The 288358-nt window shown below is 48.1% G+C and overlaps 2 protein-coding genes and 1 non-coding gene across 10 annotated transcripts; all 3 read right to left on the bottom strand.

Moving 5' to 3' along the window:
- Positions 1–6323: 6323 nt before the first annotated feature.
- LOC149334173 (DNA polymerase theta-like) lies at positions 6324–114285 on the bottom strand. 2 transcript variants are annotated; one of them, XM_089555046.1, is made up of 27 exons: positions 113971–114285; positions 100663–100815; positions 94057–94077; positions 91894–91985; positions 88343–88537; positions 86537–86652; positions 82663–82822; positions 78689–78785; positions 77559–77697; positions 73117–73342; positions 66777–66929; positions 64630–64842; positions 61200–61327; positions 59224–59386; positions 54979–55163; positions 52822–53107; positions 48468–48714; positions 43822–45797; positions 38168–38410; positions 36647–36772; positions 33584–33780; positions 30525–30662; positions 26366–26570; positions 13977–14161; positions 11920–12031; positions 10392–10658; positions 6324–7904 (listed from the first exon to the last, which is right to left on the bottom strand). In XM_089555046.1, exons 2-27 carry the CDS (start codon positions 100761–100763, stop codon positions 7717–7719), a joined length of 6159 nt encoding a protein of 2052 aa, XP_089411172.1. In that variant the 5' UTR covers positions 100764–100815; positions 113971–114285; the 3' UTR covers positions 6324–7716. The 2 variants fall into 2 exon arrangements, with proteins under 2 accessions (XP_089411172.1, XP_089411173.1); XM_089555047.1 differs by lacking the exons at positions 94057–94077; positions 113971–114285 and having other exon boundaries at positions 100663–101009.
- A 3898-nt stretch (positions 114286–118183) lies between these two features.
- Positions 118184–223257, bottom strand: Klc (kinesin light chain). 7 transcript variants are annotated; one of them, XM_089555049.1, is made up of 11 exons: positions 222856–223257; positions 169267–169811; positions 167116–167434; positions 165127–165400; positions 163107–163414; positions 160890–160998; positions 155939–156091; positions 136491–136544; positions 130516–130640; positions 122418–122463; positions 118184–121486 (listed from the first exon to the last, which is right to left on the bottom strand). In XM_089555049.1, exons 2-11 carry the CDS (start codon positions 169784–169786, stop codon positions 121406–121408), a joined length of 1989 nt encoding a protein of 662 aa, XP_089411175.1. In that variant the 5' UTR covers positions 169787–169811; positions 222856–223257; the 3' UTR covers positions 118184–121405. The 7 variants fall into 7 exon arrangements, with proteins under 7 accessions (XP_089411175.1, XP_089411177.1, XP_089411174.1 ...); XM_089555051.1 differs by lacking the exon at positions 222856–223257 and adding an exon at positions 210343–210558; XM_089555048.1 differs by lacking the exon at positions 222856–223257 and adding an exon at positions 174799–175159.
- Positions 223258–224025: 768 nt separating this feature from the next.
- On the bottom strand, positions 224026–224109 carry TRNAL-CAG (transfer RNA leucine (anticodon CAG)). The gene has a single exon. It is a non-coding gene; the product is annotated as a tRNA-Leu (tRNA).
- Between the last annotated feature and the right edge of the window lie 64249 nt (positions 224110–288358).

Genomic DNA, 288358 nt, shown 5'->3' on the forward strand with positions numbered 1-288358 from the left:
CTTCGTGCGCGCAGCGGAGCCTTGCTCCTCGCGCGCCCCCGGGACGGGGTGACGATTGGGTGTGTGTGTACTGCTGAAGGACGACGTGAATAAACGTCTCCTTGGTGAACTTGGAGGCCTGTTTCTTTGCGGCGAATCGCTCTCCTCCCAGCGGAGGTTGAGTGCGCCGCATCGGTGTCCCAGTGTGTGTGTGGTGATGGCTGATCGGGGCCCTTGGCTCGCGCGAAGCTCGAACCCGCGGTGGTTGGCGGCCTGTGTCCACGTAGAAACCCACAGTGTTTGAATAAATGACAGCTACGGCGTATTCAGTGATGAGCTTTTTTGAGGCGGAGGGTAAATCGTGCGGTTAAGCCACTGGATTAAGCCGCAGGGGCACGAATGTAAAGGCGGGGACTGATCGGACGATTGTTCTTGCCCCGCTCGTTTGGTTTACGCTCGAGATAAGGCGTTCGCCCTTTGTTCCCCTCCAGTCCCGCGTGGTCCGGCGTCCGCGTAATTTAATGGTATTATTTCAGCTTTGGCCGAGGATCTGAGCCTTCGCTCGTTGGTAAAGTTCCGGCAGGCCTGTTGCGAGTCGATGACGACGTGGAGTTCCTTGCCCACCCTGTCGTGATGCTTGATGACTATAGCGCTGCGGCTATGGTTTCAGCCGCAGCTGGGATCTCTGCCCTGAAGGAGGCCGCGAAGGTCAAGGAGTTCTCTCTTACGTTCACAGCGGCTACCGAACCCTTCGGGGTACGCCGCCACGTCCACATACGTTAACTGTTGGTCGCCCTTGAATTGTCGCGCGGTCGGTCAACGTGAGCCATGCGCCGACCTTCGTAGAGTTCGTGGTTCATGTGGTTCGGGATGGGTTCGCCTTGACCCTGCTTCTGACCTCGAGCGGGAGCGATCGTTGGCCATCGAGAACGCGGAGCTCTGTTGTCGTTCCGGACCGGTGGAGAATTGCTCTACCCGCCGCACGTTTTGCCCGGAGTGACCGGGGATCTATTGAAACGCTATTCAGGGACCTTTTGAGCAGATGAAAGCAGCTCAGCGATGTTTAGTGCCATTGAGTGCTAGGTGGTGTTGCCTAGAAAACGTCCTAAAATTTGTAGCGCAGGTTCTGAGTCTGTGAATATAGGCCATTTTTGAGGTGATTCCCCACAGATGAGGCGAATCACTTCCCGAAGGGCCACAAGCTCAGCAGCGTTTGATGTCGAGATATGTCCTAGAACGAAATTGAGAGTCAAATGCCGAGCAGGTATCACCACAGCTGCTGTCGATGCCACTGGTGACACAGATCCGTTAGTTTATAAGTGAACCTTTCTTGCGGGGGTGAACGCAAGCTCCTGACTACATCCCATATTCGCGATGGTGGCTTGCGAGGATTCAACGATGAACAGAACTCAGTGTTTGCGAAGTAGAGCTGCTCTCCCGCGGCAGCTGTTGGGAGACAGCGCGTTGTGGATACCCTGCGCCCGCCATATGCTCTCAGAACATCACGTGCAAAGTCCTCGCTTCGAAAGACGTCGCTATTGCATCGCTGTTCCTCCTGGGAAGGTCAACCTTCGGATGATTCAGCGGAAGCTTAGTGCTATCTTGGGTACCTAGGACAAGAAAACAAATAGAAAAGCAAGAGACTAGAAGCATTTCGAACGCTGCTGCTAGCTCTAGACAATTTTTCACAGCAGTACGCGCAGCTGGCAACGCCTTGTGCGTGGTCACGCAATTACGCTGATACTCATCCCGACGTGTCACAAATAAGCGATACCACAAGCTAAAAAAGCACGATACCTGCTAATGTAGGACATGCAGGACATTTGTTGCATCCATCTACGAGTGATGCACACAACGGAGTCTGGGTTCCTACCTGCAAATTTTGCGTGGTTACTGAAAACGCTTGGGGCTGTACTCTGTGCGGTTTCAACAGGTGGGATAAATACATTATCCCTGTTTAATCGTGGCTAACACAGTTTAAAGCCGTCGGACCCTACCCGTGATCGTGTACGCTATAGCTAAGGAGTGCACGCCAACCATGGCGTGCCTTATTGCTCTCAGGAAAGCAAAGGAAGGACACTCTGGCTGAAACAAACACGCATTTATTGCAACAGCATAACGCCAACTAGCAACAAAATGCGCGAAGGAATCGAGGTGGTCCGACTCACCAGCACGGTTACGAGCGAGCGTTCGCCTGCGCGCTAGGGCAAGGGAGGAACTCCGAGGCCAGACGGGACGAGCTGGCGGCAGCATGTTCCCACCACGCGGCTTCGCCCCGCTGGCGGAGAGCGGAGCGCCGCGCCAAACAGTCCATGCGCGTCGAGTTCCCGCGCGCGCAACAGTCACACCGTCCATGGCGCTCGATCGTGTCGCTGAGACGCCGGCGCCCTCCTTTGTTCGTTAAAGTAACTAGAAACTAGGGAGGAGCCACCGCGGTGAAGCAAACCCTAAACTCGTCTTTTAGAGCGAAAGGTCTCATCCGGACGTCCACAGCCTAGCAAGCTATTACGTGTGCGTTACCGTCTCTTGCGTGTATGTGCCGAGCACAAGCGCTCATCATCGTCGCCTTCTACTTATCCTGTGGTCCTGACCAGAGCTAAACCGTCCCTTCCATGTCTGCAGCTGGCCTAGCGCGAGCGCTCCGCTCCGCGGCACTGCCCGCTCATTGGCAGAAACTAAGGTAAGTGAGATTAAGAAGTTCGCGGGGACAGGGTGGCCGCAACTGGCGAAGGACAGGGTTCATTGGAGAGACATGGGAGAGGCCTTTGCTCTTCCATAGGCATAGTGAGGCTGATGATGATATTACCCCCACCCCGCCCCACCGCAGGATAACATGAGAGCACGTGCGCAGCTCGAAGAAACAAATGCGCAACGATACAGTCGCAAAGCCGGCAGTCGGAGATAATTGGAGATAAAGGCGATAAAACGGTGCCATCCTGTGTGGCCGGGCTGGCTAGAGACAAGCCAAACAGCAAACCATCCGGTAGTTTCGGATTCCGGCGTGCGCCGGAGGTTACCTGAAGTTAGCAACCCTTCGCCCTGTAAAGCGACCGCCAGTGCAAGCAAGGCAGGTAAATGGAGCGCCGTTGGAATTTTATAAACCAATTTACAAAAGAACTAACTTTCTTTTGTGCACGGAGTTTCGTGTATCCTGCTGGGTAGGGGTATCGGCACGGGGTGCGTATCGCGCACGGCTGGAGCGAAACTATGTGAGGCCTCGCGTATAGGCTGGCGCCACGTATACTCCTACCACCTAATTGCGAATGGTCATTTTTGTAAAAAAAATAAAAAGATCGACTTCGACGAGTTGGTATACGGTATGTTGCTCTTTATGCCCTTTGAATTCCTAAGGGAAGGATCTCTCTCGCTTGCTAGCAGCGATTTCTTCGTGCCACGTTTGACAGCATGGAAGATCGTTTTCTCTTGTGCTAAGCAACCAGTGTTTCTGTCCCAACTTTGGCAAAATGCGCACGTCGAATTGGCGACGTACTCTGCTGAAGGGCCACTGCACGGTTAGTTCTGTTTGTGAAGAGAGCTGCGGGGATGGCACTCGTCATCGCCATCGCGGCAGCACGGCTACAATTTTCCATTGGCCGTACAACCTCCCGTCGTTGCGCTGCAAGACTGCCGGCTGCCCCTGGACACAACACAACCACCGTGATTTCGTTGCGCTCGCGCACCACGAAAAGTGGGAACAGTATGCGCTAACCGATATCACGTGCGGTTTATGCAGATACAAAATGCGTAATGTTCAATGAAAGCCGAGTCGGGGATTTGACTTTACTACTCTTAGAACAAAACTACCTCTTTAAGCGGGTACGCTTTAACGAAGTTTTACTGTACATTGCTGTGCGTTGACAGTTTCGTGTGCACATGCCAGAGGCCAGGCACTGCATCGCCATTTGCTTCAAAACAGTGACGACGGAGACACTTTTGGTCTAGACGTCACACGTCTGAATTGAATGGCAAGAAAATTCTGAAACAAAATTTTCTCAGCATTAAATGCTTCTTTTCCTGCCGTAAAAACACCAACATAGCCATAAGATCCATAAAATCAACAGTTACTGAGAGCAAAGATCTGATGAAGTTGTTGTCACTGTGCCTTTACAGAGTGTAAATGTATTCACCGGCAGCTCTTCCTCTCTTCCGAGCAACTTGCTTTTACCTTTTCCATGTAAATGTTTCTTCATAGACTTCTTCGTTCTCTTGCCTGAATGCTGGCTCCTTCCTAGCCTCGCATTCCTCATCACACTGCAGTGAACCCTGGCTCCCCAATCTCGATCACAGCTCTCCCTGGCATTATTTGAGCGGTGTTTCCTTAGTCTCTGGCAGGTCCGGAGCTTGTGTTCTGCGAGACTCCTTCAGCAGTGTCACCTTTTAGGTCACAGTTTCGTACGGTAATACTGATTGATGTCCCCCTCGGCACCCGACTGTCTGCTCGAATGCAATGTAGGGGAGGAAGTTCCACCCACAGGTGACATATTCACATCCTTCAACGCTGGGCTCTCTTCTACGAATGCTGCTTACAAGGGCTAATAAGGACCGGCTCCCTTCAGCAATAAAAGCTTACCATCACCTATTATTGCACCCGGCTGCTATTCCAACACTCATGACAACTTGCGTGTGGCACAATTGAGAGTGTATCGACGTAACCAAGACATTCCTCCCTACGGGATACTAAACACTTCTGGCTGGCAGCAGAATTGCACATTTCACATCAATCCAGCCACTGCTGAAATTTGCGTTCACCACGGTGTTTGACATCCAGTTAGTTTCTTTTCCTTTTCAAAGGTATTGAATATTACGAGCTTCACCTTTACATTTCTACGTCATTTCTTCCCTTCTATGCTGACTGGCCTGTGGAAATAATACAGTCGAACCCGGATATATCGAACCCGCATATTTCGAATTATTGGCTATATCGAACACACAGATTACCCCCTTGAAAATACTATGTAAAAGTATAGGACAGTTGCGTTGTATATCGAATTCCATTTTCGCCGGACATTGGATATATCGAACGCCGCGCCGCGCCCCTGGAAGGTGCGCTTTCCCCAAAGACATTCCTGTCCGGTCCTCAGCCGCCTCAGCGGAGAACATTTCCGCAGTCAGCAGGCGCAGGGCCCTTTTTTTTTTTTTGTTCCCCGTTTTTGCGCCCCACCGGCGCGAGCTTTCCCGCTCCTCCTCTCCTCCTGTACCGCCGGCGTGTGCTCCGTCAAGGTCATTGGAGATAAGCGAAGAGAGAGCGCCGCATGGAGACGCGCGGCGACCACGCTTCTTGGGGAAAGAGAGAGAGAGAAAACGGTCGCTCGTGGGCACATCGTGGGTCTGGGGAAAAGAGAAAGCTCAGAAAAAAAAAAAAAAAAACGAAGCCCAGAGCGCCGATCTTTCTCCCTGCTCTTTCTTTTCCCTCCGTCGTTCCTTCGCAGCCGCGTTGACTGCCGCTCGCGTAGGCTTCGCTCTTATCGCTCCATCTGCGCCTCGCGTGTTTTTTTTTGTGTGTGTGCCTGTGTTTCAACGCGCGACGTGAAGCAGGCCCCAGTAGCCAACTGTTTTGGCAAGGCAGGCCTTGAAGTGGCCGGAGATTAATGTCCGGAAGATTTAGATGACGATGAGTGCTTGGACGACGCGTTTCGCGACTTGTCCAATTTTCTCGGCGCCGTTCCGTCCGAAGTGACTGTTGAGGACTTTAACGCTGACAGCGAAGTTCAAGCGGTAGCTGGCGTTCAAGACGCCGACTCCAGCGACGACGAGGGCAACTGTGTTGTCGAAGAAACGCGTCCGTGCGGAGCCACTGAACTGGCGTCAGCGTTAGCCTGATTCGGCGCTGTTGCGGCGAAATGGAAGGCACTGTGCTCTCGCACCTGGACAGTCTCGAGAAGATCGAGGCCAGTGTTTTGAACTTCGTTTCCCAGGGGAAAAAGCAGCCCAAAATTAGTGATCTTTTTTTCCGCGAAATAAAGCGCTTTCACATTGCGCGCCCATACTATGTGATTCGCGGCTGTTCCAAACGGTAAGCCACAATTTGTTATGATCGGGAGTGCAGTTTTAGCCTATATCTGTATATCGAATTTTCGCTATATCGAACTATTTTCCGATCCCCTTCGAATTCGATATATCCGGGTTCGACTGTAACTCCAAGCACCCACTAAGGGGAGCCACACTGTTGACTTATCTGGGAGGGAGGTGATGGATCCCTCTCAACTTGGCTACAGCCATGGTCACATGGTGTGTGGCCGAAATTGGCCGAAATAAGCTTGATGGCTTGAAAGGACCATGTGTGACTAATGATTAATGCACAGATACACAGGGATCCTTTATTCAGACATTACCATGCAGCTCCTTACGGCATCTGATCACGGGGTTGCAGTATAGAAAAAATACATCTTCATTAACGCAGCACACTTACATTTCAGTCAACCGATTCCACTCTCCAACCAAGTTCGACAAAGAAAGAGTTTGCGTACGTGCCAGTCCTGACGTGATATCCACAAATTTTATGAATGTAGCCTATTCACTTCGAAACATAGTGATGCTCTTTGAAATATAGGTGTCTCTATTGATGCCAGTTTTATAGTAGAATATATGGACTCACTTATTATTCAATCACTCATCAGGCACCAATGACCTACATATCCACCACACATTAATCTAACGAGCACAAAATATTTTGCAATATCACTGCAGTAAAAATTCAAAGCGATTATTCCCATGCTATGAAAAATTTCATTCCTCAATAAAATAACACATACAAAAAGCCTAAACAATAATGAGATGCATGTAAACAAGTTCCTGCCATACAGGCCAAAGCAAATAAATTGCAGTTTCCGATAGTAGCAGAAATGCTGCGATTGAGCGAAAGATTTCATTACATTTTCAGCCCCACTGTAGCAAAGCACAGAGGTGGCCAGAAACTAAGCCTAGCAAGTTCAATCAGTCACAATTCCATGCAAAGTGCACCAAAATGAAAAAGCATTCTTATTGTATGTACATGCCTAAAATAAATAATGTATAAAATAGTGCAACATAGATACAGCAGCACTGCAAAGAGATAAGGTGACAGAAGCTTTCCATTGCATCCTAAAAGCAATGCAGTTTGGCTCCTGGCAACAAGAGCTCACTTTGGAATGTTTTAATTATTCCTGTTGTTTTTTGTTCTTCCCACTTTAAACACACATCACTGTTGCATTCATATTAACTTCAATTCATTAATTAACACAGCAATGAGTAAGCTGGCAGCACAATGTGCCGCCATACAACCATACAACCGGGCATACCACCATTTCTATGCAAAAGGTAGAACTCAAAAATACCCTCCCTAAGCAATTCTCTCTCACACAGACAGCAGAATTGCATGCAAAAGCATGATAATCGCTGAATAAACATACTCATCACAGCACAACTTCTCCCAGCCTCAATGCAGGCAGTGTAGTTTGCCTAACGAGTTCACCTAACGACCTGTGGCAAGCCGTTGGTGGCAAACAGATGGTGGCCTTCCTGGCAAAGCAGTGACCACACAGAGTGCAGGTACACACTAGGATGCCAAGATTAACCATAAAAACATATTTGATATATAACCGTTCATAAACACGTCTCTGGCGGCATCAACAGTGTTGTGTCCATGGCACACAAATGTGCATATGCAATGCTCTGATGCACTGCTCATGACTGCAGTGTGGTCTGCAGGCCTCAAGAGCCCACTTGGCTAGTTGAAGAAGGGACAGGCTCCGAGGGACTTCAGTCCTGCCCCAACTCGTCCAGGTCGGCCCAGTTGGGTCCGGCACGGATCCGCACCGCAAGAGGCACAGACAACTGCACCGCACCCTCCATGCACTCGCGCACAACTGCAGACACAGTGCGCACGTCGCGCTGGCACACTTCGAGCAGTAGCTCATCGTGCAGCTGAAGGACCATGAATGCACCACCTGCGAAAAGGAGATTGCAAAAATTATCCCTGGTTTAACTCCACTTAAAGGGCAACTGCACCACTTTTTGAGAATTTCATGATATTCGAAGATTCAAATCTGTATAGGCAGTAGATAAAGCATGCCAAGTGTTTTTGCACTAGCATTTCAAATAGTAACGTAATCGACGATTGAAGTTTGTGCTTCTCCTCAATGCATCAGAGGAGTGCGGGGAAGTTCAGTGTGACGTCGCGGAAGATATGAGTTCAAACTACCGCTGCCGTCAGCCACACCCTGCCATGCCTCACTGGACGCTGCCAAACATCTCGCGGCAGGATTTCCCTTCGGTGGCACTGGTTTTTTCCTTCAAAGCAGGCAATTATCCATTAGCAACGTACAGATACCTTCGATGACGTCATCATGCACTCTCACTTGGCATTGTGCACTGCAGAGAAGCTCGAAGGGGCTCGCAATTTCAATCGGCGATTACATTACTATTTTAAATGCTAGCCCAAAAAGACTTGGCATGCTGTACCTGCAAGTTTCACACAATCGACCATTTCAAGCTAGTTGATTTCTAAAACCTATGCTGCAGTTTCCCTTTATACCAATGCATGTGGCAATAAACCGCTCTACACATGCAAAAACGCAGTGACACAAATGGTGACGCCACAAGCGACACCATAGCAATGAGATGACACAAATCTCAGTGCCGTGAAGTACTTTTATGGGGGTGGCCTGGACCAAATTTATGGAAATGACCGAGACCAAATTTAGAGGCCGCCGTTGTATTGGGCGCAATTGGACATCGATTTTGGTCCAACTCATCACCATCACCAATCATCATCATTAATCATCAGCCTGACTACACCCACTGCAGAGCACTCAAATCCGTGAAGTACTCTTTTGGGGGTGGCCTGGACCAAATTTATGGAAATGACCCAGACCAAATTCAGAGGCCGCCGTTGTATTGGGCACAATTGGACATTGATTTTAGTCCAACTCATCATCACCGCCAATCACCATCACCAATCATCAGCCTGACTAAGCCCACTGCAGAGCAAAGGCCTCTCCCATGTCTCTCCAGTTAGCCCTGTCCTTCTCCAGCTGCGGCCACCGTATCCCCGCAAACTTCTTAGTCTCATCCGCCCACCTAAACTTTCTGCCACCCCCTGCTACGCTTGCCTCCTCTTGGAATCCACTCCGTTACCCTTAAGGACCAGCGGTTATCTTGCCTTCGCATTACATGCCCAGCCTCAGCCCATTTCTTTCTCCTGATTTCGACTACGATGTCATTAACCTGCGTTTGTTCTCTCACCCACTCCGCCCTCTTCCGATCTCTTAACGTTTCATCTGTCATTTTCCTTTCCATGGCTCGCTGTGTTGTCCTTAGCTTAAGCTGAACCCTTTTCATGCTACGCACGCTCATCGCTTATCTCCAGTCTGCCCATCATCAAGGCAGCATTTAGCGGAGGGGCTGGCATCAAAGCACCTTCCATCCCGAAGAGAGTCATGTGTGCCACGACGCAACCATTCTCGCTCAGGACTACAGTGCAACCCACCAGCGACAGGCTGACTACGTGGAATGTCAACCTCCACAGTTTCTTTGAGTGCTGTGCCGTGGTTAGTAGGTTAGGTTACCACCACCTCTGATACCTGTAAGAACTGCTGCATATAAGTAAATGTTTCTTCAGAAAAACTGTGGTCTAAGGTAGCTTTGTATGGGCTGTAAGTAGTATGGGCTCGTGCCAGTGCCCGTTCCTCGCAGGCGTCAAAAAACGTTCAATCGCATGATGCAAATCGGTCCTGCTAAAGAAAATTCGAACTGCATGGTGTTTACCAGCCCATTTGTGCTGGTGGTCGCTTCCTCGGACGAGCAGTAGATAGAGCGAGAGCAAATTTCCAATAACTTCCGGGGTGTGCGTAGCGCCAGAATCTGGAACTATGGGACCGCTTGGAGTTTGGTTTGTCGCTAGTGAGTCAGGCTGTACGCAAGTGTGGAAGGCAGGGCGGAGAGCCGTGTTTTCATAATTTGCTTCAGACTGCTATCCTTGTGAATACATTGTTATGCGTTTACTGCTCCGTACAGCGATGCCATCCTGCGGGAAACTACTTAACAAGGCGCAGCAGTGGAACAAGCAGACAGTAGCGGTATGCATTGCTTAATATTTGGAGTCAACTTTTTTCGGGCCAGCAATGGCTATGAGCTGCGGAGTTCGACTTTTACGTGGTGGTATACAGTAATCGCAATGTTCATGGAATAAAGGGAGTATGTTCCTCGCAACGATATCTTTTTGCCTGGGTGCAAGTTTTTTTTTCCCATGCACAGTTATATCGAAAACCCTTAAATTCAAATATTTTTCATACTCCCATTGGCCTCACGTTAACGAGGTTTTACTCCATACACTAAAGAACATCCCCCAGGAAAGGATAAGGGTTGATCTGCACCATTCGCTTCGGACCTTGCCAACTACCACACTTGGTGTGAGCGCAGTGGAAGTTACGCACCTTGTGGCAGCCCCCCTTCAAGCAGGAGGCCCTGACATTGGGGGAACTGTTGTGCCAGGGCATCGTCCAGTGACAACAGTGCCCTCCGCAGCAGGTCGGCAGCCGAGCCCTGCACAACTGTGCTGAGTGCCTGCCGCTCGGCCTTCGCCCGATCGGCATCACGTGCGCTGCACAGGTTGGTCAGGGGACGCCGCCGGCCCAGCAGCGTGCGGACCTCGCCCGTGATGCGGGCGCGCTCCACCAGCTGGCTGGAGTAACGCTGCAAACCTGTGCGCAACAGAGAGGGAACAAGAACGTCTATGCCTCGTCATAAAATCTGTTGCCCTTTCAGAAAGCTGGCACAATGTGGAAGGAATCTCACCCACAAGTGCCACTGACTGTTCTCGAAAGTTGGAGAAACAAACCCTGTTTGTCGATGGCGAGTACGTAACCTTGTGCATGCCGAATGATGCCCTCTCCACTTCACTCTCATGGCGGAGTCGCTGAACCGGAAAGCTTGAATATGCTTTCCCGCCTGCACTTCCACCATTGTATACTTTTCTTGTACAAATTAAAACAGTCCTCTGGATATGCATTTTCAATCTGTCATGGCCATGCCCAGCTCTCTCTTGATGTTAATCATGCTTACACACCTCTGCACAGTAGCAGCTCTTGCAAAGGTCATTTCAGTGACTTCGTGTCTTTCTCTGTGTAGTAGCTGGAGACTCAAACTCAACCCACCTTTATCTGCATCCACGAAAGACCATGAAACCACACCTATTCTTTGCACTTACCTGCAGCACTCTCAATGACACTGCAGAGTCGGTGAACACAAGATCGGATTCAGGCAACTGTTCCCACCAAACTCCCCTTGCGTCGCAAACAAATGGAAGCGACACTTATGCTCTGCGTTAAGGCGTTAAGAGACTTCAAAACCCCATAGCTCTGCTTTGTGACAGGCCAGATGATAATTTCACCCTTACTGCATTCCCTGATGTCAAGACAAACGAATCTAAGCAGAGTTGCTTGCAGCAAAACTTCTTAAAAGCGCTCGCCAAAAGATTTGCACAACATACTGCATAAAGAAAAAAGGAAGTTAGAGTGGAAACTTTTGCGGACAGCCTCTGTCTACAAATTCCGTACATGCCACTCATGAGCCAAGAAAGGCTTCCCCCTTAAAACATTATTTGCCACCAGCAGCTGATTTCAGCCAAAGCAAGGGAAGGGCATCTCCCAGTGATACCCAGTTAACCCATGTGTTAACTGGGGGTACCCTGTCACTTTGTCCCAAAAAAACTTGCTGGCATGAGCACTCTACTTGACGTTCTACTGTCAATGACTACTAGATATGTTTAATAAATGCCCTCTACCACCCTCTTAGTTTTGCATGCCGTAACAGCACCTGGTGGGTCACTGAAGCCGTTGGAAAGTGTTCTGACTGCCAGCTACTCATACAGGGCAGCACGCACTGTTTGATAGCTCCTGAAATTGCATCACAGGGTGTGGCCACTGAGAAGCACAGTTTGTACAAGTCCCAGGAGGGGCTCACCTGGGAAGGCCTGCCGAAAGTGGCCAATCATGGCCTCTGCCTCAGCACGCTCCACCCCCAGCTGCTGGGCGAGTGAGCGAGCACCCTGCCCATAGGTGATGCCATAGCAGATCTGCACAGGCAGGAGAAGAACAAGGGGCACTTGGAGGGGAAACACTTCGGCAGACATGCCACAGCATTTCTGATAAATACCTTCACAGGTACATGCATCATTTTCTCGATGCGCCATAGCTGTATGGAAATCTATGCACAGCTGTCCAATACATACAAGGTGCATTTCAGTGCTGACATCCCCTAAAGTTTTATTCAAAACGAAACTAGGTGTCATCTAATGGTGTGTCATGAAAGATATTGCCACTCAATAAGCTTGGGTTAGCCAGATGGCAGCCCCAGGAGAAACCGTGTGAATCAGTCTCGTACCCTCACATACTGAAAATACTGCATTTACTCACACGTCTTTGAAGTTCTTTTCTATTTTTTAATTTCCACTCTCCAAACTCAGGGGGTTGACAAATACGCAAACCACAGCCAGGGCGGCAAAATGCAAACCCCAGCTACAAAAGCATGAAATTAAGAATGGGAACGATGCCTACCATGCACCTGTGGAAAGCCTTCTCTTCTGGCCACCCTTGAAGCCTTCAGGACTAAGTAGGGTAGTTGCTATCACCATTACTGTGCAAAAGTTTCATGCATCATCCCCCTCTCTTTTTTTAAAAAGAGTTCCACAGAAGCTTCTCATATGCTGCGCGTATAAAGATAAGCACAGAGCCCTTCAGCGTTTCCATTGTGTCCATCATGTCCTCGTAGTAAAAATGAAACTTCTAGATGCTCAGTCGTCCAGTTAACAGCAGTGGTCGCCCTCGGCAGCATTTAATTTAATTTAATTTAATTTAATCGTCTTACACACAGAGGCACCAAAACATTGCACAGCAGGATGCCCAAGTTCAGTGTCACCGAAAAGTGCACCAGATATTGAGAAAGCAACAACAGTGATTGCATGTCCAATAACCACATCAAGCTTTCTGCGCATCTGTGGCGGATAACTACGATGACCATAAGTGACTGGTGATGCTGTGGACGTTTACAGTGCGCACCAAACTTGCCAGAATGAAATCAATGTGGTCTTGCATGCTCTGCTGTGCATCCCTTGGGAAAAAGGGCTGAATGTTGGTGATGATACTTTCTCACGTCACCGCTGCAGCTCCATTATGCGGTGTGCTGCGGCATTCACCTTTGGCAGCTTGAAAAGTGTGTTAGTCAAACTATTCATCAATTCATCTTTTTTTCTTCACAGCAAGCTCACTTCCACCATGACTCCACTCTCCACCAGGGTGACATCGCAACTGCTCCGCTGGTCTCCAAAGCCTTCCCAGCCATTCAGACAAATAATCATCCCATTTGTCTGCGACTCTAGTAATAACTGTGTTGGAGAGGCAAAAGCACATAACACGTGAACACTGTAGGAGCACACTATACTCCATTTCATACATAGCAGGCAACACTGCCAAAGCTAGTGTGCCTGTTCGTGCAGTCTAAGTCCGAACGCAAAAGGTAGTTCGCCACACAACCAAAGCGAACACAAACATATTTTGTAGCTACAGATCTTAAGTGCCCCTGACTGGCACCTCCCGGACTTCGTTTTACCTCTTGCCACATTTTCGTCCTGCGACTTGCCGAGATTTCGAGAAGCAAAAAGCACACGTGGCGGTATGATACGTGGTTGGTAGGGCGAATCACTCCTACTAAATCTGCGCCCAAAAAGTAGTTCACACTCTGTGAAAATTATGGCCAGAGAGCCCGCACATTGAGTGCCTGACAGCTTCGACAGTGATTTTCGATGCTACCATATCGTTTTATATCGCTCTTTATTTTTGTCCTAACACTGACCAGAGTTTAGGAAAGAACGAATGATATGTGGTGGAGTAATAAGGTTTCCCGGACGCACTACTTCAGCAACCTCCGCAGCGTTGACTGCCATGTATGAAATGGAGTATAGCAGTAAGTGCACTGCAGTGATGCTAGACGTATGTTGTCATTCACCGGCTGCATGACCTCACCTGTTTTGTTCGCTGCCTGAGTGGGGCGTCCACGGCGTCCTCGTCGCAGTGACTCCAGAGGGCAGCCATGCGGCGGAAGACGTCCCCACCAGCACGGAACACCTCACACAGCTTCTCGTCCCCAGAGAGATGAGCCAGCAGTCGCAGCTCCAGTTGGGAGTAGTCAGCCGACATCAGCACTGCACCTACAAAGGGGAAGGAGGAAGGGGTGGCATAACAACTCTCTCAGCATGTTGACAAGGATTGACTGTTAAAAATTCATTGCAACTTGTTCCTCTCTTACAAATGCAGCACGCTTTTTACGTCACACAAAACAGCATTTGCCTCATTTTTTTTATAAAACTCTGAATTCCAGCTACCACCTGAGTATACCTGAAACTGCCTTCGCCACCATTCCTCAAGGAAAGCAGGGCACACTGCAACCTGTCCCTTACAGTTTTTCCCTTGGCCTAGTTTCACAGATTTTGTGGAAAATTTGAGGCGAAAAAATAAAAAGGAAGAAAGCCTAGCTCACTGCAATGTGGCCTGTCAGCCCAGCCTTTATACTGCATACCAAGCATAATACCATGGCAAAAATTCACCTCACCTACTGCACTTGGGAACTAATATAATAATCCATATTCAGATAATCTCGCTCTGCAACAAATTACATTACAAATACCCACGACACAGATCACACAGCCCAATGCTTTGTTGCACTAACGTAAGTAAACTGCAGCTGCAGTTTTGATGCAGTAACCTATACAGAACAGAAAAGCACATAAAATTAGCTCATTTCAAAGCTAAACAATTCAGAACCACACTTGTTCTAGCACTGAGATATGTCTGCATGTGAAAGCACACATACACTGATACACAGCACTTTGTTAGCAAAAGTGCACTTACTGTGGGCTCTCATTAATTTGAAATGCTAGTTCATTTGCACTAACACTTTCGTTCTGTGAACCTCACATATATTAAAAAGGCTTCCACTGATTCAAACTTGGCATAATTTTAACAAATTCCTCATCCCCTTCGAGTTAAATTGAAAAGAATAAGCCATGGCGTGCTTGAAGGCACGCCATGGCTTGGCTGGGGAAGGGATTATGCTAACAAGCAGATTCCGGTTTAATTTCAGCTGAGAATTCTGGAACGGTCAATGACCCTGGCTCTGTCAGTGCTCTGGGGTCAGGGCCAGTCCTGGCAGTTGGCCAGTTCCATGGTGTTGTATGCTCTATTCCCTCCCAAGACCCTCTTTCTCATCTCAAGACATCTTTGATGTTGATGCTTTCCCTATTGTCACTGCACTTCAAAGGTCCAATTTTGGCTCACCTATGGGGCAGAAACGTGGAGGCTAACAAAGAGGGTTCAGCTTAAGTTAAGGACAACGCAGCGAGCCATGGAAAGGAGAATGGTAGCTGTAACGTTAAGAGACCGGAAGCGGGCGGAGTGGGTGAGGGAACAAACACGGGTTAATGACATCCTAGTCGAAATCAAGAGGAAGAAGTGGGCTTGGGCAGGGCATGCAATGCGAAGGCAAGATAACCGGCTTTTCTTAAGGGTAACGGAGTGGATTCCAAGAGAAGGCAAGCGTAGCAGGGGGCGGCAGAAAGTTAGGTGGGCGGATGAGATTAAGAAGTTTGCGGGGATACGGTAGCCGCAGTTGGCAAGGGACAGGGTTAATTGGAGAGACATGGGAGAGGCCTTTGCCCTGCAGTGGGTGTAGTCAGGCTGATGATGATGATGATGACTTTAGAACAAAAAACACGCCAACAGTTACCAAGCCTCCATAGAAAGACAATCTCTAACAGCTGTTATGCCGATGCTGCAGAACCAGGCAATGTGCTAACAGTGTACAAACAGTGTTTTTTTTTTCGGCTTTAAACGAATATTTAGAATATTTCTGATACACAAAAAAGTTGAACGGCAGAATAACCATTTTCAAAATCATATATTTTTCTAATACACAAGGTCATTACATTAAAAAGAGGAGAATGCATTGAAGCTTCGTCAGCTTTCTGCAAAATTTGCAGCTGGAAATTGGGGGGAGTCAACATAGCAGTGCTGATGTACCTGCAGGGTGCGACACCGATATGTGGGGCCTCCGAATGCTGCTCTCAGTTGCGACTGCGTAGTTGTGCAGTTGTTGCTGTTTAAGCGGCGACAACATGACACCCACTAGGCATATGCACCGCATACCCAGCGCCAGCTTGCGTGAAGTATAGGAAAAGGGCACCCATTTCCATGTGTATCGTGCTAGCTCCCCTTTGGACACTCGCCGTCGTGCTTGATTAACCAATTTCATGTGGCAAAGAGCAGCTGCAGTCAGCTCAGGGAAGTGCCCCTTGGCTGCTTAGATGCCACGGTGCCATTCCTGAGGTGGAATGGCACCGTGAAGCAAGTGAAGCAAGCGTTCCAGAAGAGTTATTTGCTTGAGACAATTACTTCGATATTTCAAATACCAAACATTTGAACTTAATCGAGTACTTTGCTATTCGACCAAATAATTGAAGTTATCAAATATTCACACACTCCTACAAAGCTTATATTGAAATGAAATTTAAGCGCACACGAAAAAACGCACACAAGAGGAGGATACACACAGGACAGGTGCTGTCCTGTGTGTATCCTATATGCTTCAATGCACAGGACAGCGCCTGTCCTGTGTGTATCCTCCTCTTGTGTGTGTTTTTTCGTGTGCGCTTAAATTTCATTTCAATATAAGCTATGCACCATCTAGCCCAAACAGAAGTTTTGTTAAACTCCTACAAAGTGCCCTTTAAGAGGCCCTGCAGAACCATTCAGTATACTTGCAGTATGCCGAGGATATTAAATGACGCTGCTCCACGAATATCCTCCAGTACGAATTCTTTTGCATTTCGCAGTCAAAATTTAAATTTCAGGCTCGCATGCTCAAAGGTTGGTGCTCCTCTGCCGGCTCCTCAGTCATGTCCCAGCACTCCCATAGGTCACACTCAGTGCAACATGTACTAGCACAAAGACCACGGGGTATTTGGAAGCCCATTTGTTGCACGTTATGACAGAGGCCCAATACAGTACAGCACTGCTGCCGTTATGCTCTTCAGAGCTGCGTTGCTGTGGGCCAATGTCAGAGTAGCTTTCACAGAAACCCATGCAATACAATCCCAAATTCACGATCCTGCGTGACATGTCATGAATGCCACCCCGCATTGACTCATGCAATGAGTGCCAGCAGCCATTTTGAATTTTTACGTGGCTCAGCTTTTTGCCTAGCTTCACAACACACATATCAGCTGCATCGAACTCTACAGATGGCTGTGGTACGTCAAGGCATGTTTAGCATGGGCACAAAAAACAGCACGCCAGCCACTCAGGAACCTTGTAAGGCCCATCAGTGCTGGACCTCCCATTAGGCTGTTCCGAGCGCACTTCGACAGTGCCAATGCAGTTGGCCCTAGAGTGGAAGCACCGTTATCCACAGACAATGTGTCCATGACTTTTCTGGCAGGTGTCTTTGGCCTTTAATTTTTTTTAACTTGAAGAATCTTATATAGGCCAGTGTATAAATTATAGTATTTATTTACTTACTTACTGACACCTCAAAGGCCCTTTATGGGGTTTTACGTAAGGGGTGGGCGTGAAGTACGGCAATACACGTGATTTTACAGGAGATTTTCAATGGTGGTCCTGAATTGATGATGGTCTGTTAACGAGGCGATGAGGACAGGAAGACTGTTCCAGTTCTGGGCCGTTCTTAGAAAAATGATTTCTGGAATGTTGTAGTATGGGTGCGCTCTGGATAAACTGCTTTTGGATGGCTATGGCGGGATAAGTGATGGGCTAGGCAGATGGAGATGTTGTCCGGAGGCAGGGTATGAAAAAATCTGAGGTATAGGCAAAGGCGTGCTAGTTTACGGTGGGAAGCTAAGGGACGGAGATCAAGTTGGGACTTCAGTTCAGTAACGCTAGTGTAATGGGAGTAGTTGGAAAGTACTATGAATCTAGCCACGCAATTTTGAACAGATTCGAGCAGATTGGTTAGGTTAGCTTGATAGTGACGTAAGCACACTTCATGAACAATCACTAATTCCAGTTTTCTTTCAGGAAACTATAACTCTACCTCACTGCAATGCAGCAAAATCAGTTGTGTCATTTATTGCCAGTGGTTAAAAATGTCAGCAACTACTTAGCTAGAAGCTGGGCACATGCCCAGTGGCTCGTAGTTAATAAATCCAACACATTTCGTGGACAAGCGCAGTACAGTAGCATTTGTCTTAGCCAGTATTCATTGATTTGCAAAATAAGGTGACGGACACCTGAAATTGTTCAAATTAAAACTAACTACAGCCTCCATGGCTTCCATCTTGTAATTTTAATCTTTGTAATCGTTATTCTTCCATCTTGTGATCTTGGTTACGAAAGTTTTCACATCAGTTCTCTGAGTTAGGTGCGGCTTATCACTCATTGTTTGCGACATGCATTCAGAAATTTCCCCCCACTTTCTCTTTTGCACACAAAAGAAACTATGCGATGGCTTGCTGTGCACCGAAAGGCAGCACACTTATTGACATCGATTTTCTTTGTATCGTAATCTGTATCTAATCTGCTCAGCATGTAGCGCGCTCTGTGTCCATGGCAAGATACGCCCCCATGTGATAAGGGCGTTACCCGCCTGTTCACATCGTGTATAAAACCAGCGCTGAATAAACGCTGAGGCTCACTTTTGCCCAGCAAGTGACACACGATGTGTCGTCGTCTGTTCCACTCGATGCATGGTGTCAGAAGTGGTTAGCATGGCAATGCACTTCCTGCACGATGCGTGAAAACCAGCGATCCTGTGGCGGAAAATGGATTTCCTCAAAGCACCAGAGCCGCTCCTTACAACAGGCGACCTGCGCAAGAACTGGCAGCTCTTCAAACAAAGGTTTGAAATTTTCCTCACGGCGTCAGAGGTGGCAGAAAAGCCTCAGACTGAGTCCAAGAAGACAGCGTTGCTTTTGAGCGTCGCGGGCGCAGAGGCCATTGAAGTCTTTAACACCTTCACGTTTGCAGAAGGCGAGAAGAACAACGACTATGCCACAGTGGTGAAAAAATTTGATGAGTATTGCATTGCACAGACCAATGAGGTTCATGAGCGGTACATATTCAGGAGAAGAATCCAAGCTGCTGGCGAACCAGTGCAGCATTTCTTACGAGACCTGAAGAATCAAGCACGTGCTTGCAACTTTGGCGCTTTGGCGGAATCGATGGTGAGGGACCAAATTGTATTCGGGATAAATGACGACACGGTACGTGAAAAGCTCCTCAGGGACAACGACTTGACCCTGCAGAAAGCAGAACAAGCCTGTAAAGCAGCTGAAGCATCAGCAACTCACAAGGAAATGTGGAACCAGGAACACCAAGTGCATCCTATCAGCAGGACTAGCACGAGCCGCGAAAGCCGAGAACAGACACGTTATGACTGCCGAAACTGCGGCGGAAAACACTCCCCAAGAAGGTGCCCTGCTTTTGGAAAAACGTGCTGGAGATGTCAGCGGAAAAACCACTTTGCCAGATGTTGTAAAGCGACGGCAGTCGTTGGCGAGTTGCAAAGCGGCCAAGACGATTTCGAGATTCTCGACGCATCCGCAAGGAACGTGTCCAGCAAGCACGACTGGACGGTGGAAGTCCAAATCAAGAACGTGGCAGTTCAGTTAAAGGTTGACACTGGATCGCAGGCAAATTTGTTGCCGTATGGAATATACGCCAAAATGAACCCACAGTCGCCCCTGTACCCCAGCAGTGTGATTTTACGCTCCTACGGCGGAGATGTAATCAAACACATTGGCGTCATGCAGGCCGAAGTCTCTCTAAATGGTTGCATTGCCATGCTGAGCTTTTTCGTGGCACGAAAGGGGCGCCAAGCAATCCTAGGACTTGAGGCGAGTGAACGCCTGGGACTGATTTCACGCGTGAACAGCGTGTCACAAAACAGCTCTGAAGAAGTGGTTGCCAGCTTTCGTCACCTTTTCACTGGCACCAGCTGCGTCAAACGAGTATACTACATGGTGCTTCGCAAGGACGCCACGCCAGTGGTTCAGAGACCTCGTCGAGTACCACTGGCTTTAGAGGAGCCACTTCGGGACGAGTTGTCATGTATGGAGCAAGCCGGAATAATTGCAAAAGTCACTGAGCCAACAGACTAGGTGAGTCCCCTTGTTATCGTACGAAAGAAAGACGGGAAGCTGCGAGTCTGCATGGACCCCAGGAAAATAAATGAGTGCCTCAAGCACCAGCACTACGCGATGCTGAGGCAGGAAGACATAGAGGCCGAGCTGGCCGGCGCAAGAGTATTCACTCGCCTAGATGCAAACGCAGGGTTTCACCAAATTCCCTTAGATGACGAGAAGTCTAGGATATGCACTTTTGCGACACCCTTCGGCCACTATCGATTTTTGCGACTGCCTTTCGGAATATCATCAGCGTCCGAAGTACTTCAGCAAACCCTAAGTGAAATTTTTGACGCGCTTCCTGGCATTAGAGTGTATGTCGATGACATACTCGTGTGGGGCAATTCCCAACAAGAGCACGACCAACGTCTCAGATCAGCACTAGAAGCGGCAGAACGTGCGGGCCTTACATTCAATCCAGCAAAGTGCGAGTTTGGCGTTCAACAAATTGAATTCCTGGGCGACGTGATAAACGAAGAAGGAATCCGTCCAAATGCATCCCATGTTGAGTGCATGTTGCAAATGATAAACTAGTGATAAACTAGCCGTTCAACGCATGCTGGGTGTCGTGAACTATTTCGGAAAGTTTTTGCCAGCACTAGCAGCCCAGCACTAGCAAGCAGCCCTTGCTATCAGTTTTTGACCCTGAAAAAGAAACCAGGTTATCATGCGATGCGTCACAAAATGGAATCGGTGCTGCCTTGCTGCAGTATCACAACGGTGCATGGAAACCGGTTGCTTACGCCTCCAGAGTGTTTACAGATACGCAGCAAAGCTATTCACAAATTGAAAAGGAAGCAATGGCTATAGTTTTCGGCTGCGTAAAATTTCACCATTTCATGTATGGGCGGAAGGTTGTCGTTGAGACTGACCATCGTCCATTGATCTCCATTTCGCAGAAGGCGATCGGTGACATGCTGCCAAGACTGCAGCGATTTTTTTTGCGTCTGCTACGCTATGACATTTGCATGCATTATGTTCCAGGAAAACAGCTTCTATTGGCGGACATGCTGTCCAGGGCTTCTGTTAATGGCGCAGCAGATAACGCAGACAACGACGACGACGTCGAAGTGCACGCAGTAAGTGTGGTCGATTCTCTTGTCAGCGAAACCACGTGGAAAGAACTGGCTTCCGAGACACGGAAGGACACGCAGCTCGCCGCTGTGCTAGAGCACCTGGAGAACGGGCAACCAATTGAAGGACCGCTCAAGCCGTTTGCCGCGTAGCTATCGGAAGTAAAAGGGGTTCTCTTGAAAGGCTGTAAGATTGTCATTCCGGCCAGTATGAGGCGCGATATGTTGGCAAGAATTCATCAAGGCCACATGGGAATTAGCAAGTGCAAAGAAAGGGCACGGCGCCTGGTGTTCTGGCCAGGAATGAACACTGATATCGAGGCGTTTGTACAGGCATGTTCTGCATGTAAAACGTACGCTTACAAGTTGCCGTAAGAGCCTTTGATTATGCGTCCGGTTCCAGACCAACCATGGTACCGCGTCGGCATGGACATTTTTAGCCACGCAGGTCGGTCATACTTGTGTATTTATGATGCCCTATCCAATTTTCCTGAAGTCCAACAGCTCGTAGACACTTCAGAAAAAACTACTGTAGATGCAGCAAGTGCCATATATTCCAGATATGGCATACCTGTAGAGGTATGCACTGATAACGGGCCTCAGTTTTCCAGTAGAGAATTTGCCATGTTCTGAAAAGTATACGATTTCAAACACGTGACCTCAAGCCCGTATTTTCCCCGCTCCAACGGACTCGCCGAAACGGGGGTACAAGTAGTCAAGAGAATCTTGAAGAAAACAACTGAAGCTAAACAAGACTTTTGGCTTGGTCTTCTCGCTTACAGGTCAACTCCACTGGAATGCGGCTGGTCACCAGCCGAAATATTACAGGACGCTCGCTGCGAACAACTCTACCAGCCATTCAGGTCGGACAAAGCCGGCGGCTTGACAAACGCCAGCAAAAAGACTACTCAAGAGGGCCACTCGCACCACTCAACAACGGCGAAACGGTCAGAATAAACGACGGCTCATCATGGAGAAGAAAGGCTCGGGCTCTTCGGTCGTCCGGTCAACCAAGGTCATACGTAGTTAAGAAGAACTTCTTGTTGGGCGAGTTGGTGCATACTGTTGTAGGAACGAATTGCGCACAAAAGACACGCACAGGAAAACACGAGGGAGACTGAAAGAGCGCAAACTATCAACTGCTGTTTATTGGATTCAGAGCCGCTTTATAGGCAGTGTGCACACGTGCCTACAAAGAGGGGAAGGAGGGGGTAAGGAGGCAAATCAACCCTGCGCGACAATCCATCAAAAACGCTCCAAAAAATTTTTTTCCGCGTTGTACAATGAAACAGAGGTGTCGCTCACACATTTATCACCTCTTGCCTTGATGTGGTATGCCTCTAGAAGTTCACGGGAAACTTTGTCATTACTCCTGCCCAGAATTCTGATATTATTTAGCAGTGGCTCACAACCGGTGCATGCAATGCAATGAGCAGGCAAATTCGCTCCTTCTCTATTCCTAATTGAACGCTGATGCTCCCCTGCGCGTTCATTCACGCAGCGTCCTGTCTGGCCCACATACACGTCACCACACTTGAGCGGGATGAGATACACAACGCCCGTGGTGCATTTTACGAATTGTGCCGCATGCTTTATCACGCATGCTCTTCGTCGAGCGCCTTCCGCGCTGATCCTTGGGCACAACCCGGCGAGCTTACGTGGCGCCGAAAACACCACAGGGACGCCATGCCTTTTTGCCACTTTTTTTATGTTGTGGGCCACCTTGTGCATATACGGTATGACCGTAGTCTTTCTTCGCGGCAATCGCTCCTCGTTGTTGGCGCGGTTTCCTTTTTTTACCTTCCGAAGAAGGTTCTCGGCCACAGCTGAGATGACCTCGCAGGGGAAGCCGGCTGAAAGCAGCCTGTTTATCTGATTGTGAAAGCTGGTGTGCATTGCATGCGGGCATGACTTCGTCAGAGAAGATTCGAGGCACGAGCTAACTATGGCTCTCTTAACTATCTTCGAGTGGGCCGAATCATAGGGAAGAAGCCCTTTCTGCGCTCTCGGTGCGTAGTGCCAGCAGATGTGATGCAAACCAATCTCTAGGTTGAGATCTAAAAATTGCAACGAACCATGGTTCGGAAGTTCATGCGTAAAATTTAAACCCTTCCCATGACGTTTAAAAAGAGTTAAAATGCTATCCACTGAATGAGTGGGGGTCAAGGTTCTTTGTTTAGATAAAACAATTAGAAAATCGTCAACGTATCTAAATGCCTTAAGTACACCCTGGTTACTAAACACCTGATTCAGGGATCGGTCAATAGCGGCTAAAAAAATATTGCAAAGGGTCGGTGCGACGCAGGATCCAATGCAAATGCCTTGTCGTTGAATGTAAAAGTCATCGTTAAAAGAGATAAAAGTGGCTTGCAAATAAAATTCTAGTAAGGAAATGAAGCTGTCTGCTGGCACACCGGCTGAGTTTTGAAAACTTACTTCACCATTCCTTTCAATACATTCTCTGACGGCAACAAACAATTCATCATGAGGCACGGAATAAAACAAATCCTCCACATCTACAGAGAATGCGTAGCCAATAGGAGCGTTGGATTTCAAAAACCGCACAACGTCACCGGAGGTTTTTGTGGCAAATGGGTCCTCAACTTGTAACCCACTCAGATGCTTCTGCAAATACTGGCTTATTTGGAACTGCCACGAACCCTTCTCACTAACAATTGCTCTGAACGGCACTGAGTCCTTGTGGGTCTTTGCGGTGAAGAAGACCGATAACGCTCTCTTCCTGCAATCAGTTATCGATCTTGCCAGCTTAGTTAAATCAAGATCACTGCACAGAGCCGCGGCCCTGCTTTTGATTCTTGTTGCACTGGGCTTCACGCGTACAAAGTTCTTAGCGATCGCTTGGCCAGCCTTTTCGTTGAACGCTTCTTCTCGTAAAGTGACGAACCCTCCAGTCTTATCAGCCTGTAGCAACCGCAGGTTGTTTTCCCTGAAGAAAGAAACAACACTTCTGGTCGGGTCTTTGGTGCGTTTAGTGTTCACTGCTCTTGTTAGAGCTTCTACTCCTTCCAGGAGGCACCTTTCAAGATCTTCTTGTTCAACCTTGCTTGAAACACGCCGGTTAAGTGCTAGCAGGTCGTGAGCTGGGACCGTAGGCTCGTAGCTGTACTTTGGACCCTTGCTGAGTATACATGCAACTTCTTCAGGTATCGCAACATCTCCCAGGACTTGAAGACCTCTTCCCTGGATTGGCTTGGACGAAGTTCTATCATAAGCCCGGAGCTGGTTCAGGCACTGAGCCCACCTAAATTCAATCAACTGAGCAGCAAATCTTCTGGCAGCACATAGCTTGATGTCAGCTAGCCAGGCCTGGTCTAGGGCATAGCAAATCGTTCCCAAAAGATCTTGGAACCTGCGCACTTGACGCCAGAGTTCCGATCTGAGGTACCTGCACATGCGTTTTAAAAGGCTCGCACGCGGTTTTAGGATGCCGAACATAGAACATAGAACATAGAAGAGATGACCTCGCAGGCTTCCCCTGCGAGGTCATCTCAGCTGTGGCCGAGAACCTTCTTCGGAAGGTAAAAAAAGGAAACCGCGCCAACAACGAGGAGCGATTGCCGCGAAGAAAGACTACGGTCATACCGTATATGCACAAGGTGGCCCACAACATAAAAAAAGTGGCAAAAAGGCATGGCGTCCCTGTGGTGTTTTCGGCGCCACGTAAGCTCGCCGGGTTGTGCCCAAGGATCAGCGCGGAAGGCGCTCGACGAAGAGCATGCGTGATAAAGCATGCGGCACAATTCGTAAAATGCGCCACGGGCGTTGTGTATCTCATCCCGCTCAAGTGTGGTCACGTGTATGTGGGCCAGACAGGATGCTGCGTGAATGAACGCGCAGGGGAGCATCAGCGTTCAATTAGGAATAGAGAAGGAGCGAATTTGCCTGCTCATTGCATTGCATGCACCGGTTGTGAGCCACTGCTAAATAATATCAGAATTCTGGGCAGGAGTAATGACAAAGTTACCCGTGAACTTCTAGAGGCATACCACATCAAGGCAAGAGGTGATAAATGTGTGAGCGACACCTCTGTTTCATTGTACAACGCGGAAAAAAATTTTTTGGAGCGTTTTTGATGGATTGTCGCGCAGGGTTGATTTGCCTCCTTACCCCCTCCTTCCCCTCTTTGTAGGCACGTGTGCACACTGCCTATAAAGCGGCTCTGAATCCAATAAACACCAGTTGATAGTTTGCGCTCTTTCAGTCTCCCTCGTGTTTTCCTGTGCGTGTCTTTTGTGCGCAATTCGTTCCTACAACGTCATACGTAGTCATGACGGAAGACGGGCAACTCTTGCGACGCAACCGCGAGCATCTGCTGCCAACCAGAGAATCTTTTCGCCTTAGCGGTCTTCCTCACGACGACGAAGGTGATTTTCAAGAATACTCTGCCCCTGCCAGCACACAACACGACCCAGAGGCGGCGCAAAATCTAAACAGCACAGCGAGCATTGTGCCGACAGTTGCGCAACAAGCAGCCGCTCCAAGAAGGACTACAAGACAACGCAGACCACCTCGGCGCTTAATGTATGACGCGAACTTTCAACAAGTGCCGTGACTGTATTCAGTGCTCTGATCTTTGCTGTAGTTTTGATGTGCAGTGATTCTTTAACTTTTTTTTTGTTCTCCCGAGCTAAAAGCGCTCATTGTCCTTCGTTTTTTTTTTTTCTCTTTACGAAGGGGGATGTATCGTAATCTGTATCTAATCTGCTCAGCATGTAGCGCGCTCTGTGTTCATGGCAAGATACGCCCCCATGTGATAAGGGCGTTACCCGCCTGTTCACATCGTGTATAAAACCAGTGCTGAATAAACGCTGGGGCTCACTTTTGCCCAGCAAGTGACACACGATGTGTCGTCGTCTGTTCCACTCGATGCACTTGACAATCTGCAAAGATCCTAAAACTTAAAGTTACAATTCTGGAAAAGAATGATATATAGTATGAGACACTACAATTTTCAACTACAGTGGAAAGCAGTGCTCATATTTTGGCAGTCTTCTTGGTTGGCTGAAGAACTTTTGGGCGCCATTTCGTGTGGTGCCTTTGGTCACACCGTTTACCCACAGAAAGTTCTCGGCACAACTGCTCTTGTAGCAGGACTGAGGACAAACGCAGCTGCGTTTCCACCCACCTGGGGAGGGTCGAAAAGCTGCGCGCGCGTTGATGCTGACCGGCGGCTGGGTGCAGACTGTGAAGTTTTTGGCGATGCCCTGCAGGTTGGGCTCGGTGACCATCACCCGACCGGTGGCCGTCCATGGCTGGCTCCGTGGCCGGATCCGAGACACGCTGCCACTCGGCTGTAGGCGACGCTGGTGCTGCCCAAGGGGGCGCAGGTTCTGCCAGGGCCAAACAGAAGAGTTCTGCTCAGGGGCTTCCGGAGGGTTTAGTTAGTTAGTTACCAGTTACGCAGCCCAAAACACTGTCTTGCTGGGTAGTTTATGGGGGTTGAACGTCCCAAAGCGACTCAGGCTATGAGGGACGCTGTAGTGAAGGACTCCGGAAATTCCGACCACTTGCGGCTCTGTAACGTGCACTGACATCGCACAGCACACGGGCCTCTAGAATTTCTCGTCCAAAGAAATTCGACCGCCAAGGCCAGGATCGAAGCCTCGTCTTTCAGGTCAGTAGCCGAGCGCCATAACCACTGAACCAACGCGGCAAACGCCATGCATATCCGCAGCAGGGAAGAGATGTAGGGACAGAGCCCAAGGCTGTTCACAATGGCAGTCTTTGACCATGACCACTACAACTGGCTCTTGAAGGGACCCACAGCCATTCCTTGACCATGGTGCACTAAAGGGCCAGTGAGGACTAACTGAAGTTGGCCTGTGTTGATAGATTGCTGCGTTTTAATTAACGAGGATGCTAACGTCACTGAAAATGGAGCATTTATAAGATAAAAAAAGGGCCAAAAAATTGAATAAGTAGACTCCTCTCAAGACGAACTTGAAGGGGCCATGAAAATTTGTTCCCCTCATCAGAAGTTCACCTTAAAAGGGAGCTGAGGACAAATATTTGTGAAATAAATTGTGAAATAATTGCGAAGTAAATAATAAGTAGGTCTGTGTCAATACGGGACCACATTCTAATCGCAAACGGACCACAAGACCCCAAAAAAATACAGGTGTGGCCGTCACTATCCAATTTTGCAAGTAAAATGCATGAATCGATACCATTTTTTGTGCACGGGTCCCGGAGGATACACTATACAACCGTTCACTTCAAAAGGGGGCAATCCATTTTTTTTTCAGTAAGGATGTCACAAGTTTGAGTCAAGCAGCGAGAAGGTTTATCAATCCAATTTTCTCAGCGATAAATGTATCTTCTGCTGCCGGACAAATGTCAACATAGTCAGAGAGAGCGGGAGAATGGAGCAATGAAAAATATCAAACACATCTTATGAGGAAGCAGTTTATATTTTGTTGTTTCTTCGACAGTGCCACATGAACGCCCCGCAAGTGTCGTTGTGCAGGGTTGCCATCGTTCGCTGCTGCTGTGAGTTCATTTTAACCACAGGTGCGCGAAACAGTTCATCCCAAGCATAATTTTTTTTACACTGACTCCTATGGGGAAAAAAAGCCAAATAGTCTCACATTGTTTCTTAGGAGTACACTGTATAGGCACCACTGCCACCAGCCATTATCATGAGCAAACTGCGAGGACGTCTAGATAGTATGCTAAGCACAGATTCCTGAGGCTGGACTAAACATCATTCAGTTCCAGATCGTGCTCACTGAGTCTTTATTGGCCTCGCTGTCGCCAGTTTGAATCAAGTGGAATACAATATACAAATAGAATATTTTAAATACAATACTGTATTGTATTTAAATACAATACAATATCTTTCACGGACAAGGAATCATCAACATAGCCACAAAGAGCAATAGAATAATTTTCACTAAGAACAACAGCTACATGAGGTTGTCTTCAGTAATGGTATCTCTCTATCAAGAGGCCCAAAGCTATTCCTTGAGCACTCCACATTCACATCTTTAGTGCATAGTGTACGTAGCTGCAGTATGAAAGGGGACACTTTATTCGCAGGGTTAACTGGAGAGACATGGGAGAGGCCTTTGCCCTGCAGTGGGCATACACAGGCTGATGATGATGATGATGATGAACCAATGAATGCACTAAAAGCTTGTCAATTCAAACATTTTATTCGGGAATTCTGGATAATTTGAACTGCCAGCCCGGTCCTAGCCTTTAAGCGCTCATACTCGCGGCCATGACTCTGTCCATCCGTCCGTTACATCTGGAGTGAGTCATAACTAGTCATTACTAGTCACAAGTCATGACTAAGTCATTAACCAGTGATGACTGGTTTGTCATGACTAGTCATGAGTGGTTACCCATGACTAGTCAGTCAATAACCAGTCATGACTAACCAGTTATGAGTTATTGACTGGTTCGTCATGACTGGTTAATGGCTAATTAGTCATGACTGGTTATTGGCTTACTAGTCATGACTAACCAGTCAACGACTCATTACTTGTTAGTCATGACTATTTAGTTACACCTAGTCATGGCTGTGACCATTTAGTAATCAACCAATCATGACTAATTAGTCATAAATTAAATAGTCTTAACTAGTCAGTAGCCAGTCATAGACTAATTATCCATGACTAATTAGTCATTACTAATGACTAGTTAGTGATTAAACTAGTCAGTCATTAGTTAGACTATTTAGTTAGATTAGAATGACTAGTTAGTCAGACTAACTAGTCATTCGCCAGTCATCCACTAATTATCCATGACTAATTAGTCATTACTAATGACTAGTTAGCCATGACTGGTTAGTCATAAGTCATAACCAATTAGTCATGATCCATGTCATGACTACTCACTACTACTAATGATTACTAACTAATTAGTCATGACTAGCCAATCCAGGTTGCCCCATAGCCACCTCGAGTGGGCCTACGGCTGTGCAGACAAAGTTGCTTTTGCCTCGCGCACTTTAGATTGACAAAGTGGCCCCTGAATTTTTTTGCTGCTACAGCGCTGTTTCCTTCACTTCCATTCACATGATTCTGTTCTTCTACTGCATCGAATTTTTTAGCTTGTCACACACCGTTCACCGTTTGTGCCATTAGGTCTCATATGCAATGGTACGTGTGACTTGTGAGCAGTATTATGTGGTCGCAGTGAAGCTCCACCGCGCTGCTCCGTGAAGGATGCCGGGAAGGCCCTTGCACTTTTGTAGCAGTTCTTCATTGACGCTCCCGACAGTATGCACAGAGTAAATTATTGATGGAAGTGTGAAAAACAGTCATTTTCCACACTGTTCTCACCTCAAGTGCAAGCACCACTGCTAAGTCTTTCACCTAAAAATTTTAGTGTGACACAAGTAGTCGTCGAGTTTTTTTGGGGTCATTCAATAATTCGATCCCTTTTCATTCCCTTGAAGTTAGGATAAATACGCTTTTACTGCACTCCACAAGTGTGACTAAAAAGCATAATTTTTCCTTAGTTCTCTAAATAGCTTTATCTGGACGCCTATTAAACATGAAAGATTTTTAATTGCATCAAAGAAGTACCACCAGGGTTGATCTGTTCCATTTCATTATGAAGTTACCTGCACACCATGTTACTAATACCAGTCGTCATTAGGCACACATCCAATCTTGAAAGAATGCGAGGCTATCTGGGCCTGTAATGCATCTAGGATGTAGCCTCAGGATGCTTGTTTATTCTGCGAGCTGCACAAAGCCTTCTGGGCTAACGAGATTTGGAAAAGTGAACAGAAATTAACTGTCGTTTATTAGGCAGCACTGGATGAACTCCACAGGAACAGTAGAGCCTCCCTGAGCTTCTCCTAAGTTGGCAAAGCTGGCTCGGCAACCTCAAGGTGAAGTGTGTTAGTGTGTTCCTAGGCGCGTTCCAGGTCACCTGAAATTTGAGAATGGGCAGCAGGATAATTACCACAAACCAACTCACTTGCAGGACATACGGAGGACACAGTCTTTAGTGCGAAAGCAGTACTCCACATGTACCAACTCCGAGCAAGAATCTTGTCTTTTGTTGTGTGAAGCATCAGACTAACTCGGGTAGGCTCGAGTTAGTCCAGAGGAGCATTGTGCATGCTGCAGCTAATAGGAGGAGGGTACCATGCCAGTTGCTGCCGAGTGGAGAGAGGATGTGACAATGAAGAGGGCGAAACGCAGTTACAAGCACATGCAGATGCCAGAAAGAAGAGGCAAAGAATGCACACATGCTTTCGCAGGTCTACTCGGTTTAACTACACTAAGCCCCTATCAATTTTTCCGTTCTGCCGGTGCTGCGCCCACCTTGATGACCACTGCGTGCAGCTTCCGCCAGTCGATGACCTTGGCTGGCAGTGGGTGCAAGCTGGCCAGGTGGGCCAGGGTGGCCCGGCTGCTCAGGGCACCGGGAGGCAGGGAGGAGTCCCTGGCCAGTGGCGCCACCTGGGGGACATCACCAGACACATTGGAGTGCCATATACCACACCACCCAAGTCTGGACACCGTGAAAAGCAGGCCACAGCTCTTTTCGGTAAACCTTTCTTACTTCTGAAATTTGAAATTGAAGTCAAATGAGCTGTTCTGATGGCTGCATGGCATGGAAATCAAGCATAAAGCAATGCACGAATAGCAGCAGCTGAACCAGGGCTGAATCAGTTGAACCAAAGCTGGATATGTCCACTGGTAGCTTGTGCTAAAATGCTAGTAAACAGGTGTTGCATATGCTGCTACAGATTTGAAAACTACTCCACAGACTGGTTATGCAACGTGCAGCGTTAGCCCAAATGAAGTTGAAACATGGCAATGTTTCAACTTCATTTGGACAAATTCAGTATGTTGCATAACGTCTGCATAATTTATTCTACTGAATCTCCAAAAGTGTTAACCCTTCTGGCCTGTTACAGGACAAGGAAGGTACAATCACACTCAATCAATACAGCAAAGATCCAACTCTCTTTCAAAGCTTTCAACTGAATTACTTTAGTCAAATACAGTCAAACCTCATTATAGCGAACAAGCAAAAAATCGAAAAACAGTTCAAATGTAGCCAAAATTCTTAACATAAAATTTCACCAAAAACCCACACAGGAGAAGTGCAATTAGTCAGTGAAAGAACAGCAACTGGGAAATTCCTTTCCCGAAATTTTAGCACAGTTTCAAAACCGCTTACAACAATGGCGGGGGCTGCAAGAAAATCAAGAACCAAATGCCAGTTAGGTTGGCTTCTCCGCACAACACCTCCAGCATGTGAGAGCAGCCAGGATGGCCTTCCAGCATTAAAGTGATGCCGCGTGAAAAATTAGTGCCATTTCACCACCTTATGACAGTCAATGTGAGCAGGGGTCACTGGCTTCGGGGCACTATCAACAGGTGTGAGTAGCACAAACGGGTGTCGACCACGTTGCTACCAACTGTTGATGCCACTAGATGTTTCGTGGCATTGTTGCCGGTGCAAGATAAATAAGAATGAATTGTGGTGCAAACGCTTTCCACACCACCACCAGTCACTCATGTAGTGAGGATAACTTGGCGCTCAGCAGCTAGATCGATATATTCATTTTATGGCAAACCATATTCAATGCATAAAGTGAGAATTGCATTTGTTTGTTATAAATATCTAGGAACACTTAAATACAGCCAATATTCGTAATATCTGTGTTCATTACATTGATGTTTGGCTGCACATGTGAGTCAAGATTATTGCTTCTGGGAGAAATGAAATTTTACAGATGCCAACTCTTTGCATATAAGGCCGAGCTACTTAGCAGTGATTAGCACAGTAAATCTTCCAGGCGGCCGCATATATTGGATGGAGTCTAAACAGAACCAATGGTGATACAGAGAAACCTTGTTAATTCGATCCCATTAATTTCAGAAATGCAGATACTTCTGACTGCCAGTGCGAGCCCAGCAAACGTCTATGTAAGTTTGCGGCACCGTGAATCTGTTGCGGTGCCACAGAGGCACAAATAATTGGGCTCCCATGGTTGCTACCGTCCTTGGATTTTGTGTTCAACGAGAAGCAGCCTCACTTTACAAACATCCAACCCTGCCTTGCGATCCCCCGACAGTGTTGCTCCTAACACCATGAATGTTGCGTGATAGCAAACATCATCAGCCTGACTACATCAGCTGCAAAGCAAACGCCTCTCCCATGTATCTCCAATTCACCCTATCTTTTACCCGCTGCGGCCACTGTATCCCCGCAAACTTCTTAATCTTATCGGCATAACTAACTTTCTGCCGCCCCCTGGTATATGCTTGCCTTCTCTTGGTATCCACTCCGTTACCCTTAAGGACCAGCGGTTATCTTGCCTTCACATTACATGCCCTGCCCAAGCCCATTTCTTCCTCTTGATTTCGACTAGGATGTCATTAACCCGCGTTTGTTCCCTCACCCACTCCGCCCTCTTCCGATCTCTTAACGTTACACCTATCATTTTTCTTTCCATAGCTCGCTGCGTTGTCCTTAACTTAAGTTGAACCCTCTTTGTTAGCCTCCACGTTTCTGCCCCACAGGTGAGTACCGGTAGGATACAGCTGTTGTATACTTTTCTCTTCAGGAATATTGGTAAACTGCCATTCATGACCTGAGAGAACCTGCCATATGCGCTCCACCCCATTCTTATTCTTCTAGTTATTTCCCTCTCATGATCAGGATCTGCGGTCACTACCTGCCCTAAGTAGGCATATTCCCTTACTACTTCCAGCACCTTTTGGCACCAAAAAAAAAAAGAAGAAGCTGTTGGCTGTGGCACCAACAACACAGTTGTCAAGATCTTCGCAATCAGTGTGACTCATCCAACAAAGACAAGGTTTAATGAGATGAAATCATGCAGTTTTCTGTTTTGCTGGTGTTGCAGCCAAGAAAAAAAAAAGTGCTGTGGTAATCGGGGCTCTACCATTTTTGGTCCTACCAAAAGGTGGGTGACGGTAAGGCTCTTGTATGGCAGCAAAGAAACGCATTGTTTCTGCTGCCCCCTTGTTCTTTCGCACTCCACAACGAGACTCCCTCTGATAGTTTCCTGCTTTCCAGTACACTGTCATGATCATCATCATCACCCTGACTACGCCCACTGCAGGTCAAAGGCCTCTCCCATGTCTCTCCAATCAACCCTGCCCTTCGCCAGTTGTGGCCACCGTATCCCCGCAAACTTCTTGATCTCATCCGCCCACCTAACTTTCTGCCGTCCCCTGCTACGCTTGCCTTCTCTTGGAATCCACTCCGTTACCCTTAAGGACCAGCGGTTATGTTGCCTTCGCACTACATACACTGCACTAGTACTTTGACAAAAACGCCCAGTGGCTGTTCTAGCAGAGGTGAAGTAACTGCAAAGACCAAGTAAAGTAAAAAAGAAGATTACCCGGGCCTTCACGATGGCCTCCACCTGCTGGCCAGAGTACAGCATGAAAGGTTGGCCAGCCAGCGCCCAGGCATCGGTCTGGAGGGCACTGAGGGCACGCTCTGCTTCGGCCACGGTCTGCTGGGCACGATCGGGGTCGTAGCCGAATCCATTGAGATCCATCTTGCACAGCACACCACGGAACCGCACTTCCTGCTCTGCAGGGGCACAGCAGAGGGAACGCTTGAGGAAGGCCGGCACAAGGGCAGGTCTGAAATCACCGCCCGTCTAATTCTCTGTTTTTAAAGCAACAGCACTGAGTTGATGTCAGGAGCAAAATCTACCATCTGATGTGATGAAATTCATTGACCGGCCGAAACAGGTCACATGACCGTGTGATGTCCTTGCAACCTGTCCTTATGGGCCACCCTGATTGGTAGAGAGAGTTCGTGTGACCTTGTGATGTCATCACAGCCTGTCCTTGCATGGGCCACCCTGATTGGTGGAGAGGTCGTGTGACCTTGTGAAGTCATCACAGCCTGTCCTTATGGGCCACCCTGACTGGTGGAGAGAGGTCGTGTGACCTTGTGATGTCATCAGAGCCTGTCCTTGCATGGGCCACCCTGATTGGTGGAGAGGTCATGTGACCTTGTGATGTCATCACAGCCTGTCCTTATGGGCCACCCTGACTGGTGGAGAGAGGTCGTGTGACCTTGTGATGTCATCACAGCCTGTCCTTATGGGCCACCCTGATTGGTCGAGTGAGTTCATGTGACCTTGTGATGTCATAACAGCCTGTCCTTATGGGCCACCCTGATTGGTCGAGAGAGGTCATGTGACTTTGTGATGTCATCACAACCTGTTCACCGTGGCAGTTGGCAGCCTGGCCACCGGATAGTTATCGAACCTGCCCACTGTGGCAGGTGAAAATTAATGATTGTTCGAGAGAGGTCAGGTGAACTTGTGACATCATCCCAACCTGGAAAACCTGTGGTACGTGCAAATGTCAGCACTGTCACAGCACAGCACAAAGCTGCTGCTGCAGCTAGCGGTCTGAATATGGCGGTTGATGGAGCGACAATTGCAAAGAAACTGCCAAAGCCATACAGAAGTTGCAACAGAAGCTGCGACAAATGTGAAATCTAATGCTATTGCATTCCATGCTTAGGGTTTAAGGCTTAAGCATTCCCATACTTTTTCTCTTTCTTATATGCTTGTGACTGACCTGCAATGCATCTTCTGTACTGGACCACGGATGACAGTTGCAAAAGATGTTGGCCTGACATAGTTCTGTATGCATTTACTTCTGAACGCATGCAATAAAGGCCTTTGTTGACTGATTGGTGGATTAGGTATTCGATCTAGCTGCTTGTTAAGTGCAAGTTCAAGCAATAACTATGCGCATGCAGAAGGCAGCTCAACTTGAACCTTGAAATAAAACCTGGCATTCCGATGTGGGCATCTTTAATACTTGTCTGTGGAAGACCCTAAAGCAGCACTCCTGTGACATGTGGAGATTTTCCTTAGAATCCATCTGCGAACACTACAGGCAGACACAGTTTGATCCAGCTACACAGTGCAAACCAGTTATGTTGAATTCACTTATCAAAGCTTGCGAAATGCTGTACCTAAGGACCGAATGGTTGCAATAAAGAACCACATAACCAGGACCCAAGACTTTCAGACAGCTCTCATGAATTTCTCCCAGCATCTGGAAATCACTGTCTTGTGAAGGAGTCAGTGTCTGAAGGCTAGGCTTTTAACGCGACAATGTTAAGGCTCCTATTCTGCAGAAAATCTGGCTGGCGGCAGCGGCATCATCAGCGTTGGCGTTGTGAGCGAAAAATTACCTACAAAGCAACCTAGGTGGCCACCTAGGTCACGTGATCTTATGACGTAATCACAACCAGCCCACTAGGTTGCGAGCAAACTGACAACCATGGCAGGTGGCAGTTAAATTAATGATTGGTTGTGAGAGGCTGGTCGGGAAGAGCAGCCTGGGTCGCCCAAGCCCCGTTGGTGGCAGCACCAGTCATAGCAGCAGTGTGGCGCATCGCTTAACCGCTGCACCACTGCGCCAGGAGTGGTATGAGGACTTCCAGCGACCCATGAATGTAAAGTCGAGAACGATAAATTCTACATATATGGGCATCAACCCATTAATGCTATAGCGTCATACTGTGTTGATTTATTTTCTTCTTTTTTCTTTTATTTCAAACCATCCCAAACTGTACATCGCCCTTATGTAATGCGTACAGGACTTTAAGGGACAAATAAATGGAAATGAAATCAGCTGATCCGAGCACAAGCCCAGGGGAACAACTGTACCCATTGTACATCACCGCTAGGTACCCAGTGGCACTGGTGTTCGAGCCCTGCACTGCTCACATGTGAAGCCGATGCTGAACTCACGTAAACCACCACTGCAGTAACGCACAATGCTTCTTTTTGTCACCCAGCAAACACAGCATGCATATGGACAACCCTGCATGCCTGATTCATAGGGTGCGGGAATGAGTCACGCGATACCTTGCACAGAGTGAATGAGACGATAAGGCTAGAACTAGTGGGGCCAGTGGGTTAGTCAACTTGAATATAAGTATACTCAGAGACCCATAAAGCAGATAGTTCTGAAAAATCCTGTCAAGAACATTGTAACAAACAAGCAGTCGCAAGTTGCACCTTGTGTTGTTCGCCGCTCTTTCCTTGCACCCTGCTTTATAACCATTGACAGCACATATACTCAAGAAGAAAAAAGAGGGCGCCACCGTCTGGAAGACATTTAAGTAACGAGCGTTAGCTGAAACTATGCTGCCATTGCGTCCCCTGACGTCACACTCACATAGTTCCACCTCTATCCACCATATTGGACCATGACGTCATCACTGGCAGGTGGTTGTTTCTACAATGCTATTGTAGATGGCGCTACAAGTCTCAATGCAAGATGTGCCGTTTTCAAGTTGCTGCCACAGATGTCGCTGTGATCTCAGGGTGGTAGCAGACCCAAAATCTCGAAACGTGATGAGTAAGAGCTGACGCTCTTAAAAAGAGGAGTATGAGGAGAACTGGGGCGCACACACTTGCCTCTGTACAGGGTGTACATGTTGGCCTTCTTCAGCGCCATCAGCAGGGGCTTCTGCAGGTGCAGAACCAGCACAGCCAACCTCGCTGAAGCTTCTTCCACGCTGATGCTGCCACTTCTACTGAGGCCTGCAACCGGAGGAATGCATTTCACTCCGGAGTGAGGGTGCGAGTTACCATTGCATTTTAATGCAATGGTAACTCCCTCCACCATTGCAGTGACCCTCGATTATTATGGGGGTGGAGGGAGAAGCATGAGCACACAAACTAGCACACTGCAATAGACGAAAGCAAGCTCAAGAAAGAAAGAATATGCAGTAAACGATAAAATACAGAAAACAAAAGCACTAAGCGCAAACAAACAAGGTCGAAGTGATGCAGCAAAAAAAGCAGACCAAGAATAGCAAGGCCAGACAAATCTGTCAGGTGTAAACAAAACAACAACGCACACAGACAGGCCATGGTGCAAATAAAAGGGGAAGATGTAAACATCATATGGTATGGAGCAAAGTGAACAGACATGTAAGGCAAGATGGCATTAGGCAAACAAGAGAGCATGCTACAAAGCATTATATAATCTACAAACACCGATAACATATGAAAAATATTGTTTAAATTGTAGCGTCTCAGGTTTCTATAATTGAAGTCAGAACCAGCTGGGCCACTTTTTGAAATGACCATGGTTGCCACCCGCCTGTAGCCACAACAGGATGCTAAAAAGAGCTTTTTCACTGTTCCCACAGAAGCACCTTACTTTTCTGGTACAGCAATGGTCGCTTGGTGGAGAACGCTGCCAGCAAGAATTTGTCTTTGCAAACACAGGGTGCTTCAAAAACAAAATGAAATCTAATGACACTTGCTGTTTCTGCGTGAAATACAGGGAAACAGTAAGAAAGATTTTTTTTTTTGGTGTAAAGTTGCGCGTTCACACTGGTGAATCACAGATGTTACGTTAGAGGTTAGGGCGAATTCATCTTGGTTGGGGAACCCCAAAGAAGTCTCATCCAATCCACGGCACCGTGGGAAATGACACCCTGATATGTGCTGTTTACATCCGCCTTCTCTTGCTCTGATGAGAAATCCATGCCACAGTGCATGGCAGTGTTCTAGGATGCATGCTTCTACAGCTGACGTGTGCCACATATACAGGGCACTTTGTATCTGACAAGAAGCGCTGTGCGTCGACGTGGAAATTTGTGCCACGGGGCTGACTGACGCTGCAGATATTTTCCATTCTGATATTTAAGCACCATCCCAATTTCCTGGACTACCACACTATTGTTTATGTGAAATCTCTGATTCACACTTGTAATTATGCACTTTCCTACTGTTTATCTATGTTTTCCATCCTCTGTACCACTCCTGCAATGTCCCAACTCATGGGATAGCAGTATTTGTAAATACTGAGACTGAGTGTTATATTGTTCAATGTGGTATACAGACAACATGTCTAGCATGCGTCAGCATGATCCCTTTTGATCATCAACCTGTGCCAGACTCGTCCCCGGCCTACCTGCCCCTCACCTTCGAGCAGAGGCTCGAGATGGGGAGCCCATTCGTCGACCATGTCCGCAAGCGAGTCCTCTGCCCGGCTGGGGTCCAGAAGCCAGTGGGCCATGTGGGGCTCCTCCCAGCCAAGCCGAGCCGGGTCGAGGCCACACGGCCTGGCCAGGAACCGCAGTGCTTGAGAGACATCTGGCACCACCACTCGCCTGGCTGCGGACAGCCGTCGTGAGAGCAGCTCCAACAGCGGAGGTGCCGTGCTCTCTGCGATCGGAAGAGATTGGAAGCGCGTGAAGTGGGTGAGGGAACAAACGCGGATTAATGACAGCCTAGTCGAAATCAAGAGGAAGAAGTGGGCTTGGGCAAGGCATGTAATGCGAAGGCAAGACAACCGCTGCTGCTTAAGGGTAACGGAGTGGATTCCAAGAGAAGGCAAGCATAGCAGGGGGGCGGCAGAAAGTTGGGTGGGTGGATGTGATTAAGAAGTTTGCGGGGATACGGCGGCCGCAACTGGCAAAGGACAGGGTTAACTGGAGAGACATGGGAGAGGTCTTTGCTCTGCACTGGGCGTAGTCAGGCCGATGATGATGATGATGACGACTATCACCAGTCGGCTCACACAACCTTTCCTCGCACAGCTACTTGACTATGTGCAAAGACTTTACACTTGCTATTAATCACGAACTCCATTTCCTCACAGAAATTGTGTTTTAAACAAGAAGTCGTGAGCTTGTAAAAAAAAGTGAAGATGCTCGCTAGAAGAACATGTTTTCTCACAGCATTTTCGAAAGATGAGATGAAGAGTAGGTATTCATAATTGAAAAGAAGCCCTGATACCACATCTTGCATTCGCAGTGCCTTTGTATCATATGTATACTATTTTTCACCAAATTTATCTTGGTTTAGAGTCCGATAAATTTAGAGATATATTATCAACCCTCATAGGCAGGAAATTACTTTGTATCTCTTAACTGCATGATACCATACTTATACGTATATAACCCGACCACTAATGTGACGCACAGGGGAAGAACGAGACCTAAAGAATACGTAAATATATTGTGATCATAATGTGATCCCATTTTCTACAAGCCAAATACACCCGTGGCACCAAGGACTCTGGGAAAAAAAGAGATGGCACTTAAACGTACCAAAGCAACAGATGTGCCGACATTATTTAAGAGGCAATGCTTCAGAAACGCGCATGACATCATTGAGTGCAGCAATGCCTCAAGCAGTCAGACGCAGCAGGCATTCGGATGCTTGGACTCCCTTTCCCATCAAAGTAAGTCGGAAATTAAAACAATTTCTCGCGTACGACCAATGTCACCGACAAGCTGTGTTCATGCTGACAACAAAGCCTACTTAAAGTCACAGAAGTACGAAGACCAGCAAAGAATGCTGTGCACTTGCAATGACTTGTTTCTCTTTGTGTTGTAGTTGCAAAAGACAAAATCTTTTATTTCTTCAAAAATAACTAGTTTAATCCGGATACAGAAACAAAAATCACTCGAGTTCGCTTTTTTCCAGCAGCTGATCCTTTAGCTCTTCCACACCAGGCTTTCACTGATTAAAGACTTTCAATGTTGCCGTTATAAGTGACCTATACTCACAAAAGCGTTTACTGAGTTCAGCATAGTGCCTGTTTGTCAGTACAAGCTGCGTCCAAATGCAAGGTTTTGTCCAGACAGCAGTAGTTCTATGCTCTCTTTTATCGCTCGGAAAGCAAGAAAGGTACCAGAAAGTCTGAGACAGCGGGGGCTTCTGCTGCATTCTCAAGTTGAAACTTACTACAGAAGGTAGGATAGCAACCCCACGACAGCATAGATCCGTGGTATGAGTACACCGTAGTCCCGCACTTATTGACAGTGATATTGATAGTCATAAGCAGGAACAGTTCTCTTGGTTCTTTTTCTAGCTAACCCACACTGAGCATTTTAAGGCGAAAGCCTTTAAGTGCTCATACTCGTGCCCATGACTCTGTCCGTCCATCCGTTACATCTGAAGTGAAAGTCACAACTAGTCATTACTAGGCACAAGTCGTGAATAACTAGTGATGACTAACCAGTCATGACTAGTTAGTCATGAACCAATCATAAATACTTAGTTGTTAATGGTTAGTCATGACTAGTTAATATTTAACCAGTCATCAACTAATTAGTCATGACTAGTTAGTCATTAAGCAGTCATGACTAGTTAGTCATTAACCAATACTAGTCGCACCATAGCCACCTCGTGTGTGCCTACAGCCGTGCAGCCAGTTGCATGGAAAGGCTTTCGTCTTTCAGGCTATAAACTGTGGAGTGCCTCAGGGCAGCCTTTTAGGTCCTTTTCTCTTTAACGTATACATAAATGATCTCGTAAACATTGACAGTAACGTTAAATTCATTCTGTACGCAGATGACACCAGTATTTTGTTAACGGGCTCCTCAACACATCAGTTATTAAATCGCGGTAATGCTGTTCTTAAAACTTTGCATGCGTGGTCCGTTCAAAATGGGTTGTCTATTAATACCAATAAATCTAAAGCTGTTTTCTTCAGGCCTAAAAACGTCAAAATTAACTTAAACGATGATCTTCAACTTGGGAATCATAAAATAGAAATCGTGGACACCTTCAAATCACTCGGTGTAATTTTTGACGCCTGTATGAGCTGGACCGCACACGCAACACATCTTCGCAAGAAATTAGCTCCTTCCGTTGGTTTTCTTGCTCGGTACAGCACTGAATTTCCTCCCTGTATAAAACGAATGATTTATCATGCCCTATTCCAATCACACATTAACTATTGCCACATAGTTTGGGCTACCACATCCAAAACAAATCTACAGAAAATTCTAATTCTCCAAAAGAAAGCTATCAGGATTATCGCAGGTGCCAGTTTTACTGCCCATACGGCTGAATTGTTTACTAAGTATGAAGTAATTCGTGTCAATGTTTTTCTTGAGTACCGCCTATTACACTATCTCAAATTTTCTTCACCATCAATATGTAATTTTTTGCTTAATATCGCATTGTTAAAGCCCATAGAAAAGTATGTTCAAACCCGATCAACTGCAAAATGGACACTTCCACGAGCTAGAACTAACTATGGTAAACAAGCACTTAACTTCCTTATACCTAATGTTCTAAACAGCTACGAATCTAACCAGCTGAGCATGTATAACCTCCGACCACATGATTTAAAAGTGTACTTTGTAAAAAATATTCCATAACTTCTTTTTCATACATTGTAGTTTGTGTATGTATCGGTGTCCTTTTCCCCTTTGTAATCAACCCAGCAGTGTATAACTTTCAAATGCATTTGTTCAGTTTTAATTGTTTTTTTCTAGTTTCAAACTACATCTCTGTGTACCCATCAGTTCAATCGTAAATATTATAAATTCTTTCTACAGTGTGCTCGTTTCCGATCTGCCACCGTTGTATGCATGTGTTTATTTTATTATTTTGCAATGGCTCTTAGATGAGCCACAGGCATTTTCAAGCTATTTTCTTTAGCTTTTGGCCTGTGGCTCATCCTAAAGACTGTATGCACATTTGTAAAATAAAATAAAGTTTGGTTTATAAAGTTTGGTCTTGCTCACATTACATCGTCAAAGTGCCCCTGAATTTTTATTTTTAAGGAGTATAGACACCAAATTTGCTCACCAGTTTTCTTTTAAATGATGCGTTAGACTTTAGTATATGTGAATCATGCCCTGGTCTTCCCTGCAACCGCTAAATAATTTATTCTTGACGCTGTTTCCGTTTCATTAACTAGACAATGGCTGTGATGTGGACGGTGTGCTAGGTCCTGCAAGGCATGAAAAAAACTGCAGGAAAATCGCAGATATGCAGTTTTAATGCACTACAACGCTTAAGCCATGCCAATTCAAAGGCTGCAATTACAACGAACAACGTATCAGCGGTTACACTGCCATTTTCTTCGTAGCTCACATGACCTAACACACCTTACACGTCACAGCCTTTGTTCGGTTAACGAAACCAAAACAGAAACAGCATGACAGAAGAAATTCAATAATAAATTATTTAGCGGTCACAGGGAAATACCATGCGGTGATTCGTGTATTCTAATATCTTAAAGGGCAACTGCAGCACTTTTTTGAGAATTTCGCGATATTCAAGGATTCAAATCCATATAGGCTGTACTTAAAGCATGCCAAGTGTTTTTGCACTAGCAATTGAAATAGTGTCGTAATCGACGATTAAATGTCGCACTTCTGCTCAATGCACTGGAGGTGTGCAAGAAAGTTCAGCCTGACGTCACGGAAGGTATGATTTCCAATTACCGCTGTCGTCAGCCACACCCTGCCCTGACTCGTTAGACGCTGCCAAACAACTCTCGGCAGGGTTTGCCTTCGGTGGCATTGCTTTTTTCCTTCAAAGCAGGCGTTTGCGCGTTGGAAATGTATACCGATACCTTCGATGACATCATCATGCCCCTCCACTTGGCGTTGTGCGCGGCAGAGAAGCTTGAAGGGCGTCCGGATTTTAATCAGCGACTACTTCACTATTTCAAGTGCTAGCCCAAAAAGACTTCGCATGCTTTACCTGTAAGTTTCAAACATTCGACCCTCTTAAGGTCGTTGATTTCTAAAACCTATGCAGTTCCCCTTTAAGCATCATTAAAGAGAAGAAAGGTTCAGACAAAAATGAGGTGTCTACAGTATTTAAATAAGCGCTTGAAACCTGCCGCATCTACTTGTTTTATCTTTCAAGAGAGGCGGCCTATCAAAATTGAGTTTCAAAGCCCTTATGTGCTGCCACCTATTTCATGCTTCGTGCTCATCCACAAGCGTCAGCTCTCTGCTTAGTATCTGTTCCACTGACAAACTATTGATCAGGGCAATTTCTACAGACAACCATGCATGTGTGAAATCACAGTTTGGCATGCTCGTTAATACTTGCTCTGCGTTTGCTGAAGGACAAAATTTCACACTTGCTTTTAGTCACTGCAAACAAATAGTGACCCAAGCTGTCACTTACAGTCACCAGTTTAGCCAATCGAAGCGCCCAAAATAAGTTTTGAGACAGTATCCGTGACATCACAGGCTGCTATGTCACGACACCGTATTTTGGTCGCAACCCAGTTTAGGTTTGTTTCCTAGTTTTTCGTGTCTTAAAATACTTCTAGTCAGTGTTTTAAAGACGTCTTTTGTACCGGAGAGACGGAACTCTAAGAACGTGGTGTGATTATCAACTGAAAAATGTTCCAAAATCCCCGGATTGCCCTTTAAGGTGGCAAGTAGAGAAAGCATGATGACACTTTACCTTAAGTCTATATTTGGATGCAAAACAAGAACGCAGTGGCTTTTCCCCGTCAAGGGATGCCCTTCCAAGCAATGGCGTCCACTGATTCTCATGATCCAGCTAGTGTGATAAAGCCAGGATTGGTAGACGAAAGCGGATGATTCCTTCCCTCTGTGGTGGGGGAAAGACCCCTCCCTGCATTGCAGTGCTGCTCCCTGTATTGTCATGCTAGCAGGGTCACGAGAATCGGCCAATGCCACTGACTGGAACGGGTCCTCTGGCGAGAAAAGCCGCTGTGTTCTTGAGTTGAATCCAATTGCAGATGTGCAAGGGAATTGGTTCTTTCACACCTCTAATTACTAACCAGTAGACAGAACAAGCATGTTGTTATCCACGCAAAAGCAGTTTAGAGAAAAACTACTCACCGAGAGGCAGGAAATGAGCCTTGTAGTCCTCCCAGCAGATGGCGATGCCCACCAGACGCTTCCCGTCCGCAACGAGAAGAGGGTTGTCGCTGAGCTTTGCCACCAGCCGAGTGCTCCGCCTAAACCCGATGGACGGCTGTGCTTCTGCGTGCGCCTGCACAGCCACAGACATCGAAAAATGCCTCCGCTTTTCCCACTCGCGGATAAAGTCCTCCGCGCATTCCACTCGCTCCCACTTGAACCCCTCCCTCACTCGATCTGCCAGCGAGTCCAGCGAGAGGTCGCTGTCTTCCGTCGACGAGAACAGCTCACCGTCAGACGCACTCCGCTTGCGGCTTTTCGTCACAGACCCCGAAGACCCACTGCTGCTCCGTTTACTAGCAGGGCTGTTGTTCCCCGACTTTGGGACGTCGTTGTTGCCCGGAGAACTGAACAACTCGGAGAGTGTCGAGCTGCCGAGAGAGCAGGCAGCACTGGGAACATCGGCGAAGCTGGTATTGGGCAACGGTGACTTTTGTGGATGTGTGACATTCTTATCCAGAGTACCATTTGAAAGATTGCCACAGTTCTCGTCAGCTCCATAACTGCTTGCAGCTGCCTTCTCTACCATGCCATAAGTGCCACATGTCATGTCATCCATGGCCTTCAGGGTCTGGCTGTCTAAGACAAAACTACCACTAAACCTGTAAGAATCTTTCCTTTGAGGTGGAGGGGAAGCAGCAGCGGCATGGCTTGCGGATTTGGAAGCCGCCGAGTGCCGTCTACTCCTGAGGAGCGTCAAAGGTGGGCTCTTCCTCAGTCTGCTTGCCTTCGGGACCATGCTGCTTGGAAAAAAGCTGCTGCTGCTGCCAAAGTCAAACGAATCGCCGACTTCCACAACGTCCTGTGGGCTCGCTGCACTGGAAGACACGTCCTTGCCGTTAGCGGCAGAATTGCGAGCCTTGGATCGTAAAACTCTATCACTACGCGAGGGCGATACTATCAGACTTGTGCGTGCAGGTTTTTGCGTCGAATTTTTCACTCCCAAATTTCCAGCCTGCGAAGGCCCCGCTACTGTTTTAGCAGACGTGCGGCTCTTGCACGGTGATGGCGCATCTTCTTTGTCAACTTCCAACCCCTCTGAGTCAACCGCAAAGCTTCCACTGAGCCGGTAAAACACCTCCTTTGGAGAAGTAATGTTGGGACTCTTTGTATCTGAGGGTGTGCCAGCAGGTTTGCTGATCTGTTTTGCCCTTGACAAAGTAAACGGCGAGTCGTTTTCTCCCCACAACAAAATGGCATCATCCAGATTGGCATCGACAACAGCCTCTCCTGGGACCGGCAAATCCGCCGACTTTTGATGCACTCCCTCCGGAGACCTCTCCGATGCAGTGGGCAAACTGCCAAGGATTCCATCCAATGTCAGACGCTCCTCGTCGTCGGAGTCATGTGTTTCCGGTTCGAGATGAGCAACAGTTCCACCTGGTGGCAAGGATGGCCACGGAAGTGACAATGAAACCGGCATTCCTTGAGTACCTTTCTCGTGTTTAACGCTGTGTTCGGAGCCTTCACCAGCTGCTTCCTTCGGTGATTTAGATGAAGTGCGGTTCCCCTGTTTCCCAGGCGAAGCGTGCGTGGGAACCTGAAGTGCTTTCGGCGAAATAGCTGCCTGATGAGTTGACGAGTTACCAATCTGGATGGACCCTGCACTGGAGTTTGGTCCAATACACACTTTTGGTGAATCCGCGACCTGGCTACCTCCGTGGCCGTTGGGCTTCCTTGTTTCTTGAAGTTCGCTGCTGTCTGTTGAAGTGTCAGCCTGAGTGTTCTGTGGTGAAGCGGCTGTGGTGTTTGCGGCCGCTCTCTCGCCCCATGCAACTTGGGCTACGCCCAGGGACCCTTCCACCACGGCTCTTGCCTCGCGCACCAAGATGTCTGCCAGCTGTGTGGTTGTGACCATGCCATGGGCGGGCAGCTGCCAGAAGCGGGACTCACCCCTGCAGTCGAAACCGGGAGACAAGAGAATCAAAACCGGCAGGCTTGCACCAGTTTAGCTAGTAAATAAAGACAAAGTAGTACTAACACTGACATGCCAAAGTGAACTACAGTGGAACCTCGATTATACGACGTTCAGGGGACCGCGCGAAACCGTCGTATAATCCGGGTGTCGTATAATCGAAAATCAAGCATGATATTTTTTAACGTCTGAACTTCATCGTCATCTTTTTTTTTTTTTTTTCGGAACACAAATCAGCACATTTTTGCCGGCAGAGGGCTAGTCTTCAACAAACAAGATAAAATGGCCGTTGAGGCTGCTTTGAGCAGCGGGGCAGCGGCTCGCGCGGTTTTCTTGATAGGTGGAAAGATTAAGGCGCACCGGTTATCGACTGGCTAAAGTGTGCCCACCGTATTTACTCGATTCTAAGCACCCCCTTTTTTTCACGATCGCGATGCCCAAAGTGAGAGGGGGTGCTTAGATTCAAAAAATCTAAACTGACCCCCCCCCCCCAGGGCCCCTCTATTCGCGGCGAAATCTCGATGAAACGGGCGCGAGAAAAAACATTTTATTTAGGAAACATTCAAAAGAAAAATAGCTGCAGACAGTTCTGTGCCGCCATCTGTCTTGTAGTGTCGGAACGCAGCAACACAAAAAAGCGCTGTGGACGCCGCTGTCCTCGCTTCGGCGAGCGCGGCCTCGCCCGCTTATCTGTTTTTTCAGCAGCGTCGGCTCCGGTGGACGCATTTGTTGCTGCGACGCTCGTCTTATCTTTTCTCTTTATCTTTCCTCTGATCTTTCAACTCTCCTCTATCTGCCCATGGCAGCAGTGGTGGCTTGGCTCGAGCCAGTAGGCAGGCCAGTGCAATTTCCTTTTCATCCTTCTCTCAGTCACAACAACAACAACGCGCAGGCCGCGCCTCCTCGGGACTCCGACTGCACAGGCTCGACGAAAAAGAGAGCAAGTTCACTTGGCGGCCTCGGCAACGCTCTCTTCCACGCAAAAAAAGGGGTGCTTAGATTCGAGGGGTGCTTAGAATCGCGAAAATACGGTACATCCCGGCCTGCGTTTGCTGAAGACCTTTTTTGATGGAGGGTACGAGCCAGCCGTCGTACGAAGCGGGGTCCTTCTAAAATTTGCGTCGTACAACCGAGGTTTTTAATGCATTGTCTCTATGGGGGTTTTGCCGGGACCGCACAAATTCGTCGTAAAATGCGGGTCGTCGCATGACCGGGGGACGTATAATCGAGGTTCCACTGTAACTTCTCAACAAGGGACTGGACATGGTGAACAAAATTACACAAAACACGCGAGCACAAATTTTGAACTGATGTTTATTTTTGTCACTCCACAGTTACATGTCTCTTTGTGGTGAACAGGGAAGAACGGAAGGAAGGAAGGCAAGAAAGTCAACAAAGCTTCATTCAAAAACACCATGATGCAATCGCAAACCACAAAAAGTGAGACGAGTGCACAATTGTGAACGCATGATGGTGCTACTACTTGAAGCTTTAGTGACTTTTCTGCCTTCTTTCTTTAATTCACATGCTTTCAAGGCACAGAGACATCACAAAAAAGAGTGGCATGCTATCTTGCCAAAAAGAGGCGTAGAAATGTGCAAAGACAAAAAAAAAACGAGATAACTGCGGTAACCCGCACTGAAGTAATGCGAAAGCAATGATGCCTCAATTCAAGTTGCTTTTTTTGTTTTTATTTGGTTCCTTAATTACCCACTTCATTCACAAGTAATTTACCTTAATTCACACTTAATTGACTTTAATGGACCATTAAGTTGCATTTAAATCACATTAATTCACATTAATTCATAATTAAATCACCTATAATCATCAATTATTGATTGGATTTTGATTAAGTGCACATAGGCTCTCGTTTAATCTCAGTATTCATTCCAGACTTCCAAATTTGGTGCCACATGTTGGCTCCGCCCACACTTCTGGCATTTTCAAATTTGGTGGCACTTTTGCTCTGGCCCCGCCCACTTTTTGAACGTTTTTGGCTCTAATTAATTAACTATTCATCCGATTTCGAAAATTTTTGTTTGCGCAGAATCCTCACATCACCCTCCTTCGATTGCAATAATTCGTTTGACGCTGCCTTTTCTGTGTTGCCCACAGCTACTGCCGACACATTTGGCGGACACGACCCAGCCGACATAGCCTGTGAATGCCTTCGCACTAATAAATGCCAACTGAAAGGCATGCCGTGGTCACCGTGTGTAGGCTATTGTCAACCTCACGAGTCACAAATAGCATTCGGGCTAATGCCATTCAATTTGGTTTGGTTTATGGGGTTTAACGTCCCAAAGCGACTCATGCTATGAGAGACGCCGTGGTGGAGGGCTCCAGAAATTTCGACCACCTGGGGTTCTTTAACGTGCCCTGACATCGCACAGTACACGGGCCTCTAGAATTTCTCCTCCATTGAAATTCCAGCTGCCGCGGCCGGGATCGAACCCGCGTCTTTTGAGTCAGCAGCCAAGCACCATAACCACTGAGCCACCGCAGCGGCTCAATTTCAATTTGTGCAAGACACAGTGTGCATGCTGTCAAATCTTGAGGCAATTAAGCACTTGATGCTGCTAAACCTGCCCACATGGCACAGGTGCTACACCTTCCATGCACGCACAGGGGAGTGGCCCCTAGGGCTCACCTTCCCTGGAAGGGTCCTGCATTGCGCAGCATGATGTCCAGCTCTGGTGGGTCCACCTGTGCCAGAGCAGCAGGGTCGGCGAAGCCCGTCTCAAAGATGAGGCGGGCCAGGGGCCCCTCGAGGCTGGGCAGCGCCAGCAGAGGGCACAGCTCGGGCTGGACACCAAAGTGGAGACGCGCCTGGAACTCAGCCACCAGCAGCTGGAGGTGGCGCCAACCCAGCCGCTGGCACAGAACACACACCATGCCTGCATGCCATTCCATGCCCGTCATGAGCCTGTCATGAGGCCACCATAAACCCATCATGAGCCCGTCATGGGCCCAACATGAGCCCATTATGATCCCATCAAGCATGCCATTCCATCATGATCCCATTATGAGCCCATCATGAAACCATCATGAGCCCATTATGAGCCCATCATGATCCCATCATGAGCCCATCATGAGGATTCTGCCTGTCATCAGCAAGAGCTGGGCAATGTTTCGCTGTACGAATGACAGGAATGTGCTGTTGCTTTGCTTGACATGCACAAAGCAACAAACACAGATGCTGAGATGCACCATTTCATTGGTTGTTGATGTTTTACACTAATCACTGTACACTCGCTGAATGACTGTACATATATTACTTTATTGTTACTTGCATATATATTATGCTGACACGGCAGGCATGCCAACACTTGGCTGGCCTTGTGGTGCCCCTTGCGATCTGTGCACGTGCAGTTGCTCCCCATGGTAGAAGCCGTGGATCACGCCATGTTAAATCTCCCTAATAGGAAGACACATGGCTGCCTTAACTTCTGTGGGACGAGTATGAGCTGTCTGTAGCTACCGCAGCCGCTCTTTTCCACACGAAATCCGCTAAACAAGCACGACGATACAAGCATCACAGGGAGCTAGTAGCAGGCACACAGAGGTGGGTGCCCCTTTCCAATGCCTGAAACGGGGTGGCACTGGGCACGCATGCTCGTTGTGCCTAGGACTAGCAGGTGTCTATGGAGTTGTCGCTTAGAAGCAACAGATGCGCAATGACGCAATTGCAGTTAAAACCAACAGTCAGTGGTCCCACAAGATAGGTCTCACACCCCACCGATATGCATGTCAACTCCGACAACTTCCAATGGCTATTTCTGCAAAATGTCAACACAGCTTCTATGAGTATGACAAAGCTTCATTGCACTCTTTCTTTTTCTCACGTAGTGGCATTGTGCGTCGGAAAAATGCATGATTTTGAAAATGACTACGGCGCCCTTCGGCATCTTTGTGTGCCAGAACTATTCGAAATATTCGCTTCTAACCAAAAAAACCACTACGCGTAGACACCTAAGTGTAAGGAATTGTCCCGCTCGCATTGTAGCTCAAGTTTCCACTTTTCTGTCAGTTGCGTGAGCCGTCTCATTGCATTTCACGCTCACTGCACTGCGCTTTCCCTTCCTAGTAATCAATCTCTGACTCACTCTTCCTGTAGGCAGGTATATGAAAACCTTACAGTGCTTCAAGACAGCATTCGAACCCCCTTTGCCATGTTAGAGTCAAGTCAGACACTCATATCAGGCTTTTTACTGGACAAAATTATGTTGCGCAAAGAATTGTGAACAATGCATTAGTCTAAAGAAACTTATTACTGCTACTATTACATGATTCCCACCTCTTATTAAATGCCTAGAAAGAGCTTAAGCTGAGCTAAGGCTTGAGGCTATGTTCTAAATTATGCTCATGATTGTAAAAAGAAATTTTGCGAAACATCTGTTTCCTTTCATCGCAGCGGTTTGTGGAAAAGTGTTTGTTTTTAGTTTAGGCTACCTGTATTGATAATCAACAATATTCTATTCAATGCACAATAATCTTTAATACCTGTATTCACTTCACAATCCAAAAATTTCAAATTTGCACCCCCCTAGGAATGCCTTAAAACAATAACAACGATAACCATTTTGGTAATGACAAGAAAAAAAACTGCCAAACTTTTCATCCTCCAGCGGTATGAATCAAGAAGTAACTGCAGTAACAGCGCTGCTGCCCAGTCCCCCCCGATCGTAGTGCACACTATAATGCTTCAACTCCATGCAAATATTAAGGCAAAAGCCTTTAAGCACTCATACTCGTGGCCATGACTCTGTCCGTACGTTACATCTGGAGTGAAAGTCACAACTAGTCATTACTAGCCACAAGTCATGACTAACTATCCATTAACGAGTCATGACTAGTTAGTCATGACTGGTCAGTTATGACTACAAATAACTGGTTAGTCATGACTAGTTAGTCATTAACAATTCATTACTAGCTAGTCATTAACAAGTCATGACTAGTTAGTCATTAACCAATGGCTAGTTAGTCAACTAATTAGTCATGACTAACTAGTCATCAACCAATTATGAGTAGCTAGCACTAACCAATCATGACTAGTCAGTCATGGGTCATGACTAGCCAATCCAAGTCACCCCATAGCCGCGTGGTGTGCTTACAGCCGTGCAGCCAAAGTTGCGTAGAAAGGCTTTCACCTTGTGCATTTCACATTGTCAAACTGCCTCCTGAATTTTTGTTCTCACTGAAAATTGATTCGTTGCCTTCTTCTGAATATGTTGACATTAGTCCGGCAGCAAAAATGCAATCACCGCAGAGAAAATTTTCGCAAAAATCTTCTCGCCAGACGACCAAACTTGTGACGTCCTTACAAAAAAAGACCAGTTGCCACCATTTTGGAATGAATGACTGTGCAGCCTGTGTAGCCTCTGAGGATACGCGCACAAAAAAATCGGTCTGGGCGCATGCATTTTACCTGTGGAATCGGCCGGTCATGGCAACACCTGTACTTCAGTTTCTGGCCTTTTCTAGCTTATAACAGCTCTGTTTTCAGTAAAAGTGGTCTCTCTCCTGTAATAACTCACTAATGTATTGGTAGAGGCTAACTTCTATTCAACCTCAGAGTCCTTTTAACGACAACCATAATTGTTCCGAAAAAAAAAAGTATACCAGAATCTCGATGATACAAACCTCATGGGGTTAAGAAAAATAACTGTATGGTCCAAAATTTGCATCATTCAAAAACGGTCAAAATTAGTATGCAAAAGCACTGAAAATGCATTCATACAGATCTGCTTACAGCTAACAGGATTTATTTATAGCTGCAGCATCGTTCACTGCTCACAGGGCTTACTGCATGACTAGTGATTGCAACGTTGGCGGTTTACAGGTTACACGCTGCCGATCACTATTAGCAGCAATGCGGACGGCATGTCTGGTGATCGCGGGGTTGATGATGTGTGGGCAGCATTTAGTTTGCATCATCCGTAGTGGCACGGAAGAGTGTTCAGGACATCCGAAATTCTGCACACTGTAGACAACGCAGTCTGGCCAGCAAAGAGGTGCTATGAATTCGTATTACTGAGATTCTACTGCATATAAAAAAAAAGCAAAAGAAAGACACTCACTTCATGTACACTGCCCCAGAAGTGGGAAGAGAACCGTCTAGCCAAGTAAAAGCAATGGCATTGAGAAATCCCTAATGCTAACTAACTACCTGGAATCATAAGCGTTACCAGCCGAGTCAGGTTCGATGCAGGTCAAGGGCCTCTCCCACTCACCTCCCACTGCATTAGCCTGCCTTGGGCCAGCCACGGACACTACCCCTCACAAAAGAGTGCCCTGCTGTTGAGTGATTGCAGGCAGGGTACTCACATGCATTCCAGAACAGTGAAAAGTTGCCCAGACGAAAAGAAGTCGTCTTGCTACAACATTGGTTAGCACAGTAACGCTTCCCTCCAGGCCCCCAATGGACATCAACACTTTATGGGATGTACTAGGGACGTTTAGAACATCCCACGAATGTCCAGGGCAGTTTCAGTGCCCACTGGGCCCTTCCTCACTCATTAGACACCTTTAGCATACCGTGTACTGTGTTACCGCTACCGTTAATGAAGTACCAAGAGCCCCTAATGGGCACCAACACTTTATGGGATGTACTAGAGACGTTTGAAACGTCCCACGGATGTCCAGGGCAGTATCAGTGCCCATTGGGCCCTTCCTCACTCATTAGACACCTTTAGCATACCGTGCACCGTGTTACCGCTACCATTAATGGAGTACCGAGAGCCCCTAATGGGCACCAACACTTTATGGGACGTACTAGGGACGTTCGGAATGTCCCACGGATGTCCGGGGCAGTATCAGTGCCCATTGGGCCCTTCCTGACTCATTTAGTCCTATCGGGAGTTCCACTTTCTACTTTATACACACACACACACACCAGCATGTCAATGAGCACCTTCCGCAGCACACTTGTGGTCACAAAAACGCAGAAAAAGAAAGCCTTCGAAACTGTGGCAAGCATGTCGTCTACCAAAGCCTCTCCCTACCGGCAAAGGTGGCAGCACCCTGCTGTAGTGACTGAAGCAAGCCCCGTGGGAGTGCGAACGCGTGGGCCACCTCGGCCAGGGGTCGCTCGGAGGCCAGCCGCTCGAGGGCGAGTGCCAGGTAGAAGCGGCGGCAGTCATTCAGGGTGCGGCCGGGCTGCGGAGGACGTCCGGCGGCTGCCCGCGCCACACACGCCTCATCAACGCCCACCACGCCCGCGACACGGCGCTGCGCTGCCGACAGCCGCTCCCACAGTTCCTGGTAGCGGCCCCAGTCAAGCGCACCCAGCTGCGAGCAGGATTAAGGGGCACCGTAACTTGGTGTCTGACACTCCTCAAGTGAATCATCATCATCAGCCTGACTACGCCCACTGCAGGGCAAAGGCCTGTCCCATGTCTCTCTCCAACTAACCCTGTCCCTCGCCAGCTGCGGCCACCGTATTCCCGCAAACTTCTTAGTCTCATCCGCCCACCTAACTTTCTGTGAATAAATTTCATGAAAGGAAACAGGTGAGCAGATATCTGAGCCATAAATCATAAGAACAGAATGAAAATGGCAACACTGAGTACTGCTGTCAGGATGCTTTTGCATTTCACTATTTGAGTGCTACCATTAACTAGCAGGTGGGCAAGTCGCTGCATTGGATGCGAATTCTGAAGGATGGAAAAGATTTAAATGGCTGCAATGAAAATCTGCCTCCCCAAAACCTTGACTAGCACTGGCACCCCCTAAACATCAGCACTTTCTCACTTGTTCTCAATAGTCCATTCCACTTCGCCAATTGCTATCCTCAGCTGAGCGATCCCATCCAGTAGCCACATATATATTTGCCGGATGTCTGACGGGATACCTGACAAAAATCTATTCTAGAAATTCAGCACAGCTGTAGGATATGCCTTAAAATCATCGAGGCACCCATTCGAAAGGTAGCACTTTGATGGTGCAGTTGACAACCAAAGCAGATTTTTTGGTTGGTGTAGTAAATGAATCCACACAAATACTACATACAAATACATAATATATTATAATATATAATAGATAAGGTGCGTGCACACACCCTGTCCCAATCAACATTCCACAGAGGCATTCACACACAGAAAAAAACACCAAGCACAGCCAAGTAAGGCATGAATTCCAGCTACAGCAAAATTTTAGCCCTTCGTCATCAGAGCCAATTGCTCAGAAACAGCAGTAACAAAAACGCACATGTTGAATGCAACTCGACACATTGTGCAGCAAAGGTCTTTTACCGTATATACTCGTGTAATGAACCCATTTTTTATTTTTTTTTCCAGAAAAGCTGATCTCAATTTGGGGGTAGGCTTCATTACAAGAGAAAAAACGTTTCAATAGGTTCTTTTTGGGGAGTCGAAATTTCACAGCATACATCCGCCTGCCCGCACGTTCCTTCATCTATCCATCATCAACAAGAGCACGTGGTTAGACATGTTTGTGTCGCTGGTGTTTAGCATTGTTCACATGGAAAGTGTTAGCTGTATCACGGTTTTCTGTGTCGTGTCTTTTGGATTGGTTGGTTGGTTGGTTTATGGGGTTTAACGTCCCAAAGCGACTGAGGCTATGAGAGATGCCGTAGTGGAGGGCTCCGGAAATTTCGACCACCTGGGGTTCCTTAACGTGCACTGACATCGCACAGTACACGGGCCTCTAGAATTTCTCCTCCAAAGAAATTCCAGCCGCCGCGGCCGGGATCGAACCCGCGTCTTTCGGGTCAGCAGCCGAGCACCATAACCACTGAGCCACCGCGGCGGGTCAGTGGTTATGGTGCTCGGCTGCTGGCCCGAAAGACGCGGGTTCGATCCCGGCCGCGGCGGCTGGAATTTCTTTGGAGGAGAAATTCTAGAGGCCCGTGTACTGTGCGATGTCAGTGCACGTTAAGGAACCCCAGGTGGTCGAAATTTCCGGAGCCCTCCACTACGGCGTCTCTCATAGCCTTAGTCGCTTTGGGACGTTAAACCCCATAAACCAAACCAAACCTTTTGGATTGGTTTAAGATGAAATATCCGAGCTTGAATTACTGCAAGTGCAAGTGCACAGCTTACTATCATTACTACAATCCCTATTATTCAGGCCAAAGCAGAGAGAGCAGGGACAGTCTGACTACTAATACACAGGCTCTTGTCAAATGATTCCATGGGTACCTGAGCACTGAGGTGTGCTGGTGTCACCAGATAAACGAGGTGCAGGTCAGTGTCCAGGGCCAGGCACTGGCGAGCACGCTCCAGCTCCGCGACCATGGCCAGTGCGTCATCGGGCGAAAGTCCCGACGCGAGGGCAGCTCGACCCAGCTGGCTTGGGCGGTAACGTCTCTCCCCACCCTCCTCCCCTGTTGCGGTGAGAAATGCGCGTCAATGGCGAGATTGAAGACACCGCCTTCATATAAAAAAACGTGACACTAAAGGTCATATCTGTCGATACGAACAATACATGGAGCTTTGGAAACAGTGGTAGCGCACAGCGTAATAACCAGCTTTTCTTGAAAACATTACAGCATGATTTATACTTGTCAGCATTGGTTAAACGAGTCAAAGGAGGCCAAACAAAACTGGTATAAAAATTGCTTTTAATTGGTTTAGTTCACAGCGACTCTCTGACTCAGACACATAAAAAAAAAAAGAACACTGATTCAGCTCAGTTCTGGCTCCAAGAAAAGATATGGCATTAAGTTGCCATTTTTGGTTCTCTCTGGGTTCACTACCGCAACCCGATGCCTTCTTGATCGACAAGAACACAACACCTTATCATCACCATCAGCTGGACGGACTACGCCCACTGCAGGGCAAAGCCTCTCCCATGTTTCTCTAATTAACCCTCTTCTTTGCCAGTTGCAGCCACCGTATCACCGCAAACTTCTTAATCTTATCCGCCCATCGAACTTTCTCCCGCCCCTGCTACGCTTGCCTTCTCTTGGAATCAAGTCCGTTTCCCTTAAGGACCACTGGTTATCTTGCCTTCGCATTACATGCCCCGCCCAAGCCCACTTCTTCCTCTCGATTTCAACTAGGATGTCATTAACCCTCGTTTGTTCCCTCACCCACTCCGACCTCTTCCGATCTCTTAACGTTACACCTATCATTTTTGTTTCCATAGCTCGCTGCGTTGTCCTTAACTTAAGCTCAACCCTCTTTGTTAGCCTTCGCGTTTCTGCCCCATAGGTGAGTACCGGTAGGATACAGCTGTTGTATACTTTTCTCTTGAGGGATATCGGTAAGCTACCATTCATGATCTGAGAGAACCTGCCATATGCGCTCCACCCCATTCTTATTCTTCTAGTTATTTCCCTCTCATGATCCGGATCTGCAGTCACTACCTGTCCTAAGTAGGCGTATCATATTTACTCACATCATTCGCACCCTCGTGTAATTTGTACACCCCTATATTATTACCTAGGATTAAAAAAAAACCTTTACTCATACTTTTTACGCTCCCTGCTCAGCAAACTACCAGCATGCATGCGGTTGTGCACAAGGCAGGCTTGAGAAGATTGGCACGGCCATGTTACCGTATGCAGCTGTGAAAGGCGCAAGTACCTGCCTGATCATTTGGTTAATTGAAGACTAAGGTTGTCCTGACCCTTTTAGCGATTACCTTCATAAATACCTTGTAGGCAACCGACAATAAACTGATCGGTCTCTAATTCTTCAAGTCCTTGACGTCTCTTTTCTTATGAATTAAGATAATTTTAGCATTCTTCGAAGCTTCTGGTACGCTCTAGGTCACAAGGCATTGCGCATACAGGGTGGCTAGTTTTGCTAGTGCAATCTCTCCTCTATCCTTCAACTACTCTGCCGTTATCTGATCCACACCAGCTGCTTTCCCTCTTTGCATTGCTCCTGAGGCTTTCTTTACTTCCTCCTTCGTTACTGGAGGGATGTCCCATTGCTGTGGTTGGCTGTCTGTCTCAGTAACATTCTGATTACATTCGCTACTGTATAGATTTGTGTAAAACTCTTCGGCTACTTCAACTATCTTATCCATATTGCTAAAGAGATTGCCCTCTTTGTATTTTAGCGCACATATCTGGTTTTTACCTATGCCTAGTTTCCTCGTCACTGTTTTTAGGCCACCTCCATTCTTTAGAGCAGGGGTTCTCAAAACTTTTTTGCCTCAAGGAATCCCCCGCCCTTCCCCCGTCACAATCGGTTGTCACAAGCATCACAACTGGTCAGTGTTACTTGTGAATGGACCCTTTATGCTTTAATCACGCTAGCACTAAGGCTTCCAATCTCGAAAAAACTCATTGTCTGTTTCTCTGAGGCCAGCTAGGCCTGCAGAAATAATAGAATAAAATAAATATGGCCGTGGCTCCCTGAGTTTCGAACCCGTGACGGGGCAAACAGATCAGCCTCGCAGGCCACTGCATGACGGCACTATGCTATCGCCACAACCAATCACCCCTCGTGTTAACAGCCACTCTCTTGTTCTATGCACTGCATGGCATCATCTCCATCGAATTCCGTCAGTGCAAAATGGATCCACAACACGCCACTACCACAGTGTCCTCTTAAGACGCATTAAGCTGTCCTAAAATTTTATAGTGAAATACCACTAAAATCCCCCCAGTTACCGATTTTGCTGACCTTTGCCTGAAGGCTGACTCTGGAACCCAACGTCAACCCGAAAGCGAAATGAACACGCACGCACGCACGCGCACGCACGCGCGCGCATGCACGCACGCACACACACATGAATGCACATACTTTGTACTTAGCGAAGTAAGCCAGATCGGCTGTAATTGTTTTTTTTTCTGTTTCATTCACTTTTCAGTCACTTTTTTATTCAATGCCCATCTCTCATTCATGCTCAGACCTTTAGCCCCAAGAGCACAAAAAACTGCAGTCACTAGACAGACATTCCCTCAACTCAACTGGCTGAGATGTGCACACAATCACGTGACGCCCTGTCCAGCTTTCATTGGCTGTCTGCCGCTCATCACTTTGGCATTAGCACGGCATTGACTTCATTTTTCTAATTTCGACAGATACTAGCTCTCAGGAGCAAACAGGCTCGGTGGTGGCAAAACTTCGCCTCAGCGCTGCCGACACCATTCAGCCACCCTAAAAAACAACCCATGAGACATGCACATCTTTTTTTTACTTGTCTGGCTCAGTTAGCTCAGCTGTGCGGCCCGCACTTTCAGTCGCCACACATGCGAGTACATGCAACACATGTTCGAAACTGAGGAACAAAACTGAGGAACTGAACACGAAACACGAACTGAGGAACACGAAACTGAGGAACGAGCCAATACTCTAAAATCAGTTTTAACAAACGTAACACGAAACTGAGGAACACGGAACTGAGGAACGAGCCAACGCTCTAAAATTAGTTTTAACAAACGAGGTATTGTGCCTTGCTTCACACATGCCTGCCAGAGGAGGCCAGTGTGGATGCTTGTGGAACCCACAAAAGCAGCCTGCAGAACCCAGTCTGAGAACCCTTGCTTTAGAGCATGCTTGATTCTTCTCATATTAAACTTCCGTACATCGGTTCCATTGCACTTAATTATTAACTTCGACAGCTCTACTAGTTGTATTCTGTCTGTGGAGTTAGAGGCATTCATGCATTAGCATTTCTTAATCAGATCATTCGCCTCCTGAGAGAGCTTGCTGTTATCGTGTCTAACCATCCTACCACCTACTTGTACTGTGGACTTCATAATAATAGCTGAAAACATGACACAAAAGGTTTTTATTAATTCCAAACACCATTGAGAGATTTTCAGACATGCAACAGGTGTTGCTTCACTTTGTTTATCACTTTCTTTCACTGATCTTCTGATTTGAATGGATTTGGTTTGTTGGGGTTTAACGTCCCAAAGCGACTCAGGCCATGAGGGACGCCGTAGTGAAGGCCTCCGGAAATTTCGACCACGTGGGGTTCTTTACCGTGCACTGACATTGCACAGCACACGGGCCTCTAGAATTTCTCCTGCAAAGAAATTCAACCGCCGCGGCCGGGATCGAACCCGCGTCTTTCGGGTTACTAGCCTAACATCCCTTTTTACAAGAAGAGGATTCGTTGCTGTGACTGTATTTTTATGCACCGATGCCCAAATAAGTTTCTGGAATATTGAAATTGCAAAAAAGCTGAATTTCCTCACTGCGTTAAGACAAGGCCAGGTACTAAGGGCTGCAGTGCGTATGTCGTGCAGGAAAGTGTGAAGCACGCCCTTCATATTCATGGCTGCTTACTCGGTCAACACAGCGTCTGAACTTTCCTATCATTTTCTTGTTCCGAAACCTTTTGCGGGCACTTGCATGTTAGTTTTTTGGCGCTGCCGCACTACCTTCAGCCCATATGTGTCTCCACCCCATATAACAAAATCTGAGCTTCTCTTTTTACACGCGTGATGGATAAGCCTGGTTTGATTTGCAAAAGGTGACCTTGGAGGTGGACCAGCTGGTGTTCCACCAGGAACCGGAGTGCCCCGCTCAGGTCTTCTTCCCCATTGTCGCTGTCGCTGCCAGTGGAGAGGTGGTGACGCAGGGTGCACTGGGTGTACAGGGTGAGCTCCTGGGGGGTGCCTGCCACCCCACTGGCCACCACCTGGTGGTGGGCATTCAGGGCAGCAAGAGCAGCTCACGTTGAAAAACAACCACACCCAAAACACTTGGTCAAAGAGAGTGCTCTGCTCTTTTCAAACCGGAGAAAGATTATATATGTGTGTGTGTGTGTGTGTATACACACGCACACGCGCGTGCGTGCACGCGCACGCGTGTGCACGCGTGTGCGTGTGCACGCGTGTGCACGCGCGTGCACGCGTGTGCGTGTGCGCGTGCGTGCACGCGCACACGCACACACACACACACATAAGCTAAAGTCACCAGAAATTGAAAAACATAACAGGATATAATTCACGACGTTTCGGCTAGAGGACCAGCCTTTTTCGAGTGTGGTCCTCCTCGAAAAAGGCTGGTCCTCCAGCCGAAACGTTGTGAATTAAATCCTGTTATGTTTTTCAATTTCTGGCGACTTTATCTTAAACTGATCAATCAGCTGCCAAGAAATCTGTTTTGATATATATATATATATATATAAACACAGAATTCTATTTTTATCTCAGAATAAAAAAAATTCCTGTGAGCAAACTGCTGGCCTAATCGAGAGCAAACTTCCCTCACGGGGCAGCATACTATGGTCTACGTTATTTGAGGCGTAATTAAACATCGGTATACTTGCCTGCACTGCCTGAAATTAAGAAAAAACTGCTGTCAACTGCGAGTAAAGCTGTCGCAGACGCGAGCCAAGCAGCTGGTCTGACAGGGTGCGCCATCTGCAGGAAGGCGAGGCAAACGACATCCCGACTAAGTGGGTGGGAGGGTAGCGAGCTGGCTCCGAAGATGCGGCTCGTCTGCTCGTTGAAATGAATGCGATGAGAAAGAGTCGTTGCTAATACTCGCCTTCTGGCAGATGGCGCACCCTGTCAGACCAGCTGCTTGGCTCGCGTCTGCGACAGCTTTACTCGCAGTTGACAGCAGTTTTTTCTTAATTTCACTCCCTACTCCTTTGTTGCGAGTAGGTCGAGCACCTTTGATGTGCGATGAGTTGGTTGTGCAGCCTAGGGAACAGACTAGGGGGTTTTCTCTTCAAAAGACAAACTACTGCATGAGGGTCCGACAGAGCACAGAAACTGCCAATGCAGCGGGGCGCTGCCGCGGTCGATTAGGGGGGACTGACCGGAGGCCATGGAAGTAACGAGGGCTGCTCTGGCGTGAACCAATGCCGCAACGCTAAGTCCTCAGGTCCGAGCATGGGGAGTCTACACTGCCTCGACTGGGAACCATCGGATCATCGAGGGCTTCTGGTGGGTACCAGTGCCGCAACGCTAACTCTGACGGCCCACGGCGAACTAGGGAAAGAGAGTCTACGCTTCCTTCTAGCTAGGGGACCACTGCCTCCCGTCGCTGCCGCTGGGAGTGAAAGGAGTCGTTAAATTCAAGGTTGGGTTGTTGGTAACCGTGGCTCCCCCTGTCAGACCTCATCGCAGGCTGTTCGTGCTTTCTATTTCTTCTTCGAGGGTACAGGTGGCGCTGCTGCGCTACAACCTACTGCCTTGAGGTAAGGAAAAATGGCCCTCCAAAGAGTGGGTAAACTCTTTCGAACCAAATTGGTCAAAAATATCCAACCTCAAGGCGGTAGGCGCCCGCTCGCCGTAAGGTATGGAAAAGTAGCCTAATCACATGGCAATACATCACATGGAGGATAGACGGCGCTACCGAACAGCTAACGTTCGTTACTTCAACGTCTTCCAGATGGTGGCAGCATTTTTTTGTGCCATGGCAGCAGGAACCATTTCCACTAGCATGTGAAGCAGGCTTCAGACGCAATAGATGATTGGAAGAGATGATTGGCCCCCTACCTCCAGCAGTGCCCTGCGCAAGCTGGTGCTGCTGCCGGTCAGGCAGGATGTGATCGGCTGTGCCTCCGCACGGCTCAGCCGCTGGGCCAGGGGCCGATCCGAATCACGACACATCAGGATGCTCTCCCCTGCAACGGAACAATGCACAACCACATTGCACTTCTCACCTCAACATGTTTGTGACATACGTGTCGAAAAAACGCAGCAAAACAGGCAAGTCTGTACACTGTCACTGGATTGTCCCCAGAAATCTTGCGAAGTGGACATTTTTCACCGCATGCGGCGGGGTAGGGGGCTTTCCTCCTATTCTTAAGCTTGGATCAGAAATCTACGCCAGGAGGAGGACACAATTTACTATTAAAAACAACAATAAAAGTAAAGTAAAACCCCACTGTTACACTCTTCACGAGACTCTGGGAAGAAGAAAAGGTTACAAGCTGAGAAAAAAAGTAGGTGAACACAATTAAAACCCATGACAATGGACTGAACGCAAGCTCATTTCAATTTCAGCATGCGAGAAAAGAACATGTGGATGTTTCCCACTTTTTTTATTATTTGCAGCAAGCAGCAACACACTTTACAGAAATTCCCGAGACTTTTAGCATATGATCCCGGTTGATACTAATTTTGGAATGTAGACTGGCCACAGTGCATTGTATGCAATGGGCAGAAATTCGGATGCTACGGACACCCCCCCACCACTGCAGATGATACCAATGCAAAAGCTGCGACCATACCTTTGAGCACCAAGTGCTTGCTACCCATGACTGATACCAGGATCACAAATCACACGGTCTGCACTGCGAGTAGTGAGTGGTGGCATGCAACCAACACAGCGCCAACATTGCGAGTCAGTGTTGCCACACAGCCGCAAGTAAACCCCATAAGCCAAAAACAGATCTGTGCGAATGCTGTATACGAATTTCATTCTTTTTCAAATTATACAAACATGACTATTTTTCACTACATGACTACCTGTGAGATTTTTACGACTGACATTCTACTGTAGGTGGGAATGGGGCTTGGGAGAGGGAGGAGCTAGGACTCCTCTCCAGTTCACTGTTCTAGGCGCACAGTGCCACCACCAATGAGCCTCTGGTCGGGTGGCATGTCTCTTGCTACACTCTCCCTCACCTTCTAGGGTAACCGTCCTCTAAGTTCATCCCCATGGCTACCACCCTCCAGTTATGCCGACTACTACTACCAGTACTACGGTGCAAGACTCAAGGGAGAGGCCTTTAACAGCTGTCATCTGTGCTTGCAGGCAGAGGCGTGGCCACTGGGCACAGCACTGGAGCAAGCCATAATGCGGCCCCGCTTAAACACTTCCTTGCATGCACCACAGTTGGTGGTTTCTAGCAGCCATGGGTGAGTCTGTTGAACGGGTCTACTCTACGTGCTGTGCATTGCCAGGTTAGGTGCCCCCTGATCCAGCCATGACGTAATCAAGTGATGAGTAAGTGATCGCAGACAGGCTGCAGCCAACCATGGGCAGATCCCTGCTTCGTGATTCATGGCACATCAGGGGCTGAATACAAACAGCACTCACAGATGTCACCATGTCCATTTGCCAAGGAACACCTCAACAACCCAAGGGCTGGTTTCCTCAACATGAGACTCAACCATTTCAAAATGTGTTCCCTTCTCAAGGAGTGCCAGAAAACATTTTTTTGCTTCATGCCATTTAGCAACCATGGGCTTTCCAATGGGTGAAAGCTTTCCCCTGGCCTGGCACTCCGTTTCTCTGGAATTAAATAAAATGCATGCGAGGAGGAGAAAAAACTTTAGTAGTTACAGAAAAAAAAAAATTAAACTTGAGGTCGACGCTAGGGAAAATCGGTCTTTGAACTCACCTCATGCAGATCAAAAAGTTAGCCATGGCATTCCTTGGCCAAGCTGCCATTGCACCATTAAAATCCGCAATCTCCGTCATTATTTTTCGCTTCAAAATAGGCGAGTAGCTTTTAAGGTTACGGTATTCTGAAATTAGGAGCAGTAACTGATAATGCATTCCAGAGCAGCAATAACTTCTACAGTACACAGCCATTCAAAACACGCCAGTCATAAATGTTAAGCCAGCTTCACCATGATTCTGAATGCTTTACTAATGCTGGAAAAGCAAATTTTGAAAACAGGAGCTTATATTTGTTGTTTGTGCATCTTATGTAGCAGAATATGCTCACATTGCTCCCATAAGAACACTATGTTTGGCTGTGAACCAGCCAGATGCAAGTTTACCTTTATTTTTCCCAAATGGCCAGGCCAGCGACTCTATGATTAGAGCAACGTGGGGGAGGCCAATTTAAAGAATTACGAAAAGCGTCTCTATATACCAGAGCAAAGAGACAACGAACGCAAATGTAATAAATGACAACAGTTCACCTGGCAAGAAAACAGATGCACAAACATCAAACTGCAATCTCAGTGAACAGTGGAGAAAATACATTGCCCTTCCTTCCTTATTTCTCTGAAGCTTCGGTAATTTTGTTCTGAACAAAACTACATTTGTGGGTCAGCGCTTCAGCCTTTGTCTGTCCTCTACGTCTCTGCTATTCAGTTACACAGAATCAAATAGGTGCCTATTTCTAACAGAATTCAGCAGAATTTTTTCTTGATCCAATTAAGGGCAAACACTGGTCTTAGACCTATTTTTCTTATTTTTGGTCCAACCCCAATGAAACTGTACCGCCTTGCTCAGCTTTCTATACTGATTTCAACAATGAAATTACCTTTCTCATAAATTAGTCAGTTCTCAAGATAATTAATTTTAATTAGTCATTCATCAGTACCTCGGTGCAAAAAAAACTGCTCAATAAAAAAATCATTTTTAATCCATGGCTACATAGTATGGTGAGTAACGAGTGCAATAATCAAAACGATTTTTCCATTTTACCCTCATTAGTAATTTTACAGCACTTGGAATATCGATGTTCAAGGTGTGAATGTAATGCATCGGTAAACTTTGCGGAATTATAAACTTTTGAAGCGCGACTGAACAAATTTACTTTGATTATTGCACACAGCGTGCCTTCAGCTTTCGTTAGCAAAGAATGTAACATCTCTATCTGTCCTAAATGTTGAGATATCAACATACTAAGACAGCCAGATGTACGAAATTTCCATACCATTAAACTGTCTGCTGCTGCATAAATTCAGCCCACATGATGATCTGAAATTAATATTAAGGTCAAAATGTTGATTTCTTGAAGGAGAAAATTGGTACAGTTGGAAAATAATAGCTGTACATTCCACAAATGTTAGTTTCTGAAAATCGATTTTTTGGTCATATTTTGGTCTCAAAGACCAGTGCCCCCCTTTAACTGGATCCTGCAGAGAGATCAGTACCCGTAAAAAGCGTATGTACAATTCAGTGGCATGTCTTGCCCCCCACTTGACATGCCAATCACGCCAATCACGACACTCCACGCACCCTGTGTGTCCAGGCCCATGCGTCCTGCTCGCCCCACCATCTGGTGGTAGGAGAGAGAATCGATGGGGTTTCCCTGGAAGTTGGCCGACCGAATGATCACACGCCGTGCAGGCAAGTTGACCCCCGAGGACAGCGTCGTCGTCGCCACCAGGGCTCGTACCGCACCCTCCCGGAATGCTCCTTCCAGAAGGTCACGCTCCTCCAAGGTCAAGCCTGGGATGTGGCAGACACAAAAGAATTGTAATAAGGGAGTAATTACTCATTGACGTCCACCCAAGCGCAGCCATGCGGCTACAAAGGAGAGCTACACAGCTTTCTCAGAAACTTCGCAGTTAAAGAAAAGTTCGTCCTGGTCCGGGGTTCGAACCTGGGACCACCGCTTCACCGGAGCGGCTACTCTACCACTTGAGCTAACTGGTATGGCAAGCTTATTGTAGGGCGAGAGCGAATTGATCAATAACTCGAAGTGGGAACTGTGTTAACCAAATGTTTAGGGGGAATCCCCCAAGGTGGAGTAGATTTGTAATAAGGGAGTAATCACTCACTGACATCCACCCAGTGGACATCAATGAGTAATTACTCCCTTGTACAAATCTACTCCACCTTGGGGGATTCCCCCTAAACATTTGGTCAAAACAAAAGAATTATGAGCAATGGGTGAGGTATTTCTGGCAGTGAGATTTCAAGGAGTCATGAATTACGCTTGCCTAGCAACAAGCCAGCTGGGGGTGCATATTTAAAACAAACAAAGACATAAAGAGAAAAGAGGGCAATAACACCAACACTCTGACCAGTTAACCCATGAAATCCTAGACACTTATCACATTTTGGAAAGAGGAAATACAGTAGAATCTAGATGATATGAATCTCATGGGGTTGCGGAAAAGTTTGTATCATCCAAAATAAACAAGATCTGTATGCAGCAGTATGGTAAATCCATCCAAGCAGATGTATTCACAGGATTTATTTACGGTCACATGGCCACATTTCACTACTCTCAGTGCATACAGTGCGACTGGCGATCAAGTTACAGTAAAGCGCAGGCCATGCGCTGCCAATCACTGCTGACTGCACATATAGTAGCACGACTAGCGATCGCGCAGTCGGCATTGTGCGAGCCACACTTAATGCTCAAGGGTGCAGTCACAGTGGCTCAAGTGTTTGTATCATCAGCAGTGGCGTGGAAGAGTGTTCGAAACATCTAAAATTGTGCAAATTGTACACAACGCACTATACAGCAGGGAAATTTTAGGAATTTGTATTATTCTGAAATTCGTCTCAACCGTGTTCGTATCATTGAGGTTCGACTATATATTTGCGTCCACTGGCCTCCTGTCTCTCTTACAACAAAAGAGATAACATTTCCTCAGTCCAGATCTAGCTAGTGGTGCACTTTACTTGTGGCTGCTCTCCATCTTTTGCTTTCTAGCTGTCAGCTCTCATTTCTTCGCCATTGTGACTTTCAGTCTCTAAGCTTTTTTTCATTTTCCAGTGTTTGTCATCCACTGCAGTCATTTGAGGCATGCGCATTGTACATGATGAAAACTTGCATACATCTTGAATGATGTTATGTAGAGTATAGCTGTTAGTCAACACCTGAGTGTCATTTCATGGCAGCTGTTTTTACGCTCATTTTAGTGCTGTTCTTTGAGATGAAAAACAGAGAAAAGGAACGACTCCATACCCACTCAGAACTGTACGTGCACACAAAGAACTGAGCAGACAAAAAACACATGCCGGCACATGAAGCTGTTGTCAGTCACAAGTTCACATCAGAGTGCTGCTCATTTTAGCAGCTAGAACACCATGGAAATGGAAGACAGATTGAAGCAAAACAGGCTGCTGTCCGCGTTGCTCTTGCAAGCCAAGTGCTACTTTTTTTTGAGACACTCAAAGCTTGAATAAAAAGCTGCAAGATTAAACTACTAGGAGTGGGTGAATGCTCCAGCCTCCTCTGTGTTCAAAGTGTTCACACATTGCAGAGACAGGTAGATGGGTGTGTGATTGAGAGACATTTCAAGGCCCCTTCCCAAGACTGTGCGCCAGCTTCCAGGCATCAGAAACAGCCAATTTAGAACCCTGCCATGCTGCCACACTTTAATAGTTCCACGCTTTAAATGCAGGGCAGTGGGGGAGGCCTGTCTCACCTGCGTGGTGGAAGCCCACCTGCATGCAGAGGCATGAAGCCAGCGCAGGGTCCATGGCCCCCGGGGTGGACCGCAGGCGCTGCACCAGGCTCTTCCCCGTCTCTGCACTCGTCCTTAGGCGCAGCCGCTCTGCCAGCTCCCCGTGGGGCTCACCTGTGCAGGAGAATTGCACTCCGTCAAGCACACAGGGCAAGGACGCACTGAGCATCGGCCAGAACAGCAGCAGCCAAAGGATGATCATCATCATCATCAGCCTGACTACGCCCAGTGCAGAGCAAAGGCCTCTCCCATGTCTCTCTAATTAACCCTGTCCCTTGCCAGTTGCGGCCACCGTGTCCCTGCAAACTCATTAATCCCATCCGCCCACCTAACTTTCTGCCGCCCCCTGCTACGTTTGCCTTCCCTTGGAATCCACTCTGTTACCCTTAGGGACCAGCGGTTATCTTGCCTTCGCATTACATGACCTTCCCTGGCCCACTTCTTCCTCTTGATTTCAACCAGGATGTCATTAACCCACGTTTGTTCCCTCACCCACTCTGCCCTCTTCCGGTCTTTTAACGTTACACCTATTCATATTAATATCATATAGTGGTGACATTTGTAGCTTAGTCATGGACAGCTAGCTCAGGCATGACTAAGGCCTCTAACTGTCTGCAGCAGAAAACTATAAATTTCACAGATGTAGAATAAAGAGTCCACAAAATTCTGCAGATACAGGAAGTGCAACATGCATGAAAGTGTAGTGCCGCCACACGTGCCAGGCTTTGGAAGGTGAAGAAGTGATGAGCGCTGCCAGGTAGAATGTCCATGCTGTCTCGCAGAGCTGACGCATCCGTCAGCTGGCTGCCGCTTTCTTCACTTGGCATTGTGGGGCTCCTTCAATGAATGTGAAACACTCTCCACAACTGGTGACTGCGGACTGCCCAGACATTCGAAGCAAGCAACCAAGTCGACTTCACCTCCCCAGCCATTCCTTCGCTACCTGATGCACCACTGCCACATCACACAGGGCCCCATTCAGCCAAGGCAAGTCTGTCCTAATGCCGTGCAGTCAGACCGATTTCCCTGAGCTACAAGAATTAGCATCTTTTTATGACCCCCACTCTGGTTTGCAACGCTCGAGTCCATTTGTACATTCACGGCATCGCCAGCCAAGCCACCCTCCAGTTCTATGTTGCCAAGAAGTGTCTTCCTTGTGGCTTGTTCCAGTGTCTCAGCTTGTCACCTCATGGGCACACCCTATACGATGACCTCAAGGCAGCTACCAGGAAATATGGTTTTCTCCCGGAACACAGCCAGATTCAGAGCATGCCAAGAGGGGACAGCGGAGCCAGTGCTGTCTCGTGAGCAGTCCTTTTGCACTATGACGCCTTCCATTCAAACTACCATCGTAGACTCGTTGCCACGCATGTCTCAGGACTTGGTGTCACTGGATCCACACTGTCACAAGTTCAGTGATCATGCGAAGTGATCACAGAGTCATGAAAATAAAGGAGTGACCAAACACTCTTCATGCTGCTTATCTTCCACCCATTTTCTGAGCTGTGTGCTTGACAGACCCAGCTGCCTACCCATCGCTACCATCCATTCCAATTCCACACTTCTATGAGAACACTTTAAGTAACAAACTAGAAGCCCACCAAAAGAAAATCCCGTTAGTGTACAACACCCCTGAAATATGTATCACGACACAGTTCAAGACATCAACAAGTCTTCTTCTCCGTTAACCAAGTTTCCTTTCCATCAAACATCCCGTTGTGGATTCCAGTTAATTATCACCAGTTTGGTGGTCACGCAAGTTATCACAGAGTCATGTCAATGAGGGGATGGCTGTTCGATGCCCAGCGTAGCTGGTAAGCAAACATAGCGAATGAGACAGAGGCGTGTTAAGAGGTAACAACAAAAGAATGTTTACAGATTTGAAACGAAGAATACAAAAGCTTTTACAGGAGGTGAGTGGACATTCCACAAAAGAATTGCCACTGAGAGTTACTGTATTAAATGCACTGAATTGATTTATACACTGGAATAAGCAACTGTCTACACAGACAGGGCGAAAGTGAGAGTCCAATGAGCAAAAGTCGCAAAGAAAGTTCAGAAGGGGAGCGAACATACAGTTGACCAGGAAGTGCGGCAGCAGTCCATGCACAAAAAAACAGGCAGGGCAGCCCCCGAAGGCAACAGTCCTTCCAGAGCAGCTTGCAGTTTTTGGGCATGCACTGCAGCAGCTAGGGATTCCGGCAGCATGTGACAGTGGCTTTCCCTCCAAGAAGCGGACTGAAGCTGGTGCCAATTTGGCGCCTTTGTAAGTCATCGGCGCTAGCGGACGAGGCACTCACGGACTCTGGTTTACACACACAGTCAGTGTCCAAACAGCACACACCAAAAAGCGCACAAAGTAGCTCACACACGAAAGAGACAACACATAGGCAGCTAAATTCTAATACTGCATGGCATACTGAAGTATGAAAAAAAAAAAATTAACGAAAAACTAAAAGAAGCCTAGGCTTTCATTCTGGATTGGGTGACTTGGGAACAGGAAAAGTAAGACACAGCCCAGACATATACACCCACAACTTCTGGCCTGCTAGGGGTGGCTTTGAGCTGGGAAAAGCTAAGAGATAACCGAAACAAGCAGCACGTATGTCCCTGCTAGTGCACAGCGATGGGGTGATCTAACTAGAAGAAACTACGACAACTGAAACAGCATTCATGTACCCATGCTCTTCCAGAGACAGATAGAGGCTACAGGGACATACTGCTATGTTTAAAGAAATGCAGATATATAGATAGATAGATGATAGATACAGAGAGGGGGGAAAGGCAAAGATGTTAACCAGAAAGGTTTCCGGTTTGCTACCCTGCAGAGGGGAAGGGAATGAGGGGATCAAAGAAGGAAGAGAGAAGGAACGGGAAACAGTCACAGTCTGTCAATCAAGGCAGTCTCGTAAAAAACAAAACACTGCCTTGTAAGCCTCTGTATGGCAGTTGAATGTTGTGGCTACGGACAGAGGATTTTGGCCTCACAGCCGAGGATCAAGGTGGTCCAGAGCACACCACAGCTTACGTCTTTCGTTAACGAAGACAGGGCACTCACACAAGAGATGAGTGATTGTCTCTTCACAGGGACAGTTTACACAAGAAAGGCTGTCGGTCATCGCGATCTGGAAAGCATACTGATTCGTGAAGGCAACGCCGAGTCATAGACGACACAGTAATGTTGCTTCACGACGCGCTATATCACACGGAAGACGGAGGCGCAGTCCAGTGCCCTGAGGCGACGGTTGCAGTACTCTCCTGTGTTCCTCGCCGAAAGTGTGAGCTCCAGCCTTAAAGAACGAAGCCCACACGTTGCATCAGCTCTCGTTACAGGGATATTGACAGGGATTCCTTCGTCATTGTGGGCAGAACGGGCAGCTTCGTCTGCCTGGTGATTTCCATGAATACCGCAGTGGCCTGGCAGCCACTGGAAAATTGTCATGTCCTTTTAATGTGGCGTCATGGTACAGCTTGCGGATTTCTGCAACGAGTTGTTCGTGTGACCCGCGGCGTAGTGCAGCTTGCAGGCCTTGAAGGGCTGCTTTAGAGTTGGTGAAAACTGTCCAGTCATGTGCAGATTCCTGACTGATGAATTGGAACTGCAGCCCATACATCAATTTTATATAAACATAACACAGGTAAATTAAAAGATGCCATCATTTCTGTGACATGCCCCAATCTTCTGACTCCTCATCACACCCACGTGTCTCAATGGCTGAGGTTCTCCTGCACAACAGTGAGACGTCTATGGATTCCTGTATCCCAATATCACCTGCCATCAGCCGTAGATGTGATGTCGATCAATTGTCTGGATCAATTGCCAGCGCACCGCTCCGCCCAGTTTGAAAGCAGTGAGTATGAAACAGTTTGCGCAATTTTCCTAGTTTGTATCAGCATGGTGCAGCTTATCTGGTTTGGCGCAATTTGTTGCACTTCGCACAGGGGTATTGTCACCGCATTTCAGAAATGGGAAGAAAAGTTAGTACTCATTTTTATGAAGTGGCAACTTTGAAACCCTGTAACTCATGTTTGATGATAGGCAGGATGACAATTTTACTTCTACTGCATTCCATCATGTCAAGAGAAACTAATGGCATGAATTTTTAGCAAGTTCCTTGCAGAAAAATTGCTGTCAACAAAAACTTGCATAGCATATTATATAAGTTCACAAGGACTTGTTATACATGTAGTTAATTACCAGATTTGAAATCAGTATGCAAAAATACACGCTCATTTCATAATTGTGCCCTTGTTAACAAAAATCTTTTTTTTTATGCCCCCTTGCCCCCTTAATCTCAGCATCATCGAAAAGACTCTGCTGACTCACATAAAAATCAGAGCATTTTTTTTTCTTGCAGAAACGTGGAGGCTAACAAAGAGGGTTCAGCTTAGGTTAAGGACAAGGCAGTGAGCTATGGAAAGAAAAATGATAGGTGTAACGTTAAGAGATGGGAAGCGGGCGGAATGGGTGAGGGAACAAACGCGGGTTAACAACATCCTAGTTGAAATCCAGAGGAAGAAATGGGCTTGGGCAGGGCATGTAACGCGAAGGCAAGATAACCGCTGGTCCTTAAGGGTAACGGAGTAGATTCCAAGAGAAGACAAGCGTAGCAGGGGGCGGCAGAAAGTTAGGTGGGTGGATGAGATTAAGTAGTTTGTGGGGATACGGTGGCCGCAACTGACAAAGGACAGGGTTAATTGGAGAGGCATGGGAGAGGCCCTTGCACTGCAGTGGGTGTAGGCAGGCTGATGATGATGATGACGATGATGCATTTTTTCATGCACAAGTTCTGAAGCTCCAGCACCTTCCTTTTCTGATGTGCCCGCTGATTTTCTGCTTCCGACTTTTTCTGCTGCATCTTACTGATTGCGTGTAGGCATCCCAGGCAATTTTTTGCCACCTCATAAGAAATTTACAATAGCTTAGCTGCTTCAGCATGCTGTTGACCTGGAGATGTGCTTTGAGCTTTCCAGAGGAGTTTTCAGTGCTGCTTCACCCATTGTTGCCATACTGGTCGTCTTCTAGCACAGCATCTGTTTTGCTCTATGCGGATCGCTGAAGCCCACTCTCAGAGCCCACCGCATGTAATCCACATTTTCAGGCCAGGCAGGCTGAAATTTGCATTTTCCACCTTGCATGGCATTCTAATTCGCACCACACAGCACAATGCATAAACACAAATGAGTGCTGCAATGTCAACTGTGTTTTGTAACTTCAAGGGTCAGTGTCACTAGCGTTGAAAACAGCACAGCGTTCCTTGGAGGGAACAGTGGAAGACGGCCGGGAAAACAAGCACCCTTGCTGCCCGAGAGATCGAAGTTGAAGTTGAAAGCTTATTAAGGAATCCGAACAAAGTTGAAAGCGTATAGAGCAAGAGGTCTCATGGTACAAGACCGCGGGCGGGACCTCGCATGAAAATAAGTTTCAATCAGCAACAAAATAGAAAATACACAACACATTAGTTAGCGACGCAGAGAATAAATAGATAGATACATAGTGTAATATGAGTTACCGAAATATTTAAATACACAGCATATAATGCAGGAGAATGAACAATAAAACACTCACAGATGCCGAGATACATAGGATCAATAACAAAAAAAAAAAAAAATCACACATTGTTATGATTCCTAAGAAAACGATGTGATTTTGGTTGGTTCCACTTCAAGACTCATTTGTTCGCAATAATTTGTGTTTCCTTGTTTAAACACATAGAAAATAAAGGAAACTGGGGAACAGGATCTATCGTGGGTGCAGCACAAACAAGACCAAGGATGAAGCAAGAAGACTACACAGATGAGCCCCAACCCGAAACTGGGTTTTTTATTGAAAGGAGCAAACATATATACATAATAATCACGTGGAAATACAGAGCAAAGAGCATTGGTCCAGCATTATTGTGTATATATGTTTGTTCCTTTCAATAAAAAACTCAAGTTTCGAGTTGGGGCTCGTCTGTGTAGTCTTCTTGCTTCATCCTTAGTCTTGTTTGCGCTGTACCCCCCACGATGAATTGCTACAAACTCGCCCAGCTATCCATGCTTCTTCTTTTTGGGGACTAGGAGCAGGAAGCGTGTCTCGAAGGATCTGTGGCCTCTTAGAGGCAGAAAGTGAGAAACTGTGACAGTGGTCACCTTGGTCTGGCCATTGTAGCTTCGGATTTTACATGTTCTCTCCATTTCTTCCACTGTTCAATCCGAAGGGTGCTCCAAGTCGCCATAGAGTCTCGCTATATGGTATGGAATCGCACTGCCAACGTACTCTGTGCTCGTCAGACAGGCAAGAAGAGACTCCACTCACCCGACCCACTGGCAGCGGCCGTGACCAACTGGCGCACGCAGCGTGCCAGCGAGGCGGCCAGGGCCTCACACCAGCGGCGTGTGGGGCAGAATACGAGCAGGGCGTGTCCCTCGGCCCAGCTCTCGAGGCAGAGGGCCAGCAGACCCTCGGGGTCGTCCGCTCTGCTGGAGGCCGGAAGATGACGCACGGGCCGCAGGTTGGGCCCCTCGCACAGCGCCTGGCCAAGCTGCAGTTGTGTATACACACACAGGCGTACAGACCATGCGACGCAATGCACCCTGTCTTCAAACATGCACCATACGAGTGGAGCGCAGTGGGCTAGTGTACACTGAAGTACAGGCAATTCGCAGTGCTCATATGTTCGAGCAAAGTTCTCAGTTTTCCACTTGCATGCAGTCTTTTTTTTTTTTTAACAGCGATGCTCTTTAAGCTGGAGGTTGTTCTCTTAGTAGTGCGCAGCGGTGGTAATGAGGTCACCCACGGACACCTGACACCCCCTGGTGGAGCGGACGACAGCTGTTGTATTAGTTGTCGTCTGCTCCGACAGGGGCCGTCAGGCGTCCATGGGTGGTACTGAAATAAACACTTGTACGTACTGATGATTGAGTGTTCGTTGATCTTGGGGGCCCAATGGGCGTTGAACCTCCCCTGGACATCCTGGGGACATTCAGGATCTCTTCAGGACGTCCAAGAGACATTCAGTGCCCATTGGGGGGGTGTAATATAGACGACAACAGATAGAAATGATGAGCATAATCACTGTTAACTTAGTCGTACCAAACTCAAACAGCATCGCTGTGTCATCAGTCTTACACGAGAGTGTAATCTGCCCTACAATTTTTCCTACACCTTTAAAATCTATTATAGAAGTAGGAACATAAAATTTTTCCCTGCGTGTTCCTTTCTTTGGAATGGTGCAAAAGACATTGGCAAACCCAGACCACCATACGGAGTTTACCTGTGCCTGGCAAATAATTTATAATCGACTTTCTTGCCAAATAGCGTTTAAGTTCCAGTTTTAGTCTCAACAGCTGAAAGGTGGCCATGACAACCCAGATAAGCTGAGACAACAAGGTTACACAAGGCATGCAAAGACCGCAATATAAATCACTTCTCCATCACTCTACTGCCTTACAGCTTTCACGTCAGCCCAACCCAAATGGTCGGCAGCCCAACAAATGAACAAGCAGCAATTGCGTCACTACTTCTGCATGCATCACATGACATCAATGCTGTCTCAACTTGTCTGTGACATCATAGCCACTAGTCAGCCGATGAAACCACAACAAGAGAAAACACAAAATTTATAAATTATTCACAGGACTCGAGTGAAACTAGACATGTACGTAGGAATATCAAACTTATGGGTTGAAAGCGAATATAATAATAAAAATTGGTTGTTAATCGAATAATTTAGAATACATTTAAATTTCAATAAAGCGAGTTTAAACTAAAAAACAAACACTTTCCCCCAAAGCACACCAATTAAAAGAACCCATGGTAGTATTGCAAATTTTGTTCTCACCCATTATGATCATAATTTAGTATACCTGTAAGGCCTGCCAGGCATTAATTAAGGAAGGGGGAATCATATAGTAGCAGCAACAGCAGCAGTAATCTTGTTGCTAATACCTTGTCTACAATTCTTTGAACAACCTAATTTTGTTCAGTGCTTCTTAATGGAAAAGCACTACTTCATGAGGCCAAACCAGATCACCCAGTTTGTCTGAAGCTTGACCATGAGGGCAACCTTGGCCAAACCTTAAATAGATAAATAAAATAAATCATGCTCAACTGGGACTTGAACCTGTGGTGATGCAAACAGATCAGCTTTGTAGGCCCCTGCACGAGAGCACTATGCTATCGCCGCAGCCGATCATGCCTCGTGTTAAACTCCAACACACTCTCGCGCTGTGCATAGCACATCGTCGTCTTCGTCAACTAACATTACTATCAAACTAAGACACACTCTTGTGCTGTGCATTGCACACTGTCGTCTTCATCAACTTAACACTGCTATCAAACTAATATCGTCGTCACACATGCTGACAACCCAGCAAAGCAAAACCATGAGCCAGCCAGGCACAGATTTTTTTTATTCCCCTTCCTGCAACAACCTCCTGCGTGAGGCAAGCAGTATGTTGAAATAAGCAAATAAATACATAAATAAACTGTGCAATATCAGCTGCTTGTTCCTCCCTTGCCATTCTGCCCCCCGGGGCATGCTAAGCTAAGAGTTCCAGTGAATTAAGGGGGGATTCGGCAGCGTCATCATCATCATCAGCCTGACTATGCCCACCGCAGGGCAAAGGCCTCTCCCATGTCTCTCCAACTAACCCTGTCCTTCGCCAGCTCCGGCCATCGCATCCCCTTAGACTTCTTAATCTCATCCGCCCACCTAACTTTCTGCCGCCCCCTGCTACGTTTGCCTTCTCTTGGAATCCACTCTGTTACCCTTACAGACCAGCGGTTATCGTGCTTTCGCATTACATGCCCTGCCCAAGCCCATTTCTTCCTCTTGATTTCAACCAAGATGTCATTAACCTGCGTTTGTTCTCTCACCTACTCTCCCCGCTTCCGATCTCATCTCTTAAAGTTACACCTATCATTTTTCTTTCCACAGCTCGCTGGCTGCGTTGTCCTTAACTTAAAGTGAACCCTCTTCGTTAGCTTCCGTCAAAAATTTTTTACCATACCAGAAATAATTTTATGACTACTCTCATAAAATTTCACTGTTATATCTCCATGAAATTGTTTCCTAATGCATATTTTTCCTCTGAATCTTGAAAAAAGGCTGCACAGACAAGAAAATGTGGCAGAAGACTGGTCCAACATTCACTGTATTCCACTGGTGTGCTACAGGTCAACGCATTCTTAGAATTTTTTTTTTTCGGAAAGCACAAATTTTGGTTTGGAATTTTTGCGATCCGATCCGCTGTCCGTTGGCATATCTAAAGTGAAAAGAAAATTTTGTACAAAAAATTTAAGGTTCACAAATTTGAAAAACAAAGGATGGCTTGACCTGTACTATGGTCCTAGGAATGCAACAAAACAAACAGTGTCAAAATGGATAAAACGGGCGTGAAGAAATTTGCTTCGCAAAGCGATATCTAGGCAGAAAACCGTAGCGGAAAAAACCGGCCATTGTTTGAGCATTTCCCTGCAATGCAGAGGAGCCGCGGTTCACAAAACAATCCTTTTAGGGTACTTCCCGGTAGATTTCAGCAGAGGGGCAACAAAAAAAATGAGGCTTACAAGTGTATATAATAATTTTCAAAAAATCAATTAATTGGCCTTTTTTATTTCAAAGCTACATCGCCGCTTAAAACAACAAAGCAGTAATTGTACTGCAGTATTTGCACATCTCAGGCTACTTCAACTCAACTATGACATCACAGCTACTGTTAAGCTGCTGAAACTGAAACCGAAAGAATATGAGAGCAGGAATTCAGTAAGCTATTGCAATCCACATTGTGAACCATTTACAGGAATGTCCTAGGCATCGTTCAAAAGAAAACAAATCAAACAACTAAAACTTTGGTGTCCCCACTCCTTTGACATCCGCTGCTACAGCACAGCACATTGGAACTTTTGCATTTCACCTCCACCAAAATGCAGTCACCGCAACCAGGATTCCATCCTGTGGCTTCCTCTTCATCAGCTCAATGCCACAGCAACCGAACAACCACGGCAGATCAGATGTGGGGACGCGCTTTACTCGTCCCCTGTGGTTCGCTTCCCCGCACTGCATCCTCCTTACCCGAGTTAGTTACTTTAACTAGCAAGGAAGGGTGCCGGCGTCGCAGCGACATGAGCGCTACGGATGGCGTGTTTGCTGCGTGCAAGTGCGGGGGAGACAGCCCTCTTTGGCTGGGGATTTGGCCATGTTCGAACGTGTCGCGCGGCGCTCCGCTCTTTGCCAGCGGGTGACCTCGTGGTGGGAACATGCTCCCGCCAACTCGACCCGTCCAGCCTTGGAGCTTCCCTCTTGCCCTACCGTGGGCGAACGTTCGCTCGTAACCGTGCTGGTGAGTTGGACGTCCTCAATTCCTCAGCGTATCTTGTTGCTAGCTGGCGTTATTTATTGTTGTTTAGCCATAAATGCCTTGTTTGTGTCAGCCAGTGTGTCATTCCTTTGCTCCCTCAGACCAAGGCCCGCCGTGGTCGGCATGCGCTTGGTAGCGTACGCGATCACGGGGTGGGGTCTGGCAGTTTTGAAATGGGTCAGCCACGGTTGGGGGAAACGTATTTATCCCCCCAATTAAAACCGCCCAAACAGGCAAACAGTTGTACGCAGTGCACTCGCAGTTTCAATCCGCAAACACATGCTACACCACTCTGGCTGCCCCAGTCAGACAAGCGGAGCGGCCACAAGAACTGGCGTAAATTTCTAAGGAAGCCGGAGTTCCACAAACTTGGTGGGCTCAGGGTGTGCTCATCACCTTAAACAGCTGCCGCAGGGGCACGGGCCGGAAGTCGGTCTGGTAGAGGTCGGCATCCAGCCAGCGTGCCAGTGCACCCAGATTGGCCAGGGTGGCACTCATGGCCACCACCTGGACACCCCGGGGTCCCACCAGGCCCCTGCACACACCAGAGAGAGACGAGAACAACAGTGACGCAAAGAATCCTTGTGGTGAAGTGGAGAGGAAAAATCAGGCCCATAACCATTCAAATAGCAACACCACAGCCATAGCCACAGCCATGTGGCCCATGCCCATTCTTTGGATATAAGATATAAGCCAGCCTACACCTAACTCTGCAGTCCAGAAACAGCTGTGAAATTAACTCACTTTCACACCAAATGGCCTGCCTTTTTCTGAGCTTTCTTACTGCAGCTACTAATTTTGCACATGTGTCAGTAATCATTAGTTATGTCGTCTCTAGCTCTGTAGTTACAGAAAAAAAAAAAAATGAAAGCATGCAAGTACCTGGAAACATGTGCGACACAGTCTGCTCTCAGCTTTTACACTAGTTTGCATGGCTAGGCTGAATGAAGTGCACCTCATTTTCTTTTTCTGATCATGCACAAGTTAAAATGACTGTGACTGAATGCAATCAATGGGAGGGCTGCCTACGAACATGACTCAACAAAGCACTTCTTAGAAGGCAGCATATTATGTGGAAAAAATTTGGTTGACATGCCCTTTGCAAATGCCACAACGCAAACTGACTACCAAAAATAGACTGTGGTGTTTAGATCTCCCAGCATTTAATGCTTGTGTCACTTTTTCCTTGTTTGCTAAGCTTACACACACACACACACACACACACACACACACACCAATGAAAGACTGATCATTTCTTCTTGACAGACTTAAAAAACCCCACTCATTACAAAATATCCCGAAGCAAAGACATTAACAGACAAAAAGGTAGTACCCCTGTCAACCATTATAACTTGCGGTTACTGAAGCACCAACTTCTGGCACCAGCTGATCCACACCACTGCTACCAAGTGTTGCATGGGTGTTAGAGAAGACATCTGCTGCAAGTAGGGCATGCCCTCTACATTTTAATGGTTTGGCAACTGATTTTCCCGCACTCCAATTTATTTTATTTCTTTGAGCCGAACCTCTTCTGTGCATAGGCCACCTTGGTGAGCATCAGTTCCAGCAGGTAGCCCCGGTGGGCATCCCCAACCAGGTGGAGTTCATCCACCACCAGGATCCCTGCAAGAGACCAGACCATCTCACTCCACCTGTGCTTCAAGCATGCACGCACATACACACTGACAGAGAGCGAGAGAGAACAAGGCTATTTCGCTGAGTGAGGACTACACAAGCTGCTGACGCAGTAAAATATATAGCCAAAGGTGCAAACTATACACACTATGTGCCCACTGACAAGCATTGCAATCAAGTTGCATATTCAAGAAAACTTTGCGCAGAATAACACAAGATGGTTGGAGAAATATGCGGGGGGAACGCAAACTTACAACTGTATTTTCGGAAACTATACATTGCCTTAAGAAGGAGAAAGGGCGCAAGCGTACGATAGCCAGTGCAACATGTGTGGGAGCACATGGTACAGCAGATATTTATTTATTTATTTATTTACAATAATGCCAGTCCCATCAGGGACCATAGCAGGTGGGCGAACAAAAAATGACAAACATGATAAAAATTTGAGCAGTGCACTCTGGAATTCAAAAAAAAAAAAAAACCATCAGTGATAGGCACAAGACAATTCATACTCAGCGGAAATGCCCAGAAAGCTGGAACAAGAAAGCGGGTTATCTGCCCTTTCTGCTTCTTAAGGCAATGTATCGTTTCCAAGAATACAGTTCCAAGTTTGCGCTCGTGCATGTGTGCATGTTTCTCCCTCCGTCTTGTGTTATTCTGCACACAAAGTTTTCTTGACTATGTCGCTACACCAACTGGTTCAACGTTCTGCTCTACTAAGTCAAGTTGAACCCGAAGTCATAGCACTGGATGTGCCACCCTGTGAAGGTGCATTTAAGCATGTGGATACATGTACAACAGAATCTCAATGATACGATCACAACTGATAAGAATTTCAGGGTGATACGATTTTGCAAAGCTCCCTGGCCAGAGTACACTGTGTACAATGTGCAGAACTTTGGATGTTTTGAACGCTTTACCATGCCACTACGGATGGCATGAACTTGAGAGCCATGACCACACCCTTGAGCATCAAACGCTCCTCGCATACTGCTGACGCCGTGATAGGCAGTCACGCGATACACACTGCCAGTTAGCAATCCCTGACGTTGGCAGTGAGCATTGGCATGTAGCCCATAAATCGCTGATGTGATCACCAGTCACATCAGCGATTTCACATGGTGCACACTATGAGCTGTGAGCGGTGGCACAGCCATGAAGAAGCATGTCAGCCATAAAAGAACCTGCCCAAATTCACTTACCGCACTTTGTATACGACCTTTGTTGATGTTGAATGATACCCAAAGGAGAATGAAACTCCACTGGACGTTCATGGACGTTCACAGGACGTCCCACATGTCCCCAGGACATCCAAGGTAGCTTCAGTGCCCATTGGGTACTAACATCGGATCGTACGAATATTTTGCCCAACCTTGTGAGATTTATATCATCGACATTCTACTGTAGCTGCGAGACACAAACTACTGGCTCCACTTTTCCCACAAAGCAAAGATTGTGCTGGTGGCTATTTCTTAAAACGGTGTTGTTTGTCCACTTCCTGCCAACTACACTTGCACAAGACACAACCACTTCTAGGAACTGTCACCTCTAGCAATTTCTGTCTGACCAGGTATCCACAACACCTCGCTGCAAGCACTCTGGCCTACAGCTGTGCCCTATAAAATGGTAACGGCAACAGGTTTATATCAGGATAGTATAAGTAGCAACAGCTCCCTGTCTGTATGTACATGATCACTATCAACCTAACCATGCCCACTACAGTGCAAAGGCCTCTCGTGTGTCCTTCCTATTACCCTGCCCTGTGCCAGCTGCACGTACCTTTTCCCAGCAAACTTCCCAATCTAACCTGTCTAAATGACTATCTACCACCCCCTGCTATGCTTGCCTTCTCTTGGGATCCAGTCTGTTACCCTTTACAACCATTGGTTATCTTCCCTTTACATCACATGCCTCGTCCACGCCCATTTCCGGTTTTTTGATGTCAGTAGACAAACATGATATGTGTCACTTGACACTTACGCATCAGTAGAGGAGGTCAACATGACGAGAAAATAACATAGTGGCAGTACATAGAAAAGAACCAATACCTCTTACAAAAGGAATGGAAAATCCTTGCATCTCACAAGGCACATATGGCATATTCATTTCAAGGGTGTGGCATGACATTTAGTCTCAGGCAAGCCAGTATCTTGTCGGTTTTGAGAATAATGAGTTGTCAAAAAAAAGCATTCAAAACTCACCGAAATGAAAGCAACAGAGTTTTAGACCAGTAAAACGCACTGCACACTGTACTGGCTAGCAGTGATCTACAGCCAACTTCAAAATAGAAGGATTTGAAGCAAAGAATGCTTGGACTCAACATTGCACAGGTTCAGAGAAACTAGCCTAACAAAACCAAGGGGAAGTGCGCAGCGAAACCAGTGACGTGCCTATGCCCTTTGAAGGGGCTGTCAAAGTAAGGCTAGGGAAATTCCCGGTATGTTGCATCAAACAAAAGGCACACAGAGTAGATGCACTAAGTTTCAGACGGAAGAACAACAGAAATACAGCTATGGTAGTATAAGTAAATAAGTAAGGGTCGCTGGTAAATTCGGCGTTGAGGTCATTATTTCTGCACCGTGCAAGTTGTCGCGTTTGTGCAATTTAGCGAGAAAACATAAGCAAAAGAAGGTTGAGTGTGGCATTAACCACAGGAATAAGTTCGTACAGTGTACATGCAATGTCATTTATCAGATTCCCCTGAGTTGTGGTAGGTTCTACATAGGGCAAACTGGCCGCTGCGTCAACATTAGATTATTAGAGCGTGCAAATTCCTTAGATGATTCAAGGGGCAGCATCTGCCAAAGCATTGTAACACTTGCAAGCATGATGACAAAGATTGTAATCCGCTTTTCGACAGGACCAAGGTTATCGGACACTCGAGGGATAAGAAAGAACGGGAAATTATCGAAGCCTTGGAAATTGCGAGATTAGGGCCTGACAAATGTGTTAGCGATGCTTCAGTACACCTGTACCACAAGGAGTTGTAGTTTCTTGATTTCACGAGATGATTGTGGCTTTTGTTTTTGTGGTTGGTGTGCATGCGCTTTGCTATTGAAGGCAAGAGGAGTTGGTGGAATAAATCAGTTGTTAGTCTGCGTTTGTCCCGTGTGGTTCTTCTCTCTTGTCCCGTCCTTTTTTGCGCAGTTATTCTTTGTTCTCGTTCTCATAATGTCGTACCAACTAGCCCCCCCCCCCCACCACCACACTCTTCTATGGTTATCCCGCTAAAAGGACAGCAGTGATCTACGTCCAACTTCAAAATAGCCGATTTGAAGCAAAGAATGCTTAGACTAAACATTCCGCGGGATCAGAAAAATTTACCTGAAAAACCAAGGGGAAGTGCGCAGCGAAACCAGTGATGTGTCTACCCCCTTTAAAGGCTTTGTCAAAGCCAGGCTAGGGAAATTCCCGGTATTTTGCATAAAACAAAAGGCACACAGAGTAGATGCACTAAGTTTCAGATGTAAGAACAGAAACACAGCTATGGTTATCCCACTAAAAGCACAGCAGTAGTGCCAGACACACTGTGGCTCAATCGGCTTGTGCGCAGCCCTAGACTGCACTAGAATCCCTAGAAGCTACTACCCAATGGGCACAGAAATTCTCTAGGATGTCCCATGGACGTTCTAAATGTCCACAGAACGTCCAAGGGAGTTTCAGTGCCCACTGGGTAGACGGCCAGAATTCACTTTCTTCCTCAACGACTGCACTAGAAGCCCTAGAAGCTACTACCCAGTGGGCACTAAAATTCTCTAGGATGTCCCACGGACGTCCTAAACCTCCACAGGACATCCAAGGCAGTTTCAGTGCTCACTGAGTAGACGGCCAGAATTTACTTTCTTTCTGAACGCGATACACCCACCCAGTTCGCCCAGGGTGCCCTGGTCGAGCAGCATTCCGTTGAGGAGGCCATTGGCACGCTCGATGGTGCACACTGCCAGGTCCACCGCGGACAGCCCACCCGGGGGCCTCCGCTGGCCCAGGAAGCCACCCACACGCACACCACAGCCACCAAACAACTCCTGCACGCAGCATGGCAAAAGTCGCGTAACACTTGCACACTCGCTGGCAAAGCCCCACAACTCACAAACAACTCGGAAGATCATCAGGGACAGCTCTGAAGAATATTTTGATTCACGATGAGCAGTTCAGTCATGCTTACACTTACTTTATTCACTTCAAAACTTGCATTTTATCCAAACCCACTTTAGAAGGAAATAAGGACTTACGAAATTTCAACAAAAAAACTGATAATAAATGAACGAAAGGTACATACATACCTTGAAAGAAAAATGATCGAAGAAAAGCGGCAAAGTTGTGTAGCAAGAGCAAAAAATATAATAAACAAGTGCTTGAGGCGAGAAGACAGCTACCCTAATAAAATAATTAGTGCTAACACAATCTTCACAAGTAAAGTTTAAGAAAAAAACGAACAAATGCAATGTCACCGATTGAGCAAAGACAACACACACACAAAAAAAATGGTCAGCATTCCGTTAAGAGTAATACATTCCATTCTGCTTTAAGTTTCAGCAGCTCACTACGTGCTCCAGAGACAGTAGCACATGTTAATTTAACTTAGCTAATTTGAGTTATTTAAAAGATAACTTGGGCTCAATTAATTTTCAGTCAAGATAGCTGATAAGGGAACCACACCAGTGTAAATGAAGTCAGCACAGCAATCCTTCATCATATTCTCTTGTTAGTTAATCTGAACATTATTACTTGTGTGAACAAGGTGGACGGACAGAGTTCGGTGCAGTGCAGATACACACTGCTTCATTTTCCCGCCCCAGGAAGAATAAGGAGTGTAGGAGCATTTTCTCTGACCAGTCTCAACCTTTCAGTGCAAGATATATTCAAGTTTTAATGACAATCCCTTGTCTCGACAATGATGTTAGTGATGTGTGAAAAACAGTCACAATGTTAATGTTATAGAGTTTCTTTCACTTTTTCTTTAGACTATCTCTCCATAGGAAAGAAAAGATGCTACTCCTGTCTAAATGTGCTTACAACTGCAATAAATTTGTTTGCAGTGTTACCAACTACAGTAGAATCTTGATGATACAAACCTGGTTGATACGAATTTCGGGATGATACGAATTCGTGATACTCCCCAGCCACAGCGCCTTGTGTACACTGAGTAGAATTTTGTATGTTCCGAACACTCTCCCGCGCCACTACAGATGATACCAATGCACGTGCCATGACTGTACCCTCGAGCACCGCCCTTATATTGGCAAAGTCACGGTACACACCACGAGCAGTCAGCATGGCTTGCACATTGCTGATGATGCGAGTGAGCCTGGACGTGCAGTTTGCACACTGCAGGTATCGCAATCACCAGTGATGCGGTACAGCTAAGGCTCAGCATTTGATCTTGACTTTTCTAACAGCCTGAGAAGTCGACCTACCAGCAATTATTACAGAATGTCTGCTAATTACTGGAAATGCAATTACAGCTGTGCTTGCACAAGGAAATGCTGTCACCAATAATAATGCAACAGAAGTTGAATGGCTGAACTGCAGGACAAAAACATAAGTGCAAGCTGACTTCTAAAAGATGAGTTGCCAAGCTGCCGCTGTGTTGTCGCACTGGGTTGAGCAAGAGGGTGGGGCAATACACGGTCTGCCTGCTGACGACAGTGATGGAACTATGTCGCGCTAGCCAGAACATGACACTTCTTCGTGACGCTGATGCATGGTTCACAGTGGCCTTATATGCAGTGGAGAAACTAGGGAGAAAGATTACTGACACCAAGCAAACTAATTATGGAATAACACGACGTTTCAGGACCGGCTCGGTCCAGTTTTTATGGTGTGACTATAAGCGAGGTGCAGCTTGGCTTTTTAAGCCCTCGTGTGGAAGACTTCCGGGTCAGCGGCCGCAAACCATGGATGTACGAAGAAGGAAGTGTCCCCAGGGAACGATTAACATTCTTCCGTGTCCGTTGGATGTGCCAAGACTAGAGTAGAAGCCTCCTGCGCGGGTAAGCCTCGGTTTGCAGTACAATAATGCCGTCAAAGTCAATCCGGTGGTCACATGTCTCGCAGTGTTCGGCCACAGCGCAGTGTTCGCCACAGCTGCACCTTGCCCGTAGTCACACCATGAAGAAGGGACCGAGGCGGTCCCGAAACGTCGTGTTTTTCCAAAGTTAACTTGGTTGGCATCAGTAATCTTTCTCCTAAATTAATTTTCCCAAAAAGACAGACTTCTGTCAAATGTTTTCGTTTGAGTGGAGAAACTAGTTTAATTGAGTAGCTATTCTATGCGAGTGAAGACAGTGAAGAGCGCTATGCTAGCAGGTGGCATTTGGTGACGAGGTGGAACATCTCATTCTGTAAAGGCACATAAAGTATAGTAGAGCGTGGTACTTTACCCAACGGTACGATGTCTCACCATGACCATGGCTTTTGCATCTTTTCGATTTTCTCCTACGCAGGCTCGAGTGCAACTCCCACTCAACAGCCGGCCATCAGTGGCATGCATGTCAAGGATACCAACCTTTTTCGTTTAAAACCAAGTTTGAAAAATGAATCTGGCACACTTTTACTTTCTTCTTTATTTCTGGTTTAAAACAAAAAGTCCAACCCTTATAATACTGGGTTGCTGCTCTCTGCATGAAGATTTTTTTTCTCTACCATAACTGACTGTGTTCAGTTGATATATGAGCTGATGAGGAGCTTGCTGTTTGCATGGCTAAGCCATGAATGCGAAGCACTACATCGAGGAAGGTTCTAAAGTTACATCTCAGTGTTGAAACCAGTCATTATCATCATCAGTCTGACTACGCCCACTGCAGGGCAAAGGCCTCTCCCATGTCGCTCCAGTTACCCCTGTCATTCGCGAGCCGCGGTCACCGTATTCCCAAAAAATTCTTAATCTCATCCGCCCACCTAACTTTCTGCCACCCCCTGCTACGCCTGCCTTCTCTTGGAATCCACTCCGTTACCCTTGAGGACCAGCGGTTGTCTTGCCTTCGCATTACATGCCCTGCCCAAGCCCATTTCTTCCTCTCGATTTCGACTAGGCTGTCATTAACCCGCGTTTGTTCCCTCAACCACTCTGCCCGCTTCCGATCTCTTAATGTTACACCTATCATTTTCCGTTCCATAGCTCGCTGCGTTGTCCCTAACTTAAGCTGAGCCCTCTTTGTTAGCCTCCACATTTCTGTCCCATAGGTGAGTACCGGTAAGATACAGCTGTTGTACAGCTGTTGTAGGTGCTGCTTATTCAACAGTATAAATTATCCCTCATGCGGCACGCCAATCACTAATTATCAACCACAGAATGGATCACTTGATGTTTGCTGCTCCAATGACATCATCTCATTGCCCCTTGCCCCCTGCTCCACCCTGTTCTTCTGTCATGAACACTTTCTGGTGCCACAGTGTGCTGCAAGCACAGTCAGTATCTTGCCTAAAAGCTCAAACCGCTCAGCAGCGTTAAAAATTAAATTCTTTCGAACAAGTATTACGAAAAGTGCTCAGCACAAACAGGTTGCACATCCCGCACAAAATCGGCAAACGGTCAAAACAGCGCCACCCTCAATCGAGCTTTGGTCGACTCTGAATAACAAGTGGGTTTCACTGCAAACTGCACAGACCAATCAGTCCCCGCAAACGTTTCCCCCTCGGAGAATATGAGGCGAAAAAATCAAGCACCATCTGCTGGGGGCGACTACAGGGAACTGTGCACACGCAGTGACGCAAGAGAGACAGCACGTGGTGCTCACCGCCAGTGCCAGCTCCTTCTCACGGGCGAGCGACACGAAGGGCAGCACCAGCAGTGCCTTGGTCCTGGTCTCCAGGATGCGCTTGAGCATCAGCATCTCCGCCACCAGCGTCTTGCCTGCACAGGGAGAGAGAAAAACTGGAGCAGACACTTAAAGGTGCACCTTAAGAGTATAACGCGATAGCGTTGATATAGGTTAATGCACGCATATGTGGAACTGGCAGTGTAATGGCTCTCGGAAGCCAAAAATAGAAAAGGCATGAAAGCTAGGTAACCACAATCGACGCAAAGCATCGCAACATCCCACTGGCACAAAACTTCAGAGCCCACTTTACACAGGCATTTTTCATGAGCTATGGAATGTCAGCAGTGGAAATTTATCAAATAATTCTAACACACTTGGTGCTATGTATGCTCCAAAGGTTCCTGACCCAAAAGACGCAGTTCGATCCCAGCCGCAGCGGTCGAATTTCGATGGAGGCGAGATTATAGAGGCCCGTGTACTGTGCGCTGTCAGAGCACGTTAAAGAACCCCAGGTGGTCGTAATTTCTGGAGCCCTTCACAACGGCGTCCCTCATAGCCTGAGTCGCTTTGGGACGTCAAACCTCCATAAACCATAATCCTAAAGGACTAAGCACCCACATGTCTCAATGGCCTCGGAAAAAGCTGCAAATAACCAAACAAAACAGCGGGCGTAAATTACAAAACTATCAAAATCTCAAAACAGTCACAAAACCATCCCGAAGCCCCGCTCCTATTCATTGGCACGGACCGTTAGACAACTATCAACCAATAGGAGCAGGCCTAATGGATTCACTCGTGACAGGCTTATGATTTTATCATTCCATAACTTCCTTCCAGGTTACCTCGTCACTGTATGTTGGGGCAGCTATTGGTCCTCTTTATACCAACATAAAGCAGCATATCAACGTTTTCTAGTTTTCTGCGTTTGTCATTACGTTACAACGAATTTGCTTCTTCCTTTCGTATGTCTTTCTTGAAGTGAAGAAAAAACTAGCCGTTGATAATGCGCACTTAAACGTGCTGCTCATCCCATTCAAACATTTGAGAAAATATGCAGCTGTGCAGAGCACAGGTATACATCAAGCACATTCCACTCACTGCATTACTCCAGTCATAAATTAATGGGCTGCCCTGCTGCAATGTTCTGCCACCCAAGAAGCATCATGATCATCATCATCATCATCATCAGCCTGACTACACCCACTGCAGGGCAAAGGCCTCTCCCATGTGTCTCCAATTAACCCTGTCCTTTGCCAGTTGTGGCCACCGTGTCCCTGCAAATTTCTTAATCTCATACGCCCACCTAACTTTCTGCCGCCACCTGCTACGCTTGCCTTCTCTTGGAATCCATTCCGTTACCCTTGGGGAGCAGCGGTTATCTTGCCTTCGCATTACATGCCCCGCCCAAGCCCATTTCTTCCTCTTGATTTCAACTAAGATGTCATTAACCCGCGTTTGTTCCCTCACCCACTCCGCCTCCTTTTGATCTCTAACGTTACACCTATCATTTTCCTTTGCATAGCTCGCTGCGTTGTTCTTAACTTAAGCTGAACCCTCTTTGTTAGCCTCCACGTTTCTGCCCCATAGGTGAGTACCGGTAGGATACAGCTGTTGTATACTTTTCTCTTCAGGGATATTGGTAAGCTACCATTCATTACCTGAGAGAACCTGCCATATGCACTCCACCCCATTCTTATTCTTGTAGAAGCAAGCTTTCGCTAACGAATCTTGACAAATTTTCGGAGAACTTTTTGAAAGGTCCGCATTTAAAAAGCCACCCACCAGCGCTTGTCGGAGCCGAGTAGACGAGGTTTCCGGCCCCGGCGAGCACGTTCCCCGTGCGGAGGCACTCAAGCTGCCAGGGGAACATGCAACGCACACCCCGGTGGGCGTAGCCGGCCACCACCTCAGCCGGGAGGCCCCACTGGCCAAGGTCCAGGGGGTCCCCCCCTTCCTCCTCCTCTTCTGATGCAGCCGCTGAAATGTCAGCAATTAAGCTGGTGCTTATTCGTGCAAACATGTTCGCACATTCTACAGCTACCCAAGCACTGATGCACTTGAAACAACAGCCCAGGCAGCCAGTGAAATTGCGGCATCAGTCACACATTCAAAAGTCACTGCAACGATGTCAGCAAGCTTAAGGGGGGAGCCTGGTCTTGAAAAAAAAAAATGTTATTAATGAAGTCACAGTTAAGAAATCTTCAGGGAATATCTATTTTTGAGTGCCGGTTCTAAATATGTCATTGAATTTCATTTAAAACATTTCCTTGAGCACTTATGTAGTTTTTATGCATGTATTTTGTGAAGAACTTTGAAAACAAATTTCTCGCGGGAGACTTGCCGAAATATATGCCATGGGGTTCTCTTGACACCAAGGAATGCAATAAAGGTAAAATTGTCTTCTTGCCTATCATAGAACTTAAGTTATGGGGTTTTGAAGTTGGCTCTTCAGAAATCAAAATAAAAGTATTCCTGTATTGCTGTTTCTGAAGTGGCAGCTTCAGTACCCTGTAACTCAAGTTCTATGATAGCCAGGATGATAATTTTACCCTTACTGCATTCCTCGGTGTCAAGACAACAGAATGGCATACATTTCAGTGAGTTTCATCAAAATTTCATCAAAACTGTTCGCAAAATACTTGCATAAAAATTACACAAGTGCAATGAAACATGAAATTAAATGACATATCTAGAATCAGCGCACAAAAATACATCTGCCCTGAAAATGTCATGACTATGACTAGATTAATAAAATTTTGTTTTCAACACCAGGCTCGCCCCTTAAACTACCTATAACTATCAAGGTGAGTACAACCAAAGTGACTTTGTTCCAAAAGCCACAAGTCGAAAAGAGCACAGCTTACAAACACATACTGGTGTTTTGCATTACGAAATAAAACTAGAAACCCATGTATAAGGAGCAATAGCTATTACAAAACCATACTGATGGCTAGCACCACGAAATAAAAGCCAAAAATCAAGTGTACAGTGCAAACCCATCATGAAAACATATTGATGAATTACACCGCAAAGTAAAACTAACAAAAAAAGAAAACAAGCCCAAAGAGCAATCACTGTTTAGAAAATGCCTCACTGTAAGATACGCACTTTTGTATAGTACGCAAGGAAATTCAATACTCCCAACAGTATATAAATCATGATAGAACAGAAGTGCACTTGACGAAACATGAAGAAAAAAATTAATGCAATAAATGCCGAACACAGCTGGGAGAGGTGATCCAGGAATGCCGTAAGCTTCAAGAAGGAACAGCAAAGCATTTCTTGAGACATGTCAAACATTTCAGTAGTAATGAGAAGGCTGTCACAGAGTGTGCCAATGTAGAAGCAAAGGACTGCCCCAGTGTTTCATGGAGGACTCACAAAATATTATTTTTTTTATCTGCATCCTTAACTATCAGTGCTTCCTAGTAGGCACCATCTCTGCTCTGTTTTGCTGCTGCCTATTGCACCAATAACAATGCAAAGCAGTGCGTTATGTCTGGCATGTGTTTCTCTTAGCCTTGTTTGCACTCATGATACATGAGCCAACCAGTAACCATCAAAACACAAACTACCATCAGCACAAGATGCTACTGAAACCCAATAACAGAGGGTATATTTTCAAATCCCAGGCTCTCGTTTTAATGCAATAGCGTAAAGGCTCCCATTTTGCACAAAATCCGGCGGCAGCAGCGGCATTGTGAGTGAAAAATCCCCTACAAGGCAACCTAGGTGGCCACCTAGGTCACATGATCTTATGATGTCATCACAACCTGCCCACCGGATAGTGAGCAAACTGACAATCATGGCAGGTGACAGTTAAATTAAAGGGCAACTGCGCCACTTTTTGAGAATTACGCGACATTCAAGGATTCAAATCTATATAGGCTGTAGGTAAAGGACACTAAGTGTTTTTGCACTAGCATTTCAAATAGTGATGTGATCGACGATTGAATTTTGCGCTTCTCCTCAATGCATCAGAGGAGTGCAAGGAAATTCAGCGTGGCGTCACGGAAGGTATGATTTCAAATTACCACTGTCGTCAGCCACACCCTGCCCTGACTCGTTAGACGCTGCCAAACAACTCTCGGCAGGGTTTGCCTTCGGTGGCGTTGGTTTTTTTCCTTCAAAGCAGGCATTTGCGCATTGAAAATGTAGCGATACCTTCGATGACGTCATCATGTGCTCCCCACTTGGTGCCATGCGCTGTGGAGAAGCTTGAAGGGCATCTGGATTTTAATCGGCGATTACTTCACTATTTCAAGTGCTAGCCCAAAAAGACTTCGCATGCTTTACCTGCAAGTTTCACATATTTGACCCTCTTAAGCTCGTTGATTTATAAAACCTATGCAGTTAAATTAATGACTGGCCGCAACAGGCTGGCTGCAAGAGTCGGTCACACAAGCCCTACTGCTGGGAGCACCTGCCATCACAGGGCAGTGGCACATCACTTAACCACTGCACCACTGTACCAGGAGGGGTATGAAGACTCCCAGGGATTTATGAATGTAAGGTAGGGAATGACCAATTCCGCATACATGGGCATTAACCCATTAACGCTACCACGTCATACCCTTAAGGAAAGCTTAAGTGTCTCCTCAATGCCTCATCGTTGTAAGCAGGAGTTGTCGACAGAAATGTCACGTTTTTGAATTGGTCCAAATGGTCGGGACGTCACAGTGTGCGAATTTGAAACGAAGCCAATTCTACTTTGGCTAGTAGCCATGAAATCAATTAAAGGGATCGTATAGTGATGCTCCAAGTAAAATAAGTAAATAAATAAATAAAACCGAGTAGGAAGTTGGTCGAGTTGGGGAATCGAACCAGGGTCTTTGGAGTGCGCGACAAGAACGCTAACCACTCCGCCATGCCAGCTCAATGGTTTGAAATGAACAAAGGCATGTCCAGTGGTGTCTTTGTTCACTCCCATCTTCCTCCCTTCCCTTACGGCGAGGTTCAGGTGTCCACCGAGATATGCAAGACAGATGCATTTCTTTTGCTCAAAAACCAATTTACCGACGAGCAAGGCATAGAGCCGAATAGGCGATGGCGTTCTATGGACTCCCTGGCAGTGTTGCAAGACGCTGTAGCGTTCCACTCTTAGAGGCGAAGCTTAGCATCTTAACCTAACATCAGTGACACTAGCAGCAGCACTGTGCTTAAGGCTTTCGCCTCACCGCACTTTAGGTCAACAAAGTGCCCCCCCCCCCCCCCCCCCCCCTGAATTTTTGAGAGCAAGGATTCTGCGACCTCACTCTATACAGGAGCTACCACTCAGACTAGCACAAAGTGTGCAAGTTAATATGAAAATGTCAAGTCCATGCACTACTAACCTTTGGAGGATGATGTGTGCGAGATTGGTGACAGGCCGGAGACGAGTGGTGCCACGCGGCAGGGTGTTGAGGTGGCATGCTTGCGTAGACACCTGTGCACCGAGATGAAGGCAGTCAAAGCAAGTGGCAATTTGTTATTGGCACTTGAGGCTGCCACAACAGCTCTGCCACACCATTACTAACCGCATGCCGGAGGTGCGGGGTTCGATCCCCAGGGCCGCTGGGTACCCACCGGTGATACACTCAGTTCAAACTTTCCCCTGGCCTAGTGCTCAGCTTCTTTGAAGTGAAACGCTTGAAAAATGGGTCTTTGACCCCATTTTGTGTAAAGTACAAAACCTTGTGCCTTGCTGCTTTTTGGCCAAAGTTGCCCTTGCACCACTAAAAATTCAGCATCATCATCATCAGCCATTTGTAACGCAGGTTCTTAGTGGAGACCGCTACTGCCAGGAGATCTTAGCATGAGTTGTTCTTTGGACCCACGTAATAGTTTGAAACCATGTTCCCATATTGTTCAAGCACTGCACAGACAAGACAGGCACAAAAAGAAACACGGGATCAAGTTGTGTTGTTTGTGAGCTACCTGAATGCTTACCAACTAACCCATGTTTCAACTTTTTATCATGTTTTTATCTAAATTCTTGAATCCTTGACTTCCAATGCAGAGGATGTGTTTGGACGCAGTTTACGGTTAACAATATCACACATAAATTTACAGCATCACAGCTCAGCGAAAGGAATGAGATCAGAATTGCAGCACATACATTTGTCCAAGAAATTAAAGAGGCCAAAATCAACACCAAATCAAAGTGCATGTGAAAATGGTGCATGAACATTTGTGTCATTTTAGTGCAACTTCTGATGATGAACCGATGACGATTTCACAAAGGATACAACTCTTGCTACGCTCATGTTTTTGTTAAGTGCAAGTTCAGAGGAGAATTTTCACAGTTTTAGCACCTGCTTATGACACAATGTTACAATACTGCATGCCTAGCGTTCTAGGATTTCAAATCTGCAGTCAGTGTATATTCTAATTCTACGATTGAAGCTTGACCACAAAAATCAGTTGAACTCAGGCCTTCCTTTTAAACACAAAGAATTTCCCTCGCATCACTGTGATGGTTGTTAACCCTTTCAGGCGCTTTGTACACAAATGTGTAAGCGGCAAACTTACAGCTTTTTCAGAGAAACTGGAGCACTTAACAGTGTTTCATTATTCTGTCAAATTGAGCACCCTTCTTGTTGCAATAAGCTGCTTTTTTGTACCATGTAGCGAATGCAGTAAATAATATTTACATAAGAGTGAGCTAAGATAGGTAGCACTTTATCCGCCGTTTTTGTGCAGACAGATTTTGCCACCAGTGAAAACATCGATTGTTTTTGCTCAGTTTCGAGCGTAATGTGCATCTTTGAAACACAAAGGGATTCCACAATCCCTAGGGCGTTTACCTGACACAAGAGAACCTTTTGATGTTATTATTTCTAACAAATCTGACACTTTATACAGAATTCTTCACATTGTTGTAAAAACTTACCTGCTGGTCATTCACGTTTGAAAACTAACAAATTCCCTTTCTTGAGGCCTGAATACACTACTCAGGTGGAAAAAATCATTGATTTCAGTCAAAACAAAAAATGCCGCCTGAAAGGGTTAAGTAAAGATCTGCACACATTCCTGTAATGCCTTTTGGTCAGCCACTGGCAGCCAGGCCAGTGTTATATTTTCCTCTTTAGACACATGAGTTAGGTGGAAATTTTGGTGGCGCATTAGCATCTCTACACGAACATTTAGAAATGCTAAGAAAGTTCTTTCTTGCCACTAAGCTGCCCACAATTGCAAGCAAGAACGTTTTACAGCATAGTCACAATATCTTTGCCGCTATGAAATTTTTGTGCTCAAAGTTTTAAACACTCCCTTCCAAGAATCCTCTCTTTTTCTGCTTAACAAAACTATCTTACAACAAAACAGAGATAACTGAACTTAAGCTTGCTATCCTAGAGTCAATAGATTTCAATAATTATATAAAGAAATTAAAAACAGAAATCGGGACACATATCACACTATATTAGTCTGCAATTGAAGTCTAAATGGTTGGATCTCAACAGAGAGAACATGCATTTGCCTTTGCGGGGCACGGGCGCATGCTGATTTGAACTTACCTAGCAGGAACCACCTCAGACCTGAAAGCAGAAAACACTGCCATCAAAGTTGAATGGAAAAGCACACCATTTGAATACGCTATGGGGGAGAAATGTAGAGGCTCACGAAAAGGGTTCCACCTAAATTAAAGGGGACACGACACGGTCTACCAATAGGTCATGCTTTTACGTTGCAGGTACAAGCCACGATGTTGTTATGCGTACTTAAAAAAGAAGTAAGGCACTATGCATGCGTTTGAGCTATACTCCGTTTCATACATAGCAAGCAACGCTGCAGAGGTTGCTGAAGTAGTGCATCTATGAAACCATATTACTCCGCCACGTATCATTCGTTCTCGAAACTCCAGTTATCGTTTGGCCGAATACAAAGAGCGGCATAAAAAGATGTGATAGCATTGAAAATCACGGTCGAAGCTATGAGGTGCTCAGTGTTGGGGGCTCTCTGGCCATAATTTTCACGGAGTGTGAACTACTTTTTGGGCGCGGATTTAGTAGAAGCGACTCGCCCTACCAACCACGTGTCATACCACCACGTGCACTTTTTGCTTATCGAAATCTCGACGGGTTGCAGGACGAAAATGTGGCAAGAGGTGAAACGAAGTCCGGCAGGTGCCAGTCACGGCACTTAAGATTTGTCGCTACGAAATATGTTTATGTTCGCTTTGGTTGTACGGCAAACTACTTTTTGCGTGCGGGCTTAGCCCGCGCGAACAGGCGCACTAGCTTTGGCAGCGTTGCCTGCTATGTATGAAACAGAGTATAGAAATTGCAGTTAGAAGTTATCAACACTAAGCCCCTTCCCCTGGCAGTGACGGCCATACTGAAGCAGCCTGAGTGACGTCATAAAACAACAGCGCCGTCATCTGCGCACACAGTCGGTGTGGAGAAGAGCGCGTGCCTACTCGAGTCCAACTGTGACACACTGTGGTCAAGCTGCCGGGATCGGGCAGAAGCCAGATAGAAAAGGGAAGGCCTTTGTTGCCTTTGCCCCCCTGTCGTGACTTCCCCCCTTTGTCTTTCTGCACCCCTAGCCCGAACAATGAACAACACACTCCCCTACACTCACTATGCGCAGTGCACAGTTCAGTCGCGAGCAATCACGTGAATGTTGGTTTATATCGCCACGGATTGCGCGCTAATGTTGCCTGACTGCCACACGATTCCGGAGCACTTTAAGATATTCAATTTCAAATAACTCGCTACACCAAATGACCTCGTATTTTGCCCAATTGTTCCGAGATGCATAGTGAACAAAAAGCAATAAACCGCTTGAGCCTGAAAAATGGTGTCATAATCCCCTTAAGGACAATGCAGAAAGCTATGGAAAGGAAAATGATAGGTGTAACGTTAAGAGACCGGAAGCGGGCAGAGTGGGTGAGGGAACAAATGCAGTGTATGGCATCCTAGTTGAAATCAAGAGGAAGAAATGGGCTTGGGCAGGGCATGTAATGCGAAGGCACGATAACCACTGGTCCTTAAGGGCAATTGAGTGGATTCCAAGAGAAGGCAAGCGTAGCAGGGGGCAGCAGAAAGTTAGGTGGGCAGATGAGATTGAGAAATTTGCGGGGATATAGTGGCCGCAACTGGCGAAGGACAGGGTTAATTGGAGAGACATGGGAGAGCCCTCTGCCCTGCAGTGGGCGTAGTCAGGCTGATGATGATGATGAACCGCTGCTCAAGCTATTGTTAGCTGCAAAGGAGCATGCTTTTCCTATGCAAGTGACTGGAAACAGTACATAAGGTCAAATGGCTGTGAAGCTAAATGCCTTAGGTTGGTTAACGAGGTTTGCACATAACAAACCCAAGCCATTTGATCTGCAGTGTAAGGAAAAGTATGCAACAGACTTTCAGCATTTCATGTTATGACTAAACAGGCACTGGAGCAGTGCATACCAGGATATTATGTTTGCAGACCACTGCTTTTGCACCAAAACTTAAGAACACAGCTCAGAGCTGGATAAAGTTGGACAGCTAAAAGATACACTTCCCAGCCAAACTAGAGGATCACAACACCAAAACAGTCTGCTATTGCCTGGTGCCACGCTTGCATATCACCACTGCACGGCACACGGAGGACATGACACAAGCAACTTGATACAACCATAGGATGTCATAGAGGAACCAGCAGCAAGACTTGTCGCTTAGCTCTAACAGTTCTGACTATCAGTAAGTAGAGCTGCGGAATTTTGTTATTTCTTTTTCTTGCGCATTCTACTGTTCGTAAATTAGTGCATTCTAATGAGAGGTCTGGCTCAAGGGCACTCAGTAATTGATGCATCACATTTCCACTAAAGGCAAAGCTACTGCAGAAAAAGTCAACATACAAAGCATGAGGCAGATAACCCTGCATTTCTGAACTGGAATGGCACCAATGAAGGAATAAAATACACCATAAGCACTGTGCCCGCAATTGATGGTTTAATAAGGACATGCTGAACATATGTACATTGCCAAAGAACGCTATCCACAAAAAAATAAACACAAATTTTAAAAAAAGCAGCTCTTTCTCATGCAGGTAGGGACTTGAGAGTACGTAAATAAATCACTCACTCAGCTGTTCATATTACTTGTTAACTGACTCTCCATTTTAAGTACCAAAGAGAGGACAGCAAACTCAGCAGCACAAGCTTTATCTCTTTAATGTCCAACATCGAAAAAGTTAAATATAGGTAGCATAGGAGGATTATCACCCAGTTTCCACCTCACCATTAGATCCCGTGTCACGTGACACCTGTGGTTCCGAAGGAAACCAGGTTACTAACATATAAATCTTTAGTGCACCCAATTCTTGACTATGTTTGTTTTGTGTGGAATCCTTACAAGGTAAGACATCAAGAAAACTGAGGCCATCCAAAGGAAGTCAGTTCGCTTCATACGCAATAAGTATCAGCGTGATTTTTTGTCCTCTTCTGCCCTCGAATCACTACAAATAACTACCCTCGCCACTAGCCGGCAACTGGAATCATTAAAATGCCTGTACTGCGGTGTTCATTCACACTACCGAATCTAAAGCGACAGATGCAGGGTCAGTCACACTTAGAGGGAACACGGCTCCACGTGGCTGCACACAGGCAGCCACTCTTGCTATAACCTCTGTAGGGGCTGCAGTATGTACAAATAAAAACAAAAATTAATAATGGCCAAGAGTGGCTGGTGAACACTGTCAAGGTTGGTTACATGCAGCATAAATACCCTCGAAAGTAGAAGACTCGGACAGCCACCGCCGTAGTTAACAACCCTTTATATAAGGCATGAGCTGTGTGCATGTCTTAAATGTATAAAAACGGCGAAATTGCACTCAGAACGACTCCAGGAATTGAATGACATCCCTTCCGAGCCATTTCGACCACTGGTTTTGCAGAGCAAAGGGAATGCAGTCATACCAATGGCTTCATAAAAAGACCTGAAATGAGGTACTTGTCCATACCTCGCTCTTTTGGACGTATAAAACAGCTTGCATTAAAATTTAAATTGCTCCAAGAAGTATTATGGGGCTGTTGACTGATAGAACAGGCTCAAAAGTTCAACAACCGTTCAATTTTTTTTTTTTTTTTGCAGCCAAACTGGGCCGTTGAACTGTGCAGCTGCGTTTATAAAAACACACAAAACACTGAGAAAGTCTATTAGCTAAACGTGAAAACATGCTGCATGTTTTTTTATATAAATATTTTTTTACACAAGCGGAGCACCATTGCGACCAAGCCGGTGGCAAACCCATGCAAAGGGGCTGATGACACGAAGCACCATGTCGAGGTCCCTCTTCTCGTGCGCCACTCTGCGTTGATTCATGAACGGGTTAGATGCAATGGCACTCCGCAGGTACGTGGCCACGCGGACCCGTGTTCCCTCTAAGTGTGATTGACCCTGTACACCCCTAGTGCCATACCATCGTCAACAATAAGTTATCATAATCTTAATCTTTCACCTTACTTTGCTCACAATAACGTGTTTAAATATAGTTTCTTTCAAAGTACCACTGAACATTGGATTGCATTGCTTGGTCCAGTGCGTTCCCTCCAAATAGGCAGATTTATGCATGCCATAACTAATTATTGTTCCAAATAGTACATAACACATTAAACATAGATACTTCGTTATATATATCCGCAGATGAATCCAGACCATCCTGGCACAAGCACCCATTAACCCTTAGAGAGTACGCATTCCGAACCGACTGTTTCAGATATTCATTTTTCCCGCTTTCCATAAAAGAATGGAATGGTTTGAACCCATCCATCGCTACTAACACACTTTTGCAGAAATTTGTAACTCTGGCAGAAGAACAGTTGCACGATAATTAAAACATGATTAGACAAGTACAACAGACCAATCATATCACTGCATATAACAGCATCTGTATGAACACACTACTTACAGTGTATAAAGTTGCACCCTTTTCTGTGAAAAATGCTCTATCGTTTTGTGTTTTATTTTCTGTTATCTGTATTTTTTTCCCATACTCATGTAATTATTTGCAACCAACAGTGTTTTATAATGTATTCCATTCCATTTGTATTCGATCTGTACCTTCTTACTATGTGCCTATCCTGTAAAAAACCCAATGACATTGACAATATCTGAAATAAATAAATAAATAAATAAATAAATAAATAAATAAATAACATCATTACTGACTGTTCCCAAGCTCCCAATCTGTGCAGTGTCCCCTATGTTTTGAACTATGGTGCTCTAATTTTTCTGCCATGCCTTACAGTTTTGATTGTATCTATGACGTTTTGCATTTGTCCACACTTGCTGTAACCTCTGTAGGGGCTGCAGTATGTACAAATAAAAACAAAAATAAATAATCACCAAGGGTGGCTGGTGAACACTGTCAAGGTGGGTTACATGCAACATAAATACCCTCGAAAGTAGAAGACTGGATAGCCACCGCCGTAGCTCAGTTGGTAGAGCACTGGACAAGACATTCGGAAGTCGTGGGTTCGGTTTTTTTGCTACTGTTTATTCAATTATCTTTCATCCTTAAATAATTACACTACAAATTTCCCATTGACAACCCACAAATAAAAAAAAAAAGAAATCTTCCCCTAAACTCCTTGATTTTAGTGAGTGTTTGATTCCTTCAAATTTACGAATTTCTAAAATTTCACCACTAATAATCAAAAGATGTTTTACAGCCTATTTAAATTTAGCTCAATTAATGATTTCTGAATGTCAAAGGGGCAACAAAACTGGCTGCAGATACACAGGTGCACACAGTAAATCAAGAGCATGACAACCACAAATTTCAGGCTCTTTTTTCGCCACTAGGGTTTGCTTTTGCACGAATTCGTCTTTTAGGAGGCCTCGTGCATCTGTGGCAGCCGACTCTTTGGCCTTGATTTCATAATTATGTTGGAAAAGACCGTTTCCTCAAGTGTGTTAGCAGCTAAATTCGAGTAGTCCTGCAAGATTTGATGAAAACCATTCACAATTTTGCACTCTGTATCACAGGAGATACTGCAGACATGACGAGGTTGATAAGTCCCCAACACATAAGATGTGCCCTCGTTGGTTTATCACAGACATCACAGCAAAGAAGCACTGTTCATCACTAACACAACCATGTAATTGTGACGATTTGATTCTTAATGGCATAAGTGTGGCTTGGACAAAAACACCAAGGCTAACACGTTTGGTTTGCACAAGGTGGGTTTAAATACATCTTCCACAAAACACCAGGCCAGAGGAAAGCTTGCACTAATTGGAATACTGGCAGATCCCTGGCAGCAATGGGGATCAAACTATATAACCCAGCTATGTGATTGTAAATCTCTGACCACAGCACTTGAAGAGATGGAAAAGATATGAAACTGCCCTACAGCAGACATGAGCAAAGCGTCACTAACAAGATTGCAACGCTACACAAAACATGGCAAGTCAATCTACTGCTGAAGAGAGTACAGTGAGTATCAGTCGCTGTTTTTTTCCTTATGCGGAACTAAAGTGGACTGAAATGCTCGTTGCCTCATGCTCTTACAAACCGGTATGTATTTTGCAGACCCCAAACGCCGACAGATTTGGAAACAAAAATAAGTTCCCAAGCGGTACACAGAATGACTGCTCCAGTTCACGTCGGAATGGCACCCAGATAACCAGTTTCCCGAAGCGCCTTCCAAAAGAAGAGTTCATATACAGCCGTCCTCGAACTTCAGATTTCGCACGAACACTCGGGAGCAGTCGGGTGCATAAAAAAATGCCCCTAGCAGCTACAGATCTCGACGAGCATTGCTTAAGCTCTTGACACACACTTTCCTTTTTCGAAGTAAGCGAGTCTGGTCAACGCGCGGTAAAGTACGCATGCTGAACCCAGGCTGTACTGAGCCCCTAAACAGATCCCAAATTCGACTCCGAGCTCCGCACACTGTCATAATTTGCATGTTCGTCCCCTACCCTACGATCAATCCTCCAAGCCAACATGTTATTCCTACGCTAACGAAGGGTCTACTTCGGGAGTTGAACAAGCGTCGTCTCGCAGTCAGTTAAACTTTGTAAGTAGAACTAGCATGGCCCCCCGATCAAAAGCACTTCGATTAGGCGATTTGTGGTGAGACGCTGAGAGAAGCGCTCGACGTTTGAACTAGAACATCGCAGGGAGGCACGTACGCTTTGATCTGAGCTGCTGGCGCTTTCTGAGGGGTCGACGCCACCGCTCGACCTGTCGTCGCCGCCTTGCGCTGTTTCCATGACGTGTGCAGTGGCTTCATCGTTGGGCACTCACAGGTGATCACGTCGGCATTTCAACTCTGTTACACTTGGCTGAGGTACGCACAACGAGGTAACGGAGTAAACACAGTCAGTACGAAGAAAACGCAAGAATGAACGAACCGAATATACGAATTAACCCTGGCGGCTAAATCCACGCGCTCTCATTGGATGCTTTACTTTGTAGAAAAATAGCTAGACAGATAAACGCAAAGGATGCCCACTACCCTCTTCGCGATGATTATAAAGATGGCGCTAGCTTCGTGGTGCGGCAAACCATGCGGCAGTTGCAGCGACGAAGCGCCGATTGACAGAGTGGTGGACGCTGGTGCGACATTAGACCAGTACCAACGTTTCTAGATAAAGACAGTTGGGAAACTGCGCTGGCGAGCCAGGGAGCAGGGCGGCCCCACACGATCGCCGTCTAGGCAGTGGCGCTGCGGTCGCTTTAGGATGAACGCGTCGTCTGCTACTCCCAGCTCAACGTTTTTAGATAATATTATCAACATAAACTACGAGGAGGCAAGCGGTACGTCATGTTTCTCTAAACCGCGGAAAGAAGGGCTTCCAGTTTTTTCCGATATTTACAGCCAAAAGCTCAACCTCGAGCATCCTGCCCTCACGTACCCCAGACGTAGATCGCACGCGGACTTCGCAATTCGTAGATGAGCGCGGCTTGAAGCAGCCGCCCCCAGCGCACACGATGCGAGGCGCGAGCTAAAGTTAATCATTCGCGCAGCAAACTGTGACCAAGCCTTCCACCGTGGACCAAGCGCAGCCAATGGGCGCCGCGGCGGTGAAAAGAAATCGTGGCCTCTGAGATCAAGCGCATTGATAAAGTACCGATGCCTGAGCTGGTCACGGAGGCCATCAGAAAACAAACGCGGTACTCCCACCACCCGAGAGATGGCGCTTGCATCTCTTTGAGATGAATTCGGCGACAGAAAGAGGCCGCTTACCCGGAGCAAGTTTTCCAACTGTCTTTATCTAGAAACGTTGACCAGTACTGTTTCGTCGGTATTTGCGTGTGTGTTTGCCGCTTCGCGTTTGATAGTGGTGTTTATGTGTGTATCTATCCAGCCAGGGCACCAAAGGTAGGCGCAAGGAGGTTATATTAAAACTACTGGAGTGGAGGGGGCGCTCGAAAAGTGAAGCCGGCGCTCACTGACGCGGCGCCATGTTGCCAGGGGCAGGAAACAGCCAGAACGCGTAGCGTCCGCCGTACAGCTTAGTGGCTCCGTGGTGTTTTGCTGCGGTTGTGCTAGTGCACTGTTTCTTCAACGGACAGCAAGCGACGGCATCGTCAATGGTGGGGTCGTGCGTCGCATTTGGATGTACGAATCGCGTCAAGGCACAGGGAATAATTAACGTTTCATTTGTATTTGTGCAGCAGTGTACTAGGCTTGGTCGATCGCACCCGACCGCCCCCGACACCATCCTGCATGTGCACGAACACAACTGTGCAGATTACATACATACATACATACATACATACATACATACATACATACATACATACATACATACATACATACATACATAGATAGATAGATACATAGAGTTTCTTACTACTACCTAGAGGGAAAGCTGGCGGCGCTGCACTTCAGCCAACATGGACGCTCAAAGCATCATGGGGCGGTGAGCTACTTGTTGCGGCACAGTCGTAGTTTTTTCGGAAACACAGAGTGGCAGTACTAAGGCGTTTCATTCCGAAAACGTAGTTCGTGTGTGCGCAGACGACTTTCGCGCGAACGCAGTGTGCAAAAGCCATAGTAGTGAAGACGCGACGACACACGACGCCAATAAAAGGTTTTACTCTTCCGAAATGCCATTAAAAAACCTCTTAAAGTATCTAAACAACAACATTTTTTTAAAAACATATTTATTTTTAAAAGTGCGCCTGTTAATTACGAAATATTAGTTTTTTTAGTGTTCATCACTTGGCCAATAGGAGAGCGAGTCGTCTCTTATTTTAGGCAAACTTTGCACTTAAATGCTTTTCTGCTCGTTTGTTGCAATCATTAGACAAGATATTGAATGTTAGGACGTTTGTAGCTATCAAACAGCTTTATTTTTTTATTATTTTTTGGCCAAAAGTTACAGTTCCGCAACAAGTAGCTCACCGCCCCATGATGCTTTGAGCGCCCATGGTGGCTGAGGTGGTCACGTGGGGTCTCCATGCAAACTCCCATAGACGGCTTGCCAGCTTTCCCTCTAGGTAATAGTAAGAAACTCTATGGATAGATAGATAGATAGATAGATAGATAGATAGATAGATAGATAGATAGATAGATAGATAGATAGATAGATAGATAGATAGATAGATAGATAGATAGATAGATAGATAGATAGATAGATAGATAGATAGATAGATAGATAGATAGATAGATAGATAGATAGATAGATAGATAGATAGATAGATAGATAGATAGATTGATTGATAGATAGATAGATAGATAGATAGATAGATAGATAGATAGATAGATAGATAGATAGATAGATAGATAGATAGATAGATAGATAGATAGATAGATAGATAGATAGATAGATAGATAGATAGATAGATAGATAGATAGATAGATAGATAGATAGATAGATAGATAGATAGATAGATAGATAGATAGATTAGATAGATAGATAGATAGATAGATAGATAGATAGATAGATAGATAGATAGATAGATAGATAGATAGATAGATAGATAGATAGATAGATAGATAGATAGATAGATAGATAGATAGATAGATAGATAGATAGATAGATAGATAGATAGATAGATAGATCTTTATTTAGACAACAAGGTCTCGGATGCAGGGGCAAAAGGCAGATGCATTCTGCCTGACGGGGCCCAAGCACCCGACACAATGCTCAGGACAAGCGGCAAAAGAAGCAAGAGCTTCATACACTCTCATTACAAAAACAAAAAACAATTCATAGCGCTTTTGAAGCGAAAAGCTTCACTAGGAAACACCGAGGCTAGCGTAGCGTGGGCCCCGTGAGAAAAAAGCACGTGCGCATGCGCGAACTGCGTTATGTCACGGTGGACACCGGAACCGCGCGCTGTAAGGGCCTTAAGGAAAATGAAATGAAATGAAAATTGCTTTTAAGGAAAGCAAATGCCTGTCTCTCATATCTTGGTGTACACCCGAGAGAAATGCACTCCACAGTATGTCTCTAAAGCAACCTTCTAAGGCAGCACCGTATTCGCTACACGCACGGCTCCTCCTCCGCCTTGCCGCAGCTTTTCGCTTCGAGATATCCAGGCTTAACCTTAGATAAGCCACAGCCAATTTTTCAGCACTTTATTTTGCTGGAATGGAGCGTATACCGAGCCATGTTATCATGTTTCCCATTAGATATTTACAACATGTCCAAGAAAATTGCACAACTCTATCTGAAGGTCAGAATTCATCACATTGCTAAGGAGATGAACCGAAGAAATTGCAAAGAGAAGGTGCGCACTCTCTTGTCCAGACTAATTATATTTAAGAATCAGTGACTCTGGTATGCATGCAGTATAGATACACCAGGTTCAGATAGTCGGCATTGCTCTTCTTGAGAGTGCTCTTTATGTGTCAGTTTTAAGGCGAAAGCCTTTAATGTCTCACCGTTGTAAGCAGCAGTTGTCGACAGAGACTGTCACGCTTTTCAGTTGGTCGAAACGGTCGTGACGTCACAGTGCGCCGATTTCAAACGGGGCCAATTGTACTTTGGCTAGTAACCATGCAACCAATTGAAGGGACCATATAGTGATGCTCCAAGTAAGTGGGACTGAGCTTAGTTAATTGATTAATTACCCAATTAGCCTAATTAACTTCTCTAGTCAGGCCATATAAATAAATAAAACCTAGTAAGAAATTGGTCGAGCTCGGGAATCGAACCCCGGTCTTCGGAGTGCGAGACGAGCATGCTATCCACTACGCCATGCCAGCTCGATGGTTTGGAATGAACAAAGGCACGTCTAGTGAATACGGTGTCTTCGCTCACTGCCATCCTCCTCCCTTCCCTTCCGGCGAGGTTTAGGTGTCCACCGAGATATGAGAGAGAAATACATTTCCTTTCCTCAAAAACCAATTTACAGACGAGCGAGCCGTAGAACCGAACGGGCGATGGCGTTCTATGGACTCCCTGGCAGCGTTGCAAGACGCTCTCGCGTTCCACTCTTAGAGGCGAAGCTTAACATCTTAACTACACATCAGTGACCACACTTTAGGTCAAAAAAGTGCACCCCCGCCCCCCCTGAATTTTGACGGGTGTCCACCGAGATATGTGAGACAGTTACTGCGTAATTTTCTTTCCTCAAATACAATTTTCATTTTCTTCATTACGGGCCATCTTCGTCTTTCTTCTTTCACTCCCACTTCCTCCGTTCCTCTACGGTGCGGTTCAGGTGTCCACCGAGATGACAGAGATTTACTGCGCCATTTCCTTTCCTCAAAAATGTCAGCCTCTCGCATAACCGAGAGTAGAGTAAGCATGAAATGTTTACGGGCCTAATGTCATCTCGGTGGACACCCGAACCACACCGTACAGGAAGGGAGGAACGCCACCACCCGTTCAGCGCGATGCCTTGCCATTTGAACGCAAGGTTTTTTGAGGAAAGGAAATGGCGCAGTAATTCTCTGCCATCTCGGTGGACACCCGAACCGCACCGTAATGGAAGGGAGGAACGCCACCACCCGTTCGGCGCGATGCCTTGCCCTTTGAACGCAGCGCTTCTCCCCAGTCAAAAAAAGCCATTGAGATTTTTGTTTGTTTTTATGGGGTTTAACGTCCCAAAGCGACTAAGGCTATGAGAGACGCCGTAGTGGAGGGCTCCGGAAATTTCGACCACCTGGGGTTCTTTAATTTCCAATTGGAACCAGTTGATTTTTGGGCACCATTGGAACCAATTGGCTAGAAACCAATTGGAAAGACCAATTGGTTCCAGTTGGCTTTTGAGCCAATTGGTTCCAATGGTGTCTGAAACCAATTGGTCCGAATGGTTTTTTTTGACTGGGTATACTGCCAATCAACATTTTTCTACGGAATTGAAATTAACATGCTTTTATGGAAATCGATGCCAACACACACATACATCACACACAAGCAACACTGCACATTCAGGCACTAGTAGCATACATTAGCTCAATATGTACATCCAGAGAACACACTTCTGCTCCAACTTATATACCCAATTTATTAGGCTCTCATGCTGGGGCCGGTGGTGCTTGCCCACTGAGCGCAGTTATTTAATTTCATTTCAGCTCCAGTGGTGGTGTAGGTGATGAGCAAAATTTTTTAGGCTAAGCTGCTGATTGCTCTTATTGTAAGTACCATATTAGTTCTACCTTTTTCGTCACACATGCAAACATTCATTGGATAAATTGGGTGCAGTTCGGCGGGCCAATTGGATGCAATGGGTAAGATCAATTGGGCTCACCAATTGGAAACCCAAATGGTCCAATTGGATAGTCCATTTCGACCATCCAATTGGAACACCTTTCCAATTGGAACCAATTGGAATCCCAAAGGGTCCAATTGGAACCAATTGGAAACTGAACTCGTCCAATTGGAACGCATTGGAAATCCAGTTAGTTCCAATGGTTTTTTTTAACTGGGTCCCCCGGGCCCCTGTGCGCCTGCGCGGCTTTGCTTCGATGCGCGAAGCCTCTAAGAGATCACGTATGACAACGAAGTGTATCGTGGCATTTATGTGCTTTTTGCACGCGTTATTAGAAATCGGAAATTATAATTCCGTGCATTATCAAACGCACAGCGACTGATATCTTGATAAACATTGAGAAGGCACTGGCAGCAGTTATTTTTTGTGACTCCTTTGGAGACCAGCCGGCGCTTGCATGCCGGTCGCGTAGGAGGGCTTACAGAGTCTCGTTAAATCTCGTTAAGTCTCGTACGGTGCCCGGATGTTCTCGTTTCAGAGCCCGGATGACTGGAATTCAATGCCCGGATGAGTGGATTTCAATGCCCGGATGCGTGGATTTCAGTGCCCGGATGATGGCTCTCGGTCTCGGCGTGACGTCACCACACTGCCGACAACGGGGGCTAAAAGCATTTCATGCTTAAAACCGTTGCGTTGAAACGGCAAGGCATCGCGCCGAACGGGTGGTGGCGTTCCGTGGACTCCCTGCAGCGCTACAACACGCTGTCGCGTTCCACTACTAAAGGCGAAGCTTAAGCTTAATTAGCAGTTAATTAGTATTCAGGCATTAATCAGTAATTAATCATTAATTAAGAATTTGTCATCACTTAGTAATTAGTACTCAATTACATGTTACGCCACCAGTGCCACAGAAGCACTGAAAGTGGTGCGGAAAACGCTTTCGCCTCTACGCACTTTAGACAGTCAAAGTGCCCCTGAATTTTTAAGCATGAAATGCTTTTAGCCCCCGTTGTCGGCAGTGTGACGTCACGCCGAGACCGAGAGCCATCATCCGGGCACTGAAATCCACTCGTCCGGGCATTGAAATCCACTCATCCGGGCATTGAATCCACTCATCCGGGCATTGAATTCCAGTCATCCGGGCACTGAATTCCAGTCATCCGGGCACTGAATTCCAGTCATCTGCCTCGTGGCAGAGCGCCCGCCTCGGCTTCGGGAGGTGGTGGGTTCGACTCCCGCCACCGGCCGGGTACCCACCGGTTTTCTCAAAATGGGTACAAGCTATGGCCCGGCCTGGTGCTCGGCTTACTTAGGGCTACATTGCTTGGGAAAGGAGCCTGCGCCTTCAAATCCCGTCACTGTGGGCAGAGTCGTGTAGACAAAGCGAAAGAGGCTTAGAGGCTTCGCGCATCGAAGCAAAGCCGCGCAGGCGCACAGGGGCCCGGGGGAGAAGCGCTGCGTTCAAAGGGCAAGGCATCGCGCCGAACGGGTGGTGGCGTTCCTCCCTTCCATTACGGTGCGGTTCGGGTGTCCACCGAGATGGCAGAGAATTACTGCGCCATTTCCTTTCCTCAAAAAACCTTGCGTTCAAAGGGCAAGGCATCGCGCCGAACGGGTGGTGGCGTTCCTCCCTTCCATTACGGTGCGGTTCGGGTGTCCACCGAGATGGCAGAGAATTACTGCGCCATTTCCTTTCCTCAAAAAACCTTGCGTTCAAATGGCAAGGCATCGCGCTGAACGGGTGGTGGCGTTCCTCCCTTCCTGTACGGTGTGGTTCGGGTGTCCACCGAGATGACATTAGGCCCGTAAACATTTCATGCTTACTCTACTCTCGGTTACGGGAGAGGCAGACATTTTTTAGAGCGCAGCTCTTTGGCGTCCGTTCCTGGGTTTCGCGTCGGCGTCGGCCTCGTAACCAGCTCCGCCCCCAATGTCACGCTTTTCAATTGGTCGAAATGCTCGTGACGTCACAGTGCGCGAATTTCAAATGGGGCCAATTGTACTTTGGCTAGTAACCATGCAACCAATCAAAGGGATCGTATAGTGATGCTGCAACTAAGTTGGACTGAGTTTAGTTAATTGCTTAATTAATCAATTAGCCTAATTCATATAGAGGAGAATGAAGAGGTCAGAAGAAAAGAAAAGAAAGACGCGCGCCGCAGCGACAACAGCGTCCGCGAAAGGAGACGCTGCTGAAAAAAAAACAGATAAGTACGAAGCCGCGTTCCCTCCACCACCACGCACTTCCCCACTCAGTAAGACGTTGCTCGTTTCATATACGTTGTGTCGAACATCCTAGACAGTTCCAACAATTGACAGGTTAATGACAGAACACGATGGATAGAAATACAATAATATAAATATGAAATAGCCTAATTAACCTTTCTAGTTAGACCGCATAAATCAATAAAACCTAGAACGAAATTGGTCGAGTTGGGGAATCGAACCAGGGTCTCCGGAGTGCGATACGAGCACGCTAGCCACTCCGTAATGCCAGCTGAATGGTTTGGAATGAACAAAGGCGCGTCTAGCTAATACGGCGTCTTCGTTCACTCCCATCTTCCCCCTTTCCCTTACGGCGAGGTGCAGGTGTCCACCCAGATATGCGAGAGAGATACATTTCCTTTCCTCACAAAATAAATTTACCGTCCAGCAAGGCGTACAGCCGAATTGGCGATGGCGTTCTGTGGACTCCCTGGCAGCGTTGCAAGACGCTGTCGCGTTCCACTCTTACAGGCGAAGCTTAAAGGGGTGGAGACACCAAATTTTGAAGCTATAAAAAGCCTGCTATGGGATTCCTGTGTATGCAAGGGCAGTCACAGCCAGGTGTTGGACGCAACAAACGTTTAAAAAATATTTTAATTCGGTTCCAAAGATTACCTAAATGCTCACTCTCACCGATCTAGACCCATCGCTAGCGCCATCAACCATGACGTCACAAGGGGTGTAGAAAAATAAAGTTTTAGTGACGTCATACCAAAATACAGTGACGTACGATGAGCGGGGCACAGCCGCGTGAGCGCAGTCGACGCGCCAGCGAGCCGCGTTTGCTCGGTTTGCGGCGCGCCGTTGCGAACAGCGTCGCAACGTCCGATTGCAGCTCGTTGCCTGCGTCCGGCCTGCTAGATGTCAACGGCGGGCCGCTCGCGGCAACAACAACGGGAAGCGGCAGCCAATGCGAGCGCGGAGAGCGGCAGCGTCATGATGACATAGGGCGCACTCCTTGGAGCCGGGCGGCCTGCGCCAGTCTTCGTGCCGAACGCCGGCATCTGAAGAACGCGATAGTATTGTTTGTTCACGTTCATAGCAAACCCTGGGATATATGAATATCAAAAATGCATCGTTTCTGACGATCGTTGTCAAATACCGAGTTCCTGGTAGAAGTGATGACTGCGATGCAAGCAAATTTCATCCCATAGCCGGTTTTGTGCTGCTGCTACCTGGTGCGGTTCGCCTGCCATCTGCTAGCTCTGTTGCTGAAGACGTCGTGGAAATCGAGAATATCTTTTATTATGGGACGAGTTCACAGTAAAGGGGTGCCGAGCGGAGCACGTTTCTGAGCGCTGGCCAGTCCCGAAGCGCCCTCAGCTGCGGAGTCGATATGCGAAAGCAGCTAGCCCTAGCGACGACTAGGGCAGTCTGGGACCAGCGCGCAGGTCGCCAGCCGGCGTTGCCGCAGGCAGTGTCGCTGCCGAAAGATCCACTTTTAGCACAGTCATGCTGTCGTATCTCGAATCTAGAAAGCATCCTTTCTGGTAGCATATCTGTTTTGTATTTTCTTGTGCGGACGTGAAGTACGCCGAGTCTGCCGGCCGGTAGGTCAGCCTGGATACCGTCTGCCGAAAGCGAGCTAAAGAGTGTTCTTGACGTAAATAATAAACCATGGGACAAGAAATGTGAAAAAAAAGTGGCATTTTTGAGGATCGCTGACCAATACTGAGCTGCTAGTAGAGGTAACAACTGTGATATGCGCAAATTTCTCACAACCGCGCCTAGCAGCTGCCGCTGGCGCGACGTCGGGGTCCAGCTCGCCTGGCGCCCGCTAGCTCCGCTGCCGAAGGCGTCGAGGAGATTGACCATACTATTATTTTATTGTGAGATGATTCTGTTAACACTACAGCTATTTGTGAAAAGTAGGCCTTTTATTATAGCGCAGGCGACTTCCGAAGCGCCGGCCGCTTGCTAAACAGGCTATAGGCCTAGCGACGACCACGGCAGCCAGGCAGCAGCAGAGCTCGTCGCCCGGAGCGCCCGCGAGCGGTGCCGTTGCCGAAAGCTCCCAACATAAGCAGACATGCTTTGTCGCTGCTCGAGTATAGCTGGCAGTTCTGATAACAAAGCGATCTTGTCTTTTCTTGTTATATTTGTACACCATCCCAAGCAGCGCTCAGGTACTGCTGCACGGCAGCGAAGTGTGACACCGGTTGTGGGCGCAGCTTGGGTAGAGCGTCGCAGCGATGTGTTTCGCATCCTCACGCGAACTCGCGAAGGCGATATTAGCGTGCGAACAAAAAAATAGTCGATGTCCTCACTCGTTGGAATCAGATCTGTCAGAATCCGAGCTGCTGGGACTAGACGTGCAGTTGTTTGTTTTCATATGCGCTGGTCAGCACGTGTGTGGGAAAGCAGACGATGCAGCAGTAGGTGCGTCACAACTTTTGTGGGCCCACGTGACCAAGCGAAGAAGTTGATCTTCCCCCTCTGTGACGTCACTGTACAACTCGGCGTTCCGAAACCGAAACCGAAAATCGTTCACCTAAAAATGCTATAATAAATTATTCACTGTGAATATATGAATCTTTGAGTGTGTATCATGCTTCCTGGAGCCATAAGAAACGTTTGAAACTAAGAACGCGCGAACCACAAATTTGGTGTCTCCACCCCTTTAAAGGGTCAGTCTACTCACCGAGATGAGTGTATAAATAATGGCATATTCTGGTAGTTGGCACCCTATAACATCAATAACGAAGGGTCTGCGCCCAGTTTAGGCAGGAATTTATATTTTATTTCGGCGTTAAAAGTCGCGTAAAAAAGCATGGTGGCGACCCCAAACGTTCATTTTGTTCAAGAAAGTGGTAGTCTTTTTTTTTGTAGAAGCATAAGTGAATATACTACGTACCATTTGTATGCCCCAATGTCAGAGAAACGCACGTTTTGCTCTAGTAAACTGTAGAAGGCGTACCGCTCGCTTTTTCTGTAAATCACATGAATATTTATAGTTACACGTACGCAAAACGCAGGCATATTCCCACTTTTAGTTCAGCGTATGCTAGCAGAGACACAAAAATAAACTCAGCCTATAGTGGCGCCATCTGGTCGTCAGGACGGGAACCATTGCTGTAAACAAACCGACTCTCCACTTAGGCCTAGGAGCGGCAGAATCGTCACTCTAATTATTAAAATAAAGCAAATTTATCTCTTATATGTTTTCTTATAGGCGAGATGGGGCGAAGCGAAAGACAGGCGCCCCATTTATGGCCAGTGAACGCACTGAAAAAGGCAGCAAAAACGAGAATTTAGTCCGAAGCGAGAGGTCCGGCTTCGACGGGCGCCGCCATGTTTGTCGCCGCGCGGTGGAAATCCAGATGGTTGCCAGATGAGACTACCATCTCATACAGATGTGTTCCCACATTAATAAATTCTATTTTAAAATGTTCTACCGCACTCCTTGGCATCACAGCTGGCTAAACGGTAATTTGAGTAAAGAGCTATCGGTTGCCGCAAAGAAAATATGGTCGATAAAATTCAGTAGACTGACCTTTAACATGTTAACCACACATCAGTAACACACGCAGACAGCCAATGGACGCGTCATTCGCTGGCAGCACTTGATTCATCATTCACAACCACATTCTTAACGTACGCTCCCTTGCCGCACATGCCAAGGACGTACACCACGATCACATTCTGCGCCATTCCTCTGTACTTTGCTTTGCTGAAACCTGGATGGATCCCGAAGAGCCTCTCGAAATCATAGATTTCCTATACTGCTGTGGTGCTCGCAGAGACCACAACAGAGCGGCGGGAGTCGCTATCTACTTGCGCACAGGTCTCTCTGCAATACCAGTCGAAATGTTTGGCACGTCACATGAAGTTGGCGAACTGTGCGCCGCAAAGTTGCCCAACGGCTTGCTGGTAGTAGCTGCCTACTTCGCCCCTACCGCACTCACGAAAGACGTCGTGCACTTCCTGCAACTCGCATTAACCGTCCATCGATCCACACCGATGTTAGTAGTGGGCGACTTTAATGTTGACATAAAGACAAACAGCAATTTCCTAACACTTATGCGGGAGAACATCCCGTTCCTCTCGCTCGTAACGCGTCCCACGGCTGTGACAACCTCGCGAGGCACTTGTATAGATCTCGTCTTTGAGAATCAAGCATTGGTGTACCAAGTCGAACATATATCAGTCTATTTCTCCGACCACAAAGCTTCCTTCATGACTGTCAAGAACTGTTAGTGGAGTCTTTGTTAAAGGAATACGTGTGAAAAATAAAAAAAAATTCTGTGATAGCGCATACATGTGTTGCTCGATTTCGTTGCCTCAATCTATCGAAAAGGTGAAACAGCTTATTTGCTGCGCTCAAATTTCGCATTAGGAAGTAACGTAATCGTCGGTAATTTTTTGTTTCCGTAACTTGCTGCTTTTCATATTTGCCTTTCTACCTTAATTTGCCATGGGACCCTGATTAAATGAAAGTAAAGCACGTTTTTGTTGTTCATGTTTAAACAACCTTTCGGCTTAAATTGAAACACAAACTGCATACACAGCTTTATGGCACCATGAAGCAGTTCTGGTATTCATAAATTAAACTGCAGGGCCAAATGGTGTCAGTAGTACTGGTGATCTGGTCTATGTACAGCAGATCTTAATCCAGGCAGCAATGACAGTCTGCTCAACCATTGCAGTTGCTTTCGTTTCTTTCCGCATGTTTTAGATATTCGAGAATCTTACCATGGATTACAGAACTGTAAACGCTTAATTGTCCTTCCCAGTAAAGAGTATGTTCGTCAGTTAATTTTCCGTCCTATCACTGCTAATGTTTCATTGCATAACTAGCTGAAACGACACGCTTTACGCGATTTGTTGAGAAAATTACCAGCTTTCCAAGGCAGCGACAGTTAACAGGAGAAATCGCCTACCAGAGCCTTTCAGGCAAATTCACGTGAAAATAAGGGAGATTATACAAGCGAATTTAGTGCCTTTAGAAGCAACATCCCTGCCAGAAGATGTTTCTCACTTAATCTTGCGGCTGAAGCGAAAAAAAATCGCAAAATTAGTCGTTCTCTGCTGGCGCGCATTTCACCACGGCCTGTTTTCGCCCCTGGCAAGATGGCCGCCGGTCGGTCTGGCTGGCTTCACCTGTTTCTGCATGCATGCATAGGGGGCCTCCACTCCAGAAGTTTTAATATAACCTCCTTGGCATGCTCCTTGGGTAGGCGCCCGCCCGTTGGCTACATCATCATCATCATCATCATATAAAGGAGGTGAACCATAGAGTAATGTTACTCTATGGGTGGACTGCACTGAAATTTTCTTTAAAACTTCCTTAGCACTCATTACGGCCAAATGTCCGGTGAGGAATACCGTTTAGTTTGACCTTTTACGCGCTGCGCGTTGCTCGCCGAACGGAGGAAGAATGCATGGAAGAATGCTATCATGACTAGAGCGCGTCTGCGGGCAGCGTCTCGAAAGCAGGTTTCCTATTTTTCCAAACATTCTGTTTGACGATTCACCGGCGAAGGAAATGTAGCCCGGCTCAGACCCGAAAGTTCAGCAGCTAACCGAAAGAGCGAGATCCAATTAAGATATGTTTTCATCACCTCTGTCTTTTTCGTCCATATCGATTCGACGCGCCACACGTCTACCGGCCTCCCACATACGGGCAGCGTTTTGAGGCGCACAATGCGTTAGCGTTCTCTGATCATCCCGCCGCGCCTTTGTGGCTCATGAGGTCCCGCTTATGTGCAGCGTTCCGAGCACATCCGCCTCGGCTGTATCCATGACTTGATCTGATATGTGCCCCACGCCGCCGCTAGCATTTTCTTGGTTTTCATAAGCATTACAGCCGTCACTGCACTGGCGTGCGCGCACAAAATAGTACAAAATATATAATTTGAGGAAAGCTAGGAAAAGGACAGTACTCTTGGTACGTACCAAGTGCTCCACTCTCCTCCATGGCTCCTAGCTCTTTCTCGCTTTCTTTTTCACTTCCACCTTCTTTCCATCCCTCACAGCGTGGTTGCACTTAAGTTAAGGTGCACGTGTCTATCTAAATGTGAAACAGCTACTGCGCCATTTCCTTAATTTCTCCAAAAACCGCTCATGCCAACCTTACCGTGCAAGGAGGCTGTGACAGGATGCGGAGAAACGCAAGGTGCCGGGAGCTAGGGATCGAGGCAGTCGCGTGCGCCCAACTTGATGAGTTGAAAGTCCTTCATTTGGTAAGGCGCATATGCATGGCCTTGGTACGTCGGCCCGGGGTAACGGGGAGTAGTAGACAGAGTGCTCAGGGTCTTGCAAACACCATTTGGACATCAGAATCACTTGCTAGTTCAGACGGTGGTCGGACCTCGGAACGCCCTGTGGCGAAGACAGGGCATCCCACAGGAGGTGGGATACGCGCGTTAGCAGCGCGCAGTGAGGGCACTTTACTCATTTCCTCTGTGTAGCGACGCCAGCGAGCCAGAATACGGGGCGTATATATATTAAGCCGCATGAGCGAGGGGTTCATTCAAAAATACCTCCTGGCACCTGGTGAAAGGCGTCTTGCGCGTAAAAAGTGAGGCGGGCGTGGCCTCCTGCATTCGACGCTGACAGAGGCTGCGAAGACAGGTCTTCGTGTGCAGTGCACCAGGGCAAGCGAAGGGGTGTATTGCCCGCCGAACAACAAGTAAGGAAGGGGAGTGGTAAGGTAATTAAACATGGACATCCCACCTGCCCAAGCAGCCGCGCGCGGCGCATATACGTGCTGCTGCATTGCCCCCTGACTCTCCGTACGTGACCTGAAGGCTGAAGTCCATTCAATGACTGGTTTTGGTCGCGCGTTCATTACTGTATGGACAGAGGCGGCTGATACGCCGACAAATATTAAGGCGAAAGCCTTCTATGGCTCAGGACTCGCCAGCGTGTCCGTCCGTCCGCGGCACCTGTCAAGAATCAGTATGATAGTAAGAATGGTTAATAGTTACTTGAAAAGTCAGTAATGATAGTTAATGGTGTAGTAGTAGATGTATGAACAGCAGTTCATGATATCTAGTAAACGCGCAAACCCACTCAGCGTGCACACTGCTCATGCGCAATCCTTAGGTGGTTTAACAACGACGCATGCGCAATGACGTCACAAGACTGCGCAATGGTCGTGCCACCTACAGCTATCTCCTAAGTTGCTCTCTGAACGTTGGTCGAGGAAGGATGCCGCCCGTGAGCGCTCCAATGTCGCCCGCTACGAAACGCGCTCGCGATGGCGAACGGAAGCGTTTGTAGAGACTGAGCACCCCGCCTGCCAAGAGGTAAGACCAGGTGGATTAAGCATATGATGTCTGCAGCCCACACAGCAAATGAGTTTGTTCTTGCCAAACGAAGGAAAAAAGTGGAGCATAAGTGGACAGAACTCTATCGGGAGGCCACAACCCATAGATGACTACAATGTGGGCATGCTTGGAGTCGGCAAATCAGACCAACTCATCGGATCCTACAATGTCCTCATGAAGTGCGTGCGCTGGTGGAAGATGCTGCTTTTCTATTGCATAGACATAGCTCTAGAGAACGGTTTTATACTGTTTGATGAGCTTCGCCGGCAGAATCCTCAGGTGCCAGAACTGTTGAGGATTTCATGCTTCGAACCAATTTGCTCCCAGGCTAGAAGTGATCAAGCAGGTGCTAGGATTTGGCGAGCGACATCCTGTGGACCGCACGGCTCCTCCGGTTGTTCCGTTAGGTAATGCTTCTAAGGGTCTTCAGCACAAGTCACATAAAATGGAGCGATACAGGAACTGTGAGCTATGTTATGAACACCACTTGCAGCATGGTCGAAGGAAGATAACTTTTGTATGTGTTGACTTGGTAATTTCATTTTCTATTCCAGTTCAAAACAAGATGCTGGGAAGCCATCAGTTTTTCCACTGCAGTTTTGGTAAGGTGCTCAGATATCCTAGGCATGGAACTCTTCAATAATGCGTTATCTAGCCAAGAACTTAGCCACATCCTTGAAACAAAGTAGGCCCTGTGTTCCCCACACCATTTGCTACAAAGTCCATTCCATGCTTTCATTGGTAGACTCGTTTGCAAACTGGTTTTATTCAAGAAGCCCGAAGCACCACAGACAAATCCAGCTGCATCCTCAACGGGTCTTGCAGAGCATCCCAGTACAGAAAGCAGTTCCGTACCATGAGTACTACAGGCACCATAAAAGAAAGTCGTGATGCCAACTATGTGTTCGTCCTAGTGTAATGGATATTTGAGAGCACTGAAACGTAAAAGTTGGCGAATGCAAGAGGCAAGATGCTTTGCCCCTTGTTCTGCTTGAACACGTATGCAAGACTTGCACAATGATGACATGCATTTTCACCATCACTGTTTTTTCTTTCACTATGCCGTTGCAACTGCTGGACAGAGCTGCTCCGAAAAGGGTACATGTGCATGGCTGGAATGTGACTATACTCCGTTTCATACATAGCAGGCAACGCTGCGGAGGTTGCTGAAGTAGTGCGTCCATGAAACTATATTACTCCGCCACGTATCACTCGGTCTTCTCGAAACTCCGGTTCGTGTTTGGACGAATACAAAGAGTGGTATAGAAAGATGTGGCAGCATTGAAAATCATGGCCGAAGCTGTGAGGTGCTCAGTGTTCGGGCTCTCTGGCCATAATTTTCACGGAGTGTGAACTACTTTTTGGTCGCGGATTTAATAGAAGCGATTTGCCCTACCAACCGCGTGTCATATCGCCACGCGTGCTTTTTGCTTCTCGAAATCTCGACGAGTTGCAGGACGAAAATGTGGCAAGAGGTAAATGAAGTCCAGGAGGTGCCTCTGACAGCACTTAAGATTTGCCGCTGTGAAATATGTTTGTGTTCGCTTTGGTTGTATGACGAACTACTTTTTGCTTGCGGACTTAGCCTGCACGAACTGGTGCGCTAGCTTTGGCAGCGTTGCCTGCTATACAGGGTGTTTTTTTAGAAGGTCCAAAATTTTTAAAGAAAGGTAAATTCCTTTAGATTCATTTTAACCCTGGTGCTATACTGAGGGCTACGGCGGACACCAGGTAAGAGGCAAACTACTTTAATTAGTTCGCTGATTAACTGATTATGTTAATTAACTTTTATAATTTTTATTTTAGGGAATGTGTTGTATTAGCAGAATTGGAGATAATCTTCCAAACAGTCCAGCCAGGAAAAAAGATTTTCATGAAAAAATTTTTTGCGCGCGTAACGAAGCGAGAAAAAGTCTCCCTGGTAGGCAGCTTCACACTGTAACATAGCGTCTGTGAGCGCTCGCTCCGCCCTGCACTTTGTGTCCATGCGTTTTTGTTCCAGCGCGGCATTCCGTGAGGCCGCGGAGCGAAGAGAGATAAGCAGCGATAGCGCAGGCCGCCAGTCCGGGACGCTTGACGCAAAGCGCAGGGCGGAGTGAACTACGTCAGAGGCGCTCCCGCCGCTGCGTTACGGTGTGAAGATGCCTACCAGGGTGACTTTTTCGCGCCTCGTAACGTGCGTGAAAAATTTTTAATTGAAATTGTTTTTTCTTGGTTGGACTGTTTAGAGGACGATCTCCAATTCTGCGAATACAACATATCCCCTAAAACAAAAATTAGAAAAGATAATTAACATATTTAGTTAATCAGCGAACTAATTAAAGCAGTTTTCCTCTTGCCTGGCGCCCGCCGTAGCCTCCAGTATAGCCCCAGTGCTAAAATAAATCTAAAGCAGTTTACCTTTTTTTAAAAATTTTGGACCTTCTAAAAAAAAACACCCTGTATATGAAACGGAGTATACATTCTGGCAACATGGCACCAGAGAACACATGGATAGCCATCGTATGGTACACTTTTTATTCGAGTACAAATGCGCACACTGACACACACGCACACAAAATATAGCTCACGCAGGCGCACATGTACATTTTATTATATGTACACCATCTCACAAGTCCCGTGCAGCAATTCTGCACAGCGCGTACAATGCACGGACGGCGTGAAACACCGCGCACCATGCTTGCACAACAGCCGCAACGATCGTCAATACGTTAAAATAAAGAAAAAAGCACCAGTAACAAAATAAATAACAACAAAAAAAGAAGGAAAACAAGTTGTCCTTTTTTTTTTCCCAGCAAAGTCCGCGTGCCAGGGGTGCCGAATTCGACCTGCACCCACCCGCACAGTAGTTGATAGGAACCAGGAAGGAACGCGTTGCCAGCCCTTCCCACAGGCTGCTGTGCAGCAAAGCCCAGTGTTGTCGAACAACACTGCTCAGTCCACAAAGCTGCGAGATTTCATTAACGGAATGTTACAAAACAGCGGTGCGCTGCGAGCACAAGCAGTGCTTGAGCGAAGAAACCTCTTCCTACAGACACACGAGCGGGCCATACAAAGGGTCCGCACATTGCGACCCTGTGACAGCATACAGCAAATGTGTGTAAGGCATGCAAATGAGATAGTGTTTGAGTTTAAACAAGCAATTATATGCTAGATACACTCACCAAGTCTGCGAGCATCCTGCCTCTTGCTAACCGAAGCTCCCCGATTCGGTGGTTACGACCACTTCGCAAACACTGTCTCACTACTACTATACTCCCGGTGGTGCAGTACAGATCGCGAAAAAAGCAGCCAGAAGCACACTGTTCAGGTGCCCAGTGCTAAAGCTGAACCACATTTAAGCAGGCTCAGGCTGCATACACCTACAGCGCTCTTTTCTTCAAGGAAATTCATCACTAAAACGAAACAAAAACCATGCTCACAGCATTCGCCAAACAAACAGGGTGGTGCTGCCTCTAAATGGCAGCACAACAAGCTATTACTCATGTGATATCACGAGCACCAGATGGCTGGATGGAATAACATTGCGACACAAACTGTGCTCCTCCAAGACATTTCACTAAAAAAGAGCATCTTCGCCAGCAGTCTTAGGAGCGTCGGAAAGCTGCCGATATTTTCAACAGTCAGTTTTTTAGATGGCCAATATTCTCAATAACTGTTCGAATGCAGGCACAATGACTACCAAGTACAGCCACTACTACTGAGTACAAAGGGCTCGCAGAACAGACTAAAAGCCTACGGCAAAGACCGAGTCAGACGTAGTTTGTTTAGACCTTTTTTTTTGGTGTGTGCATGTGTCACGGTACAAATGCGTACACACTTGGAGCTTCAGCGAAAGTCATGCAACACGCTTCCCTCTGAGTGAAGCGTGTGCAGAACATGGGTCAACACTGCAGTCAACTTTCTAATAACCAAGGTGGCAAACAATACAGCACATCACAAAACCTCAATGCTCATTATACAAAGCAAACGCGGCCCGGAAGGCCACTCTCCACTTGTTACATTCAACAAGTGATGACGGCAAACTCTTGGGCCTACATTTCTACATTTCTTGCTGAATGCCGGCGATTCCTTTAGTAAGCAGACCATTGCGATAAGACGCACAACGTTCAGCAGTTTGAAAAACTGTACTAGAATAACCTGTAGTAACCATTTTACTCAAACACCCACTGTGTATCGAATGCTGCACATTTTTTCAGTCCTCATTCACACATTACGTGCAGCTGACGCTCTTGTCTTGTCTGGCAACACTGTCCTGCTCGGTGATGCAGTAAAACAATGCGCTTTGCATGTCTACCAGTCAGCAGTAGTGAAACACATGCTGTCAATGGAACCATTTAGCAGAAGCACAAAAATCCACACGCCTCAGGCGGCAACATCTAAAATGTGAACAAGCCCTTGCCCGTGCTGCGCTAAACCTTAGTAATTTGAGGAACCTTGCACAGAGGGACTGCTCGTTCATTTACACACTTCCTTCAGTATCGCGAGATTCAAAAGCATTGCATGTCGAAGTGGGCAAACTACTGCAAGTTCAAGCCCAGCTCTGCTGCCTACAAACTACTCCTACGCTACACGACAGCAGACAATTGCAGCAAACGCCGATTAAAAACAACTGCCTCTCCCCCAACGCTGCCGATATTCCACACGTGTTTGCCAAGCTATTCATCCAGCAAAGCAATGAGTGTTCGTTGATACAAACACTGGTGCAACAATGCAGACAGCAATACACCAGTGTGCGATGCAACCACAGAGATTATCGCTCGACATCATATCCTGTGCAACCTCAACAGCTACCATATTATATAATCCAAATCGAAAAATGTGATTACGGATAAGCGTGATTCAAATCCGATTACGGATAAGCATGATTACGGATGCCACTATGCTCGCCCTAGGGTCTGCCAGTGGAGGCAGACAAACTTTTGCAGCGCGAGTTCCAACGTTGCGAGATTTGCCCTGCTATATAAGCCAGAAATACCAGCACAGTTGTGGCTCTTATTCCCTGTTCACAATTTAGCCTACACATAGCCCACAAAAAACGGACAAAGGAATAAAAGATTACAAAAGCGAGAATGCTACCTGCAGCGTCCTAAGATGGCCAGAGATACGAAGAAGGGCAACTGACATGCCCCAAGTGCATCTGCAATTCTTCTAATGCCTCGCAAACAACCGCAGCAGCAGGTGAGGCAAGAAAGCAGTCTTGACGCACTGACCCTTAGTGGGAGGGACTATGGCTGGCTACCTACCAGCCAAAAAGTAGACAGCTTTACTCCAATGTGTCTCCCACTAGTGCAGAGGAGGGTGAACACGCGTGAACACTGGGAGATTACGAGCGAGCTTAAAAAAATAACAGAGAGAGAGAACACGGTGCCGTCAAATGTCTTTAGTAAGCTGGCAAAAAGGGCCTTCAAATTTTGCTTTTGTTTTCCGTTTTTTCTGCAGCAACGGAGTATGCACCGTAATGTTCAGCGACGGGCATGCCACCGTGAAAGCCCAGCTGACCCACAGCAGTGTGTGGCAGAGGCTAGCATTGAGAACAGTGCTGTACATACACTGCGTTGGGATAAGTACACCGGGCTTGTTGTCTGCTGGAGTCATGCGGATGCTTGGCTTGCGGGTGACTTTCTCTCTGAGAGGTGTGTGCGCTGTTGGCGAGAAAGGCCCCGGGAGGAAACGAGGGGGGGGGGGGGGGGGCTGCGGAGAGGGCTGGTGGTTGGAGGGCGTGCTAGAGCTCCCTCTTGCTGGCGGAGCGAAGCTGGTCTGAGCTGGCTGTGCGCGGCCTCATGTTTATCAGGTTGCTCTTGGCCTGCACGCAATGAGATTGAAAGGTCAGGTGTCAACAGTACACTCAACGAAGCACAACAATGGGTCAGACAACAATATTAATGAAAAAAAAAATTCAGGGGGCACTTTGGCTCTCTAAATTGCTGCAAGGCGAAAGCCTTTCCTGGCACACTGTTTGGCATTGAGTGCGAGACTGTTTGTGCTGTACTAGTGCTTTATTGACTGCACACTCTGACTACACATTACAACTGCACACTTTGAATGCTTCTTTAGCACGACTCTCTCTCTGCTTCGATGAGTTCGGTTGTATCCATGGCTCTGTTCGCAGTAACGAGGTATGTAATGAGGTCATCCACGGACGCCTTACGCCCTCTATCAGAGCGGACGATAATACTTTTTATTAGTTGTCGTCTACTCCAAAAGATGGCGTCAGGCATCTGTGGGTGACCTCACTACTTCGAATCCGTGCACTCTGATGTCATAACCATTTCGACCACCCGAAAAGCGTGACACCTCTGCTGACAACCTTCAGTCGACAACGATGAGGCATTAAAGGATCTCGCCTTAATAGTGCCGTCAGGTTGCATTTGCTTTCAATGCACTACGAATGCGAGCTCTGCGATTTAAGGTAGTCCCTTTTAAAGGGGCTCTATTAAAGTTGTGGTATGCCTGGGAGCACACATGGCGGGAGCAAGCGACTACGCGCGCGGCAGCAGCGCGGCGATGCCACCTGGTGGAGCTTGGCTGAAACGGTTGCTAAGCAACGGCTGTTCAAGGCCATTTGTGCCTACCAGCCACCGGCTACGTGACGAGGCGAAAACCTGGCGCAATGTTGCTAACGCAACAAAAAATTTGCATCACACAGGGTCAAGTGCCTGCATTTGTGTCCACCATGGAAGAGCTCGTAGTGAGCCAAGCCAAGGAAAAGCCAGAAAAAACATTAGGCCTCTTACCTGAGGGTCGGTACTAAGGGCGCACATGGAGCTGGCGCGCTTCATTCTAAGAGAAAAAGAGACAGCAAAGCAAGAGAACACATCAGGCATGTGGCCACATGCATCATTGGCTCTTGCCATTCAGGACGCTTTGACCTTTACACTAGCCTTCCTGCTAAGAGGCACTCTAGCGTATTGACCTTTACACCAGCCTTATTGCTAAGAGGCAGTCTGTCGCATTGACCTTTACACCAGCCTTCCTGCTAAGAGGCAATGTGTCGTATTGACCTTTACACCAGCCTTATTGCTAAGACGCACTCTGTCGTACTTCAACATATGCATGTTAGGCACTGCACTGCACACGCATCCCAGAAATTATAAAAAGCCAAAAAACTGAACTACAAATGAATCAGTGCACAGTGTCCCGGAGTGCGATCATAATATCTTGCGTCATGGCTGCACACATATTGCAACGTATACCACCGTGACAACAGAGCTAGTTGCATCGCTGCTTCTTTGCCAACGTCTGTCAATGGCCCCAAAATTTTAAAATAATAAAAAAGACAAACTGACTTATGCTTTTCGCTCAGAAGGAAAAAAAAACATACCAACAAACAACCAACATTTAAGCACCACCTCATTAAGTCACAGATGAGTGAAACAGCAATGCAACAGCGTAAAAGAGAGTATGACAAGAAGATTCCGGTCAATTAAGGTTGGATTACTACACCATTTAAACAGCAATAGTTCGGAGGTGGGATAGTTGGCGCAAGATATGTTGAGAAAAAGCACCAAATCGGGGCTAAGCGGAGACTGGCATAACAGATGCCACTATGCGGTGTCAGTCTCTTGCATAAGCATTGTCTTAGTGCTAATTTGTAACACTGAACTGCAATGTTACTGGATTACAATGCCCTCAGCTAAAAACGTTTTCTCTGAAAGTGCATTTTTTTTATGCCAGGTTTCTATTACTGCAGGAATCAGTTATTTTGGCCTTAAAACAAAGCCGACCTTACTGTATGAATGACATAAATACAGCTAGACACACTAATATGACGTATATAGAAAAGTTCAGTAGCCTAAAAAGAGCCAACATTGTGATGCTTAGAAAGTAGGGAAAACAGCGATGCTTTGGGATGACAATCCAAAGGACGTGTGGCATGATTATGAGCAAAGCCTACTTGGAATCAGCATAACTATACCAACATAACCACACATGCGCGTGAAGCAAGCCCAGAGGTGTAGAGGCATAACCGGAGGACACAGTAAGCACAGTTTACCCAACTTCCACAGAGAAAAAGGAAAGGACGAAAGGAGGAAAAAGCTGCTGAACCGCCACCAGTCTTTTCAGATCCCGAATGGTGGCTGACAGTCCGAGGATGAGTCCTTCGTGTACCACCATGCCAGGGCCTCATGCAAGGCTTGACTGGCTGCCACCGTGTGTTAGTCGGGAGACATGTTAGTGGATACATGAAACAAATGGCAGGTACGTAACAAGCAACACGCACACACCGCCAGTGGCGCAGTTCATCCCACACACAGACACACGTAGCAGACATTTGCCCTCGCACCACACACTGCAGACTTTTCAGAATACTAAAAAAGCAGCAACAGCTGGACCACAGACATACACTGCTGGTAAGCTCAGCAAGAAAAAAAAAAGAAACGGGTTTCTAAACACCACTAGGTGTCATTATTGCCTCAGCGTTTGTCGCCGACAAATCGCTGAAAACCAGCAAGTGATATGACATAGTACCATGAGATGAAGAACCATTGAATGCGTGTGGACATTATTTCATATGCCTGAAATCCATTCATTTGTGTTCGACGCTGATGGCTTGAGAAGTCTGCACATAACCACTAGCAAACAGTAAGCCTGAGTAAATGTTAGTTTCACTTCAGATAACTGTGTGTTATCTCATCAGCGTCACGCCAGTTAGGTGCACTAAAGAGCAAAGGCCTCTCCCCAATTCTGCCCATTAACCGTGTCCTGCGCGAGTTGCAGTCGATCACACTACCACTGCAAACTTTCTAATCCCATCCGTCCACCTCAGTCTCTGCCACCTCTGCTATTGTTACGTTTAGCTGCCCATTAGAAGTGACTGTTCACAATCCTGCAAAAAATAAAAGCCGCAACACTGTTATTGACAATACTCAAGCTGTCCCCATTATTAGTCTACATTTGCGGTTTCTATCGCTGCTACACCATGGCTCAAAGACAAGTGTATTGAGGTATAACACATCCAGCAAGCCAAACTGAGCACACCATCAGCCATATCAGTGGTGATGCCATGAATTATTCCTCACACAGCTTCCGTGACGCATTCTCGCAATACAGGTGCTCAAGGCAGGCATTGGAAGCACATTGCCACAGGCAGCTACCTCTCTGTCCGCGGCTAACAGATTTTATGTCAGGTTCAGGGCAATTCTTGACTAGCTTCCAGCGTGACCTGCATCCAGCGCCAGTGACGGCAATCGCTCAAATTGGCAAAACTTCTCCAGCAGGAAGCCCCAGTCCAGTACATAGCAACAAGGACCATAGGAGAGGTTATGCCCCCAGTGATCACACACCAGAGCTGGTTTGGGAGAGCACAAGTCTTTTAAAAGTAAAAAAAAGAAAAAGAAAAATGCGTCAGAGAAGGAAAAGCGGGGATTTCCTTTAGAATCCACAGGAACCGCGTGCGCCCGGGAAAATGCACCATTTACCACAGAGCACACAAGAGTAAAACAGGAAGAGATGCACGGCAGAGGAGGACACACGAGGGAGGAAAAGTGAACGTGGCAACGTTCAACAGTGCAGAAGAAGCACAAGACATAGCATGGCCATCACGGGGATCTGGAGCACTGTTAAGGGGGGAAGAGGGTCTTAAAGATAAATTTTTATTAATCAAGTCACATCCATGAAATCTTCAGGGAACATGTATTTTTGCATGATTCCAAATATGCAATTTAATTTTATGTACAGCAAGTCCTTGTGCACTTCTGCAATAAGTTAGGTAACTTTTGCCAACAGTTTGAAATTCTACAGGAGGGAACTTGTTAGAATGCATGCTATTGGTTTCTCTTGACATCAAGCCATGCAATAAGGGTAAAATTATCATCCTGCCTGTTATAGAAGCTGAGTTATAAGATTTTGGAAATAATCAGTTTCGTCCCGTTTGTGAAGTGGCACAATCAAAACCCTGCAGCTCAACTCCTATGATAGGCAGGATAATAATTTTGCCCTTATTGCATAGCTTTATGTCCAAGACAGGCCAATGGCATGCGTCCTAGCAAGTTTCCTACAGCAAAATTTATTAAAAGCTCTCGGCATAAAGTTACATAACATATTATAAAAGTGCATAAGGACTTGTTTTATGTAAAATTAAACTACATATTTGGAATGAGCACGCAAAAATACATGTTCCCTGAAGATTCCAATATTGTGACTTCATTAACAAAAATTTTCCAGGACCAGCTTCCCCCCCTCAATAAAGATTAAAGATGCACTAGCCCTTTGTCTCATCCTTGCTGCTCCGCACTGTTGAATCACACCACAAACTGCCAGCAAGCCTGTCTCAACGCGTTCAAGTCATCGCTTTCAAGCAGTGCCACAGCAGCAATTCACACACGCTTCACGCTCCTAGGATCCTTCACATTAGCTGGAAGAGCATAAATACGAGTCAATGCCCAGCCAAAGCCATTGGACCTAAAAGCATATAATTTCCTGCCTGCCTTTCACAACGATGGCATGCAGTAAAAGGTGAAGCAGAGTCCTTTGCACTATTGACTGCCTGTTAAACTGACCCCACGTTTGCTGCACTTGGGGGTATCACACATGCAAGGCAGAATCTTCTGTGCTTGTGGGGGGGACATAAACCTTAACAAGCGATGCCACAGCAACTGGGGATGACAAAACTGCTAGTAGTACTATTCTAGTTACAAAAGAGCGCTATACAAGTATAAAAATACGAGTTCAGATTCCTTTTCAGCGCACCTTTAAGGTAGCCTGTGTTTTTTTCTATGAGTAATTTAACATTGGAACTTGCCTGGATTGTCCGAAATCGGCGAATAACTGCAGTCGTCTGCGCAGAATTTTCGTCGGGGCAAGCAGAGCGGCAGATTCGACAGGCTGCGCCATCTGGGGTACTGTGAGACCTGCCCCAGCTCCAAGCTAGCAAACTGGTTGCCTCGCAGTTTGCCAGATGGCACAGCTTCTCAATGAAGCTAGTCTGCTCACCTCAACAAAAGTTTTGCGCGCAGACGACTACAGTTTTTCGCCAATTCCAGACAATCCAGGCAAGTTCCGATGTTAAATTATTTATCAGAAAATGCAGACTATCATAAGCTACTTTTAGGTCTGTGACAGAGACCAACTAGTCCAGTAGTTTGCGCAGGAGAAATTTTTACAACCTGGACAGATAAATATAGAACACTCTGTATAACCTACCTAAAAAGATACATTACAGGAGGTGAGAAGTTTTGTCTACTAGGCTTCGAAGTTACCTCCCAGAAGACAGCACTTTAATTTTCCTTGCATACATAGATTTCACCACTGACTTATTTTATATTTTAATCATGGGCCAAAAACACAATGAAAAGAAAAAAAAAATGAAAAAGACAGTGAAAAGGAACTCAAAACAAGGGCCTCAACTAAAGGATGAGGTGAAAAAAAAAATACTGGAACCAGAGGGGTGAAAAATGTCCCCGCTATCGTTAATTCAAAGCACTTAGCTTATAATTTACACCAATGCAAAAAGCAAGCAAGCCAGTTGCGGTTTACTTCACTTAATGTGGAAGCAAGTTTATTTCTGTAAAGGTGGAAGTTCTGTTTGCACAAACATCAACCCTCAGGAGCATGTGTGGAGGTTTACGTGACAATACGGACAGCACTGGAGATCAAAGCTGATCGCTTGTTCCCATGAACTCCGATATCCAGGGCCTGTATTCTGGAGGTGTCCACTAAATGGGCAAATCCAAATGGACACGGCTCAAGATGGGTGCGTTCTTTTACACCAGAGTGTGACAACTGGCACCCACTGCGTTTCATATAAATCGTAGGTACTAGTAGCCTAAGTTCCTGTACACTGCCACATATCAGCCGACGTTTTCTTAGGAAAATGACCATCCGAAATTAGGGACATCCATCTATACATGCACCTGACCTATTTGCACAGTCTATGGTATTTCCAGCTGAGCCGAGGGTACATGCCCCGCACCGGAGCCCGTTCTCAGCCGATGCAAGGAGCTCCATGCGTAAAAAAAAAAAAAAGACAAAAAGCAAGGCCTCACTAATGGAAATTTGAACTGTGCAGTTTACCCAGCTTGCTCGTGCTGACGGTAGTCTCCTTGGTCAAGCAGTAGATGGCGCGAGACGAAGAAATGCGCTTGGGCAGGGCATGCAATGCGGAGGCAACATAACTGCTGGTCCTTAAGGGTAACAGAGTGGATACCAAGAGAAGGCAAACGTAGCAGGGGGCGGCAGAAAGTTAGGCGGGCAGATGAGATTAAGAAGTTCGCGGGATTACGGTGGCCGCAACCGGCGAAGGACAGGGTTAATTGGAGAGACATGGGGGAGGCCTTTGCCATGCAGTGGGTGCAGTCAGGCTGATGATGATGATAAACATATGTAGTGCACGTTGCACCAGAATCTGAAACTACATGGCCGTTAGCAGTTCAGTTTACTTGCCAGGCTCACAAGTGTTAAAAGGCAGGAAGATGCTCTCTTCCGTCGCTTTTGACCTCTGCTGGTCCGGTGAATGCATCATTACAATTGTATTAGTCTGAGCTATGTGCATGCTGCAATGCCATAGTGTGAAGAACTACTCAACAAAGAATATACATCTGCTGCCTTTGACTGACTGGGGCAGTAGGGGCTTCAACTTTATATCTGGAGTTACCTTGTTTTTAGGGCAGGAACGGAGTGCGCACTGCGGGACTGACCTAAATTCAGGGTAGACTTACACTTGGTAATACTGTGTTTACTCGATTGTATCGCTCCCTTTTTTCCGGAAAAAAAAAATCTAAAAGTGAACATGCATGTTAGAAATGAATACAAACGTGAAACTATGCCAGCAACACCCTATTCTCATCGGCATCACAAAAATGGCGGCTTGGTACTTGTTGCGCATCGATATTACTGATATCGCCTACTGCCTTCTTGGATAACGAGAGGCCTCACGAGCGAGCATCTGAAGTGTCCGGCCTGGACTCGAGCCAACATGGAAATGTCAGTTGAGGAGAAGGGGTGAGTTCACTATGACGCCGGGGTTAAAAAAAGAAAACACTGGCGCAGCTGACAACCGCCGCTCCTGTTGAGGGCGCACAAGTGTCTCGGAGCTCCGCCAAATTTGCTGAGCAAATGCGCCATGATATTATTGGTGCGCAGCATCTTGGTGTGCTGCCAAGATTGGCACAGTGGACGCCGACAAGGAAGCGAAGGAATGAGCTAAGAAAAGCTAAAGCTTTAAAATAAGGTGATCTTGTGTACGTTGCAATCGAATGGCCTCAGTGGGTATTTCTTTATTGAAGCATGAAAATCTGGTGTGTGTTACAATCCGTCACTGCATATTTTTACTGACCTTGAAAAACTGGTGTGCATTACAATTGAGAACATCGAGAAATTCCTAATATCCACTTTTTCCTTACAACTACTGATGCAATGACACATGCAGTTTCAGCTGAGATGAGGTAACAGGAATAACCAGGCAGTAGTCCGACACTCCTGTCTGCGGAGGTTAGAGCCCCTGTGGCTGCGATTCCAACCAAGTGGCGGGGACAGAATCCCGGCTTAGTGGGCCCTTTCAGAATACAAGCCCTGAACAAAATTCGTTACCTAAGCGCAACGGACAGCATACGTAATGTTTCCCGTCCCTGTGTCTAGTGAAAATACCTTTCAGAGAGCCTCGAAAAGAAGAAATAAAATTCAGGGGGCATTTTGCTGACCTAAAGTGTGGTGAGGTGAAAGCCTTAGGGCACGGTGTTGCTGCTTGTCTCACTGATGTGTGGCTAAGATGTTAAACTTCGCCTCTAAGAGTGGAAAGCTACAGCATCTTGCAACGCTGCCAGGGAGTCCACAGAACGACATCGCCTGTTCGGCGCTACGCCTTGCTCGTCGGTAAATTGGTTTTTGAGGAAACGAAATGTCTCTCGCATATCTCAGTGGACACTTGAACCTCGCCCTAACGAGAAGGGAGGAAGATGGGAGTGAACGAAAAGACCGTATTTACCAGACGCGCCTTTGTTCATTCCAAACCACCGTGCTGGCATGGCGGAGCGGTTGGCGTGCTCGTCTCGCATTCTGGAGACCCTGGTTCGATTCCCCAACTCGACCATTACTCAATTAGTCATTAATTATCATGAAATTATCGTAGAATGCCTTAAATCGTATTCCGATATCATTCGAATGCCATCGATTAAGTAATGATTGGCATATGCCCATATAAGGCACGTAACCGAAGCGCGTACACATCTGCCGACACAGCTGCTAACCACAGTATGAGGCATTAAAGGTGCACAGAAGAGGAATTTGAACTCGTCTTTTTGCCGCGAGAACTTGATCTACACGTTCCGAGCACTCTTAGAAACTTCTCCCTGTACGGTGGGTGGAGTCGACCAACGCGTGGAGTGCCTTTCACCCAGTCCTATGACGGCTTGCTGCTCTGCCATCGGTGGAGTGATACGTTGTAATCCGTACAAGCAAATAGTTATTTCTGCGGGCTTATTTTGTGGCTATACCATCTGCAAATGAAAGTATTTATTCACGGAAACCTAAAAAACAAAATAAAGCGAAAGCAAAGCCTCCACGGAGCTGGCTGAAAGGCACTCCCCGCCTTGGTCGACTCCGCTCACCGTACGGGGAAGAATTAAAAAAAAAAAGGCGGGAGCCGGACGTTAATTCGATTTAATTAGGGAAATCGGCCACACAGGGCAATAAATCGAAGTTTCTAAGAATGCTCAGAATGTGTGGATCGAGTTCCCGCAGCAGAAAGATGAGTTCAGATTCCACTTCACTGCACCTTTAAAGGCTTTCGCCTTAAAAAGCAGCACCAATCAAGGGGGTCATCAACAAACACCGTCGCTGCTCGGCTGGCTGTGGCCAACCGCAGCGCGCACCGCCGTTGTTCCCCCCGGCACTTACCGTGCGACGAGATCATCCTCGGCGGCAAAGTCACTGCCCCTGAGCTTCTGCACCAGCTTTGCACTGCTGCGGCGGATGGAAGCCCGCAGCTTGCCCAGTGAGCTGCTCCGCTTCAACCGGCCATTCTGAGACCCCCGCCAAGGCCCAATCACAACGTCCCGCAGGGGAGGTGGTGGTGGGGGTGCGCGGATGGGGGGGCAGAGAATAAAAACAAAAAAAAAGAGAATAGGGACAGATAGAGAGAAGAGAGAGAGAAGAGAGGAGGGACGGAGGAATGAAAGCGCAGAGCAGAGGCGTCAGCCAGCGAAATGGCACGAAAAGAAGGAGGAGAGACACGACAGTGTATGTTTGGAAGAGAGAAGACAAGAGCGAGGGGGAAAGAAAGAGGGGGACAGAAAAGGGGGGGGAGGAAAGGTGTTAAAAGGATGATCCGACTTTGCGTTCGCAAGGAAAGGCAAGAAGAACGCAGAACATGGCTGACAAAGGTCAAAGAGGGCTACCTTCGCAGAGCGAGAGCGCCCCCTCTGAACCTCCTCTCTCTCGCTGTCGCTTCCGCTTGCCTTTTTTTGCGAAGTGAAGGGGTTAGACAACCATGCTGTAGTGCCCAAAAATGACGTGTGCTGGCACAAATACGAATGCCTGCCAACAGGCCTCCGCCAAACGGCGAATGAAAATGGGACAGTCCAAAAAACCAGACTGGCTAATTTTTTTTCGGCGTCACTTTGTATGCTGGATGGTCCAAACTAGCGGCAACTGGTTTAGGCAGAGCAGCTCGTGAGCACCGGATTATATCTCTTGTATTTCTGACCGAGACCCCTACAAATATTTGTACACCAGACTGACTTGAGATACATGTTTTGTTTTTTGGTCTTTTGTGCACAACTTTGGAAGAGTGTTCCGCAATTTGAAACGTGCACTGAAGGGTTACCGATGACAAAATTGAGACAGTATGACAAATAAAACCAAGACATAAGGGGTCAGCAGCTACACAGATGAATTGCAATGTTTCTTTCATGCTTCATCTCCTCTAGCAAATCGAACAAGACGCAGCAAACGCAGTGCCATGCACCGAGGCGCAGCTGTAAGTGTTTCATCACCGATCGAGGCAGGTATAATACTGTTCCCTCCTAAACTACTGGTTTTGTTGCACTCCAATTTACAAACTGAAGGCAGCGACAAGTGAGCTTTGCATATTACCATGCTTGCGTACATTACCTGCACGATTAGTAGCTAAATGTATCTGCTGTCTGCAGCAATGCTAATGCGAAAAAGGACAATATCACCGCTTAGCCAGATAAAGCATTACTGTTCGCTGTTCATTAGAACAGTATCTTCATAATCTGTATTTGTGTACTTAGAGCGTATATTGCCGCCCTACCATTATCCTTTCTTACTATCTCTCCCCCCTTTCTTTCCCTCTCCCTGTCCTTTCTCTCAAGCTAGCCTCAGCTCAGGTGCTTCAGGTTTTGGAAGATGCCACGGCTAGCAACATCTTTTCTTTCCATTGTTATTTTTATTAATAGATAGCCAATAACAATAACGACAACACTAAAACAGAAGTTAGGTCCCCAATGATCTTTCGACTATTTTTCTTATTTCTTTTATTGCCCACCCAACGAACGTTTCCTGTCAGCTTCTCTGCATTCTAATAACAGATAGTACTGCCACGGTTTGCATTACATTGTGTGCATTTTGCTGACCTGGCAAGAAATAAGGAATTAAATGACATCTGCCTGTTAACGCCACCAACTGCACGTTTGCTAGCAAGGCTGCTTCAAATGCTCATGCCAGCCATAACGACCAAGCCATGTTAGTTAAACGAGGCACATCAACAACGGAAGACTTATGCAAGAGCAACCTTCACAAGCTTGAGCGACCTGATGATATCTTCAAGACTGGCCACAAAAAAAAAAAAAAAAAGAAAGAAACCCTGCCGGGTTTACAGCTCGTGGACACTAAGAACCCTCCAGGCTCAAATGTGCTCTCAATACACAGCGTTAGAAAGATGGAAAACTGCTCACTGAATGTCGTCACCTCCAGTAGGACCCAAGCGACTATACACACTGTGCCCCCTTCTCTATGCTAAAGGTTACACAAGCTTTCATTGTAGTACACGAAGCATGGCTGCCCCAGGTAGCAACGAATTGCCCAAGTCAAAATGGGGCAGCCTGAGCATGGACTGCAATCAGGTCAGTCGAATTAGGGGTGCAAAAGTCGGCTTGCTTGCCTAGGCTGCACTAAGCGCTATGTGCCACCAAATCGTACAGTGGCTGAACAGTTACAAATGCAACTTCCGCAACAACAACGCCACATATATACACACACACCCTGCAATGCTGGGGATCGACCCCAGAGCAAATAAACAGGCAATATGGCGAATACAGCAAGTTACAGCCAGATACAGTCACTCAACGCAGATGCCAAAGCTCAACAAGCCAGCATAACATTCCAAAACATAGCAGATAAAATATGCAAACGAAAATAAAGAACGAAGCAGATTACAAAGCAGCTGTGGATATCAAGCCACAAAGGGCTAAAGTTGCAAACAAAGTGAGAAAAGTGATTTCCAGCTATCTTGTGTTCTTGCAAGGTGTTACAGCCCCTGTGAATCACGCTTCGAGTGATCGTTAGCCATTCTGTCCAGCCCTGGACATCTACAAGAACTGAAAATAGTGTAAATGTCGTGTGAGTTCTTGGAAACCTCAGATTGAAATCAAGCTGCAAGTCAAGAGTTTATAGAACGCAGCTTTGGCAAAAAAAAAAGAAAAAAGTTTGCACCTAGGGCACACTGCTTTAGACTTAATTGCCCCCCGGTGCATTTCACACACAACTATGCTGCACATATTTATTCCAGGCTGCATGGCAAGACTGCAGTGAAATTAAGTTTTTTTTTCTGGTAATATTGCACTCTATAAACCCGCGCTCCATAAGCTCGCGCTCCATAAGCTCGCGCTCCATAAGCTCGCGCTCCATAAGCTCGCGCTCCATAAGCTCGCGCTCCATAAACTCGCGCTCCATAAACTCGCGCCCCATTAACTCACACCCTATAAACTCGCACCCTATAAACTCGCACCCTATAAACTCTATAAAAAAGCACATTACTGTGTGCCAACTACTGCTATCTATAAAACTATGCCTATGCTTTGTATGCAACCTGATCCAGTTTACATTCTTGTCACCACAAGGTTGACAATGTACTCTGGGCACAAGGGGCAGTGCAAACTCAACCATGCGGACTTCTGTCAAGGATGTTCTCGTTCAAGTGGCTACGCTCAACGACAGCTTTTCTTGGCAATGAAGGGAAGGTCACAGGAGCGGGGCGTAAGTAAGGGTGTCCTTCCGTAGTCAAACAGACCGGCCGCACAACGGTGCGTCTGGCATGCTGGTCTCTCCGCAGCAGTCATTGGGCCAGCTGGCGCCATCTATGGACACTTCTTTTCACTAGCCAAGTCAAATAAGCACATTTTAATCAAGAGAACCATTTCTTTTTTTTTACTTTCCAATATTGAAAGTCCGCAGCTGCGTTGGAAATATGCCTTAGATAACGAATATTGATGATAATGAATACTAATACTGAATATTGAAGAAGAATGTATCCTGCGAGAGAAATAAATATTTTCAATTTTCAATATACCGTTTTAAGAGAAAGCTAATAACTGCACGCAAGGAGTGTATTCTGCTGCATTTTGCGCCACATTTCGGCTCCATAGCTTCCGCTCCATTGCCACAAAAAGTTGTCACTTTGTGTAGGGGGAAACAAGCAGGATTTACGATGGTCACTATCACATCTGTCACCTGAAGAGCTTGGTATAGGATGCGACAATCCCTTGCATAAAAGGAACTTCGCCTAAGCAACACCGACAGAGCTGACATACGAGTGGTATGTGAAGTGATGTGCGGCATACTGCAAGTTGTTTGGCGTTCACGCTAATCAGCAGTGGCAGGTAACATGAAGCGATACATTACAAAACAGAGAAATGTGTGCTGGCCAAACTGGATGCTGTCTTAATGGTCAGCTTTGAGAGCAAGATTAAGCTGCCTTTCGTGCTTCTGGTGCCACTGGGTCTCAAGTCTACGCACACAAATGGAGTCCCTTTTTTGGTGCTTGTAAGGTAATTGCCCAGAGCCTTGATCAGGACACAGAAGAGACCATCAAAGCTGTGAAGACAGGTTGCTTAGCTTTCTCCAAGAGCTCTGCTTTTCTGGAAAATTAGGCTCTTCTGCGTGTATTCCATCATTTTGTCTTTGATGCTGTTACTCATTTTCCTTTGTATTCTCCCGTGTCATTTACCTTTTCTATTTTTTTATCACTTTAAAATGTTCCCACATATGCTTGTTTAGAAAGTTAAACTACCAGGAAGAAGAAGTGTAGTGTCCTGCCTCTAGCACTTGCCTGTGCTGTTCCTCGATTTGTTTTTCCCTCGTGTTTTGACTTTGGTAACACCTCTGTGAAATTAGGCACTTAGTGGGGACAAACTCTCAGAGAAGAACTTTTGTGGAAGTGTTACTTACGAATGCATTAAGCACTTCTTGCGCCACATTTTCCCTCATCTGATATCTTTACAAAAAAAAAAACAAACTAATAACAAAAAGTAAACACAGGAAACCAGTTATGCTTAAAAAGAGAAGCGCATTTATGTGTACTCAGTATAAACTGGCATAGTACCTGTGTGTGCCAGCATTTAGAATTCCATTACATGTAGTAATCGTAAACAAGTTGCCCCAAGACGTCAGTTTTTCTAGCCATCATATCTGGAAAAAACTAGGCCAAAGTCAACGCAACGAACGAAATGCAGAGAAGCCAGCCAAATGACAACTGCCAGGAAAGATACATGCCTTCATTTGAAACAAAATGTGCACAGAAATGAAAAAGCGTGCGAGTGAGTGAGCTGGTGAGCATGTCTGTGAACGTACACAGACGTGTGAAAATGATACGGCCGCAGGGTTAGCGGGGAAAACCCTGCAGCCTTGGATATGGGCAGGGAGCGCTTTTTTCACAGCCGGCCGAGGTTGAACTGTGTGGCTACAAAGTCAACAGCCAATCACGATAGTAGCAGCAAAAAGGTAATGGCTAATGAATTGAGATTGAATTCGCAGTTCCGCTTTGCTCTAAGCTGTGCCTGTTACTTCTTTGGCTCATTGAGTGAAACAGAAAACAGCTGTTGTCAGCATAACCATCAATGAAAAGTGAACCTAGCTAAACAAGTCGACTGGTTCCACCATCTGTTGAGAACTGACAGAACATTTCCTTAAGGTAGTAGTACTGTCCTTTCCCACTAGAGGGAGATACTGCTCCAGTCAGATGGCCAAGTTTACTTTTTTGTGTCCAGTATCGCAGACGGCAGCTGTTTTGTGTTGCTATCTGCGAAACTAGGAAAGTACCGGGCCACTCTGTGCATGCCTACTCCAAATGACATTAACTGGGTTTAAGTGGGCCAGCTTGAACATTGAAACGGCAGCTGTTTTGTGTCACTATCTGCGAAACTAGGCAAGTACAGGGCCACTCTATGCATGCCTCCTCCAAGTGACATTAACTGGGTTTAAGTGGGCCAGCTTGAACACTGAAACACACACGCGTCTGGCCCACAAATGAAATCGCATCGACTAGCCCAGAAGCATGCCATTCGACATTAACTGTATATGATATCAATCTCATTTTTATTTAGATGCAGCAAGAAAGACATACGGCGGGCCGCCAATTTAATCCGAATGACGCACGAAGTGCAATTCCTCTGCCTTCACAATTCCTTAAAGGCACACTGGATAAGCAGAATTAAGCCTCGTAGCCAACCACACTTGTTCCCTGTGGAAACTGTGGAAGCCCTCCCTGCCCACATGTGCGCGATGAGTGCAGAAGTGATGAGAGGTCTGGTGAGAGAAATAGAAGAGGCGGGCCAATGAAAGGCTGATGCTTTCCCTTGGGCCCTGGCATTCCAGCATTAACCTGCTGTGCAAATGTACGTGTAGGTACTCACAAATTTCTCAGCAACCATCAGTTCGTCGTACGATCCTAGCATTACACTTTGCATCTGAAACCCACGTGCAGAAATCGCCACGCTTTGAGTCCAGGTACAGTTTCACGGACGGAACTACAAACATGTGCATTCCCAATCAAGTGGCAATTGCTCCCAAGACTGACAACAGACCTCTGAACAGTGAATTTTGCACTGAGTGACAACTAATTTGTCAATTTTAATCAATGCACACATAAAATATCGGTATGTACCGGGTATGATTCGCAGCAATATTTTGAAATTAATTTTTTTATCAATTTTTCAGCTATAAACGTGCTTGCTTACAGTTTTCGACGCTTCCATAAATTTGTGAGTAAGCATCTGTCTACCAATGTGAGAGCACGACACCACTGAGACCATGTAAGCACCAACAGAGATTCATAAGATGTAGATGGATAAAGGTTGAGAATTTCTCAAGCTCTGGAACCACTAACATGATACATGGTACAGTGAGGAGAAAAAAGTATAATCACAATGAAGAAAATGAACATTTCACCACTCCACATGAAACGCTTTCTAGCACTCAATGTCATCTAGTTTCGATACATATACATTACATGGCAGCTTCCTGAAACCGTCCCTAGCCATGTGAATACGGCTATGACTTGATCACATGGATGCACAGTCACCTTCAAACAGGCTCGTAGAAGTCAGTGTAATGGGCCACACTGTACAGAAGCCACAATTTCAGTGTTCGCATATGGCCGGCACAGAGGTAAGTGACACGGTGAAATAAATTTACAGGCAAGTACACATGCTTTTGACAGCAACTCAACCCTTGCACCAGCTGTTCAATGTAGTGATATCTGGATGAAAAAAAAAAGACGACAATCTCCCGCCAACTGCTTCTAAACCAGAACAACGGGGCTTCTTTCTGGTTTGGTTTGGTTTATGGGGTTTAACGTCCCAAAGCGACTAAGGCTATGAGAGACGCCGTAGTGGAGGGCTCCGGAAATTTCCACCACCTGGGGTTCTTTAACGTGCACTGACATCGCACAGTACACGGGCCTCTGGAAACATAATTACTTCCATGTGGGCTCCATCAATGAATGCTGAATGATCTTAACTGCTGGTCTAATGTGCTCAGAAGAATCCCCCCCCAAGATGGAATAGATCTAAAACCTACTCCACCTCAGGGGAGTAGTAGTAAAGGTAGTGATCCACCATGGGAAGATGCCAATAAGTAATTACTTCATCATCATCATCAGCCGGACTACTCCCACTGCAGGGCAAAGGTCATTGCATCTCCGCAAATTTCTTAGTCTGATCCGCCCACCTAACTTTCTGCCGCCCCCTGCTACACTTGCCTTCACTTGGAATGCACTCCGTTACCCTTAAGGACCAGCGGTTATCTTGCCTTCACATTACATGCCCTGCCCAAGCCCATTTCTTCCTCCTGATTTCGACTAGGATGTCATAAACCCGCGTTTGTTCCCTCACCCACTCCGCCCTCTTCCGATCTCTTAACGTTGCATCTTTCATTTTTCTTTCCATAGCTCGCTGCGTTGTCCTTAACCTAACTTAATTACTCCCCAATTTCAATATTAACTGCTGAAGCCCAGACGACACACCTATGGGACTGCTCTGATGCCACTTTCAGGAAGGCATGATGTGGTGTGTGCAGTGTGGCACCACATATTACCACACTGGATGGAATGTGCCAGCAGGAACGTGGTGCCACGCATAAATGACGTACACTGCACTGAGGCACCTTGAATACGTTGTGCCATGTGAAAGTGGAACTGCAGCAGTAGTTTATTACTTAGGAACATAGCCCCTGAATAGATGCAGTACCACACAGCTTAAATAGATATACTAAAAGACCAATTTGCCAAAGACTGATACAAGTGAGAGCTTAAAGGGACCCTGAAAACAACACCAGTCAATTTTCACTCCAAGTGAAAATCGATTTCGTGGCTTTTTCTGGTGATGATGACATCTGTGCAGCAGCAGTCAATGCTATTATGGGTGACAAAAATTCGATTTAAAAATTTCACTGCCACCGAAATTCAAACTGGCAACGTTGAGTCCAATAAAGACTGCGCAAATGCCATTTAGAAGTGAATAGTGCTGTACTGTAATCTCTGGAATCTGCAGATGAGAAACTGACTTGGATCGCAATTTGCTCGCGAAAATAGCCAGTGCTGACACTACCCGCATTTTGCTTCACGGTCTTTACTAACTTATAAAAGCACTGTTTTAAGTGAAAGGAACTAACTAGAATGCAGCTACCTATCGATACAGGCCAAGCTGACTTCGTCCTGAGTGTCCCTTTAAGCAATGAAGCAGACGATACGCCTTCACTATGCCCATAAGAGACAGAAACCACAAAATTATCCTTGCTGTCAAGGCTCTTAGTTGTACTACAAACAGCAAGTGTGGCACTGCTTGTAAGTATTCCAGTGATAGCCTTCATGTTTACTGTCTTGGATTACCAGCTTGGACAAGTAGAGACTACCCTAAGGTGTCTTCGACTGGTCGCTTTGGAGCGCTCTATACTCCGTTTCATGCATCAGGTGCAACGCTGTGAAAGGTGCGGAAGTAATCCGCACGAAGAAAATAAAGGAAGGCGTGTTATTCCACACTTGTTTTGTAGTTGAGTGGTCGACGGCACGAGAAAGCAACAGCGTGTCGTTAGCATAACAGCGCATTTAATCAAGCTTATGACAAATGAATCACCTAATAAGCCAGCATGCTCACCACAAGGAGAACGCTACTTTTTCATTGCAGATGTAGTAGTGCGAACAAGGGCGGTAGCTTTGACTGCGTTGCACCTGATGTCTGGAACGGAGTATACTGCACTTTGAGAAGAGTCCTTCCATTCGGCTGGTTGATACCGAACATTCTTTTTTGCATTCAGCTGTTTTTTTTTCTAAGTGTTGGCCTCCAGCACAGAGTGCTGTCACACAAACCTGCGTGTGCACAGTGAAAATGCAATGTTTTCGTGGTTGATAGTGGCAGTGTCAGCTAGCCAACTCTTTTGGTAGTGGTCACGCTGATCAAGCTCAAAAGCCAAGTTTTGGTGCCGACCAAAAGCCTTGCGAGCGAGTGCTCTGATGGCGGTATATACATGTGCCTTGACGAAAAGGTATGGCGTTAAATGAACAAAAAAAAGACCATCCAACGTTGCTATCGCTCGGTCTCAGCCAAAAGGCTTTTGGGACCACTTCATTCACGTGACCACTCTGAAAGCGCCTCACATATTTAGCGACCAGTCAAAGGTACCAACAGAGACTCCTAATCACCAGATTTCACTTTCTGCAATATCTGTCAGACAGAAATTAGGGCATAGAGCACTCTATAGGCTTTTATATAGCAGTGGCAACTATAACAAACAATTTCGAACTAAAAACCTCACCCTAGCACACAGACAATTTCACAATAAGGAACTGGCTGACAATACTAATCCACATGAAACAGAGAGAGGCCCACACAATGAGAGAAGGTGGTGCTATGTTTATTACTTCAATAACAAAATGCATAGAAGCACCTGCAAAACATAATTCATATCGGCTCCACAAATAGGCCCACATTAAAAAAAGTCCGCAAAGGCCATCAAAAAACAAAAACAAGATATTCCATTTAAAAAAAAAGGAAAAACAAACACCGCCAAGCACCTAGATAGGCCTTGGGCCTAAAAGCTTGAGCGCTGGAATCAACTAATCTCTCGACCTTTACACTGTGACACACAATTCATCACACAGTGGGTACCAAAGACACCACAAGGGGCACATTCTCTTTAGCAGGGGGTATGCGTACTCCTTTTCAAGGAGTAAATGCATCATCTGGATAAGTGTATGTTTACTCTCATTTGGGAGTAAAAACAACACCCAGAAAGACGACCCAAGCTTGACACAACGGTCAGACCTTCGACAAAATACAGTACCCGAAAATACTCTTCGAAGGAATTTTTTTCACCCATGCACACGACCATGAGACAGCATTGGCCAGCGAGCCATATTCTCTTTCTCTACAAGAACAAATTGGAACGTGCGTATACAGGGGCGCTAGTTGTTATAAAACAATGCAAAATAAATAAACTCAGACGCAGTATTAGCGGCACTGCTTGACCATGCCATCTAACCTTGGCTGTGAAAGAGAGAAAGAGTAAACAGTTGGAAATGCTGGTCTGGTCAGAAAAGTACTTAGCCATATTTCCCCTGTCTCCCGGTGATGCATTTTATCTACCAAGCCCTTTTAGTACAAAATGAAATCGCATGCAAATACCTCTATGCTCAATGCATATCAAATACACACCTCAATCACCTATCCTCCACTAAAGCAGGCACACACCACGTTATTGGCGCATATTGTTATCGGAGAATAGAACAACCACATCATCATGCATTTACACCTCTAAGCAGCGCCTTCTAGCAGAGACTAAAGCAACAAAAAGGTTCTTCAGAAAGCCTGTAGGCACACTTTAGGAGTGAACGATGCCACATGCAACCAGTCCATTAAAAATTGCAACAAATTGTAAGTATCACAGCTCATTGTTGCTCTGAAGACACGTGTTCCTTGACCTCTGCCCCTGAAGAACTGCTTCGAGGTGCTCAAAGCAAACATCAATGGTAAAGTTGAGCCGCTTACGGCAAAACATCCTCCCCACTTTTGTTTCCAAGCGAACCAGCTTCTGAGGAGCACTATTTTAACGTCTTCTAGGCTTCGCGCTTTAACTCAATGCGTCCTACCACACGACTGACAAAAGGTCCACTGTATTACACAAGCCCAAAAAAGTTAACCACATGAACTTGTGCTCCTATCGGACATGCTAGCGGGAATGAAACTCAAATTTGAGAAATAAGTGCTTGTGACTTGGGCTATTCGCACAAAAACCTAACTGAATGGTCTTAAATCCTGAATTCTTATTTCCTTCTCCCTATAAAATCCGCAGGAGAATTGAAATCTCCAAAACACTTAAACAAGTGCAACAACACCTAAAAACAACTTAAACTTACATTTACACTCACTGGAAAGTCCCATAAAAACGGCTCTAAAGATCAACACATGGGCACATAATTCTAGCTTTAAAAGCTAAAACGCACAAGCTTCCAAACTCGTTTTCACCAGGCGAAGATCGTAACTGGTCAAACTGGTTTAAGGAACAATTTCCCAGTTGGTTCCAGTTGTTTCCAAATGGCTCCCATTTAGGTTCCAGTTGCAGCCAACTCGAATCCAACTGGAATCAACTGGGAAATTGTTCCTTAAAGCAGTTTGACCAGTTAAGATAATTACCTGGGTTTGAAAAGCCCGTGTTAAAATGAACAATCGACGAGCAAACTTCCCTGCGCATAGCTAAGGTGCCTAATGTCCCCACTTCCAAGAAAGCGCATTGCTGGGAGTTATAAACTACACGAAGTAATTCATGCGAGAGAACAACAAACAACAAGAGGCACGACGCGTCCATGCAATGCATCCACGCATGCAAGAAAGCACAACACTTGGGACCTAAACTCGATGCATTCAAATCGGAAGACGAGCGCGAGAAGAGGACTCCTACACATATTTCGCAGCAAGGGAAGATGCGCAACAATAGAGCCACATTCCACTAACTTTCTTGCGCATTAAATCCTCAACCAAGAAACAACAGTAGAAAAAGAGCAACACAATATAGGCCAGGGGCCATGTTTTGTAATGATTCTTTTTGAAATTTATTCTTCAGCCCCTTTACCACAAAAGGAGCCGAAACCACCGGCGATGTAATAAAGAGCAAGCATTGTCAGTTGCTGGCTCTGGCTGACCAACGGCAAGCAGACAAAAGAATGCATTGGGAAAATGAATCGTTACAGAATACGGACCCTCATCATTACACATTGGACCTTTACTAGGACGCATGCAAAAGTGTAAAAATTAAAGAGAATGTCATTTGCGACGCATATGCTCTCGCAACGGACTTCCTGACAGTGAGTGCAGTACGTGCTCTAGCTCTCCGGCTAAGAAAGATGCATGGAAGAGAAGCCCTGTAAACTTACGCGGCACAACAACGACCCATGCGTGGTCCACGTACACAAGTCAGGAATCAAAGCTCTTTCTTCTTTTTTTTTGTCACGTCTCACACATTCAAGAACACGAGCGCTGCATGCCTTCTGGAGCTTGGTACGCGATGGCGCGGCGACAATACGCAAACGTGGCAGCACGTGCAAAAGAACGGCGCGCACACATGCGGGACCTACTCCCAGAGGAATGAATGGTACACGCGTTGGCCAATGTTGCCGATCAAAAGGCGCTCCAGGTCGCGGGAAAAGAAGGTCCGAGAAGACAAACGGCTGAAACGCAGTCCACGCACACCTCGTGTCCGTCTCCGAAAGGCAGCGTTTCCTCTTTAACTCGGAAATACGAGAAGAAGTAACAAGAAGCGCCAGCACGGTTCCAACAAGAATTAGGACGAAGACGACGAGGGCGAAAGGGAATGGAAGCCGAGGGCGCTGAAGAGTTTCGTCTTAATCCCTTGCGGCGGCTGATCGCTGCGCTGACCACTGGAGGCTGTGGACGGCGAGAGTGGCGTTGAGGCGTTGGCAGGCGGCTGCTGCGCTGGCTGTCTCCGCGACAACGGTTTTGTTTCCGCCACACGCGGATTTGTCACGCGCAAGTGTCGCGGGAGCCAGAGTTTGTACCGCGAAGTTTCGAAGCAGAGTTAGAAAAGGTGGAACATTTATTGAACACATACACGGCCACAAAACGGTGCCAAGTTTCGATGGGCGACAACGAGGTTTTTTTTTTTTTTTTTTTTTGGACATTGAGTGCGCATCCGTTTCAGTTGGCCATTTTTGGAAGGCCACATGCACATGAAGATTCCAAAATTGTGCACGTTTTTACACGGCCACGAAGAAACGGTCAAACAGCATAGCAAGTTCCGTATTTTTACAAACGAAGGCAACGTTTATGCAGAATTGAGGGCGAAATTTCCCGTAAGTTAAGCGGAAATGTTTGTGACATCCAATTTTGTAGGACACCACGAAGAGATGCAATATGCAAAAACACGAAAGCGTTGCACGTTTTTTTTTTTTTTTTGCAGGCAAGAGGCCATATTTTAGAACACATCGCAGCCGCATGAAAAAGATTTGTGAGCAGATTAATATTGGCAAATACCGTTTCATGTAAAAAACGACAACAAAAAATTCAATGATGTAGTTTCCAGGGCACACAGCACGATTTTGGGAAAAGGAATTTTGGATGATTCGGGTGATGGGAGCGGGAATGAGGCAACGAGTGAAGGACAATGCATGGTTAAATGAAATGTGTTTCGCAAGGTGCAGTGAGAGTGGATGGGACGAGGGGTGAGAGAGGGGGAGAAAAAAACAACAATAAAAGGAGGAGGGGGAGGGAAGGGAAGCCATTTGCATCAAGTTTGTATGCGACACAAGCAACAAAACGTGTGGAGAGGGGGCAGAGAGAGAAAAGGCAGTGGATGGGAGAGAGAGACAAATGAAAAAGAGGGAAAGAGAGAAAGAAGAGGGAAAACAAATGATAAGGAGAGAACAACTCAAAGAAAACGAAAACAAAAACAAAAGAATATGACACAAGAAACACACACGAACAACAAACAAGAAAGTAGGCAACAATAAAAAAATAAAAAAGAGTGCAAGCGACGCAGTGAGGGAAAGAGACCGCGGCGGCATTTGACACAAGATCCCCGGGAAACCCAGTGCAGACATGGCAAGAAAGCTCTGCAGCACCGGTGAATGCCAAATACCCTAAACTGGTGGCAAACACCCTATCCCACAACAAGGGCATCTGAGGCGCACAAAATACATATAAATAAACGAGGCCTTACTGGTTCGCAGCAACACATAGCCCCGATTAACATAACAGGCCCCGGTCTGAAGGCCGACCGCTCACACAGGTGTTCCCGCCTACCAAGTTCATTATTCTAACATGGCCAAACTCGAAACTATTGCCTAGTGGTATGAAAAGTCTGCAGCGTTTGCGAGGGCAAACCCCGTTGCTGGCTTAAAACGAAAGCCAACATCCCAGCAAAGCACGACCGCGTGTCATTGACCAGCGAATGACGACACCTACGGTAGTTCTTGTTCAGTCACTGGACAAGCCAGCACGTGGCACTCTTGGTAATGCAAACTCAAAGGCGGCCGGAAATTTGTTCCAAGCCTTTTAACTGAACATGACGCTGACAAGACCAAAGCCTCAGTTCGAATATACCTGGCCATCCATTTCAATTAAGAAACTTCGTATCAACAACATTCTATTGTACCTGAACTTCAGAATGTAAGACAACAACATTCTATTGTATTAAAAATGCAAAATAAAGATTGATTGATTGATTGGTTGATTGTATCTGAACTGTAGAATGTAAATGCGCAAGCAGTGTCAACGCTTTGTTGCGATCTAATGATTGCCAAAAGTTCGTACAATCCAATAGAAGCAAAGGCTTAAGCCACCACTGATAAAATAAGCTTTCTGCTTCCTGCGCAGAATGCAAGAATCAGAGCACTGTAACAACACAGGGGGACTTAAAAGGAAAAGAAGCTGTGAGATACTGATGTGGAACATGTGTCGTTTTGTGTGGTGCTCCGTCATCACTCACATTACTACGTGCAGTGCTCAGATATGGCACTGCATGTGACGATAGAGCCTGAACATCCCTGCAAACCATAACAAACCAGAGTGTAGGCTGGTGAATTAACTACCAGGATGCAGTAAACAACAAATTAAAGGGGCACTGAGGACACACTGAAGTTGGCCTGCATCGTCAGACTGTGGCAATCTTATGGCAGAACAACTACTCTCCTTAACAAGGTGACCGTTCGGGCTAGTGGGTATGCGTTCTTGCTGCGCTATGGAACATAACTACTAGTCTCACCAACAATGGAGCTTTAATAAGCTACGAAAGACCGAAAAACGAAATACGGGTGTCCCCATCACGGGCCGATTTCGTGAGTGGACCAGACATGCGTCAACCCTAAATTTTGGGTGCGGATCCCAGAGGCCATGCTAGACACCGCCATCCATTTCACTACGCCAACCAGTTCTTCCCAGTGTAGACGTCACGAGTTTGAATCGAGTGGCGGGAAATATTGAAATTAAATTTTCACAGCCGTAAATGCGTCTTTTATTGTTGGATGAGTGTCAACATACCCAGAAAGAGCGAGCGAATCAATTTTTGCCGAGAAAAATTCAATGAAGCTGCCCATGATGCCCCTTCACACCCGAACATCGTACATTTGCGGCCAAGGTGTGGAAAAGATGAGTGACGGCTGTTTGCCCCTGGTGGAACGGTGTGTTTGTTTGCACATCTACCGGGAAGTTCCCCACTACTGCAAAGTCAGAGCAAATAAAGGCTTTTCTTTGCTGCTCCTGCTGAGTAATGGTCGTAGCAGTGACTGTGCTAAAGCTGACAGTGTTCGTCCATCCTTAAAGTGTACTTCGAGAAGACTAGCAGCTTGGTTGTTAAGATACACAAGCCATTGCTGCAGGCACAGCGCATACCGTTTCTCTCAAGCGACCACCTCAAGTCTTGTGTCATATTACGACTTCGTGTTACTAAGCAGCACTTATTAATACAGTAATCCCTCGTTATAACGAAGTCAGCGGGACGGCGAAAAAATTCGTTATAAGCGATAATTCGATATAAGCGACCGCTCAGAAAAAGCTAGAACAGTCGAGATTTAATTGCGCCACAACTGCGAGGAAGCTGGCGGATGACCTTGAGCCGTTGCCTAGCAACCGCTGCAGCTGGCAGACGCCGCGCGGCGTCCGCCAGCTGCGGCGGTTGCTAGGCAACGGCTCAAGGTCGGTCTCTGTGCCGCCTCGGAGCACTGCCACAGCGAAATTCCAAGTTCGTGGCCAATGTAGCTTTCGCTACAAAATTTTCTCGTAGCACATTTGTTCTACCAGCAACTTAGTATTGGTCAGCGATCCTCAAAGATGATACAGTTTTCAAATTTCTTATACCAGAGTTTATTATCTATATCAAGAACAAGCTTTAGCTCATTTTTGTGATCCAGACGGGATCCAGGCTGATCGACAGGCCGGCAGGCCACGGCCGGTCTCGACGCGCGCGAGCGAGCAAGCGCGTCGAGACCGGCCCCGGCTCAAAGGAGCGCGCCCTACGTCATCATGGCGCTGCCGCTCTCCGCGCTCGCGTTGGCTCCCGCTTCCCGTCATCGCGTTTGCCGCGGGCGGCCCGTCGTTGACATCTAGCAGGTTGGACGCAAGCGGCGCGCTGCGATCGGACGCTGCGGCGCCGTTCGCAACCTCGCGCCGCGTTGAATCGCGCTCGCTTTTCGCACATTTGTTCCCGCCGTAACAACAAAATTCAGTGACCCTAACGCGCGTTTAGACCGTTTGTCTAGTCGAGTGGCGCGAATCGAGCATGACCGGCCACTTTTCCGCATTCAAGACACCGCGGTTTTCTGGCATCGCAAAGCGCGCTTCGCGTGGGCGCCGCCGCGGCGCGCCCTTCCCCCTCCTCGCCACCCCTTCCCTTCTCCTCCTCGCCACCGGTTTACCCTTCGCCGTTGCTAGAGGTTCGTTATCGCAAGGCGTGATAACGCCCGAGCGGCGGCGGCGGACATAAAAGAGGCCGCGCGCCGCGGCGCGCGCTCCATCGCCACTTCTCCTCCTCGCCACCGGTTTACCCCTTGCCGCTGCTACGCGGTCTCGCCGCGGTCCCAAAAGAAGGTTCTTTCGCAAGGCGTTGCGAGAACGCACGTGAGAGGCGGCGGCGGCCGTAGAAGAGACGCAGACATACGCCTGTGACTGCATTCGTCGGCGGTATTAATTTCGCACTGCATGCGCAAAGGGTCGCCGCCAGGGCAGCGATGCCTACGCTTGGCGGCGGCGATGCCTCCGCTCGCCACTTCGCTCTAAGCGGGTCAAGCTCTTCGTGCGCTTCGAGTAATGCGGCTTAAAATGCATGCGTTTAGGTCGGGACCGGAATAAATTTCGAATAAAGCGATATTTCGAGTAAAGCGATTTCGTTATAACGAGGGATTACTGTAGGTGCAAAAGAGACCGACAGGATTTGGCCCCGAGCCCAGACTCCCAAAATCCCTTTTTGTTATTTGCAAATGAATATGTGCTCTTTATTCAAAAACAACAACTTTCTGTGGCACTGCAGTAAATGTGGAGGACCGAAGCACGAGTGTCTTTCCACGGCAGAACATAGACGCTGATGAGGCCAACAAGTTTACACAATAGATTCCACCCTTCAGACCCCGTGAGCTGCCCCTCAGAATTACAGGATTAGCTCATCATCATCATCAGTCTGACTACTCCCACTACAAGGCAAAGGCCTCTCCCATGCCTCTACAATTAACCCTATCCTTTGCCAGTTGCAGCCACCCTATCCCCGCAAACTTCTCAATCTCATCCGCCGACCCCTGCTGTGCTTGCCTTCTCTTCGAATCCACTCCGTTACCCTTGAGGACCAGCGGTTATCTTGCCATCACATTGCATGCCCTGCCCAAGCCCACTTCTTCCTCTTGATTTCGACTGGGATGTCATTAACTTGCGTTTGTTCCCTCACCCACTCCGCCCTCTTCCGATGTCTTAACCTTACACCTATCATTTTTCTTTCCATAGCTCGCTGCGTTGTTCTTAACTTAAAAGCTGAACCCTCTTTCTTAGCCTCCACGTTTCTGCCCCGTAGGTGAGTACCGGTAGGATACAGCAGTTGTATACTTTTCTCTTGAGGGATATTGGTATTAGCTAGCAGGATTAGCCAGGATTAGCTAGAAAAGGAGAAAGCGGTGATGAAGGCATTGTGTCGGCAAGCAAATCTCTGGTCTTTGGTTTTTGTGGGGGAGGGGGAAGGGGAAGGAGAAAATAACCCTTGTTCACTGGTGACACTGGTGACAGTGACAGCACAGGGACAAAGGCCTGTGTTGTTCCCTTCCCTGCCTAGCCTTGGCTGCAGTGCCACAGAAAGCACTGACAGCGAGTACAGTAAGCTCTACTTTCTATGCTACAACGACTGCACCTTGTCACACCAGAAACTGGCAAAAAAAAAAAAGATTTTCCAATTAGACAAGCCAACACCAAGCCAGTTCAGTTCATCCAATACAGGACAATAAAAATGTAGTGCCCTACTGCTACAGCTGTGAATGCACAGCTTCATGGGACACTGACGGCAGCTCCATCCAATTATCGTTCTCAGCAAAAATCAATTCAGAGACTCTTTCCGACCGTGCCCACGCTTGTTCAGCAGCGAAAGACGCATTTATTGCCGGGAATTGAGAAGCACCAAAAAAAAAAAATTGAGACTGCCTTTGAGCTTGCAGGCTTGGCAAACTTCACCGACTGTCGACCATCAAAGCACAGGCCTCTCAGTGAAATGTTCAGTACAACATCACAAGGCGAGGGGAGAACATTGTGAAGCCTCACAAATCCTTGCCAAGAGTATTTCCTTCTGAGAACTCAGAAGTGCTAGCTTAGCTTTGCAATATACCTTTCAGGCATCCGCTAAAGAATGATGCAAGAGGATGGTTGGCCAGGTGCCTACATCCCTTTCCTATATTTTAAGCAATTCTGGTGAAGACTGACAGACAACTGAGACGTCAATCATAGGATGTGCTGATAAATTCATGTGTGACAGGTGCAATGAGTTTGTACACAGCCACTGGAGCCTGTACTCGCACCAGTTCTCCCAACTGATAAGCACCACCGGCCTTTTTAAAACAACGGAAAACAAATGCTTGCGCACAAACATAAGCACTCCTTCCTATGTTCTCTGTTCAAGCTGACATTGGGCTGAAGTTTTCAGCTCACGAGCATAACAGGAAATATCCCATCAGAGCTGCAGGCAACATACTGCCGAACACAATGAACACCGGGTACACTAGACTCATATAAGATTGAAAATTTGATGTATGTAATACTATGGATTTGCAATGTTCATCACCACTGGAATCCGTTCCAAATCTTGCAAAATGCCCGTGCCTTCCACTATATTACCGTGGATAACTACTGCTTAGGGTACATCATCACGGCTCATAGAGTACACCATAGCGGCTCATAGAGTACATCGTAACGGCTCAAAGTTGAACAGAGGCACGAACCAAGCTTCCTCAGCAGCGCACTTTCGTGTGACCTAGCAATGGTCCACTACATCTCCGCTCACACTTTCCACGTTTTCCGTGTGCCAGTCAGGCCACTTCACGGCCTTTCTCCGTGGTACGCACTCCCTCGTCAACTACGGATTATGTGCAATGAGCCAGCAGTGCTGAGGGAGAGAGCGAAAGAAAGTGGGGCAGAAAAAGGAAAGAGGTGCACTGTGCTGTGTCCTAGAAGTAGTGCTCTCGAACCTCCCTGTTAGAGGGCAGTGATGTTCTGGTTGGGAATTTTCCCTTTTTCTGGGGAATCATAGGCACAAACTTTGGCAGAAAAGGGGAACGTTTGGGGAAACTTTAGGAGCCGAAATTTGGCCACTTTTTACAAACTGCTGGCGTTTTCCAAGCTGCTACAGGAATAAACGGGCCCTAAATAGGGACATATAAATAGGGATTTTAAGCTGCTACAGGAATAAATGGGCCGTAAATAGGGACCAGAGCCAGATAGGGATTTTACTCGTATAAATGGCCAGAAATAGGGATAAATATGGAACAGAGCCAGATAGGGATTTTTACTTGCACAAATGACCAGAAATAAGGACAAATAGGGAATATGGCCAGATAGGGATTTCTGTTGGCATGAATGATCAGAAATAGGGATAAATGGGGAACATAGCCAGATAGGGATTTTTTGCTGGCATAAATGCCCAGAAATAGGGATGTATAGGGGGGTATGACCAGAAATGGGCATAAATAGGGAACAGAACCAGATAGGGATTTTAGTGGCATAAATGGCCAGAAATAGGGATAAATAGGGAATCTGGCCAAATGGGGCTTTTCACACCGGGAATTTTCAGTTTCAACCCAGAACAGCACTGCTGGAGGGCAGTGAAAAGCCGCAGCCAGATGAAGCAGCAACTTATTGCAATGTAAAACATTTTATTGTGACCACTAAATATGATCCAAACGACATGACCTCACTTGCCGAAGAAAGGCATTCGTGGCACTGAATATTGAGTGTGTAAGTAGATGCCCAAATCATGGCAAATAACCAACAACAAAACTGTGACCTTTCAAACAAAATGAGCAAGGTTAAAAATAAGCTCCATTAAAAATAAGAGTATGCTCCAAGAAAAAAAAAGAATAGCACAAACACCCTAAAAAATCCCTAGCAAAAGAACACCAGTACAAAGGGTTACCCCTAGCAACCCGTTTGTTAAAAACCCAAAATGCAAAAATGAAACCGAACACAGAAAACCCAAGAAAACAACACGGGCCTCTGTACAGTGCACCAGACTCCAAGTTCAACTACGTGCTCCACTCCCTGAAAGTTTATCGCAGCATCTCTCTAAACCTTGCAGTTAAGGTATGTCACCACCTTTGAAAAGGGATTTTTTTTTGTAAAAATGACATTCTTTTCTTTTTTAGATTTCAAAAAATCCCTAAACATTCAAAAATGTTTTGCAGCAAGAATCACGTTTGTATCTTATTTAGTTCAAAAGTTATCGACAACCTTCGAACAGGCGGTGAACAGTTCTGAAACCGAAACTGATGTGGTTTGGTAACAGAAACTGATAACTCAGCGATAATCAACGGCATATATTGAAAATTTACTGTATGTTTTAGTCTGATATGTAAAAGATTATTCAAAGGCAATTCGTAAGGCTTCCTTTTTTTTTTAAACATTGCTTTAAATTTCCGCAAGGGGGATGCATGATGCTACGAGCGCCACAGTTGTTTACTTTGCGTGCGCTTTATGCCACCGCTTCGAATGCTACTGGATTCGTCCTTTTTATAGGTATTATTTTTAGTAGCAACAGTAATAACATAGGCTGGACGTTTCTATAAGAAGGCATGACCAAGTTCAGGGTGAAAACGCAACTGAAACGGAAGTTTCTTGGCAATCGCCGCACGATGAATGCTCCGACCGAAGACCAGGCGGACGTGAATGTATTGGCAAGTGCTGCAAAGTTTGGGAACTTGGAGACAACTGTGAAGTGCCGCTGCAAGAACCTCTACTGCCAGGTACAGTGAAAGCTCGTTAATTCGAACCTCGATAATTCGAACTTCGGATAATTCGAACTACACTGCTTGGTCCGGCCAAGCTCCATAGAGATCTGTGTATAAAAAAGCCCGTTAATTCGAAAGCGAGTCGATTCCGCTACGGATAATTCGAACTACGCGCCTGTGCGGCTTGGCGCACAGCACGTGGCCAAAAAAAAGAAAGCATCTCCGCATAGTCAGAGGCTGAGAAAGTCCTAAACGGGAACAGAAGATGGAACCAGATAAAACCGTGGATGAGTGGTTAAAGCCTACATGGCGCCATCACCGGCGCAGCGGCCGGCGGCACTGGAGGGTAGGGGTTGGCGGCGGCGGCTGCCTATCCTCTTTTCCGCGCAACTTCCGGAAATCACAACTAAATACTCATTAATTCGAGCCTTGTTAATTCGGAAATACGGAGAAGTACTGTCGGTGCGGTCCCAGCCAACGCCCGTGAAAGACTATGACTTCGGATGGGCGCTACAAATTATGTGCGAAAAACTTTTTTTTCTTTGCCAGTGTCGTCCATCCTTTCACCCATCAGTCGCCAACGGAAGCACGCGGTCCGCCGCGATCATGACGCCGGCTTTTAGCATCGTTCGCTGCAGAAGGCGTTTGCTGCTGCTATCGCGCGTTCCAATGATTGAGTGGCAGTAGATGGCGTCCGCCCCAACTGCCCATGCGATAAGGCGAACGTACTGAAAACGAGGCTTGCACAACCGGACAAGGGTTGGCACTCTGCCAAGTTCGCTTCCCCACTTGCTAGAGCTAACGCCAAAAGTAAACACACCGTGATGTTATCGCTGCGCAGCATCTTGGTGTGCCGCCAAGAAATGCGTTGTGGACCATGACGGCACGAACCGGAGGGACGCATTTTTTTTTTTCAAATTCTTTGGCAAAAATCGGGGTTGGGTGGGCTCATTATGCGAGTGGGTTCGTTGCGCGAGTAAATACGGTACATAATACCGTAATGCAAATGGTTGTTGCCGGTTTTTTCGCGGCCATTCGATAATTCGAACATCGGATAATTCGAACTTTTTTCCCGGTCCCGTGAAGTTTGAATTAACGAGCTTTTACTGTAATAGGATTATAAATATGGAGATCCTATTATCTGCTTTTGCAGAACTGGCCTGCCCGGAATGCAAGAGGACGTCGCTCAGATTGGAAGAATGCTCGCAGGTTGGAATAACATGAGCATATGCTGTTCTGTGTGATGCGTGCGCATATGCCCATTCATTTCAATCGTCAGAAAAGGCTGGAAGTGCTACTGAGAATAACCTTGTCTACGCAATGCGTCTGCAGGGCAAGGGATATTCTGGAGCTGCAAGCAATGCTGACGAAAGTAATGAACATGCCACCGCCACCTTCGCATTCTGCCTACCAAAAGATATCAGCAAAGCTTTATAAAGCTGCAGAGACTGTTGCGTCAATGATGAATGCCTCTGCTGAAGTGCGTTGTGCAAAGTACTGAGTGTGGTGTGTCAGGTGATAGCAAAGGCGTGGGCATTCTTCATTGAAGAAGCCGCGCAGGATGTTCGCCATCAAAGAGTAGTCGTTGTTCCGAAATTCCATCACATAGCAGAGCAGCTATTCTTCCATTTCGGGAAACTCGCACGGCTTGCCTCAGAAAGCGCGCTTTTTGCAGCTTTTTTCTCTCTTTTGGTTGCACCATCATCTGATGCACTTTTTGGCCGCATCAAATTTCCTGCCCGCTGCACGCTTGCCGTGTTCGAGAGCTAACTCCCAACCGCGCCGCTATTGAGGTGCTTGCCCACTGTGCTAAAACTGCAACGCTCGGCGGCAGCACGCGAAAGCTACAACCATCACAACTAAGGTGAACACGCTAACACGCCACAAAAGCAAAAGGCTGCAGCTGGCGATACTGATGCTGATGTGGACAGCAGGAGGTCGCAGCGGAGAAAAAGTTGATGATGATGATCCCGGCCTCTGGCGCCATCTATGAACGGCACTTGGAAGCTCCTTTGCGCGTACATAGCCTCCGCGATTAAGCGCGCCGTTGCTCGCAGTCTGTGCCGATCATGGAAAGTTTGGGTGCGACCCTTACACGGATTTATTTTTTTTTAAACATTTCCTTTGCGAAAACGGGGTGTGGTCCATAAACGGGTACTGCCCTTACACGCAATTATATGGTAAAACGGTGCTTCATAAGGTCAGTGGGAAATAAAAGTTAATGGTCAAAATTTTAAAAAATTTAAAAAAGGTGGTGACATACCTTAAGTGAACACTTATGTGAGTGTTATCAAAGTAAAAGGAAAAGATTAAAAATTGGCAGTAGCACAACACCAAGCATACATGAGCATTATTAGATCTGGCACGTAAATTCTCACAAACTTGTATAAATTGGCCTCTCCCAGTGAAATGTAGAGAAAAACCTCTTTCAGCGCAGGTAAAAAAAAAAAAAAGAAAGAAAAAACAAATAAGTAAGCCTACACCTACCACAGCTGACTGTAAAGACTTAATCTCGCATAGCTCAAAGTTGGGGAGGGGAAAAAAACGTAAATAAAACATCACCCTGCCATAACCCAAAACAAAAAATTGCACTCAACACCACAATCAATCACAGTAAGCTCTCTGGACTACAAAAAACTCGCAACGCAAAACAACAGCTGCTCGTAATAGGAACTTTGGACCTCTTCTATCACAGTTAGGTTACCATGGTTAAGAATCGAGTGAACCTCCCTCCCTGGTGGCTTCAAAAGTGCGCCTGAGCCTGCTTTTCAGCACGCAGCACCACTGGCCTCACTGAACACCAAGGTGGTTCACGGCTGTAAATGCATCGTGGAGTGGCATCTCGCTTCCACTCACAAAAGAAACCATCGAATTGCAATGATGCTGGCTTTGTGGAAGACGCATGAAAATTCTAATATTAGTACCTGTTTAGTCAAGAACCACTGCATAAGGCCACATTCAGAAAGATACAAGTTTCCCATTTGTGTTGCTAAAACGGTGCTACAACTTTTATCTGCGTGACGTCAGCCTTACACAAAAGGCGTGACCAACAGTGGCCTATGTGGCATCTGGTCTCATTAAACAATAAAGTGGCTATAAAGTCTCTATAAAGTGGCTATAAAGTTTCTATAAAGTGGCTATAAAGTTTCCATAAAGTGGCTATGAAGCTTCTATAAAGTGGCTTGTGAAACTTCGTGCTGACATTGCATGCGAGGACAACAGGAAACACTATTTCTCTTTTCTTTAGTACGCCCACTGTGCCAACTGTTAGCGGTAGAGTAAGCACTATGATGCACAACATAATGTTGCTTATAATAACACCATCACGCACACTACTGTGCAACATAATGCGATGATGCTCATTTGACAATGCAACAACGTAAGTCTACGGCGTCACTCATGGGGTAGCCTTCTGGACACTAGTTCTGAAGGGGCATTTGATGCGAAAAAGCACTACGTCACCGGAGCAGGATTTTGTGCTCGCACAAGTAACCCGTTTTCTCACTCAAAGTACTGCTCTGGGGGTTGTAAATGCGGCCTTTGAACTGTGGGTTAGTGGAACGTAACCACTCGCTAGCAAAACTGTAATTGCTTGGATTAAATTACTCGCAAAGAGAACGACAGGGTTCCCAGGTGCCAGGCACTCAGTCCTCCGTGGTGTTCAGTGAAGCCAGTGCTGCCAGTTGCAGTGGGCAGGGCTGACAGACGTGAGAGAGAGGGAGAGGGGGGGGGGGGGGGAACTCGAGGAGGCTCAGAAGGAGAAGAGTCCCGAGGGGCTCTGCCACCGAGGCCAGAGCTTGGAACGCCGCCGGGGCCACACACGGCGCGTCGGGGTGCCCCACATGCAAACGGTCGCCGGTCGGGGCGGCTGCTGCTGCCATCGCTAAAGGAGAGAACACGGTGCTCGGTGGTCAGTGTCTCAGCTGGCAGGAAACCCCACCACTCTAGACAGTTATCAGTGGGCGCCTGGTCACCTAGATTCGCACAGGGGCCCCGATGTACACTGCCCATAATCACGGGGGCAGTGAGACTACGACAGTGTGCACTTACAGAGCGTGTGATAACATATCGAGGCATATGCATACATATGTATGCCTCGAAGCCAAACCTGTTCTGGCTCTTAAAATAGGTGGCCGCAGCAATTAGCGAGGCTCAAAACCATTCCCATGAAAGGTGGCACGATTAAGGAGACCATTAACCGTTCATCTGTTACAATCCCTTGTCCTGCACATTACAAGGCTTTGGTACACTGCGCACGAGAGTGAATGATGTTGAAATGAAATTTTCCACTCAACGCGGACTGGTAACGCGCTGTGCGAGAAGGCAAGTGCTCCACGCAGCCGCTGGTCAGCGGCATGCGTGAAAGTGGGGGCAGGGATTGGTCCTCCTCACCTCATCCTGTGGCTGGCCGTCGTAGTTCATGCTGTCGAGCGACTCACGCGAACCCCGCCGAGAGCCCGACTTGCCGCTGCCACTTGGCCTCTTGTCCTTGTGCGTCGAGAAGTCCAGGTAGGGCATGGAGCGGCCGTGCCGCTGGTCCAGGGCCTGCGCCGAGAGGCAAGAAGCAACTGGTCATCACCGTCATCATCAGCCTGACTCCGCCCACTGCAGGGCAAGGGCCTCTCCCATGTCTCTCCAGTTAACCCTGTCCTTTGTCAGTTGCGGCCACCGTATCCCCGCAAACTTCTTAGTCTCATCCGCCCACCTAAACTTTCTGCCGCCCCCTGCTATGCTTGCCTTCTCTTGGGATCCACTCCGTTACCCTCAAGGACCAGAGGTTGGTTATCTTGCCTTCGCATTACATGCCCTGCCCAAGCCCACTTCTTCCTCTTGATTTAGACTAGGATGTCATTAGCCCATGTCTGTTCTCTCACCCACTCCGCCCGCTTCTACCTATCATTTTCCTTTCCATAGCTCGCTGTGTTGTCCTTAACTTAGGATGCACATACATGGCAACAAAGACAAGACGAGCTCGTGAAAGGAAGCTCTAGCTGCTTCTGATGTGGCTACGCCATCCTGACATGACAGATGCAGAACAACCATTGGCCTCTGACAAGCATGTTCAGAAAACTGGAACTGCAGGCGACCTCTGCGGGTTCCTACCTCGCTGTAGCTGCTGTGCACGATAGTTTATTTATTTATTTTTAATGTGCCTTAATTCTGCCGACATGGTCTGTCTGAAGCCTTGGATGGGAAGAACTGATGGGAGCTGCGAGGAGAGGAGGACACGGCGGCCAATCAAAGAACGAAAAAGGCGGCAGCCCAGAGGGAAAGAGACAACCGAGAGGGGGGAAAACATAGCTGGAGCGCAGCGGCCTTCAGTTCTCATTCTGTGAAACAGTAGGTTGTGTACTGAGCGTTCCCCGCCCATGTCCAAAGCACTTGCACTAATGTCCACCGAACGATGCCAGTTTAAACGATTACCGACAGGGAGGCAACCACTGATGGACTCCGGACCCTTCGGTCAGTGATGTGGCAGCCCACCATCCACACAGATCAGTCGCATGGTGGGGCGACTAATGCTTAACATATACTCTGCCTCATGAATCGCACTGATCATCAGTAAAGCTCTTTATTTACTTTTTCCTCAAAGGTCCACAAGGGACATTACATGAGGGGTGGGCTGACAAAGAAAGGGGCGTTAACATGTTGGCTTCACAACGACACCTTAAAGGGCAACTCCAGCGATTTTTCAGCCATTTTAAGTTAATGGCTGTTTTGTGTTCCTAAGAACCTCCTGTAATGTGTACGATACAAGGTTTTCAAAAGCAACCGTAAAATAATTTTTAAACAGCAAAAACGCAAAACTCGAAACCGAAACCACAAAACCGAAACCGGGAAGGTGCCTTCGTGCGGTATTGACTGTGACGTCACAAGCGGGTTCGCCGCGCTGTGAAGCCCCTGAAGATATCACAACTGCCCTGAGCCGCGCTGTCGACATGACTGAAAGTGCGGACGACAGCTTTTCCCGAGACCAGCGAGTCTTTAGAAGACGACTCATTCGACGATTTTGGACTGGACGAGTCGCCTTTTAGGTAGATCCACCACCGAGCGAGCCAGCCGAGTCACACCACAGGCCGCGTCACCTGCAGCACGGAGACGGTCTGAACTCGGAGAAGTGATTACTTGAGTCATTTCTCGTGCATGCATTTGTGACAGAGTCGTCAGAACAAAAGTTAATGAGATGCACCCGCCGACAGCTGTTCGTGTGGCCAGTGCCAGCCGACCCAGCCTGATGAAAGCATCTGCTGCCGGAACGTTGCCGCGGTGCACAACGTCCTCACAGGGGCATGCATCAACAACAGTCCTCTCTGCGAAGCTTTATCTCGACGGCGAGCTTTTCGAAATGAGTTCACGCCAGCTACAGTTCCACAATCCAACATACCGCTTCTTGACGGCCGCGCTTCCTCGGAGACCAGTTTACACGGCGGACAGCTCTCACCAACTTATCGCGAAGGATCGCTAGGAAACCTACGCTAGATCACGCCCGTTGTCACAGATCAAGAATTTGTTCACCCCACAGCACAACAGAAGTTGCCGTGACCCATCTCTCTGGCGTACACATCACATCAGGCACGCTGAGATGGCGCGAAATTGCCCAGGTGGTCGAAATAATTCCGAAGAGCTCCACTACGGACCTCTTTCTTCCTTTCTTCTTTCACTCCTCCCTTACGTCGCGGTTCGGGTGTCCATTGCTGCGTCATTTACTTTCCTCAAAACCAATTTTCAGTTTTCCCCTGCACTGCCAGCGCCAGCGCGCGCCCAACCAGCTTGACACGCCGCCCCGCCAGTGACATCACAGAACAGGGTGGCCTGTAGAAATTGCTCGATCAGTGGGTGCCGCTCGCGTCGAGGAGCGCTTGTCTTCAAAATTCGCTTGCGGAAAAACTACGCCGGTTTCAGGTGCGAAATTTTACATGAGGCATCAGACTATCATAAAGAATACAGACTTAAAACTTCATTTCAATCAATGCACATCGAAAAATCGCCGGAGTTGCCCTTTAAACGCTATCTGCCACTCATCAGCACTATGTGCATGCTGCTTGTTTTGCATGACAAAGCATTCAGGAATAGGTTCCCTGTGTCAAGGTTTCTGTCACCACACTCAGCGGCCGTACCCGTTGTGTAAAACTTCCACTCCATTTGCTTGGTTCAAAAGGTTCGTGCAGCTGAGAGAGTCGACGCAGGTTTGAGCAAGACACTGCATCAGCACGCTAAGTGATTCACCTAAGAGCGAACTGAAGTGGGTCTCTGTCCACGCAAGACAGGCTAAACACTATTTCGCGATATCACAGGGAAAAAAATATGGTCCAAACAAGCACTGTGGACTTCCCCAGCGAAAATAATTGGCCAAAAACAAAAAACAAAACAGAAAAAAGCTATATTGAATCTCCAGCACCAAGCGGGCTTTGGTGCCCACACCGATGACGGGCGGCAGGCTTTGTCGCGTTACACAAATGGCGGAGGAGCATGCCCACCGTGGGTTACATATGTACACAACAGATGGCGCAGTGTGTTCTGCTCTACTCACTGAAGCCCGCTGGCAACATCTGCGCATAAAATGACGCATGCAAATCACGGTCTGCCTTGACTAAAGTTTTCCTTTTCGCGTCGTCAAGGAGGCTGCTGGTAAGTCCAGGCGATACATGAGAACTTTGTTAAATCGAAGGTGCGGTATAAAATTACTTCATTTAATTGTGAAAATAGATTGGTTTTAAAGGCTCACAGGCTGGGAAATGAAAAAAGTGTGCTACTTCCTGAATTTTGTTATAAACTGAGGTTCATTAAAGGTTCATAATACGCGCAGACTATTTGCTACTACGGACTACTACGTATTACTCCGCCGATGGCAGAGCGGCAAGCCGCCACGGGACTGGGTGAAAGGCACTCCACGCGTTGGTCGACTCCGCCCACTGTACGAGGCAGAATTAAAAAAAAAGGGCGGGAGCCGGCCGTTAATTCGATTTAATTTGGGAAATCGGCCATACAGGGCAATAAGTCGCAGTTTCTAAGAATGCTCGGAACGTGTAGATAGAGTTTCCGTGGCAAAAAGACAAGTTCAGATTCCTCTTCAGTGCACCTTTAAAGCAGGCTCAACTGCAGACTCCCTTCAAGATGAACATAAGGAGACAAGGAAGTTTGTCGTATCAGAAGTTCATCTTAACCCAAGTGCCCCTAAAAAAGATATGCGGGCGTGCTGTGCATGTTCAAATATGTGTTACATGAAAACAACGAATGAGATAGCCTAGGAGTGACAGGATGATTGCAAAGAGAACATGTATGGCACTGTGTATCAACTGAGCTGAATAGGTACCGTAAAAACCAGAATATAGGTCGAACTTTAAAACAAAAACCATGGCAAAAAGTCGACCCCCGTCTTATATACCGGTCATTGGCGGAAAAACTGTGGAAGTCTTGCAACAATGGCGCATGAAGTCAACAGCCTCCATCACCATCGCCATCAGCAGCAGCGCAGTGTGGCGACATTGTGGCACCGCCATTTTGCGTTTCCGTTGTCACAAAGTTATTTTGGTTTGTGGCTCGGTGTTGTCGGTGTGGAAATCTCTCTCCCCGCAGAGATGGTGCACAAGTCTTTTAGAAAATGCAACATAAGGAATGCACTAGACGGCACAGAGGATGATGCTCTAAGGGACGTGGGCAACGAGAAGCAATTGTCATCCGACTTGAGTTCGGGCGACTCTGGTGACTCGGAGTAACGCTTGCGTACTTTATGCCCTTCTCTGTACTGTACACCCGGCCAATTCTTGAACAGTATCGCGCGACCATTGCCTCACGTGTTTGTCAGCACCTTATCACCGAGCAGCGAAAGAAGCGAGAGTAAGCGCATGTGTACACATGTGCGTATCTCACTTGTTTCATCACTCAGCGCCGTTAATAAGGCGCTGACAGGCACGCGGGTCGATGGCTGCCCGATACTGTTAAAGAACTGGCCGGGTGTACATACGAGTAACATCTAAATGAAAACAAATACTGCCAACATTGTGCAGGCAGTTGAGTCGCATGTTTCAAGGTAAGGGTGTGACTCGGTATTTTTAGAATTGGTTAGTTGGGGGGGGGGTATATTCTAGTCCAACCTAGATTCTGGCTTTTACGGTACTTATGCACCTCCGTGGGCAGCTCTTTTGTCTTTTATAAAAGCCTCACGACACTACCAGCTAATGCTTGTGATGGACGGCGTGTTTCCCCTCCCCCGCATTTTTACCCCTTACTGAAATGTAGCAGCAAGAAACGGCCCAAGAGCAAGACTGTAGCAAGGCCCGCAAACAGCCTCAACGTATACGTGACACGAACAGCCGGCAGAGGAGGAAGTGCCACAACGCACCTCCTTGCGTGCCCTCAGGGCACAGTCTTCCAGCGTCTCAGCCGCTTCGTACTTGCCCTGCCGTCGGTAGAGGGCGCCCAGGTTCTTGAGGGTGGTCGCCACCGTTGGGCTGCAAGGGTGGGGAGCAACAGTCAAGGCTTCTCTGCTGTTCCACACAGCAAGCCAGGATGCTTGTGTTTCAGTACAACGTTATACACGATGACATCTGCATTTAAACTGTGGCTTATTCCTTAGCAATGCCAGGTTAACCTCACAATCAGGAATGCAGCCATTGAGTGTTGTGTGACAAATGGAACAATGGCCATTAGACGAAGGAAACAGATCATCCAGACTGCACAAGCAACACATGCCAAAGGCAAGCTGAAGTAGCAGCACCATGTTTTAGCCCGTAAGAATACCTTAAAACTCTGCAATTTCAAGATCAATATTCACTGAGATGCAGGAACTAGAGGAGGTTACACCAGTCTTAGCAGAACTTCGTGGCCCTATAATGTCTGGGGCTCAACATGCTCGTGCAGTTCCCCCACATGTGCAGTAAGACCTTCACAACTCGAACCCTCATAATCCTGAAATATTAAGTGAAAACGATTTTCGTGTCGCTCAATAAACTCCAATATGGAGCATGTGTCAATAACTTTCTCAAAGGGTTGTCACGGCAGAATCCAGATACCTCAAAATCTGGCCTGTCACTGTCATGGTGCCAAAGCTATTGCACACCCTTGTCGGATGTGTTTTTCCGCTGCTATGCAGTTACATGAGAAACCTTTGATCATAACTGACGTATACTGGCACTTTTAAGCCAATGTTTCCACGCTTTCTTCTTTCAAGGTTCGTTCTCAGTGTCCAGGTTTAATTGCTATAACTTTCAATGTGAACTGGCAGCGTTGTTATAAGCAGTTCATTTTTCCATAAAACACAACGTGACGCCGACAGTGCTGCAACTGTCGACAGCAATGTCCGATGTATTCTTCTAACCGGTACAGTGAAAGCTCGTTAATTCGACCCCCGTTAAGTCGGAAAATCGGATAATTCGACATACACGCGAGGTCTCTACAATTATACATAGGACTCTATGGGGCGAAACTCTCGTTAATTCGAACAAATTTTGCCCTGCGTCGGTTAATTCGACTTCACTCCGCAGCCCGCCAAGCCAATGCACTGAGAGCAAAAAGAAAAAAACACGCTCATCGGCAGCCTGAGAGAGTCGACAGGGAGTCTCCAGTCTCGTTTTGACGTGTGTTATCATTTCTCTGCTATGATCACAGTTATTTAACCAGTTATTTAACCGTAAGGCGGTGCCTTTTTTGGTAATTGCGCGCTTTACTGCGCTGCTTGTTGTTGTTGCTGTTGTTGTGACTGAGAGAAGGGTGAAAGGAAACTGCAAGGGCCTGCCTACTGGCTCAGCCACCGCTGCCATGTGCAGATAAGAGGAGAGTTAAAAGATAAAGAGAAAAGACAAAGAGAAAAGATAAGAGGCGCCTCACAGCAGCAACAACTGAATCCCCTGAATGGCTGAAAAAACAGATAAGCGGCCAAAGCTGCGCTGGCTTCACCTCCTCCAGACGCTGCTTTCCAGTGGAGTGGATAGCACGCAGTGCCTGCGCGCCTTGCCTTTGTGTCCTGTCAGCTGACCGAGGATAAAATAGTTGAAGTGACAGGCGCTGACAAGGACGATCCGATTCGTCGGAAGGTGACGATTGTGAGCAGTTGCCCCAAATGCCGAAGTGCACGGTGAAAGAAGCCGCGAGACTTCTGTGAACAAATCCCTGACGGTGCGTGTGCCGCGGAGCACCTGGCAGCTGTTTAGAGCTATCGTAGTCGCTCAAATTCGCTCGAAAAAGCAGACGACGATAACTGATTTCTTTGCCAAATAAAGGTACGTCCTGTTGCGGCAAACATTGTTTTTTGTTGTTCATTCGATATTTCGACATTCGGATAATTCGACAATTTTTCGCGGTTCCGTCAGTGTCGAATTAACGCGCTTTTACTGTACTGTTATAAAAGGGTTTGACTGTATGCCTATGTTCACTTTGCTTGTATGGTGAACTACTTTCCAGGTGAACAGGCGTGCTAGCTTTGGCAGCTTTGGACACTATGTACAGAACAGAGTATAGAAGCCCCGCTGATCTCCAAACTTTATTCCACTTTTACGACCTCGCCTAAATGTGCTCCGAGCAGTCGACAAGGCTTCCCGACCGGGGACGGAAGTGCACCCACCTGTCCACCTTGGCCGCCTTGTGCCAGCCGCCGTACTCGCCGTAGGGGGCGTTGTCCCGCCGTTGGCTCTTGTTCTCCTCACGCTCCTCGGCCAGCTGCCAGATGGGCTTGTTGTCGCCCGAGACGCAGCCAAACTCCCGCTCGTGGGCGCGCGTCAGCACCTGCTTGTAGAGCAGCTCGGCCTCCTTGTACTTGCCCTGCTTGAGGTAGGCCGAGGCCAGGTTGTTCTTGGTCTTGGCCACGTTCGGGTCGTCGGGACCCAGCGTCCGCTCGTAGATGTCCAGCGCCCGCTGGTAGTAGCGCTCCACCTGCGTGCACCACACACTGGGTGAATGGGCGCAGCAGCAGTCACGCGTTCCACTGAAGCAGAGAACATGGTTCCTAGGGATGCTAGTTTCCCACGACTCTGTGATTACGTGAAAAATCCTGATTGTGAGCGCTTTTTATGGAACCGTTTGTTAGTAGCCATAGTCTCTCCTTTGTTTTTATGCAACTGCTGCAGACAGACATCAGCAGGAACAACAAACATTGGAATCTGATTAATTTAAGCATCTGTACTCCACTGAAATCTAGACCCAAACTATGTCTCAGGCCTTGAGATGCTTGCTACCCCATATGCCTAAGAAATCTCATGCTTCAAGTGCAGTGCCTCTGGCAACAACACGTTCACACCCTTCCCCATACGGAAAGTCACGACGCTTGCATTTTTAAAAATTTTTTTGTAGGTTTGGTTTATTGGGGTTTAACGTCCCAAAGCGACTAAGGCTATGAGAGACGCCGTAGTGAAGGGCTCCGGAATAATTTCGACCACCTGGGGTTCTTTAACGTGCACTGACATCGCACAGCACACGGGCCTCTAGAATTGCAGTCGCAAAAAAGTGATAGTCGACTTGCTAGTTAGGCCAAATCCGAATTTAGTGCACTAGCGATGTGTAGCCATTGTTTTGCATTGTTTATTGGCATGACCTTGTCATGTCATCACAACCTCCCAGGTGTATACACAAGGAATATTATTACAATTATAAAAACATTCTAAATCATTCAGGCTAACCACAGCTGAACGAGGATCCCGTGCATGCCAGGTTTCTACCAGAAAAAAGGTTAGAGCTAGCAAGCATGCCTGAACTTAGTAAAGGATCGTGAGTCTGAACTGCTCGAAAATTAAAGCCTATTGTCAGATGAACAGGGTGAAAATTTCGATGTCCTGTCTGTCTGGGCTGGAATGGATGAAATGACCTCAACTGTCTCTTCCACTGCAGTCATTGTGGAGATGTTGTATCAAATAAGCAACATTTTTTGCGTGAAGGTAACACAAACCATGCCGAGTTACAACAGCCACCTACAATTTTAGAAGATGGACCTCTGCAGCATGCAAGGCAAGTGTTCAAAAAATAAACTTGCAGGTTTATTTCATTCATATCGCGGAATTTCGCCGATTCTTAATTCTGCGCGTGTGGAATTTTGCGGATTGTTCATTCTGCATCCACACAATTTGAAATTTTCCGCCGCAGAAAGTTAGGGGCCTCAACCTATGGGGCAGAAACGTGGAGGCTAACAAAGAGGGTTCAGCTTAAGTCAAGGACAACGCAGCGATCTATGGAAAGAAAAATGATAGGTGTAATGTTAAGAGATCAGAAGCGGGTGGAGTGGGTGAGAGAACAGACGTGGGCTAATGACACCCTAGTCGAAATCGAGAGGAAGAAGTGGGCTTGGGCAGGGCATGTAATGCAAAGGCAAGATAACCGCTGGTCCTTAAGGGTAATGGAGTGGATTCCAAGAGGAGGCAAGCGTAGTAGGGAGCGGCAGAATGTTAGTTGGCCGGATGAGATTAAGAAGTTTGCGTGGATACGGTGGCTGCAACTGGCGAAGGACAGGGTTATTAATTGGAGAGACATGGGAGAGGCCTTTCCCTGCAGCAGGCATAGTCAGGCTGATGATGATGATGCTAAAAAACAGTGAATCCCATGAGTGGCCAGCTGAGAACAGCCACCGCAAACACACACCAAGTGAGAGTACTCACCTCTTCGTACTTGCCCTGGTTCTGGCAGAGCAGGGCCAGGTTGTTGAGCTGCTTGGCCACGTCCGGGTGGTCCTTGCCCAGGACCCGCTCCCGGATGTCCAGGGCCCGCTTGCAGAGGGGCTCCGCGTCCCGGTACTTGCCCCGCTTGCCGTACAGCACGGCCAGGTTGTTGAGGGTGGCCGCCACCGCCGGGTGGCTCTCCCCCAGCGTCTTCTCCCGGATGGCCAGCGCATCGTTGAGCAGCGCCGCAGCCTCCTTGTACTTGTTCTGGTCCCTGCACAACCAGATAGATTCCCTCGACTTTCTCTAATGACAACCACCCACAACTGTGGCTCAGTGGCCACGACATCAGTCCCCGAGCACAAGCACGTCGGCTAGAGCCTGGTGTCATGATCAAGAGATTAGCACACGGTGTTGACTTCCGGCGTAGCCATGGCGACGGTGGCAACATCAAGCCTCGTCTGGAAGCAACCACCATACCTCTGCCAGTACACCCTCTGTCTACCCGACAAAGACTGCTCGCAGGTGTGCCGTAATGGATCACCCGGAGAGGACCTGGGTGTCACCTGGCTCCAATCAGCGTGCTTGGCCGCATCACGGTGTGGCCGTCAGCAACCAAAAAGGACGACGCATTGAAGTTGAGCACAGAAAGGGTTCCATTTCCAGTGTCTCTTCACGTGCCAAGCCACGCCGCAGCGGGCAGGAGGACGTTGACCCCAATTGCTGCTACCATGTATGTATACAAAGGTCCGTCTACGGCGATTCACTTCCCGCGTGCTTGCATGCTTGTCATCACGTGTTATGAAGAACACGTGTCGGCAACAGATGTCTACAACCAGCTGGCCAAGGAATGCTTCTTCCAAGGAAGGATGCTTCTTCAACGGCATCCTCCCCTCCAAAATGTGACGGGGGGGGGGGGGAGTGTGTGATCATGTGCCAAGGTGAACTTGACAGGGCACCTCCTCCTCGCTAGGGCCATCATCCTCCTAGGGACTTCAGGTAAATGAGAGCCTTACAAAACTCGGCAACAAGCGTGGCCGAGAAACTCGGCCATCTGCTTTACAAAATGCAAATAAGCCCAGTCGTCTTCTTCCGCCCTTCATCCAACTCCTTCCCTCGACGGCACTCCTGTCCTGGTTGGAACGGGCATCGTCTCGACCAAAGATCCATCAAGCAATATCCGAACCCCACATACAACACTGGCCAACCCAATTGCATTTTGGTGGCAAAAGCACTTCCCTGGTTGCATGTATTCCAAAAATGCCCACAAAAACCGTTTCAAAAAGGTGGATTTTGAAGGCAAAGCTAAAATGTGAAAATAGCCCAGTCCCATGACACTTTGGTGCACATTAAAGAACCACAGAGTGTTGAAATTAATACAGAGGCCTCTATTACAGTGTGCCTCATAGTCCTTTGTGCTGCTTGGGCACGTAAAAGTCAATCAACAATTGATGACAACAGGCAGGAGGTGTAACTGAGCTACTTTAGGCAGGTGATAAACACCTGTACAACTTTAACTGCTAGACCAGAGGTTCTCAAACCTTTTCACCGCACAACAACCCTGGTGACTTTCAAGACCTGCTGAATAGCCTCTCGTGTCTTCACTTTTGTCCCATCCTGCCTGAGATGCATGCAATAAAGACTGTTGAGATGTACGGTTTTGTCGAAAAGTGGTAAAATTCAATCAATAATGAGTGCCTGCAATATGAAAAAAAAAAAAAAACATTGAGTATCATCAGTCCCAAAATAAAAAAGGGGGCGACTGTGGTATGCATGGATTTAGGTCCTTGGGGAACTCAATAAGCACTCCAAAGAGTCCAATGGATCCCACGGAACCAAGTATGAGAACCACTCTGCTACAACACTGCTGTCCCAATGAGGTCCCAATGACGTCCCAGTGAGGTCCCACCGATGAAAGCTGGGCAACAAACTAGACTGGACGGTCGAGCAAGCTACAACTCTCTGGTAACCATGGTGCTGCACCCATACCTGTAGACGAGTGCCAGGATGTTGAGCATGGTGGCCACATCCGGGTGGTCGTGACCGCTCGTCTTCTCCAGGTCCTCGAGGGCCTGCTTGCAGAGGGGCACAGCCACTTCGTAGCGCCCCTGGGATGCGTACTGGATCACCAGGTTATGCAGGGTTCTCAGCCGAGCCGGGATCTCGTATCCCGCTGAGCCGCCACCCCCAGATGTCCCCATGGGGCCCATGCCCACACCTCCACCAGGTGGAGACAGTGCATCCTGGCCACTCTCTTCATCGTCGGGAAAACCCAGGTCGAGGGGCGGGTCACCTTCCCGTTTCTCACCTGCATGGAGGCATGCCACGCAGGGTCAACATCTCGTATGTGTCACAGCAGCACTATACCAGCAGGGAACTCAAGTTTTCACACTGAGGGCCAAGTGAAATTTCTCAAACTTTGCATTTTCTTGACTGTCTTAACTAACATACTATTTATTATGATTGCTTCATACTGGGCTACTTCTCCCTTTGTCTTTTTTTAATGCCAGCACCATCCCACTGTTCCACAGAAATAATCGAGTGGTATTTTATCTGTACACAAGTAACAAAAATCAAGCTAGAGACATCTAATAACTGCTCAGCATGATGAAGGTTACATTACAAGAAAATGCTGGCAGTAATGGATGAACAGTGATGTGATTGGCTGAAGCCATTTTGGAGCAGCTTTTTGGAGCAGCCAAAAGGGAATTTTGGAGCAGGGAAACAAGCTTTTGGAGCAGCTCAAGGCTCATTGCAAGTGAAAAAATTGACTTTGCGAGAAGTAAAATATTAAAATAAGGAGGAAACCTTTGGGAACAAAAAGGTGCTGTTCAATAGGATGTTAGGGGCATTTCGATACGAGCAAAATGCAAAAACACCCGTGTACTAAGATTTAGGTGCATATTAAAGAACCCCAGGTGGTCCAATTCTGGAGTCCCCCACTACGGCGTGCCTCATAATCAGATCGTGGTTCTGGCAATAATTTAATTAAATTAGAGGCAATTGTGAAACATCATATGTTGGCCCAAATAACTAATTTTAGAACTTCAGTGTCATGTAATCTTTTATGCGACCAAGTATAGATCAGCCCTGTGTTATAGCCGCCAAGCCCCTATAGGACAGCAGTTATAAATGGACAACAAGGAATTCACTGGAACTTTTATTTAAAAATGACTAGAATGCAGATCACAAGCTTACAGAAAAACAATGAAATAACACTATCAACGTTTCGAACTGAATAATAATTATGTACACGACAGCACAACTTTTCGGCTTCTTGGCCTATCAAAAAGCAGTGGACCTATTCTGTGCCTTTTTTCTGTGAGCAACATCACTCAGTCTTTAACTGCAAAATACTGCCTAGTTGGCTGCCTTAGGCGACATTTTGTCAACAGCAGCTGAAAGCCTTGTTTTCCCTTCAGCAAGCAAGGCCTGCCCACTTTCAATATCACCAAAATTCTTCATCTTTATGCCATTGTTGATGAGCAGCTCTGCATTCACCAGCATTTTCTTTGCTGTTTCTACTTCCAGCTTGAGGGTTTTGTCAGCATCACTTGGTGTCATCTTGGGAACATTGGCACGCTGCCGTTTGGCAGCCTGCTCTTCTTCAGCTGCCAAACGTTCTCTGTACCTTTTGCTTGCCCCTCGCACTGCTCTGACAACATCAGGCGTAACATAAAAGTGAAAATACGCGTTTGGCGCACAATAACAAAAATGTAGCAGGATGTAGCAGGTTTTGCCTTTTGGCGCACATCGGCGCAATTGGCGCAGCTATCACATCACTGTATCCTTTCTGGTGCCCTAATGCCAAGCAAAAGGCTCTTTTATAGAAAAAAACGCAGCGTGATGCACGCTCAAAGGCACCAATCGTCACCTTTAATGCCAGCGCCATCCCACCGTTCCACATTAATAATGGAGTGGTATTTTATCTGTACACAGGTAACAAAAGTCAAGCTACATACATCTAATAACTGCTCAGCCCAATGAAGGTTACATTACAGGAAAATGCTGCTAGTAATGGATGAGCTTTCTGGTGCCCTAATGCCAAGCAAAAAGCCGTTTCGTAAAAAAACATGCAGCGTGACGCAGGTTCAAAGGCACCAATCGCCACCCCAGTAACGTTAATAAGCGAGCGCTCACCCTGTGACTTCTGGGAGTCGTCGCCCTGGGTGGTGGTGGAGGCCACCGAGGTGGTGGAGGCGGACAGCTCGTCGTACTTCTTGAGCGAGTTGACAAACTGCAGCTGCTTGTTGTCCTCCTCGAGCTGGGCCACGCTCTGCTCGGAGGCCTGCAGCTTCTGCTGCGTGTTGGCCAGCTCGTCCCGCAGCCACGCGTTCTCCTGGCAGAGCCGGCGCACCTGGGCGCGCAGCTTCTGCTTCTCGGCCTCCACCGCCTGCAGGTGCGAGGCCAGGGCGACCATCACCTGCGCCTCGCCCAGGCCCAGCTCGATGGCCTCCAGGGACTTGTGCACCAGCTGGGCCTTCTCCTCCACCACCAGGCTGCCGGCCTTGTTGTCCTGCTGGGCGGCAGCCTGCTGGGCGGCCTGCACCGAGCTGCGCAGGCCCGTCAGGATCGAATTGTGCTCGTTGCGCAGCGCCTCCAGCCCCTGGATCACCGTCTTGGTGCTGCTCACTATGTCCTCCTGCGACATGGCCGTCATCTTGCCCAGCGTCTCTATCTTCTTCCTGCACAGGGGGAACACGGGTGAATCCTTCGGCCAAAGATCACTGCCGAGATTTTACTTAACGTGTAACCTAACCTGCTAAGCCCAATACACATTGTCTTCTTTCATCTTCCTCAGTGTCACCTTGAAAGCTACAAAACAACCTTTAGCAAGCACTGGCTAACCCAGCGACAAGCCCTCTGGGAGAACTGCACTGCATACCACTCCACTTTCGGAGCTGAGGCACTGGACAGCGCTTGACAAAGCAAGATGAATGAATGACAAGCAAGACGAATGAATGCAAGCAAGATGCAAGCAAGATGAATGAATGACAAGGCATTCATTCATCTTTGCGGGCAACATTTAATCACTGGACCTGCGTTAAAAAACCTGTTTATAATCCCCTTTACTAAACCCGAAACTCCTGCAAAAAGTTATGAGCTGGAACTATAAAAAGGACAGCATAAAATCCAGAATACAGTTTACTTGAAACTGGATGAACGTTAGCATTTGAAGTAAACAATCAGATGCCTAAACATGTATTCTCTCGCTTAAAACTTGCTTGCCATTCAGGTTTTAAGCCAAAAGGGATAAATACGCAACACAAAGCTCTAGTTTAGCGTTTGAACATCGTACACAAAAAAGCGCAGAGCCGCAAGTACAGCCTGTTTTCGGTAAAGAAACCTCAATGCAAATTTTAGCAAAAAAAAAAAAAAAAACTCGAGAGATAAGCACACTAGCCACCCTACAGGAGCGAACGTAAACAGCGGTTGGATAGTGGACACGCTTCGAACTTGGCCGGCTGTCAATCCAGTTCGCTGCAGCGGTGGCGTCGGGAATTACAAAAAGTGTCCCGAGCATCGCCTTCTCCGCAGTACACGGTTGCTTGGACGCCACGTAATGGCGCTCTACCATTGGAGTTGTGAGCGCCGTTTTGAAAACAGACGCGAAACTGTGCTACCTTTGGTAGCATATATAGTAACTCTAGTTATTTTCAGATGTCAGCTTATACAGGCAGCGAATGTGTCCTCCAAACCGAAAGTTACCCATGAAAAAGTAGTGTTGTTTTTGTGGCCGATTCCAGGCCCACGCAAGTCTTATTACCAAATATGGCACATTCTGGAGAGAGAACACTCTTGGCCGATGAGGCATTTGAGACTCAAAGCCCGTAGCAAAGCTATAACTGTGTTACTCTCTAGTTTTTGTCTTCCGCTGGATAAAAAAAAAAAAGTGTGCTCTAAATACTTCGCCACCCACCCTCCACAAAAACGAGAGCACCCCTCCAAGGCCAACACAGGTCAGGCCGACTAGAGTCACGTGACCTACATTACCCACTCCCCAAGGGCCACCAAGATAGCGTTTTCAATGGCCAGCAGGCGAAAGTGGTCGCCATATCACGCACCTACACCTGCCTCCCCAAAAAAAGTCCCCAACACAGCTCATATCTAAAAAAGGAAAGAAAGGGGAAGATAAGGAAAACAAGGAAGAATGGATCGAGAGCCCGAACGAGCGTCCCTCGGGGGACGACGACAAAGGGGTCCCGTGGCGGTGCTGCCCTTGGCCGTGAGCGAGGCGCACGTCGGCGCCATCGTGACGGTCTGGAAACGCCAGCGCGCGCCCTCCGACCCTCGGGGAACGTCGCCCAGGATCGTCGAGCGGCACGCGATCGGGTGTGCCGGTTTTATTACGGCGGCGTCGTGCGGTCACGGAAAGCGCCAACCGACTCCGCTGAAGATCCGCTAACAGTGAATCTCTCTGATCTCATCCTTTAGCAAACACCATAGAGCAGTGGGCACAAGCGGACCCCGCGCTTGCTCCGTACGACATCCAATAAGCGCAGAGTCACGCGCACGGGCCAGGACGCGGACTCCACCCGAAAACTCGTGCGGAATTCTGGCGAAAAAAGAAAAAGAAACGATGCCCGAGGAGGAACCGGGTGCAAAGTGGTCGCCGGGGAAGGGATATTTCCCCATCAATCTGCCAGGATAAGAAAGTCGACCGGGGTCTGCTGGGAGACGCAAGGCCAAAAAAGGCCGAAGAATAAAACGAGAGAGGAGGGGAGTGACAACACCCTTCCTTCCTCCGTCGGACTCGCATTTCGTCGGGCGGTAATGAGCGCGGCCGTAATCGACGGGCGGCGCACTCGAGAAGTGCTCGCGTGGAAGGGGGCACTTGCGAAACCCGCGCGGCCGGCGTCAAGCAGCGGGTACAGGGCCGAGCACAATCGATGGACACCGCTATTAACCCGCGCAGGTGATGAAAGGCCAAGGCTGCCTCTCCTCTTTTTTCCACCTTTTTCTCCGGCCCATAGGTGCTGCTCATCCCTATACCACCTCCAAGCCCCACGTCGTCCTTATTAAACTTTTCTTTTTCCCAGCACCCACTGACTGATTAAAAGGGAAGCGCACCCTGTCAAATAACAGAGTGGCTCGACACCAAGGATGTGCACCAGGCAACCAATGCACAGTAACCAATCCTCCCCCCCCCCCCCTCTGATTTTGCACAATTTGTTTTCTTAATCAGAATTTTTTTTTTTTTTCAAAATGAATGCACTTCCACCGGTCCAGGAAGCCCCTAAGCCGTCCGAACGGTGTCAAAACGGGAAACGGTGAGGGTGGGCAGGACGCTTTGCGGGAGACATAACGAGTTACCAACACGTGCCAACCGACATATGGGGTTTCCAGGCGGCGGGACCTTCTGCAACCCTTTAGGGGCGTCGCTGTAGACGAGGAGATTGTCCGAGATAGTTACCGTAGTACCTGCGGGTATCCGCTCCAGTTCCCCCCCCACCCCCCCTAAGCACGTTCTCCCAGCCGGCGGTGACACGTCGGCGTTATCGTCCAAGCAATGATAAAGACGCGTGCAATCGGTTCACGTAGCTGTGCCATATGCTTCGCTCTCCAGGCCGCCTTTCGCTTCCTTTTCGTCCAACGATTTCCCGCTTCTCTCCCATTCTCAACCATTTTAGGGCCTCGACTCCCGACGACGCTTAGTAGCAGTGTTTCAATTTAGGCACAAAAAATGAGCTCGAGATAGATACAGAGAAGGGGGAAAGGCAGGGAGATTAACCAGAAAGGTTTCCGGTTGGCTACCCTGCACCGACACAGCATAAAACAAGTCGTCCCGAAGCGCAGAAAGACTGTCATCGACATTTCTCGAAAGGTGGCGAGACAGTAACCTTCGGTGCGGAAGTAGCCCCACTCGACCTTGTAGGGCCGCCATCGAACAACGCTCGGTCGTTGCGCTAAACCTTCCGGACACTGCTGGCAAAATAATTCTCAACTTTGACGGAAACGGGGGCGGAGGGGGGAGACGCGACTCTTCCACAATCGATACAGCTTCGAGAAGCGGCACGCCGTGAGTAAACGCACTGACGTTCGAGCGTCGGCTGACGCACACGCCAGTGCGCGCTCCGAAGCGGCCGCCGATCGAGTCGCTGTTGCCGTGGCAACGAGGGAGCGCCCACACACAAACAACACACGCGAGCCCCGGCCCAGCGACGCGTGGAAAGCACCCCCGACCTTGAAGAGCGCGGGGATCATCCCTCCACTTGAACGGTGTCCGAAGCCCCGCTCCTGAATAATCCCGGACTCAGCGGGGCTTCCGACGACTATGAAGCCCCTGAAGGCGAGGGCAGACGGTTGAGGGGTGTCACCAATGAAATACCGCCAAAAGCGAGAACCACGACAACAAAAAGAACACCGGCAACTCATCGCCCCCGGGGTGTCAGTTGTCCAGTGGTCTGCAAAATGCCCAAGCAGGCAAGTTGGACCGCGAAACATGTACGCTGGTTCGGCGACGCCAAATTCCGCTTCTGGCAACACGCAGACGAGTACGGCAGGCAAATCGCGAACACCAGCCCGCTCTAACTGCACTGAAGGATTAACTCGCCGTTTATGTCACCGCCGGTTCTCGGTGACGTTCGCGTCAGATTGCTGCGGATTGTAACCCGTTAGAACATCCACAACTGTCGTTGCTTGCTTTAGGTTTCGTTTATGGGGGTTTAACGTCCCAAAGCGACTCAGGCTACGAGGGACGCCGTAGTGGAGGGCTCCGGAAATTTCGACCACCTGGGGTTCTTTAACGTGCACTGACATGGCACAGTGCATGGGCCTCTAGAATTTCGCTTCCATCGAAATTCGGCCGCCGCGGCCGGGATCGAATCCGTTAAAATATAATGGGATAGAAGAACATCGGCACATCCGTACCTACATCTGCAGTCATTCTCACGTTGCCACCAGGAGCCATGCACGAACACAACTCAACCTGTACGCTGCCGGCACCCTCCGCGCATACTTAATGCCCAGTCCAACTACCCCTGCCCCTCACAGACATTCACCATTTATCTAATATCAATCTCTCCTTTGAGGGCATTTCCGCCCGATGTGCTATCCAACAGACACACCCTTCCACCCACGGTCGGTCCACAATACATATATATTTGTTTTTATGCAAGCAATGATAGACATCTCAAGGTTCCGCCGTGCTACGACACGCCGATCCATAGCATCAAAGTACTTATCAAGCGATATCACTGATTTGGACTCAAGCTCTATCAGCAGTCTTTCCGTTGTCTCATCACTGAGTCAGGCAATGATGAATCTGCCGGACTCAGAGGAGCTCCATGACATGCCCACGTAAGCTGTACTGCATGGCTCGGCGTCCAAGCAATGCGAAAACGGAAAAGTTTTCTGATTTGCTTAAAACCGAACTGAAACTGACATCGAAGTAAACGTGCATCAGCAGGTGAAGTGCATTTGGAACATCGCTGACGGTCACCAGCAATCGATGACTGATCAAACGAGTTCACGCAACGGCTCTTCGTCCGTAAACCCGCGACAGCACAGCTGCACAGAGATCCTTTCCGGTTTTCCCTTCCGTGGCAGTGCGGCAAAGAGCGTAATGACAGGGACACCAAATTTACGGCGCCGGCAGGCTGACGCGATGGTGCTCCTGCACTAAGAAGACAAGCAAGATGACAGTGCAGGAAGGGGGACCGGGACACTCACAGCCTGTACTCTTTCATGGCTTGAGACATCACTGCGCACGCATCACGCGAAGAAGGCTCGGACGGCAGCAGACGATGCCCGGGGGAAAGAGGCGCCCCCGGCCCAAGTCTTGCGCGGCGGCGGCGTGCGGGGTCGTCCGGCCACCTCCACTCATCGCAAACCCGTCATCACTCCTCTGGCGCGCACACACACACACAACAGCACCCGGAATAATCGCGCCGAGACGAGAGGTAAAAAAAAAAAAGAAAAACTCCACCACCGCAGGGAACAGGCGAGGGACGGGTCACGCACGTGAAGCACGCCGCGGCTGCAGCACACGCGGTCTCTGCCGGCTGACTTCGCCGGCTTTCGAGCGCGCGCGATGATTGCCGGGACGACCGGCAAACATGGCGTCGCCCGTCGTGGTGGCGCTGCGGTCGCCAGTGACGTGTGGCGTCCGTATCGATTATGAAAGGGGGGGGGGGGGGGGGGGTGTCCTCGTGCGGATTCCGCTTCTTTTTGAGCCGCGGGCGAACGAAGCCAATTCTTTTGTTCCAGTGGCCGGCAGAGAGGAGGAAAGGGGAAGAGACGGCCGGCGCCGTGGCGGCGGCGGCCACGATTCGTCCGGATCGAATCGTGCAGACGCGGCGACAGCGATGAGTCACACCCGCGGCGACGGGAGGTCAAGCGGTCGCCAAGGGTGCCGGGTCGCAGTTGTCGGGCGTCGATCGACGCAACGGCAACACCAGCGGTTTCTGAACCGCTCGAAGGGGCAGGGGGAGGGATTCGCAATGGTGTGGAGCCGGTCGAACAGCCGGGGGGATGGCGCAAGACAAGGTGGGACACCTGCAGTCACCGTTACCATGACACGCGGAGCACAGCGGTATTGCGACTGCACTGGGACTCGACCTCTCATGAAGATCGTCAAGTCCCTCATAAAAGCGCCTCCGCAGTAAAACTAACTCCTGGCACACACACCGAAGTCGGACAAGTGTGACTCGGGAGTTAGCGTCAACCCAAAAAGCGCCACGCCCGTGGTCAGCCGACGGAACAAGCGGAGAGGCCAGCACGCGTCATCCGGAAGAGAGAGAGTGATTCCTACGCGCAACGCAATCGACCCGAAAAGCACGGACAGTGTAGCGCGTGGTCCCTCCTAGCGAGGAAAAATCTGCGAGCCAAATCACCCCCCGCCACTTGAGCCGCCGCCTGGCCGCACGTAGCGTGTGATACGTCCCAGTCGCCAAGCAAACGCTGCGCCCGGCCCGTAGTCACCGAACCAGGCAGGCTTAGCGCTCTCCCTCGCTAGGAAGAGCGCACGTGCGAGACCAGGAAAGAAGCGGCACGGTTCGGCGACCACGGAGACAGCGGAAGCGTGGCGGCGAGGAATCGGCGCAGTCTCCTTCTTGGCGTAACAGAGGACACGGCTCGGGGAGGAAGGGGGAACAAAGATGACGCGACCGCCGCTTCCTGGCCAGCTTCTTTTTCCTGCTAGCAACTGGGAAGGGGGACCCAGCGTGCAGCGCCAACTACGCGTGATCCTACGGGGTCAGCACGGCCACACACGGGGACACAAGCAAAAAGCGGGAGGTGCGAGAGTTGATCTCACCAAGAGACTATGCAAAGGAAGGGTGTCAGGCAGAGAGAGAGAGTGTGAGTGAACATTTATTATGCAAAAGATGCCCGGAGAGGATTGTGGGTGGGGTCCTAAGTCCAGGACTCCAATGGCTTCCGCCGACGCTTCGGCGATGGCAACTAGCACCTCCTGGTCTTCCAGGGTGCAGCTGGCCAGTGTCATCTCCTTTCAGCGCCGCGTTGCTTGGGTTTAGCTGTGCATGTCCATGTAATGTGTGGGAATATCACCACACCACGGACATTTATCTGCGGATAATGTTAGGGGAACGGTAGGCGTCCGCAGGGGAAAGTTGCTTATGTGGCGAGGGGCGGAGACGCCGACGTAGGCGGGGACACACGATCCCTCCAATGCTATTCAACGCGTCTTTACAGGACGCGGTTAGAGATCTAAATTGGGAAGGGCTGGGACAAAAGTTAACGGTTAGGTTAGCGGGTTTGAGTGACCCAAAGCGATTCGGGCTGCGTGGAACCCCGTCGTCGAGGGCTGCGGATAATTGGTACGCCCGCGCTTCTTTCTTGAACGCGCACTGACATCGCACAGTGCAGAATGACTTACTAACCTGCGATTCGCTGATAACACCGCCTTGCTAAGTAACTTAGGGTGCGCACTGCAAAGCATGATCGATGACCTAGAACAGGCAAAGCAAAACGGTGGGCTTGAAAATCGTTATGCAGGAAGTTAAAAGTAATGTTCAACAGTCTCCGAAGGTAACCGCAGTTTACGATAGGCAGCGAAGCGCTGGAAGTGCTGAGGGATTAGATCTACTTAGGGAAGGTAGTGATCGCAGATCCGGCACACACGAGAGTGAAATAAGTAAGAGACTAAGAATGGAGTGGAATGCGTGTGGCACGCACTATCAGATCATGAATGGCAGTTTACCAATATCCCTTAAGAGAAAAGTATACAACAGCTGTATCTTACCGGCACTTACCTATGGGGCAGAAAGGTGGAGGTTAACGAAAAGGGTTCAGCTTAAGGACACCGCAGCGAGCTATAGAAAGAAAAATGATAGATGTAACTTCAAGAGACCGGAAGAGGGCAGAGTGGGTCAGAGAACAAACGCGGGTTAAAAGAGGAAGAAGTGGGCTTGGGCAGGGCATGTAATGCGAAGGCAAGATAACCGCTGGTCCTTAAGGGTAACGGAGTGGATTCCGAGAGAGGGCAAGCGTAGCAAGGGACGGCAAACAGTTAGGTGGGCGAATGAGATTAAGAAGATTGCGGGGATACAGTGGCCGCAGCTGGCAAAGGACAGGGTTAATTGCAGATACATTGGAGAGGCCTTGCAGAGGGCGTAGTTGGGCTGAAGGTGATGCCGATCAAGCACGCCGCCAGGATTTTCTTTTTTTTTTTTTCGGGAGGGGCCCCAAGGTAATCTTCGAGCTGGCGGGGGGATGCTTGGATACGTGGCAGATGTCGATGAAATAGTAGGCTTCACTAAAGTTCGGTCAATGCATACCACTTTGAGTCTTATGTATGGCGTTCGAACAGCCGTCACGTGCAGCTACAAGATGCGCTCGAATGGAAGGCGCCATCAGAGAGTGCACAGCAGAGGGACTGGTTACCACGTTGGTGTTCAACTGGGATCATTGCGGATGGAAGGGTACCCATCATTACGTCCACCCAGCGTCCTGAGCCAAACAACGCCCCGAAGTGCGCCGTTGGGTGTACGACCCCGCTTTCGAGGCCGCGTGGTAAGGAAGTTGGCCGCAAAGCGTCCTTGACCATGGGATGACCTCAAGGAGCGAGTGGCGACCGCACGGGTTCACGCGAGAGGTTGCGTAACGACAATGCTCGAGGAAAAGCTGCGACGCGATTGCAGACTCACTACCGGTCTTCCTCGCGGTCGCACGGCAGCACTATCGAACGCTGACGGGGTCCCAAGATACTGGGACCAGCGTTGTGGCGGCGTTGGAAACCTGCGCCTTTGGACAAGCACCATCTTGATGCTACGCACCAAAACGAAGAGCTACGACTGCCGCGATCGAGTGGAAGCGAACGCGATGTCACAACAGTTGCGCAAGATCCAGATGCAGCCAACCGTACATGGCCCAGGGCGCGGCTTTGTTATCTGTGAAGACGAAGTACCGTGAGGTAAGCGATTTATATGGGAACCGAAGCCCGAAGACATTCAAGCAGGTCCCACAGTGTATTCTATTCGTTGCCAGCTGTATGCCAGCTGCGTAACGACAGAAAGATTTTAACCAATAGCCACCTCTGAACAGCATGCGAGGGCATGAAAAAGTCGCCAGAAAGGACTCCCCAAATTTCGCGCGGAATTGTGGGTCCTCTGCTGCGTGCAGAAGTACTATTTGGCTCAGGTGTTCATGACAACGCAATGTAGTAATGTAGTAAACTCTCCTCAAATGGAGTGTCAGGGCCCCTTAAAGGGCTCCTGTTTGGTAAAATTTCTAAGGCATAATAAGCAATAAAACAAGAAAAAAAAACAAAAATGAAAACCACCGCGGTGCCTCAGTTATTCTGGATCAGTTCCTGGCCACGGCGGCCGCATTTAAATGCACGCGCAGCGAAAGAAGAAAAGAAAAAAAGCACCGCCCTGGTAGTCTACGCGTGAAAAACACGTCATTAAGGGACAAACATGGCGGTTCGCGGCGCTTAATTCCTCCCGAAGCCCCCATCCTTCCGTCAGGCGCTTCGCACCGTGCCCTCTGAGCCTCGCTAGACCAGTAGGGTGCATGCGGCAACACCTCGTAATGCGTGCACCCGACGATGGCACGGGCTCGGCCGGACCCGGCAGGCGAGCAGCCCACGCTCAAGTCTGCACACCACGCCGGCGACAATTGCGTGCACTGCCGCTGAATACGCGGACACGGAGACCGCTTCCGACGACGCGGAAGGCGGGCAGCAACGTCGCGTCGCACGCGGCCACGTGTGTTCTCGAATCACAGGCAAGGCGAGGAGAACAGCTTTGCATCAGCCAATCCGAGCGCGTTTAATCGACTACGTGGACAAAAACCCGCACTTCCGCATCGGCGCTGTACACGTCGACATCGCGCGCGGACTCGAAGGAGCGGTGCGGTCTGCTATGCACCGTACGTGCAAAGAAAATGGTCTCGGGACTTCCCAGAGCGTTTAAAAGAGGCCAGGCGGGGATTGAAATTCAATCCCGAGTAGCCCAACCTCTCCCCAGGCTACCACGCTATAGCAGCCCCAGCATACGCAGCGCTGCACGCAACTAGGATGAGCCGGAGCGATGCACGATCGGCCGACTTCTGTCGGCGACACCGTGCGGCGCCAAGGGCGCGTGACCGAAATGCAAAATCCGCCGATGCGGGGCGACCCACGGGAGAACAGTCTCAGCGGGGAGCCGAGCCAGACGGCGTCGGCGGAGACGGCGGAGAGCGCGCCCTGTCGCAACGCTGCCCGCGATAGTATGGCAAGAGGGAACGCGAGGAGCTCCTCGGTCCGGTTACGATGACACAATCGCAACACGCTGCGGCAAGGACCAGCCGTCGCGCGCACCCAGCTAGCTGTCGGCGGTTGCCCGTTACAACAACGCGGCGACCGCTCCGCCTCGATGGAACTACCACCGGGGAGGAAGCGCCGGAAAGCGCTGTCTCCTGCATGAACCACGCTTTTCGAGACATCGGCCCATTCATGAGCAAACTTCCCGCTTCGCCGCCGCGCTATCTACGGGGAGATAGCGGGGGGCGCCTTTTAACAACACGTCTTCGCGTTACTGCTCGCGCTCTCCTGGCCGCAGACACCCCCGATCCTTAAAACGTCGTGACTCAAGTATATAGGCGACCGGCCGAGTGGACGCGCATCCGGTCGATGCCGAATCTGGGCTACTACCAGAGCTATCAGTGGCTTCGGAGGAAGCACCGTTACACAGCTGAAGAGGACCTTGGACACCTATAGGGAAGAAGGCTCGTCCAGCTAGCAGGCTTTTCACGGGACGTCGGACGAATTCGCGTGAAAGAGCTGCGGCGTACACTTCGTTCGCCCTAATGTTCACTAATCGCGTCCCGTTCCGCGCAAATCGTTCAATTATAAGAGCGAAGAAACCGGTATACGACTCCGTCGGGAAACGTGCGCGGACTACAGAGGACAACGACACCGCTTAACCACGACCATAGCCTCCTTTATAGTATAAAGGAGGCTATGACACGACGCAAAGTAAGTTGCACATACCCAGACACAAGCGATGCAGGTTAGCGAGTGACATGCTTCCGGGCTACCATAAAACAAGGCGAAGGAAGAAAGGGGGGGGGGGGGGGGGGGGTACAATGAACGGCTCTGCACGGGTCGCTGTCCGCACTGCTGCTTGGACTCTAAATTCGAATGCCCTTGAGGTAGGAAGTCGAGGCACGCGAACGACCTCTACGTCAGACTGCTCGCAGAATGAAACGAAGGCGAATGAAAGTACGAACACTCGGAGCCGAGCTGCCCCGAGGGATGCAGGCCCGACTGCGGTGGAGCACGACAGGAATACGTTACGGGGCTCTCGAAACAGCAACGCCACGGGCGGTGAGCAGGAGAGAAAAAAAAACAAAAAAAAAGGAGAAGTCCGCAAGAGGCCGTCAGTCAGCGGCGCATTTCAATGGCTTACAAAAAAGGAGGGCCTCCGAAATGGGTCACACAGCTCGCGCCCGACTTCGGCCGCGCGGAAGACACGAATACGCGAAGGAAAAAAAAAAAAGAAATAAAAGAGAGCCACCGGACAGCGCCAGAGGCAGAAGGGCGAGAAGGAGGAAGCAGGCAACCGAGTCAAGTTCATCACCGTCCGACGACTGGCTCCGCCGCCCGAGCAATCATCACCGCGCCAGACGCACTGCGTCTTCCCAACCTCTTCCCACACCAACTGAACAGCCTCTCTCGATCGGGGCCACGATGTGATGAGGAACGGCGCCTCGCCACTGAAAAGAGAGGGAGGGGGGGGGGGAGGCAAAACGCAAAGACGGGCACCGAGAACGGCGTTTTCTTTTGCTTCGTTTTTCCCTCATACATCCGAGGCGCACACAAGAAGTGACGCTTCTCGCGGCAATGCGCGGAGGCAATACGCAAGTTACGACCGTCTGCTTTCCGGCCGAGGAGAAAAAAGAGGCAGCGATGGGCTCTCATCCATCCACGCGTCCTCCGCACATCATCCGTCCATCGGTCGAACGAGCTTCGACGTAACCTCCTTGGGTTGGACGGCGATCTTTTTCGCTGCTTCCGACGCGGCCCGGGATGAGACGTACAACCGATCGAGAGGAGCTGAACGTTTGCAGTCTTCGACGAGCGCAAGTGGGGCGCGTCGAAAGGACTCCCTTCGGAGGGGAGTGGGGGAAACCAGCCTGGGTGCGCGCGATTGCGCACGCGGCCCCAATATGTGCGCCGGATACGTACGAAGGAAAATGCGGCCGAGATCCATCAAGGGGATATTGAGAAGCAAAATATCCCCCTCAATGCAAGGAAGAAAAAAATTCACGGAGAACTTCGGCTCTCTAAAGTGCTGCAAGGTGAAAGCCTTTCCTGGCGCACTGTTTGGCATTGATTGCGAGACTGTTTGTGCTGTACTAGTGCTTTATTTGACTACACATTACAACTACGCACTTTGACTGCTTCTTTAGCACGACTCTCTCTCTGCTTCGATGAGTTCAGCTGTGTCCATGGCTCTGTGCGCAGTAATGAGGTCACCCACGGACGCCTTTCGCCCCCTGTCGGACCGGACGACAACTATTTTTTGATTAGTTGTCGTCTGCTCCAAAGGGGGCGTCAGGCGTCCGTGGGTGACGTCATTACTTCGAATCCGCGCACTCTGACGTCATAACCATTTCGACCACCCGAAAAGCGTGACACCTCTGCTGACCACCTTCTGTCGACAACGATGAGGCATTAAAGGATTTCGCCTTAAAAGTGCTAGGGTTTGAACGTAGTTAAACCGAGTTCTGGCATCTGCATGTGCGGTTTTTCACACCCCCTCTCCACTCGGCGGAAGTTGGCGCGACGCTCCCCTCCGAACTAACCCGAGTTACTCCGAGATTCCACACAAGATTCTTGGTTAGGTTTTGACTCCGTTATGCATGCAGTGCTTTCGCACAGCTCCCAACTTTTGCGATAAAGCCGCCCCAAGGACGAAACATAAATACCTCCAAAAACTTCTTACGACAGACCTCCCTGATAATCGCAGATGCAGAATAGGGTCGCTGCGGACGTGCTCACATTTTGCTGCGAGGCGCGAACTACGCTCCTGGGCCGACGACTTCCAAATCGCCGTCGATTTCGCAACGTCTAGCCGTCCAGCTTGCTCACAGTGACGTCAAACGTTCTGACCGAAAACGAAAAACAGCGCTGGGTTTTGAACACGTTGACATGAAAACCTCGTATATCCGAGCTCCATGAGAACAGGGAGCGCAAAATATATGTCGCGAATTCGAGGCACCTGAAAGGGAATATGTGTTATATACCGGGTGTCCCAGCTAAATGTAACCAACCTTCTAAAAAGACGAAGTGTCCAAGTCCAATGAAACCAACTAAATGTTGTTCAGAGTCGCATGGCCTAGTCTCGAGTATTTTTTTTTCATTCTTCAAAGTTCATTAATTAGTTACGCCTAATTTGCTAACTTTTTAATTATTGACTTCAGGAAAAAAGTGTCAATGGAAATGTTCTAGATCGCCTCGGAAAACCGCTAGTAGAAGTGCTGTTTCCATCACGGTACGATTTACGTAGCTTCATTTATCAGCCTTAAAAGAAAGTTATCACGTGACCAGCTGCTCGCTCGCTTCTCTGCCCCAATGTGCACCCAAAGTCTCATCGAGGAGAGGACTTCAGGAAAACACGATTTCTTTCTCCAAGGTTCATCTTGGGACGTTGAAGTGGCACGGTTGTCACGTGGAGGCTTTTCTTTATTGTCCGAATAACGGTTAAAGGACGGTAAAAACACTTTACGTAAATAGTACGTTGCTGCAATTGTTTCAGTCAGCTGTTTTTCAAAGCGATCTACAACTTTTGCATTGACACTTTGTTCATCAAGTCAATAATTAAAAAGTTAGCTAATTAAGCTTAACCAATTACTTAACCTTGAAAAAAGAAAAAATACTGCAGACTAGGTCACGCGACTCTAAAGAACCCTCAGTTGGTTTCAGACGGCTAGGGCATCCCGTGTTTTTTAAAAGCTTGGTTACATTTAGCTGGGACACCCTGGTATATATCTTCGCCTTGCCACGTGGTGACGGGTAGGGTAGTTTGGTTGCGCGGCAACAGGCATAGAGCGAAACAAAACTGCGCGAAGACGACGGGACAAAAGAAAGGCACGAATACACACACACAAAGCGCAGACTCGGCGAACATGTCCCCAGGAAGGACCCAGGGCGCCGAAGAGCCTCTGGATTTCGGGCGGCACAATCTTGCGCTTCAGGCAGTAGCCCAAGACTCTTGACTGGCACGTTGACAGTGCGATGAGGTTAACATAGGTAGTTGCCGCTTGTCCCTTGTTCATAGGAAGAGTGGTATAGCCCAGAGTAGAAGAAATGTATCGAAGTAAGACATGATGTTGGGCTAGTCGATGAACCATGAACCGACTAGCCCAACATCATGTCTTACTTCGATACATTTCTTCTACTCTGGGCTCTACCACTCTTCCTATGAACAAGGGACAAGCGGCAACTACCTATGTTAACCTCATCGCACTGTCAACGTGCCAGTCAAGAGTCTTGGGCTACTGCCTGAAGCGCAAGATTGTGCCTCCCGTAATCCAGAGGCTCTTCGGCGCCCCGGGTCCTTCCTGGGGACATGTTCGCCGAGTCTGCGCTTTGTGTGTGTGTATTTGTGCCTTTCTTTTGTCCCGTCGTCTTCGCGCAGTTTTGTTTCGCTCTAACCATGAACCGACTAGCCCAACATCATGTCTTACTTGCGACAGGCATGCAGTGGCTTTCACCCTCGAATGCTAACCGTGGGAAAAATCCGCGCCTCTGTCCGCGGCGCTCTCCGTCTCACGAAGACGACGCGAACGCGGATGGTACCACCGCCACAGGCGGTGGAAACCCGCCATCGAGGCCCACGAGTGTGAGTTCTCAATGCGAAACTCCGAATTCCTCCTCGTCCCGTCGAAACCCGGCCAGCCGCAGCCGCCTGTGCTCCAGATCGGCAGTGGAACGGGTCTCACGGCTCGCGCAAGGTCGCTCACAAAGGAATAGGCGCAAGGAGAACCCCTTCTCTGCTGCGCTTAGTGCGGTAGGAAGGGGGAATAAGAAAAAGAAAAAAAACGAACAAGACGTGCTCGTCAGTGTATGCAAACATCTGTACACAAAACCAGACACGCTGAGCGCCCCATAAAGAGTAAGGCGTACGTTGTCCACTATACGCGACCGTATAGTAGCGTTGCGAACTGACCGCCAGAGCATCCGATACTCGTAGGATGCTGTACAGAAATTGCATAGGATACGCTGTGCACTCTCACCCTTGTAGGGCTCCGGAAAGCAGGGCACCGTGCGCAAGGCTTGGTGTTGCAATCCGCACGGAACAGCGGCGAATCCGACGAGAAGGCACTCGAAGACGGGGACCGTCGACCAGTGCGCGAACACACACAAACGCGCGGTCAACGGCGATCGAGGAGAGACAGCGCCCATCAGAGACGCGCGCGCACCGGGCGTGAAGGTCGCCGCGGACGCACCTGCGTTCACAAAGGGGGCGGGGGCAGACACGGCCGCCATTCCCGAGAAGAACACACGGCAGCGATCACCGGTCACGCGAGCACAAAACTGCCACGCGTGTTGCCACCGGGGAACTCGCAGGCAGGCAGCTACGCAGGACAAGGGACGCGTATAGCCTCCTGGAAGGACGACGGCGGAGAGGACCGACCCTCGGCCACATTTCGCCGGGCCCGAAGTAGCGGCCACGACGTTTCAGAGCTGCCGTAGGCGAAGGATGTACACACTCGAACACGGATGCCGCCAACTCTACGGAGTCACGCACGCACTCGCGGACATACCCCGGGCGGAGAACAATACCGGCAGTAGCGGCCAAGCCGAAACGTCGGCGGTGTCCCCGAACCATGGAACAGGCTGCGCGCGATGAACGGCAGCAGCCGCCGACAATTACGTGACAAAGGAACTGCCTAACAACCACCGGGAGCAGGCTGTGAGCGCATGCCACGCGCACGCGCAGTTTAAAGGAACGCTCTAACTATAAACACGAGGGCTTGAGAAACTGCGCGCGCATGCGCCCTGTACATCCCATTTCCACCTGACAGCAAGCTTGGTGGACAGTAATGTGTACACAGTATAAAACACTGTGAAATGCTGATTTTCTCAGGTTTTGTGCACAATAGAAAATATGGTTTAGTCTGTCATTTCCACATTCTTCACAAACGGCAGGCTTGTCTTGTTTCATGAGAAGGGGGGGGGGGGGTGCGCTTTCGATGCAAAGGCGGCATAAAATCCCTACCATAAAGGCTTTTGATTGTACGTCACTACGGACAGCGCACGATGCTGGCTTACTGGAGATAAACATGGTGTTCTTCCTGGAAGGGCGCTGCCACGCTTGTCGACAGGGGTATCCCGAGTGGCACATATCGACGCACTACGACGCAAAAGCGCGCAATGCCCACAGCGATGGCACGATGGTTCGGCGATGTATACTACATACCCCCACAACTTGATCACGACCCTGTCAATCGCCTACCGCAACACCGCCACGGAAGACGCAGAGACGGACCGAGCACTGGCAGCGGCCGTGGCAATGCGAGCGGGTCTTGGCGCCCCGACAGGCCGCGCCAGGCCGGCTGCCAACTTCCAGGGTCGCTGTCCAGTCCGCAAGCCAGAGGAAGGGAGAGAGAGTGTGAGAAAGCGCGCCACTCCTCCTCGCCGGAGAAGCGCCTTGGGTTGCCACACGCAATGGGTTGAACAGAAAGAGCAACGCGGTGGGCCAAGCACCGGCGCCAAGACGCCACCGCTCACCCTATGGGTAATAAGGGAGTAATTACGCATTGACATCCACCTGAACGCAGCCATACGGCTACAAAGGAAAGCTGTACAGCTTTCTCAGAAACTTCGCAGTTAAGGCTCTCGCCCTACCATAAGCTTGCCGTCCTGGTTAGCTCAGTTGGTAGAGCGACTGCTCCGGTGAAGCGGTGGTCCCGGGTTCGATCCCCAGACAATGACTAACTTTTCTTTAACTGAGAATTTCTGAGAAAGCTGTACAGCCTTCCTCTGTAGCCGCAGGGCTGCGCTCGGTTGGACGTCAACGAGTAATTGCTCCCTTATCACAAATCTACTCCACCTTGGGGGATTCCCCTAAACATTTGACCGCTCACCCGCCATGGGCGAGACGAGGAGGGGCCGAGGAAAGACAATGCGTACGCTGATCAGAAATCGCGGCTGGGCGGTTGCAGGGAGCCCGCGACATGCACAATCAAACGACAACCGCGGGGTTTCAAACACCAGCATGCCGAAGAACGAACCACGGGAATCAATACAGGAGGAGGGGAGAAACTGGACCTTTCCCGTCTCTTCGCGACCTGCTTCAACGCACTCGTATGCACATCGCCCACATGACGCGCATGTTTCACGGCGCATGTCCACGCGTCAAATCGGTTTCACGCAGATCCCTTCCGATACGGGCCACGCACTCGTTTCCCCGAGCGATGCAGTCGCGCACGTAAAAGGGGCAGCGATAATGCGTGCTACAACGCTGCCTTGGCTTCGGCAGGGCACCGTCGAAGAAACGCGCGGACGCCACACCTTCGCAGGCAGCGAACGAAGTGCGCAGGCGCGAGTGAAATACGGAAGGAAGGGCTGCGTCTTGCACCGCTACAGAAGAAAAAAAGGGGGTGCCGCTACCTAATCAGGCAAAATCTGAAGGGCCGCGGGGTAGCACGACCACCTCCCGCAGCCTTGGAAACGCTGTTGCGCCACTGGCTTGCGCAAATCAACCCGATTCTCACACACTGCACTCTTGAGAGAGAGCTCGAGCCGAGAAAGCGAAAATTGATCACCCAAGAGAAACTTTCGTCGAGTCAGTCAGGTCCCGTCACTTGTGCGCCGTATACAGTGAGCACAAAGAAAAAAAAAATTCACACGCCTCAACTCGCGGCTCTACATACCAGCCCGAAAGTTACCGAACAACGAGGAAAGATAAAAGAAAGACTCAGCCACAGTTTCAAGAGGCAGTAAATGTTTCAACCACTTGAAAACACGAAAACCCAAGAAAGTACGCGAGGCCGCACCACTGCACACCTGTGCTATGGCAGCACAGGACACCTTAAAGGGGCCCAGAAACACAATCTTAGTTAACTGTTTTGCCTGTTGATTGCATACAGTGAGTTATAATGGTGCTATTAGCGTCGGTAATACCGCGTATATTCCATTTTTTAATATTTTAATGTCCTCCTAAAAACAACTTCATGGCTCTGATGGTGTCGCCACACAGTGGTGGGTTTTTAGCAGCGGATATGACATCACCTGGCGCGAGCTTGATGATCGGACAAATAGTAAATATACTGCAAATTGTGTGAATAAATAGACACATTTTGCACCTGTCTGCGTTTTATATTAGATCAACAAAAACAACTTGTTTGTCTTAGATAAAAGCCCTGCAAAGCAAGTAAAATAAAAATGCACCACCAGGGGCGCTCTGGCATGGAAGCGACGCTGCCAGTCTCAGCAAAAACGAGTTACAGGGAGCAGGCAACCATGGAGTACAAACTTCCGCGACGTGCTCTGGCTGGCTGTTTTGATTGGTTGCGCCAGGTGCCGTCATTGGGAGAGCGAAATAGGAGTGGGAAGCCCCGCCAAAATCGAGTTGAGGGCAGCGTTTTGTTTGCTTGTATTTTGAAATTTCTCCACTGAATAACTCCCGTTCCTGTGCATCGATCGCTGCAATTCTTTTTAGGTCAGCATCTGTGTGACATAAAGAACCCACCTGAAGTATAGCCGGTATCCCCCCAAGCAGTGTTTCGCAGCCCCTTTAAAATCCCTGCCAAAAAATTGGCAGTGGCAATCCTCCAGCCAAAAGTTGGCTGGAGGATTGCGCGAAAGCAACGAGGAGAGAGAGAGGCGATAGAGAGTGCGCGGCAGCGGCCCCGGCACGCTAGCTATGCGCCGCTACTCCGGATGCGCAGCTGGCGAGCGCGGTGGCGGCACCTCCGAGTCACCCGCTCAGCGACGGCGGCGGCGCGCCAGCTGTGCGCCGTCCTCGCGCATGCGCAGTATGGCCTTTCCACAGCTCCGCGAAATGGCTCGGCGACTCGCGCAGTGTTGAACAAAAAATACACAGGAACTAAGCTTTCGCACGATCTGTAAGTGAGGACACCAAACCGGTGGTCAGGAGTGTTATGAGGACCCTCATGGATCTATCATTGTGAAGTAGATAATGACCAATTCCGCATATACTACCCCAACATCCCATTAAAGCTATCGCGTCATACCCTTAAGGCGGAGATTAAATGACCCCCCCCCCCCGCCAGTTTTTATTGCGAAAGCAATACTACTTGCACTTTCACGCCTTTGCCGTGCCGCGGCGGTGACCACCACTGACCTTCTTTGACCTTGATTGCATTAGATTGGATTGGACTGGATTGGATCAGATTAGATTGCATTAGAGTAGATTACATTGGATTGGATTCGATTTCATTGGATTGGATAGCAGTGGATTGGATTGTATTGCATTGGATTGTATAACCGATGCATCGCCACAAGTCTAACCACAAGCACCACCACCAGCTACACTACCAGCTGAACCGTGGCGTAGCTACGGATATTGCTTTCGCAATTACCGGGCTTAACCAAGCTAAGCCACATCGAATTTTTTCCCCAGGTGAAGCTACAGGCGTTCCTGTTTCACATGGGAGGACGACCGGTGAGCGCGGAAAGCTTCGCAGAGGGAAAACAAAGCACGCAAAGAGGTAACACTCCGCACGTGTGCTAGCGAAAATCTTCAACGCCACCGAGAGAAAGGTGCGCTCGGAGCAGCTTCACCATCGAAGCTCGGTGCATTCGGAGGAATCATCTCGAGTGTTTCATTTATGCGTGGGCGCAGTGAAAACGCCTGTCCCGTCAGTGTCGTCGCGCGAGCGGTCCCACATTGAAGTCCCCGAGGAGTTGCTATAAAGGGTAAGTCGAACATTTTTCTTTTCAACTGTAACGTCGACATAATCCGCGAGACTAAATTGCACCAGCACCAAGCGCTTTCCCCTCACCGCTCATCCCGCTTTGAAAGGAAGCTTGCCGTTTTTTTTTTCTCTCCTTCCCTAATGACGTTGGACTGCCGCAGATTAACGACCGCTAGCCCCACACCGTTCCACCGGCAGCTCTCAACAATGGTAACCGGGTGCTGTTCTGCTCAGCGCACACAAAGGGAACGGCGCACTAACTTTTAGGGTCCGCCAACCGTGCACTGTGGGGAACGCACCCGGACAACGAGATCGACGTCAGAGCTGCCCTCTCCCGAGAAAGCATCGGTTGCGCACAGCCACCTCTGCGACAGCGCTCCTCTCAACCGCAGAACGAAACGACCGTCGAGGCGACACGCATCAACGGAGAACCCCGGCGTGACGCAAACGCGTAACGCCGCCGCGCTGCAATATAGTCACGCGGAGACGTAACGGAGAGCCTCCGATGCCGCAACACTCCGTGAAGCGGAGCAATTAACTAAGGTGTCGGATAGGGGACCCTTATAGAGAATCCGCCACCTGCGATCCTCTAGGGGCGAACGTTGTGCCGACGACGTAGCGTCAACACAGTTCGCGTTTCCACGCCTCGCAGGAACATATGCACCGCAGTACGCGCCAGTCAGAACAGCGGATCAAAATACACCTGCAGACTAAACGCCCAGAGTTCCCGCACAACCGCCGCAAAGCCACACTGCAGAGAGGGCGGGGGTGGCTCCAGAACTACATCGACACTCCCGGCCGTTTCAACCTCCACCGAGATGTTGGTAATCTCATTAGAGGAGCGCGCCCGCCGCAATCGGAGAACAGCCTTGGCGGGTAGTAGTAGGCTGCTGGAACTCGCCGAGACTGCTGCTCCCAGAGGCAACGCCAGCGCCGCCGAGCACCGCCACGGTGACGCGTGCGCAACGCAGCGTGAGAGAGCCAGACGCGACAGAGACACAAAAGCACCCACGCGAAATTCCGAGGCATCTGCGGCTGCGCAAACGGAAGCCGCCGCCCGACACTTGCGCGTACGCACACGCCTCTCTCTCTCGGGAGGCTTGAATGAGCCGCGCTCAAACACTCCGCGTTCGAGGGCGCGCAACAGTGGGAGGGCGGTGTCGTCAGTCGTCGCCGCACAGCGGGACTCTTCGTGGGGAGAGGACTGGCGTGCAAACACTCGGCTAATGGTGGCACTTAACAACAGTCCGCAGACGACACAGGACACGGTGTGAACGAGTTGTCAGACAACCTGGTTCGCAAAATGCTCGTCGCAAACGTGTGCTCCCCGGAACGCGGCCATCGAAACGATGCCAGTAGCGAGTGGGTGCACGTTTTCTTGTTTGTAATGGTGCGTAAGGCAGTATTATACACGAATTACCACCTGGTATACCTCTACGACCGCTAAACAATATATAACCGAATTTCTTTTTCGTGCTGTTTCGGTTTCAACAGCCGAATGATGACTGTGCAGTCAGTCAGGTTAGAGGTCACGTGACGCCTGAAAAAACTACAATACAATCGCTGCTTCTAGACTTGTTGTCATTCCGGCTCTTGAGGAAGGCTGGCTTCAGCACTGTAGTGAAATAAAACGATGAAGCGGCGATTACATCGACGTTTTTCAATGTCTCATATAGCATATAACCACATTTTTACGTAACAGACATCGTTCGGCTGATGAAACTGAAGCAGCCTGACAGAAAAATTGGATTACAAATTATTTAGCGGTCGTATAGGCGAATACCACATGATGATTCGTGCATCGCATATGTGTCCCGCACCATTGTAGAGAAGAAAACATGCCACCACGATTAAGTATCTATAGTCCTTTAAAAGCAGGCGGCTCTTTGACATCGACAGGCGAGTATGGTAAGAACCATCTACGCAGACACGAGTTGCAACGCGGGAATAGGAAACCGCTATCAGGCAGCACACTCGAATCCGTGTAGAACCGTTCGGTGTGAGGGTGAGGAAGGCAAAACTTCTCCACAAGCTTCACTGGGGCCACGAAGAACGCCGTAGTGCAGCGCTCCCGGCTAATATCGTCTACTTGGGGTTCTTCAAAAGGCGTTCACATCATACGACACACGATCGCTTTCGCAAGACGCCTCCGTCGAAATGAGGGATTCGACCCCGCGCGCCCCTCGAGGTCAGGGGCAAACGATATAAGACACCTTTAGCATACCATGTACCGTGTTACCGCTACCGTTACCGGAGTACCGGGAACCCGCCCACCGGCGGTGATTACGCGCCGATTGGTTCCGACGCTGCGGGCGTGAGCACAGCTGCCGGGTATGTGGCGCCATCTAGCGCCGTCAAGGCGATCTGCGCATGCGCATTGACTGCGCGTTGGCTCCCGGTACTCCGGTACCAGTAACGCTAACACGGTACACGGTACGCTAAAGGTGTCTATAGACGACACAACAGCCACCGCGGTGGACAAGCGGTTCACCAGGAATGCCCAATCTTGGCGGTAAGCGCGAACGCCCCATCCCCCGAGCCAATGACGCGAGGAACAGGATCGGTAAACAAGGCTGCATTGATTTCCCTCAGCCACCCGTAGAAGACCTCTCCGATGAACAACGCCGAACTGCGGCGCACTCGTGTCTCACAGAGAAGCGACACCTGGGGTTTGAGTGTGAGTCGCCGGTCTATGGAGCCTCGATGCAGACGGCCGCCTAATCGCTGGAACTATCGAAGGGGGAATGGGGGGGGGGGGGCTCGAGCGGCGGACAAAGAAAAAAAGAGAAAACAATGCAAGCCCGCTGATAACGGCGACAGCAAAGCGCGCGAAATACAAACTAGCAGCGGCGACCCCGATCCCCATTTTGCCCACACGCAGCATGCAGACTGGGCGGCATGTCCTCCCAGCCGACGCGTAATAGAAAAAGAATACGGATCGAGGACACAAGCGTGCACCCATCGCAATGGCGCAACTCGACACGGAAATGCAAGCAAATGGTTACGCGCGCGACGGAGCACAAGCGGTTGAGGAGAGCAAGCGGACGGGCATTCCTACGGCGAGACCGGCTAACCGACAGCAGTGACAGCGACTGAAAAGAAAGAAAGGAAGAGAGAAAAAAAAATGACGTGGACAACGAAGCACATCGGCGTGACAGTTGTGGTTCGCCGCAGCACATCGCAGCGTCAGCGAGTCAAGCCGCGGACGTCACCATTCCTACTCGCGGTGGCGCGCTCCACTCACACAGCGGCACAAAGAACTCACAAAAAAAAACAAGGGGGGACAGGGGGGGGGGGGCTTAACCTTCGTCATTGTCAATGGAAATCGAAGCCACTCGCATCGTTCACCAGCATCGCGGTGCAGCATGCATTAACCGAAATGCGGCTGGAGAAGTGATCGGACAGCGAGTGGGGGACCCAGTTCCATCGCAAACGCGTAGCAGCAGCAGCACGCGACGTAGTACAACTACAGGGCGAAGCGACAGGCGAGCCGTCGTCTATCGCGTGTCGCCGCGCACACACACGCCTGAAACGTGACCGGCGGCGGCGGGAGGTCCGCCCGAGTCGTGCCCCGACACAGCTGCGGCCCCTTCACGCGGCGCAGCATTCGCGCACACATTCTTCCTCATCGCGATGGAGATCACCGAGGGGAAACAGTGTTCATTCGCGAAACCGCTCCTGTGCCCCGCGCTAGAGAGCAACTTATTCCCTTTTTATACTCCCATATAGGTGTACTCGTGCTTAGCGTGTAGAACACACCGCACCGGCCCAGCTCGTCGAGTGCTCCTAGGAAGGACGCGTCGCGAACTACTGGAGAGTCGCCAGCGTCGGCAGGCGCCAAGCTGGCCCGGGCAGCCGCATTGTGTGCCTTCCGGCTTGGGACAGTGCCGAGAACACTCGTTCCGACGCCGTCGCTGCGTAAGCTACGGAAGGCACGGCACGGCTGCATACAGGGGAAGCGGCCACGTGCGGGTATACGGAGCTAAATTGGTAGATTGTTTTTTGAGGAAAGGAAATGTATCTCTCTCTCGCATATCTCGGCGGACAGCCGAACCACGCCGTAAGGGAAGGGAGGAAGGTGGGAGTGAAAGAAGCCCTGCTGGTGACATTTGCGCACTATGAGCACCACCGCCAGGCTCTTCGAAACGCGATCTCTCACCAGTCTGTGCGATAGCGATCACACGGAAAATGCGCGCTAACCAAAGTTCAAGCCGTGAATACAGTATTCGAACACGAAGTGTGTGCGCTCGCTGGCTCATTACAGAGGCGTCCATTGCGGACGCGGCAGCGCCGAATTCCTTCCAGCCGATTGGCGACGAAAATTCCCACACAACAGAGTGTGCACACTCGGGACGCAAAACGCAGCTAGACGAGAGAATTTTCCTCATTAAATGGGCTCACCTGGTGCTTCGACAGAGCCATCTCGCAGAGAGTGAGTGAAAAAAAAAGCACACTCCGCCGGCTTTCGAAGCAATGCACTCAATGGGAAGCGTTCTGGAATGGGAAGTCATACATGGGAGGTCAGTCATGTATCGACGTGTGCGCTTAGGTGAGCTGACAGCGTCGGGGAACAATTGTCAATCTCCGTTTCAACAGGAAGCTTTCGAAGAGCCAGGAGCTCACGACCTGACTTCCACTAAGCAAAATTTCCTCTTTTGTTTTAAAAAGTTTTCCGAAAGGGTTGCCAGTTCACACCGTAACGCGTCACGCGATGACGCCTCGTATGCAGAGAAGCACGGCCGCTGTAGATCTACCACCACCGTCTCAGCGACGGTTCGAGTACGTGGGGGCCCCTTTTCATGGTTTCCTAACTTTTTCCTAAATTTTGTATATTTTTAGGTATGACCGTCTTCCCAATCCAGACCCACGCGGTAAGAAACTCTTGCACTGCTGCAGGTACACCCTCGGGTCTTGGTTCCCGAGGAAGCAGCAAAACGAGCCACGAACAAGGAATCACTACTGAGACGAGTAGACACTGTACCCCAGTCACCCACGTAGTTTGCGGTCCTGATCGAGTCGATGGGGATCAAACGAAAGCTATGCCGATCAGTCATTCGAGCCTGATACGAACGCGATTCCCTATTTCCGATGCGATCGAGGTTCGGCGTTTTTCCAGCCCTGTGCCCAGGAAACGTTCAAACGAAAGCACATAATGCTTGTTTCGCCGTCACTTCAGAATTACAGCCGCAACGATTCAATCGAAAGTGCTTTTTTTTTTCGAGTTGTTTTCCTCCATTACAAACTCCTTGGTTTGCTGCAACTTCTTCTGGCAGCACAGGGATACAACGAACAAAGGCACCATCAACTCGATAATCAATGTTCGAAGTGCCCGTGCGACAGCGCCATGAACGAGCGAACCGAAAACGAGACGCGCGCAGACCGCTGCTCCACAAGCGATGGCGAGCGGGAAACGAGACCCTCGTCCTATACACCACCGACAGCCCCAAGACACTTCTCTTGGGGTAAATGGGTGACCATGGTGAACTTTAACCGTACAAGGGCATCGGCGGCCAAAGGGCGCCATGGCACAGGGTGTCTTCTAAAGGTGGGGTCAAAGACCAATCTCCCAAGCAGTTCAGCCTAAAGAAGCCCAGCACCAGTCCAGGGGAAAGCTTGCACCCAATAATGCATCCCCGGTGGGTACCCGGCGGAACTGGGGATCGAACCCCGATCCTCCCGCATACGAGGAGGATGCTGAAACCACTAAGCCGCCGCTGCGGTTCAGCCTCTTGGCGCGAATGGAAAGACTGGCGAAAGCCTATGGTGCCCCCAAACTCGCGTCCCGGAATCGACAAGTTGGTACGCGGTACACGAAAAAGAAAAAATTACGACGAACTTTAGCGGCTAAAGTGGTGAAAGGCGAAAGCCTGAGTGCTGCATTCTGCTACGCGATTGTTCACTTCACATTCTGTTGGTGCATTAACAGCGCTGCCAGGGAGTCCACGGAACGCCACCACCTGTTCGACGCGATGCGTTGCCCTTTGAACGCAACGCTTTTTGAGGAAAGGAAAAAAGCGCAGTAATTCCCTGTCTTCTCGGAGGACACCTGAACCGCACTGTACAGGAAGGGAGGAAGTGGGAGTAAAAGAAGAAAGACAAAGAGGGCCCGTAATGAAGAAAATGAAAATTGAATTTGAGGAAAGGAAATTGCGCAGTAACTGACTCACATATCTCGGTGGACACCAGCTAAAAATTGTATCTGAGGAAAGGAAATTGCGCAGTAACTGTCTCACATATCTCGGTGGACACCAGTCGTTGTATTTGAGGAAAGGAAATTACGCAGTAACTGACTCACATATCTCGGTGGACACCAGCTAAAAATTGTATCTGAGGAAAGGAAATTGCGCAGTAACTGTCTCACATATTTCGGTGGACACCCTTCAAAATTCGCGCGCAGTGACGTCACGACCCTTTCGACCAATCTGAAACGTGGACAAATTTGGTTTGGTTTGGTTTATGGGGTTTAACGTCCCAAAGCGACTAAGGCTATGAGAGACGCCGTAGTGGAGGGCTCCGGAAATTTCGACCACCTGGGGTTCTTTAACGTGCACTGACATCGCACAGTACACGGGCCTCGAATATTTCTCCTCCAAAGAAATTCAGCCGCCGCGGCCGGGATCGAACCCGCGTCTTTCGGGCCAGCAGCCGAGCACCATAGCCACTGAGCCACCGCGGCATTTCCTAACACGTCTGGGTCAGGACAATATGAGCCATTAAAGGCTTTCGCCTTAAAAAATGCCTTATTCGGAAGGGTATGCCAGAGACAGCGCAACGCTGCGACTCACCAAGTCGAGCGCCGTCCTGTATATACGTTCTCCCTTTGGGCTCGCGTGTCTATTCTCTCAGCTCACTCCCGCGGTTTTTTTTTGGTTTTTTTTTGTTCTCCGAGTGTCAACAAAGGCCGCTTTTAAGCGCGAGGCAGGCGGCGACAGAGACAAGCAGCTTTGAAGACCGCCGCGAATATAGTCGTCCCCCCTCGCCCCCTTCCCGAGGCCTCCATGAGTGGAGGCACGTCAACGCAGTCGCCACGATTTCGTAACCCCAGGTAACGTCCCCGTAATACGTGCCGTAGACGCCGTAATACCATCACGTGCCGGCTGTCGAGGGGAGGGAGGGGCAAGTCGGGAGGCGCCCGCACCTAACGATGGAGGGGGGGGGGGGGGGGGAGAGAGGCAGGAACTGTCAACACACAGAGCGTTCTATAGCGGGCCCCCGTTATCTCCCTGTCCATGCGGCACACAATGCGGGGCTATTGGATAAGGGGCGTTATCGCGATAACGGAACCCCCAGTGTGTGCGCACAGGCACGCGCACGCGGGGAGGAAAAAAAAAAAAAAGCTTGATACGCCTGCGATGTTCAAACAGTCCATGCGACGCGCTACAAACACGACGGCAACTTCGCTCCCAATCTCGTTTGCCGCACACCGGAAGTGACGTCGGCTTGGGAGCGTGGACGCACTGCTGCGCACGCCAAATGAATGGGCTCTGTCCCCCCAGCTACACTGCGCTATCACAGCTGAGCTTACCGAAGCGCGTCCGGTCTCCGTCAGAGTGTCATAGGTATACGCCACCAAGTTCACCGCCGCTGAGTGCTTTCTGAGGCTTATGCCCCAATGCTATGCGTCGGCGATTTGCCATTTTTATGCTTTGCATATTGCAATCACTCAGTTCAGCCCTTGGGCGCGGCCGGGCCGCCACCAAACCACGTGACGTGACGTCACGACAGCCGGAGGAAAAGCTGGGCCCCAACTCGCGCGGTCGCGCGCGGCCGCAGCCACCACCTGACTCCCGCTCCTCCCGCTAGGGGCGCTGCGCCAGCGCGTGACGTCACGGAGGAAAAGCTGCTGAGAAAATCGCCGCCAAGCAATACCTCGCGCAAAAAGACCGCGCAATATGCAACGCATTTTTGGCTTAACCAAGCTAAGCCTGGGCATCTTTTTTTTTTATCGGGATGGGCCTACAGGTAAAACTTCCAACGGAGAGGGCGCTGAAGAAAAAGAAGGAAAATTGGTTTCTGAGGAATCATCATCAAGGAAATGGCGCAGTAACTGTCTCACATCTCGGTGGCCACCTCAACCGAGCCGTTAAGGAAGGGAGGAAGGTGGGAGTGAAATAAGAAAGGAGGAAAGAGGTGCCGTGGCGGAGGGCTCCTGAATAATTTGGACCACCTGGGAACCCTTAACGTGCACTGACATCGCACAGCACAGGGCGCCTTTTGAGTTTAGCCTCCATAGAAACGCGGCCGCTGCGGCCGGGATCGAACCCGGGAACTCCGGAGCGCGCTAGCCACTTAGCCACCGCGGCGGGTCACAGAGCGTTACACAGCTCCCTGTGACGTCGGTACAAGAAAATATAACGTCGTTCTCTCGACTCGGCTACAGCCTCCGCCCTCTATCGTTACGGTGACAGATCCCGCCGAGTTCGAGAAAAGAGTTTTTTTAAAACCCAACTCTAGTACGCAGAGCAGTAACGATCGAACCAATAAATGTAGCGAAACCTCGCCATTAGAGACGCTTCATGCGAAGAAATCGTCATGCTAGCGCAGCGGATCGATGACGAACTGCTTCGTGCCGTAGTTGCCGAGACGAGTTTGCCTCGGGCGATATCTCCGTGCCACATTGTGCCAACGTGCAGTGCAGAACAAGGTGCGGGCGCTTCGGAAAGCGGAGAATACGTCTGGTCTCTCCTCGCTTCGGCGAGCGCGGCTTCGACCGTTTATGTTTTTTTCAGCAGCGTCCGCTCCGGCGGACGCAGTTGTTGCTGCGACGCGCGTCTTTTCTTTCCTTTTTCTCTTTCCTCTGATCTTTTAACTCTCCTCTATCTGCACGTGGCAGCGGTGGTGGCTTGGCTCGAGCCAGTAGGCAGGCCCATGCAATTTCCTTTTCATCCTTCTCTCAGTCGCAACAACGAGCGGCACCACCAAAGGTTCTCCTCAGATTCCGGTTCGAGGCGCGCCGCAACTCCGTCGTGTTCCCGCTGGGCGGAGCAGCTGCGAATCAGGTAACGCCGATCGAGGACACCGCTCTTTTCATATACGTTTGTGCAAACGTATCGCGGAGGTCTCGGTGGTCAAGTGCATCCCCCCAGCGTGGCTGCGGAACAGCGTTCGGAGATTATGCACGAGGTCTGCAAACGGCGCCCTTCCTGCTTAGGGTGTTGTGCGCGCGCGCGCTCGTGCACCGTGAGAAGTGGGGCGACACCGCTATCGGCGGCGACACCTATTTGCGAACGCTCGTAAGGGGCGACGCTTCGAGGCCGCACGGCGACGGAGAATGACCTAACAAGCGCTGCTATCACTATAAAAAGTCCGTAACTTTACGGAGACTTACTACGTAGAAAACTGAACCATTTGCCGTTTTAGAAAACACGGAGGGGAAGACCATACTTCGGTCCAATAACGGAGGAAACATCCGTACTCACTCGTAGCCGTTGCAGGTGAGAAAAACATTCTATTAGAAAGCAAAACTTAACAGGACACAACAGTTAACTCGTTCGGCACCGAGTTACCGCCAAACGCATTAATAACTTGCTTTAAGACATCAAAAACAGAACAAAAGTCCTCATATGTGACGCTGCTGCATGTAGTCGCCGACAACAGCAATGAATCAAGCATTCTTGTAGTGCATTAGCAGGACACAAATCTTGCCGACCGAACTGCAGACAGCGTCCCTCATAGCTTTAGTCGCTTTGGGACGTTAAACCCCAATTAACCAATCAATTAACCAAAACGAACTGCAGACAGTTTGGAGGCATAAAGCTCGCGCACAGTGCCGTTTGCTTCACGAAACATTCCCAAATATAAAGCACGGACAGATTTACATGGTACGTCCAGTTTACGTGCTGGCACCGCTCTTTGCACGTATTTTAGAAGCTATTTTGAGGGATATTTTTGCTCGTATCGCCCTGCAAGTCTACACAACTCTCAGGCTTTGCAGAAACGCAAAGGAAAACACAAAATCAAAACATTACCAGCGCGCTGCCGCCGACCCGTCTCTCCTGGAAGCACGATGCGCTCGCGTCAAAATACCAAGGGTACCACCACCAGGAATGACAGAACACGGGTAGTAACACTGACAAATGGTCACACCCTCAATCAACGACAGCTACCAGCACCAATACTTGCACCACCACCGCCACCAACCGGCACACTTCCGTGAAAGTTCGGAGAAGCGCTCCTTTCAACAGACAAGCAGCGCACACCACCACGGCACTCACTTCCTGAACGACGCTCCCATGGCGGCGAACAGCTTCTTCATAGCCGAGCCGGGCACCCAAGCGGACGGTGAGAGGACAGATCCGTTGCCGGGCGGCCGGAATGCGAGGAAGCACAGCAGCGACGTCTTGTCGACCGCGGACCAGCAGCCGGAGACGGACTGCTGCGCTGGTGGACACCACCGGAAGAAGGGAGAGCTAGAAGGACTACACTAGCTTCGGCGGAGGTGCTGAGGCCACAAGGCAACCGATGGAAGGACAGCTGGAAGGGCCGCGTCGGGGCGGACACAGCGACGCCTGGGCGAAAACGGCGAAGCGGGGCGCCTCGCAACAACGCGCGAAGAAATAATGACGCAGCTGCGACAGAAAGGCAAGAACAAGAAAAGGAGGCCAGGCAGCCCAGTCTTCACGCGGCGTGTATGCAACGGGGACGCCAGAACAGGACACCAAGGAGGTCTTGGGACGCCGAGCCGCGGAAGCGGCAACACTGCCACCGGTCAGAAGAAGAAAACAGCCGGCCGAAAGAAAACACGCAGGAAGAGAGAAGAAGAGCAAAGAAAGAAAAAGGAAGGGGGTAGGGAAGGAACGGGCGATGTCTCGGCCTCCCAAATGGACGGACGCCGCAGAGAGAAGGCCCGTTTCGGAGGCGCACGCCTGTCAGCCAATCGTTCTTCTACGGCCGCCGGCACACGAGGGGCTCCTTCCTGTTCGCCGCCACACAAGAACACGAAACGGCAAGCAACGATGGGCGCCGCGATGCGAAAGGCAATCTTGCCGACGGTGTCTGCGAGTCAGCCGGACACGTGGCGTCGGGACAGCAGTCGGCGGATTCGGAGGCCGACCAGCCTGAATGCGAGTGAGCTGTGCCAACTACGTGTCGTCTTGTTGTTCTTGCTGGCGGGCTGCCCTCAATGCCTTACGAACAAAGAGTGTCCCAACGACGACGCAGAGCTGCAAGGCGGCAGACAAACGGGTATCCCCGGCTTGATCGATGATCGAAGACGGCCCACAGTCCGCGTGGCTCGTTGCCTGAAGACACACACACACGATGCTTCACAAACTGAGACGCGACGGCGGAACGCGGGGCAGCGGAGGGTGCCCGGAGAAGGCAATGACTGCCTACGACCCCGACACGGATGCACGTTTCTTTCGGGAGAAAACGGTGACGGGGGCGGCGGGGGGTCACCAAAACCAAGCAAGGACCACGCCACCGCGATGCGCCTAATCCACCGATCACCGCAGAAAAGGGGGGGGGGGGGGGGCTCGTGCACGGCCACGAAAAGGCGAAGCAGCAGCACGGTTCACAGTACACAGAGCGCACCGGCACTACAGATGAGCAGTGACCAACGCACCGAGGCACACACTCAACGAAACGAGGTTACTTTCTCCAGCAGAGGCGAAGGTTCCTCTGTACCGCCGCCCAGGAGGGCCTAAACGTTGCACGATGCAATTGACAGCAGGGACTACAACCAACAAGCACCGGCCACGGGAGAAGAGCAGGAGAGCCTCGGTGGGGCGCTCGTGCAAAGGGAGGCCCACATGTACGGGCTCCGTGACCTGGCCCCGTTGGAGAGCGGGGGGTCGCTGCGCGCACGAGCACGGCGGCAGCAGCAGTAGCAGCAACGGCCACAGACAAACACGCACACAAGGGGGACAAGCACAACTCCGCCAGCAGGCCACACACGGAGGGGGTAGCCGACACGCGCAAATCCAATACGGCTCCCTGCTCACGAGACCCGCTTAGGCACAGAGGTCTTGTGATGCGTGTCCAGAGCCGATGCACCCTTTACGCGGGACAGAGTGCGATCGGGCAGTTCACCGGTGAGACGGGGCGGCAGCAGAGGGGGTGCACCGCAGGACCGCCCGTGGCGAGTGACAGCCAACAAAGGGCGCATTCAGGCAACCCGTTGGCAGCCGACTTCGAAAGGAGGACACGCACACCTAATGTTGCCCGCATGCGTGCGGCAGAGCGCGAGGCTGTGGCTGCCGCAGAAAAGTAGAAGTGAGCCGGCGACCGGCCGGAGGGGGTGTTGCGGTTTGACGAACAACGGGCGACCAGGCGTCGTCACGCTCCGGATAGGGCAACGCACGTCTTCCCTCCCGCACGTGCCCCTTCCTCCAACTCCGGACGACAACCCCTTTCCCAGCTGTCTTGTCTTTCTTCCTCGACTTCTAGCTAGGGGGGAGGCCAGGACCACGCCTGCGCTCCGCTCCTGGAACCCGGCCCTGCGAGGCTGTACTGCCGAGATCACCGTTAAGACGCGGCCATACAAAAGCTCTTCGGGTGGCAGAATGCGAGGATTAAGGTCATCCAGCCCCTTTGTGCGGGCTTCCAGAGGCGATGCAAATATATCGTCGATATCGGTTCCGGGTCTGGCGCTGAGTCATCGCAGCCCAGTTGGCCACGGGGAAGGAAACTCGCCGCTGCTGGCTTCCAAAAATGAACTCGACACGCACTGTTTAAGCGGGCGATGTGTATGAAAAAAAAAAAAGACGAAAACCGCGAATGCCTTCTCAGATGGGCCTTTTTTGGGGGGAACACAATAACGGAGGTAGTGGCAGCGGCTGACTACGCAAGTGGCAGACATCAAATATTCCTTCCGAACACTCGGAAGAAGGCAGGAATAGGCGGATCAACCGGTTTCCACGAGGAGGTGACAGCCGCCTCCATCCACTGAGCGACCGACGGCCAACGGCGAGCGGGGGACGAGGAAGTTGCCGCACCGTGGCGCAGGGATAAGCATAATAATAAAGTAACGCCATTAGAGAACACCGTTCCGAACGCATCAGCGCTCTATCTCTGTCCGGCGTGAAAAGGGGAACGGGCGACGGGAAAAAACGACCAAGAACCACGAGCCGTGAAGAGAAGGCAAGCGGAGAGGGTGGGAAGACATGCGGCGCAACTGCGTGGAACCCGTGGCTCCGCATCCGGAATATATATATACATATATACACACATACCAGGAAGGAAAACAAACTGCATTCAGATAAAAAAAAAACAAATCAACAACTTATCAGAGCGATTACAAAAAGATACGGGCGACGGAAGTGGTGCAAGACGGCAGCGTCGCAGTCTTGCACGCTCTCACCGTGCACTGCAATGCACGGTAAACTAAAAATGGAGAAATTATAGAAAGCCGCCAGGCAGAACGATAAGGAGGGAAAGGCTGAAAAAAAATTAGCAGACGGTTTAGCATAGCTAAGCGCGCAATATCGCGCAGTAGCACTAGTTACGGGGTTGGGGGGCACTTAAGGTCCTTACGTGCAAAAAGGCATTTGACCTACACGCCTTTACTCGGAAGGCCACTAAGGTCTTCACCACAAAGGTCTCTGGACTGAAGGCATTTACCTCGGAGGCCACAACCCGGCGAGCAGGTGGGACAGAGCAGGGGAATGCGCCTAGTAGTTCCACCAACCAAAATAGTGTGGTGAAACAGCGTTCAGGGAACCTCTCCCCTACTATGCGCCTCTCTCTATGGGCCATGCAGGGTTGGCAAAGCCGTCCGCTCAGCTGGCTTCTATCACGTGGAGAGAACGGCCTCCACGGTATATGAACCATTCCCGTCGGCCGGGCCCGCCGACTGTGAGTCAGCGCGCGGCCATGCGAAGCCGAGCCGTCGGGGAAAGAAAAATAAAGAAAGCAGCTCAGGTAAACGCCGCCGGTCATGCGGCGCTCACAGAGGGAGGAAGCGACGCCGCACGGCATTCCTGGAGCGGCCCGCCGGGAGCACCGCCGTCGTCATCAGACGGATGGCACGAGGCGACCCCCCCCCCCCCCCCGCTGCTCCACATCTGCGCCAGGTGGCGCAGTGCTACGTTTTTCGACATTAGACTAAGATTTAAGACGAAATTCCGATGGACAGATTGCCCCATAAGCACCCCAGGCAACACGGTTATTTTGATGCCCCGACCGCTTACAAACCGGAAAAAAAAAAAAAGGTCTTCCGAGCCCACCAACGTCCGCGCCCACGTGCTGCGAAGCCGACACGACAAACAGGCATTTTACGCACAGTGTCCGCTGTGTAGACGCGTTCGGCCCGATTCCGCTCTGCGCTGACAAGGAGTACCATCAAATAACAAAGTTTCACCGAACAACCTTCGCACAACGTCAGCCCCACGTTAGCGCTCGTGAGCAGGGTGGCAGAGCACAAGGCGCACACTACACCCCTAGCACAGAATCGGAAACCGAGTGTGCTCGTTACGATTTATTTCTTTTTTTTGTCGTATGTTCCCGCCTCGTTCAGTGCAGCGCATGACGAAGTAGACACCGTTCCTCCTTTTCGTTCCATCTCTTTCGACGCCAGGCAGCAGCAGCACGCCCCGTATGCTGCGCTATCATCCTTGACCCGTCGTGTTCGCCGCTGGATGCAGTGCAATAATTGATGATCCCACCACACTCGGCACGAACATCTGCGCCGGCCGACGCAGTCGCTTCCACACATGGCGCGAGCTGGGCGTGGAGGGCCCGCGGGGCGGAATAAAATACTCGTATACTACGTAGACATCAGAGAAAGTGTGTGTGTGTGTGTGTGTGTGGGGGGGGGTTCGGGCCGCGGAACAAAGCGACCTGCGATATGGCCGTCGCCATTATAGGATAACCGAAGTCCCGCACCAGTCGTTATCAGCTCAATCAGCTAGCTAGGCAACTTAAGTTCACTGCCAGTCAAATGCGATGACACCTGCTAGGCGCCGGCCTGGGTCACTTGATCTCTAACGCACTTTACCGAATCTCCATCGGTGCGCGTGGGTATACTCCTATCGGAAACCGAAGCCGCGGCGACAACGGCCACCCATTGAACAATCGGCGAACCAGTCCACTGCTCTTCCCTGCTCTCCGCCGACAAATTATTCACCTTTACGTATGCCACGAGACTGACGTTCCGAGACTAATGCTCAGAGAATTTGAGGGGGTAAAGTGTGGCGAAAGTGGAATTTTTAAGTGTACTATCGCGCTCAATATCAGTTGCAACGCGCGGTCATCGACCGGGGCTCGTTCCGTGGTGTGCCTCCTCCAAACAGTCGCTCGGAATTCTGGGAAAAACTGCTGTTCCAGGAAACAACAGTACCCCGCTCAGGAAAAAGTTTCTCCCAGAATTCCGAGCGACTGTTTGGAGGAGGCACACCACGGAACGAGCCCCGGTCGATGACCGCGCGTTGCAACTCATATTGAGCGCGATAGTACATTATAAGACAAGCGTGCTTGTCTTGTACTCTTCGTTTCTGTCCTACGTGTAATTTCCTAATGGTAGCGCGCTGGACACGAAAGCACAACCAACTAGCCTCAATCACCGCCTTGCTTGCATTTAATAAGAACCGAAACTGCCTTATATTTTCGATATTCACGGAGTTTTCAACCTTCTGCAAGGAAAAAAAATTACCGACGATTACGTTACTTTCTAATGCGAAATTTGAGCGCAGAAAATAAGCTGTTTCACCTTTTCGATAGATTGAGGCAAAGAAATCGAGCAACACGTGTATGCGCTATCACAGAATTTTTTTTTTATTTTTCACACGTATTCGCAATTTCGGCTCGGGCGGTGCACATATACAGATCCGCCGCCACCGATCTGGCTCTCTGATTGCCACCGCACAGGGGTTGCATTGGAGGAGGAGCGAAGAAAGGAATTAAGTTCGAGCCGGCGCTTTGACAACCGGAGACTCGCAGGAAGAGGGGGGAGGGGGGCGGCGTGTACACCCAGCGGCAAACGATGGGGGCAGAAGCGCGCGCAGCAAGCGGACAACACGATAAAGGGAGGAGGGAAGAGATAGCAGCGACTGACTGATGCCGCTGACGCCGATAGCGCTGGGGGGATGAAAGGGGGGCGGAGCTGGTTACGAGGCCGACGCCGACGACGACGCGAAACCCAGGAACGGACGCCAAAGAGCTGCGCTCTAAAAGGGCACGAAATAGGGAAATGAAATAATTTTCGGCTAGGGCATGGATCCTCATCGTGTCACGATGACAATAAACACGGCAGCTTGAAACTTCTGCTTTCTGCGGCAGCGCCGCCTGTAGCGCTTTCTATCAAACATCCGAAAACAAGCAATAGAAGGAAAAACAAAAAGCTGAGCGGCAGCGTTTACGCCTATCTGGTTGCGTGGGCCAAGGACAGTGCGAGAGGACATCTATCTCGCTGCCCCCGCCACCAACCTCGGGCGGTACAGAGACGGTCACGTGACACGCGCGTCACCGAGTGACGCACGCAAAAGTGGTTAGGCACGCCTGGCAAAGGTAGCAACGGCAACGCGTTACCGTAAGTGCCGCACGGCTGTCACGCCACGCTAAAACTGTCAGTTCCTTACGACTACGCTAAAACTGTCCACTGTCCTGCCTTCCGACAACAGCGACTGCCGTTAACCTTGTCAAGCCCCTGCAGAATTCCGTTCTCACGGTCTCGCACCCAGCCTCGAAAAGTAGAAAAAACGACAAAAGCATTTGTTGGGCGAGTTGGCGTTTTTGATGATCCATAACTACAGCGCAAACGACAGGACAGAGATGAAGAAGGGACACCACACAGCGCTGACTCACAACTAAAGTTTATTGGATGCCAGAAGGTATAAATACCTCCCTGGCGGCAAGAAAGAATGCAGTCCACACTTACATGCGTGACTGACATAATAGTGTACCAGTCACGTGCCACCAAGCAAATCACATGCGCGAGAAAACAATATAAGCAGTGACAGAATACAATATAATCAGTGAGCAAGCACTTGTCAATATTCGCAATCAAGGTATCTTCTTTCTTTTTCTGACAACGCGACAGATGAAGCACTGATGCATTCTTCCGAGAGCCTACCTATTAAGTGAGCTTCAATGATCTCCCTTGCTAACGAGTCACGGTTCTTTTCTAACACTGCACTTTCCTGATAGTTTGGCGCACAGACGTAGGTGTCATCGTCATCTTCATTGCCTTTGCAGTGCCTGCAATGTTTCGCCACGTGGCCAGAGATAGCGACACGGGAGACATTATACTCATGCTCTTTGAGTCTTTCGTTTAAACATCGGCCGGTTTGGCCGATGTATCGCTTACCACAAGACAGTGGCAGCGAATATACCACCCCTTCCTGGCAAGGCACGAACTGTTTTGCGTGCTTTATCGGGCACTTGCGCGATTCTTTAATCCCTGAATTGACATTCTTAATCAGGCTGGACAGTCGTTTGGGCGCCGAAAAGACATCAACGCCTGCATGTTTTCCGATTCTTTTGAAATTGTGCGACACTTTGTGAAGATATGGCAGCACAACAATCTTCCTTTTCTTCTTCTCTTTCGTACATTCACTATTTCCTTTTGATTTTAACTTTTCCAGTAGTTTTCCTGCCACGGAAACTAATAATCCAGACGGGTAGCCTGCCTTTGCCAGGCGGTCTACTTGGTTGCTGAAGCTATGCTTCAACCTGTGTTCACAGGATTTGTTGACTGTGTTGCTAAAAACGGTATGTACAATTGCTCTCTTCACCAGCTTGGAGTGAGCTGATGAAAACGGCAAGATGGACTTAACAGCACGGGGCTCATAAGCCCAACAAACATGAGATGGAGTGAAATGAAGCGAAAGATCTAAAAACCTAATAAAATCATTCAATGGTACTTCGTGTGTTAAAACCAATGGTGTGAGGCATTCTGAGAACACCGAAAGGACGTCAGGGAATTGCTGCTCGAAACCAAGGTTGTCACAATCTAAAAACACAAGGTAGTCATCAACAAATCTAAAAATGCTACAAACTCTGGAACCTTCAAATCGCTCTTTCATGCTTCTGTCTCGTGCTGCTAGGAACACGTCACTAAGGAAAGGCGCTAGACATGAACCAATACATCCCTCTTTCTGAATAAAAACTTCGCCATTCCATTCCGCAAAAGTTGAGCCAAGATACAGTGACAACAATTCAAGGTACCCAGTAGTGGAAATTCCGCTCTCATTCTGAAATGCAACAGCACCATATTCATCAATCAGATCGTTAACAGAAGACAAAATTTCTGCTTGAGGAATGGTGTAATAAAGATCCTTTACATCGACTGAAAATCCACAAAGCTTCTTACTGTAGTTACTTTCTAGGAACGTGATAACATGAAGATTGTTGTGCTGCCATATCTTCACAAAGTGTCGCACAATTTGAAAAGAATCGGAAAACATGCAGGCGTTGATGTCTTTTCGGCGCCCAAACGACTGTCCAGCCTGATTAAGAATGTCAATTCAGGGATTAAAGAATCGCGCAAGTGCCCGATAAAGCACGCAAAACAGTTCGTGCCTTGCCAGGAAGGGGTGGTATATTCGCTGCCACTGTCTTGTGGTAAGCGATACATCGGCCAAACCAGCCGATGTTTAAACGAAAGACTCAAAGAGCATGAGTATAATGTCTCCCGTGTCGCTATCTCTGGCCACGTGGCGAAACATTGCAGGCACTGCAAAGGCAATGAAGATGACGATGACACCTACGTCTGTGCGCCAAACTATCAGGAAAGTGCAGTGTTAGAAAAGAACCGTGACTCGTTAGCAAGGGAGATCATTGAAGCTCACTTAATAGGTAGGCTCTCGGAAGAATGCATCAGTGCTTCATCTGTCGCGTTGTCAGAAAAAGAAAGAAGATACCTTGATTGCGAATATTGACAAGTGCTTGCTCACTGATTATATTGTATTCTGTCACTGCTTATATTGTTTTCTCGCGCATGTGATTTGCTTGGTGGCACGTGACTGGTACACTATTATGTCAGTCACGCATGTAAGTGTGGACTGCATTCTTTCTGGCCGCCAGGGAGGTATTTATACCTTCTGGCATCCAATAAACTTTAGTTGTGAGTCAGCGCTGTGTGGTGTCCCTTCTTCATCTCTGTCCTGTCGTTTGCGCTGTAGTTATGGATCGAAAAAACGCACTGGGTTGTACAAGCCGCAGCGCCGCCTATCGACAAAGCATTCCACCACCGCTCAATCTCCTTTGAGGACGGAAGAACAACGCACAGCTCAGGACGAGGCCGCGGAATTGTAAACAACCACAGCACGATAGCGGTCTCGCAGTACGCATGACGGGAAAAGAAAAAAGGTGCTGAAAATACAAAAAAAATAGAAACCTCTCCAATCTCCCGAAAATTCAGGGGGGCATTTCGTTGACCTAAAGTGCGGTGAGGCGAAAGCTTTTAGCGCGGTGTTGCTGCTTGTGCCACTGATGTGTGGTTAATATGTTAATTAAGTACACAGTTGTTTCTGAATCTTAAATGCTGGAGACACTGGAGGGCGTTTGGGAGGCATCCGTCTGATTATACGCCTTTCTGCAAACACTCTCCAGCGTACCAGACAAGGAGAACAACTTATGCGTTGGCAGGAAGTAGTGTAGCCATTAGCACGCTCGGCTGCGGAACGGAAGGATGGTGGTTCGAATCCCATCGCGCACAAAGATTTGTTTGCTGTCTGACCAGAAAAAGCGTGACACCTCTGCTGTCAACCTTCTGGTAACGGATGTGCAAGTGAAACAACTTCGGCTTCAGGTAATACAAATCCCAAGAATCAAGTCTCTCCTTTTCCGAGTGAAATTCTCGGAACTTTCCCCCTCATGGTTAACAGAAGTATTCCTAACCACTAAGAATATCCGGCTGAGTCACCCCGACGAACTGGTCGGAGCTTATTCAAGGACTGGCGGCAATATTTCCGCACGCAGAATTGGCAACCATTAACGGGTGTGCACACGGGCTTCGTGGTTATCAGCTGTGCCTGAGGGTGTCGCCACAGTCACTAGGAAGGGAGAAAAGCACGGCCGATAGTGCACCCCCCCCCCCCCCCCCCCATTCTTTTTTCAAGCGAACAAGTTATGCAAGCGTTCCGGTCGAGTTCACAGGCGGTTGCTGCAGGCAGCCGAACGAGCTCGCGCGCTGCGTTTTAAAAGAAAATGTATCGCGAAAGAAAAGAAAGAGTGAAAAGACAAGAACGACTACAAAGAATTTTCCGCATACTCCAGGCAGGCGGAGAAGTAACAGCGATAGCTTTGCTGCCGCCACTAACCAATCGTGAGACAGAACGGTACACTCCAAACACGAATACGCCTATACGAGAGTACGCAAAATACGAACGCGCCTGAATTTTTAAAGAATTAAAAAAAAACAAATAACAAATAAAGAAATAAAAAGAAAAAGTACTAAAATTAAAACAAAACAAATAAATAATAAAAAAAAATAAAAATAAGGAAATCAATGCCAAACAGTGCGCCGGGAAAGGCTTTCGCCTTGCAGCGCTTTAGAAAGCAAAAGCACCCCCTAAATTTTTTACTCCTATCTGCTTAGTGCGTTTCGAGAGGAAGGAAGGAAATTCGAGGAAGTTAACTGCGCCACAGTTGCAGGCACACGCAGAGACGGAATCGTCGGGAGCGCATGCGCCGTGCTCAGTCCACCAACACTGCGGCATTCGAGCCTTCACGCGGAAAAGCTAAACGCACCGAACGATGGAGAGAGAACCCAGCGCACCCACAAAGACGCAGACCGCAGGGGGAAACCCCGGCACGCGTCCGAAATTAATCCCCAGCTTCTCCAGTCTCCCGCACTCCTCGAGAGAAGGCGCGGTTGCAGCAGCGAGGCGTTACAAGCACCGCCGCTCGCTTTCATTCGCACCCGCATGAGACATGCTACGCGTCACGAGAAGAGGGAAGGGGGGGGGGGGGGCGCAGAGGGAAACAATGGGCGTCTCTCACTCAGTCAGTCGGAGCAGCGCAGTGGAGAAGGAAAAGCCCGCGCACACAATGGGCAGCAGGCTCGCGCAGCGCCCGGTGATTAGGCGACCGTGCACGGGAAAAGCCGGGGAGCTGCCTTTGTTTTAGCGCGAACCCAGTGGCGGCCAAGCAGCGGCTACCGTGCCGTCGTCCGGGTAGTCGGTTTTGCACAGCACCGAGCGCAGCCAACACCCGCGCCAGCCGTCACTCACTGGCAAGCGAGCCCAGAAGTGCAAAAGTAGGCACATGACTAAAAAAAATTATTCGACAGGTGCGGTTGCTATGACGATAAACGTACACAACGTCAGTTAGGCTTAAAAGGTCAAAAAACGCCTCATTATCTGAAAAACAAGGGGCATTTGTCCCTAATATTTTGGCGTGTGGGTGAGAGTAGACAAAATAAAAGCTAACAGCACCGTTTAGAGCGAGCCATCGCATTGAAGAAAGCAGCGGCGAAGTGAAATCGGTCCGAAGCGGGCGAGATGGTCGCCGCCATGTTCTCTACGCAGCACGTAGCGTTCCGCGTTACGTACGCTACGTTATGACAGCGGGCGGGCGTCCGCAACGCGCGGCTAGATACGTTGCGTTCTGCGCATGCGCATTCGTTACCCGCGGTGTCGTTGCGTACGCAAGCTCACTGCGTACGTCCAACTAAAAGTGTCTATTGTCAGCGCGCACCCACGGGTTTCGCACTACGTAATCTCCGAACATAGGCGAACTTTCTAAGGGCTATCCTACGCAATCGAGCCAAAACGTCGGCATCCGACGACGGCTGGCAGCTGAATCGACAATGACTCACCTTATATCGTGCTATAGTTGGCCAGAGATTGAAATCCGAGGAAGAACCAATTCTAGGCAGCTTCAGCAAAGTGAGAAGACAGCCCAGCCCCACTGCCTGGTTGCTGTTACACGCGAAATAAACTGCAACGCGTATCCGCACAATATCTCCACGTATCCCACACAATACCCGCTGCTGTTCCGAAACTATGTTCCCGGACCGAGCGAGAGAGCGCGCACGCATCGTATCGGCGTAAGTGCAACGATTCGCCGACGGAGGGTGCCGTATCAGGAAAGACGGGGAAGAAGAAGAAGGACCGGATAGCTGCGCTGTTACGAACACCAATGAAACTTGCTGCAGGTATTCTACTTTCCTTTTGTCAGAAGATAATGACGTCACCGTGGAGACCATTTTGTGGGGCGTGTAGGACGGCGAAAGGCTGCAAGCCTATCTAATCGGCTTATCGCCACCCGCTCAGGTTTACAGTGCCGGAGCTGCGTGCTGTGCCACAAAATGAAACCTATGACGTCGCAGCAAGCTGGATAGAAGTCGCAACGAACCACTGATAGGAGTGACTGGCACCTTCCCCATGCAAAACGTGCCCGAGTTTTTGTTGCGAAAGCAACACTACGCGAGTCGCCGAGCCATTTCGCGGAGCTGACGAAAGGTCATGCTGCGCATGCGCGAGAAGCAGTGACGTCACACGGCGCACAGCTGGCGCGCCGCCGCCGTCGCTGCGCGGGTGGCTCAGTGGTGCCACCGCCGCGTCCGCCAGTTGCGCATGCGCAGTAGCGGCGCATAGCTAGCGTGCCGGGGCCGCCGCCGCTACCACGCGCTCTCCATCACCCCCCCCTCTCTCTCTCCTCGTTGCTTTCGCAATCCTGCAGGTTTAACCAGAACACTGCCAATTTTTTACAAACAATTCTGTTGCAAAGAGACACTAACTAGGCAGCAGTACTGTTGCGAAGAGACACTAACTGGGCAGCAGTACCTGCAGGGTGAGTGCTAGCGGGGTTATTCTGAATAATTACTACAGAGTATGTCCTGCGCATCCTGTCCTCTCGTCGTCGTTGACCCTTTGTTTCACACCACTTGTGGCCGAACTGAACACTTTCACGCTGCCACTGCGTCTACCTGGGCATGGGACAACGAGACGACACTGGACAAATGGACGCTATGAAGAACACTTCTCACTGCAACTAGTACTTAAGTGCCAGCCGAATGAAAGGAGGACACAGCGAGGACGCAGTAAAGAATGGCACACACAGCAGAGCAGGCGGGCGGCAATAAACGAAACCTCACACGCGAGGCCAGCGGCAGGCTACCCACGCCAGTGCCTCGTTACTTTTCGCCCCAGTTAAGTGAGCGCTTTCCTTCTCTAGCGCCGCGCAGGTTGAAGGCAGACAAAAACGGGAGAGAGAAGCAAAAACCGGCGCTGACGTGCACTGGTGCGGTCGACGTCTCCGCGCCACCGTTCCCAGCGGCGCGCCCTGTTCCAGCGGCCACTGCCGGCGCCCGCGGCGAGCAGCTCGCCGCATGCCACTCGCGAACACAATGGCGTGCTGTTGCGGGTCGCTGGAGCGTGAGCCCAAGGCCATCCGGCAGCCATCGAGAGAGAAAAGCACAAGAAGGACACCGGAAGAATGGCGCGAGCCGCCGGGTTGCGCACCACACGCGACGACGACGCCTCGCGCATGGCTGGCACGGGTGCGCACTCGAGCCCAATGAGGCGAGCAGCAACGAGCCTCGCCGATCGTTCAGCACTTGTCGCGGGAGAAGACCCGATAGCAGCCTCCGGGACGGGCATCGCATAAGCACGACGCCCACATACCCCAGTCGGCGACGGACAGTCGAGGTCCACGTTTTTTCGATATCCTAGCAAAGGCATTTCCACTGCCGATGATGCCCTAATGGTACATGGCTAAGATCGGTGCCGCATTAAAGCAGTGGAAGTCGAGACCGGGTGCCTAGTGAGACATTCGCTCAGCACGATGGGCGGTGTCCTCTGCCGCCATCAACTTGACTCTACGGATACTGTACCAATCAAGAACAGCTTCCGTGCATCAATGGAACTGTGTACATGTGCAGAAAACAAGGACAGGCATGACGGGTATCACTACGTCACAGTCTGAAGCGGCTCTATCCTCAAGGCAGCCTCAGTCACATTGCTGAATGAACACCACCAGATGAAAACATGCAGGCCACTCCTTATCGACACTCACAGATGGACTGCAAGATTTCTAGCTAACCAGACATGTTGAAGTTCATGGCACTGCCTCAAAAACGCCCTAACGCTTGCTCTAACAATCAGTATTCCACCAAACCTGGGCTGGGTATGATACTTCAAAAAAGTTTCCTCAATACCGATACTCGATGCCATCAAAAACTGTTTCTGATGACAACCGAAATTCCTTTCCATACTGATTGTCTATACTGTTGATACTTCAATACATCACAGGAATCCAAACACTACTAAAGATGATTAACTAGGTAAAGACGTAGTTTCTGGAATCTTTAGTGTATTCTATATATCGCATTGTTTTTGAAAGGTTTAAACTAGCCCGGCTGCAAGGATTTCTTTAGGCTCCAATGCTTTAAAGTCTAATGTTGGCACAGCGGGTTTCATTACAACTTTAGCATAGGACTGAAACTATGTTTACGCTGAAACAATCACTTCTGTTAACAGTCTAGCAAAATCTTTTTTTTTTGAACCAGTGTGTGAGCACTTGACTATATACGAATAAACTAGAAACATTTTTTCACACTTTTCGTTTGTATAATAATTCCTGGGTTGCTTGCAACTTTAACAAAATTTGATGTTGGACACAGGATGTTAAAAGCTAGAAGGAAAACAACAAAAAATAAAATGGGTCAGTTTTTTTATCAGGCAAAACATATGTTGCTAATCTCGGTTATTTAGAAGTTACCTTTACTTAATGGTATTAAGCAAAAGCATTTGCTCAAACAGCCGGTCCAAAAGAGCCCCGCAATGTGGTGTGCTATAAGCGAAGGAAATGAAAAAAGTTCCAGCATACAAAAGCAGCCAAGTACGTTACCATGTTGTAGTTTACAAAGTTGCCTTTTATCAACAGATAAGAGTGAAGCATAGCCACATCGTCTCTATGATCCTTTATCCCGCTGAAAAAGACGACAACAGATGTTTTGCAAACTCCTGAGAATGATGGCAAAGGTCTTCCATATCTGTTAGCAACCATAGCAAAATGGAATAGGGGTGAAGGGGTATTGTTCCTAACACAAGGATGAGTGTACCTTTTCATCCCTTCTGTAGAAGAGTGGGCAGAAGCGCAACATATATGTCAGCTATTTGAAAGAAAAAGGGAAAAAACATGATCTTAGGAAAAAGGAAAACTGAACAGGCCAGTGGCAATGACATTATATTGTCCCAATTCGACTCCCTTCCTCTTTTCAATGAACTACCACCTCAGCGAGTACCGCTGGCCCAAAGTCTCACTCGCGGCAGCATCGAAAGATGTGGCTCGCTTTGTTTTGAGTACTGAGTATCGCTGAAATATACTATACAAATAAAAATTTCTTTCCGATACCGACACTCCGATACTCAAGTTTTTGCAAGTGATACCTAATACCGATACAGATACACTGAAGATATGACTGAAGATACATGTATCTTCGGAACTGCCCATGCCCACCACCATATGCTCCAGCTCTGTGTGAGAACACAGCAGCACAGTTGCGTCCTTCCAACACCCTGTGGCTTCCAGCTACTGGTTACCCAATGGAATCGTCGCAAAACACAGCGAATAAATGGAAAAAAAAAGAAATGCACACAACTTCAGCTATGAGGCGCCTGATATCAACTTAACGCCAAAACTGTGACTGGTTACCGCATACACTGATCAAGAACAACAGAGTAGCTTAAACAATCTCGCCGTATGAACCTAAACATCTCAAAATATGCTCATTTGATGGTCACAAGAAAGAAAAAACCATTAATGTATAATTACAAAACTAATAATGCAGATGCAAAGCGGGTTGACAATTTTAAATATCTTGGTGGTATAACTGACTCCAAGTTAACGTGGAACATGCAATTCGACTATGTATGTTGTTTCGGCGTCACTAAAAAAGCCGTGGTTACTGAAACCGCATGAAGCACTGCACTAGTGTGACAAAACTTACATCCTTCTCGACGCTAGTTAGGCCATTTCTTGATTACGCTGACACAGTGTGGGGCCCTCACACTAAGGAAAACATAAACCGCACGGAAGGGGTACAAAAGAAAGCACTTAGATTCATCTATAACGCTTACGGTGGAAGTATCGCTGTTTCAGACCTTAAGATACGAGCTGGGTTCTCAACACTAGAAATGCACCACCTACAAATGATGTGCAACATTGTCAATAAGCACATAAAAATCAAATTTCATACTTAACGCATTTCAGTGAATCCAGGAAAACGAGAGGCAAGCATAGCAGGTCCATTATAATGCCGCAGGATAAAATTGATGTCTATAGCTTTAAATCTTTCCTATAACCAAAGCCGAGCGGAATGCCTTAATGTATGAAGTTGCTGACATGCCTTCTGTTGAATCTTTTGCAATGGCCGTGTTACCTTATCTATGATGCAGCAAGTATTTCTTTGCAACGCTTTTTGCTTTGCCGCCAGCCTTTCTAACTGCAGATCCTTTTTCTCTTTGCTGATTATATGCACTCTCTCAGTGCTGATTGCCAATCGCAAGTTTTACGTGTCCTTGCCGCTGTTAAATGCAACTCGGCAATGCGTCAAGAACAATGCATCCACTCCTTCTTTGACTGCTAAGAGGCAGTTGGCAGTATGTAATCAATAAAAATAAAATAAAATGCAGGGTGGCTATGCTACATGGCTCTTAAGTTCTCTCCACAACTGTCCAACCAGCCACAAAAATCGCTAAAGCATTGCCAATAGACCAAATGTCTAAGTAACGCATGCAAGACACCGACGGCTGCCGCAAGGTACACCACCAAGACGATTAACCTGCTAAGGCAATAAGGATATAAAATTAAGGAACCACCTGGCGCTACTACCTTTTTGGCTCACTATTCACAAAATAAAATGACCATGGGATGAATTTCTGCCACCTCTACTGGGATGTGGTTAGCAGGTTTCGTTGCCTGACTTTTGACCGTGTTTCAAGTGCCAAGAGATTACCAGCCAAAAGAAAGAATTCATTCATGTACTCCACCCGTAAAAATTTATTAAGCGTAATTGCTCAGTACTGCAGCATATATGAAGTTAAAAACCTTAAAGTCCTATGTGATACTCCTGCATGAAACTATAGTAGGATACAACTCAAGAACAATGCAGCTTCTCCCTGCCAGAGGACCCCCTTCCTTCCAGCCAATGCTGTGGGCCATTTCTCATGACCCTGACAGGGTGACAATGCAGGTGGGGGACTATCCCCTTTCATCTGCCACTTCCTGCATTGTCACACTAGCAGGCTCATGAGAAATGGCCCACAGCATTGGCTGGAAGGAAGGGGGTCCTCTGGCAGGGAGAAGCTGCATTGTTCTCGAAAGTTATATTGGAAAACAGTGTAATACATTCACGCTGTAAAGCTATCTTTCATGTATAAAAGGCTTATCCCTTATCTTACCGGAACAAAGAAATATTGACCGTCTTCTCTGAAGCTTTCACCAAGACTCGTGGCTTTTCCCTCGTGATCCATGAAATGACTTCCCCCATAATTGTAGCACGTTATCAGGCCAAACAAGCTGCCGATTCATGACATAAGGATTGCCCCACTACCTCTAAGCCTAGCTGAAGCCAGGCACACATGTACAAAGACGCCACTGGGCGCCTTTGCGCTTGCATGCACGCCTATTCTGGGCAGTGAGGAAGGCACTCATGCTATTGGGAACAATGGACAAAGAGTCGCGGGACGCTGCTATCTGGGATTACCCTACAGACTGCAACCGAGGCTACAGCGCTATCACACAGCCCTTGTTTTAATCCCCAGGAGTAAGCAGGCCGGTTTCACTTGCACAACATGACACTCATGAACCCGGGGAAAATGCCAACTTGGAAGTCTATCTTGTGAGCTCCGACACTTCTATCCTGAGGTGTTCCGTGTAAACTGAGAACTTAAATGCTGCAGCAGAGGATCTTTTTCTGTCTCAAAACAATCAAATGCAAGGTCACCCAGTGCCTCTTTCCACCTCAGAAACATGCGGCACGCAGCCGTTTGAAAGCGTGGCCCAGCAACAAAGCCCATCACGCAGCATGAGTAAACAAATGCATAAAACTATGCACAATGAGAAGCAGAGGGAGTCAGGATCCAGGCACAAGGGCTAGCAAGCACCTCGAGGAGCATGCGGCTACATGCCTCCATTTAACACACAAACCCTCAATAGTAACACATTAATGTATTGATATTATTGTGTCATCACATTACTACATCTACCCCTGACCTTCCATATAATACCCTGTTCAAGCAAGTCATGAGGGAAGGTGAGGAAAGAAAACAAGATTGTACGATAAGGCATGGCTGCACTGATGTGAAATTCATAGTATATAAATACAAGCTTCTTGTCAACAGTGGCCAGAAAGGTTTTTGAATATGGAAATACAGTATCATCATCATCATCAGCCTGACTATGCCCACTGCAGGGCAAAGGCCTCTCACATGTCTCTCCAGTTAACTCTGTCCTTCACCAGTTGCAGCCACCATATCCCCGCAAACTTCTTAATCTCATCCGCCCACCTAACTTTCTGCTGTTCCCTGCTATGTTTGCCTTCTCTTGGAGTCCACTCCGTTACCCTTAAGGACCAGCGGTTATCTTGCCTTCACATTACACGCCCTGCCCAAGCCCACTTCTTCTTCTTGATTTCGACTAGGATGTCATTAACCTGAGTTTGTTCTCTCACCCACTCTGCCCTCTTCCGATTTCTTAACGTTACAACTATCATTTTTCTTTCCACAGTTCGCTGTGTTGTCCTCAACTTAAGCTGAACCCTCTTTGTAGCCTCCACGTTTCTGCCCCACAGGTGAGTACCAGTAAGATACAACTGTTGTATACTTTTCTCTTGAGGGATATGCAAAAGAATAAGCCAAAAGAGGCACCATTACATCACTCAGTCAGACTTCTTCTCTTTAATTTGTTCATGAAACATGAAAATATAAACTATGGAAATCTCTTTCTCACACACATATGCACACTATTCGCGAAATACTGGACGCAACAAACAATGAACAGATGCCATCAGCCTACAGCAAATAGTGGTGGTACGGTGGTTTCGGGGGTTTAAGGCTGTGAAGATGCGCGAGAACTGACAGGTGCCGCAGCGAAGGACTCTGGATTATTACTGACCACTTGGTGCTCTTGCTATGAAGAACACGGACATTGAACAGCACACAGACATTTTTACAGCTGACCACCACTGCAATTTGGCTGCTGTCATGGCCAGGATTCAATACATTGCCCGCATGCACAGAAGCATTAGCCACTGCAGCCTGTTTTGCTCCACAGGGAACGATGCAGTGTATGTGTCCTCAGTTCAGTTTGCACCCTGCATCTATTTATTGCCCTCAGATACATAAAAGCATGAGCTGTGCAGAGAATGAAAATAATTACGATACCATTCCCTGTCATTCTGAAATAGTGGAATGTCTTGAAACAACGGTTTTTGTACAGGCACCAGCCAAGAAAAAAATGCAGTGCTCCGAAAACAAATAATACGACTTTACTTCTTGTGGTTCAGTGCACGGCTAGATATGCAAGAAACAAGTAAAAAAAGGCTTCAATAAAAAATTTTGTACTGGATAAAGTTAGGATTTCTCGTGCACGAAGGAATGGGAAGAAAAAAGTGAGTTTCGAGAAAAACGAGAAAGATTAGGAGTAACCAAAAGTTCCATTAACCAATCTGCAGGACCATTAAAATGCACCATATCTGTAGCTCTGCTCCTGCTTAATCTTGCTTTTCTTGATCTTGCTCATGTGGCAATTAACTTTTTTTTCCTTGTGTTTACGCTGCATCAGAATACAAGGACGATTTCACTAAAACACTGTTGGTCACCTGTGAAGCAAGCTTTCTCTGCAGACCAGGTCCCAATGTGCTTCAAAACATCCAGCATACCACTGATAGCATTGTTTAAATACTCATATTTATAACGAGCCCCTCATTCCCCTTCCCTTGTTTGCTTAATTGCTTAGCGAGGGCCCCGGTTCTGGCAGCCTTGACGCCATAGGAAGCATAAGAGGGTTCTCACGCAGCTTCCACCCTCGCCGTTCGATGACGTTCTACGTCACACCAGCGGTAACTCAGGACGTTACACGTCCGCCACTTACGAACGTGGGTGGCGCTGATGAACACTCTCAAGGTTAGGTTATTTGTAAAACATAAATACCCCCGAAAGCAGAAGGTTTGACAGCCGTCGCCGTAGTTCAGAGGTAGAGCACTGGACGCGTAATTCGGAGGTCGTGGGTTCGGATCCCACCGGCGGCATGTGGTTGTTTTTTCTTCTGCTTTTCTAATCAATTAGCTTTAAGCGGCAGTAATATTCTTACTTGATCAAAACCACAAAAAAAAATAAATTAAAAAATCCCCTGCGCTCCTTGGTTTCTGTGGCTGTTGGCTTCTCTCAAGCCATCATAGAGAGAGAGAGATAACTTTTACTTTTCAGCTCAAGTCCGAGCCTTCTTAGTTGCCCGTTTGGTGGGCGCTGCTTATTGGCGATGGCGGAGTAGGGCCATCATACAAACCAAACTTTACTTTTCGCATCCTGAAATAGCCATCCAATGTGTTCAAATAGTCTTTTATTCCTTTCGTGAGTATTTTCTCATTAAATACAACAAAGAATAGGCACTTACGTAAGAAACAGTTTTTATAAGTCTAAACTGAAGAATGAAGAAAAATAACTAAAAATGCAAGACTGGTTTTTGTTTGGCTGGAAAGCATTTAGTTCAGGCTTCACGAGATGCGCAGGGGGTTACAATTTTGGCCGTAGTTGTGTAATAGTGTTAATTAGAAACATAATTTGGCATTTTAATGAAACAAATTGAATTTTTTTTTAACTATTGCATTTTAAAAGTGGCCTCACAGCTTAAAAAGGCCTGCAGTCAGAGAAACAAAGAGAACTTTGGTGAAAACTTGGCTTTTCAGGACGGGTGATGAAAAAACACTGATTGCATCAACAGAAGTGGAAACACCCTGCCAAACCTATCCCCAACCGCTATGTAATGAACAATTATAATTATCATTTATTATGAAATCCTAAAATGGTGCTTATCATATGTGCACACACCATCAATGAAAAATTTTATATTTGTGAGCTTTTAACTCTGGGTGCAAAGCAATAAGAAGGGCAAATGTAACATCAAGTTCATGCACCTTTTCATCAATCAGCAGACTGAATGGCTTGTGCACAAGGAACTACATAGTCTGGCCAAAGCATGCTCACAAGAGCTCATGTGTAAGTGCCTTTTGTGCTTTACATGGTTTATGGCTTATAGGGGTTTAGCGTCCCAAAGCAACTCAGGCTATGAGGGTCGCTGTAGTGAAGGGCTCCAGAAAGTTCGACCACCTGGGGTTCTTTAACGTGCACTGACATCGCACAGTACACGGGCCTCTAGAATTTCGCCTTCATCGAAATTCGAATCGGCAATACTTAATAGGCCTTAGGCCTGTGCTAACGCTGAACTTTGCAGTATAAGTGGGTAATCCAGTCAGAATACCTTTCATGTGATTTTTTGGTTCTATAACAACTGAACACTAGTTAGGATTTTTATCATCAGAGCATACATATATGCAAAACAAAACTTCTTTTTAAAGTGCAGAGCAGGAACCAAGCATTTCAAAAATAGGTGTGTATTCATTGATTCAAATTGGGCATTACATCCTACCAAGAGTTGTAGTGCATTTGAAATGGGAGGCAGCAGCTGCTATAGAGAAGTATTAAATTCACCCTGTGGAAAAACCTAAGAAATCACGGCACCTGATTTAGTTTAATGCAGCAAAAAAATATACCTTATCTGACGGCATTGCCATATGCGGATGCTTCTTGCAGAGTGTGCAAAGTACCAAGTACCAGCTGATATAGGAAACAGCAACCTTAGTGACCAGCTAGTTTACTCCAATCTGGGATTGTACAGGAAATTAACTTTAGAGCCTTCAGCCTTGGTGATTTGTCTAGTCAAAAATTGTGATCTGACTTACATCAATGAGAAATTCTTGACATGCAAAAGCAAGAACCTTCGAACAATGTATCCATCGCAGTGGTGATGGAAATAAATCTGTCCACAAAACAGCGATGGCTTTGGACCTTTCCACCAATATCTAGAAGTGATCGTTTCAGTTTGAATTCTCGAAATCCTACTTTATACACTTAAGTGGATCCTTTCAATGCTTCTTTTCATATGCTTGTAGAGATACGTTTGATTCATAGTGCTTGTCATATCATCCATGCAGCACTTGTCAAGTATTCACTCCAGGCACCACCTCAGAGATTTTTGCATCGACGCTAACACGAAGTTCAGTTTTAACTATCAGCTTTTAAGTTTCCCAGTTTTCATGTGTACACATGTCACAATTACACATTACAAACAAGAGGCATACAAATGCTTAGCATGTCAAGAAGCACATTCTTGGCAGATCCAACTAGCTAGTAATTGAAAAAATGACAAGGATTAACTGACATCGCTACTCCACAGGCAAATGAATGAATGAATAGAAGAAAAGCCCTAACACGGCATTACGGGCACATCAATTGAAATACTCAGTATTCCCCAAATCCTTCGGAATGCACCGAAGCAACCAACGCATACCCGGAAGCGTCGCGGAGGCATCAACGCGACAAAAATCGCGCCAACAAAATGGCAGACGGCGGCGTTTTCTGCGGCCGACGTCACCCGAGAGCTAGACCAATCGGTCATTACAGGCGTAAAACGATTTTACGGCCTCGCTTCGTCGAAGAGACCGTTCGATCGGCCACCGCGAACTCGCACAGACGGTTCGATCGTTTCTGGCAACGAGAATACAGGTCCCAGTAGGCACCGCCCCGCCATCAGCTGTTCGCCGAGCGAGGCCGCAGTGACGGGAGGTCAGAGACGCAGCTCGAAAGGCCGCTTCGGCCGAGCAAGACGCCAACAAAACGGCTCGGCCCCGGCGGCCGGACGCTCCCCGACGACCAGTCGGGAACTTGATGGGCAAGGGTGCGCCGAAGAACAATGCCGCGCAAGCCTGGGAAAGACGCAAAACCGGCGCCCGAAAGGCGACGTCTCAAACCCACGTATCCGCGATCGCATAGCGAGTCCAACAGCGCGACGCTTTTACGTCTCTTCAGGTCGTCACGAGATGCGGCTAATTAAACCAACTACACGTTGCTCTTGGAAAAACAACTGCGCTGTTTCTACCATTCATCCTTTTCTTTTTGTCCGACCGCTGTTCCGTCCCGTCAGTTCTCGCTCTCGGTAACAACGCGTGAGTCATAGCCTCGCCCGAAACGCTTGGGCGAGGACATCGCGCAGCGATCGCTGCCGACCATGCGGTTCTTATGTGGACGCAGAAGCGACGAAATCGTTTAGGTGTCAGTCGAACTAGGAGCGACAGCATGCAAGGCACCGCGGCCAGCGATGCGATGCGAGCGTCCAACGTGGGCCCGCGTGACGCGCTCGTTCCATGCCGGGCACTGGATTCAACGGTTCGAGGAAAGCCGCAGCCAGGCACGGGGCAGGATCGGGCACCGCGTGCGATCGCCTACTCACCGGCTAGCTTCGAGGCACCGGCGTCGTCCCGATGACAGCGGGCAGCGGCGAGCCGATGTCGAGGCGTAAGCCTAAAGACTCCTCTTTCTCTCCGGCTCCGCCACGGCAATCCACAGTGGCGACGGCGTTTAGCTTTCCCAGCCGCCCAGAAGAAAAAAGCACGGCGGCGACAACGCGCACACACACACTCGCACCAAAACACGCACGATGAGCGCAGACCGAGCACAATTTTTCGGGTCGTCCCTGCTCTCTTTTTTTCCTCTCTTCAGAAACGGCGAGGGCGAACAGAGTAGCACCTGCCCTTCGGAGCCGAGACCATTGCAGCGACGGCAGCGAGTGGCATAAAAAAAAAATATCGTCGGGCCTTCGCCAATATGGCGGCGCGCAGACTGTGACGTCGACGCTGGTCGGCTGCGGGGTCGACTTGAAAGCGCGTTTCCGAGCAGGACGCCTCGTGCCATCTGTGGGGCGCGGAACGAAGCGCCCGCAAAGGGCGTCGAACCTGGCCAGGAAGCTCTTCCGTCTGTGCGCGGTCAACACACGCTCCTTGCTTTTTTTGGGTGAAGAGTTCACTAAAATGAGGAAAGTGTCCGAGGAAATGTGGCGACGTGAGCCGCGGCTCACGCTTGCCTTGAAAAGCGGCTATAATATACTCGGGTCGCCGCATAATGAATGCAGACATCACAGCGTTTTTTTCTCAACCTTTCAGCTGTTGTTGTTGTTGTTGTTAGCCTTTGAAAAGATGCTGGGGGATCGGCCAAGAATCGGGAGGCAAAGGTTGCTATTCACCTGTACATACCAAAGCCAAAAGAGTTAGTCTTCACGATAACCCCTAAAGTAGATTTGTTATTTGGTTTTTCTATGCGTCACAGCAAGCAATGCAACGACCGACTAGATGCAGGTCAGAATTTATAAGCGCGCCGACGACTATACGAGCTTGAATAAGAACAAAAGGACGAAATAAACTACCGAAGGAAACGAAAATGTGCTCCATGATGTGCGCTTTCTTCATATTGAAAAGCCTCAGGTCGGGCGCACAAGTCTTGGCTGCACAGACCAGCCGGGACAAGTGTGAAGGCTCTAATAGGACACAGCATTCACGAAGGCAGCCATGACACGATTTCGCGCAATTACCTAAAAAAATAATCATTAAAAATTAAAAAAAGAATGTGTCAGAAGTGGGATTCGAACCCACGCCCGGAAGACCGGACTGCGACCTGAACGCAGCGCCTTGGACCGCTCGGCCATCCTGACAGATATTCTGCTGATGCGATTTTAGAATACAAGTAGAATAGCACTTCCGGATCTATGCGTTTTGATGTTTAACACAGAGCTCTGGCTTAATTCAAGTCTCAGTGTCAATAATCCTGCATGACGAATGCAAAGCAAGTGCTTGGTGGCGTTGCAAACAAGTTAATTTTTTTCTGGCTGTGCACGTAGGTATGTGGCATAGGTATGTGTAGTACATGTACCGACTTTGGCCTAAATCAGAGAAAATCGAAAAAAAATTATCTCGGCATAACCGCGCGTTTGTTCCAGTTACAATTTCGCACAGAGGCTGCATTTGGTGGTGAGTTTTGTTTTATAATTCATTTAGGTGGGGTACTCGCCTGATTCGGTCAGAATTATTTGGAAATCGCCATTGTCTGCTGCGATGAAAAACCAAAACCGAAAGACTTCGCAGCACTGGTACTCGTGGCGCCATCTCGCACTTACCAAAGAAACGAACCCTCTACCGGGGAGGGCGGCGTAGGAGGACTTGGACTCGCATAGCCAAGTCACGGCCATGGCCTTCTCTTAATCGCTGTACGACCGCATTTTCGTTGATGTCTTGCGCTGCTTAGCAAGAGACAGCGCCAAGCAAAGATGATTTGCTCACCAATTTAGCACAGCTGGGTTTCTCCAGTGGGTACGAGATGGCACTACGGGTACCACTGCTGCAAAGCTTTTCGGTTTCGGTTCCCCGTCGCCGCAGACGATAGGGATTTCCAAATAATTCTGACCGAACCAGGCAAGTACCCCACCTAAATATGGTATAAAACAAAGCTGACCGCCAAGTGCAACCTCTGTGCGAAATCTGAGCCCGAACAAACGTGCGATTAGGCCGAGAGAATGTTTTTTCGATTTTCTTTGATTTACGAAACACGCGATATGAAGACTTTCAACACGTTTCAGCACACAGAGCGCAGAGTTGTCACTGCATTGCACACTCTGTACGTTTTAGCAAGTCACTCTTGCGTCCTTTTAAAAACGGTCTCAGCAAAAGTGACCGCGTATTTGACGTTCACTCCGATTGTCAGGCCAGCGCAATCGCGGCGATAGTGGCGTCACTTGTGTGCCATGCTTGTGTGCCTCTATGAGAAGCTTTCACGGGGCTTCTTGAACGTTGCGGTGCCTCCGTCACATGCAACCCAGCTCCCGGAATATCGTGGACGGGTAAATGAGACACTAGACGCCCCGATTACCGTAGCTGAAGTCAGGGCCGAAATTAATTGGTTAAAAACGAAGTCTGCAGCGGACCCAGATCGGGTCAGCAACAAAATGCTTCGAAATTTAGATGATAGGTCGATACGTAACCTGGCAACATACATGCAGGACTGTTGGGAAAAGGCATGGAGGAAAAAAAACTGAGGAGGGAGCGTCCGGCGACAACCTTGAAGCCTAGCCTTTACAAGTAAAGATATAGCAAAAAAAAAAGAGAGTGTGTACCCCGTGATCGCACCACGTGATAGCGTGCGGTAAAGTCTAGCCCCGCTGCGCGCGCGCATGCGCCGATTAGCGCGGCAGACTATCTGTAGATCAACTTCCTGGCTGTAGACGCCCGCGCCGCGGGTCGCGCATACGCGCGCACTAAAACATACCAGAATCAAAACAAAGAGGACAGACTCGGAGAGCGAAAAACTGAGGGAGAAAACGACTTCAAAACACTCGGCTTGCGAACGCTGGCCACGTGACGTCACGCTCCCTCCTTGATTTTTTTTTCCTCCATGGGAAAAGGGCACAATCCCACATGAAGGGAAGTTAGCTAAGTAGTCTTTATACCCAAACCTGGGAAGAAATTGGGGTTAGAAAATTTAAGGCCCATTTCGTTTACGTCATGCGTGGGCAAGCTCATGGAGCACGTGGTGCAAACGCGCCTTAACAGATTTCTAGAAGAGAACGAGCTGTATAGGATTTCGAGCGGGGCTATCTGTAACCGATGTCATGCTACAGCTGAAACATCAGATAATAGAGGCACAAACAAAAGACACGAGAATAGTGGTAGGCCTTGATGTGGCGAAGGCCTTTGATAACGTCCACCACACCGCTATCCTAGACAGCCTCACTTCGCTAGGGGTCGGAAGCCGAACATGAGATTTTCTAACGAACAGAACAGCTCACATCAGCATTGGCAATTGTAGACGGAAAGGGATTCGACTTGGAGCCCGTGGGACACCACAGGGATCTGTGCTCTCACCCATCTTATTTAACATATGATTGGCTTACCAAGCAAGCTGGTAGAGATAGAGGGACTCCATCATAGTATCTATGCGGACGATATCACGCTCTGGATGAACCATGGAAGCGGTGGCTTTATAGAGGAAGCTTTGCAGACGGTGGTGCATGCGATAGAAGACTGCTTGCGAAGTAAGGGACTTCGGTGCTCCGCTGAAAAATCAGAAATTTTTGTGATGACGGCACAAGCCCGGAAAAAGAAGGAAAATCGGAACATCACTGTTAAGGTATAGGTGGACAGGCAATCCCACGGGTGGACTGCATGCGCATACTGGGGCTACACGTGCAGTCCACAAGATGTAACTTCCAAGCATTGGAAAGAATCCAACGTAGCGCGCAGCACACCAGTAGGCTTATTCGACGAGTAGCCAACAAGCAGGCAGGCGTAAAGGAGGCAAATCTGCTTAGGCTACTACAAGCCTTTCTAATAAGCAGGATTGTGTTTGCTGTGCCGTATCTAAAACTCACCGTCTCCGACCGTAAGGGCTTAAAGTTAATCATAAGAAAAAGTGTCAAGGTAGCTCTGGGACTTCAGCAGTGGGCTCCGACAAAAAAAACTGCAGGCCTTAGGAGTATCAAATACCATAGACGAGCTTATAGAAGCTGCGCTCACTGCGCAGTTTATTCGAATAACGACCACGAAGACGGGTAGGTATATCCTAAGGCAGCTGGGATATTCTCCCACGCAGAAAAAAGAACTTGAGGTGGGAATCCCTGCTGAAGTGAGGCAGAATATAATAATCCCCCCCCCCCCATGCCACGGAATATGCATCCCGATTTTAATGAGGCACGTAAGACAGGGCAGAAATGTGGCATTGGCATTGTATACTGATGCGGCAGAGTACCACGGACGAACAGCGAAGATAGCGGTGGTCGCAAAGGAAGGCGCCTGTAATGGATCGGTTATGCTTGCGAGGTCATTAGTACCGCTAACCCTTTCTCAGCACCCCGCCGCTGCCGTCTTCAATGGACCCCCGCCCCCTCCGGCGGGAGGGGTGCGCTCGTAGCCAAGTGTCACCTTTCGTGGAACGATGCGCGCGCGCGAAGGCGCCGGGGCCGCTCGGGCGGCCGTCGCCCTTTGGGGCCAATTCGCGCCGGCTATTCAGGGAGAGGTGAGCCCCGCCGCACGCTGATCGCCTCCTCTTCTCGGCGGACACCAGATATGGGACACAAACTCGCGACGAACGCCTGGTTCGAAGAGTCTGTGGACGTTCTAGATTAAGCACTGGCGGACGGGACGGTGTCAGGGCGCCGTTGACGAGGGGGGAAATAGAAATGACGAATAGCTGGCGACAACGCGGCTAGCCGCGAGCAGCGAGGGCCTGAGTTGGGGGACACGACTGACCGGGTGTCGGTGAGGCGCCGGATAGCTAGTAAGCCTTGGGAATGTGAGCTCGGACGCGGACAGTGGCAGTTACATCGGTAACTGCCCGTTTAAGCCCATAATCCCCAATTCCGAGACGACGCCAAGGTCGGGGGTCATTGGGGAAACTGATGGCACGTGCTCACTCGAGTGTATTTTTGTGTTTGTTTTTACTTTTATTTTTGCGAAGGAAAAGATGTTTTACCTCGCACGTGCGGGAACGACTGTGCGTTTGTGTATGTTTTTACTTTTATTTTGCGAGGGAGAGAATGTTCTACCCCGCACGTGCTGGCACGACTGTGCGTTTGTGTTTGTTTTTGCTTTTATTTTGATATGGAGAGGGTGGTTTACCTTATAGAAGCTGGAGGGCTGGCCATGCCCTTGAAGAACCAATCATGTTAATGGCGCAACCTGATTGGAAGCTACCAAATGTGGGCCGGGCCTTTAGGGCTTTAAAACCGGGCCCCGGAGCCGGAAAAGGGGTTCTGAGCTAAGGTCAGGTGCTATGCATCTTCGGCTATGCCGAGTAGGGGCCTCCCCTAGTGTTAGCCAGTTCCGCCTTTTGTTGTTTTCTCTTTTTGCCGTTTAATTTGTCTCCAGTGCCGAAATTTGTATGTGATGTAAATATTAGTATATAAATCTTCAAGTATATATTCCCTTCATCCCTGCATCGTAACTAATCTTGAGACCGTCTCTGACGGGGCATCCCTGGTGCAAGGAAGGAGAAGAACCTGAACTTTAATGCGCCCGGTTAGTAAGCAGCTGCACAATCAGAAGAGCTACGGTCACTACGGCAGAAGAGGCGGCCATCGCGCTTGCGCTCACACAAAAAGACATAAAGGTGGTCATTAGCGACTCTAAGGAAGCGATACGCAATTTTGATTTAGGCAGAATATCAGCAGCGGCAGCACGCATACTGTCGAACGGAAAAATTGAGAGTCCAATCCTCTTGCTTTGGACGCCTGCGCACCAAACCCTTGAAGGCAATGAGGGAGCCCACGAGCTCGCCCGAGGACTGACCTTCCGGCCGATCTCACCGACTCCGTCCGAGGATAGACACATTTCAAAAAACGAGCGGTTATACTCTTTCCGCGATATCACACAGTTCTACATGCTTAGTCGAAGAGAATACTCCGCACCGCACAAGAAGCTGAGCAAGAAAGAGGAAGTAGCATGGCGGCAGTTGCAGGCGGGCACTTTTCCGAATCCAGCCGCGCTGAGTATATAGGTTCATGCCCGGCTTCAATGACGGGAAATGTAGGGCCTGTGGAGAAGGAGCCACCTTAGCCCATATGATGTGGGCATGCGCCCAATCCACACCTTTAGTGAATTGCAAGGAGTCATGGGAGGTTTTGCTACGCATCCAGGACCTCCAAGAACAAACAGATATGCCTTCGAAGCCGCCCGGTCCCAAGGGATCTCGGCCGTCTGACAAGAACGGGATGGCGAGGCCGCCGTCCTGATTATCTGATATAATAAAGTTTGTCTAAGTCCCTGTCGGAGGCATGATGAGCGTAAAAACGAGTACCAAGCTCCAGAAGAAGTCCCAAAACAACTGTTGTGTCGTCGGTTGCTCCAACGCCTACAAGAGCGCGCCCGAGGCGCGATTCCACAACTTTCCCGGTCGAGATTACGAGCGGGAGCTGCGTACGTTAAGGTTTGGTTTGGTTTATGGGGGTTTAACGTCCCAAAGCGACTCAGGCTATGAGGGACGCCGTAGTGAAGGGCTCCGGAAATTTCGACCACCTGGGTTTCTTTAACGTGCACTTACATCGATGAAGAAGTTTGGTTCCCCCTTTTTTTCTGGGAACCACTTCGACTAGCGTGTAACCGCTTTGGCGCCTTCTATCTCATGCTGGATCACTGCGATATTCCAACACATCTAACGCCAGCACCAGTGGTCAAGGGCGTCCGCAGAATTTTTTGCAGGGGGGGGCCCCGTTGGTGCCCCGGGGGGGGGGGGGGGGTATGTTCGTAGCAGAAAGGCGCTATTTGCGGAGTAAATTTATTTATTTATATATAAATAAAAATTAAACAAAATGCACACATGAAAGAAAAATTACAAACAGCAAATTAAAGCGCGGCTAGGAGAGGTACATTGGAGTTTATCAACGAAGAAACAACTAAAATTAATAAAAATGCAAAAAGATGCTATATCACTTCGTGGAGAAGAGTGCTCAGTCTTGCTGCATACGGGTTCTCGACTCACCCGGATTGATGACCAGCACACAGCACAATATGTTCACAAACACGCAACTACAGTCACTCAGTCAGTCTTCCTTGAACAGCAACTGTAGGCGCCTCGGATTTTTCTGGGCGAATTGCGTAATTACACGTGTGATAAATTCACTTCTGTGCTTCATTACACGCTCTCGGTGCACACTCATCATACACATTGATTGGAAAAACTGTTGAACGCGTACGTTGAAAACAAAAGATGACTATATATACAACGAAAACTTATTTACAAGATAAATGCACGCTCGCAGCTTCATACACCACGCTCCATCTTGCTTGCGCATCCGCACAGTCGAGCAACCGCACACACACTGCTCTCCGCTCGTCGTTTTCTCGTCCGCTGTCTTGGTTGTTCTCAGCTTCGCTGACAACCGGCCACTAAAAACACCCAAGCACAAACACAGAGGCGCGCACACGTGCAAGGGCTTACTTGCCGCAGTATCCCCGAATGCGCACTTTGGGGGTGAAAGGAACGCCGCGCAACTTCCGAGGGGAAGGGACACTCGCCACTCCAATCGGAAAATTTGTTTTTGTGTTTTTATAGGGTTCAGAGCCCCAAAACGACTCAGGGATGGAGTAGTACAGAGTTCCGGGTAATGTCGACCACCTGGGTCTCTTTACCATGCACTGACACGCACAGTACATGGGCGCTGTTGTGATTTGAGGCCCAGCCAGAGGTGACAGGCGAGCCAGGCAGGCGCCATCGGGCTGCGTTGACCAAAGGCGCTGGTTTTCGCAGAAGACGCAAAGAACGCTGGTGTGGGGGCGCCTCGGGAGACTGCGTCGCCGTGAACAAAAGCAGCTAATCCCCTTTGCCGGAGATTCTGAAAGCGGCGCTTCTACCGAACTGCGCTACCCGTGGATCGGAGGAGACAGCGAGCGGCGGCGGCGCCAACTCATCGCCCGCTTGCCCCTGAGCAGCCCGACAAAGCGGGGGTGGACACGGCTGATTTTACCTTCCCTCCTTAAGAATTCATCGGTGACCGGCGTAACGATAGGCGAAAACAAGATGCCCCGTGCACTGTCTGCCTCCGTGTCGCTATCTCTCTAGAGATCAAAGAAACAGACACCCATCTCAAGGCGGCTCGAAACACATGCTCGCCGGTGCCGCTGTATGTCTGGAACAGGTCGCCCTTCAGTAGAGCTAACGATGGCGTGGTTTGAAAACGGCGGAACGACGCACGCCCGGACGCGGCATTTCGCAGATGTGACCATGCGGGGCTGCTTTTACCCTTTTGACTGAGCGCACCACCGCCCCTGGCGTGCGGCCATCACTCACGGTTCGAGTGAGTGATTTTCCAGGGGGGTGCAGCCGCCCCCCCTTGCCCCCCCCTCCGGACGCCCATGCCAGTGGTACCCTACACTGTGCCCACACTGTGGAGAGGTAGCTAACCTCTACCACATGGTGTGGGCATGCCAATTTAATCCCTTAGTTGGCCCCATTCCCAACCCCTCGGAGGAACAGTGGGAGGCTATTCTGCTCAGCGATGATCCTGACCGTGAGCACTGGCTGGTGAGGAGGGCCAGAGCAGCAGCAGTCAGTGGACTACCGGACTAGGCGGCCCACCCACATATTCTACGAATGGTCAGCAAATAAATATGTTTTCAGTCAATCAATCAATCACCTGTGAACTAGGAGGGCGGTCAGTAAATCCTGCTTCTCTGCCAAGCCTAATTGATGATATGCCTTATAGTTGGCTGGAGAAGCTAGCCCCCTATTTTCTTGCAGTGCAGTAATGACAGGCGGCGGTAATGACAGTAACAGTGCAGTAATGACAGTAACGTCGCGGCGGCGCGACGCCCGGCTGGAGATACATGGAGCGTTGGAGCGGCGGCGCGCCGCCGCGTATCCCGTATCCCTCGACGCGAAAGCAAATGTGATCAACAAGTGGCAAACACCACTGTGCAAGGAGGTCTGTGAGAACAGTGATGCTGACCATTGTCTTAAAATCAGGAAAGTTTCACTTCGATACCATTGTACGAATTTTAGCACGCGCGCTTAAGTATCTATAAAGATTTGCGTGCTCGAATGCATGCCGTCGCGTACCTTTGGACGCCCGCTCAGCGGCTGCAGTTTTCTTCGACAGATTCGCTTCAGGGAGGGAGCGCAGGCATTCCGATCCAAGATTCGGCCGTATTCTCCAAAAAAAGCGACATTTCAAGTCTGATGAAGCGTTTATTTTCACGACAATAACATTTCCGTGCCAAAAACACGGCGCAGCTCGACGGCCATGGCGGCCATGTTGGCAGCGGCAGGCAGCGGACCGGAAGAGCGGGTTGTCTGCGCTGCCATTGGCTCGCTTCAGCCGCCGCTTCCGGTCTCACTGGACGCCGCGCGTCAAAATCTAGCCGGTCCTGATCGGCGGCGGCGGGCGTTTTTCTCGACGCCGGGCGTCAAATCTGCGCCGTCGGGCGAAAATCGACGACGCGCCGCGGTAAAAACGCTCCATGTATTCCGGCCTTAATTCGTTGTGGGCGTTTGTTGTTGCGCGCCATCTTGAATGCCTAGTTTCAGACAAATGAGCTGCGCGAGCTCATCGAATCTTCCATTTCATGTACACAACTAAGTGCACCTTTTTGGTCTCTAGGGCAGTGATCCTGGCCTCAAGCCGATTTTCGAGGGCGTTTTTTTCTAGCGTCTTGAGCGTCCATGTGCTCCTTCAGCTGCGTTAATAGGTCTGAACTAGCATTCAAAGTGGACCTGCCCTCCTCCGGGGGAACCTGCCTCCTCTTCGGCTCGTTCTGCTCAACCTCCTCCTGTTTATGTGGAGGGGCCTGCCTTTTGAGCGTGTTCACCGTTTCGGTGTCCATCGCGTTTCTTTAGTAAAACGAGCTTCTGGGCAAGTTGGTTACTTTGCTTCCACATCACTGCAGCGTAAAAGAAGACGAGCACAAAGGAAGAAAACACTTACGACACGGACAAACGCTGCACTCACAACTGATTTTATTTCGCCAGCAATGGGAAATATAAAGATTCCGCTGCTAATGCGCGCGCAGGAAAGTACACATGCCATGAATAACAAAGATACATTATACATCAGATACATCTTATCGTGTGGCAGAGAAAAGATCACATTCCGCTTTCTACAAATGAATAGAGGTATCGCTTACACAAAAATCACCCTTTTTCTTTATATGGTACGCTTCTAGTAGTTCACGTGCAGTTTGATCTTTGCTTTTTCCTAGAATCTTTGCACCGTCAAAATGAGGCGAACAATCCTGGCAAGACCTGCAATGTTTTACTAAGTTAACATCTTCATCGTTCTTAAAATTCCTTTCATGCTCCCTCAATCGATCATTGACACATCTGCCAGACTGGCCGACATAGGCTTTTCCGCATGACAGTGGAATTTCATATACCACTCCTGACTGGCACTGTACATGGGGCTTGGTATGCTTTTTCCCGCATCCAGATTTTGTAGCCTCCTTACCGGAGATACGAGGGCACAGTTGGCCAAGCTTTTTCGGAGCCGAAAAAACGAGTGGCACCCAAAACCTATTCGCTACTTTTTTCAAGTTATGCGAGACTGCGTGCAGGTAGGGGGCAACTTCCGGACGCACAGTGCGCTCAACTTCCCTCGTCTTCGTGGACGTCGTGCTCTTCTTTACCTTTTTCAGGAGGGTTTCGGCAACAGCCGTCACGATCGACTGAGGGTAGCCCGAGTCCAATATTCGTGCCAATTGGCCGTCAAAGCTGGTCTGCATTTCATGTTCGCACGATTTATCTAGTGCAGATTCTAGGCATAAGTTCACAATGCTTCTCTTTATTATTTTAGAGTGTGCAGAATCATATGGTAAAAGTCGTTTTTGCACACGTGGAGAGTACCGCCAACACACGTGATCCCCACCGAACTTTAAACGAATATCTAAAAACTGTAGACATTTCTCTTTTTTTGGAACTTCGCAAGTGAAAGTCAATCCCTTTCCATGCTGTTTAAAAGCGTCTAAAATCTTGTCAGCAATAGCGCAGTAGTGTAAAGGGCTCTGCTTGTCCAATAAGATCAAAAAATCGTCAACATAACGGTACACTTTTGTGACCTCATCCGGTTTAAAAACAGTTGCTAAAATCTCGTCAATACTGGCTAAAAAAATATCACTTAAAATGATGCTACGCAAGACCCAATGCATATTCCTTTGTTTTGTAAGTAGTGCTTGTTGTTAAAAGCGATAACAGTTCCTTGAAGGTAAAATTCTAAAAGTGTTAGAAAATTGTCAACCGACATACCAGCTGAATTCTGGAAAGGGACGACGCCACTCTTGTCAATGCACTGTTTCAGTGACGCGAACAAATCCCGGTGGGGTATCGAATAAAACAAATCTTCCACATCCACAGAGAATGCAAAGCCAATGATGCGGTTGGTTTTTAGAAAATCAACAACTTCTCTAGAATTCTTTATAAGAAAAGGGTCATTAATGGTGAGCACTCGCAAAGATCTCTGCAGGAACCGACTAACAAGCACCTGCCACGTACCATTTTCACTAACAATAGTTCGAAACGGAACACCTAGTTTGTGCGTCTTGGCACTGAAAAACACTTTCAAAGCATTGCCTTTACAATTGATAATCTGCTTCGACAACTTATCGTTTCCTACGTCCTTGCAAAGGTTGGCCACTTTCTTTTTTGCAACGTTGGGACGGCCTTCCTTCAGGGTAAAGTTTTTTTGCACAGCCTGAAGGGCTTTTTCGCGGAAAATACCTTCCGGTAAAACAACAAACCCCCCATTTTTGTCGGCCTGGAGTAGAGAGAGCCCCTTTTCTTGAAAGTAAGTAACCACTTTCCGCAAGGACGTGCCAACATGACTATTATTAGAAAAACCAGCTGTTTTCAAAAGAGTGTCCGCACCTTCGAGCAAGCATCTCTCTCGTTGTTCGGTCGGCGCTTTCTTTGCTATGCGGCGGTTGAGTGCTGCCAGGTCTTGAACCGGTACAGAAGGTGGAAGCCCGTATTTGGGTCCTTTGTCCAGCAGACCGCGTATGTTCTGGGGCAATTCTACCCCACCTAACACCGTGAGGTTTCCACTGGCTTGTACCTTCCTCTGCGTAGTCTCAGGAACTCGGAGGGCACTCCTTAGGTAGAAGCTCCACCAGAGCTCAGTCAGATGGGCCGTGGACTGTTTGAAGTGGCGCAACTTGGAATCCGCCAGCCAAGGTGGATACCGGGTGTAGCACGTTGCCGACGCATTAGCAGCGGAATCTTTATATTTCCCATTGCTGGCGAAATAAAATCAGTTGTGAGTGCAGCGTTTGTCCGTGTCGTAAGTGTTTTCTTCCTTTGTGCTCGTCTTCTTTTACGCTGCAGTGATGTGGAAGCAAAGTAACCAACTTGCCCAGAAGCTCGTTTTACTAAAGCATATTTCTTCTACAGTGGGCCCTTCTTTCTGTGTTAATGATGCTCTTCCTTCTGTCGATTCTTTAATTTCCAATATTATCTTCACGACATGCCGTGCCCGGTACATCGCCGTGTGTCTTAGAAAAGCCCGGATTCCGGAAGAAGTTAGTGCCCTGTTCGGACCCGTAACACCATCTTGGGGGCATGTAAAGCGCGTGGGAAAGATTCTACGGTCGGAGCTATGGCGTCAGGTCCGGTTGTACCAGGACTGGCTGTCGGCAACGTGCTACACCCGGTATCTACCTTGGCTGGCGGATTCCAAGTTGCGCCACTTCAAACAGTCCACGGCCCATCTGACTGAGCTCTGGTGGAGCTTCTACCTAAGGAGTGCCCTCCGAGTTCCTGAGACTACGCAGAGGAAGGTACAAGCCAGTGGAAACCTCACGGTGTTAGGTGGGGTAGAATTGCCCCAGAACATACGCGGTCTGCTGGACAAAGGACCCAAATACGGGCTTCCACCTTCTGTACCGGTTCAAGACCTGGCAGCACTCAACCGCCGCATAGCAAAGAAAGCGCCGACCGAACAACGAGAGAGATGCTTGCTCGAAGGTGCGGACACTCTTTTGAAAACAGCTGGTTTTTCTAATAATAGTCATGTTGGCACGTCCTTGCGGAAAGTGGTTACTTACTTTCAAGAAAAGGGGCTCTGTCTACTCCAGGCCGACAAAAATGGGGGGTGTGTTGTTTTACCGGAAGGTATTTTCCGCGAAAAAGCCCTTCAGGCTGTGCAAAAAAACTTTACCCTGAAGGAAGGCCGTCCCAACGTTGCAAAAAAGAAAGTGGCCAACCTTTGCAAGGACGTAGGAAACGATAAGTTGTCGAAGCAGATTATCAATTGTAAAGGCAATGCTTTGAAAGTGTTTTTCAGTGCCAAGACGCACAAACTAGGTGTTCCGTTTCGAACTATTGTTAGTGAAAATGGTACGTGGCAGGTGCTTGTTAGTCGGTTCCTGCAGAGATCTTTGCGAGTGCTCACCATTAATGACCCTTTTCTTATAAAGAATTCTAGAGAAGTTGTTGATTTTCTAAAAACCAACCGCAGCATTGGCTTTGCATTCTCTGTGGATGTGGAAGATTTGTTTTATTCGATACCCCACCGGGATTTGTTCGCGTCACTGAAACAGTGCATTGACAAGAGTGGCGTCGTCCCTTTCCAGAATTCAGCTGGTATGTCGGTTGACAATTTTCTAACACTTTTAGAATTTTACCTTCAAGGAACTGTTATCGCTTTTAACAACAAGCACTACTTACAAACCAAAGGAATATGCATTGGGTCTTGCGTAGCACCCATTTTAGGTGATATTTTTTTAGCCAGTATTGACGAGATTTTAGCAACTGTTTTTAAACCGGACGAGGTCACAAAAGTGTACCGTTATGGTGACGATTTTTTGATCTTATTGGACAAGCAGAGCCCTTTACACTACTGCGCTATTGCTGACAAGATTTTAGACGCTTTTAAACAGCATGGAAAGGGATTGAATTTCACTTGCGAAGTTCCAAAAAAAGAGAAATGTCTACAGTTTTTAGATATTCGTTTAAAGTTCGGTGGGGATCACGTGTGTTGGCGGTACTCTCCACGTGTGCAAAAACGACTTTTACCATATGATTCTGCACACTCTAAAATAATAAAGAGAAGCATTGTGAACTTATGCCTAGAATCTGCACTAGATAAATCGTGCGAACATGAAATGCAGACCAGCTTTGACGGCCAATTGGCACGAATATTGGACTCGGGCTACCCTCAGTCGATCGTGACGGCTGTTGCCGAAACCCTCCTGAAAAAGGTAAAGAAGAGCACGACGTCCACGAAGACGAGGGAAGTTGAGCGCACTGTGCGTCCGGAAGTTGCCCCCTACCTGCACGCAGTCTCGCATAACTTGAAAACAGTAGCGAATAGGTTTGGGGTGCCACTCGTTTTTTCGGCTCCGAAAAAGCTTGGCCAACTGTGCCCTCGTATCTCCGGTAAGGAGGCTACAAAATCTGGATGCGGGAAAAAGCATACCAAGCCCCATGTACAGTGCCAGTCAGGAGTGGTGTATGAAATTCCACTGTCATGCGGAAAAGCCTATGTCGGCCAGTCTGGCAGATGTGTCAATGATCGATTGAGGGAGCATGAAAGGAATTTTAAGAACGATGAAGATGTTAACTTAGTAAAACATTGCAGGTCTTGCCAGGATTGTTCGCCTCATTTTGACGGTGCAAAGATTCTAGGAAAAAGCAAAGATCAAACTGCACGTGAACTACTAGAAGCGTACCATATAAAGAAAAAGGGTGATTTTTGTGTAAGCGATACCTCTATTCATTTGTAGAAAGCGGAATGTGATCTTTTCTCTGCCACACGATAAGATGTATCTGATGTATAATGTATCTTTGTTATTCATGGCATGTGTACTTTCCTGCGCGCGCATTAGCAGCGGAATCTTTATATTTCCCATTGCTGGCGAAATAAAATCAGTTGTGAGTGCAGCGTTTGTCCGTGTCGTAAGTGTTTTCTTCCTTTGTGCTCGTCTTCTTTTACGCTGCAGTGATGTGGAATCGCGTTTCTGTTCTGGGGTCCACCCGCGGAATCACCACGCGGTCCTATCGCCGGTGTTGCGGTGTTAATCGCTTTTGGTGCCATACTGGAGCGTATGCCACCACTTTTGCGCCCGATTTTTAAGGTGGAAGCCTTTAATCCCTCATCGTTGTAAGCAGGAGTTGTCGACAGAAATGTAACGTTTTTGAATTGGTCCAAATGGTCGTGACGTCACAGTGCGCGAATTTCAAACAAGGCCAATTGTACTTTGGCTAGTAACCATGGAACCAATTAGACGGATCGTATAGTGATGCTCTAAGGAAGTGGGACTGAGTTTAGTCAATTAGTGAATTCAACAATTAGCCGAATTAACCTTTCTAGTCAAACCAGGTAAATAAATGAAATTGGTCGAGCTGGGGAATCGAACCACGGTCTCCGGAGTGCGAGACGAGCACGCTAACCACTCCGCCATGCCAGCTCGATGGTTTGGAGTGAACAAAGGCGCGTCTAGTGAATACGGTGCCTTCGTTCACTCCCATCTTCCTCCCTCCCTTCCCTTACGGGGAGGTTCAGGTGTCCACCGAGATATGCGACAGATGCATTTCCTTTCCTCAAAAACCAATTTACCGACGAGCAAGGCGTACAGCCGAACGGGCAATGGCGTTCTGCGGACTCCCTGGCAGCGTTGCAAGACGCTATCGCGTTCCACTCTTAGAGGCGAAGCTTAACACCTTAACCAGACATCAGTGACACAAGCAGCAACACTGCGCTTAAGGCTTTCGCCTCACCGCACTTTAGGTCAACAAAGTGCCCCCCCCCCCCCCCCCCCCGAATTTTTGTTTTGAATTGTTGCGTTCTTTAATCGGGGACTGCAGATGTAATATGGTATTAAACACCTCCCTCACCTGTTTACGAAGAGCTATGTTCTCGTCCCGTTTCCACCAGACCGACTTGCGTCCGACCAATGGGCTTCTCTCCCGGCTGGAACGCCTCTTTCTCCAGGGGATGCGGCCTTTTGACGAGGACCGTCAACGATTATCAGTCAGAGGCGAGAAGGCTGGTGCTTGCCCCGAGATCTGGACCAGCCTTGCTCTACCGCTCGACCATCCGTCCCTTGCTTCACATCGGTGTCAACGCCACTCTCATTCTTGCGCTTGATGAAGCGGTACTTGCAGCGTTTGCTACCGGTGTGGTGGCCTCCGGTGCATATACGATGCACTTGGAGTGGCATGTAGGCTGCGCCCCTTCCAGCGGGGGTGGATGCTCCCCACTACAACGGCGACACAGGTTCCGGCGAGGCAACGGGCACACATCTGTCCGATACCCCGTCTTCCGGCAGCTACAACATGCCTCGACACGGTCATGAAAATTAAGGAGTCGAATGTCACACGCCAGGTATCAGATCCACTTCGGCAGCTGCGTCCCTGCTATCGTGACTGTGTCTGTTTGCCCAGCCGGCGTGCGCCGACCACTTTGGGGTTGGGATTGCGCTTCCGGAACTCGGCATAAATCTCCTCGACCGTTTCGTAGTTGTAGGCATTGAAGACGATTCCTCGCCTTCAGTCGTCTGGCGGTGGAACGTACGCGTTCATCTCGTGCTGTTCCTCTCCGACGCTGAGGCTCTTCAGCGCTGCGTAAGCTCGGGCACGGATCTCGTCCGGTGTGCTTACGGTAAAGGTGGTGTTTTCCGAGTGAATCTGCAGGTGCCATTATCGGCCGCCACCAGTCCCGGAATCTTCTGTGCAGTACAAACCGCGTGCGGTAGTTGAGCCACGCCGAAGTCTGTGAGTTTGAACAGCGGGGGCGAAACACAATACTCCCCTTCCGGCAGTCGTGGAATGGGACCCTTTCTCGTCTTGGGCGGTGGACGGGCTTCGTCTTGCTTGCTGTGCAGGATTTCGCGTCCTTCTTCTTTGTTGCGACAGCCCCCGTACTGGCGGCTGGCGGCGTCGCTGGTGGGGAGGAAGACGGCGGCATTGGCATCCCTCCCGCGTCTCCTGCGGCGATTTGATGAACGACCTTCGGCTTGCGTCCGAATTTCTTTTGTGGGGAAAGCATTTTCCAACTTCCTTCGCGGAGTTCGGCTTCAGTTACGGTGGTTCCTTCGACCGCATATGCTGCTCCCGGCTCGGAGAGATCCATGTCGGCCGCCGTGGTGTCGACGTTAGGCCTAGACATGAGGGGGAAAGGCCGGAGGCGCCGTGCCCGCGTTGGCGCCGTCGAAAATGGGCCGTAAAGTGCCCAAAATTCGCTTCACTGAGCCGAAAGTGGTGTCCGTGGGTGCTGTTTGACTTCACGGATCCCTCGGTACCGGTTTAAGAACCGTGGCTTAAAAAGGACCGCCGAAAAAGTCGCAAAACTGCGGAGCCCATACGTCCTGCTACCTTCTTGTATTCTGCGTATACCCTAAGCACTGGTTTTCTGAACCTGCAATCATCGTTGCTCCTTTCACTGCCTGTCGCCACGGATCTCTTCATTCGAGAAGTGCGACACATGAACAGGCCGCGCAACAACGTAGGAGTGAAGTTTCGTAGCCTGAGCTGTAACTTCTTTATTTAATTTACGGAATTCAATGACGTGTCAGTCAAATGAAAACTTGGGGGGATGTTCGCTTTCCGAGGAGCACGTCACTTTTGCCATTAAACACAACACACAACAACAACAACTTTTCAATGTAGTCATGACCAGGCGCGACGCACATGTCGTAATGTAATGTAATGTACAATGTAATGTGCACACACGTCACCCTGAAGAACAAATCTGGAGGTAACCTTCCGTTACACGGCAGCAGTCGCCAGAACTGCTACCGCAAGTTTAATGAAGCTAAGTTTCTAGCTGAGGCTCAGGACAAGACCGAGAGGGAAGTAATTGAGGCCTTTTTCATTGACCTAAGAAAATACAAGTGCGTTAGCACGCCTTCTGTTCCCCATTATACGAATGAACTGTCCTTTTTGGATGGTTACATCTAGGTTCTTAACCCGTTCGCTGCTCCGTATCTTAGTTTCCTTTAAGAATTTGTAATGTGTTTTTTTTGCCGCCCTTTACACGATATTTACCTTCCATCTCTCTTGTTTCTTTTCATTGTTAAACATTTTTTTCATGTTGTTATGCATATTTTCATGATGTTAAGAATTTCTTTCTTTTCACTGTCATCGTTCATGCAGCTGTGTATTCATGTGTTTTTATGCATTGTTGTCAGGTCATATCAGTGCTTTTTTACCATACCTAGGCACCCAGAAATTCTGGAGAAGGGCATTTTTCAACAGGAAATAAGTTATGAACTCAGCTTTTGCATATTTCGTAAGATTTTACTATAACAATCATTATATCCGAAGGTCTGTCCTCAACGGGTTTGCATTTTTGTGTTATTAACATTTCTGCTATCGTTAAAAACGTTCCCCGTTGGCCATAGAAAAGTTTTCTGTGGCAGTGTTAACCACTCGATGCGAGCGATCTACAAAGTTTATAAGAAAGACATTGCTATGCATGGGAAGAGTGCAGCATTACCTACAATATTTCGATAACAGAACCTTACAATATTTTCGGCTGCCTCACAATTAAAATTTATGACCTAGGTTGCATGCCTGCCCTTTGTCCTCCTCCGCAACCTCTACCCTACATTTGTGGAAGGGGTGGAGGGGGGTGGGGGAGGGGAATTCCACAGCAATCCCCGCCGGTTTCCGCCAATGAGAACACCCGTTGGATCGCTCAGACTACCCTACACAATGTCATGGTGATCGGCATTGTGTTCAATTTTCGGGGCACATATAAATTACATTACTTCACCTAGGGCTGGTAACCAGTTTCCTGGGCGAGTGTCCTAGGCATCGCTGCTGGATTCTGGAAGGTAGCATACGCGAGTATCGCTATCGGTCGGACATTGCGTGTATGCAGCCCAGGTTGACAGCTAGCGCCGAGGGGCGCCAGCCGTGGCCGCGACAGGAGAACCACAGTGTGGGTGCCCGGTCCATGGCGTGGGCAACCCAGATGTGCCCTGGTCTGCGCCGCCCATATATAGTGGCGGAGGCAGAGACCAGGTACACACGGAACGGTAGACTCCGCTTTGTCCGATCAGGGTGAGTATGCCTCAGCAATTGGCATGCGCGCATACGCTGCTGCGATACAGCCCTACCACGTGTCGTCGAGGGTATTAGTGCTGCCCGTACCCGTGGGATCCTCGCCACATGGAAGCATTCCACTGTTACAGCGGCGGACTACTACCATTCAAAACACGAGGTTACTGCGCTGTACCGTTGGGTCTATGCGTGCATACTGCTACAGTGAGTGCCAGGCAACTCGCCGAACAAAAACTTTTGCTTCCGAGCGGGAGAAAAGACTTGCGGCTTTGGCATTCTTTTACGGCGAGAGACGTTACGGGGAGCCTTCCTGAACCGTCGATGAAGCCGCATACTAAATACATATTCGCTTTGGCAAAATTAAATGTATTTCAAATTGAAAAGGACCAATTTAAACGACAAAATTTGACTCAGCTTAGATGTATATACATATATACAATTAAAAATTTATTCTCTCAAAAATTTTATTTTAGAAAAATTGCAATCCTCAAAATGTTTTAAAGGGCAAGCTCTATACGATGGACGGGGCTGACGCATCTCTTGTCATCGTAACTTCTTGTATGTATAGAGCAGGGAGTGTAGTCGTGGATCCTAAAATGAACACAAATAAGTCTACTGACAATTCAGGAGAAAAAAAAGCATGCATATTTGTCGGTGTACAAAGAAACAATTGCAATACAAAACATTATACAAACTGAAACACTATGGTATGACATACTTATTACCAAAGAAAAAAGAAAGGTCATTCTACATTGAGACTGCCACGTTCAATGGATTAATTATTATTATTATTATTATTATTACTATTTAGAGCATACTGCAGGCCCAGTGAAGGGCCCTGGCAGGAGAGGCACAATAAGCACAATACAAAAAGTACAAAACAAAAGTACAAGTCAAGTCATGAAAGAAAAAGAATTCAATGAACGGCCTGTTCAATGGTATCAATGTCAACTGTTGATGATGGTGGTAGCTGATTCCACTCGGTAATGGTGCGGGGAAAAAAGAAAAATTTAATATGTTAGTTCTGGCAAAGTAAGGTTTTAACGATTCAGGGTGCCTGTTTCTTGTTGACCTGGACGTTATCGGTTGGAGATACAAATCGGGAGCCATTCACAGTTTGTTATTTTTCAATAGATAGAGAAATCTTAACCTTAGTATTCCACGCCGAGTTTCAAGGGGCTGTATATTATGTCGAAGCAACAAAGGAGATGGTGAGTCAGTGGTGCGATATTTAGAAAATAGAAACCGAACAGCCTTGCGCTGAATTCTTTCAAGGGCATTAATGTTAGTCTTTGTGTGAGGATCCCAAACAGTACATGCATACTCAAGTTTTGGTCTAATAATGGTGTAATATGCCAATTGCTTATCGTTAGGGCGAGCTTGTTTTAACTTGTGCCGAAGAAAAGAGAGATTCCGAAACGAAGAAGAGCATACGGTTTCAATATGTTTATTCCCACTAAGATTATTCGTTAGTGTTACTCCTAGGTACTTGGATTCTTTGACTTCTGAAAGTTGCCGAGTGGGAAGATTATAAGAAAAGGAATGACTGCTTCTTTTATTAGTGATCCGCATAAATACTGTCTTGTCAGCGTTTAGTTCCATCCCCCATTTAACGCACCATTCACTAACATTCTGTAGGTTATAATTAAGTAAAATCTTGTCGCCTTGAACTTTAACTTCATTAAACAAAACACAATCGTCGGCAAACAATCTAATTTGAACAGGATGAGTGATGATGTCGGTAATGCCATTAATATAGATAAGAAACAGTAATGGCCCAAGGACACTGCTTTGCGGGACACCAGAAGGGACTGGAAGTTTGTCAGAACAATGACCATCGATACTAACATATCCAAAACGATTAGACAAATAAGCCACAACCCAATTAACAATAAAAGAAGGAAGACCCATAGTATCAAGTTTTATGGATAAGTTTATTGAGCGGAGCTAAATCAAAAGCTTTCTTAAAATCAAGAAATATGACATCTATTTGGCCGGAATTGTCCAGAACCTGAGCGAAATTGTGAATTACGGATGTAGTAGTAGTAGTAGTAGTAGTAGGTTTATTTGGCCATATTATATACAATATGCCCTCGAGGTGAGGCTAAAGGAGGTAGACCAAGCATGCCTCCTGACAAGGCCTACACCCCGATCACACATCATGGAAACGGGGGCCGAATGGACAAGAGATAAAGTTGGGTAACCGCAGAAAAGCCTCTGCGGAAACCATGCTGGGAAGCCGATAATTCGTTGTTGTCATCAAGAAATATTTTAATGTAATTGGCTACGATATGTTCAAAAAGTTTGCAGCATGAAGAGATCAACGATATCGGACGGTATTTATTAAACAATGCGGCATCACCTGCTTTGCGTATCGGAACGACACGGGCCACCCTCCAGTCGAGTGGTAGACTTTAAGACACAAGAGAAGCACGAAAAATGATAGCAAGAAAGTGCGCAACCATCTCAGCATAACGATGTAAAAATGAATTAGGTGTTTCGTCAGGCCCAGGAGTTGCTTTTGTTTTAAGAATGAAAAGCATTGCAAAAATACCAGGTTGAGATACGAGATCGTGCACAGGCTGGGAACAAGAATCACGAGTTGTAAAATTATTTGGAGGTTGGGAAAACACACTGTGAAAATATGAATGTCAGCAATATCTTTTTTGTTGGTGAGCAACGTGCCGTCATGCATCATCGCAGGAAGATTTTTTTTCTTTGCTTAAAAAATTCCAAAATTTCTGAGGAGCGTTAAGTATGAAATTTGGCAAAATGTTTTGAAAGTAATGTCGCTTAGCAGCCGCAACAGCTTAGGTCAAAGAAGCCTGCTTCATTTGAATGATGTTCTGAGGGACACGGACTCTTCTTAAGCGTTTAAGTTTTCTTTTGAGATACAAGATGTTTCGCGTAATCCAGGGATTAGATTTGCCACTTTTTTTAGCTCTTGTTGGAATAAATTGGTTGATACAATATGCGCATATGTCTTTAAACTTGGTCCAGAGATCAGATGTGTCAGTTCCGTCAAAGGGGCTGAGACACGGATCTAAACAATCTAATACACTCTCATCTCTGGCACGCGAGAAATCTTTTACAAGCACGGTTTTGGACGGTACGGCACGTTTATCAGCGACGAAATCGCAAGTGAAATACAGCAACTCATGATCAGATCATTCTTGATGTATCGAAACAGAAAACATTTCAAGAGAGCGGTTCACAAAACTCAAGTCAGGAATGGAAGCAGATGAGCCATGAATACGTGTAGCTTGTCCGACTACCTGTTTCAAATTGTGACACAGCATAATATCAAACAAGTGTTCAGCATTTGCGAAATGTCGTGAATTAGATGAGGCCAACACCCAATTAGTGTTAGGTAAGTTAAAACCAGCCACAAGAACTACGTTTTTATGTTTGAATGATAACATGTGTTCCGACAAATCACGTAGAAACTGAGGAGGGGAATCTGGAACTCGGTAAACAGCGAATAGAAAAATGGAACGGCCCCTAAAAGATAGCTTTAGGGAAACAGTAATATGCCACGCCATAGACGCATATAGTGTCGTTTTATTGAGACACATCTGTGTGAAGGAAAAAATTCTTCAATGATCTGAATGTTTTAGGTGTAGTTATGACTGAGAATGGGACAGCATTCCAAATTTTGACACTACAAAAACGAAGTCATCGATGACCATAATGATTGTTAGATATTGGAAGCAAGAACTTTCCATGAGCGGCTGAACGAGAACTGGACGCAGGGGCCTTGTATGAAACTAAAGGAAAGGTGCTAGGGTTTCGAACAACATTGTTTACAAAAATTGCTAAACGATAGTCTCTTAGGTTAGTTAGTGGCATAATGTTATTCTGTTTAAACAAAGGCCGCGATGGAGTTCTAGGTGCAACAAAATTGATCATTCTAAGAGCACGTTTTTTGGAGACTTACCACGGGATCAATATACGGTGGGTATGTAAGGCACAAGGCCTCAATACAGTATGCCAGCTGCGACTGAAACAAACTGAAATATAATGTTTTTAGCGTATTAGTCTGAAAATATTTAGATGCCGAAAATATTTAGAGCATTACAGACAGGGCGGAAAGTATCCACCTTGAAGCAAACAACTCAACATGGAGGAATAAACAGCACTAGGGAGGCTGCAAACCAGCGCATTAAGCAGCCCCTACATAAAATCAGAGTCAACACGGACCGGTTTCAAGCCACATGGCAGTACTGACACAAACACGGTATACGGGCATGCCAAGAGAACTAGAACATCGCCAAGATGGACGACCCGAAACCTGATCAGAGACACATACTGACCATCCCTGACCTGTAAAAAACGACAGCGGTTATCCAGAGCCACAGAGGCAGCAGGGTCGAGCGGAGATTTAGACTGAGGGGAGAGACCAGGACGAGAACGCTTGACTTCAATAAACGTGCATTCTTGCTCCTTCCATGATTGCGCTTACCAGGGAAAGTGCTGCGCAGAGATGGTGCCATAACTTACCGACGATGTCCTTAGCTTCCTGCGAGGGATCCGGCCGGTGACCTCCACATAGTGTTTAACCTCGACGAGCACCGGCTTCCTCATGTGAAGGAGAGTGGAGCGACTTACAGCTCCGTTCGGAAGCAAGAAGGGTGCAAGTGCGCTAGTGAATTCAGCACTGATCTCTGGCCTACTCGCTTCAACTTTGGCGCCGCTCAAGACCGGGTGCCACAGGAGCAAACTCTCTGCGGAATCCAGGACATCACTTGCATCGGTGTTTGTTGGTCTAAGACGCTGAGCGTAGCGGAAGACTCGCATTGGGCGATGCCGGCGATAGAGTAGTTCGCATGTGCACCGTGCGGATGATATCCGTGCACAGAGGATATTTTCCTAATTTTCGATCGAAAGCGGGAAACTTCCCCTAGATAATTTTCTTTCACGATGGAACTCTGTAGAGGCGAAATCACATTAGGAAGGGCTTCTAGAAAATGGTTACTTCGGCGGTTTCCTTGTTGAAAAACATCTAACAAAAAGAGGACACGAAAACACAGAAGTACTATAGCTGCTCCAAAAGTTTCCAGTAAACATTCAAAATGTGCAGGTAGGAACCCAGACTAGCCGTTGTGCTCGGTACTCGGAAATGGATGCCACGAATGTTTTCTCCTGCTGTGAGACTGGCTGCGATGCCCAGACACAGGCAGGAATTGTACCCGACTGTAATTTATACTCCATGTGGCCGTTGCCTGCTGTTCGTTACTACACCAACCGATGTCGCGTTTGTTAGAGTGCATGATATCGCTTAATTACGGCAAGTCGGAATGAGTAGGAGCGTAATTGGGTAACCAGAGCACATAAGCGCGTTGCCCACCGTGCGTACTGCTGTGAAAAGTTGTCAAGAGCTGGCAGTGGCTTTCGCGGTGCTTCTGGGCTCCTTGCTTTTCTATTCATTTGTGTATCCTTTTTGGTCACAAGAGTAGTGACGTGTGCATAATTCACCCGCAGGCCGACCTTCCCAGGAGGAACAGCGATGCACTGGCGACGTCTTTCGAAGTGAGGACTCTGCACGTGATGCTCTGAGAGGCTCAAGCTGGGCGGAAGAGACCCGCAGTGTGCTGCTTCCCACCAGCTGCCACAGGAGAGCAGCTCTTATTTAGGAAACTCAGAGCTGTTAATTATGCATTTTCTCTGGTTTTGTTGAATGGCTCGCTCCAACAGCAGGTGTCTGAGTCTTCGTGTGTGCAGTTTTTTCTCTCAAAGTGGGCTAGCGTTTACAAAGATGGCGCAGGCTCATTGTTTATTGGCGCCAGAATTTTGTATTTTCCAGAAAATCTAACTTATGCGGTAAATAAATGGGAGTCACAAACGCTAGAGTGAATTCTGCCCCCCCCCCCCCCCCCCCCGTTCTCTCGCCCCCCAAAAAGAAAGATAATTTGCTTGCATGAACACCAATTGGTCGGCTCTGCGTGCCGGCAGATTGTGTACCAAGCTGCGAAGTTGTAGCTGGGTTTGTGCTTCGTTGGAGAGATCATTTATTCTTTCAGTCAGCGAGTTAGTCAAGAATTCAACTCAGCGATCAAGTGAAATTAGTAGGTGATTAATGGAGAACACTGAATGTCATTGCTGAGGTCACCACCATGGTTATGAAGGGCGATCTTCCCCCAACTCAGCGAACCCAGCTTCTTGCGCTTCTTGAGGAGTTTCGCTCCTACTTCGATTGCCACCAACGCGTTTTGAGGCGCGCGTCGACTGTCGAGCACCGCATTGACACCGGCGCCCATGCCCCTCTGCGACAGCGCCCATATCGTGTTTCCGCCACTGAACGACGAGTTTATTTATTTATTTATTTATTTAGAACATACTGCAGGCCTACAGTAGGCCCAAGCAGGAGGGGCGAATACATAATATATGCAAAAAAGAACAGGTTTAGCAAAATTGAAAAATGTTAAATACAAGTTGTAACACAAAATACAGCAATACAAGGCTCAGATGCAAAATACAAAAAGTAAACGTAGAAATAAATGGCTCTCAAATTAAATGCTGTGAAGAAAACATAGAGTCAAAAGAATCAGCTCTGGTTAAGAGATCTGGTGGACACCTGTTCCACTCCTCAATGGTGCGTGGAAAAAATGAGTATTTAAAGGCGTTAATCCTAGCACTGTAAGGGGTTAATGATTGTGTATGATGATTTCGTGTTTGGCGCGTAGTGTTAGGTTTGAGGAAGGGGTCTGCATTCATAGACAGTTTATGGTTTTTTAGTAAGAAAAGTAGCTTCAGTCTTTGAATTTTCCGCCGCAGCTGTAATGTTTCAATACCGTGAGTTCGCATGAGGGTTATTGAAGAACAGGTAGACACTATGCTACAGAGCGGCGTTATTCAGCTTTCCTACAACCCGTGGGCCTCCCCGGTTGTCCTCGTCAGGAAGGATGGCTCCGTTCGATTTTGCGTCGATTACCGCCGCATTAATGAGATCACATGCAAAGACGTCTACCCTCTGCCGCGTACTGATGACGCTCTGGACTGTCCACAAGGCGCGGAGCTCTTTTCTTCCCTTGATTTGCGTTCTGGTTATTGTTAGGTCCCAATGGCAGCTGCAGATTGTGCCAATCCTGCGTTTGTGACCCCTGACGGCCTCTACGAGTTTACCGTCGTGCCTTTCGGCCTATGTAACGCGCCTGCTACTTTCGAGCGAATGATGGATACCGTTTCGCGTTCCCTCAAGTGGAAGACATGCCTGTGCTGCCTGGACGATATAGTTATATTTTCGTCCGACTTTCAATCCTATCTATGTCGCCTGAAGCACGTCTTGACTGCCTTAGAAACGCAGGCCTACAGCTGAACTTTAAAAAAAAAATGCACCCTTGCTGCCCGTGTACTGACAATTTTAGGTCACGTTGTGTCGAAATACGGTGTACGCCCTTACCCAGCGAAACTTTGAGCCGTGACTGAGTTTCCCAAACCTTCCACCACTAAGGAACTTCGGAGCTTCCTAGAGCTCTGCTCTTATTTTAGGCGTTTCATTAGCAACTTTGCCTCAATTGCTGCCCCTTTGACTCAGCTGCTCGGCACCCATGTCGATTTTTCGGCTTGGTCATCTTCATGCGATGACGCCTACAACACCTTGCGTCGGCTCCTCACGGTACCACCCATCTTGCCCGATTTCGACCCCGCGGCCCGACTGAAGTCCACACGGATTACGGTGGTATTGGTCTCGGTGCAGTTCTCGCTCAGAGCAAATGTGGATTCGACGAATATGTCGTTGCCTATGCCAGCCGCACACCTACCAAAGCTGAATCTCACTACTCTGCGACTAAAAAAGAGTGCCTCGCCATTGTGTGGGCCTTAGGCAAGTTCCGCCCTTACGGGCACGGCCATCCTTTTGACGTCGTTACGGATCATCACGCCCTTTGTTGGCTTTCTTCACTGAAATATCCTATCGGCCGCCTGGCGCGATGGGCACTGCACCTTCATGAATATAACATCCAAGTCGTCTACCGGTCGGGCCGCAAGCATCAGGACGCCGACGCCTCGTCTCGCTCCCCGCCGAACTTGCCAGCCTCTGCGAAATCGACTCCCCTGCGCCGACTCCCACCATCAGTGACCTGCCTTCTGAACAGCGCAAGGACACTTGGATTCGTGCTCTTCTCGACTTTCTCTCCGACGCATCGGCGGTTACAACATCACGCGCCCTGCGCCGTCAAGCTTCACATTTTGAGGTAAGAGATAACCTGCTTTATCGCCGTAATTATAAGTCTGATGGACGAAAATGGCTCCTCGTCATTCGTCACCACCTCCGATCCTATATTTGCTCATGTTTTCACGCTGACTTACAATGTGGTCACGCGGGCATTTTCAAGACTTACACGCGCCTCCACTACTACTGGCATGCCATGTACAACTTCGTTCTGGAATGCGCACGCTCATGCCTCGACTGCCAACGCCGCAAGGCACCCACCAACCGTACTGCTGGCGACATGCAGCCGCTATCTTGTCCGCTTCGCCCTTTCGAGAACGTGGGCATTGATTTATATGGACCCCTCCCGTATACTGGCAAACGATGGGTCATAGTTGGCGTCGATCACCTCACGAGGTATGCTGAAACCGCCGCGCTCTCTGCAGCCACGGTACAGGATGTGCCATCCTTTCTTCTGCGTTGCTTCATCCTTCGACACGGTGCCCCTCGTGAACCCCTCAATGACTCAGGCCGCGTCTTCCTATCTGACGTCATTGAAGCTCTGCTCCGTGAGTCCAACGTCATCCATCGGACTTGCACCGCTTGCCACCCTCAGACAAACGGCCTCACTGAACGCTTTAACCGCACTCTGGGGGACATGCTGGCCGTGTACGTCGGTGAGAACACACGAACTGGGAACGGATTCTGCGGAAAATTACGTTCGCTTAGAATACTGCTACTCAGTCTACAACTGGATTTTCTCCTTTCTTCCTCCTTTATGGCCGTCATCCCTTCGTTCCCATTGATACGGTTTTCCCCTACCACACTGACACATCTGAGTTGCACCACCGCTTCCGAAGACGCCAGGTACGCCGAAGATTGCCGCCAGATCGCCCGGTCACTCACGACAGCTACCCAGTCCCTTCAGAAAACGCGGCACGGTGCAAATCAACCTCCTCAGCATTTCCCGCCCGGCTCTTGTCTCGCTGTGGATACCTCCCCGTACTCCGGGCCTCTCCCGGAAACCGCTCGCTAAATATCAAGGGGCCTAGCGCGTCTTGAAGCAAACATCTCTAGTCAACTATATTGTTGAGCCCCTCACGTCGTCACGCGATCTCAGACGGCCGCGGCCGTGAGTTAGTCTATATCCACCTCCTCAAGACATACCACGACCCGCTGTCTTGTCCGCCCCTTTGGTCGCCAGGATTGCTCCTCTTCTGTCCGGGGGCCATTGTAAGGAAGACGAGGGGCCTACGCGCGTGCCGCATGGCCATCGCCTGGTGCACGCTCCTGGCTGCGCTGGCTGACCTCGGACTGCTGTTGGCCCTTCTCCCGTTAAGAAGCTTCTCCAAATAAACCCCACCTTACACTAGAAAGGTGAACAGAAGGCGTGCTAACGCACTTGTATTTTTATAGGCCAATAATAATGGCCTCATTACTTCTCTCTCGGTTTTGTCCTGAGCCTTAGCTAAAACTTAGTTACATTAAACTTGGGGTAGCAGTTTTGACAACTGCTGCAGTGCAGTGGAAGGCTACCTCCAGATTTGTTCTTCAGGGTGACGTTGTGCTTGTGGGCGCGCTCATTGAAACATTTCCCGGTTTGCGCCCATACACGTTGCCGCACGTCAAGGGAATCACATACACAACACTGGCAGTGCATTGTGTGTACGCGGTTTGATGCTTGATATTACAGGCCTTATTAACAGGCTTCTTGGTCACCACCGGACATAATTTCTCCAGTTTGCAGGGAGCCGTTAAAACCAGCTTAACCCCATGACGAGACGCAACTTTCTTCAAATTGTTTGAAAGACCGTGCAGGTAAGGCACAACCTGCACAAGTTTCTGTTCTGTCTCGCGTTTAGCATAGTCCAAGTTTTTAATTTTTTTGCAAAAGGTTTTCAGACTTGCTGGTGAATGGCACTGGAAGCTTTCACCTATCTTGTGGGCGCATGATTTTTCTAATGCAGATTTAGTGCAAAGAGATACTATGCCATGGTTGATCATCTTGGAGTGGGCACTATAATAGGACAAAAGTGACTTCTTTGCCCAGCACACATGCGCATTTGTAAAAACAAGCTGTAGGTCAAAATACTAGAATCGATCATGATCTGCACGTTCATGCGTGAATTTCAGACTCTTCGATAAAGAACCAAAAGCAGTGAGAGTTTGGTTTACAAGTGTATCTGCGGCACAGTGTGTAGGTACGTTAAGAAGGACAAGATAGTCATCGACGTATCTGAAAATGCGTGCTATCGTTGTGAAATTCAAGCTTCCTGGGGCTGTAATATCAAGCATCGAAGCATATACACACAATGCACTGCCAATGTTGTGTATGAGATTCCATTGACGTGCGGCGAAGTGTACGTGGCGCAAACCTAAAAATATTTCAATGACCGTGCCCGCAAGCACAACGTTACCCTGAAGAACAAATCTGGAGGTAACCTTCCGTTACACTGCAGCAGTTGCCAGAACTGCTATCCCAAGTTTAATTAAGTTAAGTTTCTAGCTAATGCTCAGGGAAAGACCGAGGGAGAAGTAACTGAGGCCTTCTTTATTGACCTTAGAAAAGACAAGTCCGTCAGCACGCCTTCTATTCCCCTTTCTAGGAATGAACTGTCCTCTTTTGGATGGTTACATCTAGACTCCTAACCCGTTTGCTGCTCTGTATTTTAGTTTTGTTTTAGAATTTGTAATGTGTTTTGTTTGCCGCCCTTTACACGCTTTTTACCCCCGTCTCACTTGTTTCCTCTCATTGTTAATTTTTTTTGTCATGTTGTTATGCATATTTTAATGGTGTTGAGCACATCTTTCTTTTCACTGTCATCTTTCATGCAGCTCTGTATTCACGTGATTTTATGCATTGTTGTCAGCCCATATGAATGCGTTTTTACCTTACCTCGGCTCCCAGAAATTCTGGACAAGCGCATTTTTCAACGGGAAATAAATTATTAACGCAGTCTTTCCATATTTTGTAGGATTTAACTATAACAATCAATATATCCGAAGATCTATCCTCAACGGCTTTACATTTTTGTGTTATTAACGTTTCGGCTATCGTTAAAAACGTTCCCCGTTGGCCGTAGAAAAGTATTCTGTGTCAGTGTTAACTACTCGATACGAGCAATGCCCAAATTTTATAAGAAATATTTTGCTACGCATGGGAAGAGAGGGCAGCCTTAGCTACAATATTTCCGAAACAGAACCTTACAATATTTTCCGGCTGCCTCACACTTAAAATTTATGTCCGAGAATCATCGACCTAGGTTGGTTACCTGCCACTTGCCCTCCTCCTTTGTGGAAGGGGTGGAGGGGGGTGGGGGAGGGGGATGGGAATTCCACTGCAATCCCCTGCTGTTTCCGCCAATGAGAACACCCGTGGGATCGCTCAGACTGCCCTACACAATGTCAAGGTAACCGGCATTGTGTTCAATTTTCGGGGCACATATAAATTACATTACTTACCCTAGGGCTGGTAACCAGTTTCCTGGGCGAGTGTCCTAGGCATCGCTGCTGGATTCTGGAAGGTAGCATACGCGAGTATCGCTATCGGTCGGACATTGCGTGTATGTAGCCCAGGTTGACAGCTAGCGCCGAGGGGGGGCCAGTCGTGGCTGCGGAGAACCACAGTGCGGGTGCCCGGACCATGGCGTGGGCAACCCAGACGTGCCCTGGTGTGCGCCGCCTATACATAGTGGCGGAGGCAGAGACCAGGTACACACGGAACGGTAGACTCCGCTTTGTCCGATCAGGGTGAGTATGCCTCAACAATTGGCATGCGCGCATACGCTGCTGCGATACAGCCCTACCACGTGTCGTCGAGGGTATTAGTGCTGCCCGTACCCGTGGAATCCTCGCCACATGGAAGCATTCCACTGTTACAGTGGCGGCCTACTACAATTCAAAACACGTGGTTACTGCGCTGTACCGTTGGGTCTATGCGTGCATACTGCTACAGTGAGTGCCAGGCAACTCGCCGAACAAAAACTTTTGCTTCCGACCGGGAGAAAAGGCTTGCGGCTTTGGCATTCTTCTACGGCGAGAGACGTTACGGGGAGCCTTCCTTCAGTGAACTGTCGATGAAGCCGCATCCTAAATCGTGCGTAGCGCTTTACATATTCGCTTTGGCAAAATTAAATGTATTTCGAATTGAAAAGAAATTGTTAAACGACAAATTTTGACTCAGCGTAGATGTATATACATATACACAATTAAAAATTTCATCTCTCAAAAATTTTATTTTACAAAATTTGCAATCCGCAAAATGCTTTAAAGGGCAAGAAGCTCTATACGCCAGAAGGGACTGACGCATCTCTTCTCATCGTAGCTCCTTGTGTGTGTAGAGCAGGGAGTGCAGATGAGTTCTTGAACGATTTGTCTTTCTTTCTTTATTTATTTCAAAGCACACATGTAATTTCATAAAGACACTCAAGGATCCTTAGCCAGAGGCTAGTCGTGGATCCTAAAATGAATACAAATAAGTCTACTAACAATTCAGGAGAAAAAAAAAGCATACATATTTGTATGCATTTTTCTACGACAAATATTCTACAACGACAAATATGTCGTTGTAGAATGAAACAATTGCAATACAAAGCATTATACAAACTGAAACACTATCGTATTACATACATATTACCAAAGAAAAAAGAAAGGTCATCCTACATTAAGCCTGCCACGTTCAATAGATTAACAGTAATATGCCACGCCACAGACGCTTATAGTGTCGCTTTATTGAGACACTTCTGTGTGAAGGAAAAAATTAGGTTTAGGTTTATTGGGGTTTAACGTCCCAAAGCAACTGAGGCTATGAGAGAAGCCGTAGTGGAGGGCTCCGGAAATTTCGACCACCTGGGGTTCTTTAACGTGCACTGACATCGCACAGTACACGGGCCTCTAGAATTTCGCCTTCATCAAAATTCAGCCGCCGCGTGAAGGAAAAATTCTTCAATTCTCCAAATGTTTAAGGTGTAGTTATGACTGAGAATGGGATAGCATTCCAAATTTTGACACCACAAAAACGGAGACATCGATGACCATAATGATTATTAGATATTGGAAGCAAGAACTTTCCATGAGCGGCTGAACGAGAACTGGACGGAGGGGCCTTGTATGAAAATAAAGGAAATGTGCTAGGGTTGCAAACAACATTGTTTACAAAAATTGCTAAACGATAGTCTCCTAGGTTAGTTAGTGGCATAATGTTATTTTGTTTAAATAAAGGCAGTTCTAGGTGCGACAAAATTGATCATTCTAAGAGTTCTTTTTTGCAGCCTCACCACGGGATCAATATACGATGGGTATGTCAGGCCCCAGGCCTCAATACAGTATGCCAGCTGCGACTGAAACAAACTGAAATAAAATGTTTTCAGCGTATCAGTCTGGAAATATTTACATTCTGAAAATATTTAGAGCATTTCAGACGGGGAGGAAAATATCCACCTTGAAGCAAACAACTAAACATGGAAGAACAAACAGCAATAGGGAGGCCGCAAACCCGCGCATTAAGCAGCCCCTACATGAAATCAGAGTCAACACGTATCGGTACCAAGCCACATGAAAGTACTGCCACAAACACGGTATACGGGCATGCCAAGAGACCTCGAACATCACCAAGATAGACGACCCGAAACCTGATCAGTGAGAGGACATACTGACCATCGCTGACCTATAACCAACGACAGCGGTTATCCAGCGCCAGAGAGGCAGCAGGGTCCAGCGGAGTTTTAGGCTGAGCAGACAGACCAGGAAGAGAACCCTTGACTTCAATAAACTTACATTCTTGCTCCTCCCATGACTGCGCTAACCCTGGAAAGTGCCGCGCAGTGATGGTGTCATTCCTTACCGACGATGTCCTTAGCATCCTGCGAGGGATCCGGCCGGTGACCTCCACATAGTGTTTAACATCGACGAGCACCGACTTCCTCAGGTGAAGGAGAGTGGAGCCACTTACAGCTTCGTGCGAAAGTAAGAAGGGTGGAAGTGCGCTCGTGAATTCAGCACTGATCTCTGGCCTACTCGCTTCAAGTTTGGCGCCGCTCAAGACCGGGTGCTGAGGGAGCAAACTGTCTGAGTGAAGCCAGGACATCACTTGCATGGGTGAGTTGAGTTGCCGGGCTGCGGCTCAGGGACCCTTTGCGCACACACCCCGAAGCTGGTGGCCTGGCCCCCCTGGTTTTGTGTGTGTGGCTCTTTGTCGGTGCTCCTTGAGCAGCCGCCATCGTTGCGCCGCCGAAATGGGTTTGTTTTGAGACGCGGCAGATGGCGGCAACGACGGTTAACCGCAAGGAGGAGGCCCGGCCTTGCAAGGCCGCGTTCTGGCCGCAAGACGCGGCCGATGCGCGATCCCCTGGGGCTTCGAGAGGGGGTCGCGTGCAAATTTATTGCTTTTGACTGCAGACCGCGTGACGGACGGGGTGCCTCAGAGACGAGCGACGAAGGGGAGAGCGCGCGGTTCGGGCTGAGTGTTTGCCTTCCCTGTACCGCCGGTGGAGTTTTTGTGTGTTTGTGTGTGTCGGTACTGTAACCAAGGGGAAATGCGTAACGTCTTCGTGGAATTCGCGCGGTGCTCGCGCGCGAAAACAACGACCCCGTGAGCACTGGCGTGCTATTGGCTCCTTAAGTTTGAACAAAATTCTCCTGATTGGCTCTGACAAGCGCATTTCCTATTGGTTACAAAAATGGTCCCCAGAATGCTGAGAAAGGGTATTTAAAGGCGAGTTTTTGGCGCGAAAAGGGGGGAGACTGAGAGATCGAGGGGGTAGATCGGAGCTCGGGAGTGTCCGGAGAGACCGGCCGGCACCGGAGGGGAGACCGGGCGAGGTCTGGGAGAGATCAGAGGGAAGTCGCTGGTGAGCGCTCGTGAATAAACCACATAGTCCCGAAGAAGTGTCCTGTCTGTTCAGCAACGTGTTGCCGGATCACCGAACCATTAGAAGACACATCAAGATCGATCATCCGCAAAATTAACTGGGTGTTTGTTGGCCTAAGACGCTGACCGTAGCGGAAGACTCGCATTGGGCGATGCCGGCGATAGAGTAGTTCGCATGTGCACGGTGCGGATGATATCCGTGCACAGAGGATAATTTCCCCATTTTTGATGGAAAGTGGAAAACCTCCCCCAGATAAATTTCTTTCACGGTGGAACTCTGTAGAGGCGAAATCAGATGAGGAAGGGCTTCTAGAAAATACTTACTTCGGCGGCTACCTCGTTGAGAAACATCGAACTAACCAAAATATGACACGAAAACACAGAAGTACTAGCTGCTCCAAAAGTTTCCAGTAAACATTCAAAATGTGCAGGTAGGAACCCAGACTCGCCGTCGTGCTCGGTATTCGGAAATGCATGCCCCGAACGTTTTCTCCTGCTGTATGACGGGCTGCGATGCCCAGACACAGGTAGGCATTGTCCACGAGTGTAATTTATACTCAGTGTGGCCGTTGGCTGCTGTTCGTCACTACAATAACCGATGTCGCGTTTCTTAGAGTGCATGATAGCGCTTTGTGATATGGCAAGTCGGAATGATTATCAGTGTAATTGCTTAAGCAGAGCGCATAAACGCGTTGTGAACCGTGCGTACTGCTGTGAAAAGTTGTCAAGAGCTGGCAGCTGCTTTCGCGGTGCTTCTGGCCTCCTTGCTTTTCTGTTCATTTGTGTATCCTTTTTGGTCACAAGAGTAGTGACGTGTGCATAATTCACCCGCAGGCCGACCTTCCCAGGTGGAACAGTGATGCACTGGCGACGTCTTTCGAAGTGAGGACTGTGCACGTGATGTTCTGAGAGGCATGAGCCGGGCAGAAGAGACCCGCAGTGTGGTGCTACCCACCAGTTGCCACAAGAGAGCAGCTCTCATTTTGGAAACACTGGTTTTGTTGAATGGCTCTCTTCAACAGCAGGTCCTTGAGGGCACGCGTTTGCAGTTTTTTCTCTCAAAGTGGGTTAGCATTTACAAAGATGGCGCAGCCTCATTGTTTATTGGCGCCAGAATTTCGGATTTGCGAAAAATCTGTTAACTTCAGCGATAAATAAATGGGAGTCGCAAACGCTTGAGTGAATTTTCTCCTCCCCCCCCCCCCCCCCCCAAACACACACACCCGAAAAGGGAAAAAATCAAATCAAATCTTTATTTCCATCGGTGCTACAGATGGAGGGCTACGGAAAAAAAGCTGTCACTTGGAACTCGACGAGTCCGCAGCCCCATATATAAGGCAGCGTGTAGACAGCACCAGATAATGAAAAAACAATAAACAACTCAAGACACTTCATCAGTGCAGAATAAAGGAAAAAAGTCCTGAGCGGGGTAAAACAAACATCAGAATAGATGAAATCAGGTTAGTCAATCGGCAAACATGTCTCTAAGTTTAACAGTGGAACAACTAAATAAATCAAAATTCATTGACTGATAGTAGTTTAACAGAGATGGCAGAGAATAACACAATCGCTCCATACCTGAATTCAAGCGTGGTACAGCAACCTTCCATTTTTCTCCATGTCTAGTCTGATAACATTTAGCATTTGCTTCTAAATGTGCCAAGGCATCCAGGCTGTGAATATTTTTTTTCACTTCATATTTAAACCGAGCACTCAAACGGTAACGGTATAGCTTGTGGGCTGTGATAACATGAGCACTGTGAAAAAATTCTGCAGTGGTTGCATTGTAGCTAGCATTGTACACGTGACGTAGATACCGTTTTTGCATATGGAATATTTTTTTTGTGTTAGAGAATGTAGTTGTGCCCTACACAAGCTGGCAGTAGTTGACGTGTGAACAGAAAAGAGAATTATAGACCAATATTTTTGTTTTAGTAGAAAGCATATATCGCAGACGACCAACTACACCGGTTATTCGAGCAAGTTTCACTAATACAAAATTCACATGAGATTCCCAGGACATATTGGCAGTGAATATCACACCAAGACATTTGAAATGGTCAGCAATGTCAACAGGATGAGAGTTTAAAACAATATCAGCATGAGGAGGAACAGGTTTATTTTTCGGCCGGAAGACAACTGCTTTTGTTTTATTTTCGTTAATCTTCATGTAATTGGATGAGGACCATTGCTGCAGTTGGACTATGGTGTTGTTACAATCAGTGATGAGTTTATCGATGTGATTACCAGAAAAAAATATGCTAGTATCATCTGCATATATAATAAATTTGGCGTTCTGGTTAATGTTAACAATGTCATTAATATACAGGTTAAATAGCAAGGGGCCGAATATGCTGCCCTGTGGGACACCACAAAGCAGTGGCAGGACTGGTGATCGCGAGTTGTTTATTTGGACTACTTGACATCGATGGGATAAATATGATTGTAATAACTGTAATCCACACCCTCGCATACCGTAAAAGTCCAACTTCTGCAGCAGAACATCATGATTGACCAAGTCGAATGCCTTGGAAAAATCGACAAATAGGCCGACTACTATTGCCTTGCTTTCAAACTGCTTAAAATATACTCTTTCTGGTGAAGCAGAGCTAATTAAGTAGACATATTCTTCCTAAACCCAAACTGGTGTTTCGTTATTAATTCGCAGTGGTCAGCAAAACTTACAAGCCTACAGTGAATTATTTTTTCAAGAGGCTTAGAAAATATAGGTAAGATAGACACCGGACGGTAATTGCCCAATTCATTTCGGCTTCCCTTTTTAAAAAGCATTACTACTTTTGCAGTTTGCATTTTCACCGGAAATGTCGATGTCGTCAGACATTTATTAAAGATATGCGTTAGAACTGGTGCTATGACATCTGCGACATATTTTACTGGTTTTATTTGAATTTCGTCGATATCCCTACTGGTGCTGTTTTTTAAATTTTTTATTGTTGAAATTTCTTCCTGTTCATTCACCGGCTGTTGAAATATTGATTTTTCATTCCGCGTGCTGATATACCGACATGCATTTGAGGAACTGCGTGGAGTACTCATACTTGTACGAAATTTATTGAAAGCATCAGCCAGTTCCTCCTCATGCAAAACTTTGCCATTAATTGTTAGTTTAGAAATGCAGCTACGTTGGTTATCGCGACGCAGTAGCGTGTTTAATTTGTCCCAGAGAAACTCACTCGGAACATTTTTGTTGTCCAAAAAACGCGAGAAGTACTCTTTACGTGCAGTGCGCAGCTTTTTCGTTAGCTGGTTCCGATACCTTTTAAAGACGTACAAATCATCAGCGTTGCGGGTGTTTAAAAACTGTCTGTAGAGCTTATCTTTTGCTCTCATTTCTTGGTACAGTTCATGTGTAACCCATGGCTTTCGAATTTTTCTACTCTTCTTGCGTCGTTTAACAGGAAAATGAGCATTGTACAATCTTTTGAAGGTATCTAAAAAACATTGTAGGCGTTGTTAGCATCATGTATATTCAGAACTTCGCGCCAGTCTATTTGAAGCAGCTCACTTCTAAACGCATTGAGAGCCGTATCAGTTACTGGCTGGTAAAGACTGTCAGCCGACGAACAGTTTAGAGTGCGGGCAACTCGTAAACAAAGGAACACGGGAAGATGATCACTGATGGAACACGATAGGGCACCAGCTTTTATACCTTGCGATGAAAGGTTTGTTATAAATATGTCTAGCACTGACTCACATTCAGTTGTTATTCGGGTGGGTACATTTATAACGTTGTCAAACCCATATGAGATGAGAAGGTTGCTAAAATTTGTACTAATAGGAGTGTTAACGCCCATATCAATATTATAATCACCCGCGGCAATCAGCTTATACTTGTTCTCTACAACAAATGAAAGAAAGCCTTCATAAAAATAAAAAAATGTTGAAATATTACCGTTTGGTGGCCGATAACAGACCGAATATATTACCTTATCTGCAATTAAAGTTAACACTTCATAGTCTGGAGTCACTATGCTAAATGAATCAAGCAGTTCACAGTCCATTTGTTGCAAAGTGAGGATTGTAATGCCACCTCCGCGACCACAAGGGCGGCTGACATAGTACGTATTGTAGCCCTTCATTCTGAAAATGTCACTCTCGTTCGTGCTCCATGTTTCGCTGAACATAATAACAGAAAAGCTAAAAGAAAATTTACTGAAGAATTCTTCTAAAGAAAAAGTTTTGTTGCGGACAGATCTTGCGTTTAGGTGTACACATTTTAGTGTGGAAGACCTAAAATTAGAAACCGTAATGTTCAGCTCATCTGCCGAGTAAAAGGTGTGCTCATACATCTTTTCCCTCTTCACTGAAGTATAGAATTCAGTGCATACTTCATTCTGACTTAAGGCGATCAAGATCCTTGAGGCATTTAATATGAATTGCGTTTGCCCCATCTATCATCCGCACAAGAACCTTTCCATGGGTGTACCATACATATTTGAACTCAGCCTCTTTCGCCCAATTTTTTGTTGCTAGAAGCAGATCTCGGTTGTGCCTGGTTAGGTTTTCTTGGATGAAGATTTTTGGCTTGCTGTCTTTTAGGTTGTTCTTACTCAACCACGATTCCCTGATCGCCTGCCTTGTGAAGCGCACGATTATGCCGGGTGTCTTATCTTTCTGAGCGGGCAGCCTGTGTGCCGAGACAATGTCTTGTTCGACGAGATTAGGCGTGTCGAGCTTATCTGCAACCTCATCCAATATGCTCAGCAAGTTTTCATCGTTCCGAAAAGGAACACCATGAACTTCAAGATTAAGTTGCCTATTTCTAAACTCAAGCTCATTTACTTCTCGTTGAAGCTGAACCTGAGCTGATAGGTTGTTTTTTTCCCTTTCGTCCAGTTCTTGCACCTTCTTTCTGAGCACTTTTATCTCATTGTCTTGCACACCGATTGTTTTTTTCAAATCTTCAAAAATGGCAGACATGTGCGTGACAGATTCCTCTATGGCTTCCACTCGAGTTACGAGGGCTGGTAGGCTTTCAAGCTTCAGATTAATAGATGTAAGGATAAGCCTTATATCTCCATCTGTCTTACTTTCATCACTGCAGCTACCATGTGACGTCGAACTTCGACAATCTTGGCATCGCCACGCTTTCTTGGCAGCATCAGATTTTCCCTTGAAAGACTTTTCCGCTATTCCAGCACATTTTCCGAAATGGTACTCCCGTGCGCACTCTGAACAAGCCACGCGTCCCTCGCTCTCAAGAAGGACCACATTACAAGTGCAGCAGACGTCAGACATGGTTTTTCCTGCGACAAGATGTCGCCAGAACCAACACAGGAAAAAACACTACAGGGGCCCGATTCTCGATATTCGCCAATCCGCCATGAGCGGGGCGTACCCGTGACGTGTGAATCGGGGCGGTGCGAAAATGCGTAACAGCAGAATAGAATGACGACATTGAAGAATAAAGAAAAAAGTATGACAAAAAAATAGTGTCGTCTGCTACTTGGCGCCAAGTACAAAAAACACCGCCGAGTTGCGGCGCGAAGGTGAGTTAGCACAGTAGCGCCGTAGAGATGGACGGTGAAATGCGTTGCGGCGGCGGTCTCGGCGTACTCGCCGCACAGTGATGGTGCTGAATGCGACGGTAAAGACCCTGTGGCCGGTCGTCACGGAAATAAGAGTTTAGCGGTAATTGTGCTGCATGAAGCGAACGCTTATTGCCCGAAGCCATCGCGTAGCGTGTCGCGTCTTGTGAGATGCGATCAGCGTCACGGGGAGAGGAATTGGCGGAGAAACGGCTGGCTCTCGATCGTAACCTCAACGCGTCAGTGGCGTTGGAAAGCTTTACCTCACCGTGTCACTTCTTCAGGTGCATAGAACTTAACGCTATCCTTGGTTACGTTTGCAAGCGGCCGCGCACGAAACGCGACTGCGAATCGCGTCAAGTGCAACGCTATGAGCGTGTACGTCTTATTATCGAGAGCGTCAAATGCGAAAGCAAAATAGGGAGATATTGTTTCCCGCCAGTACTTAAAAACAGACACAGCTAAAAGTCCACTGTCAACAGAAGCATGTATTTCACAGTGTTGGCGTTTCACTTAATCTGAATAGGACATGGAACTCATCTTTTGCTTTGTGAACTTTAACTAAGTCTGCCTGCAAGCAGACTTCAAGGACTTTATATAAGCACACCTCACGAATGCATGGCGTAGAGTGGCAGGTACATTATTTCATTCAAATAAAAAAAGGCTCTCAATCATGCTATTTAATTTCAGTGTTTGAAAAGGCCCTCAATCTTGTTAATTCTGTCTAACAATGAGCACACAGCACTTACCAAGGGCATATAGGCAGCTACACCACTCGTGTGATGCAAGTACGCACCAAAATGTGAGAGGTGAAACAAAATTTGTCATGCCCATCCCTTTTGCTGCAGGACAACAGTAATGCATCTACAGCAGCACCAGGCAGCTCCTTTCAATGCAGCAACATTCCTTGTAAGAGGGCAACGTGTGATGTCAAGAGAGGTAAGTCGGCTGGAAAAAGATATCTTCACATATCCTACTCAACATTGGGGAACGGGACGAATATAGAGGGGGATAGTGAAGGTGGAGGGTGATGCCACATTACAAGCTGCTTAATGCAGTGTGCAAGACACTTGCTTTATTTGCTTCATGCAAGTTATTGGTTTGGTTTATTTGGGTTTAACGTTCCAAAGCGACTCAGGCTATGAGGGATGCCGTAGTGAAGGGCTCCAGAAATTTCGACCACCTGGGGTTCTTTAACGGGCATGCAAGTTATTATCATAGCATGCACATACACGTGTATTATCTAGTGCACATGTCATATCGAGCCTGAACATGTCTCAGGGTGAGGTCAAGGAGTTGAAGGAGAATAAAAACAACGGTGAGTTAAGAAGCAAGAACACCAACACAACAAGAAAAGCACAAGCATGCACAGCAGCAAGATAACACACAAAGGGGGCAAGAAATGCAAGGCTAACATGGCCCACAGTATTTGAGGGAGGCAACATCACAGACAAGCAGTAGTATTCTGGCAAAAGGTCCATTAATGCAGCATGATAACACTGGATGATGTGGATTGGTTTTGGCAAGCCCTGTGCACTCCACGAGCAATCTACAAGAGGCCTCAGTAATGTTTCTAGCTTGATGTGCAAGTGCATGACTTTCCCTCTGTGCACACTCCTGACCACATACATATCAGGGCCATTGTTGGTTCTCTTTGAGCAGTGGATCACAATGCCGTTAGGCAACATTTACACCATACACTGATTCAATAAAGACCCTGTGATGCCACTATTGTGCACTGCAGGAGAGTAATGCTCAATGAAATGCGTTCACTCTCAAAGTACTTTCCTTTACTGTGAACTAAAGTAGACACCCCTCTATGTACACTCAAAATATGACATCTACAGTTCAGTGAAGGGCACCATACCAGATGTAGGTGCTGAAATGTCGGCAAATGTCTGAAAGGACACTGAGGACTAATCGAAGTTGCTCTGCAACAGTAGATTACCACATTCCAATAACAAAGGGCCTACCTGTACTGAGAACAGAGCTTGTGTACAGATCAGAGATTATTTGTTCAAAGAAGCAGTTCAAAATTACCGTGGTGAAGTGCATTGGCAGGAAGGCTATTACAGCCCTTGGTTGGTAACAACTTTATTAGTCCCACTTCAGTGGATCAGGTGAGGGTGGGTGAAGGGGTTTGAACAGGTCGGCGACGACCCCCAGGCCACTCTAGGTGACCAGGCACTGTTTGGCTGCGGTGACCTTCAAGGCCCAGGCCATGATGCAAAGCTGTAGCTCTGCCTGTGAGCTGCGCAGAGCAGCCTCCCATCGCTCCTGTGATTCCATAGGAGGGTTCGGTTTGTTTGGGCAAGCCTGATATGTGCGTTTGAAATCCGCTCTGGTGCTCGAGCATAAGTGACAGGTTAGAGATTTCTCCCCTCTATGTATGTATTACACTCCACTGCATGAAAAAAAAATAGAACACTTAAAATGCCTAGTGGTGTGTGCACATGGAGGGTAAATTGTTTTTTTGAGCATAATTAAGGCAGCTTGAAAAATGTTAAGCAAGTCTGACTGAGAGTTTCCACCAGGAGTGTGTTAAATTAATGAACAGAAGCTATTCATCACCAATATAATGATAGAACAGGTCGCAAAATGTTGATGAAATTGGAGTCATTGCAAGTGCCTGTGCATAAAATTTAAGCCCCCTGAAAAATTGTATTGGGTGTCATGTGCAACCAGAAAAGAAAGGTACGGAAAGCCTGCACACACCACTGTCAAGGAGAGAGGCTGCGATTCAGCAGAAAACCCAGTGTTATCCAGTCGGCATTGTGTCAAGAAACAAGCTTCACACGTGGATGTCCGCCGTGAAAGTCACTGAAAAGAGGATTTGTAATCTGAATCAAACGTCAGCACATGCCTGAAACTACTTCATGTTATAAAATAATAGACTTTACGTACAGAAAATTAATAAATTTCTTTCTGCCTTGAAAGCCATGCCCCCTGGATCGCCAGCCAGGCACGCTACCAACTAGGCCATGTAGGCACATTGACTTTGCTGAGGTACAAAGGGGGGGGGGAGTGATGTGTGGGTGCTGTTGGCTTAATTTGAAGCCTAGCAATGTAATTACTGCAGTGAACTAGAGATGTGGCAATTAGTGAGAAACTAACAACAGTAACATTACGTAGGTGAACTGCAGTGTGGAAGAGTTCAAAGGCAAGAATTGGAAACCTGCGTTGAGGCAACTGTGATAAATGTGTGAACACGAATGAAGAACAGTGACTGTGTGTGTGTGAAGAGAAACCGCTGGAGGGAGCCATAAACACTGTCGTGTCACACCCATGAATGCTGAGCTTGTGTGCCCCTACATTTTTTGGGAGCGAGACAAGTTGAAATGCCTCTTAGGTGTTGCAATTTGCTTAAAAAAAGTGAGGTGTCTTTTACATGCACAGTGAAAAGTTTGTGGAAGCCATTATAGGCAAAATAATTTATTTTCATCACTGACCTCCATGCATCCTAAATTCATTATGCAGCCTAACTGCGAATCATTACCTAGTGCAACGTTACATATTGACGAATATGTCTCGTCTACAAAGATAAGAATTTTTTCGGGACAAACCAGTCTTTCATAAACGTTTGACAGTGGTGTACATGTACATTATTGTTGCCTAGCTTGCAAACTGAAGTAGCCAGCAGTCGCCTTTGCTAAACAGAAAAATGGCAGCACGTACACTGATATGGTCCAGTCACACTAAGGGTTCAGAGGGTAAACAGGTTGTCTAAGATTTTTCATAAAATGACCAAACAGCATCCGCAATTTTCATGAAGCAAAATGCAAGAGGACAAGGCAATGAAATTGGGATCTAACAGAGTTTCACTGGGAGGACAGGTGGGCAGTGATCTTCCAATCCATGCATTCAAGGTTGATGGCCCAGCATAGACAAAGAACCCAGGCCACAAATCCTTGAAAGAGGAAAAGATACCGGACCTGGGAAGACCGCCTGAGTAACCCAGAAAGATCAATAAAGTTTACTACTACTACTATTATGATCCATTTCCAGTTGAATTATTGAACCGGATCATGCCCTTCCAGCTACAAAATGCCATTTGGAGCTTTATTATTGAAACATAAATTACGTCTAGCTGCATAATTTATACCTCCATTTACCTTCAACTGAATTAATGTACAATTTGTAGGTTTTCGCCACGGGTAAAAATTTAAGCTAGAAGATGGGAATGGGTACACGTGTGAAAACGCTGGCCAGACCTTGCATTTTACTGGGAAAATGACCATGAACACATTACGTGATGTTTCCTTCAGGGAAATAGTTCACTGCTGTATAACTACAAGCAGCATGTGAAAGAGGCAGTCGAAAGCAAGCACACAGAGGCAACCAGATGCCATGAGGCAAAGCATGTTGCAATCTTATCACACAAACAGTGCCACACAAGGCATGTTGCACCCTGAAGAACAGATGTTGCAAATGACTAGAGACATAGCGACCATGCTGTATGTTGAGGATGTGGACTGCTGGCTCTCCACAAACACCAAAGCAAACAGAAAAGCACTGGTGAAAGCATGTGCAGTGAACACCCTGGTGCTAGAAGGAAAACATTTTGGTGCCCTCCTGTCTTTCACTGAACTTAAGCACCAAATAAAATGTGCGTTGTGTACAAGCAGAACCCATAGGGAGGCACCACACGAAGGAACAGCACTTCCTCACAATCACCAAAGCATGTGTTGAAGCACGCACTCAGCAAGTTGGCAGACGGCAGACTGAAAACACTTGGGACACTTCTTGACTCACAAAAAACTGCAGCACCAGACAAAACTAATTTCTACTGTCATGGATACCACCAATATGGTCCAGTTTAATGAGCAACACCAAAGTGATGACTTCACCGGCTTCCTAGCAGTATGCCATCAAACTTGAAGCAGAGCAAATGTACACTGATTACTTGTGGCATAGCTACACGTGAAAACCGTGGCAGTGAGTGCAATTCCCGCACGCAGATGCTGATCATGCACTTCCGGTCTGTCAGGCAGAATCCAAATGGTGCTGTGTCCTCCTCCTTGTTGTAGATGTTGGTGCTCCTGCTATTACCACCACTTGCCAGTGGTGTCATGGTCCTGCAGCTGAGTGTGGATGATGAATATGTTGTGTTGCACAACGCAAGCTGTGGTGACCTTCGCAGAGGACTCTTGACCATGCTGCACCATGGCCTTTGCAGACACCTCAGGAGCCCGGTATGGCCACCCAGCTGGGTAACCAGACCAGCTGGGAAGTGACCAAATATGAATCTGGTAACCTGGCTCCAGAGCACATGAGACCCCATGGTGAGGGTGGTCTGCCACATCTGCATAAGATGCACACCATTACTTGCACTCTAATCAATGCTCTGCACTGAAATCTCCCAACGAGCTAGACATTGTGTTAAAAAATAGTCTAGTTTTACGTACAAATGTAAAATACGCTCACTGCAAAACCAATCATTAGTATCAAAACAAACTCTAGAAGTGTGTGATGAGAGGCTAGTTGGTAAGACATTCTGAATACATAAAACTACACAGGAGACAGGACACAGGACAGGACAGGACTACGCTCGTCCTGTCTGCATCTTTTCTGTGTCCTGTCTCCTGCGTAGTTTTATGTATTCAAAACAAACTTTCTATATAGCTAAAGGTACTTGATGGCAGATTTCCCAAACTGATGCACATAAATAATTACTACAGTCTTTTTATACTCAAGAAAACCGCTACAGAATGCACTGCAAGGAAGGGCACAAGTTTAACTGTTTATGACTACCTTGAGTTTTTTAGTATATGCATGCTTTCGCATTTTGCACCAATCGAAATGGGGCTACCTTGACATTGTGGTCACTGAGAGAAATTCAAAACCACAGAACAACACTGCGTGTCACGCACACCTATCTCCGCTGTCACTTGAAAAGTACAGACATGATTAATTTACATTATTTTCATACGTGGTTCTATTTACACTGTTCTTGCTTGCTGAACAAACTATATATAAATGCAATCAGATATCATTAGCCGTACGCAATCTTAGTAAAGGCAAACATGTTATTCCTTAATGCTTGCCACTACACGCACACTAAGCGCGTGCTCACCAGCTTGACGATTTCCATGCGGGCAGCACATGAAGAGAGATTGCACACAAACGGGTCATAGATGGATCCCGCACAGACTTCGTGTGAGCTGGAACCTTCACCAGCAGGAACAACACACCTGTAAATAAAATGTAAGAGTCATACATGTTTGTTTTTCGTGCGCCCTAAGAGAAATGATTTTTTTTCACCCTCCTACGGTCATTTCCACGTGACTGCTGTGTAACTGATGATGTAACGCTGTTATGAAAATTTTACCTTGGATAGCAAAATCACTTTTGTGTGCTTCACTAATAATGCTTAAGCCAGGGTATAGTATTCTTTTAGAGTTTTACGCATTTTTTTTCCACACTTAAGGAAACGACGCCTTCCAGCTGATTTCACCTATGCTGCCTTTCACATTCATCAACACCAAAAACAAAGAAATCGACCAACGTACTAGCATGCTAGAATTTGTTTTCTCAACTTGAGCCGTGTGCAAAAGCTGAAAACAGTATAATGAAAAAAGCAACGCGAAATGCCGAATAAAAATTTCGAATTCGCAGCATGCATGCAAAAGGAATGAGAATGACGCTACACACACACACGGATGTCTCGTCGAGAAGCCCGACACATTCCTGGCGTTTGTTGCTCGGCCGCGCGAACACCTGTCGTGTCATCCGCTCATCACGCGCGCAAAGCCCATCCGTTCTGCGACGTTTCACAGCTGGCGATCGCCCCTCAGAGCTCGACAGTTCGGCACTGCTTCTCGCCGCAATGCATCCTTGCATAGCCACCACACCATATGCCCCGTCAGGTGATTGCACAGACGAGCTGTCTAGTCAGAGACAACTCGAAAGCATCGCGGTGACCTCGAAAGTCCTTTCCCACTTCTGGGGTTTAACAAGCGACGAATGAATGCAAGGAGCAGCAAATCGCAGCGCCGGCACCGCCATTCGAGCAATTTTCGCGCTTCACTAATCACACGGACGGATGATTTCTCACTGCGAGCGAAGGGTTTGCAACGGGAGAGCAATTAGCGCCCCCATGCGGCTGTACGCTTAAGCCTTCACTATTAACGCTCTCAAGGGCTGCTTATTTCAGATGTGCTCTTATAACGCCCTACCATTACATTGTGAAATCAAAACAAGACTTTTGTGAGCTTAGTTTTGTCTTGAAATAAATACCCGTTAAAGTGCGGCTACCTAACGCCGTATAAATCAACATTTCACTAACTCATTTGCATGATTCGGGTACCTTTCGCCGGGCGAAATGATGGCGGCGAATTTCAGCCATTTTTTGCAATGGCGGCACAAGGTAAACGTGATGAAACGTCATTCTGACATCATTCCAGCATGTGTGCCTATCACGTGATTTACGTGATATTGTTCCAACCAATCAGATTTTAGGAAGTTGCCATTTCCGGTGTGCAGCTATTTTCTCCAAATTGGCAAGTCGAGCGCAAGTGCTCTCGCACGGACCACTTGTAGCTTCTTTTCCCTTCACAATCACATATATGTACCAGCCGGGCACCAAGAATAGCGCTACGAAAATGCATTTTCAATGCCACGTCAAATTGACGTCACCGCGAAAAGTGCTCGTGTAACCGACCCTGATTGACACGCCCATTGACGGCGATTGACACTTCTGACAGCCAATCAGAGAGGCAATATGGCGCCGACAGGCGAATGTGAATATCGAGAATCGGGCCCCAGGTCTTTGGCAGCGACCGCAGCACAAGCACCATCAAATAGAAGAACATGAGTACACACTAACCTGCACAGTTTCGATAGCAGTGTAAGTGATGATGCTCGCAGGGTGCTGCCGCCGCTGCCAAATGACCGCTTCGCCAGGTGCTTCTGATTTATATCCGGTGGATGGCTAGGCGCGCAGGCGCACTTGTTGCTTGCAGCGATGATAGCAGCAGGGATTTCGTTCGAAGCCGGTAGTGCGGTAGGGCAAGGTGACGAGTGGCAGGAAAATCCAGGCAGCCCGCCGCGTCCGATGGGGCCGAGCAGCGTTAGACGATCCGGGAAAAGACTGCTCTCCGTCATATCTGCACAGTTTCGATAGCAGTGTAAGTGATGATGCTCGCAGGGTGCTGCCGCCGCTACCAAAAAATCATGAACATGAACACCAAAAATGCTTGCATGAACACCTCTTGTCTGGCTCTTCGTGCCGGCAGATAGTGCATCAAGGTACGAAGTTGTAGCTGGTCTGGTGCTTCGCTGGAAAGATCATTCATTCTTTCAGTAAATGAGCCAGTCAAGAAATGAATTCAGCGATCGAGTGCAATTAGTAGGTGATTAATAGAGAACACTGAATGTCACTGCTGAGGTCACCACCATGATCATGAAGGGCGATCTTCCTCCAACTTAGCGAACCCAGCATTTTTGCGCTTCTTGAGGAGTTTCGCTCCTCCTTCGATTGCCACCGACGTGTTCTGGGGCGCACGGCGACTGTCGAGCACCGCATTGACACCGGCGCCCATGTCCCTCTGCGACAGCGCCCATATTTTGTTTCCACCACTGAACGACGCGTTATTGAAGAACAGGTAGACACCATGCTTCAGAGCGATGTTATTAAGCTTTCCAACAGCCCATGGGCCTCCTCTGTTGTACTCGTCAAGAGAAGAATGGCTCCGTTCGATTTTGCGCCGATTACCGCCGCATTAATAAGATCACACGCATAGACGTCTACCCTCTGCCCCGTATTGATGACGCTCTGGACTGTCTACAAGGCGCGCAACTCTTTTTTTTTTCCCTTGATTGGTGCTCTGGTTATTGGTAGGTCCCAATGGCAGCTGCAGATCGTGCAAAAACCGCGTTTGTGACCCCTGACGGCCTCTACGAGTTTACCGTCATGTCTTTCAGCCACGGTAACGGTCCTGCTACTTTCGAGCGAATGATGGATACCGTTTTTCGTGGTCTAAAGTGGAAGACATGCCTGCGCTACCTGGACGCTATAGTTATCTTTTCGGCCGACTTTTAAACGCATCTATGTCGCCTGAAGCACGTCTTGACATGCCTTACAAACGTAGGTCTGGAGCTGAACTTAAAAAAAAATGCACCTTTGCTGCCTGTGAACTGACAACTCTAGGTCACGTTGTGTCGAAAGGCGGTGTATGCCCTCACCCCGCGAAACTTCGTGCCGTGACTGAGTTTCCCAAACCTTCCACCACTAAGGAACTTCGCAGCTTCCTAGGGCTCTCCTCTTATTTTAGGCGTTTCATTCGCAACTTTGCCTCAATTGCTGCCGCTTTGACTCAGCTGCTCGGCACCGATGTCGATTTTTCAGCTTGATCTCTGGCATGCGACGACGCCTACAACACCTTGCGTCGGCTCCTCACGGCACCACCCATCTTGCGCCATTTCAACTCGGCGGCCCAGACTGAAGTCCACACGGATTCCGGTGGCATTGGTCTCGGTGCAGTGCTCGCCCAGAGCAAATATGATTTCAACGAAGATGTCGTGGCCTTAACCAGCCGCACACTTACCAAGGCTGAGTCTCAATACTCTGTGACTGAAAACGAGTGCCTCGCCATTGTGTGGACCTTAGGAAAGTTTAGCCCTTACGTGTACAGCTGTCCTTTCGACGTCGTTGCAGGATAATCACGTCCGTTGTTGACTTTCTTCACTGAAAGATCCTTCCGACCGCCTGGTGCGATGGGCGCTGCGTCTTCAAAAATCCGAGTTTTGCCGCAACTATCAGGACGAGGACGCCTTGTCTCGCTCCCCGCTGCCCGCCGAACTTGCCAGCCTCTGCGAAATCGAAGCCCCTGCGCCTTCTGCCACCATCAGTGACCTGTCTTCTGAACAGCGTAAGGATCCCTGGATTCGTGCTTTTCTCGACTTTCTCTCCGACCCATGGGCGGTTGCACCATCCCTAGCCCTGCGCTATCAAGCTTCACATTTTGAGGTCAGAGATAACCTGCTTTATCGCCGTAATTGTCAGTCTGATAGACGAAAATGGCTGCTCGTTATTCCTTGCCACCTCCGGTCCTATATCTGCTCATATTTTCACGCTGACTTACATTGCGGTCACGCAGGCCTCTTCAAGACTTACACGCTCCTCTGCCTCCGCTACTACAGGCGTGGCATGCACAATTTCGTTTTGATATACGTGTGCTCGTGCCTCTACTGCCAACACCACAAGACACCCGCTAACCGTACTGCTGGCGACTTGCAGCCGCTATCTTGCCCGCCTCGCCCTTTCGACCGCATGGGAATTGATTTATATGGGCTCCTCCCGTGTACAGCTTCTGGCAAACGATGGGTAATAGTTGCCGTCGATCACCTCACGAGGTATGCGGAAAACGCCGCGCTCTCTGCAGCCACGACACAGGATGTGGCATCCTTTCTTCTGCGTCGATTCATCCTTAGACACGGTGCCCCTCTTGAACCCCTCAGTGACTCAGGCCGCGTCTTCATATCTGACATCATCGAAGCTCTGCTCCGTGAGTGCAACATCATCCATCGGAGTTGCACCGCTTACCACCCTCAGACAAACGGCCTCAGTGAACGCTTTAACCGAACTCTGGGGGACATGCTGGCTATGTACGTCGGTTCGAACCACACGAACTGGGACCTCATTCTCCCGCATATTACGTTCACGAACAATACTGCTACGCAGCCTACGACAGGATTTTCTCCTTTCTTCCTCCTTTATGGCCGACATCCCTCCGTTCCTATTGATACAGTTCTTCCCTACCACCCTGGCACATCTGAATGGACTGCCGTTTCCGTAGACGCCAGGCACGCCGAGGATTGCCGCCAGATCGCCCGGTCGCTCACGACAGCCACCCACTCTCTTCAAAAAACGCGCCACGGTGCAAATCAACCTCCCCAGCATTTCCCGCCCGGCTCTTGTCTCGCTGTGGATACCTGCCCGTACTCCGGGGCTCTCCCGGAAACTGCTCGCTAAATATCACGAGGCCTAGCGCTTCTTGAAGCAAACATCTCCAGTCAACTATATTGTTGAGCCCCTCACGACGTCACCCGATCTCAGACGTCGCGGCCGTGAGACTGTCCATGTCCACTTCCTCAAGACGTACCACGACCCGCTGTCTTGTCCGCCCCTTAGGTTGCCAGGATGGCTCCTCTTCTGTCCGGGGGCCATTGTAAGGAAGACGACGGGCGTACGCGAGCCATACGGCCATCGCCTGGTGGACGCTCCTGGCCGGAATAGCTGACCTCGGTCTGCTGTTGGCCCTGCTCTCCCCAGTAAACCATAAAACGTCACATAGACATCAGCGAGATATTTACGCTGGACATTAGACACCTCCACCAGACATCCATTTTAGTACTGTTTACGAAAAATCTGCGTACCTACAACACGAAATTGGGGTCCAGTCCACGTTATAAGTACGTACTGCAGACATCTAGCTCGACATTTATCAGACATTTTTGAACATGGAAGTACGCCCAGTCTACGTAGTCTAGACGTCTATATAAAGAGAATATGACTATACATAGATCAATACCCAGGTGAAAATTTCTAACTGGTTCCAGTCCAACTGTTTTAAGGTACACATTTCCAGTTGTTGCAACTGGAAATTTGGTCCTTAAACCAGTTGCGACTGGAACCAGTTGCAATACGAGATGCAGCTGACACCTGTTACAATTCCAGATGGAATGGAGACCTACTGCATCCCAGCCACAGCCTTCCCTATGGAGTCGTCGGGACGTCGAAGCACTCCAGCTAGCTCAAATACAGTTGAGTAAGCGAGTACATGGCCATCACGGGAGCGCAAAACACTGCAGATGACTTCAGAGTGCGTCAGTGTTTTATTGCGCTCGGCGCTTTTACTGAATCTTGAATCTTCTCGATGAGCATAATCGTCAGGTTTACAGCTGCGGTGGCATCAATACTCTTCTGCCGAGCCCAATAAGTCAAGGTTGCTGGAAAAGAAAGCATAATTGTGCACTGTTATAGGTGACAAGATAATAGCACAGCAACCACAAAAAACAAGCCCAGTAATTTGGGCCATTTTTACTGACGCAAGTCTATGAAGCGTCAAAGGTTGCCCTTGCAGCACTAAAAGGCAGTCGTGCTGAGCGGAGTGTGCTTGCACACGCACTTCGGCACACCATCCGAACGCATGCCCACATTTCGGTAGTAGAGGCCAGTTGCATACATCACCAGCCTTTGTTTCAATACACAGCGAGTTTGGCAAAACAGCCAAACGAGTGAGCGTAAAAATATAACGTGCCGATAAATGCATTAGAATTTCTTCATTACGAACGCAAAAATAGCATAAAATAAACTTCAATGAGTGAACTGAGACTGAGTACGCACCAAGAAAGGCCATGATTCCAGCCGCTGAAAACGACTTGCAGTCTTAATTGGTACTGACGGGTCCACTTCGCCGAGTAGTAAAAGTAAGCAAACTGTCTTCCTTCAGCTCCATAAAGGAAATAACTGTTGATCAATCTCGCCAGCAATAATAAGGGAATAATTAATTCTGTGTTGAGGTTCTTAAAACACAACGTTCCCACGGAACACGATGAGAAATCGCACACGCCGTGCGCTCTACCACTGCCGCCATGGCTGACCCTACCGTCTTGCTGGAGTGTGCGAAACTGACACATATTTTGTATCGTCTCTTTTTTTATGCTTAGTAGTATGCTTGCTGTGGCACGAAAAATAAGTTATAATTTTTAAATTGTAGCATATTACTTTTTTCACAGCTGCAATCGCCATGCGCAGTTTGCGCTATTATTGATAAAATACGATGCGAACAACAACGCGATGGCGGCGTAGACAATTCACCGGGCTTTCGCCGCCGCCGCCTGTCCGCGGCACAGAACAGGCATATGGGCAGCACATGTAGCATGAAGACAAGATAACCAATTATCATTTGGGTAACGGGCTGGATTCAGAGAGAATGCAAGCACAGCAGAGAGGATCAGGGCACGTGGGCAGGTTCGGTAGTTTGCTGCGATAAGGTGGCCGCCGCTGGCACAGGGCTAACTGGAGAAATTTTTGGCCTGCAGTGGACATGATTACAGTGTTGACATGATGATAAAAAGCGAGACTCAAGAAGTTTATTCTCAAGAAATATGAGGTCACACATGCAGCTACACAAATTCAAAAGCTTTCCGCAGTTCAACATTCCAATAGTTAGTTATCATTGCTAGCGCGATTAGCAGATTTAACACATTTTTCAGAAAAAATAACTCCCAATAATTGAACTGAACCAATGTTTGTACTTTAAATAGTTGGATAAGTTGAATAAAACATGCTTAATGAGAAAAAATGGTTATTATAGTCCTGGCTGCTGAATAACAAAAAAGTTTTTCAGAGTGTCCTCAGTTTTCAGTGTGGTTGAGATAGCTTGCATTGGCTGTAGCACAAGGTATAAATTGAATGTAAGAATAGAAATGAAATAACAATAATCCTGACCAAAGTGACTGCCATTTCAAACGAACTGCGTACAGCTGAGTCAGAAACCTGATGCGTGCGCATTCAGATTTGTCTTTACTACTTCCCGTATTTCTTCTTTCCAGGTAGGATAATGTTGCCGTGAAGCGAGCACGAAATCACCCAAAAACACAGGCAGCGCTGGTCATGCCTCCAATTTGCAGTCAACAGCGATTTCTAACTTTAAATGCAGTAAGGCTACACGAAATAACGAACGATTGAAAAATATGGAATTCTTAAATTATATCTCACTTACATTCCCAGGACGTGACAAGTAATATCTACGAGGAGTCTAGGTTAAGGCAGATATAATGTCGTGGGTACGTCTCCAGCTTTTCCACGAAAAAAGGTTGGGAGATAAAACGTCTGAGATATTTTGCTTTGGTACATAGACTTTCATACTTAATGTGGACATCTATGGGTGGTTTGTGGTTTTCTGGGTCGTTAAGAAGCTTCTCCAAATAAACCCCACCCTACACAAGAAAGGTGAATAGAAGGCGTGCTAACGCACTTGTCTTTTCTGAGGTCAAGAAAAAAGGCCTCAATTACTGCTCGGTCCTGTCCTCAGACTTAGCCAGAAACTTAGTTTCATTAAACTTGGTGTAGCAGTTTTGAAAACTGCTGCAGTGCAATGGAAGATTACCTCCAGATTTGTTCTTCCGGGTGCCGTTGTGCTTGCTGGCGAGCTCTTTGAAACATTGCCCAGTTTGCCCCAAATACTCTTTGCCGCACGTCAAGGGAATCTCATGCACAGCATTGGCAGTGCATTGTGTTTACGCGGTTTGATGCTTAATATTACAGGCCTTCTTAGCACGCTTCTTGGTCACCACCGGACATAATTTCGCCACTTTGCAGGCAGCCGAAAAAACCAGCTAAACCCCGTGATGAGACGCAACTTTCTTCAAATTATTTGAAAGACCGTGCAGGTAAGGCACAACCTGCACAAGTTTCTGTTCTGTCTCGCGCTTGGCATAGGCCGAGTTTTTATTTTTTTGCAAAAGGTTTTCAGACATGCTGGTGACCCGATGGGCTTGGTAACCTGCAGATGAAATTTGGTCAGTCTGGCACTGGAAGCTTTCACGTATCTCGTGGGCGCATGATTTTTCTAATGCAGATTTCGTGCAAAGAGATACTATGCCACGCTTGATCATCTTTGGAGTAGGCACTATCATAGGACAAAAGTGAGTTCTTTGCCCAACACACATGCGCATTTGTAAAATTAATCTGTAGGTCAGGAAACTAGAATCGATCATGATCTGCACGTTCATGCGTGAATTTCAGACCCCTCGATAAAGAACGAAAAGCAGTGAGTGTTTGGTTTGTGTATCTGCGGTACAGTGTGTAGGTACGTTAAGAAGGATAAGATAGTCATCGACGTATCTGAAAATACGTGCTATCCTTGTGGTCTTCAAGCTTCAAGCTTCCTGTTAAGAAGGCTGTAATATCAAGCGTGAAATCATGTACACACAATGCACTGTCAATATTGTGCATGAGATTCCCTTGACGTGCGGCAAAGTATACGAGGGGGTACCCAAAAGAAACCGGACTCATTTTTGTTTGAACTTATTTGTTCACATTTTAAGCACAGACCTTCAGTCTCCTTCAAAATATTCCCCACTTGCAATGATACGCTTGTCGAATCTTTCATTCCATTTTTCAAAACATCGTTTAAATTCATCTTTTGTGATGCTTGACAGTGCCTCCGTCGTTTTTTTCTTCGCCTCAGCAACATCAGCGAAACACTTTCCATTCACCTATTTTTTCATTCTAGGAAACAAAGAAAGTAGCACGGGGCAAGGTCGGGAGAGTATGAGGGTTGAGGAATAGGTGTCATGCCATTTTTGATCCGAAATTGTCGTAGAGACAGGGCTGTGTGAGCAGGGGCATTGCCATCATGGAAAAACCAGTCACCCGACCGCCACAAATCTGGCCGCTTCCACCGCACACTGATGCCCAATCTTTTCAAAACAACCAAGTAGAAAGCCTGACTAACTGTCTGACCCTGTGGAACAAATTCTCAATGGACGCCTTCTCTCACGTCGAAAAAACCAATCAGCATTGTTTTGAGGTTTGGTTTCACCTGACGAGCTTTCTTGAGGCGAGGTGAATTTGAAGTTTTCCATGGGCATGATTGTTGCTTTGATTCAGGATTCGATTCAGGAACACTTGAGCTGTCCGCATAGCATCGTCCTTGTACGTCTTTCTTAATATTTCAAGAGTTTCCATTCAACTTTTTCCGAGCAAACATCAGAATTTCACCGGCGCACGCTGTTCACGAAAATCAGCCATTGCAAAAACGACATTCACACAAAACAGTCGTCACTCTAAAACTCTGCCTAAACTAGTCTGACCTCCTTCAACGACGGCACTCGGCTTACTGACTCTGGAATGTTCGTTCTATGCGCTCCTAGTGGCAAAACGCGGTACCACAGAAGCTTTGCCGACCAAAAAATTTAGTCCGGTTTCTTTTGGGTACCCCCTCGTACGTGGGGCAAACCGAAAAATGTTTCAGTGAGCGCGCCCGCAAGCAGAACGCCCCCCTGAAGAACAAATCTGGAGGTAACATTCCGTGACACTGCAGGAGTTACCAAAACTGCTACGCCAAGTTTAATGAAGCTAAGTTTCTAGCTGAGGCTCCGGATAGGATTGAGAGAAAAGTAATTGAGGCCTTTTTTGTTGACCTAAGAAGAAACAAGTGCGTTAGCACGCGTTCTATTCCCCTTTCTAGGAACGAACTATCCTTTTTGGATGGCTACATCAAGACTCTTAACCCGTTTGCTGCTGTGTATTTTAGTTCTCTTTTAGAATTTGTGATGTGTGGTTTTCGCCTCCCTTTACGCGGTTTTTACCCCCACCTCTCTTGTTTCTTCTCAGTGTTAAAATTTTCTTCATCTGGTTAAACATATTTTCATGGTGTTATGCACTTCTTTCTTCTCACTGTCTGTATTCACGTGTTTTTATGCATTGTTGTCAGCCCATATGAATGCTTTTTTTCATCAAACCTCGGCTCCCAGAAATTCTGGACAAGCGCATTTTTCAACGGGAAATAAATTATTAACGCAGTCTTTCCATATTTTGTAGGATTTAACTATAACAATCAATATATCGGAAGATCTATCCTCAACGGCTTTACATGTTTGTGTTATTAACGTTTCGGCTATCGTTAAAAACGTTCCCCGTTGGCCATACAAAAGTTTTCTGTGTCAGTGTTAACTACTCGATACGAACAATGCCCAAATTTTATAACAAATATTTTGCTACGCATGGGAAGAGAGGGCAGCCTTACCTACAATATTTCCATAACAGAACCTTACAATATTTTCCGGCTGCCTCACAATTAAAATTTATGTCCGAGAATCTTGGACCTAGGTTGGCTGCCTGCCACTTGCCGTCCTCCGCAACCTCCAATCTATCTTTGTGAAAGGAGTTTGGTTTAGTTTGGTTTATTGGGATTTAACGTCCCAAAGCGACTCAGGCTATGAGGGACGCCGTAGTGAAGGGCTCCGGAAATTTCGACCACCTGGGGTTCTTTAACGTGCACTGACATCGCACAGCACACGGACCTCTAGAATTTCGCCTTCATCGAAATTCAGCCACCGAGGCCGGGATCAAACCCGCGTTTTTCGGGTCAGCCGCCGAGCGCCATAACCACTGAGCCACCGCAGCGGCCTTTGTGGAAGGAGTGGAGGGTAGGGGGAGGGGAATTCCACTGCAATCCCCTGCTGTTTCCGCCAATGAGAACAGCCGTGGGATCGCTCAGACTACCCTACAGAATGTCAAGGTGACACGCATTATGTTCAATGTTCGGGGCACATATTAATTGTATTACTCAACCTAGGGCAGGTAACCAGTTTCCTGGGCGAGTGTCCTAGGCCTCGCTGCCGGATTCTGGAAGGTAGCATACGCGAGTATCGCTATCGGTCGGACATTGCGTGTATGCAGCCCAGGTTGACAGCTAGCGCCGAGGGGTGCCAGGCGTGGCTGCGATAGGGGAACCACAGTGTGGGTGCCCGGTCCATGGCGTGGGCAACCCAGATGTGCCCTGGTCTGCTCCGCCTGTATATAGTGGCGGAGGCAGAGACCAGGTACACACGGAACGGTAGACTCCGCTTTGTCCGATCAGGGTGAGTATGCCTCAGCAATTGGCATGCGCGCATACGCTGCTGCGATACAGCCCTACCACGTGTCGTCGAGGGTATTAGTGCTGCCCGTACCCGTGGAATCCTCCCCACATGGAAGCATTCCACTGTTATAGCGGCGGCCTACTACAATTCAAAACACGTGGTTACTGCGCTGTACCGTTGGGTCTATGCGTGCATACTGCTAGAGTGGGTGCCAGGCAACTCGCCCAACAAAAATTTTTGCCTCCGAGCGGGAGAAAAAACTTGGAGCTTTAGCATTCTTCTACGGCGAGAGACGTTACGGGGAGCCTTCCTGAACTTTCGATGAAGCCGCATCCTAAATCGTCCGTAGCGCTTTACATATTCGGTTTGGCAAAATTAAATCTATTTCAAATTGAAAATAAATTGTTAAATGACAAATTTTGGTCAGTTTAGATGTATATACATATATACAATAAAAATTTCAACTCTCAAAAATTGTATTTGAGAAAAACTGCAATCCGCAAAATGTTTTAAAGGGCAAGAAGCTCTATACGCCAGAAGGGACTGACGGATCTCTTCTCATCGTAGCTCCTTGTGTGTGTAGAGCAGTTCTTGAACGATTTGTCTTTCTTGATTTATTTCAAAGCAGACATGTAATTACATAAGGACACTCAAGGATCCTTAGCCAGAGGCTAGTCGTGGATCCTAAAATGAATACAAATAAGTCCACTGACAATTCAGGAGAAAAAAAGCACACATATTTTTCGTTGTAGAATGAAACAATTGCAATACAAAACAACATTATACTAAAATGTCTATAATGGGAGCGTCAGGGAGGGCCGCCCGTGCGGAGTGGACAGCATCCCAGTTGGTGATTTTGTGTGTTAGGTGACGGGCCTGTCTTTGCTTGTACGGTACTGTAACGGAGAGGATGTAATGATCGCTTCCTATGTATGACGCGTGGTGGTCCACTTAATACCAACAAGGTTGCGGCTCAGTGTCAAATCCGGGCTGGTGTCCGCGCCGACACTGTTACCAATCCTCGTGGGGGTGTTAAAGTTGTTGTCTATTGTGAGGCGGAGCTCTTGCACCAAGGACCAGAGACGCCTGCCTCGTCAAGTGGTGGTGCGGTAGCCCCAGTCAGTATGCTGACTGTTGATGTCCCCTCCGATAATCAATTGATGCTTGCCTGCAAGACGATGGAGATCTCGGAGTAGCGTTTCCAATGAAGCCATCGGGTGAGATGGTGGGTGGTATATATTGGCGACAAAAATCGATGGTACTGAGTGTGTATCTTGTATGATTTCTGTAATTACGCAGGGCGTCTCGGAGGTGATGTGATGGGTTTGGTGTGTAATGGAGCGATGTATGAGTGTGGACGCCCTGGGTGTATTCGTGGCGTCCGAGTGGACAGATGTGTAGCTAGGAAGTGTGGCAGGGCTATGTGTGTCCTGAAGGAGAAGGATGTGGGGCGTGGGAAGTGTGGGGAGGAGGAGTTGGAGGGGTGCGCGCTTGCCCCGGAAGCGGTGGCAGTTCCACTGCAGAATTGATAAGGAATTAGGAGGTAGCCCCTCCATGCTGGAGCTTTGGTGGGGTGAGGGTAGGTGGGTTGGTTGGGGAGTTCTGTGGGGTAGGTGGGCTGGATTGATGTGGCGGATTCAGGTGTAGCGAGGGAAGGGCCTGCTCCATTGTTTGGAGGCGGGCGTCGTACTGTGCAAGGCTCATCTCTAGGGTGCGCACCATGCGCGTAAATGCCGCGTCAATTTGTTGCTCGAACCGTTTTGAGAGGTGGTCGATGAGGTGATTGAATTTTGCCTCTAGACGCGCGTCCATCTCAGCCAGTTTAGCGTGCAGGCGGGCCTCGAGGGATGTCAGGTCGGTCTGGGTAACGGCTGGGGGCTCTGTTGTTCGTTTTTTCTTGGGTGGGCGTGACGGTGGGGATTGGGAGACGGACTCTTCCATGTCTTCTGTTGATGTTTGAGGTAGTGGAGTGTGCTGGGCGGGAGGGACGGTTGGTGTAAGCTGTGGATAGACTGAGGTGGGGGTTTTGATAAGAGAGGTAAGACGACTCACCTCGTCTCGCAGGGCCTTGAGCTCCCGGTCACGGGGATCCACCTGTGTGGGCGGAGGGGCCGGGGGCTTGCTGGCATTGTTGACTCGGTCGGCCACTCTGTCCGCCCAGGAAAGTTGACGAGCCTGCTGGTCTTGGCGGCGACGAGATGATGAACGGGACTTGCTGGAGCGACGCACGTTGGTGCGGTCTGCGTCTCGGTCCGGTGTGCGGGAGATGTGCTGTTGCAGTGAGGCGGGCGGTGAGCGGCGTCCCCTGCTTTTGAATCCTCTATACTCCGTTTCATAACATAGCAGCATGGAGGAAGGAATAAATTTTCCTTCCTCCAAGCATAGCAGTCAACGCAGCCAAGGCTGCGGCGCTTGTTCGCGCTCCTCGTCCGCATCGTAATGCAGTGCGTCAAAAGTAAAAATGAAGTGAAAATGAATGAATGAAAATGAATGAATGAGTAAAATGAATGAATTTCGTAATGAACTCAAAATTAAAGTAAATGTTGGTTGATATTGCAGCATAATGATAACAGTGTTTTATTTTGCAAAAGATTGCTTTTTATTTTATGTTCTACAAAACAGAGTGCCTTAGTTTTTTGGGTTTTTTTTTCCGGTCCCTCCTGTATCAGGTTTTCGCAGCTAGGCCGGCCGCGCAGGCCGCCTGGTCATGTCGTGTGCTTGAGTGGTTCACCCGAAGCATTTCCTTCCTCCGTGACCTGGTGCGCTGTTCTCTTTTCTGTAAAAATCACCGACCGTACAACCGCTGTAGGCCACTCACATGATACGCGTAGTAAATGCTATGTATACCATTCCATAACCTACAGCACCAGTTTCTACACTCTTGTGAGTTGTGGCAGCAGTGAAAATAGATTACGATCGAGCAAATGGACAACTTTAGTTACAAAGATTAAAAACATGAGAGCGGATGTCAACAATTAAATGCCAGCCACAACGTTCACTCACGCTGCGCTTACATCTAATTAGTGTGTAAGAAGCCCGAATTTTTACTCGTTTATATTGTTACCGCGAGAGGACGATGACGAGCTACTGTGTGGAGAACAAACAGCGAGCTTCCTCAACCTCTTTGTGCGCCCTATTCAGGAACCACGGAACCTCGTCGTCGGCTTCTCACAATAACAATGTCAACTGCAGAGGCAAGTGCGCTAATATACGACACCACTTGTTGCGTTCGATGACCTGCGCAGCGGAATCTCTGCTCACGGCCCAAATACACAGCTTTCAACAAACCCCATCTCACCGCACTAGCTCACACCCATAACACACCGAATCCGACATCTAATACAAAGCATTACTACGAACGGAAGCACTTCAAAGAATTTTCCTTGTAACAACAGCTCAAAAGTGGAGACTTCCCGAATCAGACGCCGCTCACTTTAAAGCCACTGAGTACGCCGATCAATGCCGGGTTGCCGCTAGCCGAGGCTGCTCGGAAGAATCGACGCCGCACTGAATTCTATCACCACACAATTATGATTCATTGCGTGCCGCATTCAAAAGAGTCACTGAACGCCCGAGAACAGCACTTCGCAATCACGTCCGTCGCCAATACACTACACTGCTTTTTCCCTTCAAAACAAGTAAGCAGCGCAAGTAAACAGCGCAGTGTTTTTCAAAGTAGGCATTAGAGTTTGACAGTTTCGACTTTCTACCTGATGATAATTATAAGAAAAATAAAAAATAAATGATAGCCGGGAGTCGAACCTAGGCCCTTTGTAAAATGAACACACAGGCGCGCGCTTCGTACCACTCAGCCACGACGCGAGGCGGACGGATACATTTTTCCTTTTTTTTTTTTTGCAGCGGACTACTTTCGTACCTTTGGCATGGTTGACAGCTATGTATGAAACGGAGTATAGTGCCGGTCATGTGGCGCCTCCATATGCCGTATTGTGCGTTTTTATCGTAAAGACTTTCAAAATTTTTCTTACCTCGACCGCTGGCTCGTTTGCGGTGAAACTGCACGCAGAGCGTGCGTATTATGGTAACTTTTGTATCGTAGCAAGTTTTACAACGGTACTTACTTAGTTGAGCCGTGCATGATGAAAAACCGTAATCGTCTGCGTCGAGATCGGCGAACCAAAACCCAAAACACCGAGATTTTGCTAAAGGGCGGCAGTAGCGCCATCTGTCTTCCACAACGAAATTAAACAAGAAAAACACAGCTCTGGACTTCGCGACGTCGTCCTCCGACGTTTTAGGAGAGCCACGAAAGCAGACGATATAAGCTGAATTGGATAAAGACATTGGACGAAAAAAAGAAGTCATCAAACAATATTCTTTTAATGGCACAGCCTCGTTAAAATAGTTGATTCTGGCATTTTTTCCGCTCAGTTGGCCGCAAATGTTCGAAGCGCTTCAGTTGAAGCAGACGAAAAGGCCGAAACGGCGTATTCAAAGGGCCCGCGCTCCTTGCAACGCTCGCCTTGCCACCTTGTGACGCTTTGCACTGCAGAAGACAGATGGCGCGACTGCCGCCCTTCAGCAAAAACTCGATGTTTTGGGTTTCAGTACTCCGATCTCGACGCAGACGATTACGCTTTTGCATCATTCACGGCTCAACTAAGTAAGTACCGTTGTAAAACTCGCTACGATACAAAAGTTACCATAATACGCAAGCTATGAGTGCAGTTTCACCGCAAACGAGTGAGCGGTTGAGGTAAGAAAAATTTTCAGTCTTTACGATAAAAACGCACAATACGGTAGTATGCAGGCTAGGGTGTATGTCGGAGTGTCCTCTCGTGGGAGGGGGACGCCACATCTTGGACAGTTGTGTGTGCGTTGAAGGGTGCACACGTCCGCACGGTGTCAAGGTTGACGGCAGTTTGTACATGTGTCGAGGTGTCCTCTCTAGGGGGTGCAGGTGTGGAGGCCGCCTCCGTAGGAGATGGTTCTGGGCACCGCCCCCCCCGGAAAGTAATAAGGATTGAACGGCTCTGTCCCATGCGGCGTGCATCAATGATGGGGGCCGTAGGGTTGCCCACGATGAGGTCTTCTAGAACCTGTGTCGGGGTTTCCTCCCAGTAGGCGTTGGTAATGACTCCCCTTACTGCACCGTCCGGGGGGGGGGGGGGGGGGGGGGCGATGTAGGGATTGACAGCGTAGGGTTGGTTTCGAATTGTGGATTGTTGAATGGCGACCAGGCGAAGCGCGTCTGCTTGGTGAGGGGTGCTCATGGTACAGGTGTTGTTTATGGGTTGAATGCGCAACTGGGTGGCGTCTGGGTCTTGGATGTCCTTGGCCACAGCTATCAGGGCGAGGCAAAGCTGGCGTGGTGGAAGGTCGGTTAAAGAAAGGCCTCCGTTCGAGTGGAAGACAATCTTGTAATCGCCCGCAGGTAACGGTGGCTGGCGTTGCGACCTTTGCGCCGTGAGACGCGCCGCTCGCAGCTGGGACGCTTGGTGTATGGAATGTGTAAGTCGCCAGCCGGCGCTGGCGTTCGCCTGGTCCTGGCTCTTCGGCGCATCTTTTTGGCGGGCGGGTACGTTCAGGATATGAGTCCAGTCCCTGGGATCATAGTCCTTGGTGTTGATGGTCTCCCCGAGCACCTGGACCTCCGTGCTCTCGTTGTGGGTGAGGTGGTAGGTGAACGCGCGGTGGCGTGAGGCCTTGTGCGGCAGCTGGTCGGTTAGGGGTGGTATGCGGCCCGTGGGCCCACGTAGAAGGGACCGTCGGCCACCAAAGTAGAGCTGATCGTAGTGCTCACCTTTACGAACGGTGTAGTGAAGAGGTGAGCACTGCGGGGGTCGTACTTTGAAGAAATCGCCGTGTTTGTACGGAGCAGTCTGTCTCACTTCTTGATGGACACCTGCACCACGCCGTAAGAGCAAGAGAGTGATACTACCGATAGAGAAAAGGAGCGAATAAATGAAAAGCTGAGAGCTCAACGAGTCTAACCATAAGTTAAACCGTAAGCATAACCATAGGCTAAATCATAAGCATAACCATAGGCATAAGCATAACCATAATTTAAACCATAAGCATGTCCATGCGTTAAACCGTAAGCATATCCATAGGCTAAATCATAAAGCATAACCATAAGCTAAACCGTAAGCATCACCGCAGCTTTTCGCTTCGAGATATCCAGGCTTAACCTTAGATAAGCCCCAGCCAATTTTTTTACAGGCCTTCATAACATGCTTCTTGGTCACCACCGGACATAATTTCGCCAGTTTGCAGGGAACCGAAAAAACCAGCTTAACCCCGTGACGAGGAGCAACTTGCTTCCAATTGTTTGAAAGACCGGACAGGTAAGGCACAACCTGCACAAGTTTCTGTTCTGTCTAGCGTTAAGGATAGTTCGATTTTTTAATTTTCTGCAAAAGGTTTTCAGACATGTTGGTGACCAGATGGGCTGGGTAACGTGCTGAATAAATGCGGTCAATCTAGCACTGGAAGCTTTTACCTATCTTGTGGGTGCATGATTTTTCTAATGCAGATTTCATCCAAAGAGATACTATGCCACGCTTGACCAGCTCGGAGTGGGCACTATCGTAGGACAAAACTGACTTCTTTGCCCAACATACATGGGCATTGGTAAAAATAAGCTGTGGGTCAAGAAACTAGAATCGATCGTGATCTGCACGTTCATGCGTGAACTTCAGACCCCTCGATAAAGTACCAAAAACAGTGAGAGTTTGGTTTACAAGTGTATCTGCGGCACAGTGTGTAGTTACGTTAAGAAAGATAAGATAGTCATCTACGTATCTGAGAATACGTGCTATCCGTGTGTCCTTCAAGCTTCAAGCTTCCTGTTAAGAAGGCTGTAATATCAAGCATCAACCGTGTGCACACAATGCACTGTCAATCTTGTGTATGAAAATCCCTTGACGTGAGGCAAAGTGTGCGTGATGCAAACCGAAAAATGTTTCAATGAGCGCGCCCGCAAGCAGAACGGAACCCGGAAGAACAAATATGGAGGTAACCTTGCATAACAATGCAGCAGTTGCCAAAACTGCTACCCCAAGTTTAATGAAACTAAGTTTCTAGCTGAGGCTGAGGACAAGACCGAAAGAGAATTGAGGCCTTTTTTATTGACCTAGGAAACTATAAGTGCGATAGCACGCCTTCTAATTCCCTTTCTAAGAATGAGCTGTCCGTTTTGGATGGTTGCGTCTAGACTCTTAACCCGTTCGCTGCTCTGCATTTTAGTTTCCCTTTAGAATTTCTAATCTGTTTTTTTGCCGCCATTAACACAGTTTTTACCCCCATCTCTCTTGTATCTTTTTATTGTTAATTTTTTTTTTAAATGTTGTTATGCATTTCTTCATGGTGTAAAGCACTTCTTTCCTTTCGCTGTCTGTATGCACGTGTTTTTATGCATTGTTGTCTGCCCATATGAATGATTTTTTTACCATACCTCGGAACCTAGAAATTCTGGAGGAGCGCATTTTTCAACGGGAAATAAATTATGAACGCAGCTTCTGCATATTGCGTAAGATTTAACTATAACAATCAATATATCCGAAGATCTGTCCTCAACGGGTTTGCATTTTTGTGTTATTAACGTTTCTGCTATCGTTAAAAACGTTCCCCGTTGGCCATATAAAAGTTTTTTTGTGGCAGTGTTAACTACTGGATACGAGCGATGGGCAGACTTTACAAGAAAGATTTTGCTATGCATGGGAAAAGAGTGCAGCATTACCAACCATATTTCCATAATAGAACCTTACAATATTTCCGGCTGCCTCACAATCAAAATTTATGACCTAGGTTGCATGCCTGCCCTTTGTCCTCCTCCGCAACCTCTACCCTACCTTTGCGGAAGGGGTGGAGGGGGGTGGGGGAGGAGGGTGGGGGGGAGGAGAATTCCACTGCAATCCCCGGCTGTTTCCGCCAATGAGAACACCCGTGGGATCGCTCAGACTGCCCTACACAATGTCAAGGTAACCGGCATTGTGTTCAATGTTCGGGGCACATATAAATTACATTACTTAACCTAGGGCAGGTAACCAGTTTCCTGGGCGAGTGTGCTAGGCATCGCTGCTGGATTCTGGAAGGTAGCATACGCAAGTATCGCTATCGGTCGGACATTGCGTGTATGTAGCCCAGGTTGACAGCTAGCGCCGAGGGGCGCCAGTCGTGGCCGCGACAGGAGAACCGCAGTGTGGGTGCCCGGTCCATGGCGTGGGCAACCCAGATGTGCCCTGGTCTGCGCCGCCCATATATAGTGGCGGAGGCTGAGACCAGGTACACACGGAACGGTAGA

The sequence above is a fragment of the Amblyomma mixtum genome, chromosome 8 (assembly GCF_055824585.1).
Source record: "Amblyomma mixtum isolate Tamu chromosome 8, ASM5582458v1, whole genome shotgun sequence".
NCBI classification, from domain to species: Eukaryota; Metazoa; Arthropoda; class Arachnida; order Ixodida; family Ixodidae; genus Amblyomma; species Amblyomma mixtum.

Bases quoted from the DNA above. Each gene is read 5' to 3' on its own strand.
- LOC149334173 (XM_089555046.1), bottom strand. From the start codon at position 100,763: ATGAAGCCACTGCACACGTCATGGAAACAGCGCAAGGCGGCGACGACA. The intron at 88,538-91,893 runs GTTAGTAGTGCA...CTGACATTTCAG, and splicing joins GCACACATCATCCTCCAAAG to CGGCTGCATCAGAAGAGGAG. The intron at 73,343-77,558 runs GTGATGAGCACA...ACACAACTGCAG, and splicing joins CCCTGCGGCAGCTGTTTAAG to CTTGGCCAGGCGCTGTGCGA.
- Klc (XM_089555048.1), bottom strand. From the start codon at position 174,827: ATGTCTCAAGCCATGAAAGAGTACAGGCT. The intron at 156,092-160,889 runs GTGCGTTGTGGC...CTCTCGGCGCAG, and splicing joins CCCTGAGGGCACGCAAGGAG to GCCCTGGACCAGCGGCACGG. The intron at 130,641-136,490 runs GTGAGTACCTAC...CGGGGGTCTCAG, and splicing joins TGATGGTTGCTGAGAAATTT to AATGGCCGGTTGAAGCGGAG.